Source organism: Trachypithecus francoisi, unplaced genomic scaffold (assembly GCF_009764315.1).
Source record: "Trachypithecus francoisi isolate TF-2019V2 unplaced genomic scaffold, Tfra_2.0 Lachesis_group3, whole genome shotgun sequence".
NCBI classification, from domain to species: domain Eukaryota; kingdom Metazoa; phylum Chordata; class Mammalia; order Primates; family Cercopithecidae; genus Trachypithecus; species Trachypithecus francoisi.
In genome coordinates this window covers 102,976,015-103,264,372 of record NW_022681468.1, presented here as the reverse complement: position 1 = coordinate 103,264,372, position 288,358 = coordinate 102,976,015, and the positions used below count along the sequence as shown (strand labels likewise).

Genomic DNA, 288,358 nt, shown 5'->3' with positions numbered 1-288,358 from the left:
TTCCCAGAGGCTGCAGGGTCAAGTTCCTGACTTAGAGGTGGCTTGCCTTCTCAGGACACGGGGGCTGGGGTGGTAAGGTCAATTTCTTGGTATTTCATTGAACTCAGTGCTGGGTAGCAGCCATGGAGGCTGTTTTCACATCAGGCCAGAACTGCAGCTTATATTTTGAGTGTTGCTTCTGGATACTTAAGAAAATGTGGCATATATACACCATGGAATACTATGTAGCCATAAAAAAGAATGAGTTCATGTCCTTTGCAGGGACATGGATGAAGCTGGAAACCATCATCCTCAGCAAATTAACACAGGAACAGAAAACCAAACACCACATGTTCTCACTCATAAGTGGGAGTTGAACAATGGGAACACATGGACACAGGGGAACATTACACACTGAGGCCTGTTGGCAGGTGGGAGGCAAGGGGAGGGAGAGCATTAGGACAAATACTTAATGCATGTGGGGGATTAAAACCTAGATGATGGGTTGATAGGTGTAGCAAACCACCATGGCACATGTATATCTACATAACAAATCTGTATGTTCAGCACATGTATCCCAGAACTTTAAAAAGAAAAAAAACATGATTGACAGAGTGTGTTTAAATTGCTTTGTGCTAAAAATACAGACCAAAAAAAAAAAGGAAGGAAGGAAGAAGGAAGGAAGGGAAGAAGGAAGAAAGGAAGGAAGAAGGAAGCAAGAAGGAAGGAAGCAAAAGGAAGGAAGGAAGAAGGAAGGAAAGAATAGAAAGGCTGACCAATAAATTGGAATCTGAAGGCTCTGGTTTTAGTTCAGGGCAGTGACTTTGGGTGAGTTACTGCCCATTCTCGATCTCTAGAGAATTCATAGTATTAGTGGGGATTTAAGGCCTCTCGGGTTTAAATGTCCTTTGAAACAATGTAATAGTTCAATGTCTATATGACATTTACTTTGAGTTTTTATTTTTTGCCATCAAAAAGATGGAATAAGATTTAGATGGGACCACAGTCACTGATTTAGAGCAATCTAATAAAAATACAATGTGTTCTTTTTCTTGCTCCAGGATATTGGAGGCAGCCGCCTGCCGCTTCCCCTATGGCAGACATGTGGCTAGGGGTGCAAGTTGGAAGAGTGAGTGGGGCTGCCGCAGGCTTTGCCCAGGCTGCCTTGCACCTGCGGGAAGGCTTCTCCTTGACCGGTAAGTTTTGCACCATGAAGCAGCACATTCCTATCTCTCACTGTGTAATGTAAAAGTCTATGAGATGAAAATATAAAGGAGCCATTTATCAAAGCCTCAGCGTTGTTAAATCAGTGAACTGTGCACCAGCACATTTGTTCTTATGAAGCATTGAGATGGCAGTACCCCGTGATTGTAACTGCATTTGCCCAGGGGACCCAGCCCTAATAAGGTGGAAATACAACTTAACAAGTTTCCTTAAAAAAGACCACACAGACTGGCCCCGCTTGGTGATGTGGAGCGTGAGTCAAGATTGTTCACTCTCTGTTCAGTTCCTCTCTTTCTGGGTCAAGAAGCTGTTGCCCACAAAGGTGGATTCAATACCCTTATTTCAAGGTGGGAAATGGCCTAGAAGTCGGAGCCTTGTTTACTACAAGAAACTGTTTGCCATTTCCAAATTATTCTCTCAACTAGAAAGGAGGGCAGTGGTACAAGTGAAATGGGAAAAATTCCACTGTGTGCCTTGCAGGGTGTGCAGTGGGGGTGTGGCTCAGTTTTTCAGTGCTCTGCTGCTCAAATCTCTGGGGGAGCATCCAGACAGGCAGGCTGTGGGCTCCGACCCCACAGCAGTGTCTGGGGGTGAATGTTTACAGCTGAAGCCCCGGTGGGCATGTGTTACAGGAGGCTCCTTTAGTTTAGCTGTCCGTAGGCAGCCTATGTTAGCCCAATTAGACCTGTGCCTTATTGCAAGGACAGAAGGTTTTCTGTATCCCGGGGTTCTTGCCTTGGTGTACTGTAAGAATCGGATCACACATGGGCTTGGAGAATGAGTGCAAGGTTTTATCGAATGGAGTAGCTGTCAGCAGATGGGGGAGCCACAAGAGAGATGGTTTTCCCCTGGAGTCAGGCTGCTTGGTGGCCGAATCTTCTCCAACCACCCAGGCCAAACTCCACATTGTTCCGCTGGTCAATGGCCTTCTGGCACTTACGTGGGTGCTTTCCTCTTGACATCCAGCCACCCATGTGTTCCTCCTCTGATGTGCTCCTCTTGATGTCCAGCCGCATGTGTGTCTGCCAGCTAGGGTCTCAGGGCTTTTATAGGCACAGGATGTGGGTGTGGCAGGCCAGGGTGGTCTTGGGAAGTGCAACATTTGGGCAGGAAAACAAAAATGCCTGTTCTCACCTAGATACGTGGGGACAGGTCCAGGGGTGGAGCCCTAGCCAGGGACCACACCCTTCTCTACCCAGAACTTCCCTTCCCTACTTCTGTATCACAGGTGCTGGGGTTTCAGCTGTGACGGCTAATTGGGTGTCAACTTGGCTAACATTACCCAGTTTCTTTTTGTTAAACACTGGTCTAGATATGATTGTGGAGGTATTTTTAAATGTGATAAACATTGGAATCAGTAGACTTTGAATAAAGTAGATTACCCTCCATAATGTGGGTGGGCCACATCCAATCAGTTGAAGGCCAAAGGAACCAAGGCTGAGGTGTCCCTAAGGATGAATTCTCAAGATGGCAACATGGAAAATCTTCCTGGGTTTTCAGTCTGCTGCTCTGTGGAATTCAGCTCAAGACTGCAACATTAGCTCTTACCTGACTTTCCAGCCTGCCAACCTGCCCTATAGAATTTGGACCTGCTGGCCAGTGTGGTGGCTCACATCTGTGAGGTGTGAGCACTTGGGAGGCTGAGGCAGGCAGCTCACCTGAGGTCAGAAGTTTGAGACCAGCCTGGCCAACATGGTGAAACCCCATCTCTTCTAAAACTACAAAAGTTAGTGGGGCGTGGTGGCAGGCATAATTCTGGCTACTCAGGAGGCTGAGGCATGAGAATCTTTTGAACACAGGAGGCTGAGGCATGAGAATCTCTTGAACACAGGAGGCTGAGGCATGAGAATCTCTTGAACACAGGAGGCTGAGGCATGAGAATCTCTTGAACACAGGAGGCTGAGGCATGAGAATCTCTTGAACACAGGAGGCTGAGGCATGAGAATCTCTTGAACACAGGAGGCAGAGGCATGAGAATCTCTTGAACACAGGAGGCTGAGGCATGAGAATCTCTTGAACACAGGAGGTAGAGGCATGAGAATCTCTTGAACACAGGAGGCTGAGGCATGAGAATCTCTTGAACACAGGAGGCTGAGGCATGAGAATCTTTTGAACACAGGAGGCTGAGGCATGAGAATCTTTTGAACACAGGAGGCTGAGGCATGAGAATCTTTTGAACACAGGAGGCAGGGTTGCAGTGAGCCGAGATGATGCACTGCACTGAAGCCTAGGCGGCAGCGTGAGACTCCCTCTCAAAGCAAAAAACAAACAAGCAAACAAAAAACCCAATTTGGACCTGAATGCCCCACAATTGTGTGAGTCAGTTCTTTAAAATGAATCTCTGACTCTGTCTTCATCTCTCTCTCTCTATATATATCTATATATCTATATCTATATCTATATCTATATCTAGACATATATAGATATATAGATATATTGGTTCTGTTTCTCTGGAGAATCCTGACTGATACAACAGCCCTGGTTTCCCATGACTCCACCTCTACCAATGGATGTTGTTTTCTTTTCTTTTCTTTTCTTTTCCTTTCCTTTTTTCTTTTTTTTGAGACAAAGTCTCACCCTGTCTCCAGGCTGGAGTGCAATGATGCGATCTCACCTTACCACAATCTCCGCCTCCCTGGTTCAAGCAATTCTCCTGCTTCAGCCTCTCAAGTAGCTAGGACTACAGGCGCGCACCACCACGCCCAGCTAATTTTTGTATTTTCAGTTGAAACAGGGTTTCACCATGTTGGGCAGGAGGGTCTCGATCTCCTGACCTGGTGATCTGCCTGCCTTGGCCTCCCAAAGAGCTGGGATTACAGGCGTGAGCCGCTGCCCGGCCCGGATGTTGTTTTCTCCGTATCATCAGTTTCTTCTTTAAAATAACACTCCTATTAAGTCTATCAAGAGTTTGAAAATGTGCTCCCACCATTTCCTGGGTTAGAATCTCTTTGTGGTCTGCACCTCTCAATCAGCTTTGCAGTCTGTCAATCATACAAATGCTGGGCTGCTTCTCCTGAGATTCTGGGTCAGTAGACTCAGAATACTCAGGCACTGAGTATTTATAGTCTTTAAAATGTGTCCCAGGTAAGTCTGCTGTTGAGTGCCACCAAACTTCATAACAATATCTAACTTCCTTAACATCCAAACACTACCCCGATCTGGCATTGCCTAATACTTCACCATGTCACACCCTAGACCAGACGCAGTGAACCTTCACATACTTATCTGCCTTTGTGCTTTTGAACATACTCTTTCACCTGCCTGAAATCCACCCCTACCACACATCCCCTGTCACCTGGCAAATTCCTATGAATCCTTCAAGGTCCGGTAGAAGGATGATGCTTTTCCAGGCCTCTAGGGCCCAAGCACATATGTTTAATAACTCTGTTATGATGTTGAGCACATCAAATTACCATCTGACTACACTTCTCTGTTGGCTGCAAGCTCTTCAAAGTTGGGCATCACATCTTGGTGTCCTCATTGCCCAGGATGATGCCTGACATATAAAGCTCAATAAATTTTTGCTGAGTTTAAATCACAAAGCAAGTTCCTCCTGCACTGATTCCACGCTCACCAAACAACATTTGGATAATTCGACTTCCCCGGCGGCTCCTGCTGATGGAGTGAATGCGTGTTCGGTCAGACCGATGTGAGTGTCTGGGCCACATGACAGTGCATTTATTTCCAGCTGTAAATTAATAAATAGGAGTCCTGGTTTACATACAGTTTGTTGAATAAATGGCTTGCCTATGGTCATAGCTCAATTATCCAAATACAGATGATCCTCCCAGCCTATTATTTGCAGACTATTTTTTATTTATTATATTGAATTTGTTCTCTTGCTCTTTTTTTTTTTAATTTTTGGCTCTGCTCAGTCCCTCTTTTCCTCCCCTGTGTGGATAATTGAAAGCTGGCACCACGTGTGACCCCAATCAGAAAGGCCATCTTATAAAGCATTGGTGCTGAATCAATGTTACTGATGGTATTGGCTACATATATATCTAGGGCAGAATCCACCAGATGTTGGTATGGCGAATATTCACTCCATTGCAAGGATTTTGCTGCAGCAAAATCTAGTTTGGGACTGTGCTGTGTCAGTTCTATCAGGAAGACAGGGACCCTTGCTTGTTGGCTGGAAAGTGAGTTATGGAGAGGGAATTCTGCTGGCTTGTAAGTAGGCACTGATCTTTCTTACTTTTAGGTTTGAGACAGGCCATCCCACATATGTTGCCCTCTTGAATAGTGTGAAGACAAAAAAACCAAACCTTTTTTTTCCTCTATCCTATGGAAGAGATGCATAGGGCAAGACATGTGGGAAGGGATGACACTTCCATGTCCTCTCTGAGAGCATCACCTTCCAGGAACCTCTGCAGGTCCAGCAATCTGCAAGCTCTTTGCATACTGTCCTTTTGGGTTTTTATGGAGGCTTCCTTATATAGGCGTGGTGAATGACATTGTTGGCCTTAGTGATCAACTCAACATTCAACGCCTCTCCCATCCTTGGAGATTGGGAGGTGGGGTGAAAGTTCCAACCCTTTAATCACATGGTTGGTTTCCCTGGCAACCAGCTCCCATCCGGGTGCTATCCAGGAGTCCACCAAGGGTCACCACGTTAGAACAAAAGATGCTCCTATCACCCTGGAAATTTCAAGGGATTTAAGAGCTCTCAAAATTATAAAACCCTTAGAAACTCTAGCAGGAGCGGGAGTCAAAGACCAAATATTAGAACAAAAGATTCACCTAGCACCCCTATCCACAAGGGTTTTGGACTCTGTATGTTAGGAACTAGGAGCCGATCTCTCCCTCCCCCTCTCCGCCACTCCCTCTCCCCCACTCTCTCTCCCTCTCTCCCTCTCTCCCTCCCCCTCTCCCTCTCCCTCTCTCCCTCTCCGTCTCTCTCCCTCCCTCTCCCCTCTCCCTCCTCTCCCTCTCCCTCCCTCCCTCTCCCTCCCCCCTCCTTCCCTTCCCCTCCCTCCCCCTCCCTCCCTTTCCCTCCCTTCCCTTCCCCCTCTCCCCCTCCTTCCCTCCCCCCTCCCCCTCTCCCGCCTCACTCCCCCTCCCTCCCTCCCCCTTCCCCTCTCTCCCCTCTTCCCCTCCTCCTTTCCCCCACTCCCTCCCCCTGACCCTCTCCCCACTTCCTCTCCCTCCTCCTGTCCCCCACACCGTCTCCCTCCCCCCTCCCCCTCTCCCTCTCCCTGTCTCCCTCTCCCTCTCTCTGTCCCTCCCCCTCTCCCACTCTCCTCCTCCTCTCTCCCTCCCTCTCTCCTTCTCTCTCTCTCTCTCCCTCTCTCCCCCTCTCTCTCTCCCCCCCTCTATCTCTCTCCCTCTCTCTCTCTCTTCCCCCTCTCTCTCTCTCTCCCTCTCTCCCTCTCCCTCCCTCTCTCTGTCTCCCCTCCCCCTCTCTGTCTCTCTCTCCCTCCCCCCTCCCTCCCCCTCTCCCCCCTCCCTCCCCCTCTCCCCCTCTTCCTTCCCCTCTCCCCCTCTTCCTTCCCCTCTCCCCCCTCCCTCCCCCACTCTCCCTCTCATCCCCCTTTCTCCCTCCCCCTCACCCTTTCTCCCTCCCCCCTCCCCTTCTCTCTGTCTCCCTCTCCCTCTCTCTGTCCCTCTCTCCCTCCCCCCTCCCTCCCCCTCTCCCTCCCCCTCTCCTCCCCCTCTCCCCCTCTCCCCCCCTCCCTCCCCCACTCTCCCTCTCCGTCCACTTTTCTCCCTCCCTCTCACCCTTTCTCCCTCCCCCCTCCCCCCTCCCCTTCTCCCTGTCTCCCTCTCCCTCCCTCTGTCCCTCTCTCCCTCCCCTCTTCCTCCCCCTCTCCCACTCTCCCTCTCCCACTCTCCCTCCCTCCCTCCCTCCCTCTCTCCCTCTCCCTCTCTCCCTCCCTCCCTCCCTCTCTTCCTCTCTCTCCCTCCTCTCTCCCCTCTTCCTCTCTCTCCCTCCCCCTCTCTGTCTCTCTCTCCCTCCCCCTCTCCCCTCCCTCTCCCTCTCCCTCTCCCTCCCTCTCTCTCCCTCCCTCCCTCCCTCCTCCCTCTCTCTCTCTCTCCCTCCTCTCCCTCTCCTCTCTCTCCCTCTCCCTCCCTCCCCTCTCCCTCCCTCTCCCTCCCCCTCTCCCTCCCTCTCCCTCCCTCTCCCTCCCTCCCTCTCCCTCCCTCTCTCCTTCTCCTTCCCTCTCTCTCTCCTCCTCCCTCTCTCTCCCTCTCCCTCCCTCTCCCTCTCTCTCTCTCCTCTTCCCTCTCTCTCCCTCTCCCTCCCTCTCTCTCCTCTCTCTCTCTCTCCCTCTCTCCTCTCTCTCCCTCTCTCTTCCTCTCCCTCCCTCCCTCCTTCCTTCCTCCCCCTCTCTCCCTCCCCCTCCCTTCCTCTCCCCCTCCAGATGTCCCTCTTTCCCTCCCTCCCTCCTCCTCTCTCCCTGTCTCCCCCTCTCCCCCCTCCCTCCCCCTCTCCCTCCTCCCTCCCTCCCTCTCCCACTCCCCCAGATGTTAGTATGGTGAATCTCCACTCCCTTCCAAGGATTTTGCTGCAGCAAAATCGAGTGTAGAACTGTGCTGTGTGAGTTATATCAAGAAGACAGGGACCCTGTCAAGAAGACAGGAACTATAATGTATATGTATATACATACAGAGAGAGAGATATAGTTATCTAGATACCTAGGTATATGTATATACTACTTCTTATACCATGATGTCCTTGAGCAGGCTCTTTCTTGTAGCTGGAGGAGGCCCCCAGCACCTCAGAAGAGAACTTTTCCATGGAAGAACCTAGAGTCAGTGTGGTACAGCAGGAGCCCCCCAACTAGGAATTAACAGATGCAGTTCCAGCCCCACGTCTGCCACCTTGTGCCTAGGACAATGGGCAATCTCTGTCTCTTGTTGGTTTCACTGGGTGCTGGGATTGGCCTCATGGCCACTGTGCCCTTGGGATTAAGGATGGGTATTATGGTGGGGGCGTCTGTTGAAGGAAAGCAAGACAGGACCTGTTAAATAGACCTGTGGTAGGTCCTGAAGCCTACCCTCCTTAAAGTCACCCCATCATTCAAGAACCTCTTTCCCCCCTGCCTTGTTCTATCCCCCACACAGCCTGCAACAATCACGGGAATTCTGAAGACAATCAGAGTTCTTTGCCCGGACTCCTCCAAGTCATCTTGGGATGCCAGTGAGCTTTCTTCTCTGGCTGGACCATGCCCCATACCACCCTGCACTGGCAGGAAGTTCTCTGCCCCCACTAGCTCTTCCTCTGTATTTTTCTCTGAGCTGCCCATCCTATTACCCTATCCACTCCCCTCACACTGCAGCAACAAAGAGCCTGCCTCATAGCCTGGCCTTGTACCTCATTTTCTATGTGGCTGCCATTTGGAGGAGTTACTGATCTCAGGTTGGTGTGGAGGGTCCTGCTGGGGAGAGTAACATGGCCCAGAGCAGCCAGCTGGAGTGGCTTGCCTGAGGCTGCTGAATAGTACAGCTGCATTGGAAACTGGGATACACTCTCTGCTTCAGCAGAGGCTTTGCTTTCTGATTTTGGGAGGTAGTGCTGGCATAGCTATGACTGGAACACACTGGGGGAAGGTTCCTCAGAAGCTGACCCAATAGGGCTCTGTGTCCTTTGGGCTGCCTGGAGGAGGAGAACTTGAGAAGGCACAGGGGTAGAGAGGGATTAGAGCAGAAGCAAAGCTAAGCTCAAACGGCAGGAGCAGGAACGGAGCTGTGGTCACAGCCCAGACTGAAGAGCAGATCTGCCAAGGTGGGTTGCAGCAGGACTGCTTCCAGGATGCACGAGGGTGGACGAGCCATTGTGGAGAACAGCGGGGAAGGTGCCCTCACCTGCACTGTGCTAGTGAACACACTGGCCTATTGTGCAGGCCAGAGGTGGCTTCTCCTATCCCGCATCTCACAGGGCCCAGCCAGGGGCCACCTCAACCACGAAGTTTTCTTTGACTTTTCCTATCACCCACAATCTCAATGGAAGATAAATAACCTTGAGAAACACTGGACCAGCCCTTCTCAACTGGAGAGCCTTATAAAATAAAGATGTCTGGGCCCCTTTCCAGATCTGTTAAAATTATAAGCTTGAGGGGAGGAGCCCAGGCATATGTATTTTTAAAACAAGTTTTCTAAGTAATTCCGAAATGCCTCTTGACGGGCCCTAAAAATGGCTACATTTTATAGCACTTTATAGCTTACCAAGAAGCCTGCAGACCCGAGTTCACTTTTTCTGACATCACTTTGGTTTGTACCTCATCCCCAAGCACCACATAATTTAAATAGCTGCCTGTTTCTTCTGTTATTCCACTCTCACCTTGGGGAGAGAACCAGACTCTGTCCTTTATTTACTTTTTGATCACTCACAGTACTTTCTTCCACACACAGTGCTAGGACCAAGAACTCAGTAAATACTCAATGACTGGGGCTAGGTCAGGGAATTAAAGGCCACAGTAAACACATAGACACTCACATATTATTTGCACACAAGACAGATGTGTATACTGCAGGAAAATGAGAAAGTTCAAGGGAGAGGAAAAAAAAAAACACCTATATTCACTCCCTATCCTTAAAAACTACCAATTCCAGGTGTGTGTGTGTGTGTGTGTGTGTGTGTGTATGCAGTTTTACATCAATATGTGATTATGCTATGTGATAATGATAGGATATGACATCCTATCATAAAATAAATACTTAGGTTGAACATAGAGATATATGTAGTTTCCTGTTTTCATTGTTACTTCTCTGCTCAATTCTTTTTGATAATTCTTCCTTATAGGATAGGGTCCAAAAATATTAGCTTGGCATTCATGATCCTCTGAAACCTGGACCCAATTAACTTTCTAATTTTATGTCCCACTGATCCCCATTTAATGCCTTCTACTCTCGTCATAGCGTGCTACTCAATGTTTTTCTAGGGTGGCCATGACAGCTTCTCTTTATTTGCAAATTTTTCCCTGTCTGAATGTCATCCTTCTTCTTTTCCTATACTACTACCAATCCCGTGGTAAACAGGGTCCACGTCACTAAATAGGACGATCCTGCAGTTATATGTTACTATATAACAAATGATTCCAAAACTTGGTGGCTTACAACGATCATTTATTATTGTGATTCTTTGGATCAGGAATTCAGACTGGGACCAGCTAGATGGTTCTTCTGCTGGACTCACCTGTAGGGTTGTCAGACTTAACAAATAAAAATTCAGCACACTTAGTTAAATTTGAATTCCAAATAAACACTGACTAGTTTTTTTTTTTTTTGGTATGAGCATGTCTATACAATATTTGGGACATATACTAAGAAACTGCTCTTTATCTGGAATGCAAATTTAACTGAATGTTGTGTGTTTTAGCTGGCAAACCTCATCTGGAGTCTCTCCATGGTGGAGGGCCTTGGTTCTCCTCCATGTGGCCCTTGTCCTCCAGTAAGCTGCATGGGACCTCTTTCTATGGTGGGCTCAGGAAAGCATTTCAAAAGGGCAAAGATGGAAGCTGCCACGCCCTTTAAGACTTGGCCTTCAGCCAGGTGCAGTAGATCATGCCTGTAATCCCAGCACTTTGAGAGGCCGAGGTGGGCAGAGCACCTGAGGTCAGGAGTTCAAGACCAGTCTGGCCAACATGGTGAAACCTGGTTGCTACTAACAATACAAAAATTAGCCAGACGTAGTGCTGCACACCTGTAGACCCAGCTACTCAGGAGGCTGGGGCCGAAGAATCACTTGAACCCGGGAGGTGGAGGTTGCAGTGAGCTGAAATTGTACCACTGCACTTCAGCCTGGGCGGCAGAACAAGACTCCATCCCCTCCCCTACACAAAAAAGAGACCTAACCTATGATGTCACACACATAACATCACTTCCTATTCAGCCTCTTGGTCAAATGAGTCACAGGGCTGCCCACTTTCAATCCTCCAGAAATGGGCTCTAACTTTAGATCAGAGGAGCAGCAAAGTGGCATTGCAAGGGACAAGCATCTGGGGATGAGAGGAATGGCTGCAGCCCTTTTGGCAAACAGCGTTCTTCTCTATCACTTTCAAATACTACCTTGTAGTCTACTGTACCATAACTCTTTATTTATCCACTTTCTAACTTTGACATTTAGATTATTTCTTTTTTATGTTGTTATGAACTTTGTTCAAACAACAGGCATTTTTGTGTACTTGTCTAATTTTGTGTATTTTTTTCCGTTGTGAGTTAGAAATCACGGCTCTATGTCAGAGCCCAGCTTTATCACTTACTGTGTGTCCAGGGGAAGAATTGCTTAGCAGCTTCATACCTCAGTTTCCTTATCTCAAAATGAAGACAAAAATATGACTCATTGCATGGGGTTACTGTGAAGGTCAAATAGATACTGAATATAAAATGCTCAAAAACTGATAATTATTAAGATAAATCCCTGGAAGCAAAATTATTAGGTCAAGTGTTATCAAAATATTTAGGACAATTGCTATATATTAATAAAGGGGACCACTAAAATATACATATATATATATTTTAAATTTTAGATTCAGAGGGCACATGTGCAAGTTTTTTAATGGGTATATTGGGTGATGTTGGGTGTGAGCTTCTAGTGAAGCCATCACCCAAATAGTGAACATAGTATCCAAAAGGTAGTTTTTAAACCCTTTTTCCCATGTCTCCCCCCTCCCTTTTTGGAGTCCCTAGTACCTATTGTAGAGATCGTGTTTTGGATTAACAGAAACATGACCCGGTTCTAGAGCCTAGTGGTTAAGAACTAAGACTTTAGACCAGGAGTCAGAAAGTTGCTGTCCGTGGACTGTTTTTGTAAATAAGGTTTTATTGGAATACAACTATGCCCCCTTTTAAAAATGTATCAGCTCTCACTGCTTTTGCGTTGGAATAGTAGAGTTGAATAGTTGTGCCAGCAATCAAATGGCCCACAAAAGTGGAAATATTTACTATCTGACCCTTTACAGGAAGTTTACTTTTAGTTTAGTGTAAGAAAGTCCTGGACTCGAATCCACATCCTGCCCAATACCCTCTGTACTGGTGACATAAGTGCTGGTAAAGGATAGTCCTTTTATTACTCTCTTTCCTGCTATCTTGGTGGACACTGAGCAAGGAGGCCAGCAAGATGCTTTTATCTACACCAGGTAGAAAGGCTCTACAGAGCAGCAGCTGCTTAAATAGAAAGTGCTGTGTGTGCTCGTGTGTGTGCGTGTGTGTATGTGTGCATCCAGGTGTATGTGCATCATTCTGTGTGTGTATGCACACACTCGTGTGTTCATGTAGTCAGGGGACTGGCTGGTGGAGTGTTCATTCTCCCTGAGCAAAGTTTTCTGTACTTGTAATAGGTACTGTTGGCATGACTGTTCTGAGCAATGATGAGAGGTGCCAGAGGAAGCAGTGTGAAATAGTGTCATATGGAAAGATGTAATGAAGGTCATTATAGGCAGGAGCCTCTTCAACATGTCTGCTTACCCCAAAACAATGGCACTGGCCCTCCCTTGGTGCCTGGGCTCTCCCAGCAGTGTGTGGGCCCTCCCCATGGCTGATGCTTGCCCTTGGTTTCCATCTGCACTCTTCACATTGCCCAAGTGAAACCTGGTTTCTCTGATTCATTCTGCTGACCAAAGCACCATCACATGCTCTCCAGTTGATGAACCGTGGTGTGGGTACTTGTTGGGTTCCGAGCACTGCATTTTAAGCTGGATGTTGGTAAACTTAGAGACATGATGTGTGCTATCTTCCTTCGTTTTCACACCAACACTCTGAGTAGGTTGTCTTATCTTCCCTTCACAGGTTAGAAACTAGAGCTCAGAAAGGTCAAATAACTTTGTCAAAGCCACACAGCCACATAAGGACGGGAGCTGGGATTTGATCCATGTAACTCAAAAAGCTTATTGTTTCTGCTGCACCAGACAATCACTAGTCTAGCAGAAAGAATGCCATGGAACAAACATTATAATTAAGGTCAAGGTGAGATATAGGTCACAAAAGAGTTACAGAAACACTAGAAGAATTCAGAAGAAAGGGAAACTTTATATAGATGAGAGCATTTGAATTTGATTTTAATTCCATGTGACCAAGAGAAGAAAATTTGTTTTTCTTCTAAATCTGAGGACTTATGTAAAATTAGGGGGGAAAAATAAAAACATCAGTCCCGAATACGTTGGGTCAAAATTTGGGAAGTGTATGTCAATCTTTACCTGACTGAAGAAAGCAAGTTGACTTTGTGCCATGGGAGGGCTGGGCCAAATCAGTTTTTGCTGCAGGCTGCCTCTCTGGAGGGACCCAGATGTCACTGCTTTAAGTATTAACTAAAGTCACCCCTCCCTTAAAAGGATGGGTCCATCATGGGCTGGAAGAAATGTCCAAGGTGCATCCATCATCACTTCAATAGGGTTCTTTCTCTGCCTGTCACACTGAACTGTTCTCTGCAGCATTTGTACCAGAGCTAGGTCCTGGTTGCCCCTCTCTGCCTAGCATGTGCCCAGTACAGTTCTGTGATGGAAAAATTATTCCACAATACTCTTCAGATGGGCTTGGAGAACCTGGAAGTAATAAACCAACAGAGCTGATAGGTGTTGACCATTTGTGGATAGCATTTCCCTACCTCTGCACCTGTTCACTGAGGCCTCCAGAAACCCTTTCTCTGGTCTAAAGGAGAGCTGACGGTACATTTCCATGGAAGCATCCTGAGCCTTTTGATACACATGTCCATGGGTCTAGCCCAGGATGGGGTACATAGAAGAACTCAGGAAAAGTTGGTTGACTAAAGGGAAGAATGAATGTGTGGCTGCAAGCTGAATGTCTCTATCATTAATTGCTGAGCTCACTGCAGCGAGGAATTTAAGCACTTAATTTTCAAAATAAAGATTCTCTGCTTGGATGTTCAAGCTGAGGCTAGACGAGATTAAAGACCATTCAGCCCTAGAAAGTCTGGTTTAATTGGTCTGGGAAGGAACCTGGCAATGGCATTTTTAAGACACTCCCCTGGTGATTCTGATATGCTGTCAGGGTTAAGAACCATTTGGATTTTATCCAGTCTAAATTCTCTCAAAAGTAAAGCAGTCTCAGGACTTTGGGGGGCTGAGGTGGGTGGATTGCTGGAGGTCAGGAGTTTGAGACCATCCTGGGCCACATGGTGAAACCCCGTCTCTACAAAAAATACAAAAAATACGCTGGGCATGGCGGTGCATGCCTGTAGTCCCAGTTACTCAGGAGGCTGAGGCGTGAAAATTGCTTGAGCCTGGGAGATGGAGGTTGCAGTGAGCAGAGATTGCGCCACTGCAATCCAGCCTGGTCAACAGAGTGAGACACCATCTCAAAAATAACAACAAAAATCCAAATCCAAAACCAAACCAAAACAAACAAACAAACAAAAAACAGACGAAACTGAGGCCCAGAGAAAGGCTATAGCTTGGAAGCCCTTGGCCATGAAATAAAATGAGGAAAATCTGTTGGCTGCCTCTGGGGGCTTTTTTTCAGGTTGTGTTTCTTGTTCTTTCTTGCTCTATCTGTGGGATTGAACTTGGACCTGCGGTCAGGACCAGTCCCCTGCCTCCAACGAATCTTTCTTCTCTGTATCTTCTGTGACCCTGTGGTTACCTCCTGCCCACTTTTGTTTCCTGTGTGACTTGGGTTCAATTTTTGTTTTAATTGATAAAGTGTCCCTTCTGGGATGTTATGTCTGTTTTTCCTGTTCTTTCTTCTGGAAGCAAATGGGAGAGATTTATGGTTCCCTGTAAAACCCAAGCCTTGTTTAGAAATTGCTTGTGATTGATTAAGTAATAAAAACGCTTTTAAGACAGGAAGGTAAATTTTCCTGCTAATTGCTCTGTGCTTTACATTAGAACCTTGTTACACTGCCTGATGCTCTCTAGGGCTGGACAACTTTGTAATTTCCATCACCCTGAAAAGTCACATTGGAATCGTTGTCTGCATCTTTATTTTTTCCAGGACCGAGACTGTTAAAAGACACAGATTATTAATAGGCCAATAAACACAATCAGCAACACATTTGAAACAAGAGAGCAAATCCCTTCTTTCCTTTTGAGTATGAGCTCCAGTGTTCATCTCAGTATGCAGTCAGGAGCCAGGCCCTGGTGGAAGGGTGGTCCAGATGGGATATAGATGGGGTTTCTCAGCCTCCACTTGTCCCTTCCCTCTTTCTAGTATTAGATTGGTACAAAAGTAATTGCTGTTTGGCCATTACTTTTAATGGCAATAGTCTAGGTACCCTAAAAGATGGATTGTGTATGAATCAGTCTCCCTGGCCTGGAGCCAGAAGGGGATGAAACTTGCATCCCAGTGGGGAGGGCACATTCCTGGACAGGGCACAGGGAGTGTCTGGTGTGTGGTCTACAGAGCCTGGATTAGATGACTGACCATTGCTTCAGAGCCCTAAGGGAATACAGGGATGCAGCCATCACCAAAGCCATTCACAATCTCCATCAATGGAGTCGTTAAACTTCTGTGCAGCCCTCCACAGTTTCCAAAACTTTTTAAATCTACAAGTAAGTGGGCACGAGGGAGTTAAACAGCTTCTCTTGCCCTTCTCCAGATAGCTGTCTCAGCCACCCATGGACACACGCAGTTTTCCATCAGTTTGGGCAGCCAGGGAAATGTCTCACAGGGGAAGAGGAGAAACAGGACCCAAGTGGAGGGTTTCTAGTGTCAGGAAAGAACTATCTAAGGGCATTTGGTCCAGGGGAAACTTCCTCTCACCTAGAGCCGAAATTATCTGGCTGCTTGCCCCTTCCCTTCACCACCACCACCACCAGTATTTGAGGCATATTTGCCTTGGAGGAGATCCAGTTATCCGGAATTCTCTGTCTGGCATAAATCTTAGTGACAACAAGAGATTGAAAAAATAAGAGGAGGAATTTGTAATTGATCCACAGATGAACTCAGGAAATCCTTGAACACTCGAAAATTACCTGTCTTATGAGTGTTTTCCTGGGAAGGGTCCACTTCCTTCATGAACGTTTTAAGAGATTCACAACCCAAAGACGATTTTTAAAAAACATTCGAAGATGGATTAAAACTGTTAGAAAGGTGGCAAGATAATTGTGACTTAGAGGGCCAGGGAGGATTTCACAGAGTCCAATGACATTGGACTCAGCCTTGAAGGGAGATGGAGTTCTCCAAAAGGAGGAGGAGGAGGATTCTAGCACTGGGGTCTCATGTGCACAAATACAGAGTTCTGGAAAAGCATGATGTGATATCCCTGCAGCCCAGAGAGAAGGGAGGCTGGAGCAGAGGTCGCTGGGAGAAATGTACCTAGAAAGGTAGGCTGCGGTCCTATCACTGGGGCATGTCCTTGGATGAACACTAGGGATTTGGGCTTTAACCTCAAGTCAAGCCTCCAGATGCTAACTCCTTTCTGTGTCCATTGCAGGCTTTAACCTCAAGTCAAGTCTCCAGATGCTAACTCCTTTCTGTGTCCATTGCATCAGGGTTATCTTTTGAACAAGGTCATTACCAGCTCAGAGGAGGGCAGTGGGACATCACTTGAGTCCAATTGTCATGGCGATAAAGCAACTTGGAGGACAGTGGAATCTGAAGAGCTGAGTGTGATAAAGTAGAGACCCCCACATCAAATGCACAGCTTGGCTAGCTACACTTAGGACTTCTCTAGGACTTCCTACAACTCTTGGTCTCTGGCCTTTCTGGACCAACTTCCATGCAAAGTTATTCTGTTCTCACTAGTTACTGGGGAATAATTTGTTTTCCAGGGAAGGGTTTCAGGTTTTGACTCTGGCCAACTGGGAGCTTTCAACTCACTTTAAGAGTAGTATGTAGGGCAAATGACAGGGACAGATCACAGGTATGAAGATGTCATGCTCTTGACACAGCATTATTTAGCTATTCTATGCTGTGATGCCTATGAGATACCCAAACTTTAAGTTGCAGAGAAGAGCTGTCTGCTTGGGAGAGGTGACTTCCTTCAACCCTGGGCTTCCTTGGCATCCCTGAGAAGCCATAGCTCTTAGGTCCCTCAATGTGATAATAGAATAATGATAATGCTCATTCAAGGAAAGGTCCTGGTTTTAGAAGTACTGCCCCTCAAGTTTTGCCATGAAGAAACTGCTAAGATTCTGTCTTGGGATGAGGGTGAGACTTTCAAGCTTAAGTGAGGATTGTAAATAGGGAGCTCCCTGCCCCCCGTCTACTGCTTCTCACCCAATCTGCTCTTTCAGATCTACTGAGGTCTTAAGGACTTTCATTTTTTTCTTGTAGTGGTGAAATGGTCCTTCTACCTACCCCCCTGGGGAAGGGAGAAATTGAGGGGAACTAAAGAGACAGAAGGTCCTTGTCCTCCAGGCCCTGACTATCCATATTACCAAGTCCAACAGAGTGAGGAGTGCTAGCTGAATGAAATGAGTAGTTAACAACTACTAGTACACAGGAGGCAGATGGTGTGCTGAGTGTGTGGATTATTAGGGGGTTTATCTCATTGAATCCTCCCAACAGCCTTGTGACCTAGGTACTATAAGTGTCACACTTTACTGATGGGAAAATTGAAAATTAGAAAGGAGGGGCATTAACTTGCCCAAGGTTTCACAGTCAGGGAAGAGTGGACTCATGATCCAAGGCCAAGCCACTTGGTTTCAGAGGGGATGTTCTTAGCCACTATACAGTTTCCTTCTGCCACAATCCATTGCTAGCTGGCTTCAGTCTTCTGGGCATTCTAAACATGGGGCAAGCGGCAGGAAAAAGATTTCTAGGTGGCTGTAATTCCGGATATAATGTGGATGTAGAATAGCTGCATCTGAACCGTCTGAGTTGATGCAAGGGATACTAGAAACACAGTCCACAGAGAGATGGTCTGGACAAGAACCAGGTGAGGTGCTAGGCTTCCCATCTTCTGTTCAGGGAGCTTGAGGTACAGAGGCTTCCTGGCAGGTTATTTCCAGATATTGCTCCCTATGGACTGGGGAAGAATAGGGAGTGGTTGATCCTCCTAGGGTGGACAGTACTGGAGATTGGTGAGTGGGGCTGGAGCCAATGGAGCCTGGCTTTGTTGAGGTTGTTTTCATCTGGAGGGCAGCTACTTCATCTCTATGCTCATCTTTCTAGAATGCCAAGTAGACCAAGTGCCACACAGAGATAGATAACAGTAACAACAACCACCATCACCATAGCAGGAAACTTAAAGGGCTTTCATTTGTTGGCCTGAATGGGCTTGGGTGAGCTTCTCCATCCTCTCTGCCCAGATGTGACCTTGCAGCATAGTTGTACGTAGATGTGTTCTGGCAATTGAGTGAAGGTAGGTCAAGGGAGTATAAACTAATGGAAAAGCCTCATAGCCCAACATGCCCTCTGGGGCTCAACTTACACAAACTACTTTTGGGAGTGGCCTAAGCATTGGTTTTTCCTACTGCCCGCAGCCCTCCCTGGGAAGACTCTCATGCCTCTTCCTTTCAAGTTATGTCTTGGCATCCAATTGATTATAATGGGGTAAATACATTTATCAGAAGTTTCCATTTATAAGGGTTTAAAAGAAGTGATAGCATTCCTAAGGAAAAGGGAAATATATCACATACATTTTTCTATTCTTCATACATGAAGTGTGCAAAAGATTAGTCCCTGAAAGTGTGTAAATAGATTAAATAATTTACAGCATTAAAAAAAATTTTCCTTGGGAAATAGTGATCTACTGAAGATATTGAAGCAGGAAAATAACATGATTTGCTTTCTGAATTCTTATTCAACAACTAAGGGTTATCATTCGTGCTCTCTGCTTGATTGTGATGCCTTTAAGGATAAGAGATGGGGCCTTTGCTTTTGTATGCCTAGCAAGTTAGCAAGCAAGTGCCACACACTTATTTGCTATTCAATACATCTTGAATGAATGAATGAGTGTGAAGGAGAGTATTGGCAAATGCAGGCAGGAATGGGATTAGTGTTAGAGTTTATAAGCTGAAAGCTGGAAGTGGACAGAGTTAGGGGAAGAGGCCAGAGGAACTCAAACACGAGGCCAAGAGGACAAGTTAAAGAAATGGACTGCTGAGAGCGGTGGCTTATGCCTATAATCCTAGTGCTTTGGGTGGCTGAGGCAGGCAGATCACCTGAGGTTGGGAGTTTGAGACCCACCTGATCAACATGGAGAAACCCTGTCTCTACTAAAAAGACAAAATTAGCTAGGTGTGGTGGCGCATGCATGTAATCCCTGCTACTTGGGAGGCTGAGGCAGGAGAATCGCTTGAACCTGGGAGGTGGAGGTTGTAGTGAGCTGAGATTGCGCCATTGCACTCCAGGCTGGGCAACAAGAGTGAAACTCTGTCTGGAAAAAAAAAAAAAAAAAAAAGAAAGAAAGAAATGGACTATAGGGAGCTGGGTGCTGTCGTGTGTACCTGCAATCCTAGCTACTTGGGAAGCTGAGGCAGGGGGAATTCTTGAAAACAGGAGTTTGAGATTGCAGTGAGCTATGAATGTGCTTCTGCATTCCAGGCTGGGCAACAGAGTAAAACCCCATCTCTAAAACAACCAACCAACCAAACAGGACTGTGTGGCCATGGGAAAGGAGAAAAATGGGAGGATGCAGAACATTTCATGCAAGCAAGATGGGCACACATTTCTATGGTCTTGGAGGGGCCTCTAATGTAGAGCAAGACTCTCCAATAGGACTTTCTGTGGTGACAGAAATGTTGTATATCTGCATCGTCCAATATGGTAGCCATTAGATCTATGCGGCTCTTGAGCATTTGAAATATGGCTAGAGCAATCAAAGCACTGAATTTTTAATTAAAAAATTTATATTTAAACATAAATAGCCACATGTGGCTAGCAGCTACCGTGGTGGACAGTGAAGAATGCTCTTTAAAATCTCCAAAATACAAGGAAAGATTCTGTGGACCCAGGAAAATGATGGGGGAGAAATTGGCAGTAAGAATACTGATATGCCAAATGACAGTTTTGAAGCCAATGATGATAGTAGCAGGAAGTCCCACAGTGAAATTTCAGGTTTGGGCTGTTCACGTAGGTACAGACTTGGTGGAGAAGAAATAAAATTACAGTATCCAAATACTGTTTCTCATGTCCTTCACATCTTAGCTGACTTGCAGCTGGAGTTATGTTTTCATTAGTTTTATAGTTAAAAATGAACTGAAGTATCAGAAATCCTCTCTGTTTCCTTGGCATCCACTCTGGTCCAGGTGAGGACGCTATCTGTTTTCCATTCCAACCCTTCATGCAGAAGTGCATAGACGAGCTATCACTGGGGAAGCATAATCTGAGCTAGCCAAATCTAGCTGGGTTTTTCATGATCACTTAATAGCAAATTACCCCAAATTTGCTTTGGAGAGGGGAGGGTTTTATTTTCCTGGCATCATGTCCTTGTAATAAAAATGCCCCTTTTAATAAAAATCAATAACAACTTAAAATACACAATAAATGTTGTAACATTAATAAAACATACTACCTACTAAATCCAGCTTTACTATGTAATGTACACTATTTACAACCTGCATTTCAGGCCTGATCATGCTTCCAACAGCGAGTGAAATGGCCTAAAACAGCTGTCAGATGGTGTGAAATGAACACAGACACAAGGTAAATAAAACTCAAATGAACCCTGAATGTTCTCTCTCAGCAGTGAGTCCAGCCCTAGGTAAGGATGACTGTATGACTTGTACCCATGTGTACTATATGCCCTTCCTACCTCCATCTGTCCCTCTTTCCTTTCCTCCCTCGCTCTTTCTATTCTTCCTTCTGACCATGTGCACGGAATTTGAGGGATACAAAATAAATCGAAGGTATCCCTTGCTTTCTAGGAGCTTACAGCATCATTATGGAGATGAAATATTAACTATATAAATGATGCAGTTCTTCATGACTCCCTGATGCTTAAAAGGTATACAGCTCTGATCCACTGTGTAAGCCGTTTCCTCTATCTGAATTGCCTTGCCTTTCCTTCTCCACTTAGAAAACCCCTGTGTATCCTTCAAGGCCTCAGTTACATGTCGCCTCCTTTATGAAGACTTCCTTGTGCTCCCAGAGACTGTGATTATACCTTTTGTGCTCCCATAGTATTTTTTCATTCTCCAGTGATAGTGATCATCACATGCACCCTATAGTGAGAGTTCTTGTCTGCAAGGGAGACTGGAAAACATAGTTTAGTTGTGTGTCCAGAGGAAGTAAGTTTAGTGTTCACATAGTCAGTTTGGAGAGCTAGACAGAGCCTCAAATTCGTGGCCAAACACTCTCCTTCTTATTCATAATGCCCAAGCACACCAGCTTTCTGGGTTTTCTTTGCACCATGGAGATTTCCCCTTTGCATTTTCTGTTCTCTCTTCCCAGAATCTTTCCCCCCAGGTATCTGTGATCTCCAACTCCAGACCCCACCAGTTACTGTCTAGCACCTTATGCTGCTCTATTTTCTTCGTAGCACTTAGTACTCACTATAGTTGTACTATCATTTACTTCCACTGAGTTGTATGTTCAACGAGGGCACCGTGTTCTCAGACAGCCCTATACACCAGCACCTAGAACCTGTCTAACATAGTAGGTGCTCTGTGCTTATTTGTTAAATGGAAAAATCCCAATTGGAGGCCAAATTTCAGGTGCCTTCTAGTCTGGCCCTTCTTGCAGTAAGTCTATGGCCATGCCTGGCTGCATCCTTAGGTTCAACCTCTGGGGCCAGACAGTTCATGTTCCTTTAGTGGACAATCTGACAATCCCATGCTTCTTTGAACTGATGAATCCCAAAGAAGATTCTTTCATCTTCTACTGGTTCTAAAGAACAGTTGAGTTGGGGTGGGGATAAAGCAGCTGACATGGTAAGGATCAACCCCACCTGACAAACAAACTAAAGGTACAGCAAGGTCTACAAAAACTACCTTTAATGAGCTGTGCCCCTAAATGGTCAAATCGAAACTGTGGACCCCAGCTATTTTCTAGTTTATGTGACATTGGGGAATTATTTAATTTTCATGGGCTCAGTTTTCTGTGAAATGGGCATAATAATAGAGATGAGATCACCTATGTGTGTAAAGCAGTAGGACAGTGCCTGACATACAGCAGGAACTCAATAGATACCTCTTCACCACTTTCCCTTTATCTTCCTCCATTTTCTTTTTATCTTCTCTTTTTCCTTCTTTACCTTGTTTTCTGATAGTCAGGCTCATGCATGAATATCTAATAATTTGCTTTTATTTGCCTCTTTCTCTGTCTCTCGGAACTCACAGACCCTTTTCTACTTACAGGACTCTTAATATGATCCTTGTTTGTTTCCCTTGTCCACTGAACTTTCAGTATAGACTAACTTTCCTGAAGAACATAGCAAACTTCTAGTATATGTAGTTAATAGGTTAACAGGTTTCAGGGGACTCGAATTGGCCTATATTTAGAATGCAATAATGAATTGTGCTTTAATTGGTTTTCCCTCATTTAGGGGCCATGGGAACATAATTTCCTCAAATTCTCAGTAGGATCTGTGGTTGGGGTAATGATTGAATTCTGTTTCAGCCAGACTAAACGTGGAAGGTCCTTCTAGGATAAAACACAGATCTCTGTTCTTTCCCACAAGTGGGGGTGCAGATCCAGTTCCCTACATGCCTGCTAAAGTACTGAATTCAATCCCCAGAGAGACTTTTTCAGCAGAGCCATTAACAACTGCCTTTGCTACACTCCTTAGGCAGCCATGACAATGTGGTTCTTTTGGATATGCAAATACTGGATAGATAGGAAGACCAAAATTTTAAAAATCAAATTAGCTTGGTTTCAATTAATAGTAAAAACGATGAACATATACAGCACCCTGGGGAGGTGCATAGAAGGCTTTGACACATTCTGAGTTCCGTCAAATGACTGAAAGGGACAGGAACAGAAGTATTGGCTCTTGTGTGAGCACTTTGAGGACTGGGCTGATACCTTTTTTTATGTTTGCATTCTGGGGCCTATCATCTAATAGATGCCTGGTAGATATTTAAGGAAATAAAATGAAAAGTTCCTAGGGCTTTAACTAAGATTGGAAAGGGCTGCTTGATGTAAGAATATGGCTTGGATAATATACATTCTCTATGCTTTAGCTTGATAGGTGTTGAAATGTCTCGTGTGTGTGTGTGTGTGTGTGTGTGTGTACCTAGATTTTATTTGAGGAAAATGAAGAGGGAGGAGGGTTAAGGAGAAGAGAACTCATGTTTATTTTGTTTTGTTTTCAATGTGTACTACAAACTAACCCACTTTACTCGGCACTTTTACAAATATTGCTTTTGTTATTCTCCTTTACAGATGTGGAAAAACTAGAACCAGCGAGGTTAAGAAACATGTCCAAGTTCATACAGCTGAGGCAGTATTGAGACTATGGTTGCTATCCTCTAAAATTGATGCTTCTTCACCAAAATCATAATAGGCCAAGGTGGAGGCAGCAGGCAATGAGGGATAAATGGGGCACCACCTACTCAGATTTTGTATGTCAACCAGCCTGAAGATTTTGAAAGCCATTTCAGGGCTGTTGTAAAATGAACTGTAATCTCTGCATGCTCTACTTTCTCCTGGCAGCCTCAGTGATTCATATTTTAGGTTTATCTCATGGTTAACCTAAGTTGCAGGTGAACTTGAGCTGTGTGAATTCCCACGGAGAGCTGTGATAACACAGGTAAGGAATGGGCCTGGCAATTGTCACATTCGAATTTAGAGATCCAGGTCTTGGGAGGTCAATACATTTCTTTTTGTTTTTTTGAGATGGAGTCTTGCTCTGTCGCCTAGGTTGGAGTGCAGTGGCACGATCTCGGCTCACTGCAAGCTCCACCTTGCAGGTTCACGCCATTCTCCTGCCTCAGCCTCCTGAGTAGCCGGGACTACAGGCACCCGCCACCACATCCGGCTAATTTTTTGTATTTTTAGTAGAGAAGGGGTTTCACCGTGTTAGCCAGGATGGTCTCGATCTCCTGACCTCATGATCCACCTGCCTCGGCCTCCCAAAGTGCTGGGATTACAGGAGTGAGCCACTGTGCCCGGCAATACATTTCTTAATATGCAGGATTCTGTTGTGATGAAGGGGTGAGAGGTTTTAGTCCTCACCATGCACCCACCCGCCCCCTTCCTAACTTAGGCAATTGCTCAGAGGCAGTGATGATGATAAGTGGAAGACAAATTCTAGTTGCTTGTAGCCTTGGGCTTGCTTTAACTCCCCAGAAAATTTGAAAATAGAGTGCCCCTTATTGTTCTCTTGAGTTTCTTCAATCCTCTCAGCCAGGGTTTCCTGACAGTCTGAACCACAGGAACTCATGTAACCTGCAATGATTTTTCTTGCTCTACTCACCACCCACTATGGGCCATTAGGGTAACACCAGGCCCTCACTGTACGTTGTCTTCTGGGGTCTGAAAGTTGGTTCTTTGAGTGATAAGTGTCTTTTAGAAGAGGTAGTGTGGCTTTTGGGGAAGCACATGGATTTTGGAGTCATTCATACCTGGGTTTGAATCAAATCTTGATCATGTTTCATAATGACCTGAGATTTCTGGGTGATTCCTCATCTGGGAAACAGGGGACGTGAGTCCTTCCCAGCAGAGTGGGGATGTCAGGAATCATATATGGAAAATCACATGATCATTCCTGAAGGCTAGTAGCCCAGGCTTTGGGGTCTGATGGACCTTTTTCTTTTTCTTTTTTTTTTTCAGACGAAGTCTCTCTGTCACCCAGGTTGGAGTGTGGTGGTGCGAGCTCAGCTCACTGCAACCTCCGCCTCCCGGGCTCAGGTAATTCGCCTGCCTCAGCCTCCTGAGTAACTGGAATTACAGGTGTGTATCACCATATCTGGCAAATTTTTGTATTGTTAGTAGAGACAGCGTTTCACCATGTTGGCCAGGCTGGTCTCGAACTCCTGAACTCAAGTGATCTGCTCACCTCAGCCTCCCAGAGTGCTGGGATTACAGGCGTGAGCCACTGCATCCAGCCTGATGGACCTTTATCAAATCCTAAATCTGTTATTAACCAGTTGTGGAAGTTTTGAATAAATGTCTTAACTTTTCTGACTCTCAAATTTCTTATGGGTAATTTAGAGATAGGAATAGCTATCTTTTAGGGTTAATGTGAGAAAATGAAATAATGTATGAGAGGAGTTAGCATAGAATTTGGTATATAGAGGGTAGTCAGTAAGTGATAATTCCTTAAATTATTCATGTCATCATTATTTCTCTTGCAAGTATTATTAAGGTTATCCAACCTATGGTGATGATGCTGTGGTACCATGGCACCCCATCAGCCTCTTCATTCAGGAGAGAGGATTGCATTCCCCTGCTGCCAGGGCTATGGGCTACTGGTGACTGATAGCTGAGTCCTGCTGCCCTCTGTCTGAGGTTACACTCCCTCCCTGAGGCAGGCTGTCACCAATGACCTGTCCATATAGAGATACAAAAGCCCAGCCTTCTTGTCTTATAACTGCATCAGACCAATCTGATTCAACTTTTATGTAACAAAGTTGTGAGTCGTTTTGTCATTGCCATAGACCCCCTAGGTTGAAGGTCACATAACCTAAGCATGCTTCAATGGACCAAGCATGCAACCAGAAGCAGAACCTAAATGCTTAGCCTGAGGAATAGGGACTGAATTAAGAAGTGGACACCACATGGCAGGATCCAGGATCCAATCAGATTGAGCCCTGGCATCACCCCATGGCAGGAACCAGTCAGATAGTGCTTTGTGGTATCACCTCATTGCAAGTTCCAATCAGATGAAGACTCATTACTGTATGCTTATAAAACCTGCCCCTGGTTGGGTGTGGTGGCTCATGCCTGTAATCCCAGCACTTTGGGAGGCTGAGGTGGGAGGATCACCTGAGGTCAGGAGTTCGAGACCAGCCTGGGTAACATGGTGAAACTCCGTCTCTATTAGAAATACAAAAATTATCTGGACATGGTGGCACGTGCCTCTAATCCCAGTTACTCAGTAGGCTGAGGCAGGAGAATTGCTTGAACCCAGGAGGCGGAGATTGTGCCACTGCACTCCAGCCTAGGTGACAGAGCAAGACTCAGTCACAAACAACCTGCCCCAGCCCCCAGCTCAGGAAACAGATTTGAGTATTTTCTCCTGTCTCTTTGCCAGTTGACATGCAATAAACCTTTCTCACTGCAAACAAGTATTTGACTTTCCATCATATGTGGACAAATGCACCTGGTTTAGTTTGGTAACAATCCCATTGGAACAACTCTGCAGGGTCCTCCCAGCTCCAGAGCTGTCTGTGGCATGGGCTGAGGCATTTGTTGCAATGTCAGTGTCCTCATCTGTTGCAACTCAACTCCTTGCTTTGCACAGCTTCTTCCCTCACGCCTCACAGATGCCGCCTGCCTCCTCACTCCTTACAGGTGCTGATTTTGAGAATACCCTCCTACAAATTCCTTGCACGAAAATTTCAGAACCTTAGTCTGTCCCACAGATTTATCCCATTCAATATGTGAATCATTTTCACAACTGAATTGCCAACCCCCAAAACCCTCATGAGACAGAGAATGCTCTCTACCTTCTATAATTCCCAAACTCCTTTTCCGAGATTTCTAATAATTAGAAAGTTCTTAAAAATATCCAACATTTATGTAGCTCTTTATGTATTCTTTACAAGGCATTTCTTTATATCTTATTTCTCCTGAGTACCATCACATCTTGCTAAAGCAAATCTTATTAATATTCCCATTTTACAGAAGAGCAACTCCATGAACATAAAAGACTAAAAACAACTTTCCCAAGATTACTTAAGGAATTGCCATTAGAGGCTTATAAACCAGACTGACCCACAGACCATTTTTTTGTGTGTGTCTAATGCATCTTTTAAAAAATTGAGGCCGGGCACTGTGGCTCACGCCTGTAATCCCAGCACTTTGGGAGGCCAACGCAAGTGGATCACAAGGTGAGGAGTTCGAGACAGCCTGGCTAACATAGTGAAACCCCATCTCTACCGAAAATACAAAAAATTAGCCAGGCATGGTGGTAGGCACCTATAATCCCAGCTACTCAGGAGGCTGAGGTGGGAGAATCACTTTAACCAGGGAGGTGGAGGTTGCAGAGAGTGGATATTGTGCCATTGCACTCCAGCCCAGGCAACAGTGCAAGACTCCACCTCAAAACAAAACAAAACCCAAAAATTGAATTGGGATGATGTCTTAGTCCATTTTGTGCTGCTATATGAGAACACCTGAGACTGGGTAATTTATAAAACAAAGAACAAAAAAACAACGAAATTTATTTCTCATAGTTTTGGAGGCTGGGAAGTCCAAGATCAAGGTGCTAACATCTGGTGAGGCCTTCCTGCTGCATTCTCACATGGTGCAAGGAGGAAGGAGTGAATCCACTCTTGCAAGTCCTTTTTCTAATGGCACAAATTGACTCATGAAGGCAGAACCCTCAGGACCTAAACACTTCTTAGTCATCCTCACCTCTTAATACAGTTACAATGGCAATGAAACTCCAACATGAGTTTTAGAGGGGACATTCAAACCATAGCAGATGACTTTAGTGTTCTTCATCATGCCATTGCTAACATCATTCTTTATCCTTTTAGTGAATTACTCCACACATTTCTGTCACCTGTCTGACCTTGGGAAACAATTTGAATTCAGGACATTTCACTTAAAAATGGTGGAAACAGGCCAGGTGCAGTGGCTTACACCTGTAATCCCAGCACTTTGGGAGGCCGAGGCAAGTGGATCATGAGGTCAGGAGTTCCAGACCAGCCTGGCCACCATGGTAAAACTCTGTCTCTACTAAAAATACAAAAATTAGCCAGGTGTGGTGGCAGGTGCCTGTAATCCCAGCTACTCGGGAGGCTGAGGCAAAAGAATTGCTCGAACCCAGGAGATAGATGTTTCAGTGAGCCGGGATCATGCCACTGCACTCCACACTCTAGCCTGGGCGACAAGGCCAGACTCCATTTCGAAAAAAATACAAAAACAAACAAACAAACAAAAAAATCATGGTGGAAACAGGATTCAACCTCAGACATTCTAACTTTGGAGCTCATGTGCTTTCTAGTACACCAAGCCATCTGGTTTTTTTCTTCCTATATATGTCCTATTTCTGGGTCACAGAACAAAAATACAAAATCCATCTTGCATGTGGCAGAGGTAGGCAAGTCCCTACCCTCTGAGAATTCTTTCCCCAGGTGAAGGTCCCCAACCCCTGCATCATTTCTCATGGGCTATGGCTATACGTTTGCATTTTACAATGGGCTCACTTACCTGGAGAAACTCCAATTTGGTAATAACACTCTTACAATGGCCCTAGAACTTGTTAGGATAGTTCACATGTGATCTGATCAGTGCAGAGTAGTTTAACTGAAGCTCAGCCACCTCCAAATCACCACAATCCATTTTTAATGTCTGGTCACATAACTTCACAAACCTCTTAAGTGTTTAAGTATTCCACTCAACCAGCAGACATGAGATGTATGTGAGAGTGTCTCTCTTCTTTATTATCTGTCTTAAAGTTTGTGCAAATATGGCCTGGTTATGAGTTAACAATACAGGACCAATCAATACCAGACTCTGAAAAAGAGCACTCCAACATGTCTATAAAAGTGAAATTAGCATCATAAAACAATTATGGATTCAAGTTGTATTTTTCTTTTTCTGTTTTCTTTTCCTTGACTTCACAAGGGGTCTGGTTATCTCTGTGCTCCTAAATTAGAATTTCAATGTTTTGTAGGAATGAAAATGTCCTCAAATATCATAAGGGTCATAGCTGACACTCCTATAAAAACAGACACATTAACAAAATTAAAAGATGACAGATTTATTTAATTGAAGTTTTATGTGACACAGGAGCCTTCAGAAATAAAGGCCTACAGATCAGTTTCTATGCTTAGCCTTGATGAAGGATGGACAGTGGTGTAGAAATGTGATTGGGCAAAAGGGTTTGATGAAATGCTGACAGACTGAGGGCAGACACCCCGCAAGGCCTGTCCATTCAGATGATTCTTGGCCTCTTTGCATAGCCTTTCTTCCTCCTGGATATGGCGTAAGGACCTTTCTGGAATGAGAGACTTCAGGAAAAAAGGGAGAAGGGAGAGAGTGACCTTTCTAGGTTTTATGGCTTACTTTGAGGGAGAGGAGTTCTAGTTTCTATGGCTCATTTCAGAGGAGAGAAAAGAGGCGAGAAATAGAAAGGCAGGAGAAGGTCAGAGAGACCTTGCTTCTGAGGCCTCATCCCCTTTAGTTCAAAGTACTCAGCATGCGACGGGCCATACTTTGGGGTATTGTGTTCTGAGCACAAACCCTTTAAAATCCATGTTACTTTTTGGATATGTGACTTGGGTTCAGCTGCACTGTGTTTTTATTGACTCTGTTTGTAAGAAGATAATAGGAGCCAACAAGTGTTTAGTACTCACTGTGTGCTCTCAACTGTGCAAAGCATGTTAACAGATGTTTTCTTGTTTCATTCTCACAATAACCTTGAGAAGTGCAGTTATTGAGTAACTTGCCCAAGGTTACACAGCTTTTAAGAGGAAGTGCAAGATATGAGCCCTGGTGGAGACATTTCTCAAGAATGGTTGTTTGATCTTCCTCTGCCTGTTGACTGAGCCTTTTACCCAATTGTTCTGAACTTGAGCAGGAACAAGGGTATCCTTTTCAGGTCCCTGCAAACTCACACTCTCAGCAGAAGAGCCTGGAGGACAGACTTGGCTCAGGGATCCAATTCTGTGCCCCTGCCTGTAACCCTACTGCCCCATACCTGTCTGCTTCTTGTGTGAGATACATTCTGAATTCCAAGCAACTGTGAAATCCCCCTCTACCAAAGTCCCAGAATGAACATTATTAAATGTCCAAAAAACTATAGGAAAAGGAGAGAGAGGGGCCAACTGAGGAAAAGGTATGCGATTTGATTTTACAGAAATTACTTCATCACTTCACTTAATTTTCTTTAGAGGCAAAAGTTCAATAAATTCAGGGAATGGCTCAATCTTTTATAAAAGAAAATGGCAGGCTTATTGATTTTTAATATCCTAAATATATTACCTAAATGTGGTAACAACCAATTTTGTAAGCTTCCTTAGAGGCGGTGGCCTGGCAGACTGCGTGAAACATGAAGTGATTCTTCGTGCAGTACATTTTCAAATACCTTATAAACACCTGTCATGGATTCAGTGGACTTGTCAATTGTACATGCTTCCAGTGCCATCTCTGTGGGATATGTTTTTTACTATCTTGAGACTCTAATAGAGAATCATTTTGAGGGTATCTTTCCCACATACTGACAAATTGGCTTATGAAGGGAAGGCTGGGGATCCTTTATAGTTGTTGACACGAGTTCTTTATATGGAAGCAATAACACTTGCTCTTGAAATGACATTGCATATGGTTTCCTATATACAATAATTATATGTTTAGCACCTCCATGTTTGACATAAGCCTACAGTAATGTTAGGGTGAAGGTTTCCATAACATCTCATTCTCTTGGTCTTGGTATATTTTCTTTGGCTCCAATTATGTTTTTAGAACATTTGAAGAGCCGTCTTCCACCTCGTTGGTTACTTTTACTGTAAAGTATAAGTAGGTGGATGAGAGTTTGCCTTTTATAAAGCAGAATAGCATCATATGCCTTTGTGTTATTGGTGCCTTTGCTCCCTGTGGTAATTGGTGACTCCTTAAATAAAGCAGAAAATGTTTTGCTTCCCAAGGAGATTTGGAATGAAAGGTGAAGGCAGAGGCCCATTGAAGCCATCCCAGAATAAAGTTCAGGTGATGGAAAAAAATGGAAGCCTGCTCCCCAAATACTGATTAGGATTCATTATAACTCTGCAGGAAAAACATGACACCCTGTTTCTCTACCAAGATCCTGATTTGACATCTATTGTTTGTTTCTATGGAGAAAATAATTGGGAACAGATGGCTTCTGATGTCCTCTCCAGCAGTGTGGATGGAGATGTAAGTGCTTGATTGCCTATCCTCAATGTGGTGCAGTGGGTGTGTGCTTGGACTCTGGATTTCAATGGTTTGGGTTCAAATTCCATCTTCTAGTTTCTTCTTGTGGCATCTTGAGCAATTTAACTTCTCTGTGCCTCAATTTCTGCATTTCCAAAGTGAGAATAGTAATTATAGGTTCAGTTTTAGAAAGTCCCAAGCAAGCAGTGTGGTGAAACCAAGCAGACCAGAATAGAATCCTATCTTTGGCAGTTATTAATGTTCTGAACTTAAACATACTATTTTATCTACAATATATGTGTATGTATAATAATGATAATAGTGATAGTAATAGTATCTACTTCACAGGGCTTGTGGTGAGGATTGACAAAGATAATATATACTCTGTACTTAGGATAATGCCTGGCATATATGTACTCAATAAATGGTCATTTTATTGTAATAAATATCATTGTTTTATTTATTTATTTTTTAAATAGAAGAGAATGTTAGTGGCATCCAGTGTTGATACCAGGAGGTCATCATTAGACTCTGGAAGCCCAGTGGAGGAGGTGCCTCTAGTTTTAGTAAAATACAGGAGCTACTGCAGGCAACAGGGAAATGAAGGACATGTACTGGGATAGGAGAGGAAGGGGCAGTTGCTATGAAGATTAACAGAGTCTGTTGAATGCTGCTTCCTGACTATAAATGGGCTGCCATGCATGTGCCACCTCTACACCAGTGACTAGTGACTTTTTTTTTTTCCTTTCATATCTAGTCCTGTAGATAATGTAGGCTTTTGGATCTGACTTTTTTTTTTTTTTTTTGGACAAGGTCTCCTTTTTTGCCCAGGTTGGAGTGCAATAGCTTGATGGCAGCTCACTGCAGCCTCAAACTCCTGGCTGAAGCCATCCTCTTGCCTCAGCCTCCCTGGTAGCTGCGACTACAGGCACATGCCTCTGCCTCCAGCCATACCAGTGACTTCTTAAAGCCATCAGCTGAACACTGACCCCCACCACAAGGTTTCATGTTGGAATATGGGCATGCTGCGGTCTAGGGAATGCTCACAGGTCCCACTGGTGACAAAGACTCTTTTTGACCAAACTTAAATCAGCTCCTCTGAGTCCCTAGTCCCTCTAAATCCTTTTTTTCCCTTTTTTGAGACAGTCTTACTCTGTTGCCCAGCATGGAGTGCAGTGGTGCAATCATGTCTCACTGCACCTTGAACTCCTGGGTTCAAATGATCTTCCCATCTCAGCTTCCCATGCAGCTAGGACTATAGGTGTGTACCACCACACCCAGATAATTTTTTTATAGAGAGGGGGCCTTGCTATGTTGTCAAGGCTGGTCTTGAACTCTAGCCTCAATTAATCCTTCTGTCTTGGCGTCCCAAAATGTTGAGATTACAGACATGAGCCACTGGCCCGCATCCTCTTTTTGATGAGGACTCTGTCCTTGGCCTGCTTACTCCAGTTTTAGCAAGAATCCTGCTGTGTTTGGTGAAAATCTTCCCCCCTTGATATCTTGTCAAATTCCCCAGTCCCCACCCTCCATATCTTATCACCCTGGCCTGCCTTCAGCAAGAATCCTGTTGGGTTGCTCTAGCAAGAATCTCCCTAGCCTTGATGTTTTCTCTTAGTAATTTTCCATCCACGGACCCTTACCTTGCATCTTGGCTATAAATCTCCACTTGTCTTTGTTGTGTCTGGTGTTGAGCCTGATCTCTCTCCTCTGCTGCAAAACTCACATTATGGTGGTCTGTCTTGCATAAATACTTCCTTTCCAGCTTGAGACTGATCAAGATTCTTCACTTCACCAAACTTTAGTCAGGCTCCTAAACCTTCTCCAAATTCGTCTGTGTATTTCCTTGTAAAATCCAGTTTTAACAAAGAACACTGTTAAGTTGGTTTGGTAAGAAACCCCCATCCTTGGTATCTGATCAAATTCCTTATCCTCTACCATCCCATGGGTATGTCTGATCACCCTGGCCCATCTTCAGCAGAATTCTGTGAGATCAGTTTAGCCAGAATCCCCCTTACCCGTGAAGACGTTTCGTCTTAAGGATTCTCCATTCACTGACTCCACGCTGCTCCTTGGTGATAAATTCCCATTCTCCAGTGCTGTATTTGGAGGTGAGTCCAATCTCTCTCCCCGACTGCAGGACCCCATTGATAGGTCCCAGTACCTATCATGATGGTCCCGAATAAAGTCTTCCTTACCATGCTTTAACCAGTGTTACTGAATAATTATTTTCTTTAACAAGGCCCAGAGTTAACAGAGATTTTGAGATGAACACTCAGGCTGTAAGAAAAGATGGCTTTAGCTTCTGTCTCAGGGCTGCAGTTGGCACTGAAGAGCCTCATCAGGACCTGGGGAAACGGTGTCTGTGTGGGCGTGTGTGTGTGTGTGCACGCACATATGTGCATGCGTCCATATGTGCCTCCAGATATATTTCGGCTTGTCTCACATTTATAATGCGGCACTATCTTTCCAGGAGGAATGGATTAATAATCTACATAAGGCATTTAATTAAAAATGTGTCATCACCTCATTAATGTCTTCTCCAAGGATGCATCATTATTCTCTTTCGTTAATAGAAGTGATGTGCATGTGTGCCCGTGCAGAGGCCTGCTAGCCTGTAATGGCAGGTGTGGAAGGCGGGTGGAGCAGGAGAGGGGGCCTGCTTTGTTGTACCCTTAAAGGCCCTGCTTCCATGTGCCCAGGAATGGAACTTCTCCCTTTGGTCTCTGTGTTCCTGTTTATTTGCAGTGCTCAGTATTTAGCCCCTGAGGTGTCTGATTCTACTGGATGGTGAGGATCCAGGGTCCTAGCTTCCTGGAAGGCTGATGGGTCTCTTGGGCAGCTCCTCTGCACAGAGATCAAGAGAGGACTTGGAGCCCCACAGTGTAACAGTCCCCAGCTCTAGTTTCCTTTCAAATGTAAGTACAAGGAAGCAGAAAGGAACACAGAGGGGCCCCAGAAGAAGGGTAATGAATTATTCATCTCATAGTATGGGCTCTAGGCTCATAGCACCTCCCCTTTCCCCCATCCTGAAAGGCAGCCAATGAGAAAGGCACCTAATTCGCTGGTTGAATTACTGCGTATGAATGGCTAGAGGATCTATTTCAAAGCTGCACTTGGAATTGGCCTATTAAAAAAAGCAGCCCAATTTGTTTCAGAAGTTACACTGGAAATGAATGAGGGCTGTTCCATCTTTACTGGCTATTAAAAAAGCTTTGCTCTTCACAGAGCAACTATTTTAATTAAATCAATAATTATGTTTTATTGAATTCAATGCTCTTCAGCAAAAATCAGCACGGAGCCTTTGAAAACTTAATTTAGGTCAATAGCGGGTTAGAGGAGAAAGGGGCAGCAGGTGGGGGTGGTGGTGGGGGAGAGGATCAGAGAGGGAACTGGCTCTTTAACCACACTGGTTACAATTGCTCCCTCCCCTTTAGCTTTGGAGAGAGGTACCATTTGGGGTCCAGCTTCAGTTCCCTGGTGTGATCTGAGAGACCAAAATAGATGTCCCTTTGTCCACTAAAATGGGCTCCAAGGTGAAGAAAACAAAAGTTAGACGTATGGGTCCAGGGTTTAGGACTGCTGGCACGGCAATTTCCTACATTCCTATGGCTATAAGAAAAACCACACTCTTGCTAAATTCCTTAGCAATAGGAGTTATCAGACCCCTCCTAACTCTGATTCATAACCTAGACCATTATAACTCTGATTGGACAGAGGACTGGCCTTACAAACATTCTTTCCTGGTAAGCAACTGCAGACCTCAAGCCAGTTTCAGCCCTCTGATAGAGGCTAGGCACAAGCTGTCTTTGTGTCCTATAGTTTAGCTTTTGACAGAAGGAACCAAATTCTACTTCAATTTAGTGCTGAAACCCTGCTTCAAAGTGAACAAGGGATGTATGTTATATATCTGTTAACCCATTGTGCCTGCACTCCACCCCCTCTCATAAATTTGTGTGGCTTTTCCTCCAAACCTGCTGAATATGTATGCTTCTATTGTGTAATATGGACCCTGTGAGGCGTCAAACCCAACCTGCCCTTCACCTCTTCAAAGAGAGAGCACCTCTGGTCTGGAGACTCTCTCTTCCTGGTGTGCAAGCTGATATCACCAATAAAGCTCTCCTGATGTTCTTTTGGATGACACTGAGAAGCCTGTAGATTTTTGTTTTAGGGGGGTGGGTTGGGGTGGGGAGGGGAGATAATATTAGGTTGGTGCAAAAGTAATTGCGGTTTTTGCCATAAAGGTAATGGCAAAAACCGCAATTACTTTTGCACCAACCTAATATTTAAACCCAAGCTTTCTAATGTCACTATTTTTTCTTTCTTTTCTCTGCCCTGCCTGCAACCCACTCCAGGATGCTTTAATTGCCTCAGGCTGCTTCTGGCTGGCCGTTCCACAGGTGAAGAACAGTGGGCAGAGTGTTTTGTCTTTATATTTGTAAAGTACATTCTCATGCTGGATTAGGGACTATTGCAGTAACTTCCTACCCAGTGTTGGGGCTGTGTCCTGGGCTTTCTCTTAAGTTCAGACCCTTAAACTGTCTGGAAAGTAGAGCTGGTCCAGTCACCTTCTCCTTTCTCTCTCCAGTGGCTGCTCCTTGTCCAGGGTTACAAACTCATTTGCTTTATCTGAGCTGGGCAGGTAACCCACATGAGTGAGCAGGAGGGTGGGGATGGAGGCAGGCGAGGAAGAAGCACACTTTGGCCTAAAAGGCATGGCTGAAGCCCAGCCCTAGCTAATGGCTGCCGCATAGAAACAGAGCCTCATGTTGCTGGTATTTTGATTTCTTTTCTTGAAGAAAATCTGGAAATCCTGGCTTTTCCGTGAGTGTCAAGTTGTAAATATTGGCTACTGTGGTGGGCTTGGCCACATGATATACTACGGGCAATGACATGTGAGTAGAGTTATTGATGTGTGCCGTTGCTAAGCAGAAGTTCTAGAGCCAATGCGTGGTTCTCCCACCCTTCTTTTCCCTTTGTTACAAAATTTTGTTGGCAGGTAAAATTTTCCTCTACCAATTTAGGTCTGAAATGGTCAGAGGGCTGACAGATTAATAAGAGAAAAGACAAGGTTTATTTTCATTATTTTCATACATGCATAAGTGGAACTCCCAGTAATGGAAAACTTAAGGAAGAATCCCAAGAAAAGGTTGATATGTTTCAACCAAAATGGGTTTTTAGGGCTTTCATGGGAGAGAATGGAATAGTCCATTGGCTTTTTGGATGCGAATGTAATGGGCAGTGTGTCGTCTTGCTGGCTGGAAGTTTCCCATAGTGGAGGTTTATGGCAGCTGAATTCATACTTCCTGGGGCTAAGGGTCTGTCTTTTTCAAACAGGAGAATCCTTGGGAGGAGTTCAATGGCAGATTAATTTTCAAAAGGTTCTGCTTAAGTTTAAATAATGGTTCTTTCTGCAGCTTCTGTCTATTCAGATGTTTTTAGTCTAAAATAATCTTAATATCACTTTGGCTGGCTCTTGATTCCTTCAAATGCACATCCCAGACAGAGCTTACTCCCTCCTTCGGCCTTTGTCTCAGGGCTGAAGTCAGCCCACAACAGATGTAAACATAAGCAAGAAAGAAAGCTCAATGTTGTTGAATGCCACTCAGTTTGCAGGCCATTTCTTCCTGTGATAATTTAGCCTAAGCTGACAAATACATCTACTAAATTAAAAACATATTTTGGAAATATAGTGAAAACTAAAAACCGTAAATCTATGGGTCATCAATTTTCAACCTTTGTTCTACAGGATAAAGTCCAGCTTTCTTATCATGACATGTGGAGCTCTTTCTTAGACATGCCAGCTCAACTGCCTTGACGTCTAGCACTTGGCACTAGCCATTTCACACTCCTTGCAGGTCATTCTGCATCACGGGCACTTTGTGTTTGCCTGCACAAAATGCAGCCTCTGTCTAGAATGTCCTCCTCCTCCTCCTCTTAGGCTAAGGCACGACCTCAAGATGGAACTTCAGAAGGAGCCAAACCAGCAAGGACATGATTGCAATAGTGGACAAGAGCCCATCTTCCTGGAAAGACCAGCTTTCAACAGTGAAACTGTTCAGAAGCCATAAGAAACTGGTCATTAAAAATCCAATACCTGACTGGGTGCGGTGACTCACGCCTATAATCCAAGCACTTTGGGAGGCTGAGGCTGGCAGATCACCTGAGGTTGGGAGTTCAAGACCAGCCTGACCAACATGGATAACCCCAGTCTCTACTAAAAATACAAAAATTAGCTGGGCGTGGCAGTGCATGCCTGTAATCCCAGCTACTCAGGAGGCTGAAGCAGGAGAATCACTTGAACCGGGGAGGCGGAGGTTGTGGTGAGCTGAGATTGCACTATTGCACTCCAGCCTGGGCAACAAGAATGAAACTCCATCTCAAAAAAAAAAAAAAAAAAAAAAAAATCGATACCTTCTAGTGCATTGATCATTGACCATCTGCATCCATCCACCTGGCATTTGGAATAAGGACTGACTAATCCCTCTGAACTGAACAAGCCCCTAGTTTTTTAAATTTTTCATGGGCAGTGAGGTGAGTATCTGATAAAAGATTGATTTTCTTATTAATATTTTCCAGACATTACAGTTACTCTACATGTAATCCTTACTACAATTTGTTTTAGGGAGGTGCCATCATCATTTCTATTTAACAGATAAGAAAATGGAGTAAGAGAGAGGTTAAGCAACTAGCCTAAAGTCACACGGCTTGTAAATTTTCACTCCAGCCTTCAAATCTATGCAGACTGGAGTCAGAGATTAAAGTGTTAATTGGGAAAATAGAAGTAGCCACATCTGTCCCTGAAGCTGGAGAAAGGGGTCATGACATGGTTTACATTAGGCGTGAAATATGATTCAATAATTCATCAAAATTCAATCTAATTCAACAACCAAACTGTTACTGTACTCCTACCCTTTTTCAGTTATCACACAAACTTAAGGGATTCAAAGAACAAACCAGACCTTTTCTGCAAAGGAGCTTTTGGCTAAAAGTATTTCTGTGTTTTGTCTCTGTTCAGACAGTAGTCTAAGACTGGTGGGGAAACTTTTTTTTTCTGGAAAGAAGCAAAAACAAAACCCAAAGCAACTTCATAGACATCTACTGCATAAGAAGACAAAGAAAAACCCTGCTGCTGACAGACACCTGCATGAAAGACAAGAATCATCTGACAGAGTCAGTCCAGGAACCCCTGCAAGGAAGCAACCACTCAACAGGGTATGTTTAAAAGCGGGTTTCATTAAGATGTTTTCAAACTGTGACCAACCACTGGTGAGAGCGCTCCTGTAGCTCATAAACCTCCCTTGACGCTGAGTGGGTGCTCAGGAAGATCAAATCAAACTGATTTGTTATTTTTATAGAGTGCTGTATGTGTGTGTGTATGACAGACACAGAGAGAGAGAGATCTTCCTTGGGCACCATTCTCTTACCTGCAGCCAGAGAGAACCACAGAACTCAGCTTTCTAGAGTAGTGCCTGGTTGAAGAGGAGAATTCTAAGTTTAGAGCAGGAGTTTGCAAACTTTCTGGAAGGCAGATAGTAAGTATTTCAGGTTTTGCAGGCCATTTGGTCTGTTTTGCAGCTACTTGACTTTGCCATCATAGTGTGAAAGCAGCCATAGACAATATGTAAATGAATGAGCATGGCTATGTTTCAATAAAACTTTATTTACAAACAGTCTGTGGGCCAGATTTTGCCCGCACATCATCGTTTGCTGATCTCTACTTTAGAGCTTTCAGCTTAATCCCATCAGGAGTAGGAGAAAGGGAAGAAGGATCCAAAACTCGATGCTGTGGTGATTCGAGAAGAGTGAGAATGGGAAGGTGGGTGCCATGTACAAGGTCAAGGTGTGTTTCTTGAATGCCTGGAATTTGCCACATTTAGGAAAGTGAAGGTGTCACTTGCTTTGGTACACGGGCTTTGCATGAAGATAGGACAGATATAGATATACTTTTTCTATTTTAGAAAAATTTTATATGTACAGAAGAGTTGCAAAGAGGGTACAGTGCTAGGGCTCATGAAAATGAGCCCAAAAATAAGGGTCTCAGGATCAGCCTCAGAAGTAGAGTTTCTCTATGACCTTCTCCTGCCTCCCTGTCTCTCACCTCTTATTGTCCCCCAAGGCTAGCCATAGAAACTAGTATCCTTCTTCCTAAGGTGGGGTCTTAGAAATCAGGACCCCTTTTCTCTAAAGTCAGCCATAAAACATTAAAATATTACTCTAAATTTCCCCTGCCTTTCTGTGTAAGAACTGACCATAAATAAATTCTATGTATACCTTGTTCGATTGTAGCTCAAAAGACCCCCATTCCAGAAAGGGTGCTACCCTATACTTGGGAGGAAGGAGTGCTGCACAAAGAGGCCTGAAGAAGGATTTGAACAGACAGGCCTTGATGAGTTTCCCCACTCAGTCTATTAGCGTTAGATCATACTCTTTTTGTCCAATCATAGTTCACAACTGTCCATTCTTTATTGAACCTAAGCATAAAAATGGATAGTCTTCCCTGTATCTTTGGGCCTTCAATCTGAAGTCTCCTGTGCCATGTAAAACTATGAACAAATACATAATTCAACGTCTCTTTATCATAAAAACTCTCCAAACTTAGGTATAGCAGCAGGAACAAACCTCAACATACTAAAGGCTGTTTATAACAAATCCACAGCTAACATTATAATAAGTGGAGAAAAGCTGAAAGCTTTCTCTATAAGATCTGGAACAAGGCAAGGATGCCCACTTCCCCCACTTTTATTCAGCATAGTACTGGAAGTCCTAGCCAGAACAATCAAGCAAGAGAAATTTGTAAACAAAGGGCACCCAAATTGGAAAGAAGGAAGTAAAATTGTCCCTGTTTATAGGTGACGTGATCTTATATATAGAAAACCACAAAGATTCCTCCAAGAAACTATTAGAACTAATAAATGAATTTAGTAAATTTGCAGGGCACTAAGTCAACACACAAAAATAAGTAGCATTTTTATACAGGAATAGAAAATTATCTGAAAAAGAAAAAAGGTAATTCCTTTTATAATAGCTACAAAAAATATCTAGGAATAAATTTAACCAAGGAGTTGAAAGACTTGTACACTGAAAACATTGATTTAAAAAATTGGAGATGGACAAAAAATGGAAAGATATGTTGTGTTCATGGCTTGGAAGAATTAATGTTAAAACATATAACCCAAAGCAATCTAGAGATTCAATGCAATCCTTGTCAAAATACCAATGACATTATTCACAGAAACAAAAAAAAAAGAAGCCTAAAATTCATATGGACCCACAAAAGACCCTGAATAGCGAAAGAAAACTTGAGCAAAAAGAACAAAGCTGGTGGCATCATATTACCTGACTTCAAAATATACTACAGAGCTATAGTGACCAAACAGTATGGTAGTAGCATTAAAAACAAACAAACAAAAAAACAACAACAAAAGAAACCGTAGACCAGTGGAACAGAATAGAAAGCCCAGAAATAAACCGATGCATCTACAGCCAATTGATTTTCAACAAAGGTATCAAGTATACACTATGAGGAAAGGACAGCTTCTTCAATACATGTTGCTGAAAAAACTGGATATCCATGTGCAGAGGAATAAAACTAGACTCTTATCTCTCACCATACCCCAAAATTAACTCAAAATGGATTAAAGACTTAAATTTAAGACCCAAAATTACCAAACTACTAGAAGAAAACATATGGGAAAATCTCCATGACATTGGTCTAGGCAAGGATCTTTTTGGATAAAATATTAGAAACACAGGCAACAAAAGCAAATATAGATAAAAGGGATTACATCAAATTATGCACAGCAAAAGAACCAACAGAGCATAGGGACAACCTATAGAATGGTAGAAAATATTTGCAAACTATGTATCTGATAAGGGGATCATATCTAAAATATATAAGAAACTCAGCAACAAAAAAATAACTGGATTAAAAATGGGCAACAGACCTGAATAGACATTTTTCAAAAGGAGACATAGAAATGGCCAAGAGAGGCTGGGTGCAGTGGGTCATGCTTGTAATCCCAGCACTTTGGGAGGCCGAGGCAGGTGTATCACCTGAGGTGAGGGGATCGAGACTAGCCTGGCCAATATGGTGAAACCCCTTCTCTACTAATACAAAAAAATACAAAAAATTAGCTGGACATCGTTGTGCATGCCTGTAATTCCAGCTACTTGGGAGGCTGAGGCATGAGAATCACTTGAACCCAGGAGGCGGAGGTCGCAGTGAGCTGAGATTGCACCACTGCACTCCAGCCTGGGTGAAGGTGAGACTCCATCTCAAAAAAAAAAAAAAAAAAACAAAAAACTCAGTATTACTAATTGTCAAGGAAATGCAAATTGAAACTACAATGCATATTGGATATACATGTTGGCACAGAGCTCCTAAAATCTGAGACCTCGAGTTTTCATTGGTGCCACTGTGGGGCAGAAATTTTCAATTTCAAATTCTATTTCAGAATACTATGAAGGGTGGAAAGGTCCTCTCCTGTTCCTTTCCCAGCCTCTGTCCTTCTTATTAGGCAAATTTATCTTACTAGGCGAGACATTAAGTAAATATGTTCACTTGGCTTACTCTAGCTTTAATGTTTACAAAGTATTACGATAGGAATCCAAGTATCTTGGGGCCAAAGCCATTTCCCATTCGAAGATGCAGAGCCCAAAGAATAATAAGCCTCATCTTCACTTGTGACTCTCTGAAGCACAGAAGGAGGTTTAAGTACATTACCCACAGCAGCTCAGATGGAAGTGTCCCAGCCATGCTTCCTCTTGGCAATGCTGGAATTCCTGGAGCAAAATCTCTCATTCTTCCATGCTGAAGAACTCTCCATTTATGTCTTCCTGTCCACACCATCTCCTAGTTATTGAAAGCTCTCCCCTCCCCCGGAGTACCACTGCATGTGACACAGTCCCAATGTGTCATGTCCTCCCACCATGTCCAGCCCTCCAAGGTTCTGATTGCTCTGCTCTTTGAGAACTTATCCTAAAGGCTTTGTTTTTGATTTGTTTCTCAGCAGAAGGGGGAGGAAGCTGAGCAGGGAATGCCAAATGCTCTGTGGATAGCAGATTACGTTGGGTGCTATGCATCCCCTCCAAGAGGCTCAAGTGACCTCCCTGCCATACCTATCGTTCCTCCTTCTGGCCCCTCCTACTCAAGTAATCCAGGCTTCTGCCAGCCATGACCTAGAATATGGACCCTGGCCTGGGCTTCCCTCGCAAAATGTCACCAACACAGGCCTAGAGTTGCTTTTCTCAAACTATGCTCTGTGGAAAAAGTAGCCCATAGAAATGTGCCAGGAAAAAAGCATTGCACCATCAAATACATTTAGTGAAGTTTGGGTGAAATGAAATCAAGCTGGCTTCCTTACTGTAGGACCCCAAGGACAGTGAAAAAGCTAATGTTATTGGGAAACTACCAAAGTTGGTACAGAAAACAGTTCCCCAAACATGCCTGACCTTAGAACACTTTGTCATGCAGCATGTGGAAGAATGGATTCCACTTTGGGAAATCCCCACCTAGCAAATACTAAGCAGCAAAGAAACATTTATTTTAAAAAATCCACCCTATTTTCATACATTTAAAAAAGACTTTCTCCCTATAATAAACAGCCTTTGTATGCTTAGAGTTCACAAAGTTCTTCTACATTCGTTGGCTCGTCAAAAAGATGAATTTGTGCTAAATATTTTGAATGGGTAGTACACTCTCCTGGTTCAGAAACAGAAACTGTGTGTAGGTATTCAGTATTAAGTCACTGTTGTCTCATCCTTGTCTTCCATATGCTCAGATTCCATTTTCCTCCCTTACTCCCAGACAGCTACTATTGTGACACTATTCAGTTTCCATACAGACTTCATGTATATAAATGCAGAAAAATACAACATCATTTCTCAGCCTCCAAGTTTTTAATAGAAAAGGACAATTTTACAGTACCATAAAATATGGGGTTTATTGAGGTATAATTTACACAGAATAGAATCCACCTTTTTATAGCGTTCAACTCAAAGAACTTTTTTTTTTTTTTTTTTAAATGACAAAGTCTCGCTGTGTCATCCAAGCTGGAGTGCAGAGGGACCATCTCAGCTCACTGTAACCTCCACCTCCTGGGTTCAAGGGATTCTCATGCCTCAGCCTCCCAAATAGCTGGGATTATAGGCTCCTGCCACCACCCTGGCTAATTTTTTGTGTTTTTAGTAGAGATGGGGTTTCACCATGTTGGTCAGGCTGGTCTTGAACTCCTGTGATCCACCCACCTTGGCCTTCCAAAGTGCTGGGATTACAGGCCTGAGCTGCCAGGGCCGGCCTCAATTAACTTTAACAATGTTAGGTAGCCACTGCCACAACTGTGATGTAAAACAGCCCCATCATTCCAAAATGTTTTCTCATCCCCTCTTTAAGTTAAACCTCTCCCTCCACCCCAGCACCTGGCAAGCATTGGCCTAGCTTTGCCTTTTTAAAAATAATGCCGAACAAATGGAATTACATAATGTGTAGGCTGCTTTACTAGGTTTCTTTGACTTGCCATAATGCTTTTGAGATATGTGTATAAGAAGCTTGTTCATTTTTATTGTTTAGTAGTATTCTGCTTGTTTGGAGGAAAAACTTTTCCACTACCAATTTAAGTTTGAGTGATTGGGGGTCTGTGAATTAATTGACAAAGATATTAACAGGAGAAAAGGTTTCTTACAAATGCATTTGGGAGCGCTTTATAAGGAGTGGTTCTGCAAATACCTAAGGATATGGGCTTAAATATCAGCTTATAAAGGTGGTGAGGTGGGGCTTTAGCAGTAAGGTATAATATATTTTCATTAGGTTTGTTTGCACAGTTTCTTCGATGTCTCAGTGCTAGGTCCCAGTGCTAGAAGTCAGCTTCCTAATTTATAGGAAAATCCCACAGAGGGGCGTTTGTGGCAGCTAAATTCTTGGAACATCTGCTTTAATAATTAATGGGAAGTTCAGATAAGACTTCTCTCTGCTGCTACGGATTGTCTAAATGTTTTCAGCTTATAATAGACTTTCTGCCATTCCCCTTCACAGTGTATAAATGGAGGCACCACCATTTACTCCCCCATTCACCAACTGATGCACACTTGTGTGTTCCCAGTGATGGTGATGATGAGTCAAGCTGCTATGGCCATTTGAGTACAGGCATTTGTGTGGATGTTTTCTATAAACACTGCTATGGGATAAATTATATTTCCCCAAGTTCCTATGTTGAAGTACTCCCTCTCATGTCTTAATCTGCTCAAGCTGTTATAACAAATACCATAAACTGGGTGACTTATAAACAATAGAAATGTATTTCTCTCTGTTTTGGAGGCTGGGACTCATCGGTAGACTCCATGTCTGGTGCAGGCCCACTTTCTGGTTCAAAGACAGCACCTCTTGCTGTGTTCTCACATGGTAGAAAGGGCAGGGCAGCTCTCTGGAGTCTCTTTCATAAGGGAACAGAGCTCTCATGAGCTCATCACCTTCAAAAGGCCTCACTACCCAGTACTATCGTGAGAGTTAGGATTTCAACATATAAATTTTGGGGGAACACAAACATTCAGAACATAGCACCCTAGTACCTCAAAATACAGCTATATGTGGAGATAGGGTCTTTAAAGACATAATTTAAAGGTAAGATGAAATGATATGGGTAGGAATGGTGGTAGGACAGGGTGGTGCTGGTAGGAAAGGGTACTTGGGAGAAACTGGAAATGTGAGACACACTCCTGTCACAATTCATGGGTCACCTACTATGCCCAGAGCATTGTACTAAGCATCAAAGAACAAAACAAGATGACAGCTCCTTCCAAACCAACTTGTGCTGCTTTCTCTTGTTTACAAATGCTTCCTTACTCATCATTCTCATCTGATCTTGAAAAAAAATCTTATGAGGCAACCAGAGCCAGGAAGTCTCATCTTTAAAGATGCAGCTATTGGGCACAAACAAATGGAAGAACATACCATGCTCATGGATAGGAAGAATTGATATCGTGAAAATGGCCATACTGCCCAAGGTTATTTATAGATTCAATGCCATACCCATCAAGCTACCAATGACTTTCTTCACAGAATTGGAAAAAACTGCTTTAAAGTTCATATGGAACCAAAAAAGAGCCCGCATTGCCAAGACAATCCTAAGTCAAAAGGACAAAGCTGGAGGCGTCACGCTACCTGACTTCAAACTATACTACAAGGCTACAGTAACCAAAACAGCATGGTACTGGTACCACAACAGAGATATAGACCAATGGAACAGAACAGAGTCCTCAGAAATAATACCACACATCTACAGCCATCTGATCTTTGACAAACCTGAGAGAAACAAGAAATGGGGAAAGGATTCCCTATTTAATAAATGGTGCTGGGAAAATTGGCTAGCCATAAGTAGAAAGCTGAAACTGGATCCTTTCCTTACCCCTTATACGAAGATTAATTCAAGATGGATTAGAGACTTAAATGTTAGACCTAATACCATAAAAACCCTAGAAGAAAATCTAGGTAGTACCATTCAGGACATAGGCATGGGCAAGGACTTCATGTCTAAAACATCAAAAGCAATGGCAGCAAAAGCCAAAATTGACAAATGGGATCTAATTAAACTAAAGAGCTTCTGCACAGCAAAAGAAACTACCATCAGAGTGAACAGGCAACCTACAGAATGGGAGAAAATGTTTGCAACCTACTCATCTGACAAAGGGCTAATATCCAGAATCTACAAAGAACTCAAACAAATATACAAGAAAAAACAAACAACCCCATCAAAAAGTGGGGAAAGGATATGAACAGACATTTCTCAAAAGAAGACATCCATACAGCCAACAGACACATGAAAAAATGCTCATCATCACTCGCCATCAGAGAAATGCAAATCAAAATCACAATGAGATACCATCTCACACCAGTTAGAATGGCAATCATTAAGAAGTCAGGAAACAACAGGTGTTGGAGAGGATGTGGAGAAATAGGAACACTTTTACACTGTTGGTGGGATTGTAAACTAGTTCAACCATTATGGAAAACAGTATGGTGATTCCTCAAGGATCTAGAACTAGATGTACCATATGACCCAGCCATCCCACTACTGGGTATATACCCAAAGGATTATAAATTACTCTACTACAAAGACACATGCACACGTATGTTTATTGCGGCACTATTCACAATAGCAAAGACTTGGAATCAACCCAAATGTCCATCTGTGACGGACTGGATTAAGAAAATGTGGCATATATACACCATGGAATACTATGCAGCCATCAAAAAGAATGAGTTTGCATCCTTTGTAGGGACATGGATGCAGCTGGAAACCATCATTCTTAGCAAACTATCACAAGAAGAGAAAACCAAACACCGCATGTTCTCACTCATAGGTGGGAACTGAACAATGAGATCACTTGGACTCGGGAAGGGGAACATCACACGCTGGGGCCTATCATGGGGAGGGGGGAGGAGGGAGGGATTGCATTGGGGAGTTATACATGATATAAATGATGAATTGATGGGTGCTGACGAGTTGATGGGTGCAGCACACCAACATGGCATAAGTATACATATGTAACAAACCTGCACATTATGCACATGTACCCTAGAACTTAAAGTATAAAAAAAAAAAAAAAAAAGATGCAGCTATTGGGAAATCAATGGAATGACTTGATAATAAAATAATACAGAACTTGGTCCTTTAATTTTAACTTAAATGCACACTGTTTTACCAACACTTTGACGTAGCCTTTTATGAGTGTGAACCCACTGATTGGAATTGTACATTGTTTTCCTTACACAAACTTCATGTGTAATGCATCATCTCTAACTTCTAGATATAATTTAAAGGTAAAATGGGATGATATGAGTAGGACTGATCCAATATGACTGTTGTCATTGTAAGAGGACATTAGGACACAGATACACACAAAAGGAAGAGCATGTGGGGACACAGAAGACACCCATCTGGATGACAAGGACAGAAGGCCTCAGAAGAAGAAACCAAACCTGCTAATACCTAGATTTTGGACTTCTCACCTTTAGAACTGAGGAAAGAAATTTCGATTGTTTAAGCCACCCACTGTGTGGTACTTTGTTTTGGCAGCCTTCGCAAACTAATATAGTAGGTTATATCTTGCTTTTTCACATTTAAGCAGTATGTCTTGGTGTTGTTTTCATATTAGTAAAAAAAGAGCTTCCTCATTTATTTTGCAGCTACATAGTATACCTTTGTGTGAATCTGATCCTTACAACAACTCTGCAGGGAAAGTAATCCTAATTATCCCCTAAGTTAAACCTGTCACAGACAATCAGAAACTCACAAAGTTGAGTGATTTTCCCTAGCTAGCAAGTAGAAGAAACAAGAGTTGGCCCTAGATCTGTCAAACTCCAAGTCTTATGTTGTATGTAAAATCAAGTCTATTGGCCTTATTCAGGCTTTTTAGCTCTGCCATCATTTGTTGTCACCATTTTTAACCAACTCTTCCTTCTACCAGTCCCTCAATAATAAGTCCTCTACTCCATTCACTCCAACTCCCATCACTTCACCTCTGAAATAGAAATAACTTATTTCAAATATTTTTTTTGTTTGTTTGAGACAAGGTCTGACTCTGTTACCCAGACTGGAGTGCAGTGGTTAGATCCTGGCTCATTGCAGCCTTGATCTTCTCTCAAGCGATTCTCCCACTCCAGCCTCCTGAGTAGCTGGGTCTATAGGTGTGTGCCACCACATCCAGCTAATTCTTTCTTTACTTTTTTAATTTTTTGTAGAGTTGGGTTATCCATCATGGTGCCCAAGCAGGTCTTGAACTCCTGGGCTCAAGTTGCCTACCTTCCCTAGTCTCTCAAAGTGCTGGGTTTACAGGTGTGAGCCACTGTGCCTGGCCTGAAATAATCTTATGTGAATTCCCATAGCCTGCAAATCTGGTTGCCCTAGGGCTTTCCAACTTAGAAGGAACAAGTTTCAGAGCTTTAGACGAGGGCAGATAACCCCTAAAATGATGTAGTACTTATTTAGCTTCAACTGTCAAATTAGATCTCCATCCCCATGTCATACTCCTGGCAGCTTTAACAAGCAAAGGGCAATCCTGGTTGCAATGAGTTATATGTAAGAGAGTTCTTGGCCGTTTGGAGGAACACGGCTGATACATATTCCTAGCTAAGGAGATTGTAGAAAGAAAGAGAAAGCTGTAGGAGTAAGGGCTTTGACTCTGTGCTTAGATCACCCTGGTGGGCTTTGTCTTCATATAGGAAGGGGAGTTCTGAGGGCAAGAGATTTGCTGAGTTTGGGAGTCTGAAAGGACATACCTCCCAAGTTCCCCTTGCCCCATCCTGTAAAGTAGACCTGCTAACCCAGCCAGGGGTTTCTTGAACTGCCCTAGGTTCCCGTGCACCATAGATGGATCCCATAAATTTCCATATGTGCTGTAAAGAGTGGGAATTACAGAAAATAACTGTGTTGGCACCCCCTGGGCCTCTTTGGATCCTGCCAAGGCAATGAGTGAGCAGAGGCTCTGGGAGGGGACAAGGCCAGGGGCAAGTGGAGGATGTGGCAGAGACTCAGAGGGATGCGGGGAAGGACCCAGAGCTCAGGGGAAGCCCACTCAGCCAGGGAGCACCATGGATGCTAGAAGAGAGTGCTTGCTCAAACTGTTACCAAGTGCATGGGGGCTAAGGATAAAAATCAGATCAGTTATGCATGAAAGACACTACATTTCCTTTGCCCATCTGATTTTTGTGCATACAATGGTAACACGCAGATGCAGTCAATGCATGCAAAACTGTCACCATCCAAGAGAACAAAGCCCCTTGCCTGGGTTGAGAAGTTGTTTCGCTTTTTGCCTCACTGATGTAGGGTGTGGATTTTCCATTGATACCTACCTACGTGTTGTTCATGGGTTGTCCAACTGGACAAAAGATTGTGCTTAAAACTTTGCCAAGTCCCGTGTGGATGGCCCTGAGGGAGTTACAGCCTGTGGAGGCTGCGATGGTTAGCAGCTGTTGCTGGCAGGCAGCAGCTTGGCCTGGGACTACACTTTCCAGAACACTTGCATCCAGGTCCAGGCACATCAGAACCAACGGTGAGAAGCAGAAACAATGAGTGCCTGCCTCCCTGTAGGAAACCCTCTTCTCTCATTTCTCATCTGCACACTGGCTGCAGAGCACTGACAGCTTAGGGGTTGGGACAGTTTGGGTTCCTGGGGTACCACATCAAGGAAAAGTGTTGCACTGGATTATTACAGGGAGTGAGAAATAAGCTGCTTCTGTGTTAAATCCCTTTTGTTTGTAGCAGCTGCTAGCATTCCCTTAATGAATAATTCCTCCAACAGAGGACTGGGGGATTCTCGACATCTAGAAGGGTGGTGCTAGCAGGAAAGGGTACTTGGGAGAAACTGGTGATGCTGAGACACACTCCTGTCACAATTCATGGGTCACCTACTATGCCCAGGGTATTGTACTAAGCATCAAAGAACAAAACAAGATGACAACCCCTTGCAAGCAAACTTGTGTAATCTTCTCTTATTTACAAAATGCTTCCTTACTCATCATTCTCATCTGACCTTGAAAAAAAATCTTATGAGGCAACCAGAGCCAGGAAGACTCGTCTTTAAAGATGCAGCTATTGGGAAATCAATGGAATGAGTTGATAATAAAATAACACAGAACTTGGCCCTTTAATTTTAACTTAAATGTACATTGTTTTACCAACACTTTGATGTAGCCTTTTATGAGTGTGAACCCCACTGATTGGAATTGTACGTTGTTTTCCTTACACAAACCTCATGCATAATGCATCATCTGTAATTTCTAGATTTAGTTTCTTAAAAGGGAAATCAAAACCTAAAGCACTTCCAAGAATCCTTCTGGATATTATAATTTCCCCCAATCACTTGCAGTTGTTTCATCCATACCTAATTGGACAATAATTTTTAAGGTTTATTGCCTTTGTTGTGATTTTCCTAAGTATTCGACTTAGTTTCCATAGAAAGAAAATCTTTTTGCATTTATATTTCATTGGTTTCGATAATATTTAATAAGAGGACATAGTTATGTTAATTGGCAAACCAGGTTTGTAAACAAATGCAGCTAACAGTTGATGAAAACAGCAGGGTGGGCATATCAGCAACGGGTTCAGAGACTGGGTATTTAGCAGAGGAAGTAGAGAATATTCCTTAGTTCAATAAGTGATTATCCTTAGTGGTGGCTAGCCCACAAGACGTTCTTCTCTGGGCAGTACAGCAGTCTGCCATGTGCAGGGCTTGGCGAATGGTTCCCAGGTAGGATTTCAGCTCCCACTTCCTCCCTTAGTCAGAAATCCTTGTGTAGAACCTAACTTGGATGAATATCCTTACATGGTGATGCAGTGTGTTGTATGTATAAAATTTAAATATTAAACTAAGATGGAATAAAAAGACTACCCTAAATAACTAAGTTGTCAAGTGAGGGAACTAGAATTTGGACCTAAGCAGTTGTTACCTGATCCAGAGTGAACTGGACCACCTGGTCCCAGTGTCTGGCTAAGCCGCCTCCTCTTGTCTGGGTTATGAGACAAGAGCCTCTCCAGTCTTGGTCAAGTATTTATTAATAGTACCTTCGGGTGAGCCATATGCAAGGCTGCTGCTAGTCTTCTACCCACAGGGTTTGCTCGCCCCAGGTTATTGCTACAATTATGTGATTGTGGCTTCTGCATTGTAGAATGGAATTAAACATTACAATTATGTAATGTTTCTACTCCTCCTAATCTCTCCCTCTGCACTTTCTTTCTTGAAGCCTCTCGTTTGTTTCAGGGTTCTCTTTGTTCATCTCTCTTATTGAATTCTGTGCTACGGCCTTTATATATTGCTCCTATGCTAGTAATCCTTCCCATTTCCTCCCTGCCTTCTTATCTACCCAGAGAGTTTGCACAAAGTATGATTTTGTTCCTATCCAGGCACAGGTAAGTGGATAAAAAATGAACATTGTAGTCAAGAACAGTTTGATCTTTTCAGAGGGACAAAGCTGGGCAGTTGGAGGAAGTGTGCAGAGAAAAACAGAGTGATTGTCTTAGTTCCTGATGGTTTTCAAGTTCTCAGTTCCCATCATCCTTGTATCCATTCATTCGTGGGACACACGTACTCTGAGTGCTTACTTGGGGCAGAGCAAAGGGAAGTTATTACGAGGGCTTCAGCTTTCACTCTGAGTAGGAGAGGGAGCCATTAAAACAGCATGGCATGAAGTTGGTTTAAAAGGCACTTGAGCTGTTATGTAGAGAATAACCTAAAGGGCTAGGAGTGGAAGCGGGGAGGCTAGTTAGGGGCCACTATTATCCTCCAGCGAGAGGTGATAGTGGTTTGGGTCAAGGTAGTTGCAGTAGTGGTTGAGGGGTCGGGGAAGAAAGAGCTGGGTTTGTGTCTTTTGAGACAGAGAAGACAGATTTCCTGGTAGATTTGAAAATGTGGATGTGAGTTGAATGTGGGTGTGAGAGAAAGGGCAGAGTTTAGGTGAGCAATTGTAAGAATGGAATTTCGTTTTCTGAGGTGGAGAAAATTGGAAAGATCAGGGTTTTGAGTGAAAATCAGGAGTCTTGCTTTGTCTGTGGTAGGTTGAAGTTGCCCATTTGACATAAGTGGGGATGTTTACAAAAAGGCAGTTGGACAAGTTGAATACGTAAGTCTAGAGTATCCTTGGTTCTTCTCTTTCTCTCATGTTCCCCATCTAATTCATAGGAAACCTGCTTAAAACCTTCTGATGGTGTTCCTTCTCCCTCAGACTAAGGCCAGTGTCCTTACCTTGACCTTGGAGGCTCTCTATGGTCTGGCCTCCCTTTGTCTCTGACCTTGGATCCTATGAATCTCCCCGGCTCACTGTTCTGGGCCACACAGGTCCGCAACTGTTCCCAAGCCGGCCTGGTCTGTTCCTTTACATTGCTTTTTGCATCCTCTGTCAGGGATGCTCTTTTCCCAGCTGTCAGTAGGTCTTACCCTCTCATCTCCTTTAAGACTTAGTTGAAATACAACCTTCCAAACAAGGCCTTCCATCATCATCCTGTTTAAAATCATCACCCTGCAAATTCTTACTCTTCCCCATTTTGCTCCCCTGCTATTTGGTCTCCTCATCTCCTCACATAATTCATATTTAACTCATTTTGTTTATTTTCTGTCTCCTTCCACTGGAACGCCAGCTCCAAGAAGGCAGGGATTTTGCCTGCATAGTTTGTTGCTGAATCCCTAGTGCCTGACACACAGTAGGCCCTCAATAAACATTTGTTGAATGAATAAGTAAACTGGACTCTCTTCTTGCCTTTGGTGCTTGGAAGATACTTCAGTATCTTCATAACAGATTCTCTTTCACTCAGCTTAGAGCAAGTGGGTCTTATTTCTTGCGACAGGATGGTGTCTATCTTACACAAGGTCCTCTCTCTCTGTGTGGTATCCATAATATCTTGTAGCTCTGGTACAGCACATGGTATATTCTATTTCTACATTATTTTGCCACGTGTGTGTCTCCCCCACAAGGTTTAAAGTGCACCAAGGTTCAGGACTGTACTTTTTGTTTGTTTGTTTTTGAGATGGAGTCTCGCACTGTTACCCAGGCTGGAGTCCAGTGGTGTGATCTCAGCTCACTGCAAGCTCTGCCTCCTGGGTTCATGCCATTCTCCTGCCTCAGCCTCCCGAGTAGCTGGGACTACAGGTGCCTGCCGCCATGCCCGGATAATTTTTTGTATTTTTTAGTAGAGACTGGGTTTCACCGTGTTAGCCAGGATGGTCTTGATCTCCTGAACTTGTGATCCACCCGCCTTGGCCTCCCAAAGTGCTGGGATTGCAGGCATGAGCCACCGCGCCCGGCTGGGACTGTACTTTATATAAGCCCACTGCAGTGCCTAAGTCACAGCCTGAGCAACAGTCATTTACAGAATGAAATGATTTTAAGCTAAATCGATTTCCCATTCATTCTAAAGGTGAGACGTAAGAGAAAAACATCTACCAAAGGCTTGCAGGTAAATCACTCAGTTGTATCTTAGCAAAAGGTTGCTTTGTAGGCAGGAAACCCAATTTGTTCTGAAAGGCAAGTACCTCAGAGGATGGGTGCTTGATTGAGGGAATGTTTTGCTATAATGGAGCAGAAAAATAGCAATAACCCACGTTAGAAATTGTTTGAAGGACTTTATGTTAAGTCCTAATTTCTTACATCTCAAAACAACTTCATGGGTGTGGGCATTATTGTCATGTCCATTCTACAGATGAGGAAACCAAGTCTCAGAGGCATGAAGCAACCTGCTCGAGGATACACAGGTAGTCAGTCTGGTAAGAAGGGAGCCAGGATTGAATGCAGGCAGTCTGGCTCCAGAGCCCATCCTCTAAAGGAATATAGAGGGGAAAGTAGATTCAAAAAGCCTTCCTTGAAAGCTGGAACCAATGTAACTGGTGAGACAGACAAATGTCTGGCTAGGATAAAGGAAGAGAAGAGCCGTGACTCTTGCATGGCTCTCTTTTACATAGAAGCAGACTCTAATCCCTCCAAGTAGAGCTTGTCACCTGAACTGAGGATGACTTGGAAGGTAGGCTGAGCTTTCAGAGTTGATTCTTGGACCAGCCTTCAACCTCCATAGACTTGGGGTTACTGTCTCCTGCAGCGCCTGACTCTCCCTTGTTGCTGCCCCACTACCCTCTGCAGCCTTCTGGCATTGTTTCCTGGATGGCGACTGACTTGCTCCTTCTTGGTCCCATGTGTCCACACCTAGGCACAGCCTGAGGGTTGTGGACGCCTAGGTACATACTGCCCTTGAGGGGCCCAGCCTGGCTTCTTTCCTGTTCACATTCCAGAACGGCTGACTCGACTCCTCCTTTTCCACATGCTTGTTCTTCTCCTGTCCTACATGGTGGCGGTGATGTTACTATTGAGGTATGACCTGTTTGAACCCAACAGATTAATTCATCTCTAGGCATCTCCTGAGTTCCAAAAGGTTCTTCTGCAGAGAATAAGCCAGAAACACTACCTTAGTGCTTGCCTTTAAGCAACTGCACATTAGAGAAATGAGACTGTGTATGCAAAACAGTTATTGGATAAATGAATTTCTTTCTTTTTTTTTTGAGATGGAGTCTTGCTCTGTCACCCAGGCTGGAGTGCGCTGGTGAGATCTCAGCTCTCTGCAACCTCCACCTCCCAGGTTCAAGTGATTCTCCTGCCTCAGCCTCCTGAGTAGCTGGAATTACAGGCCCACGCCACCACGCCTGGCTAACTTCTGTGTATTTTTAGTAGAGATGGGGCTTCACCATGTTGGCCAGGCTTGTCTTGAACTCCTGACCTCAGGTGAGCCTCCTGCCTCAGCCTTCTAAAATGCTGGGATTACACACATGAGCCACCGCACCTAACTGGGTAAGTGAATTTCTAAGTTGTACAGCAAGGCTGTGAAGTGCTGGAGGTCAGAGAGTGGACCAACCAGAGTGGTCTGGAGTAAATCACAAAATGTCACAGCTGAGGGAGACCTTGACTATTATCCTAGTTTCAAAAGGGGAAAACAGAAGTGCAGAGTATTCAAGCCACTCGCTAGGGATAAAACAGCAGAGCAGGTGTGGGATGTCAAGTTCTCCTGAGCCTGAGCCAAATGCTCTTTTTACTCAACTGCGACGCCTTCTTACAGGAGCAGGGCGGGGATCTTGAGATCTTCTGGTTAGAAGGAGTTGCACAAGCAAGGGGACATTGCCGGAGAGAGGACACCATAAGAGTCACGAGGACAAAGACGAGAAGACAGAAGGAAACTCCACCCAGGAGACAGACCTGAGCCAAGCAATCTATTCTTGATCAAACCCAATGGCTTAAAAGCTGTGATGGTGGCTTCTGCGTGACTGCTAAAGTACTACAGTTAACTAGCAAGTACCTTATCTTCTCACAGTGTCCGTGTACTCATCTTGAAAACGTTGACAGCAAAGCAGCCCACCTCACAGGACGATAGAGAGGTGCTCATGGGCAGTAAAACTACTGAGGTGTGAAGACCTGCACATCAGAGCCATTGGAATGAGTAATTTCACAAGGAAAGAACTGGAAGTCCTGATACCGGTACCTTTTTTTTTTTTTTTTTTTTTTTTGAGATGAAGTCTCCATTCTGTCCCCCAGGCTGGAGTACAGTGGCGCCACCTTGGCTCACTGCAACCTCTGCCTCCCAGGTTCAAGCGATTCTCCTGCCTCAGCCTCCTGAGTAGCTGGGATTATAGGTGTGTGCCACCAAGCCCGGCTAATTTTTGTATTTTTAGTAGAGACGGGGTTTCACCATGTTGGTCAGGCTGTTCTCGAACTCGCTGTCCTCGTGATTTGGCCTCCCAAAGTCCTGGGATTACAGGTGTGAACCACCATGCCTGGCCTGATACTGGTATCATTTAATCCTCCTGCGTGGAGGGCAGATTTTGGCAGGATTAACAGAAAATTTCCCAAGAGTTCCTGTTCCCCTCGAGGTACAGATCTCTTCCAGGGGATGTGAGCAGCATCTGGGAGTCTTTGGGGCTGATTGTTTCGTGTGTTTCCTGAGTGTAATTATGGTCCCACAGCTGCTTTGGGAAGATGAAACATGTTAGCCTTGTTCCCCAAATATTGTTCAGCATTTCTTAATGATAGAATTTGATAGTGTGATATCACGCACACTTGTAGCCCTTCCGAGGAGCCAGGGATGGTGCTGAAAAACACTGGAATGGGAGTTAGGAGTTCTTGGCTCTACCATGGACCAGCTGGGTGACCTGAGGCAAATGACTTAATCTCTCTGGACCTCAAAGAGCTCAGACTAGATTATTGCTAAGGTTCATTTTGATTCTAATGTTTTATAAGCCTAAGAAGACAATGCTGTAAGAGAAAAAAAGGTGCCCATTCCATGGTCAGATGAGCTGGGGTTTAGAATTCCAGCTCTCAGCCTCATTTGTTGTGAGCCCTTGGAAAAGTTACTTAACCACCCTTGGTTTTTTAATATATAAAATATATTGAAGGAAATGAAAGTGCTTCTAATAAAATAAAGTTCTTAGAATAATGCCAGATACATATATGCACTTAAGAAATGTGAGTTTCTCTCTTTACTTTTTCCTTTGCCTATCTGTAGCAACCTAAGGAAGCTAGCCAATCTTCATGTCAAATGTCTTCTTCTCCCCCTCCCTCCTTCCTTTCCTTCTTTTCTTCCTTTCCTCAACATACATTTTCTAAGCATCTCCAGGATCCCAGGCCTGGGATTAGGCACTGGGGACACACAGATGACGGTGATCTGGTCTGGGATGCTAAACTAGGTACAGTCCAGTGTGGGAGATCATGGTAGACTACATCATGAAGAGAAGGCACACTTTTGATGCCGAGTAGGGAAACAGATTCATCCTTTGAGGGAGCCTCTGGGAATGCTTTGTGAAGGAGTTGCATTTTAGCTGATTCCTGATGGAAACTTGCAGAAGCACAGAAGATGGAGTGTGTGTGTGTGTGTGTGTGTGTGTGTGTGCGCGCGCGCACGCGCGCGCACGCGAGCATGTGTGCTTCTGTGTGCAAGCATTTGTGATGTAGCATCGGGCAAGAGACTGGGAAAATGAGCCCATAGATGCTTCGCTGAGGCCAGAGGCTTTGCAGGAAGAGCCTAGCAGGGGAAGCTGGGATTATGACATTATCTTCTTAAGGCCTAATTAAATTGTGCACGTTTCCTAGGGTGGGCAGTGGTGCTGCAGCTGCATAGCTTACCTTTTCAGCCGGAGGGGGCGGGGGGGCGGGATCCACAAGTTTCTGGAATCCTGAAGCAGAGCATGATGTCAGTGGAGCCATATCTGCTTTGAAAAATGCCTGTCATTCCCAGAAGGACAATGTAGGGGCCTGCAGAATTAGCCTCTTGACTTCCCAGTTTTGCCTCTCCCTGACTCTGGCTACCTGGCAAAAACTTGAGCTCTTGGATAGATAAACTGATAGGTGCTTGTCTTGTCCAGAGGCTGACAGGCATCAGAACACACTTGCAACCCTACCCAAATGACAGAACCTGAGGTGCAGGCAGAGCCAGCCCTGTCCCTTTTGTATGGCATTAGGATGCAGTAATCTAAGGAACTAGGAGGATCTCCCTGGTCCAAGTCCAGGAGTGTTTACTTTTGCCTTGGGCTTTGGTCCCACTTTGGGCAATCTGACTCCATTTCAAGCTTGGGTGCTGGGAGCACATCTTTTTTTTTTTTCCCCCAGTTTGACACTTTTTGCAATACTTTGCATTGGGGCAGTCCCTGTTTTCTGGGGGAAGCATTAAGTGGAAGGGTTATAGGATTTGGGTTTTTTCCCTACTAAAAATGCTTTGTAACCTACTTGGATACAAGAGTTGATTAAGTGAAGGTAAAGTCATTGCCTTGAAAGAAATCTCTGTTCTGCTCATTTGCCTCTAAGCAGTTGCATTTTAAACCAGGAACAATTTTGTGTGGTATATGGAAAGCATTTCTCCTTTTCCTCCTCTTCTTCCTCCTCCTCTTTTCTTCTCCTGCTCCCATCATTGTGATCAGAGACATTCCTCTAGGATGGAATGTATTTGCTTTATCTGAGCTTAGAGGTGGTGGTGCTCATGTTCCCACGTTTCAGAGCAGAAGGCCACAGGGAGGCGAGGGGAGGACCTGCAAAGCGTCACCTGGAGCTGGAAACCACATAGACCTGACGGGTCTCCATCTTGGTGGTTGGGATTTCCACTCTGAGATAAACAACCAGTCTCTCCCAGGGCAGCAGTTCTTATTTTCCTCTGAAAATTCATGCCGCTGAAATTGATAGTTTCTCACAGCTTTACTGACAGGTACAATTGTCGCCAGAAACAGAATAAAGAGACAATGCAAAATAGCTCCTCTAAGCTGCCTTTAATTGGCTCTTAAAGTCATTTTCTTGAGATGGATTAATCACACCCAGTCACAGTGTGCTAGCGCAGCTCATAAAACTTGTTTTTCCCGATCATTTTCCAGGGCGAGGACATATTTGGTGCCACTCTTGGTCCTTATGTAAAGTCCTGCTATTGGATTTTATAGGAGCTGGCCGATGAGACACACCCATCCAGGTTTTGGCACTGCAAGTCTGGTGGACAGGTGTGGCCTAATCCTAGAGGCAGGGTTCTTCCCGTCTTAAAGTGAACATTAAATTCTTTCTGCTTGTGGAAAATGACGGATCCCTGAAACCACTTTTCTTCTGGTTCTGGCAGGCGGTATGAGTATTCTGAAAACTCTTTCTTTGAGCTCTGCAGAGCTTACTGTTAATATTCTATTTCCTATTCAAAGAAGCTTCTATGTGAGTATTGATCTTTGCACCAGTTGTCATTTCAGTGTTGAGGGAGCGTCCCAAGTGCAACTGGGCTCCTCTCCCCCAAAGTGAACTAGGGAATCAGAAGAAATCTGTTAGACGTGGCAGTTCTTTTAATTTTTGTTTTAAAGCTCTGTTACTTGGAGGAGAAAACCATGGAGGCTCAGCTTCCGTGGAGAATTGAAGGCTGAAATCAAATAAAACTTGCACAAGTTAATCTTAAACACTTAATGGTATGCAAATTTGAGCTCCTATTCATGTAAATCACTGTAATGAGAATCAGTTTCAACCAGCCAGATCAGATTTTGCAGTTTTTCTCTTTTGCTTCCTTATTTTTGAGTGTGAATGATGTGCAGGCATGCGGATGATTTCCCTGGGATTCCTGTGTGGATGGGGAGATTGCTGGAGGGTGGGGAGCAGGAGGGAAAGGAGTGGTACAGAAGGGAGAGCAGCTGGGCTGCAAGCTTTGTTCATGATGATGGCTTTCTCTGAAAGGCTTCAGTTTAATCCTCCTCTGGCCGTGCATGATGGCTGAAGCCCGTAATTCCAGCACTTCAGGAGGCTAAAGCCAGTGGATCGTTTGAGTCCAGGAGTTTGAGACCAGCCTGGGCAACACAGTGAGACTCTGTCTGTACAAAAAATAAATTAAAAATAATTAGCTAGGTTTGGTGGTGTGTGTGGTTCCAGCTACTTGGGAGGCTGAGGTGGGAGGATCAGGAGGATCACTTGAGTCCAGGAGGTTAAGGCTGCAGTGAGCTGTAATTGAGCCACTGCATTACAGCTGGGGCTATAGAAAGAGATCCTATATCAGAAAAAAATAAAATTCTCCAGCAGTAGCATAGTAGCAAGGGACATGGGGCAGGAGCAGGCTTGGGGCTGTGTGCCAGGCTTTTCTTCTTGCTGGCAGGCCTCTGGAGATGCCCACATCTCCTTACCACATGTGCTTTCCCAGCATGGCTGCTTACTTCATCAAGCTAGCAAGGAGAGTCTCTAGAGTGAGTGTGTATCAAGATGGCATCCCGTGCAATGCAGTGGAATCACAGGAGTGACATACACACCCATGCCATATGCTACTGGTTAGCAGAAGTAAGTCCTAGGTCCTGCTAACCCTCAAGGAGTGGGAATTACACAAAGGCATGAACACCAGGAGGTGGGGATCCCGGTGGCAGGAGGCTGTCCATCATACCATTCCTTATGAATTACATTCCCAAGTATCATTAAAGGGTTAAATTATGTCGAATTTCAAGTCACCCTGGAGATACATCCTAAGCTATACCAAGCTTAGGGAGGGTTGGTCCTCCTTACCTTTGAAATATCTCTGCCTGCTTTCAGGTATTTAATAATCTATTATAAAATAAACTGATATTTTTTGTTAAATTGATAGAAGATAGAAGACTTAAATTTCAAATGCTTCTTTGAAGTTATTCTTGACTGAATTTAGTTACCTGAACTGGTTGCCATTGTTCATGGCTAACATCTGATCATCATGTATTTGTAAAACGAGATGTGGGAGAGAAAAGAAAAGGTCCCACTGGATGAAGTGTGAGATACAAACTAAGAAGGGGACAAAACACTGCCTTTTCCATGGATCTTGCTTTCTACTTACCCAACAGCTAGGCTGTGCGTAATGGTGTTTCCTCTCTGAACTGTGGCAAGGCAGACAGCTCAGTGGAAGCAGTTGGTCATAACATCACATAAGGGAAATCCAGAGTGTCTTATAGGTTCGCCAAATACTGAGTATCCCCAGATAGATCGATTCGAAGTTGCTGATCGTTTGTTTAACTGCTAAAGAGAGCCTCCAATTGTCATGAATTTACTAGACATCTGCCCAAAAAGAGGAGAGATGGGGAGGGGATTTAGGGAAGTCCCTTGAATCTCAAAATCCTTCCTTCTCTGGACGATGCCCTAGATTTCATTAATTGTGTCCTAGTAAATTGTAAATTCTCCTGGTGAAGCACTGCATCCTGCTTTATTAGTTATTCACAGCCTAGTGTGAATGAGGGGAGACAGAGATGGATTTGCCATATCCTACCCTGCATGTGGAGTTGTGGAAGGCTCACATCTTCATGGAGAGAGAAAACATTGTAACATGAAAATGTCCTTTATGTATGTCCCTTCCCTGCTTACATACTTTCGCTGGGCTCCCACTCCACATCATAGAAAATAAAACTATTTTATTTGGCCAGAGTTCCCTTTACAGCTTCATCATGAGTGCTCTAATACTTGTATACCACACCAACCCTTTGTTATAACAAACAACCCAAACTCTTTTATGCAGGTATACCTGTCACACACTCCTACTTCTACCTTGATTGCCTCTCTGTTCTCTTCAGCCTGGAGTTCTCAGAGTCTAGGGCTCACACTCTTTGGGAAGATTTCTCCAACTTCTTTAGGGAGGAGAAGTTGCTTTCTCTTTAGGGCTACCACATTGCAGTTGGTAGCATCAAATCACACTGGAAAAGGTTACATGAAAGTCAATCTCTTTCACTACTCTAAGGGCTTTTTGAGGGCAAGGGAACTATACTTTCTTATTATAGTGTCTTTGATGCCATCCTAGGGCCTGATGATACTAACTACTAGCATTTATTGAGCACTTATTATATGATAAACACTGGGCTATACATTTTAAGTGTATTGCTCAATCTTTACAAGTCTTCATGTTACTATTCCTGCTTTAGTGATGAGAAACTGACGCACAGAGAATTTATGTAACTTTTTAAAAGTCATACAACTAGAATTAGTAGAGCCTGGATATGAACCTGGGTTTCCTGATGTAGAGATTTTGTCTTAGCTCCTATGCTATGGTCTTGTGCATACTCCTTACTATAGAACTATGATTAATACATTTTTGTGGAGCGACTGACTGAATGAAGGTGTCAGATGTTAGAGCATGGTCTTGCCCTCATAGCCCCTCCCCAGTGAAGCCCTGACCCTGTTCAGCTTGGCATTTGGTTCCTGTAGTTCTGGCTTGCACTCTCGTCAGCCTTCATTGAAGCAGAAAGAAGCATCTGGACTGGCAGCCCTGATGGCTGATATCTCTATTCCTCCTCCTCCCTACTCTGGGCAGCCTGACCTGAGGAGCCCTTGGTTCCAGCTTGTTTATGACCTGATACTTCAGCTTTAGGGCCCAGAACCCATGAGCCTCTGGGCTGGCCCAGCTGCAAGGGTCTGATGGACATTCTACAACTGTCAGCACTGCAGGTCTGGCCATGGATGAAAACAGCCTGGGTGGGAGGGTGGCGATTGTCTTGACTTTCCCTGAAGAACTTTGTCGGGTGTCCATGGCAACAAAGCCCTGAGTGGATGCTGAGTAGAGCTGGCCCTCTGCCTCATAGGGCCAAGGATAGGATGACCTCTGAGCTGCCACTTGCTGACAAGGCTGGCAATATTGGCATGTATACTAGGCCAGAGATGGGGCTTTCCTCTTTCATTGGAGGCAACTGAAACCCAACATATGTGCCTGGTGCTATGCTGGGAGTCATGGACCTACAGGGCTCCACTGGCCCCCTTGGAAGACTTAGAGCCTAATGTCAGAGATATCCACGTGAATTAACAATTGTAATATATTATAATGAGTACTTTGCTATACATGTATGTGCTTTGGACACATAAAAAAATGAGTATTTAATTCTGATGGTAGACAAAGTGGTGTATGGTAAACTGCCAAAAGAGAAAGACATGGTTTAGCATGAGATAAGTAAGTACAATTCCTGCATGGTCACTGAAACATAATAGTGTAAACATAGTACTTGGCAAGCAGTAGGTGTCCAATGGTCTCAGATATCATTGTCAGCAGCAACAGTAGTGGCATCCCTAGATCTAGAAGAGTGAATAAGTGATCTTCAGGCACAAAAATCAGGAAAGGGATCAGCATTCCCTCCTTAAAAGGAGAAAATATTATTCTCATGGAGTAAGTTTGGAAAAAGTATTGAAAAAAAAAGTAAGTTGGGAAGTTGGAAAGCTGGGAAAACACTGAACTCAGGGTTGGAAATTTAATTATATTTCAGTTCTGCTACAGTGAGTTATACTAATGGAGCATTTGGTACATTTCCTTCTCCCTATGGATTGATTCTTTTTTATAATTATAAATGTAGAAAGATGGACTGCATGGTACCCAAGTGCTCTTCTAATAACAGAATCTTTAATCTCTACAATGTCTCACTCACAATGTCTTGCAATCAATAAAAAGAATTCAGACATGTATAGAAACAGAAAAGTATATTCCATAGTCAAAAGAAAAAGCAGTCAATAGAAACTAAGATAGTGGAATCAATAGACTCTAATATAAAGCATCTATTTAAAACATGGTCAAGAATTTAAAGAAAAGTATAATCATCACGAATAAACAGATGTGTAATATCAGCAGTGAAGTGGAAAGTATAAAAAAAGAAGCCAATGGGTATTGTATAATTGAAAATTAAAATATTTGAAATTAAAAAATTACTAGGTGGGTTTAATATCACATGGGAGATGACAGGTAAGTATACTTGTAAAATTAATAGAAATTGTCCAATCTGAAGAAGAGAGGAAAAAAAGGCTTAAAAAATAAATAGAGCCTTAGGAACCAGGGGTACCATATCAAGTTATCTAAGATACATTTAATTGTAGTTCAAGAAGGAGAGGAAAAAAAACGGAGAAAAAATTTTGAAAAAATAAAGGGTAAAAATGTTCAACATTTGGTGAAAAACACAAATTTACAGGCCAAGGAACTCACTAAACACAAACAGGATAAAAAAATAAATAATAAAATAAATAAAACCACAGGCACTACAAAGTCAAAGGGAGAGAAAAATTGTTGAAAGCAGCAAGAGCAAAAGGATGCATCATGTACTGAGAACATTAATACATATCATGACTAACTTCTCTTTAAAAATAGTGTAAACTGGCAGTGGCTCACATCTGTAATACCAGTACTTTAGAAGGCTGAGGCTGGCAGGTCACCTGAGGTAAGGAGTTCAAGACCAGCCTGGCCAACATGGTGAAACCCTGTCTCTATTAAACATACAAAAATTAGCTGGTGTGGTGGTGGGCACCTGTAATCCCAGCTACTCAGGAGGCTGAGGCAGGAGAACTATTTGAAGCCAGGAGGCAGAGGTTGCAGTGAGCCGAGATCGCACCACTGCACTCCAGCCTGGGCAACAGAGTGAGACACCATGTCAAAAATAAATAAATGAAAATAGTGGAAACAAGAAGGCACAGAATGACATATTTAAGTGCTTGAAGAAGAAAAAAAACCTGTCAGTTCAGAATCTCAGAATTTTCTATTTCCTTCAAAAATGATGGCAAAATGAACACATTTGTCAGTCAGTAAAAATTGAGAGGATTTATTGCCAGTAGATCACAAATTCAAGAAATGCTAAAGAAAAGTTTTCAAGCAGAAGAAAAATGATTCTTGATAGAAACTCAGATCAACAGGAAGGAATGACAAGTACTGGGAATGGTAATCATGTACATGTAACAAGATATAAAAGATTATATAATTTTTTTCCAAATTAATATAGTGTGAGGTTTATAACAAACATAGATGTAATAAATACAACAACAATATCAAAAATACAGATAGGAAAAGGCAAATAATGCTATTCTGTTGCATGGTTATTATAGTTTTATGTAAAATGGTATTATATAAACTTCAACTAGACTGCAATAAGTCAAAGATGCATAATGTAATCCTTTGAGCAAACATTAAAATATAATGCATAGAGATGGAGTTGAAAAGCCAATAGTAGAATTAAAATTGAATATTAAAAAATATTTGATGAACCCAAAAGAAGGCAAGAAGGAGGAGGAGAAAAATTAAAAGCAAATGAGATAAACAGGAAAACAACAGCAAAATGACAGACTCAAAACCAATCATATCAGTAATTACATTACACATAATTAAAATGAACACTCTAGTTAAATGGCAGAGATGGTCAGCCTGGATTAAAAAGTAAGACTCCACTATATTCTTTGTACAAGAAATGACTAAGTGTAAGACACAGATAAATGTAAAGCAAACGATGCAAAAAGATGTAGCATGTAAACCATAAGCATAATAAAGTTGGAGTGACTATACTAACATCAGACAAAATATGCTGTAAGACAAAAGTATTACCAAAGATAAAGAGGGACATTTCATTATGATAAAAGTTTTAATTCATTAGCAGGACATATAAATTGTAAACGTGTATTTGCCTAATAACAGAGCTTAAAATACATGAAGCCTAAACTGACAGAACTAAAGGGAGAGAGAGACAAATCCCATAATCATAAGACAGAAGATCTCAACAAGGCTGTCAACCACTATCTTAGTCCATTCAGGTTGCTATAAACCAAAAAATGCCCCATGGACTGTAGAGCTTAAATAACAAATACTTATTACTCATAGTTCTGAAGGCTGGTAGGTCCAAGATCAAGGTTTTGGGAGAGTCATTCTCTTGTGGTGACCCTCTTTCTGCTTCATAGACAGCTGTCTTCTTACTGTGTCTGTATGAAAAAGGATTGAGGGAGATAACTGGGCTATCTTCTATAAGAGCCCTGATTCCATTCACGGAAGCTCTGCCTTCATGGCCTAATCACCTCCCAAAGGCCCCACCTCCTAATGCCATCATATTAGGGATTAAGATTTCAATGCAAATTTTGGAGGGACACAAACATCTAATCCATTGCAACTGCTTTGATATGATTGACAATTATAGTATGTTACATCCAGCAGCTGCAGAACATACATTCTTTCTTATACACACATTTAATTTTCTTTAACTATATGCTGGGTCAAAAATGAAGTCTCGGTAAATTTCAAATGACAGAAGTCTTCCAATATTTAGAATATGTTCTTTGTCCATAATGGAATCAAACTGAAAATTAGTGAAGGGAACTCTGGTGCCATGGTTTAGAAGTTTGATCCTTCCAAATTTCATGTTGAAATTTAATCCCCAGTGTGGTAGTGTTTGGAGATGGGGCGTAGTGGGAGGTGTTGGGGTCATGGGGGTGGATCCCTCATAAATGGATCAATGCCCTCCCTGAAGTAGGGGAGTGAGTGAGTTCTCACTCCACTAGTTCCTGTGAGAGCTGGTTGTTAAAAAGAGCCTGGCACCTCCCCTATCTCTCTCTTCTTCTTTTACCACATGGTCTCTACATGCACTGGCTCCTCTTTGCCTTTCACCATGAGTGGAAACAGCCTGAAGCCCTCACCAGAAGCAAATGCTGATGCCATGCTTCTTGTACAGCCTTTAGAACTATGAGCCAAATAAACCTCTTTTCTTTATAAATTTCCCAGCTTCAGGCATTCCTTTAAAGCAACACAGAATGGACCAAGACATCTGGCAAGGTCCCAATATCTGCATATTTACAAAACACATGTTTAAATACCCAGTGTGTCAAACATAAGAAGATATTTTCAGCTAAATGATAATGAACACACATGAAAAGTTGTGGGACTCAGCAAAGGCAGTACAAAGAGGGAAATTTATAGCTTTATACGCTTACATTAGAAGAGAAGAAAAATTCAAGATTGGTAATCTAAATTTGTGCCTTAAGAAGTTAGAAAGATAGAAACAACTTAAATCCAGAATAAGTAGAAAGGACATAATACAGAGGAGATATAAATGAAGTAAAGAAATAGATAAACAATACAGACTAGTCCAGAGCCAATTACCCTTCTCGTATTCTCTGATAGAAATAATTCAATTAAACAAATGAAACCATTTCTATAAACATTATAGAATTTATCAGGAAAGACGGGATGGGGAGAAATGAAAATAAACAAAACTTGCAGTACACTCTGCATTTACTAGCTCAGCTTATTCTCTCTGACTTGCTTCCTTATAGCTGTTTGCTGCCGAATCATAGAAATCCTGATATAAGATTATAGTTCCCCTTAAGTTCTCTGTAGATAACAACTTAATTTTTGTGAAACATTAAGTTTTCCCTTTGAGACATTCTTTCTGGTCATGCGTATCAGTGAAACTACTGATGCCAGCTGGTCTGAAAGACCCCACAAGGAACTGACTCATCAAAGAAGGCAGTTTCCACATCCTGATGATTTCTTCGCCTTTACCCAAACCAATCAATGCCCCTAATTTTCCAGTCCCTCACCCTCCATGATCCTCTTAGAAACCTCAGCCCAGAACTCCTCAGGAAGACAGATTTGAGGTCCTCCTCACATCTCCTCACCCATCTGCCCGGTGATCATTCAACTCTTCCTCGGCTGCACACCTGGCTCTCTCAGTGTGTTGGTCTGTTACTTCATAGCAGGCATAGGAACCTGTTGGTCCTGGAATGCTAATATGTATTTCTTCCTGGGACCAATGATCTCTTTTGTGGTAATAATACCTTTGTGGGATTCTGGAATAACTTAAGTCTGTGTGAAAAGTTTGAAAGATTTTTAAAAAATGCTTTATTATATTTTTCTAACAGAAAATGCAATTTACATATAAACAAGCAATATGGTCCTTGATCCCGTCTAAAAAGGTTGCATTTGAAAGCAAGCCTTCCATAGTTCACAAGAAACTCCTTGTGAGACCACAGCATCACACAATCTTCTCCTTGTGTAAACTCATCCTAATTATAACCCTCATCCCTCCACACTAGAGGTCAAAGGGGTAGGAAGTTTGGGTGGTGGTGGTGTGTGGTTGGGTGGGGGCAGGTGGGCACTACTGAGAGAAGGAGGATAAATCAGCTGCCACTGAAACCTCCCCTCACTGTTCTAGGCATTCCCCTTTGTGTGACTTGCATTCTACTACTTTCCATAGGTCCTGAAGGATGTGGGCTTTGCTTCACATCAACCAGGAGGAGGAGAAAAACCCTCCAAGACAGTGAAGGAGAATAGGTTATCATCTGGACACCTGTTTAATAGATCAGGATTTATAGATAAGAAAAGGTAGTGTTATGAGCTTTCTGATTCTTGAACAAGGATGACTAAGACTGATAATTAAGCTGGGGGAGTGGTGGTCAAGAATGTTCTTCCAATGCCAAAGGAAGCCTTCCTATTATTATTGGGCCCCAAATTTATGCCAGAAATTGTAACATTTAGCAAGAATGGTTGTTCACCTATTTTGTACACTTGGCCCCAGAATGGAATTACCAGATACAAAGTCATCCAGATATAAAAATATCTGAACTGTTCTTTGAGTCTATCTGCTAGTAAAAAATGAGTACATTCATTTTCATTTGAGAACAACATACAATTTAAAAAACATAGCTAATGTAACACTATAAAGAGAATAGAGTAGATTCAATTCCTCCTTGTCTTAGTCCATTTGGTCTGCTAAAAGAACATATGTTAAGCTGAATGGCTCATAATCAAAATAAATTTATTTTCACAGTTCCAGAGGCTGGGAAGCCTACAATTCAGTGTCTGGTTAAGGGCCTGTTTCCTGGTTCACAGATGGCTCTTTATAGCTGTATCCTCAGGTGGTGAGAGGAGCAAGGCTCATAAGGGCACTAATATTAATATGTGGCTCTTTATATATAAGGCCCCTTTTATAAGGACACTAATGCCATTCGTGAGGGCTCCACACTCATGCCCTGACTACCTCCCAAAGGTCACATCCCCTAATACCATCATATTAGGGATTATGATTTCAGTTTGTGAATTTGTGGTGATACAAACAGTAAGATCATAGGGCACCCCATGAGAAGGTAGTTCCTCCTAACCAGTGCAGTTGGGAGAGCAGTCTCGATTCTGCTATTGCCTGGAGATGCTTTTTCTGCCCCTCTCTGTTGTGTCCTATGTTGCCCTTGTTACAAGATCTCACTGTGGTGGAGATGACTAAGCTGTTTCAGATCTCTCACTTTAAGTCTCAAGTTAGTTCTTTTTCAAAGGGCAAAATCCCTGGTGTTGGTCAGCCCATCCTTCCTGCAGGTTTAGCTTCCCTTCAGCTTGCTGCACAGGCCTCTGGCCATGGTGGGTCAGTATGTTGCTCTCTGTCTCTCTAGCCTGAAAGAGGCTGAGCTCTCATCTGCATTGTCTTTGCTTTGTCTGGTATCTCAGCAGGCCCTCTGTGGCAACTTCAGTTGCACAGGCCTTGTGGTCAATTCATCTGAGAGATGCTTGGGAATAAGCATCAGAACTCCAAACCTACTCCTTGCTGGGCAGAAATATGGATGTCAAGTCAAGTCACTTCCCTCACCCAGTACCCTCTTATTTAGGAGGAGTCTGGGGTATCACTGCTCAATAATTTACCACCCTGTCATCAACTTCCATTAGTCACTTCTACATGCATTTGCTCATTTAATCCTCTCACCAGTTATTTTAGTAGGTATCAAATCTGTAATGTAATAATAATCACAATAATATCAATATCAACTGCATTTATTGAGTGCTTTTCAGATGACAAGCACTGTGCTGAAAACATTGTAAGAGCTGCTCAAATTAATCCTCTTAGCAACCCTATGAGGTAAGCCTTATCCCCCCATTTAGCAGATGAGAAAACAGAGTCACAGAGAGCTTAGGTAACTTGGCTCCAAGTCACATAGCTAATAGACATGGGAGCAAAAGCTTGAAACCAGGTGTTCTGTGTCTAGAGTCGAGAGGGGCTGGTTCCAGGTGCAGTAGTAGAGGAACTCCCTGCTTTCATGCTGCCTCTTCTGCCTGTGGTACCTGCACTCTTGAGCACTAAGTCACTGCATCCTTCAAGGCACGGCTAAGACTCCTGGAAGTTGTGCTCCCATTCTTATGGCAGGGCATGCTCTCCTGCTGCCTACCCTCTCTCTTCAACTCTCAGGAAAGAAATCCTGTTTGCCATTTATGAATTTAAATCTATGGGCCGGGTACAGTGGCTGACACCTGTAATCCCAGCACTTTGGGAGGCCAAACTGGGCAGATCACCTGAGGTCAGGAGTTTGAGACCAACCTGGTCAACATGGTGAAACCCCAGCTCTACCAAAAATACAAAACTTAGCCAGGCATGGTGGTGCACTCCTGTAATTCCAGCTACTCAGGAGGCTGAGGCAGGAGAATCACTTGAACCCAGGAGACGGAGGTTGCGGTAACCTGAGATCACACCACTGCACTCCAGCCTGGGCAACAGAATGAGACTGTCTCAAAAAAAAAAAAAAAAATCTTTGGAGAATTTATCTTCCAGGGACCCTTTCCTCTCATTGGAAAAATCTCAGTTCAGCCTCACTGCTATTTTGGTTACAGATGCAACATTTATCCCCCTTTTAAAGGTGATGACATTAGATTGAAAAGATGCTTTGGGGGTATGGGGTTGTGCTGAAAACTCATATTGGTCTCACCTCTGGATAAACCCCCAAGCTTTTTTCACATTCAGTAGTGTTTAGCCAAGTCTCTCAATCTTATTTTTGTCAGATGGTAATGAAGACCTGGGGGAGGGAATTTCCACTCTTGGCTGTATTATATTTCATCCTGTAGGATCTGGTCCATTACTCAAGGCTGTTGAAATCTTTTTGGATTCCAACTCGGTCATCTGACATATTTTCATCTTTTTTAACTGGGTGTCATCTGAAAATCTGATGAGCATGTAGCCTTTATTTTCACCCAAGTCATTGATAAAAATGTTGAATAGGAAAGAGCAAGGGGACTGAATACTCTAAATGCTGTTAGAAAACCCTCTATGTCAGTGTCAATTTATTAATTACTACTCTTTGAGTCTGGCATTCTGCTCACTATTGAATCCTTCTAATTACAGAGGCCTGTACTTCTTTCTCTGTCTTATTCATAAGATACTAGAGTCTTGTGTCTGAGATGATGGGATAAGAGGGCAGGTGTGCGGCAAAGGATTAATCTTGCCTAGAGGAAGGTTTGTTCCTTGTCTAGCTCCTGGGAGCTAATCTCTAAATCCTTGGAATGTCCTGCCTCATGAGTGTCTTTGTTTACCTGGGGGCCCTGGGCAACAAAGTCTAAGCTTGACCTCTGGCAGGGATAGAGACTAAGGCCTTTCATGTCTACTTGACCAACTCCCAATAAAACCCTGGACACCAAGGCTTAAGTGAGCTTCCATGGTTGGCAATACCCTGTGTGTGATGCACACATTGTTGCTCGGAGTGCTGGCTGCATAACTCTACAGGGGAAGGAAAACTGGAAGCTCCTGTATGGTCTCTCCTGGACTCTGCTCTATGTGCCTCTGTCCTTTTGCTTATATGGATCTGTATCATTTCACTGTAATAATCTATAACCGTGAGTACAATGGCTTTTCTGAGTTCTGGGAGTCCTAGCAAATCACTAAACTGGAAGGTGGTCTGGGGGAATGCCTGAATTGCAACAGGAATCTCTGGATTACATTAAATGTATCTTTCTTTAAAGCCAGGGGTCTAAGATCTCCCTGAACTTCTGCTTGAACTTTCTCTCTAGCTTCCCGAAACCCCTTATTTTTTCTTCAGAAGATACTATGTAAAACGAGTAGGAAGTCCTCTCTCTGCTTCACAAAGAAGCCTCCTCCCCCATGGCCTGTCCTAGGCACCAACCAACTCCTCTTGCCTGTCCCATGTGGTTTAATGAGTACTCACTCCAGTCTACCCCGCGTAGGATATTGTATTGCCCAGGCAGACCCCACACTCGCCTGCCTTTCAGGAAAGTCCCTGCTAAAATCCACATGTTAACTAGGGAAGAGCATAATTCCCTGCTGTCACCCATTTATACTTTAGCCTGTCACCCATTTATGACATTAGACTGAAAAGATGCTTTGGGGATATGGGGTTGTGCTGAAAACTCGTACTGGTCTCACCTCTGCATAAACCCCCAAGTTTTTTTTCACATTTAGTAGTGTTTAGCCAAGCCTCCCAACCTTATTTTTGTCAGGTGGTAGTGAAGACCTGGGGGAGGGAATTTCCACTCTTGGCTCCATTATATTTCATCCTGTAGGATCTGGTCCATTACTCAAGGCTAAAGTAATCAGTCCACTAACAGAATGGGCTGTCATTAAGATAGAATTCGGGAGCGGGGAGTTCAGGTGGGGGCACCTCTGAGGCTTTCCCTAACTGTGAGAGTGAAGAGGGTTCTGCTAGGCAGGGAAACAGGGTTGCTGGGGTCTCCACAGGGCTCTGTTGAGGCGCAAGGGAGGAGCGTGCTGAAGGTGTGGTGGAGGGCTGACAATAAGCTGGCCTGCATCCTAGTTTTGTTCGAAAAATTAGAGGGTGAAAGCCAGCACTTTGTTCCTTATCTGGCATCCATGTGTATCCACATGGCCAAATGGGCAGTAACTTTCCAGAGGACAGAGGGGAGAGCATGGTCCAAGCTGGGCATGGGAGGCAGATGTGTCACCAGAGAGAGAGGGAGCTCACTCCTTACCTTATCTCACAAGGGGTTTACTGGAAACCAGGTTCCTGGCACTGCGGGGGGAGAGCTGTCATTAAGTAGAAGAGAGCAATCCCTTTACATATAGGATTTTAATCTCACCTCTGCCCTATGCAATTCCAGGAAGCTGAACCAAGACACTCTTCAAAATGGAGACAATTTTGCTTCAATTCTAACATCAGGGAGTGTGACTGCAAAATCTTTAGTTCTTTTCTCTGAGGTCATTTTTATGACTTCTCACTACTTTTTATCTTTATGTTTTTTAGGTCTATTTTGGGAAAATGGTTTTGTTTTTTTCTTCCATCTCCTTTTTTTATCCTCCAGTTGACAACCATGAAATCATCTCCCCTTAAGACAGTCGCATGAGACAGTTCTGTCTTCCCTTCACCCTGGGCATTAGGGGATCAGAGAGCACATGCCCTAAAAAACATCACCCTCCTCTAGAAATCCATGGGGAACCTTTATTTTTACCCTTCTGGCACCAGATGTAGAGAAAGGGGGATGGGGGTAGGCGGGGTCAACCCCACCCCGCAAGCTTCATAAATGTGAGCGCTTATAGTCATTTCCCAAGATGGGAGGCCTTCATACTTAAAGCCAATAAGTGGAAATCTCTTGAGGGCAGGAACTACATGAATTTGCCCTTGAATTGAGGGTTTGGCCAGGCCTGACCTCTGACTCTGAGACTTCAGAACACTTAGGCCAAGCAGGATCTGGAAATGCAAACTTTCTTCAGTCACCCCAATGTGCTTGGTATCTGCCTGATGAATGCTTTTGATGCTCACAGAATCTCCCTAAACTCTGTATGGGGGTGTTGGCTGGGAGCTCACTCCCCCAGTGACTGAGGCTCTTCTGTAATACCTGGCTGTGCTCTCAGTCAAAATCTCCACTGAGCTCAGCTGTCCAATTTCACACAATAAAGCATGCTTTCAACACAGCTAAGTTGTGCTTTGAGCTTGCTGGGTACTAGTTTATCGGGTCAAACATTGTCAGAATTGTTGATCACGCAGACAATGTAATCAATATAGTTGAAACTGGAGATTTCCAAACTTTCATCCTTTGGTCATTTTGTTAACCAGCTCTAAATCCCCCAGGGATCTGGTTTAAAATGCAGGTTCAGACACAGTAGTTCTGGGGAGGGGCTTCACAAGCTTCCAGGTGATTCCCCAGCACCATACTTTGAGAAGCCAGCATTGAAGGGTATTGATATGGGGAGGAGGAGAAGCTAGTCACTAAGACTCTACTCACACATCCCCAGCAGAAAACACAGAAAGGGATCATGGATTCTACACTGGTCTGAAGGAAACTCACCCCAGGTGTCTGCTGTCGCTGAGGCTGAGAACAGGGCTCTCAGCTCTCCATTACTTTGAAGTGTTTGCAGCAGCAAGAGGCAGGATGGTGCAATGGGTAGTGCTTGTGCTCTGGTGCCAGCTTGCCTGTTTGAGGCCTGGCATGCAATCCTAAGCTCTGTGTTCTTGTGGCCTAATATTTTAGTGCCTCAGTTTTCTTGCTTGTAAAACAGGGGTAGTCATAATAGTATCCACCTCTATAAGGTTACTGTAAAAATTAAAAGATTATGTAAGGGACATGGTCCATAAAAAATGTCCAGAATAGTTATTGTCCTTTTCAGCCAGAGCTCCTGTTTCTAAGCCTGGGACCTCAGGGGGCCCTGGGTTTCTGTGCCCTGAACTGCTACAGTTGTGCAAGCACTCTTGGGTCTCCTGTTACCCGGGAGCCGGCAACAGACCAAAATAAAGAGGTGGGGTGGGGTAGCGGGGCGGGCTGAGCGAGCCTCTAGAGGGAGTCTGACCAGGTCAGCTGGGAATGTCTGTCAGCCATCCAGAGTGGCTTCTCCTTCGCTCTGCTCCTGCATGGGCCTGGAGGTGGGTGAGTGACTCATGCTGGTGCCCTCCCCACCCCTGCACCCAAGTGCTCAGCCCTCCCCACAGCCGGGGCTCACCTAATCCCCACAGTGGGAGTCAGGGGGTATTCACGCCTGTGCCGAGGTCTAGGGTTGCACCGCGCTGACTTCACACTCAGCAGCATGTGCAGCTGAGGCCTCCGTGCAGCCGTCTCCTGCGAGGCGGGCAGCGAGGTCAGCTTGGCAGCCGCCGCCTCACCAGCCTGGATCTGGCCGCAGGCAGCGGTTCCCTAGGACCCGAGGAAAGGATGGCCGAACAAGAAGCTAGTGGGCTACAGGTCCTGCTGCACACGCTTCAGGTAGGAAAGGGTAGTGTGGGTGCAGAACCTGGAGGGCTGAGTCTTTGCCTGGGCTGGCCTGCCTGGGAGCTCTGCACACAGTCCCCTCTGGCAATCACTGGCCTGGTTTGCTAACAGCAACAGAACAGGAGTCGGCTCTCATCTTGAAGCTGACCTAAGTGATGCTGTGGAGTTCAAATATTAAACACGACGATGTTGATGATTGTTCTGCTTAAATTATTGATCCTGGTGGGGTCAGAGGCTCTGGGTAAAAGATCCAAGTTTGCTAGAAATGGGAAAGGTGGAGAAAAAGCCTGTTTGGCAAATGAAGGAGACCTGTTGAAGCTCTTCCTGAACAAGGCTGGAGACCTGCTGAGAGCATGCAGAGCTGTCTGGGAGGACAGGGTGGATGAGGAGAGGACCCTTCTGGGCTTCTCCTGCTAAATGGCTGTCTTACTGGGCTCCCAAATTGTAGTTACATCAGAATGGCCTGGGATGCTGACTATCAGTGCATTTTCCCAGACTATCAGTGCAGGATCTGAATAGCAGGTGTTTAAATCATGTAGGGCAGTAGCCTGGGAAACTGCCTTCTCCCTGGGGGATGCTATTCATTCCTAATTTTCAGAATTCTTGTTCTAGAGCAGTGGTCTGCAAACTTGTCTGCACGTTAGAATCACCTGGAGAGGGTCAATAAGTACTCATGCTTGGGACCCACCCCCAAAGATATGGATTTAACTGGTCTTGGGATCGATCTGAGCGTTAGAGTTTGAAAACTCCCCGGGGGTCTCCATGTAGATTTAAGGCTGAGAACCACTACTCTCACTACTCTCTATGCTTGTGATTAGCTGGATTCAGAGGATACCAGCATTGAAAAAGGCCCAAGGGGTCTTCTACCCCCCCCCAGGAGTTTAAGCCCGAAGTTCATGGAAAGGGTCACAAGATGATGGGCTTGGGGGGGTCCATGACCCCATGCCCCTGTTTAGAATATAAACATTTTGTACATATTTTCCTTTTTCCTTGTTGGGAAAAATGTTCCTAATTTTCCTCTGATTCTTTTTGTTTGTTTTGTCTTTTTTGAAACAGCGTCTCACTCTGTCGCCCAGGCTGGAGTGCAATGGTGCGATCTCGACTCACTGCAACATTTGCCTCCCGGGTTCAAGCAATTCTCCTGCCTCTGCCTCCCAAGTAGCTGGGATTATAGGCTCCCACCACCACGCCTGGCTAATTTTTTGTATTTTTAGTAGAGATAGGTTTTCGCCATGTTGGCCAGACTGGTCTCGAACTCCTGACCTCAGGTAATCCGTCCACCTCGGCCTCCCAAAATTCTGGGATTACAGGCATGAGCCACCATACCTGGCCATTTTTCTCTGATTCTTAATAAGATTTGTATTCCTGAAAGTTTAAGAACCAATAAATCCAACCTCCAGGTGTGCAGATAAGGAAACGGAATCTCAGAAGTGAAATAGGCTCCTTGATGTCATATGGTTACTTAGTAGGGGAACTGGGACTTTGGTATTCAGTTGACTTGGCGTCCTTTGACTCATTCTATCTGATTTGTGCAAGGTGAGAATGTATGTGGCCAGGGGTGTTGGAGGCGGGAGTGGACCTCAAATTTGCAAAATAAATCCAAGGATTTATTCGTATCTGGCTAGATTTATTTGATTTAATAACCAGGTACAATAAGCTGACATTCTGAGAGCCCTTCTAATTTCTGAATAGTTATATGGAGATCTTGATTAACTGTGATTCTAACAACTGAAAATGTCTCATGGACAGAATTTTCCTTGTACTAGCTGTCTAGGAAAGAGGGAAAATAATAAGTTGGTAATAGGGGTTCAGTAAAAATGAATGTCCTGTAGTTGGCCTCAAAGTCACTTCAGGTTGAACTCAATTGCCTGTATTCCCACCAGTGAGAATTGATAATTGATGTTTAGCATGATCACCCTGGGGCACTGCAAGATTCTCAATTATCAAAGAAAGATTTAATTATGTTCACTAGACTCTACTTAGTTCCCAATTAAGCAGAACATTATGATAACAGGAGCATGCTTCCTGTATACAACTCAGTTGATCAGAGTTTGGTTTAGAATTGACCTGGGTTCCTGGCCTCCCGCACGCCAAGTGCTTCCCTGAGCCCTGTTTCTGTCTCTACGGTAGAAGTCAGAACTCTGAAACACTTTTTAAAAAAGAGAACCTAGAACATGTATTCTGTGGAATAATCTTTCATGATGGATTTGATGTCCTGTCCCCATTCTTCTCCCCATGGACTTGAACTAGGCGAGCCCACATTGTTTCCGAGAAAGGGTTAACCGAACCTGTCTCAGTTGGGGATCCCAAAGATCTTACCAATTCAAACCAGTCTGTCTCTCCTTGTGCACAAGCTGACATATGGAAGGCTTTGACTTGCTTCTTAAATCTTTGGGAAAACCAGTGAATATGTTAGGACCAAATGTCAGCTTAGGTCTCAGTTCCCATGTCTTTTAGGAGTACCCCAAAAGGTTGACAAAGGAAGGAAGAAAGAGATCAGAGGGACAGAAAAAGCAAACACAAGCATAACAGAATATCCCCATGCTATGTTTGTGGAAGTCCACTTACTTGAGCATATCACCATTTCTGACTCTTTAGGGGCATAAAACAGGCCACTAAGAAACATCAGTTTTCTGCGTTAACCTTTTCCTGCACACATGAGGAAGGGGTAAGTGATTTTCCTTACCACAATTTAAAAACAGTTTCTTTATCTCTCTCCTGAAGGTCTGAGAATCAGATTTCTACCCAGACATGTTCCAACTTCCTGGCCTTTACAGCTTAGGTGTGAGGCAGAAAATCAGACTGACTGATGTGAGTCTGGGTGAAGCGGGAGGCAGGCAGCCCACAGCACAGGTGCGAGAGGCAGAGAAAGGACTGGATCCAGCCCTTTCCCTGGCACTTACTAGCCTGTTTATCCTTATGAAATTTCCTTGACCTCTCTGAGCCTCCATTTATGTAATCTGTAAAAGAAGGGCCATAAAAAGACGTTCCTCAGCACTTTCTGCGAGGATTAAGAGAATACATTTGAAAAGCGCTTGTGAACTCTAAACGGCTGTTTGAATGACTGTGGTTTTATGATTTCCCTAGTTGAGTATGCAGTGGAGAGGCTGGGAACACTTGCCTACACTTTTCATCAACCTGCCTTGCTTTTTTCCTGGGTGGACTCCAATATACTTGGGAAAAAAAAGAGGTGTCTCATCTGTCCTGCTCTCGTCTCTCCATGTGGTTCGAGCTAATGGAGAAGATGGGGAACTGCCAGGTTGCAGGATGTGGGCTCCTTGCCAGCTCTGATGCCGCAGCCTCTCACCCAGCAGGGTCCCACAAAATGCCAGTTAAGTACCTTTATTGAAACATGAAAAATGTAAAATTATTCGGTCAGCTTTGGCACACTCTGCGCTGTGATATGGACACATTTTTGCCATTTCCATTTGTACTTTATTATTTTATGTGATAGCTGCTAGATCAAACCCTGGTCTGCATCTTTGCCAAAATGTGCATAGTTAACTTCTTTTCTCAACTTGGGATCCAAGAACATCTATTATGGATTATGAATGAGGCTGCAGGATGTGGGGTTTCCTGTCTCGAGTAAGCCATGAAACTTAGATAACCTCAGCTGGGGTGACCAGTCCACTTTTCCCCCTTGAACTTAATCCGCCAGGGATTATTTCCAAGATAACAGGTGATTTTTAGCTTCTGGGCTGCAAATAGAAGAAGGGTAGAAAAATGACAGCTGATAGGTTTCATTCATAGCACTTGGGAGTTTTGTTTCCAAAATATGTGTTTGAAATTTTCCCTTGTAGAACTCTCCATAGAGGACATGGGAACATCCATCTATTGTATCCACTGGGGCAGGTGGAACGGAAGCTGAGCTTTTTCCTTGGAGTTAAACAGAAGGATTTGGACAATCAAGGGAAGAATTTTCTTTTAGATAGCAAACACTGTGTAGACTTTCCAAGGTTCCCTAGGAAGTTTGAGGCTTTCTAGGTTTGTTGGAGATGCCTGCTTCAACCACAACCCAAACATAGAAACAAACTGAAAACTGTCTTAATTTCAAGCATTAGTAGAAACAAGGAAAGAGGAAACCCTATGAGGATAAGGGCCAAATGGACAAGAAACAAAACTGGCAAGAAATTACATCTGTCACTGCCTGAGGAATGGCTTCATGACAATCAACCTGGGTAGGGAAGGGATGATGACGGTGTGTAGGCGTATGCTGAGCGTTAGGTGGGGAGATGCCTTTATTTGGTGTTTTGTTTTTCAAGACCTTATTACTTTCATAGTGTCTTACATTTCTTGGAATTAGAGGTTGGAGAAAATGAACAATTATTAAGGGTCCACTTGTGCCAGGCTTTTACCTCCACTACCTAACTTTCCTCTCGCTGCCACCTGTGAGGAAGATGTGGTTGTTCTCCTGTCTTATAGATGAGGATACTGATGGTTAAGGAAAGGATAAGCTGCTCAAGGCTTAAGGACAGAAACAGTAAATCCTGAGATAAGAGATGTGAGGCAAGTTTTGTTCCCCTAAAGCCTTTTCACTGGTTTGCGTTGCTTAAGCAACCTACGGAATATTCACTTATTCTTTATTTTGAGGGTATTACCTTCATCTGACTAAATCTGAAGTTTGGGGGAAAATGCATTTTCTACAATAGAGGAAGTCCTATTTAGAACTGATATCATCTTCCACATCCTAATTTGGTGTGGGGGTAAGGAATTCCTGATGAAGGAAGGTAATATTTTGGATTTGGGTCAATTGGATGTTTTCAATATCCATCTATTCATCCATGTATTCACTCATCTACCCATTCATTTTATCCGTCCGTCCATCCATCCATCCATCCATCCATCCATCCATCCATCCAACTAGCCATAGCTTTCTATGTGCTAGAAGAGATGTGTAAAAATGAGAATTATAACACCTACTTAGAGATTTTTTATTAGTTTAGAGGAAATTTATGAGAAAAGGTAAGCATATTGGTACATGCCCAATAAGTAGGAGCACTTACTGTAATGAAATACAGTCACTGCCCTCATGAAAATGCAGTGTAGGAGCTAGGAGGAAGAAAGAAAATTATTCATAAAGCAAGTTTGCATGCGATGAATGCCATGGTAAAGATAAACATCAAAATAAAATTTTATGGAAGTTGGGGGAAGAAACCTCTCCTGAATAGAGATTCAGGGAAGGCCTTGGAAAATGGGTCTGATTTCAACAGGGGGAGGTACATTTACCAGGATAAGGAGGGTGCCTAGTGATCTTCCCTCTGTCGGTGTGTTGGGGGGTGCGGATTTGTCATGGCATGGAGTTTGTTTTAAAATGATAATTCATGAGGGGGAAGAAATGAGATGGAGATGGAAGTTTGACCAAATGCTGGAGGATCATGAGTGGTAAGCTTCAGGTCCAACCATGCCCTTGGTAATGGCTGCCTATCCCTGCATGTGAGTGGTAGAGTTGCAAGACATTCAACCAAGATGATAATTGCAGAGCTCTTCTGGAACATTCAACATGACTGCAGCACTATTTTTTCTTATCATGTAATGTGATCTGTCCTAATTCCCCATTCCTGACCAGGCTTTTGTCACTGGACTTCTTCCTATGCCTGTTCCCAACTCTTAGTCCCAACCTTCAGTCCCTCCTGTCACTTACCTCATCCTTGTATCTCAACTCATCCTGAGCCTCTCTCTAACCCTAGGAGGAAGGGTTGGGATGAACTGAGGCTCGGAGATTGGGGCAGGAGAACTGTTCTACAACACTTGATTTTTGTTGTTGTTGTTTTTAATTTGTTATTTTAGGGGCAGCATTCAGATGTCCTTGCATCAAAGCAGCTCTGACAGCATGACTGAATTAACCAGAGTTGAGTCAGAAAGTCTCATCCCACTCTCAAATTGAGAGCAGTTGGCATTTTCATCTTCTGAGCCCAGATTTTGGATCTGTCTCCCTGAGCACCCACCTCTGCAGGCCAGAGGGTGAAGGACAGGGGGCCAGTGGGGCTTTGAGGTGTAATTGGAAATGCAATGCAATGAGGTGCTTTGCTGGTGATATGCTGAGACAAATGGCCAACAGAGACCCACGCCTACAGCAGAAATCCATCACTTGGCAATATTTATTTGCTCCACAATTTACTCAGTGTCTAAAACTGGAACTGATCTCATGAGGACCAAACACAGCCCCAGTTCCAGCCCTGGGAGTTGGGGAAGAGAACTTGGTCTGGGTTATCAATTACTGTATCTGCAATTGTGGAACAGGCAGCTATGAATCAAACAGACTGGGCACATCTTCATATTTCAGAAATGGGTGTATGGAAATGCATCCTCCTGGGTGTGAGTCCCATCTCCTTTTGCCAGGCCTGAAATAAAGAAAGTGGAGAGTTTGTGGGGTCTGTGCTTTTTCACGGAGCAAGTACTGCATGGTTCCTTCAAAGCCATAGATCTGCAAATCAGGTTCTTGTTAGAGAAAAAGGTGATATGAGACAAGGGAGCAGTCAAGGTCAAGAGCTAGGAACAAAAGAATGAATATAAAAGAGGGCATGAAAGAAAACAGAATGGCAAAGAATATGTGCTCAATATGTCTCTCTTCCTCTCTCCCTCCCTCCTTCCTTTCCTTCTTTTTTCTCTCCTTTCTGTTTTTTGGTAACTTTTTACAAACTGAATGCATCTATGTAATTAGCACCCGGATGAAGTAGCAGTGCACTCTCAGCATCCCAGAAGGGCCCCTCACTCCCACTTCATGGAGTAACATGGAGTAACATGGAGGAATCACACAAAAGTTAAGCAAATAAGTTGCTTACATTTGTGCAAATAACTTAAGTTGCTTAACTTTGTGTGATTCCTCCATGTTGCTGTATATTGTTGTAGATGGTTCATTCTGATTGCCCAATAGCATGCCATTGTGTGAATATCTTTATCCATTCTGGAGTTGGTGATAATTGGGGTAGTTTCCAGTTTGGGGCTATAATGAAATAGTGCTGCTTTGCACATTCTAGTGCATGTCTTTATGAACAAATGTATGCATGTCTGTTGAGTATACATCTAGGGGTGAAGTTGTGGGATGCTAGGGTGCACATATGTTCAGCTTTATATATAACAACAAATGGTTTTCAAAAGTGGTAGCTCCAAAACAAACATCTATTAGCCACATAGATACCATTAGCTAGTGAAAGCACTGGATGTTGTGCCAAAACTTGCTTAACACATATTTGTTAGTTGAAAGTGATTTGAGATACTTTGCATTAAGGGACTACTCAGAGCATTTATGTCTTGTGTGTTCAGTTCCCCCTTCTTGGTCCTTTTCATAATAGCTAAAATAATAACTAACATTTATGAAACAACTTCTGCAAGTCAGGAGCTATGCAAAGTTTTTCACATGCATCATCTCATTTAATGTTTTTTTTTTTTTTGACAGAGTCTCGCTCTTTCACCCGGGCTGGAGTGCAGTGGCATGATCTTGGCTCACTGCAATCTCTGCCTCCCAGGTTCAAGCGATTCTTCTGCCTCAGACTCCTGAGTAGCTGAAATTATAGGCACGCACTACCATGCCCAGCTAATTTTTGTATTTTTAGTAGATGCAGGGTTTTACCATGTTGGTCAGAGCTGGTCTCGAACTCCTGACTTCAAGTGATCTGCCCTCCTCAGCCTCCCAAAGTTCTGGGATTACAGGCATGAGCCACCACACCCCACCCTCATTTAATCTTTGCAACAATCCTGAGGCAGTTAATATTATCCTCATTTTAAAGCTTTAAAATGGAAGATTGGAGAGGTTAGTGAATTTTCCATGATCATAGAGTGAGCAAGTGGCATAGCTGAATTTGAGCAGAGGGAATCTCATACCAGCAGAAGTTCCCTCAGCAGGTGCATTAACTGTCTAAGGAAAAGGAGAGGCATTTAGAAGATTGTCAATAGATTTCCCCAGGTGTAAGTGTCTGCTGGGGAAAGATGGAAACCCTCACCTAGCACAGTCAGCAAGGACAGTAGCTGTCTCCACAGGCTGGAAGGACTGGCCAAAAGAGTGCAGAACAGGTGTCCAGAACAGGGATCAGCATTCTTTCTGCAAAGGGCCAGATGGCAAGTTTTCAGGCTTTGTAGGCCATACAGGGGATCCCTGTTGCAACTACACAACCCTGCCACTGCAGCTGTAGACAATATGCAAATGAATGGGTATGCCTGTGTTCCAGTGGAACTTTATTTGGAAAACAGGCAGTGGGTTAGATTTGGCCCACAGGCCATAGTTTGTTGCCCCTGGCCTGAAGGCCTTTGAATCACAAGCCTAGCGTAAGGATGGGAGACTGAGTGGAAAGCTAGTGGTGGAGCATGAGGGGCTAATTGCTGTGGCAAACTGCCATGTAGTAACTTACCTCTTTGTGGTGGATGTTCTCAACTCCCAGGCTGCCCTTCCTGTAAAAGCAACAGATGAAACCATGCCTCTGGGTGCAAGTCTTGGAGAACCTGAAACATGCAGTCCAGAGTCCTGAGTCTCCGACTGCTGCCACAGCTTTTCTGGCTGTGGGTGGAGAAAGTGCTTGTATCCATTAGCCCACTGGAGGTGGGCTTTCAGGTTATTTCAGCAGCATTTATTTGTGGTAGGGGACTATTATGCAGATAATGGTGTGCATTCAACAGCACTAGAATCCCAAGATAAAACCAGAACTTCTCAAACTGGGTTCCAAAGAACAGCAGTGTTCCCTGGGATGCCAATGGGTATTCCACTCAAAAAGGGTTGTGGAAACAGATGGATTTGAAATATCAAGATAAATACATTTACTATATTTCTTTACTAAAGAATCTTCATTTTAAAAAAAATCTTTAAAGATAATCATGTCTTTCAATTCTCAGTTTAAATACCTTTTACTCAGAGAGGATTTCTCTGACAGCCCAATGAGCTATCGGGTCACCGTATGCCCCACCTCTCTCATTTACCTGTCTGTGTGTTCTCTAATATTTGTTTTTGTGCTTCTTTTCTTCTTCCATCATGGTTGGAATCTTATCTGTCTTGCTTACTCTTTTTCCATACTACCTAAAGCACTGTCTGGTACATGGTAGGTGCTCAATAAATGTTTGTTGATTGACTAATAAAATGAATGTGCATGGTATATTAATAAGTTTGAGACATAATATATGGCATTTCTAAACTATCCAGGAAATAAGATAAACTTTTTTTTGGCAAAACCCACTAGTATTTCATAGACATTAGGGATCCATGGAACACATTTGGCAAATAATGGTTTTAGACTAATGCCATGTTATATCTCTGCTGGCTTGTGACTGTTGACTTTCTCTTGGTTTGGAAACTGGTTTCAGCATGTTATAACTGTTCTGATGTGAGTGAATTTGAAGTTAGTTCTATTGGAAACCTAGGGTCATTCCTCTGGTTGCTGAATACCACCAGCTAATGACCCTACAACCAGTCTGCAGGCCTTGCGTTGACATGAGTTCTGGTCCTTACTTGATTGGGATAAAACAATATAAGCAATAGATGTGGAGGTTTAGAGAAGGGTTCTTTCCAGAGGCTCAAGAGAGCCATTCTGATTCTGATCAGGAAGCCATATGGCAATAAAGATAGCTTTAGCTTCAGGTTTCACATTAAAGGCAGGGTCAGATTTCACAGTCACAGCATCTGATGAAGCTTTTCCTAGGGGACCTGGGGAAAAGCAACTTCTCTAACGAATGGTCAGCAATGAATTCTCCCCTCATCCTTCCCCCCCGCAAAACAATGCATGTTAACATTTCTAATCTCCAGATCCCACCAATCAGTGCTAGCTCAATGTCCTACAGTTTTGACCCAGAGCATCCATATCCCAGCCCTCTAAAGACAGAATTAAGCCAACCAGTCCTGAGGATAATGCAGATACCTTCTACTTTTCATATTTAGATTAAGAGGATGCTATAAGCAAATCCCACTTTCTCTTTGACTTTAATTGCACCAACCTAATGTGTTCTAAAGGAAAAAAAAAAATGGACCCAAATGACAACTAAATTTTTGTACTTCAGAGGGGGTTAAGATGATAATATTTGAAGAAAAATGGGCATTAAAATTCCAGAAGTGTTTTTGTCAAGAACCCCTCACATTTGTCGAGCACTTACTACATACCAGGAAATAGCCTAAGTATTTTTCCTGTCTTCTGTTACGTAACCTCACAATAATCCTGTGAGGAATATATGGCTGTTTTCCCCCTTTTACAGATACAGATAAAGAACACCAGGCATTTGCTTTAGTTCTTGCAGTCTTTAAGTAGCAGTTGCAGTTTAAACACTGGCAGTCTGACTCCAGATTCTATTACATTCCATTCACCAGTCTACAACATCCCTTTTGTTTTTACCTGTCCTTTCTCCACTAAACATATTTTTCCGTAAAGGTAATACCAGTTCACTATTTGTAAAAAATTTAATTAATATGTAGTTATAAATTATAGGGAGAAAAAATTCCCCCATTAGATTCTACTTCCTAAGACAACTTCATAAGCACTTGCTAAGTATTCTTTTAGATGTTTATATACATATAGCAATGAGATGTTTCTATCATTATATACCTATATCTTTATCATTTTTACACACGATTATTCAATTTGCTTTTCCTGCATACCAATGTACTTGAACATTTTTCATGCCAACACATATAGCCAGCTTAATCTTGTGTGATAGTTATATAGTTTTTTAGTTCATGTTTGTACCATAATTTAAATAAATAGAAGTATGTTTTCTTCTAGCATTTCACTTGGGCTTGACTTTGTTTATGCTCTTTATTTTTTGATATTATATATGTTACTTTTTAATAGTGAAACATACCAAACTTTTCTTTAGTGGTTTATTTTTGCTGCAAGGCTTTTCCCCCATGATCTAACTTTTATACTTAATGATGTCTGAGTTTCATACGATATCATTTCCTTTTCCTTATATCTTGTTGCTTTCACAGAGCTTCTCTGCCATACTAGTCTTCACTCGAAGAGCAAGAGTTAACACATTTATGGCTTTAAAATTTCTTTTACCGGAAGGCCTCATTTCTGTGCCACCCAATAGAGCTCTGCATGATAACATTTGAAAGTTTGAAATCTGATGTACATATTTATTTAAATCAACATGTATAGGTTTCTTGGCTTAATTAACATATATAGGTTTTTAGGAAGGCCAGAGTTGATTTTGGGTACTGCCACTGACTTTCTGGTTGACTTGAATCCTATGGGTCAGTATCTTCTCTGTCTTGACATCAGTGCTAGGAGATTTGCCTAGTAATATAATCTGTTTCTTTGGCATATTATTATTTTCTTGTTATTGTTCATATGTTTATTAAATGCCTCTCTGTGCCGGGGAGTGGAAAGTAGTGGGTGGAAAGTTTTTCAGAATTTTATCAGCAGGCACTTTCCTACCAAAATTCTTTCAAATGCTAATGTTTGATGTCAGGAAGAAAGAGATCCAGAATGCTGTGGTCACTCTTGACCCCCTTTGCTCTATGACCTCTCTGTTCTTTAGTGACCAACTGAGAACACAGTAGCATCATTACTCCAAGTCTCTTGGGGAAGATCAAAACACTCAGCAGCTGTAACATGTTTAGCTATGCCTATGCATTTCTGTCTGCCTATGCGGTTATCAATTCATACACTACAAGGCAGTGAGTTATAAGCTTTTAGTTTTTTTTTTTTTTAATTCTACTGATTCCCTTTGAAAGCTAAAGACACTTTCTCCAGGTAGATATATATAAAAACTTGTGAACAATTCAGGGCAATTAGCCACTTGATCAGATTTAAGTTTTTCCAGGTAAACACTACTTGGGCTTTGTCTTAGCAAATGAAGATCTTAAAGGTCAGGATAATACAGCAACTTCCAGTGAAATAAATCTCACAATTTTTTTCCAATTATATATCTCTCATGCATCTGTACTGGACACAATATTCTTCCTATGTCCATATCTCAACTTGGTCTTTAACATCTTTCATACTTGATTTATACTTGTGAAAGTCATAAGTACCTTTGATGGATCAACTAAAATGTTACTTTTCAAAGAAAACCTTTTCTGACAATGTAAGTAGATGGCATATCTCCCTTCTCCAAAGTTGCACCCAAGCATTTGTACCTCTCTCTTGAATCATCTATGATTTACTTGGTTATAAAAATAGTTGTCCTTCATCTATTCAACAAACCCTTACTAGGCATTGAGAACCTCAAAATAAATATAATGTTCTTGCCCTCCCAGAGATGAAGAATCAGATATACATTTGAGAGTCTCCAGAAAATTAAAAACCCTAGATAAGCATACGTATGCACTTAAACCAAACATTTGAATCTCAGAAGATTTGTCCACAACTAGATTGAGAACTTATGCCATGTGATTGCTTGAGTAAATATATGAACAAATAATATAAAGCATTATTATAAATGAAGCGGTAGCAATGTTCCCAGTGTATTTTTTAAAGAAGGGGGATCTCAGTTGATCTCTAACCTTCCATGAACCTCTGCTCTTGAATAATGGTAGGTTAGATATTTCAGACCAACCATTGAACTTTAGATAATTAAAAAATGTGTATAAAATATAAATTTTTTATTCTAAAAATCAATGTTCTAATGATACAATGAGCTTGTAATGGATTGAAGTCAAGAGAGGTAAGAAATTCAGAGAAAAGAGCAAAACTCTGGTACTTTTGTCTTGGTCTTAGTCCATTTTATGCTGCAGTAACAGATTACCAAAAACTAGACAATTTATAGTGAACAGAAATTTATTGACTCATAGCTCTAGAGCCTGGGAATTCCAAGATCAAGGGGCTGGCATCTGACCAGGACCTTCATGCTGCATCATGACATGATAGAAGGCATCACATGATGGAAAGCCAAAGAGAGGGAGAGCAAGAGCAAGAGGGGGTCAAATTCCTCCTTTTCTAAGAAACCCACTCCCAAGATAATAAACCTATTCCCCCAATAATGGCATTAGTTCATTCATGAGAGAAGAAACCTCATTGCCTAATTATCTCCTAAAGGTTCTACCCCTTAATACAATTGCATTGGGGATTAAGTTTCTAACACATGGTTTTTGGGGAACACATTCAAATAATAGCAGCTTTGGAAGCATTTACCGTTTTGGAAGGTGTGGCTGGAAAGGTTGAATTGTATATTCAGTGACTTTCCTCATCTAGGAGAACAAGAACAATATAGAGCTCTCCAGGAATGGAGACCCTAGTGATCCACTCCCTAGGACTGCTCTCTAGAAGTAAAAGTGAACCATGCACAAGCTAGTCTTCACATAGAGTCATTCTCCAACTCTTCTGGGTGACTCAGAAAATCTGAAGACTTGAAAAGGTGGTCTCATATGCCTAAAAGTCCTAAGTACCTGCTAGTCGCAAATTAAAAACATCATTGGTGGAAGAAAATGTCATATGAGGCCCTATATTAATTCTACAAGTAATTTAAAAACCAGGCATCAGAGGGAGATAAGTTAATATGGATAAACACCATAAGAAATAATAGATGATAGAATTAGATCCACCAGTACCCCAGAAACTGAAAATACTGCACATAGAATATAAGGGAACTTTGGTTGCTGTGGTAAAAGAGATAGAAGTCAAGTTTGAAATTTTTGACAGTGAACTATAATCTACAAGAAGTGATACAGTAGATTTGAAGAGGAACTATTAATCAGTAGAAGTTCTTGAACTAAAAAATATAAAAACCAAAATGAACAGCTCAATAGGTTTAACTGCAGATTGGACTTGGTCAAAGAAAGAGCTGAAAATCAGGTCATAAGAGACTATACAGAATGAAGCAGAGAAAGTCAAAATAATTGAACATGCTGAAGGGCAGGTAAGATACACAAAGTGAGAAGGTTGGACATACATTTAATTGGAGTTCTGGAAGGAGAGGAGAGAATGAGGCAGCAACAGTATTTAAAGAGACAATGAGAGAGTCTTAGCCCTTCAATATGCTGATAATATTCTAAGAGCAATAACATCTTACTGAAGTCTGTATTCCCTGAAATATAGCCTTTATTAAGTGTCTGTTGAATTCGTTAGGTGAGGAAACATTCCTATTATGTTCTAATCTAGTTTTATATCTTTGAAATTATATCAAAAGTTCTTTCAAAATAGCATACTCTTTAAAATAATATTAGGCAATGTGAACTACTGTCTGATGTGGATATGTGTTCAAATATTTGAATCTCTATATTTGCAGTTGTTACTTCAAAAATTAGATCTAAATCTATAATTGACACTATAAAGTTTAAGCTCTCATTTATAATCTTATGATTAATTTTTGACCAAAAATCTCCCTAAACTCATATGCGTTATCTATGATAATACTCTATTTGATTTCTTACAATGTAAGTTTTATAGCAGCCTTTGGCATTGAGTTAAATATTCTAATCTGGTCACAGGTAATGAAAACATTAATATTTACTTGCTTTTGCCTTGTCCTCTTTAATGACATGGTATTTTGATAACTTTATATTTTAATGGGAAATAGAGAAGAAAAATGATGTTTTATAGATCCCCTGGGAAGCAGATTCTGAGACAAAGATTTGCATGCAGGAAGTTTATTGGGGGAATGCCTGGATCCGCATGTGGGATCATGAAGGAAGTAGGATTGGGCAGAGGGGAGATTGAACTGCAATGTAGTCACAACAGAGGCTCCAGATGATTCCACACCGAACTCTGCAACTCAGATGGTCCTTTAGCAATTGTCTCATCCTACAGCAAAGGGGTTGAGGCTGTACACCTTCTCCCCTGCATCATTGACCAGTCATCGGATGAAGGCTGCTTCCAGATATGGGACATGGCTACTATGATCTGTTTGTATCAATACAGCACTTCTGATATCAAATGTGTGAGGTGGTTTCCACAATAACAACCAACTCTTCAACTTTCTGGATGCCACCTGAGTTCCTACCTTTAACTTCAATTCTGATACTAACTAACAGATCTCACAAGTTAAGGGCTTACTCCCATGAGACTGCTTCTACTTTGTATGCCAATCACCTGAAAATTCCTACCAATTGGCTTCATAGCCAGGGAGTTCCCACAGCTCCCTCTTCAGGTTTGATAATTTGCTAGAACAGCTCCCAGAACTCAGGAAAGCACTTTATTTACATTTACCAGTTTATGATCAAGGATAAAAATGAATAGCCAGATGGAGAGGTACATAGAGGAGGTCTGGAAAGGTCCTGAGAGCAGGAACATTAGTCCCAGGAAGTTAGGGTGCACCACCCTACTAGCAGGTCGATGTGTTCAACAACCTGGAAGCACTCTGAACCCCATCATTTGAGGTTTTTATGTAGGCTCCATTACATAGGCCTGATTGATTGAATCATTGGCCTTTGGCTGTTACTTTGATCTCCAGCGCCTCTCCTTTCCCTGAAGGTTGTGAGGTGAGGCTGAAAGTTCCAACCCTCCAATTATGTGTTAGTCTTTCTGGCAACCAGAGTCCATCCTGAATCTGTCTAGGGTCCTCCAGTCACCAGCCATCTCATTAGCATACAAAAAGACACGCTTAGCACTCTGGAAATTCCAAGGGTCTTAGAAGCTCTTGTGTCAGGGACCAGGGACTAAGACCAAATATTATAACAAAAGATACTCTTATCATTCAGGAAATTAGAAGGATTTTTCTGTGCCAGGAACTGGGGATGAAGACCAAATATATATATATATTTTTTACCATATCATAATGTCACATGACCTTGGATACTTTTTTTAACCTTACAGCAATTTCCAGAAGATACTGCTGAGAGCTGTTGGTCACTAATACTCTCTGTGGTTGGGAGGATAATTGCCTCAGTTCTGAAGGGGAGACCTTGGAGGAACATGCCCAGCATTCACTACATATGATTAATGATAAGACTGAGCATCATAAGACATGGGTTCAAATCTCGGCTTTGCTATTAATTGGCTATGTGACCTTAGGCAAGCCATGTAACCTTTGAGGAAAAAATTTCCTCATCTGTAATATAAGTGGTAGTGATGAGATCAGTTTTTCCTAAACTTTAATCATTTGCATACTACTTTTATAATTTTTTTCATATTTTTGGTTCAACTAAACTATTGTTTACTTAACACTATTATTTCGAGGAAATGTGTACATTAAAATTTTTTTTGTTTCTTTTTCTAGAGCTGCACATCAAAAATGTAATCATTTTAACTTAACATTATTTAAGGTGAAACTTTTTACATAGCCATAGTATAGCAGTAGCACTTAGCACATACAGGAAGTAGCCACAAAAATAAATGTAATATAAACACATAATGTTATTTAAATCCAGCTAGATATTGTTGCCTGTGCAGTCTCTGAGCCTCAGATCTGCTTTCTGTTTTCTAAAAAGATTAGCAAATATTGGAGAGGTGTTGGAAATAGACTAATAACTGAGATTTGAACAGACATTTCCCAAAAGAAGAATAAACTCTTTACTGAGAATAAACATTTTTCTTTATGTGATACAGTGATATTTAATGCTGTGTCTCCTGTGGCGTCTAAATCTAGATCATATACTCTCAGTAGGAGTTTTTCGACCTTTCAAAAAAATCCTGGATTAGGCAGTCTTTTGGGTAAAATTATATTGTTCCATGATTCGATACTTGTGTGAGAAGAGTATTGGGGAAAAGATATGAATTATAATTTTTTCACGTCATGCATCTATTAAATACTATCCAGAACCTTGAGGAATTAAGTTTGTGGGCTGAGGTTCCTAATATTATGAGCATGCCATATTTGAAATTTGGCCATGATGAATAGTAAAGAGAATTCAATGCTTCAATTATTTCAATATCCCTGGAAGAATGAGCCTTTCATAAAAAATAGACCCTCCTTCCTTGAGAAACCTAATATAGTCCTATCCTATGATCCAGCTTTCCCTCCTCTGAAGTGGCTGATCTGAAGTCAAATGCTCTAGGATCCCCTCTTTGTGAAATCACTGGTTTCTTAATCAGATGTCTTTTTTCATGCTGACCAGGCATTAGCCCACTTATCTTGGAACATTTAGGCATTAATAGGAGGGATCTAGAAAATTGTCCTTCTTGTGATCTTCCTGGAAGATATCAGACCCTGTACTGAGATGCTCAAACCTGCAGACTCACTTCTAGAATTCCATTACCTCTGCATATGTAGGTCACCATGAGGAGCAGAGCTTTGAGTCTTCTCTAGGACTTCAGCTGTATGCTAAATGTTACTGGAGTTGCTATTCCTGATTCTTTTTGATGTTTATTTTTAGAATTGATACATCATGTTTTTACTTTTACATATTAATGGGATACATGTGATATTTTGTTACATATATAGAAAGTGTAATGATCAAGTCAGAGTATTTGGACTATCCATCACTTTGAGTATTGGTCATTTCTATGTGTTGGGAGCAGTTCAAGTTCTCTCTTCTAGCTCTATTTAAATATACAATACATTGTTGTTAACTATAGGCACACCACTCTCCTATTGAACACTAGAACTTATTTTTCTAACTGTATGTTTGTACACATTAATCAACCTCTCTTTACTCTTCCTCCACATTGACCACCACACACCCTTCCCAGCCTCTGATAACCAACAAGCTAATCTCTATTTCCATGAGATCCACTTTTTTTTTTTAGCTCCCACGTATGAGCGAGAACATGCAATATTTGTCTTTCTGTGCCTGGCTTGTTTCACATAACATAATGATCTCTGGTTCAATCCATGTTGCTGCAAATAACATAATTTTATCCTTTTTTATGGCTGAATAGTATGCCATTATGTATATATGCCACATTTTCTTTATCCATTCATTCACTGATGGACATTCAAGTTGATTCCCTATCTTGGCACTTGTGAATATTGTTGCAGTAAACATGGGGGTGCAGGTATCTCTTTGATATACAGATTTTCTTTACTTTGGATAAATACTCAGTGGTAGAATTGCTGGATCACATGGTAGTTCTATTTTCAGTTTTTTTTAGAAATCTCCATACTGTTTTCCACAGTGGCTGTACTAATTTACACTCCAACCAAACGCATATGAGTTTATTTTTCTGTGCATCCTCACTATCATCTGATAGTTTTTGTCTTTTTAATAATATCTATTCTTCCTGGGGTAAGGTATTATCTCAGTGTGGTTTTGATTTGCATTTACCTGATGATTAGTGATGCTGGATATTTTTTCATATACCTGTTGACCATTTGTGTGTCTTATTTTGAGGAATGTCTATTCGTACCCTTTGACCACTTTGTAATAAAATTATTTATTTATATATTTTTTGCCATTGAGTTCCTTGTGTATTCTGGATATTAGTCCCTTGTTGGATGAATAGTTTGCAAATATTTCTCCCGATCAACATGTTATCTCTTCATTCTATTGGTTGTTTCCTCTTCTGCACAGAAGCTTTTTAGTTTACCATAGTCCCATTTGTCTATTTTTGGTTTTGTTGCCTGTGCTTTTGAGGTCTTAGCCATAAAATCTTTGCCTTGGGCCAGTGTCCTAAAGTGTCTCCCCTAAGGTTTCTTCTAGTAGTCTTAAAGTTTTGGGTCTTATGTTTAAGTCTTTAATCCATCTTGAGTTGATTTTTAGACATGCTGAGAGATAGGGGTGCATTTTCATTCTTCTGCACATGAATTTTCTGCTTTCCCACCACCCTTTGTTGAAGAGGATGTCCTTTCCCCAGTGTATGTTCTCGGTACCTTTGTCCAAAATTAGTTGGCTGCAAATATGTGGATTTATTTCTGGGTTCTCTATTATGTTTCATTGGTCTATGTATCTGTTTTTGTACCAATACCATGCTGTTTTGGTTGCTGTAACCTTGTAATATATGTAGAAGTCAGGTAGTGTAATGCTTCAGCTTTGTTCTTTGTGCTTAGGATTGCTTTGGCTCTTCAAGCTCTTTTTTTGGTTCTATACTAATTTTAGATTTTTTTTTAAATTCTGTGAAAAATAACATTGGTATTTTGATAAGGATTGGATTGAATCTGTAGATTGCTTTGGGTAGTATGGTTGTTTTAACAATATTAAATTTTCTGATCCATAAGCATGGGATGTCTTTCCATTTTTTAGTGTCCTCCTCAATTTTCTTCATCAATGTTTTGCAGTTTTCCTTGTGGAGATCCTTCACCACCTTAAAGACTTGAAACACAACTTACAATTCTATGACACACAGCAAAAGTTGTGCTAGGAGAAAAGTTTATAGCAATAAATGCCTACTTCAAAAAAGTAGAAAATACTTCAAATAAACATTTTGATAATGCACCTGAAAGAATTGGAAAAGCAAGAGCAAAACAAACCCAGAATGAGTAGAAGGAAATAACTAATAAAAATCAGAACAGAGATAAATGAAATACTGACTAAAAAATAATGCTAAGAATCACAACCTTACATTTATTCCCAGGTATTTTATGTTTGGTAGCTATTGTGAGATTGCTTTCTTGATGTAGCTTTTTTTTATTGGTTATTTTATTATTGGTATATAAAAATGCTACTGATTTTTGTGTTTTGGTTTTGTATTCTGTCACTTTACTGAAATTGTTTATCAGCTCTAAAAGTTTTTGGTGGAGTTTTTTGACTTTTGTACATGTAAGATTATGGTATTTTCAAAGGACAATTTGATTTCCTCTTTTCCAATGTGGATGCCTTTTTTTTTTTGAAACAGAGTCTCACTCTGTTGCCCAGGCTGGAGTGCAGTGGTGTGATCTTGGCTCACTGCAACCTCTGCCTCCCAGGTTCAAGTGATTCTCCTGCTTCGGCATCCTACACCCAGCTAATTTTTGTATTTTTAGTAGAGATGAGGTTTCACCATGTTGGTCAGGCTGGTCTTGAACTCCTGACCTCAGGAGATCTGCCCGCCTTGGCCTCCCAATGTGCTGGGATGACAGGTGTGAGCCATTGTGTCTGGCTCCAATGTAGATGCCTTTTATTTTTTTTCTCATGCCAGATTGCCTAGTACTTTCAGTACTATGTTGAATAAGAGTGGCAAAAACGGGCATCATTGTCTTGTTTCAATTCTTAGAAGAAGGGATTTCAGTTTTTCCTTTTCTGATATGATGTTAACTGTGGGTTTGTGATATATGGCTTTTATTAAGTTGAAGTGTTTCTTCTATGTTTAATTTTTTGAGAGTTTTTTTTTTTTTTTTTTTTTTGTGAAGGGATGTTGAATTTTATCAAATGCTTTTTCAGCAGGTATTGGGATTGCCAGATGGCTTTTATCCTTCTTTGTAAATATGCGATATATGACAGTTATTGAATTGTGTATGTTGAACCATTCTTGTATCCCTGGTATAAATGCCACTTGATCATGGCTTATTCTAGTTTTGATGCGTATTAGATTAAGTAAGCTAGTGTTTTGTTTTTGTGTCTATGTTAGTGTGAAATATTGGCAGGCAGTGTTCTTTTTCTGTTGAGCCTTTGTCAGGTTTTAGTATCAGGGTAATGCTGACCTTGTAGAATGAATTAGGGAGAATTCTCACCTCTTCAGTTTTTTGGAATAGTTTGAGAAAAACTCGTGTTCTTTGTTAGTTTAGTAGAATTCAGCAGTGAAGCCATCTGGTCCTGGGTTTTTCTTTGACGGGAGAAAGAAAAACCCAGTCTCCCATCTCAGACTTTTTTCTTTATTATTATTATTTTACTGATTCAATCTCATTACTGATTATTGGTCTATTCACGTATTCTATTTCTTCCTAGTTCAATCTTGGTAGGTTGTATGTGTCCAGGAATTTATCTTTTTCCTCTAGCTTCTCCAGTTTCTTACTGTATAGTTCTTCATAATAGTTTCTGATAATCTTTGCATATCTGTGGTCTCAGTTGTAATAGCTTTTTTGTTGTTGTTGTTCTGATTTTGTTCATCTGGGTCTTTTGGTTCGTCTATCTAGCAGTTTGTCGATTGTACTTATCTTTCAAAAAATGAAGTTTTCATTTTGTTGATCCTTAGTATTATTTTTTAGTCAGTATTTCATTTATCTCTGTTCTGATCTTTATTAGCCATTTCCTTCTACTCATTCTGGGTTTGTTCTGCTCTTGTTTTTCTAGTTCGTTCACATGCATTATTAGAATATTTATTTGAAGTTTTTCTACTTTTTTGACGTAGACATTTATTGCTGTAAACTTTTAGCACAACTTTTGCTGTGTGCAATAGATTTTGGTATGTTGGGTTTCAATTTTCCTTTGTTTCAAGAAAGTTTTTGATTTCCTCCTTAATTTCTTCCTTGAGTAAATAGTCAATCAGGATCATGTTTAACTTCCATATATTTGTACAGTTTCCAAAGTTCCTTTGTTACTGATTTTTAGTTTTATTTTATTGTAGTCTGAGAAGATACTTGATATAATTTTTATTTTTGTGATTGTTGAGTCTTGTTGTTGTCCTAACATTTGGTCTATCCTGCAGAATGGTTCATGTGCTGATGAGAAGAAAGTATATCTGTAACTTGTGAATGAAATTATCTGTAAGTGTCTGTTAGTTCTAAGTTGGTCTAATATATAGCTTAAATCCAATGGTTTTTTGTTGTTGTTAATTTTCTATCTTGATGATCTGCCTAATGCTGAGAGTTGGGTGTTAAAGTCCCCAACTATTATTACATTAGAATCTACCTGTTCTTTTATATCTGATACTATTTGCTTTATAAATCTTTGTGCTCTGGTGTTGAGTGCACATATGTTTAGAATTGTTATGTCCTCTTGTTCAACTAATCTCTTTATCAGTGTGTAATGACATTTGTCTTTTTTGTTTTTTTTTTTTTTAACAGTTTTTGACTTATAGTCTGTTTTATCTGCTACAAGTATAGCTATGGCTGTTTGCTTTTGATTCTGTTCATGTGGAATATATTTTTCTATTCCCTGACTTTAACCTATATGTTTCTTTACAGGTGAGATGAGTTTCTAGTAGGCAGCATATAGTTCAGTGTTTTCTAAAAATTCATTATTTCAGTCAATATCTTTTAAATGAAAATTTAATGCCTTTGTATTCAAGATTATTATTGATAAGTGAGGGCTCATTCCTGTCATTTTATGAATATTTTTCTGGTTGTTTTGCATATATGAAGAAACCTTTGTTCCTTTCTTTTTCTCACATTGTTAATCATTGTGGTTTGGTGGTTTTCTGTAGCAGTAACATTTGAATCCTTTCTCTCTCTCTCTCTCTCTTTTTTTTTTTTTCAGTTGAGATGGAGTCTTGCTCTCTTGCCCAGGCTGGAGTGCAGTGGTGTGATCTCAGCTCACTGCAATGTCCGCCTCCCAGGTTCAAGCAATCCTTTCAACTCAGCCTCCTGAGGAGCTGGGACTACAGGCACACGCCACCATGCCCAACTTGTTTTTGTATTTTAGTTGCCATGGGTTTTGCCACTTTGGCCAGGCTGATCTCAAACTCCTGACCTCAAGTGACCCGCTTACCTCAGCCTCCCGAATTGCTAAGATTACAGGCATGAGTCACCATACCAGGTCTCCTTTCTCTTCTTTATTTGTGTGTTTACTCTACCAGTGAGTTTTATACTTTCACATGTTTTCATGATGGTAGATATTGTTCTTTCATTTCCAGTTGTAGGATTCCCTTAAGCATTTCTTGCAGATACAGTCTAGTGGTGATATCTTTTCTCAGCTTTTGCTTGTCTTGAAAATACTTTATTTCTCCTTCATTTATGAGGATAACTTTGCTGTGTATAGTATTCTTGCATAATATTCCCACCCCACCAGCACTTTTAATATATCATCTAATTTTCTCCTGGCCTATAAGGTTTCTATTGAGAAATTCCCTGTTAGTCTAATAGAGGTTCCCTCATAAGTGACTAGACACTTTTCTCTTGGTGTTTTTAGAATTCTTTTTTTGCTTTTGACTTTTGACAGTTTGACTATAATGTGCTGTGGAGAAGATGTTTTTGAATTGTGTCTATTTGGGGATCTGTAAGCTTTCTCTATCTGGATGTCTAAAACTCTTACTAGAGTGAGGGATTTTTCAGCCACTATTTTGTTAAATAGGTTTTCTATTTTTCTATTGCCTTCTATTATTCTATTGTCTTACTGTTGTCTTCTGGGACACTGAATATTTAAATAATTGGCCACCTTAAGGTGACTCATATGTCATGTAGGGTTTGTTCATTCTTTTTTCTTCATTTTTATCTTACTGGTTTTTTCCCCAAAGACCTGTTTTCAAGCTCTGAAATTGTTTCTTCTGTTCTAGCTGTCTATTGTTGAAGTATTTTTTATTTCATTTAATAATTTATTCATTTCCAGGATTTCTGTTTGGTTCTCTTTAACTATATCTATCTTTTTGGTAAATTTGTCATTCATATCCTGAATTGTTTTTGTGATATATTTATATTGTTCATCTGTGTTCTTTAGCATAACAGGGTGATTGTAGTAAAAATCAATTTAATTGTACATTTGAAAAATCACTGAGGTTTTTAAATATCAATATGTTGAATTCTTTTCCTGGGATTTTGTAAATTTCCTTTTTACTATAATCTGTTGCTAGAGAATTATGACTTTTTTTGGAGGTGTCGTGTTTCCTTGCTTTTTCATGTTTCTTTTGTCCTTATGTTGATATCTGCGCATCTGATAAAACAGTCACTTCTCCCATTTTTTTTGGATTTGCTTTTGTAGGTGAGAGCTCTTTCCTGAAGATGTATCAGTGGTGTTAGTTAGCTAGGACATGGTGGTTTTACTTCTGGGTGTGTGCAGTAGTCGTCTCCATGTAATTTCTTCACCTGTAAATGGTGTTAGTGGTGTCTGTGATTTTCTCAGTGACTTTGGTTGCAGTTGTTAGTGGAGGCTGTGGTGAAGTTTTGCTGGGAACGAAAACACCAGACAGTCCAATTCTCAGGCCCAAGTGAAGGCAGTTGCAGGCTGAGCATGCATTTCCTTGGTCCTCAGGGTGGCATATGATTGCATTGGTGTCAGCTATTCTAGGCAATTTGGTTCTTGGGTCACCAGGTAGCTTGCTGACTTGCTCGGGTGCCAGCAACAGTGGCAGTGGGCCAGGTGGGTGGGTGGGTCCTTAGAACCCTGGGCAGTGGGCAGGGCACGAGTAATAGCAGTAGCCATAGCAGGACAACCCTCTAGCTCCCAAGTGGCCTGTGCTGGTATTGGTAGCAGCTGTGATGGGTGAGGAGGGCCAGTCTTGAGGCACATAGGTGGTGCATGCAGGTGGGTGCCTGCTATGCTGGTAGCTGCAGATTGAGTGGGCCTGTCCTTAATCCCGTGAGAGGAGTGCTCAGATGCCAATGGTGGTAAATGGGGCAGGGTGAACTCAAGGCTCTCAGATAACACATTTTGGTATTGGGAAGGATAAAGATGGGCCAGGTAGGTGTGTCCTCTGGCCCTCTGGTAGTGCATACAGGTGCTGGCTATGGTAGGCAGGGGTGGGGTGATCCCTAGGGCCCCAGTGGAATGTTTGGATGAGGACAGCAGTGGCTGTCATGGCCCTGCTCTTGGGTGGGTTGCTTTTAGTGGCAGCAGTCATAGACAGGCAGCTGTATATGCTTTCACCCCAGTTGATGGCTGCAGGTAAGGTAGCCTGTCCTCAGGTCACTTGTAAGTGCACAGTGGCTCTGCTGCTGAGGTGGCAGGGTTGCTGCCAGTGGCTTGTGCTTTGGCCCTGGGTGAGGCAGCCAATAGTGGCGGTGGCTGTGCGTGTGGGAGTCTTCTCTCAGGGGACATGAAAACGCACAGAGGTCCCACTGGGAGTGGCAGGCTTGTTGCCAATGGCTCGCGCTTTTGCCCTGGAGGCAGCAGCCAGCAGTGGTGATGGCTAAAGTTTAGGGATGCCAGTGGGGCTCCAGGAATGTGGAGATACAGAGGCTGTTGGACCTTATAGCACAATGCAGTCTGGTGAGGGCTGGGCTCTCAAAATAGCACCTTCCTGTAGCTTCTTAGGACTTGTGGGGGTGGTTGTGGGACCCAGTGTGAGCTCCCTCTCTGGAGTAATACCATTGTACCGTCTCCAGGTAGCTACCTACGTTAGTTTCAGGGCCCACAATGGTCAAAGGGCTTTCCTATGGGTAGGGTTACATGAGTCCACGGTGAGAATGTGGACCACAGGGAGCCCCTTACCTATCCTTCCCTGCATTGGGGAGCCTCTCTGGGATCCCAGCTGATTCTGGCCGAGAAAGCTGCCTGACTTCCCTCTCCTTCCTTGTCTTAGGTATTTGTTGCCACTTCTTGGTTGAATTCCAGTGTTCTTTCTTAGATGATCTATTCAAAGTGTAACAATATACTTGCTATTTTGGTTCTTCTTTGTGGAGGAGGCAAGTACCAGATGCCTCTAGTCAGCCATCTTGAAGACTCTCTGTTCCTGATTCCTTGTTGAGCTATGTCGACAGATATTTCATCCCAGTTTTTCTGTTCTTCGGTCGCCCAATGTTGAGACTTTGGACATCTCTTGCTAAAGTCACCTAAGCTAGGTAACCAGAGGATGACTGAATTCTATGTAAGTACAAATTTATATCAGTACTAATAAATAAATTAGAAAGACATATACAAATTACCTAACCTGGGACGAGTAAAGACACAAACTCATGTTAGCAGGGCCACTATCACTAATTTAGTTAGATCTGCGTTCTGAATATTCCCGAGGAATTCGGACCATGAGGCCTCTTGGCCTCTAGCATAAAACCAGTTGATATCAATAAATAGATAGTGATAAGATGACAACCATCAGCTTAATAACAGAGAAGGAAGAAGGTGAGGGGAAAGAAGAGGAGAGCAGCAGGAAAGAGAGGCCTTTACTCAGCCCTTTTTCTATTTTCCAGGTCATAGGGCAGGGACAAATATCTTTGAATACAACCTCTATGTGGTTAATCGATCCCTTATTTACAAAGTCCAGGTTTGATTACACAAATAATTGTCTTCTATTCTATTCTAGCCCAACCCAATCACAGTTCTTTTTGTAACTCTTTGAATCTTTTCTTGGTGTATAGACTTTGTGGCCAATTTAACAAGGTCTGTGAAAGTGAGTTAGTTTTACACGTGCTGTTTAATTTGGTGTGCCTTACAAGTTACATGGAATATCTGGAATTACACTAGTATTGCTAGAAAGACCTGATAACTCAGCCATTCATTTCTTCCAATCACATCTGAAAAATCACTTTTCTCTTTGCTTCTAAATGTTTTGCTCCCATGTGGTTATTTAATTCTGCAAATGGCACAGGGACAAAATTTTTATGACTAATAATGTGCAAGCAAATGTGTGTTCCATCTGATGTGTGGGCGACCTCTCTGGTATGATATAACTTAGTATGCTGTTGTATTTGTCAAGTGCTTGGATATACAGGTAACAGGGTAGTAAATGTGCTTACATTACATGTGCTTGGTCTTCGTTAGATGTGATCCATAGAATTGCTTTGAGGAAAGCTAAATTCTCCATTACCTAGAACAAAATGCATTTGAATGTACCCACTATACCTATGATCAAAGCAACATTCATGCATGATATTCTGGGGGTGCATGAAGAAGCAGGGTTGACATAATGCAGAAGATCTTTAGACCTACCTTGAGTTCTAATGAGAGGAAACCTCCATCTGATTTTCAGATAATACATGTTCTTTTCACTCAATTCCAGTGGCTGTCCTAGGGCATTTTTTCCCCCAAGGGATGTTTGGCAAAGTCTAGAGACAATTTTGGTTGTCATAATGGCAAGGGATGCTACTGGCTAAACATCTTGCAACACTTAGCGTCCTACTCTGCTAAATGTCTTACAATGGACAGAACATGTCCTTCATCCCCACCCCAAAATTATACAGTCCAAAATGTCAACAGTGCCAAAGTTGAGAACCCCATTCTATTCAATCAGTCATTTATCCATTTTACTGATCTAGGCTGAAATTTATTTATTTATTTTATTTTATTTTATTTATTTATTTATTTTTTTGTCGCCCAGGCTGGAGTGCAGTGGCCAGATCTCAGCTCACTGCAAGCTCCGCCTCCCGGGTTTACGCCATTCTCCTGCTTCAGCCTCCCAAGTAGCTGGGACTACAGGCGCCCGCCGCCTCGCCCAGCTAGTTTTTTTTGTATTTTTTAGTAGAGACGGGGTTTCATCATGTTAGCCAGGATGGTCTCGATCTCCTGACCTCGTGATCCGCCCGTCTCGGCCTCCCAAAGTGCTGGGATTACAGGCTTGAGCCACCGCTCCCGGCCTAGGCTGAAATTTAAAATGGCACAATACCAGATAGCACAGTGTAATTTTGTCTAGATAATAATTTCTGTAAGAGGGATAGAGACAGAGATGCTGTACTTGCTAGTTCTTGGAGTTGCTCATAGAAGGATCAGGCTAGTGGATCTCAGGACAAACATTTTCTCTCCAAAGCCATCTCCTAACTTCCTGCTGGCAGTGTGCTGTGGAGCCCTGAGAACCAACTGGCAGTGATCAGTGTTATTTGCTTTGATGTATTACTGAGGCTGGAGGGATTGTTGAACTATATGAGTGACACATGCCTGGAGGAGAAGAGTATTATAATTCACAAAAGGGAGAAGGAGACTAATTAGAGTAGACCAAAAACAGAACATACCGTGGGAAACATTCAGGGCACAAAATCATCCAGCAAGCTGATGTATGCACACCAAGATCCATGAAAGACGAATAGGGCATCCTGCGGTTTACAAGTTCGTGGGCGACCGCAGGACAACGTGAAACAGGAGAATTTCACAAACAACTGTGATCCTCCATGGTTTCTGTTCTGTTCTTGTTTCTTCTGCAGCATGGCTAAAGATTTTAGAACTTAATTTTCATATGTAGTTGCCAGAAAGTGACTTTAGCCTTGGAGAGAACTGAGTTGCAATCCTAGTTCTACTGCATATAAACTATGTGCTCTTAGGCAAGTTATCTAGCTTCTTTAAACCTTAGTGTCCTCATCTATAAAATGAGGAAAATGATACCTGCCTGTTGTGAAGATGAAAGGAGATAGAGTTTGTGAATGTGCTCGCACCGTCTTGGCATGTCCCAGGTGCTTGAAGAATACTCAGCCAACTCTTTTGCTCTTGGAGCAGAAGCAACGTCAAATCTCTCCGTTCTACCAAAATGTTGAGCTTTTCAGAATCACTTTCTTATAAGTTTAGGAAGCTCTTCAGAGTGCAACTCACCATCTAGAATCCCTCAGTGGGGGTAGGAGGATAAACAATTGTACTGACATTTAACAGTGGTCTGGGTTTTTCTGTTGTTGGGTAGGGCTCAGTGAGGAGAGAAACGGGAGGAGGAAGAATGCCAAACATGATTCAAGAGGTTCATGGATTGGAAAACAGGGATCTCTAGGAACAGACTGGCTGCTATTTTGCCCTCTCAGAGAGTTTCTCAAAGCCTGGTGCATCCATATGGGTTCTAATTTGTATCTTGCATAGTAGTACCTCATTTTTTATAGGAAGATCAGCTCTCTTAAAATAGAGTAAGAACCAAGACAACAACCAATTCATGCATAGGGAGAGTCCAGATGGATATCATGCTATAAAATCTGTACACCATTTGAGGAGAGCCTCATGCTACCATAATCAGGGCTGCCTTACAACCCTATTTTACATACAATTAAACCTTTTGATCTAAGTTACAAGCCAATTATCTCGCTGCAACCAGCAAATTAAAATAAGGGGTAGATACTAAAGATGCTTCTTTGACAAAAGCAAGGAATGGCAGTTCTCTTGAGCAGTGATTTAAGTTTACATACTTCACACAGAACAGGTTGAACATAATAGTAATTTTTATAGCAATAAACATTCATTCTCACTGAGAAAGGTGAGATGATTTTGAGTGTCTTCTGTTTAAGGGCATGGGAAATTTCTCTTCAAAATATTTATATAAATAGATACATAGGTAGATATAGCTTTACAGCTTAAAGACATAAAGATATAGGCTAGACTAATCATTGAGGAATAATTCAGTATGCCAGAATATAGGCAATTAGAGTGCACCCTACAAATACTTCCTGTAGTCCCAGGACATTGGTGCATTCTTAACCTAGGAAGTCAGGGGCTCAGAAGCTCACTATTAATTTCAAGTGGATACATTTAGGTGCTTCAGTTTCTCTTCTTGTAAAATGCAAATAAATTGAGGTCAAGAGAGATGATTGGAGAATGCTCCGAGATGAATAGCTAAGAAGGAGGGGGAGCATGGCCAGGTGCAGTGGTTCATGCTTATAATCCCAGCACTTTGGGAGGCCGAGATGGGCAGATCATGAGGTCAAGAGATTGAAGCCATCGTGGCCAACACAGTGAAAGCCTGTCTCTACTAAAAATACAAAAATTAGCCAGGCATGGCAGCGCACACCTGTAGTCCCAGCTACTCGGGAGGCTGTGGCAGGAGAATCTCTTGAACATGGGAGGTGGAGGTTGCAGTGAGCCGAGATTGCACCACTGCACTCCAGCCTGGCAACAGAGCGAGACTCCATCTCAAACAAACAAACAAACAAACACACACACAAACAAAATCAAGGAAGGGGAGCATGTTGAAGTGAGAGTATCTATCATATTTAAGGTCCTTCTCTTTTTTGATTAAACATCTCTGGCTGTAGAATGGATATTGGTTGCCTGAAAGTATTAAAATGAAAGGAGTTCATTTTATACTTTCAGGCAATCTACTACAACTCCTTGGTATACCTAGTAGGTACTCATTAAATATTACTATTAATGTAAAATACAGTACTGTAATAATAATAATCAGGAGTAGACCTAGGTTCTGGGGGGCCTGAAGCTTATACAACTTTGGATCTCTCCTTAAGGAGAATAATACAAAATTACAAATACAAAATTAAGTATGAATAAGGACACTTATCTAGAATAAGAAACTTTTACAAAGCAATGATTTTTAAAAAGCTGACAAATGCCAAAGCTTCACAAAATCAGAAAAATAATGTATTTTTAAATTGACTTCCTGGCATTGCTTTATAATCCTTTTTTCTCATATCTTTTTTGGCTGAATTTTCTTTGATTGCTCTATTCATATGACATTTTATATAATACCATTTTCTATAGAGAAAATAAGGATAATTCAACCTCTTCTGTAGCATGGTTGATCAAAATTTGTTTTTTGCTACTGACAATTAAAGAAAAATTTCTTTCAGCTCCACAATTTGTTTTTTTTGGGGTAATATCAAGTAAACATTTGGGATTATTGTCAAATTTGAGAAAACTTCTATCAAGCTTCTTTTAAGAGCTGTGAGTTTTGAAAGAGCGTTTTATAAAGCAGATTCCAGCTCTGTCCATTGCATGCTGCATTTCTCCTCTATGGCTCACATCCAGTGCTAGACGCTGAAGGCAATGTGCTCATGATCACGGGACCTTCGTGTTATGATGCTGGTGAGTCTGCACAGGTCGTGATGCTCCTAGAAGCCATTGCTGCAATCAGATGGCCAGCAGTAACTTAGTTATCCACAAAAGTTCCTGCAAATCGTACAAATAAATTTTATTAAACCCAAGCTAAATAGATCCTCAACTCAACTCCAATACCACCCACACAGGAATCTTAATTGTGGCTAAAACACCTTCCTCCTGCTAGTGGTACAAAATCATATGCCTATGTAAACACATGACTGGGACTCCATCAGGTATTGAAAGAATCCCATGCAAGTGAGGGACTCCAAAGCTTTAGCTGCATAAGATTTATGGTAACTCTACTTCTGATAGTGACAAATAGCACTGAGGAGAAAATTACAGTTGACCCTTAAACAACATTGGAGGTTAGGGGTACTGACCCCCATGCAGTAGAAAGTCCATGTATAAGTTTTGACTCACCCAAACTTAAATTCTAATAGCCTATTGTTGACTGGAAGCCTTACTGATAATGTAAACAGTGGAGTAACACATATTTTGTATGTTATATGTATTGTATAGTGTATTCTTACAACAAAGTAAGCTAGAGAAAACAAAGTGTTATTAAAAATTATAAGAAAGAAAAATATATTTATTAAGTGGGAGTGGATCATCTTAAAGGTCTTCATCCTCATCTTTACTTTAAGTAGGCTGATAAGGAGAAGGAAGAGGAGGGGTTAGTCTTGCTGTCTCAGTGGTGGCAGAGGGGGAAGAAAATCCATGTGTAAGTGGACCTGCACAGTTCAAACCCATGCTATCCAAGGGCCAACTCTAGTAGAACTGGGCCACCAGTTTGCTCAAGAACTAGCTGTGTGACCTAAGGTTAATCATTTTATTTTTTATGGACCTGGATTTCCCATCTTTAAAGTGAGAAGTTCAAATTAGGGGATGTGTAATGTTCCTGATACCCACAACGATGTGTGATTCTGTGAACACTTTCTGAACAAGCCTAGTAGCATCAAGGCAGATGGGGAAGAGCAAGAGGAAATAGTTATTCCTGCATTAAGGACCATCCCTCCTCCCACTTTCTCCTCCCACTTTCTCCTCCGGCAGAGGTTTGTTTAGCAAACAAATCCCGAGTTTTCCCAATACAGCCAAGCTATGAAAGCTCTGTACCACCCAGTATTGCTACAATGACCAATGTGACAAGTCTATCTTTTATTCTCCCAGGGGTGAGGCATGAGTAGAGAACTGAGCTGTCTGAATGACTTACCCAGGCATTTCTCTTTTGAAAGCCATCTAGGGCGGGAGGAGAATTGCCTGGAGGCAGCTGGGCTCAGGCCAATTCCCTGGTTGGTCCTGAGCATCTCCTGTTTTTGAGGTCCCTAGAAGTCAGACTGTAAGTTTGGGAGGATTCCATGACCTTCTCTCTTTACCTCTTGGCCTTTGATTCCTCTCCTTTGATGGATGGACTGGAAATGGGAGAAAGGTGGGTAGTGACTAGTCCTGCTTGGGCAGTATGTACTTTGAATGCTGCTTCAAGGAAGTCCTGGGAATAGCCAAGATTCTGGTGTGTGTGTGTGTTATGTAGAATAAATTCAGCTGCTAGAAGAGTGACCAGAGAGGAAATTTCTTTTTCTGAATGTTTGTATCTATTTTGGAATTTGGGTGTCAAGGTAGAGATGGGGAAAGCTTTTGCCTTTCCAAGCACAGAGGCTGACACACAGGCAAGGAACAGCTGTTGTTGAAGCTGAAACCTCGTGGCTGTTTCCCTTGGCCTGCTACCTTTGGTATGAGTGGGATAGAGGTACTCAGAAAAGAAATGACATTTGAATTACATTTTGAAGACCCAGTAGAAGTTCCTGGGAGATCAAGTTGGGAAAACATTTGTGTAATATCCAAAGGCATGCACTTACTTGTTAATATGGAACTGCTGGCAAATAGAGACTGTCCACTGATACAGGGGTCTCCAACCCTGTATGAGCAGTAGGCAAGTAAGCAGAGCTTCACCTGTATTTACAGCCACTCCCCATCTCTCACATTACCACCTGAGCTCTGCCTCCTGTCAGATTAGCAGTGGCATTAGATTCTCATAGGAGCACGAGCCCTGTCGTGAACTGCGCCTGTGAGGGATTTAGGTTGCGCTCTCCTTATGAGAATCTAATGCCTGATGATCTGTCATTGTTCCCCAACACCCCCAGATGGAACTGTCTAGTTGCAGGAAAACAAGCTCAGGGTTCCCACTGATTCTACATTATGGTGAGTTGTATAATTATTTCATTATATATTATAATGTAATAATAATAGAAAATAAAGTACACAATAAATGTAATGTGCTTGAATCTACTCAAAACTACCACCCCACACCCACCCTGTCGGTGAAAAAATTGTCTTCCACAAAACTAGTCCCTGGTGTCAAAAAGGCTGGGGAGTTCTGTACTGATAGAAAGGCTGATAATGACGTATGGGCATTTGTCATTCCACATCTTGTTCTTTGCATTTATCCATATATATGCATGTTTAAACAAAAAAGGACATGCTACACATACATTTTTGTATATTTAACACTATAACATGAATATCTTCTCACATTAATAAAAATATCCTACAACATTATTATCAATGATTGAACATTATTCCATTGTATCGTGGCAATTTGTTTAATGTTAGGTATTTAGAGTGTTTTCAATTTTTCACGATTAGCAACAGTGATGAAGTGATGAGGATCTTCGCAAATAGATGTTTGTCTCTATCCCTTGGGAATAATTGCAGTAAAATTGTTGGGTCAAAGGGTCTGTACATTTTAAAGGCTTTTGATTAAGTATTTCTAAATTACCCATCCAGGAAAGTTGTAGCAATTTACACTCTCTTCAGCAGTGTACGAGAATGCCTATTTCTTCTCACCTTCACCAGGGCTGGACTTTATCAGGCTTTTAAATCTCTCCCCATTTGAGAGGAGAAAGATGGTAATTCATTTTAATTTGCATTTCTTTGATTACTAATGTAATTGAGTTTTTTTAAAAAATAAGCCCATTATCTATTTGAATTTCTACTTTTGTAAATTGCCTGTTATTTCTTTTAGGTAAGGGAAAGTTTTACTTTAGGAAAATTCCCCTTAAAACAGTAGGGTCAGATTTTTAAAAACATTATCTTTTGTTCTCACTCTTCAAAAACATGCCTCCCACTGGAAAAATGAAGAAACGATCTAAAAGGAGGAATGGTGTCTCTGTTAGTAAATGGTGAGTCTATCAGCAAAGGGACTGGGGCGGATTTTAGCTTTTCTGCTTCAGTTCCCAGCTGTTACCTCAGAGTTGGCTCTCAGCCTTCTTAGTTTCTGTTCAGTACTTTTCACCTCTTTATTTTTTCTTTTCTTTTTCTTTTCTTTTCTTTCTGTTTTTTTTTTTTAATTTTTTAAATTTTTTAATTTTTATTTTTTGCGACTGAGTCTTACTCTGTTGCCCAGGCTGGAGTCCAGTGGCATGATCTTGGCTCGCTGCAACCTCTGCCTCCTGGGTTCAAGCAATTCTCCTGCCTCAGCTTCCCAAGTAGCTAGGATTACAGGTGCCCACCACCACGCCTGGCTCTTTTGTATTTTTAGTAGAGATGGAGTTTCACCATGTTGGCCAGGCTGGTCTCGAACTCCTGACTTCAGGTAGTCCACGTGCCTTGGCCTCCCAAAGTGCTGGGATTACAAGTGTGAGCCACTGCACCTGGCCCACCTTTCACCTCTTTCACTGGCCTTTCATTTGAGTTATTTGAGTACCTGCATTATCATGCCCCATCCTAGGTTTTAAGCTCCTAAAAGGCAAGGAAAGTTTCTTCTTTACTCTATAATGCCGTGCCACACCTAACACAGTCACTTGTTCATCACAGGTCCTCACTATGTGAAGTGAACAAATAGGGAATGCCACTTCCCAATAGTACCATTTTACTACTAGGCAAGTTTGAGCTTTCTAGCCTTTCCTCAAACTTGCTAGGTAGTCTAAGAAAAACGACCCAACTTTACAGTGCTTATTCTCTATGCCCCAAAGGAAAGATTGGTAATATTTGTTTATAAGATGCTGTGTGTTTTATTGGTTCTTTGAAAATACTGGGAATTACTGTGGAGCTAAAAAACAATTAAGAGCATTCTACACATAAGTCATTAACTACACTTGAAATAAAATATGTGAGTTACCAGTGACATTTCAAGGACTATATTTGTTAATAACTGAGGCTTAACAAATAGAAATTATTTATCAACCTGTCTGAAATGGGAATCCAATAGCTGTTTCTAGTCTTATTGAACAATCCAATTAAGGGACTCTTTATATATAACATGTTTACCATTTTCCCATTTGAAATATTAAGATGATGTTATATTTAAAACCTGCAACTGGCTATTTGATAGTGGCTCTGTGTCTTCAGCCTTGGACCCTTGGGGGAGGTGAATCTGCACTCTGCCTTGGCAAGGGGTCCAGAAGGAAGAACTCAAAGATGTCACTTCCAACTGAACTTACGGGAGGTGGCCTGTGTCATCTACTCTGGTCTGCTTGTGTGTGCCTGTCTGCAGAAGACACTCTCTGTTGTAGATCTAGTGGGACTCCTAGAGCCCTGCATTTGTGAACAACAATAGGAACTTAGCTCCTTATGGCCCAAATGCTGACTCAACATCAATATGATGTAGATATTGTACTTCCATGATGGGAGTCCCTTTCCAAGATTTTAACCTCTAAAACAAAAAGTTTGGGAGATTCCAGGAAGGGTGTTTTTTCACCAATGTCACAATTCCATGCATATGAATCCTGTTGAAGTTGTAGGCCTTGCTGGCTTAAGGGTTCCACATAGTAGAATGTGGCCAATAACACAACTGTATGCTAGCTGAGGTTGGTGCAAATGACAATGCACACCACGCTTACCCACTTCAGAACTTCTATATGCATGCCAATTCGTATTCCGTCATGAGATGCTGAGGTCCAACCCTACAAGTCTGTTTCTCAGTGAATTCACTTGGAGCCTCGTTCTGATGAGATTCATTGTCAGAGTAGCCCGAGCTGTCAGTGAATTTGACTCTTTTGTCAGAATGTCTTTATTGAACTTCATGATATGCTCTTATGTGAAAAGGGTTGAAAAAATTGTGGCTGCTAGTGGCGCTAACTGTTCACCATTGGGTTATGGATAAACACTGCCTGGTACCTCAAGTGAGGAAGACCTGAGGTAATATCTTGACAGCTAAAAAATAGATACTGGGATCTCAAAATGACACAATCAGGCGCTTTTGTTTTCCTAAAAATATCCCTCTTGAAGGATGTTTGAGCCGTCTAGGTAGCATTGTGACATCCATCTTGCTTCTAATCCCATGATCCAGGGGAGTAACATAAAGTCACAGAGGTGGATCGTGACTGTGAAGATGAAATTTTAACAGTAACATCCACTTTATTCTAGTCGAGACCTGCCTGTTAAAAAACAGTACCACTAGGTTGTGCTAGAGTATAAACATAGCACGATGTGCGTTTCCTGCCAAATCTGTACTTTATTGGCTATTTCTTTCTTTCTTTTTCTTAAGAAAAAAAAATTCTCTGTTCTCTGTAACTTAGAAGAAGAACGTATCAGAAATATCATTGTGATCACTGTTGTTTGAAATGAAGGACCTTTGAATGATAATATTGTGATTTTTGTGAAGGCCAGAGGTAGTGAAATGCTCAGAATTATTTATGCTTACTCCCAGATACCACTTAGTCACCTTCCAACATCTGGTGCTCTGGGGTGAGGACTACTGCTCCTCTTCAGTTTTCTCATTGGCGCCTCATTTTCTGTCAACTTGCCAACACTGGAAAGCTCAAGGCTATCTCTCGGGTTCTCTTTCTTCTCTTCCCTGTGTACTTTCCTAGGGCGTCTTCCCCAGTCTCATACCGTGTGTATGTCAAGGGCAATGATGCCCCAGCTGTATCTCTGGTCCTGACTTTTCCATGAAACTCCAGACTCATCTATCCAGGATGACCAAGCATTTCAGCCTTCTGGGACAGCTCTGCTTTATACCTACTCTCCTGTTATTAGTAGGACTCATTTCTCTCTCAGAAGATTTCAGTCATGTCATCCAAATACACGAGGTTGGTATTTAAGTCAGATCATGTCACTTTTCCAACTAAAATTCTTTTATAGGAAGGATAGTAAACAGTTGGGAACAATAATAAAATTGACCATATCACTAAAATAGGCAGGGAACCTAGAAGGTATTGAGTGCCATTGTGCTATGTTATTTGCGTTTGTTCTCTCATTTAATTTAAACTTCATTTCAGCTCTGTTTTGTGAGTATTGCTCTAGGCAATTTCAGCTAAAGCAAAACACAACCAACCAACCAATCAAGAACAAAAATGTTAGGCTCAGAAAGATTAAAATAACTTGCTTAGGATTACGCAGCCAGTTAAGTATTAGAACTGGGTTTGAATCTTAGTTCTCTCTAGTGCTAAAGCCGAAGGATTATTTGTTTTTTCCAATTACTTTGTTGATGTGATGGCTAATTCATGTGTCAACCTGAGTGGGCTAAGGGATGTCCAGGTAGCTGGTAAAACATTATTTCTGGGGGGATGTTTCCAGGAGAGATGAGCATTTGGTTCAGTAGGCTGAGTAGAGAAGATCCACTTTCATCAATGTGAATGGGCATAGTCTAATCTGTTGTGGGCCCGAATACAATACAAAGACAGAGGAATGATGAACTTACTCTCTCTTCCTGAGCTGGGACATTATAGCTCCCGGTTCTCTGGCCTTCACATTCTGGGACTTACACAAGCAGAGCAACTCCTACCCCCGATATCTTAGGTCTTCACACTCAACTAGGAGTTACACAGTCAGTTTCCCAGGTTCTTAGAACTTTGGACTTAGACTGAATTATATTAGCTTCTCCAGGTTGCAGATGACAGGTCATGGGACTTCTCAATCTCCATAATTACATGAGACAATTATCACAATAAATCTCTCTCTCTGGTTCTGATTCTCAAGACAACCCTAATACATTTGACAACCAAGCATCTTTCTTCATCTGGCCTCAGAAACACTTTTTTTTTTTTTTTTTTAACATGTTTTCATGTTACTTAGGCCAGTTGCTTAGTGATCTATCAATGGTCATCATCAAAGTCTTGTTGAAGAGTTTTCCTGTGTGATTGTATTGATTAGAATTAGATTTGGCTATGGATGATGGGAACTAAAATCACTATTTTATTCCTTTATTTAAGAATAAAGGAATTCTATTTCTTTATTTAAAGAAATCTGGAGGTGAGTGTTCTGGGGCTCCACATTCATGGCTCTGGTTTCCCTCCAGCCAATGTGATGCAATGATTACCTGCCTTAAGAACACCCCGGGCTCTGGGATGGCTGCTGGGAATCCCCACTAAAATTGGTCTGTTACTAAGGAAAAAGGGGAGAAACCAGCAGTCTCTGCTCTCCTGACTGGCTTTGTTTTCTTTTATTTCTCATTATTTGAGAATTTGTTTTTCAGAAGAAGTCTGAGTATGTAAGGAATAAAGCCTAAAATGAGGTCTATTTGGCATCTGATTGACCTACCTATAATTTCCAATTTTCCCTGTGATTGTTTTGTTGAGCAAGTTTTGTAACTTCTATGACCTAGATACTTTACACAATTATCTCATTTAATTCTCACTAAAGCCTCCAAAGTAAGAATTATCTCTATTTTACAGATGAGGAAACCAAGGCTCGGAATGTGTTTTTAGTGCATATCAAACAATGTATAACGTGCAATGATTAACGCTTCAAGTGTGCACAAGAGGTATTCGAAACTCTTCTTGACTTGTTTTAATCAAAAGTTTCCCTCCTGATCACCAAATGGGACACATAATCCTTCATTTTTTTTCTTTATCTAGGTTTTCACAGAAAAAAAAAAAACAAACCAACAACAATTAAGCCTAATGTGATTAGAGATGATAGAAGAATGTCATAGTTTTAAAAAATTCACATGCGTGCAATCCAACCCCAGGACCTGTGATTTGGTGATTTGGATGGGTGTGGGAGTCTGTAGTTGAGAAAGGTTATGTATAACTCCATTGGTGAGCTTCTGGCACAAGAATAACTGTCAAGAGTTGCTCTGCTGATCTTAGTTTGGTGTCTTCTTGATTTGAAAAGTCTCTCTTTATTCCAGTGTTTGTGCTGTCATATTAAATTGCTATCTCTGAATTTCTTGTTACACTGACATTGTTACCATTCTCCTGTGTGTCAATATAATGTTTCTTCTCAGAAATTCTCTCTTTCAAGAGATGGCTCTCACCTTTTCCTATGTGGACTCAGTTCCATTTTTAAAGGTGCTGCCAAGGCCTTTAAAAGCAGACTCTCATTGAGATGAACTAGGGGGGCCCTAATTCATCTTGTCTTTCTCCCTTTGCTTTTCTCTGGAGTAAAGGCTGGTAGAGGAGAATGAGAAGAAAATTATTAAAAGTTCAAATTGGCAGGTAGGATTTCAAAGAACAAAAGTAATTGTATTCATGACATGTCTCCCCTGTGTTTATGCTCACAAAAGGCTGTCTTCGCAAGAACTCTACAGCACCACGTACACTGTTGGCCCTCTGCAAATCAGCACCAATGACAACATCATAATTACACTTCAAAAACAAAGGCAACGAGAAGTTGCATCTTAAATATCCTTTGTTTGGTTGCTCTAGGAACTTCTGTTTGAGTACAGCATTGGAGAGCAGGTACAGGGGTTAAAAATATGCTCATAAAAATCTAGAACCCAGTGTCTTTTTGTTATATTCATAATAAATAAGAATGCTTTCCTGGAGGCTCAGTCATTAAGGGAGGTGATGGGGCAGGAAATGGGAGTTCTTCTTCTCTTGGATTCTGTTTATAATGCAGTCAAACAAGGGTAAGGAGACTTAGCTAAAGCTTTTTTTGGGCGGGGTGGGGAGGTGGGACTAGAAGGCAAATTTATGCTAATAATTAACCATGAATCTGTCAATTTCTCATGTATTGTGCTAAAAAGGGTCTCTTGGCATAAGCATAATAATAGCAACTCCCATTTATATAACATCTACTACTCACCAGACAGAGTACCAGGGACTTTATAGACATGATTTCAAGCTATAAATTGTGGGTGAGTATTATGTAATACTCTGAGAGTCTCTGAGAGGGCACACAAGGGATGCATAGCTAGTAAGTGTTGATACCAAGATTTAAACCCATAGGGTCCAAAGTGCTTGCTCCTTTCTCTAGACTATTGGCTTGATTAGGACTCATTTTGTTGCAAGTAACTAAAGCCTAGTTCTGAATTTCGACCAACTCAACTTAAACCACACTCTGGGTTTAGTAAAGCCAATATAATTCAATTCCAGTTTACATATAAAAGAGAATTTATTACAGAGATACAAAGGTTTCTCATCAGACACTAAAGTGAGTCTGTGTCTCCTGAGTGAACTGGAACCAGTGCTGAAGTGTAGGTAGGACTCACGCAGATTTTTGTCTTTGGTTTTTTTTGCACACCTCAGTTCACTTTTCCTTCTTGCTGCAGATGGGCTTCTTCTGGCTCCAATACTGCCAACAGTTGCTGAGTTCAGCATGATACTGTCAAGGCACCTGAAGAGACACCAGATTCAATAGTCGTGATAATGATTGGCCCAGCTTAAATGAGCTGCCCACCCCTGGACCCATTAACTGGGGCTAATGGGGAGGTTAAAACTATAGAAACATGATTGCCCCCACAATGGCCAGGTGGTATAAAATGGAAGAGCATATCTCAGAAAAGTAGTTTGTGTGTGTGTGTGTGTGTGTGTGTGTGTGTGTGTATGTATTTGCATGTTTGTCTGTATGTGGAAACTAGTAGACAAAAAGTTGTCCAGTATGACTGTGCAGACTGCAGGTATCTCCTGGTTGTGGAGTCCTAGTAGCTGCATAGTTTGCCACACATCACTTTTAATTCTATCCCTGTGGATGGCTCCCCACAAGGGACAAAAGTAGAAGGATTTGCGTGGTGCCTGAAGAAAGCCATGGAAGAAAACAATTTGTCCGTAATCTGTTCTCAGCATCAAATCTAAATGTCTGTTAACTATTTATAAACTAACTCGATTTCCATTCATTCATGTACACATTATTCATTCATTCTCACACTCACTCCTTGTGAAGAGACCACCAAACAGGCTTTGTGTGAGCAACAAGGCTGTTTATTTCACCTGCGTGCAGGCGGGTGGAATCTGAAAAGAGAGTCAGAAAAGGGTGGTGGGATTATCATTAGTTCTTATGGGTTTTGGGATAGGCAGTGGAGTTAGGAGCAATGTTTTGCGGGCAGCGGGTGGATCACACAAAGTACATTCTCAAGAGTGGGGAGAATTACAATGAACCTTCTTAAGGGTGGGGGAAATTACAAAGAACCTTCTTAAGGGTGGGGGAGATTAAAAAGTACATTGATCAGTTAGGGTGGGGCAGAAACAGATCACAATGGTGGAAGGTCATTAGTTAAGGCTATTTTCACTTCTTTTGTGGATCTTCAATTGCTTCAGGCCATCTGGATGTATACCTGCAAGTCACAGGGGATATATGGCTTAGCTTGGGCTCAGAGGCCTGACACATTCAAGTACTCATTTTTCATTTCATATACTGAACACAAGAAACAAAGCCTCAAATATAGAGGCTGCCATTGCCTATAGGATAAAATCTAAACTCCCATTAAGGCCTGCATTCCCAGGTCATCTTTTGCTTTCCCCTGCATGTACTTGGGGCCCTAAGATATGTTGCAGTGTTCTTTTACCTTGTTTACTTGAAGATGAACACCTATTGACTTTAAGGCAAAGTTCCAGCATTCTCTCCCCAGCCTTGTCTTTGCAACACTCTCCTTGCTCTTAATGCAAAGCTAAGTCACTCCTAATGTTACCATAGTACTCAGTGAGCCTGTCTTCAGGATGCTCATTAACCTACAGTATACTTGTCTGTCAGTGAGAAGATGGTGTCTCCTGGAAACACTTTGTCAAATGCTAAAAAAATTGTATTAAGTATGCAAATCAATACTGATTGTGATGGTAGATGTGCCCTCCCTCTTAGACCTGACCTCATGGAGAAGAGCACAAGGTGCATGGGTAGATGCAGTGGCTGTGAACCACCTCCACTGCAGAACAGCTTACACTTCTCTGTTTGTGGGTCTGTCTCCACCATTGTGCCACTGACACAAATTGTTTCTCACTAATTGTGGATCCCTAGTGACTAGCAGAATTTTTGGCACATTTTTGTTTCTCAATAAAGGTCTTTTGGTTCAATGCAAAAATGAGTAAAATATAAGACAGGAACATTAATTGCTATAGAAATATCTCCTTGGCATAATAAATGTGTTTCTGGTTTCTGCCCCAAGGATATAAGAAATTTTGGGCTCATGTATTTCCTACTACCTACTTCCCTCTCCCTTTCCCTTTATGTTCTTCTTTGCTTTTATGGATTTTTTTTTTTTTTTTAAGATGGAGTCCCACTCTGTTGCCTAGGCTGGAGTGCAGTGGCATGATCCCAACTCACTGCAACCTCTGCTTCCTGGGTTCAAGTGATTCTCCTGCCTCAGCCTCCTGAGTAGCTGGGACTACAGGCATGCACCACCATACCTGCCTAATATTTGTATTTTTTAGTAGAGACAGGGTTTCACCATGTTGGCCAGGCTGGTCTCGAACTCCTGACCTCAGGTGATCTGCCCGCCTCAATCTCCCAAAGTTCTGGGATTACAGGTGTGAGCTGCTGTGCTTGGCCTGCTTTTATCATTTTTTATTATACAAAGAGTCTATAGTCATTTTAGAACAATTGAAAATTGAATAAGCAAAAATAATTTGTCATTTTACTATTAAGGAATAACAACTATTGACATCTACTTTCCCAGATATTTTTCTATGCCACAAAAAAATACATCAGTGTGGGTTATTTTTAAAACAAATTTAATCATCCCCTTTAAATAGAGATTAGGCAAATATGTAAATGTGCAAATCACAAAGAAATAGGTCTAAAAGGGATCTTATTTAAGATTAGAGTTTCAAACAGTAGTGTTCGCTGCTTGGGAGATGCTAAGTTCCTTGTCCCTGGATGTATTTGAAAAACCAAAAAGATTAGAAACTTCCTCATTTGCAAGTTGTAGGGATGATTCAAGTATTTGACAATAGTCATATTAAAGAACTAAAGTCTGAGTTTCTGATCATTTGGAGAATCCTCATGGATTCTAAGAGGAATCCACATTTCTAAAGTGTCTCCTGTGTTGACAGCCAGAAGACCTAGTGTTCTGCAGCCCTGTCTCAACCAGCATAATCCTGAAAGGCAGCCTCTCAGAGGTTAATCTTTGAACACACTCTTAGGTTTACTTACGCTTCTCAGGTTGACAGATGAATTTTCGTTCCACAATGTGGTGTACTTCAGTGTTGCCTAATGTAGTCATTGTGCAATTAGCATTAATTTAGTTATAAGATAAAATGAAACAAATTTGGCTCTTTGAAAAGGAGGACTTTCATACAAGGCCAAACTTAAGGGAAAGAAAGCCAGAGAACATTTCAACTCAAAAAGCAATTTGCTTTGCACAAGGAAGTCAGAAAATTACAGCCCATCATACCTAATTACTACACACATTTGTGTTTGAATGTGCGCTCTCCCTCCAAGGAACTGTCTCCAAGTTTCTTCCCCTTCACCTCTCAGCAACCAGAATCCACTGCTGATGGAAAATAGTCATTTGAGCAACAGGATATTGTCCGTTTCCCGACTTGGTCACAGGAGGTTCTGATAGATTGAGTGTTGTACAGGGTCCTGTTTCAAACGAAGTAATGGGCATGTGATCATGAAAAATAGGATGGAGGAGAATGTGGATATCCCCATAAAAACTGATGGAACGAAATGTAATTCTCCTTCAAACTTCAAGGATTTAAAGAATATGTGTAGATACTAACCCTCCAAGAGATAGTGCTTAATTCTACTCCTTCTTCTCAAGTGTGGGCTAGACATAGTGACTGCCTTCCAAGAAACAGAGTATAGAGAGCAAAAATAACGTCACAGTGCAGAAACATGGCATGCATCACTTAAGTGATAAACCAAGTGAAGACATCATCAGCTACATCATGTGTTTCTCAATAACCCTGGATATATAATGGAAAGGACCTCTGAAGGTCCATCATCCTCGTCTAATTAAAAAAAAAAAATCAGACTAACCCAATTGGGGGCCATTCTACAGGTTACCTTTTCACTACTCCTCAATACTATCAAGGTTGTGGAAAAAAGGTATAAACCAAAAGTAAAATTTTAAGCCCCTTAACCAACTGAATGGACCCTTCCTCTTGGCCAAGAGCCTTCCAAAATTCATCTGAAAGACTAGTTCAGGCCATGATGGGAAGTGGGAGTTGAACATGTCTCATTATACCCTTCTTCCTTTGGAATTCAGGCACAGCTGACCAGCATTAACATTAAAACAGATCTTAAGACTGACGAAAGAGAGTTTTCATAGCAATAAGACATCAAATTCCAGCCTGACTCTAGTATAGCATCACATAACAGATAGCAGGCCCTGAAAGAAATCAAAGTATTTTATCCCAAAATATATGTATTTGACATATTTTGAAATGGTCCAGCAAAAAGCTGTCTATTGTGGGGAAAATCTGCAATTCTATAGAGAATCCCTATTCCTTTCTAGATCTTTTCCCTGCTCCAGGAGAGAATTAACGAAGAGTCAGGCACCTTATTAGGTCTGGTAAGAGATCTGAAGCCTGTTATATAGAGGTTTTGTCTGCATGAGAAAACCTTGGTCTCCAGAACCCCTTTGTCTTTTGTTTGTTTTTGTTGTTTTGAGACAGAGTCTTGCTCTGTTGCCCAGGCTGGAGTGCAGTGGCACAGTCACAGCTTACTGCAAACTCTGCCTCCCAGGTTCAAACAATTCTCCTGCCTTAGCCTCTTGAGTAGCTTGAATTACAGGTGCCTGCCACCATGCCTGGCTAATTTTTGTGTTTTTAGTAGATACAGGGTTTCACCATGTTGGCCAGGCTGGTCTCGAACTTCTGACCTGAGGTGATCCACCTGCCTCGGCCCCCCAAAGTGCTGGGATTACAGACGTGAGCCACCACACCCACCCCAGAACCCCTTTGTCTTAACTAAGACATTCCTTTCTATTGATCCCGGGCCTTTAGATAATAACTCTTTCAATAAATTGCCAATCAGAAAATGTTTGAATCCACCTATGACCTGGAAGCCCCTTCTTCTAGTTGTCTCACCTTTCTGGACCAAACCAATGTATATCTTACATGTATTGATTGATGTTCTGTGTCTTCCTAAAGCGTATAAAACCAAGCTGTAGCCTGACCACCTTAAGCGCATGTTCTCAGGATCTCCTGGGGCTGTGTCATGGGCCACTGGTCACTTGTATTTGGTTCAGAGTAAATCCCTTCAAATATTTTACAGAGTTTGACTCTTCTTATCAATGAAAGAAGACTGAGAAACTGCCACAGACCAGAGGAGACTGGGGAGAGATAACAACCACATGCAACATGGTACACTGGGTGGGATATTGGATTGGAACAAGGACATTAGTGAAGCTGGTGAAATCCAGTCAAGTCCAGAGTTTAGTTAACGATAATGTACCAGGCCAGATGCGGTGGCTCACACTTATAATCCTAGCACTTTGGGAGGCCGAGGAAGGCAGATCACTTGAGGCCAGGAGTTTGAGATCAGCCTGGTCAACATGGCACAATCCCATCTCTACTGAAAATACAAAATGTAGCGGGGTGTTGTGGCAGGTGCCTGTAGTCCCAGCTACTCGGGAGGCTGAGGTAGGAGAATTGCTTGAACCCAAGAGGCAGAGGTTGCAGTGAGCTGAGTTTGCACCACTGCACTACAGCTTGGGCACCAGAGTGAGACTCTGTCTCAAACCAAAAAAATCAATAATGTACCAATGTCAGTTTTTTAGTTTTGACAAATGTATCAGGCTATTATAAGATGTTGACAATAAAACAACCGGTTATAAAGAAACTCTTTGTGCTATCTTTGTAACTTTTCCTTCAATCTAAAATTACTCTAAATTAAAAAGTTTATTAAAAATATTTTAAAGATTTTTTTTCTCTCCATGCAGACTTCTCTTTTGTTTCCTTAAGGGACTTGGTTCATGCCTCTGAAACTGACCCATTAGGTGGTTTTAAGGAAATCAGCATGTTCCTCACAAAGAGTCTACATTTTCGATTATATGGCTCAAACACCAGATTTTGGATGTAACTCTTAAGAGTAAATGGTTAGAGTAGCCATTCATTATCAACTGCTTGACAATTCACCATAGAGTCTGACAAACAGAAGAAGGTCATAATGCTTAACCTAATTATGTAATTATGTATACAGTCACTCACAACAGTCTATATAATGGCAGGGCACAATTATAGTTACTCTTAGTAAATGGGCATAAAGCTGATTGATGTTAGAATGGTAGACTTTATTTTGTGGAGGAGTTAATAAAAAGGGGTTTCTAGAATTAAGATGTTCAAATATCTCTCCAAGTGCAATAATGCCTTTGCAGCATCTCTGAATCATGAGGAGCTCTCTGCTTGTGTTTGTCTAGCCAACCCACATCCACTCTGTGAGAGTGAAGAACTTTGGTTTTCAATCTTGGTGTATGTATGCTTACTTTACATGATAGGTTGACTTCCTTGAAGAAAATGGGAACCAACACTTCAGACAGAATCAGAAATAATCAATAAGGTTTTTGAAAGAGGTTTCCACCCTGTGACAGCCATGGTTAACCAAGATAACTGTTGCCTATATTTGGAAAGACCCTCTACTTCCTCACTGTCCATCACTGTTAATCTTATTTCCATGATGAAGCCTTTCATGATTAGACTTTCCCTTCCTCTCATACCTCTCCCTCAACTTCCATTAACCATCCTCATCCACTGAATTCAGTTTGCACTTGATCATGGTAACTTGTCAATATTTCTGTGTCCTTTTTGGCTTGTTTTGCAGCTGCGTTGAGAACTCCCATTCTGCTGGCATCCTTTGAGTCCCCTTCATCCGGGGCTAAATGTATTAATGAACATCTAATAGTTCTAATAAACAATTGATTAATGGATGTATAGAAGGACAGACAAATGGACATTCTGTCAAGTGACTGCTTATGATGGAAGCCACAACTCTCTATGACTGTATGTCCTGGTGACTTTCAATCAATAATTTTAAACTCATCCCTCTTCAACCTAGGCAGGGATCTCTCAGTATTAGTGTCCCAGCCGTGTGTCCCAGATTCATGGAAAGGATCAAAGTCCAAAGCAATTTCTGTCATCATGACATTTACTTGATAATTCAACCTAAGTGGAATTCCAGAAAAGAGGCATGAAACAAATTTGTACTCCTTAAGTGGGAGCATTGAACTAAGAGATCATTGAATATCTCCTTAGTTTTTGGAATTCAGCCCTGGCAATTAGAGAAGAGATGCCTGATGTCCTCTTTATGGGTTATGTGATCCTACACAGCTGCAGATGCTTTTATGGACTATTAAAATTGTGACTTAACTGGCTAATTGCCAAACATTCATGGCTTTTAATAGACTATTTTCCTCTCGGTGTCCTGCTATAATCTTTGATCCCTGAAGACTTGATCCATAGTGGAACTACCACCTTCATCCTTGGAAGCTCTTTTTTTTCTATTATCTTTCCCATTTACCCTCTTAACTAATTTAATTTTATAACCAAGCCTGCTGATACTGATTTTCTGGAATCTCTGTTTTTTTGGGGTGTGAACTATAAAAACGACAAAATATCATCAGTTTGTATTCAGCCTTATTTTCACCTAAAAACAGTTTACTCTTACCTGCTTCCTCTACTTCATGAAATATAATCTGGGTAAAGACTGAAGAACCTGGTATAAAATTATTGACAACCAAGAATCTATCTGAAGCAGGTGCAGTGTCCTTGGCAGAGTTCTAGGGTGATATCTGTGGGTCTTTGTTGCTCCAGGATGGAATGTTTATATTTCCAAAGAGATATACAGAATATTCATAAATAGATGGTAGAGTCTATATGAATTGAACAGTGCTTCAAGCACAAGTTCCTGTTGATGAGAAATGAGACCTCTCTAGGAGAATGTTTTGTGACATTATCCATACACTCTTATCCATATATATTACTTAGTGATGATAAAATTTTGAACATATTCACTGAAGAAGGGGTTCGTGGGAATTATAATACAGATACAGATAAAAAATACATCGAATTCTTTGGAAATGAAGACCTAGGGCACAGGAAAAAATAAATAGGATGCCTAATTTTCTTCCAAACTGCTTCCTGTTTAGTTGTTGCACTGTGGTTATAATTGGTATACCAAATCTTGCAACAAATTTTCATTGCAGCTGGCCACATAGCACTGAGATTCCTGGATATATTTGGTGGGAAACATTCTGCTTTGAAGATGAGACTTACTAGGATAAAAATCACTGTTGAAGTCCTTTAGAGGTGCTTGTGTGGACCAGCTGGTCCAATGAGCTCATGATATGGCTTAAATACTTCTGAGGTGTGCCTCATGAGATGAGAAGGCTATACTATACAGACAGGATGGGTAATCGCTTTTCATAGAAACTTAAAGCTGTAGTCCCCAGTAATCTGGCCTTCAAGCAAGGGAGAAAACTACGGGAATACTTACCCTCTGACCCTTGGTATGTTTGACCTTAGCTGTTGATGATTGTGTTTATGAAGTAACTCACTCAGAAGTATAAGGGCTTTGTGTTTTCAACGTTGGACATAGGTTGTATGATTTACTGACTCTTCTTGTTACTGTTTGAGTTTTCTTTTCATATATAACATTGTGTTTATTATTGAGATTAAAGGTTGGCTCATCCCAAAAAGTGTAATCAGTACCAGAGTCAAGCTTTTATAAATGACGTGGGTCCTCCTATAGAAATAAGAACTTGGAAAATTGCCTTCTGCTACAGGATAGGAAATCCAGTGTCTGTGGATCTTGATTACTTTGGCCTACAGCGTGGCAAGTATGGACACAATGGAAGGTGATCCCAGGTGGCAAGTGAAAGAAGGCATCCACCAAAAGCAGGCTCGCCGAGGGCACTTAGGAAATCATACCTCTTGGGAAACCCTAAGTGGAAAAGGAGAAAATTCTATTATGGCAGAGCCAAGCTAGCTATCTTCCAGAGCCATTTCTTCTTCTTCTTTTAATGCAACAGCTAGGCTACAAGTTCCATCCTCCCTTGCAGTTATAGTTAACGTGTGACTGAGTTTTGATCAATGAGATGGGGTAGGAAATGACATGTGCCATTTTCAGGCCTGTCACATAAAATCCTCCTGTGAGAGGTCCTCTGTATTTTTTTTTCAGTTAGCTTAAGGCAGATGAACATGTTGATCTTGGAGGGTACACGAGAAAAGGAAAGCCACAAGATAGAAGCAACCTGGGTTATTGAATAACCACTTACAGAAGCCCTGCCCACCAATTAAGAATATCTCTTTAAGACCTTCTATGAATTTTTAAAAATCTTTTTTTGTGATTGGGCCATTCATATGTTTTTTTTGGGGCGGGGTGTTTTAGTGGGTAACATTATCTTAACACACCTGTATACCTTACAAATTTACTTGTCTATTTACCAATTAGTTTCATGTTGTATTAGTCTGTTCTCATGCTGCTAATAAAGACATAGTTGAGACTGGGTAATTTATAAAGGAAAGAGGTTTAATGGACTCACAGTTCCACATGGCTGGGGAGTCTTCACACTCATGGCAGAAGGCAAAGGAGAAGCAAAGGCGGCAGGCAAGAGAGGTTGTGCAGGGGAACTCCCATTTATCAAGGCCATCAGATCTCATGAGAGTTATTCACTACCACAAGAACAGTATGGGGGAAACCACCCCCATGATTCAATGATCTCCACCTGGCCCTGCCCTAAACAGGTGGAGAGTATTACAATTCAAGGGAGATTTAGGTAGGGTCACAGCCAAACCACATTACATGTCATGGTAAAACTTGGAATTCTGGAGATATTTGCAAAGTTTATGTCTTGGTTCTAACTTACTGTATGAGTAGCTTGGGAGGAAGCTGGATCACCAGATGCAGAGAATCAATCTCTGAGATACAGGTGGCCAGCCTCACATGGTGACACCTCATTTCTTCCATCCCAGTTCAACCTTACAGTGTTTGTGCCTTATTTTATTAATAGAGGCAAGAAGTTTGCATGTAAGTTATGCTAACTTATCTATGTTCCCTTTCTTTATCTCTTTTTCTTTAGCCAAAGGAGTTCATTTACTAGATCTGGGGAATTAATTTATACTTATGTAGCAGAATGAAGGGAACTGGGGTGTATGATAATTATAGTTATTAATCTTACCGTACCCGAAACATTAGTTGAGCAGACACTTCCTAGGCCGAGATATCTGTGAGAACAGAGACCTTATTGACCTATTTACAATCGCATCTCCAGTTCTTGACATGAAGTGGCCACCCAATAAATATCTCCCAATTATATTAACACAGTGCTTCCAATAATGAGGCCAATCATGGATAAATTGGGGAGAATACTGACAATAAAATGAAAAGAAAATCTTAGTCTTTATCGCCTAGAATGTAGTGGATGCTTTCTTTCAATAGAACCAAATACTGTAGCGGGAATATGAATTAATAATCATTCAAAAATGAATATAATGTCTCATTCTAGATCAAAGCCACACCCTCAATTTAATTCCTGGTTATTGATTTATTTTCAAATAGTTGAGCAGATGCTGGATATATCTATGGAATGAAACTTGCTAAATTTAACTAGATCGTCACTTAGCCCTCTGTATGTGTGTGTTTGTGTGTATAGGAATCTGATTGGTCTTATATCTGATTCAGAAAAATCGAGTCCTGGCTTTGAGTGAAAATGGAAGGTAGGCAGTTGTCTTGGAGGAATGATTTGTGGGAGGCTCCCTAAAGCTCCAAGCCCTAAAGTATCCCCCTGACTTGGCTTTAACTGATCGCTGAAACAAGGAGACTTTCATTCTTTTGATTTATTTCATTATCTCCATTAGGTTTACTGGCAGGAATAGTATGCTACGTAGGTATGAGTAATTAATGCATTAGTAATTAATGGCCACGTTTGTATTTTGCAACATCTGTAGATATTTTTGGTTGTTACAACTGGGGCTGACAGTGGTGAGGTGGTTGTGCTACTTGTCTCTAGCAGGTAGAGACCAGGAATACTGCTAAACATCTTGCAATATATGGGACGCCTCCTTCTTTCCCATTAAAAAAATAATTATCTGCCCCCAAATACCAATAGTGCTGAGCTTGAGAAACCCTGCATTAGGGTGAAGAAATTCGTCGATAGATTCTACTGAGAAGATAGTTAACAGAGTGGAGATTTTGAGAGAGAGTGGGTGGGGTGGACAGAAAGGCATAAATTTAAAATTGTGGAATGGGAGGATGAATGCTGGGATACCTTTACACCCCAGAGGCTCCTGGCTAACATATGTGAACTGAAAGGGAAAAAATTACTCCGTCTTGGGAAATATGCCAACTGTAGAGCTGTTCTTTAAAATGTCATGGTGCTGTCTTAACAAAGGTCAGCAGTGGTGTGGGTAGGGGAAAGGGCAGGGATCTTGAACTGAAGTCCACACTGGCCTCTTTTATATGTCTCACTCTATCCTGGAGCATGAGGGACACCTTTAGAAGAGCTTTATGCCTTACCTGAGTTTTCTGAGGGCACACCTGTCCTGTGAGACTCCTGGGCATGTTTCCAGTAGATGAACATACACTACCACTTTCTCTTTCATTCTTCATCTTCAGAGTCTGACACGCTGCCAAAAATGGAAAGTTGGCTTCTTAGCATGAATATCTTCTTCTATTGACTCCAGTTTGACATCATAGAACATCATTAGGTTATGGAACTGGAAGAGGCCTGAAAAATCATGTCTTCTTATTTTCTTAATTGAAACATGAGGAAAGCAAGCGGGGTCGAGGGAAAGTAAATGGCTTATCTAAAGTCATTATGGAAAAATGAGGATTAGAACTGGATTTACCACCTCACAGTCTAATGTTTCTCTATCTCTATCATGTCATCTTTTGCAGAAACACCTGAGTAAGAGAGAAACTTACTAAAATCTTTAGGAGATTTTGCAGTTTAAATGATTGGTATAGTTTTTTTCTTTTTCACTGTCATGCATTGCAAATTCAGTTTTTAGAAACCAGATTTTCAATGCTTTTTATTGATCTCCTGTTGAGATTGGTTTGCATTCTAGTCACTATTGCTGGTAAGAAATTATCCTGATTTCCGTGGCTTGAAAGAGTCATTTTATTTTTCTCATATTTTAGTGGTCAGGCATTTGGAAATAAGTCATCAGGGCAGTTCTTTCCTGGTGTCTCTTGTATGGTTGCAATCAGAAGTTGGCTGGGGTTGCAATTATCTGAAGCCTCAATTGGTCTGGACATCTAAGATTGCTTCTTTCCATTATTTGGTTGACATTTAATGCCAATTGATCCCAGTTCAGCTGAGAGCTTAATTGACTGTCTACTGGAGTACCATATGGGTCTTTCCACATGACCTGGACTTTGTTATGGCATGGCTTCCTTATGGTAGTCAGTCCTCTTACATGGAGACTTAGGGCTTCAGATGCAAGTATCTCAGTGACCTGATGCCTATTTCTTAATCCTCAAACTGTACCCCAGGATTGCATTGCTTTTCATGACCTAGTCTTGAAAGGTAAGCAATGTTACTTCCATTGCATTCTATTTGGTAATAAGAGAGTTACTAAGATTGGCTAAGATTTAAGAGTAGGTGACATAGATACCATCTCTTGGTGGTACACATGACAAAACATTTGTGGATAAGTTTTAAAATCATTACAGTTTGGATTTTAGAGTCAAAAAGTTTCCACTAAATAAATACTAATTTGGCTATTTTACAATGTCCTATTTTTTTTTAAAACTTGCTATATTTCAAAATTCAATTTGTAAAATAGTAAGAAAGTTTACATTTGCTTTTGAGTAAATTATTCAACTTCTCTTGGCCTCAATTTCCTTATTATTATGATAAGAATAATGATATCTAAATTTTAAGATGAGAATTTTGTTCTAAGAATTAAACAATAAATGGTGTCTGAAACAAAGTAGACACTGAATGGTAATAATCATAATATTGGCCTGATGCAGTGGCTCACGCTTGTTAATCCCAGTACTTTGGGAGGCTGAGGTGGGTGAATTGCTTGAGCTCAGGAGTTTGAGACCAGCCTGGGCAACATGGTTGAAATCCGGTCTCTACCAAAAATACAAAAATGAGCCAGGTGTGGTGGTACACTCCTGTAGTCCCAGCTACTTGGGAGGCTGAGGTAGGAGGATCCTGGGAAGGTGGGCTGCAGTCCAGTTGAGACTTTGGTGAGTTGTGATCATGCCAGCCTGGATGACAGAGCAAGACCCTGTCTCGAAAAAAAAAATATAACGTTGTTGTCTACATGGGATGCCAGTTCATATCTTGATGCCTATTTCTTAACCCTCAAATTGTACAGAACATCTCTGAAAACAGCGCTTCAGATTGGGGTAGGGAAGACCATTACCCACTACTTTAAAGAGTACCCAAGTAGTGGAGTACCCATGACATAACATGAGTCCCTGAAATGAGAGGCACAAAGACAGCAGGGTGAAATCATTCCTGCCTCATACTTCTGCTTTAGACTAGCTTGCTGAGAATGAGCTGAGTAGAGGACATAAAAAAGGGCATCTTCCCAGTGTTTTTTGGAAAGAAAGTGACTTGTAGAGGCAGGGACAAGCCTCCGTGTCCCGAATGCTCATTTTTTTTTTGAGACGGAGTCTCGCTCTGTCGCCCAGGCTGGAGTGCAGTGGCCGGATCTCAGCTCACTGCAAGCTCCGCCTCCCGGGTTCACGCCATTCTCCTGCCTCAGGCTCCCAAGTAGCTGGGACTACAGGCGCCCGCCACCTCGCCCGGCTAGTTTTTTGTATTTTTTAGTAGAGACGGGGTTTCACTGGGTTAGGCAGGATGGTCTCCATCTCCTGACCTCGTGATCTGCCCGTCTCGGATGTATGTTTTGGAGGTGGTGCATTCAGAGGGGATGAAGGCAGCAAGTGGCAGCTGCTGGTTGCAGGAAGAAGGCAGCAACCCATTTCCTTGACGACAGTGTGAGCCTTGGGTGGTAGACACCTGGAAGTGTTATTTACTTGCTATGTTTAGAATCCTTTAAGAAAAGCTGAAAACTGTTTGCCACTTCCTTTCAGTAATCCTTAATTCTAACCTGCAAGTTTTGTGCTATAATTTGTCAACTGTGCTTGAGAAAGACTTCACAGCCTTTCTAGAAATAGAGATAGAGCCTGCTTTCCGATCAGCATCATTTAAAAGAAAACAGAGAATCTTTCAGGCATGTGAGGTTGTTGATTGCTGTCATTATTATGATGACTGGAGACTTTGCAATTTACAGAGAGACCACGAACGTGCCGGGCATTGTTGACAAAGCACAGGATTCAAAATTGTTTCTGCCCAGAGGATGCAATCTCACCCTTTTTAGATGTTTTGTTTATTTTTTTCTCTCTCCTTAAGAGTATTCTGCTAAATTGGGAACATTGTGATCCTGGTGGAAAGTTGATCTGGTAAGATGTATCTCAAAGGATCTTCAGACCTATTTTCAGATTATTCACCGTTTGTCTGTCATAGCCATAGCCTATTTATTTATCTATCAACATTTTATTGAGCATTTAGTGTGACCCAGGCAGTAAGCTAAGCATTTCTACATTTATTATGGTATTTCTAACCCAACTGTCCAAGAGTTAGGTACAAGTATTAGTCCAATAATGTGGATGAGGAAATTGGGTGTTATAGAGGTTATGGAAATTAGCCTAAAGTTGATCTGAATTAAACTTACATTTTTAACCCCTTCTCTTCTCTCTTTTTCTCCCTGTCTCCCTCTACCTCTCTCTTTCTGTGCCTCAGCCTCACTAGCCTTCTGAATGTCCCTCAACTTTGCCACAGGACTTTGCATACTAGCCTCTTTTGCCCTGAGCATTTTGCTTTTCCGTTTTCTGCTAGTTTACTTTTGTTTATCTTTCAGCTCTCAGCTTAGGTGTTGCTTCTGAAGGGGTCCTTTTCTGATTCACATCAAATAACTCTATTTTATGCTCACATGTCACAATAAACCCAGCACCTATTCCCAGTTGCACTTTTATATTTGGGTGACTCTGCACAATACATTCCTCCCCAAGTAACTTCGAAGCTTTGTGAGAACAAGGATTATCTATATACATGCTATCTATGTATTTGTAGCACCTAGCACAGTGCCTGGTACATAGTAAATGTTCAACAAATATCTACCAAATAAATGAAAAATAGACCACATTCTATCTTTACCTTATGCTAGACCATGAATACCCTTTTTACCAAGGAGGTTCACTGATATCCTTGACAATTCATTATATAAGACTCAATGTATGATTGGGACATTTGTAAAATTCTGGGGTTGGAGAACTATGAGCAAAGATCCTGGTGAGGTTGTTTTCAAGGTTCCATCTAAGATACTCCAGTCAGAAAATAGTATATGCCATTTATTTTATTTTGTTTTATTTTATATCTTAACATTTTGTTACAAAACCACATTACCTACCACCCAGCTTCTGTAGTGATAGCAAACTTCTTTCTTATATGTCTTCACTATTTCCACACCAACCCCCATCATTATTGAAACAAATATCATAGTTATTCAGCCCATAGTCTTTTTAAACACTTCTTTCTTACGAACCCATTTCAACGTTGCCAGGAAATGTTTTCCTTCAACTTAGACTACATTTCTAATCATGCAGTTTCTGCCTGTTTCCTCTTGTGTGAAGACAGAGCTGCTGGTCACTATTTTTGGTGTTATATAACCATTTTTAGTAACTGAAGTTTGTGATTAGTGCTCCCTTCAGTCATTCATTACCAACTTCAAATTTAATAATGTCTTTTATTTAACCAATGGACCATCTCTAGTGAGTGTTCAAACTGCATGACTGGAAGAACAAATTTATTTTTGGCAATATGGTTTTCTTGGGCTATGAGCTGTATCCTGTGCTCTCGGCTCATGAGTTTGGAAAAGGTTCTGTCTTACTCTTTAGAGGCTAAGAAATAGAATGTTATGGGCTTGTTCTTTCAATCTGGCAGGGCATAAGCACTCTATTTCTGTGAGATCAGGGGCACTACTCTAAATGCGATGGGATGGACTATCTTTTTCACCAGTCTAGTAAAATTGGGTCTAGACTCATGGAGAAAATTGAGAGGGGGATTACAGGATCCTTTTTTCCCCTCCACTTTAAGACTATGACAGATCAAAGGTCCTTTTTTTTTTTTTTTTAGATGATGTCTCACTCTGTTGCCCAGGCTAAAGTGCAGTGGTGTGATCTCAGCTCACTGCAACCTCTGCCACCCAGGTTCAAACGATTCTCCTGAGTAGCTAGGATTACAGGCACGTGCCACTACGCCTTGCTAATTTTTTGTATTCTTAGTAGAGACGGGGTTTCACCATGTTGGCCAGGATGGTCTCGATCTCCTGATGTCATGATCTGCCTGCCTCAGCCTCCCAAAGTGCTGGGATTACAGGTGTGAGCCACTGTGCCAGCCAGTGGTGCCTATTTTTTAACACTGTGTTTGACTGCCATGTTTCGAATATGATTTGTTTGCCCCCACCAAGTCACATGTTGAGATCTGAACCCCGATGTTGGAGTTGGGGCCCGATGGGGCCCTGGGGCCTTGCACAGAGTAGGCATTCAGGAAACCATGGAATGAGAGGTGTTTGGATCATAGGGGCAGATCTCCCATGAATGGCCGAGTGCCATTGTCGCAGGAGTGAGTGAGTTCTCACTCTTGGTTCCCACATGAACCGGTTGTTGAAAAGGCCTGGCACTTCCCTTCCTTCTCTCACTTCCTCGCTTACCCTGTGATTTGCACATGCAGACTTCTCTTGCCTTGCACCATGAGCGGAAGTAGACTGACACTTTCACCAAAAGCAGATGCCGGGGCTGTGCTTCTTGTACAGCCTGCAGAATATGAGATAAATACACTTCTTTTCTTTATAAATTACCCAATCTCAAGCTTGAAAAAATAACAACGCAAAGACATACTAAAACACTGACACATAGTTGGCACTCTATATTTGCTTGCTCAGTTGCTAGATTGACAGAAAAATTGAGCTGTGCACCTTGTAAACTTCTGTAACAATGTTCTCACTGGGATGGACTTTACATCCTGGCATCGAGAACAGAATGGCAAGACTCTGTCAGATTGCATATTAAGTTTGAATCCCATCTCATATCATTCCATAGTTTCCTGAATGCCTACTGTGTGGAACACCCCACGCTAGGATCAGGGGAGAACAAGAGGAATGAGTCAAAAATCTTGCTCTAGAGGAGCTCACAGTCTAAAGTGACTGTGGGAGATGGAAAGTGGCTAAAAATTCTTTTCTACTTCTCTAGTTGAGGGGTAGAGTCTAACTCCCCTCCCCTTGAATTTGGACTAGCATCCAGATTGATTTGATTAATCAGTAGAATGTGGCAGAAGTGACGTTTGACCTTCTGAGGCTAAGACAAAAGAAGCCTTGTAACTTTCACCCAGTTCTTGTAGAATACTTGATCTAGGGGAAGCCAGCTGCCGTGGAAGAGGTCCAAGTACCTTAAGACTATTATGCTGAAAAAGGCATACGTGGGCAATCTGGTCAATTGTCCAAGTGTGCCCAGTCTTCTAGCTATACCTGTCAAGGCGCCAGACACGATTGAAACCATCACAGACCCTCCAGTCTAGTGCATCTGCCAGTTGAGTGGCACTCAGTGACCTCAGTTAATACCATGGGAAGCAGAAGAATCTCCCAGCCAAGTTCTAGCCAAATTTACCTACCTACAAAACCCACAGCTAGAATTAAAATGCTACTGTTCTAAGGCACTAAGTTTTGTAGTTTGTTACAAACTACAAACTACCCTTTGTAGTTTGTTACCCCCAAAATAGACAATGAGAACAGAGATGTAAGAAAATAACCAGGATCAAGTAAGAATTTTAATAAAAGGTATGTACAAAGCCTTATCGGACAATGAATTAGAACAAATAATTGTGTTCTTGGAGAGGCCAGGCTGCCACAGCGCCCCACTTGGTGGGGCACCAATCACATTGTAGTCTTTGTGAACAGCAGCCCTGGAGTTGTGCAGAGCCCAACATGAGCAGACATATGTGGCAATTGTGTGTAATGGGGGCTGGGAAGATAGGTTATCTGGGAAAACCATATAGAAAAGGAGCTGGAGCTGAGAATTAACATATGCTACAATGAGTGGGGAGAAATGACACTTAAGCCTGCGTCAGCCTGAGCCCAGACTTGAGAGCAGAGGTACCCGTGATGCTCTTGGTGCGTAATAACTGGTTCTGTATCGTTGGCATGGAGTGTTGGGGTAGGAGGAGTGGCTGCAGCTGAGCCTCCAGAGGCAGAGTGACGTAAAGGGCGTCATTTTCATACCCTGATAAGGAGTTGGGAGCAGGAAGGCAATAGGGATACATAGAAGATTTTAAAGCAGGGAGTGACACATTCAAAACACTGTTTGAGAAAATTGCAGTTCAAAACCCCACAGACCACGTAAAACACTGTTCTTCCAACTCCCTGCGTCTCCCTGAAAGCTTGGTAGATACATTTTTTTTTTTTAATAGAAATGTCTTCAACAACAGGGGATTACTCAATGTTTCATTTCAAAGGATCACTAAAGGAAAATCAAGGCACATCACATCCTGCCTTCTTTAACTGCTCATTTATTATTACTGTGGGTGAGATAACGGCTTTGTGTTATTCTTCTAAATAGTGTAAAGTATTTATTGGTAAATGTAGCAGTATATAAATTAATGCCAATTGAGATTATTTTTCTCCACTGATCACCATAATTTTTACTTAAAGTGAAACCATTTGTACTGCTCCATTCTGGTTCAGCGCTGAGTGAGGGCATTATGAACTGAATATCTATAGGACGACACTGTCTCTTAGTTTCCATGGGACGGCAAGATTCTCTTGGTGAACTGTCTCTCTGGTTTATTTGTGAAATCAATTTCTTTCCTATCTTTTAAGACCACAGTACTTGGGAAGAGAGCACGTGGAGGTGCAAAATTTTCTTTTCTCTGTCACATCTGAATTTACTGAGTGACTTTTATAAGTGAAGATATTCATTATTTCACTTATCTGAAAGTCCACAGGTGGGGGGGTCCATAGAGTTGATCTGGTGGCTTACCAGTCACTGAGGACCCAAAATTGTGTCTTTATATGACAATGTCCAAACACAGGAAACATTTTTGTGTTTTGTGTTAAATTATTTTTTAACTTCTGGAGAAAATCTTTTTCCAAAATCCTGCAGATGTCCTCTCAGGTTTTCTATTGCTGATCTGGGTTCATATTCTCCTCTAAACCAACCACATGAAAGAGAAAAAGCTTAGAGGAGATGAGCCATGGCCCATTCCCTGGGCAGGGGAGAGAGACCCACATCCTCCATCAGCACTCAACCATCCTACATTTGAAGCAAATGGGGTTTTCTCGGAGGCAACTCCAGAGGAATGGCTGATGTGTGTGTGGCATACGATGTTGGCCACAGGTCAAACCAATTTAAGGATGTTGATTTAATATATACCATATGCCAAGTCCTATATCCGTGCTGGCAGATACAACAGAACCATAGAAGACAACGCTTGTTCTCAGGGAGTATCAGTGGGCATTGTAATAAAGCAGGCCATTCCTTAGCTTGACGAATTAATTTAATAAAATATAGGGATTATCTATTATACCTTGTGAGGTGGGAATAGAGAGATGAATAAGACCTAGTTCTTGCCTACAAATAATGTGCAATTTTCTTCACTGTCTGCTTTATTCAATCTGGTCATACGGCAGATGGATTCATCCCCCAGCCTCCCATGCCCTGTCATGCTGTCCTCGGAACACACAGGGCTACATCATAGCGGGAACACTCTTTTCTCCCCTTTCAACTTGGTTTCTCAAGAGTCTCCCATCCAAGTACTAACCAGACCTACCCTGTTTAGCTTCTGAGAGGTTTCTCAAGAGTCATCACTCATGGATCTGGCTGGGTTCAATGTTCCTTTCTAGGATTCTCTCTACTTCTCCCAGTTTACCTTTGTCACAGCCCTTGCTGTCTTGGGTACTGTCTGCCAGCTGTTCATTTCAGCCAGCCTGGAGCCCCATGAAGGAAGGTTGTGCCGTCATCCATTTTTATCCTCAGTACCTAGCTTGGTGGCTGGAATATAGATGATTCCCAATGAATGTTTGTAAGATGAATGCATGAATTATTGAATGAAAATAAATTATATCTGGATCTTTTATTCCCCTTTAATCAGTTTTTACCTTATTAGTTTTCCTCTTTCCCTTTTCTCCTTCCTCTTTTTCTTATCTCTCCATTTTCTCTCTTATTTTCCTTTTCCTTGCTCACGATTTATAATCAGCTAATGACTTTGGCATTTTAAAAGTTACCCAACATTTGCACAGCCTTTCCAAAGGCTTTTATGCCTCTCCTCTTCACAGAAAGATGAGGTATGCTAGAGGTCTATCCAGAAATGTCAGGAAGTCAGTTCCAGAGACTTCATTTTCTTCTGTGAGCCATCTTTGGGTTCACTTTCAAAGGGCTAGAGTCCTGAAAATTCTCCCAAATAATGGATCAATTTCTGGACTGCTCCTGCATTCTTATTTCTAGTTTTTCATAGACTACGGAGGGAGAGGCACCCACATTGGTACACGTATATATCACAGTTGTCAGAGGATGATGTGGACTTGGGGATTCAGAGAATGATATCGTCTGTTAACCTTCAGTGCAGATGTGATGAGAGGCATTAGCAAAGCATATGCCAAGATTGCCCTTGTTAGCCCAAAGCTCCCAGTGGAGAAGACATTAGAGTAAACCCAGGTCTTTCTCCTGGGTAAGTGAAGACATCAAGTATCTTGGGATTCCCTCTCGGAATAGGAGTTAGACAGTTAAATTTTGATATCTTGTTCATCAAGTAATTTACAAATCAAAATTAATTGAAAAAATAAATTGATTTTTTTTTTTTAAAAAAAAACAGAGTGTTCTTGAGTTTAATTGGGGCATACCTGGGTGAGAGGGCCTGGCACCTAGAAGAAGGTGTTGGGTGTCTTGGTGGTGAAGCATGGCTTGCCTTGACAGCACAGGACCCAGTGGGGCAGCGGGAACTTGTTCTTGGAGTTGTGGAACTGCTTGATTGTAGGCTGGTGGCACTTGCTGGGGACACTCTCCTCCAGCTTCACAAGCTAGATGGAGTGGGTGGGGTATGGTGTGGGGAGCCCATGTCTGGGTAGCACTGGGTGACAGTGCCCGTGGTGGTCAGGTCTTGGTATTCCCCGTGCATGTTGCGGCTGCCCCTCCGGGAGTGATAGCACAGTCAGATGCCAAATTCTTCACCCTCGGGGGGGCTTCTCAAATACCTGCACATAGGTGTTAACCAATTAGTTGATTTTTTAAATTAATTAATTTTGATTTGTAAAAATATTTATCTTGATTACTGTGGGTTTTTAAAATTTTTTTTAAAATTTTTTATGCTCTCTTAAATTTTGTGCTGAAGCAAGTGGCCCTGGCTGGAGTTTTGAAGTCTGATTTTAACCCTTTAGGACCCTGGGGGGTCTTAAAGCTGGGACTGAAGAAAGTGTAGGCATCATCTGCCTTTGGGGATGTTGTTGGACTTCCTGGCCTCCTTGTAGTTCTTTTTGGTTCGGTTTGGTTCCATTCAACAAATATTTGCACACCTTTTATGGAAGATCCTTGTGCCAGGTGCTGGAAAGAGATATACACAAAACTTGATTTCTTCTTTAAATATCTTCATACCTAGTGGAGGTGGAGTGGGAAGCAAGATTATACCATGATACCAACACCATGTTGTAAGTGCAATGTCAGAGCTGAGCCCAGTGTGATATGGAGACAGAAGGGACTCCAGACCCAGCTTGAGGGTTGGATGGGGATCTTGTGGAGCCGGAGTGCACTTGAAGGGTGAGCTGGCATTGACCAGGCTGAGAGGTAAGGAAAAGTGCTGCAGGAAGAGGGAAGAGTGTGATCAAAGCTACAGAGGCATGAAATAGCATGGTTTGATCAGGAAACTCCAAGAGGTTCTGTGTTGCTAAAGCATATATTTCAGGCAGGGGTGTTGTAATGAATAATGAAGCTGAAGACATAAGAAGGACAAGATCATAAAGAGCTTTGGAAATTCTATTAATGAGCTATGACTTTATCCTATATGTGATGGGGAATTATTGAGGCCTTTGAAGCAGAAGAGAAGCATGAGTCTTATAAATGGGAAGATTAAGGCTTTGCCTTAAATAAAATACCCTCTCCTCCAAATATCTTACAGTGCAAAGAGCACTGGCCTGATTTTGGGAGCCTGGACTGAGTGGTACTTCTGGCTTTGTGCATGTATTACCTCAGGAGACTCAGCAAATCCACACTGTCTCTGAATTCAGGGTTCTTTTCTGTATAACAGAGGATAGATTGTCAAGTATTGTAGAGATTCCTTAGAGTATTTTCGTAATAGGATTTGGCACCACCCTGGGATTCTGTTGAGAAAAGGAGGAGTTCATTCTTGTCAGTCAGGGAAGTCTTTTCATCAGAACATTTTCGTGGATTTCTGTCTCTTTCCTCTGTGCTGTATTTAAAAATAAGCTGGCCAGGTGCAGTGGCTCATGCCTGTAATCCCTTTGGGAGGCCGAGTCAGGTGGATAACGAGGTTAGGAGATGGAGACCATCCTGGCTAACATGGTGGAAACTCGTCTCTACTAAAAACACAAAAAACTAGCCAGGTGTGGTGGCACATGCCTGTAGCCCCAGTTACTTGGGAGGTTGAGGCAGGAGAACCACTTGAACCCCGGAGGCGGAGGTTGCAGTGAGTGGAGATCACACCACTGCACCCCTGCCTGGGCAATAGAATAAGACTTTGTCTCAAATAAAAATAAGCCAAGTCTACTGAAATAACAGATCTGTGCTCCCCTGGCCCACAAAGCCCCTTTTACTTCCTTGTTTTCTGTGTAAATCATTATTGCTTATTCTTTTGTTCGTCTTGCTGATGTTACTACAAGATAGGTCTGCAAAGAGGGGTTCCAAAGACTAAATATGGAGGGAGGCACAGCCCCTGGTTCCCTTACCAAGTGAGTCCCCTTGTCTGTCCTTTTGCTGCAGTAAGTCTTTCTCTATGGCAGGAAGTAGAGCTCTACCATTCCATGTGCATCCCTGATCATCCAGCTCCTTCCTCTTGCATCCTTAAATATGGCTGCCTGTGTTCTCATTGCAGAGCTCCTCCGACAAGAAGTCCATCCTGACCATCCTCAAGGTCCTTGGAGATCTGCTTTCTGTTGGTGAGTAGGCCATGTCCTCATGCCTTCATATGGTGGATGTGGAACCTGCTGGCTGTGATCTCTCCCAGGCACCTCTGTGACCTGGGGTTTTGCTCTTGCTTCAATTTTCTGTGAGAGGCAGCATCACTAGCCCATCTTTTTTCTGTAAGGTTAATAAGACCCAAGTAACCTGGACTGATTGTACTTGCACTCCTCAGTCTTCTCACCTAACATTGAGGGTGAAATTAGATTTAGTAGTAACCCTCCATGGTTCTACCCCTCTTCTCGCTCTGCTCACTTCCATTGTGACCTATTTAAGAGAGCTGAGTATCAGAAGCTACCTTGGCTATTTCAAGTAGGGGCAGGAATATCAGGCAGGAGCTGAACTTGGAAGCATGTAAGCATCACGTTTTCAGAGATAAGATAACAGAGTCGACTACATTGGAATCAACAGGATTAACTGGAGCATGCTTCTATTCGCTCAAGTTCTTACTGAGATTTTTGAACATTCTAACACTCACTCAATTTGCATTTTTATGTATGCTGGCCACATTACTTTAGAAAGAAATATTAACACCAAATAAGCAATATCAGAAATAAATGACTCTCCAGACCCATAGATCCTCAGGATTATGGTTTCAAGAAGAAGGGGCCCATCATATTGGGGTCTTACCATGGTTTGTGTTGTGCTCCACTGGCAGGATGGCTTATGTTTAGTCTTTTGTGTGTGGCCTGTGTAAGTGAAGTCACTTGTTTTCTGGGATAGTGCTGTCTTACATTTGTCCAGAGGTGTCTGAAACTCTTAAGATGAAACCTTGAAGTTCTCCCTCTGATAAGGTGGTGATTACTGTGCCTCTTGCAGAGAATGCTACTTTTCATTAGGATAAAAAATCAGGTGGTCTTCTTTGATAACGCACTACCCTGTTGGCCACCTTGGTTAGGTCAACTTTGGTCTGTGCATAGAGAGAATCAACCAAGGCCAAGCTGAAATGAAATCGTTGCTTTTGAGTTTGTCCTTGGGCAAGGTGGAGGAGATCCCACTTCAAAATTGTACTTAGGTAGAAAGACCAATAGTTCATCAAAGCTCTAGACTCTCTTCAAAATTCCCTAGATAGGATGATTGGATGTTTCTTTCTCAAGGGACTACTCCAGTGGTTTCTGTAATTTTCTCCCATCAGTTTCTGAAGGCCAGCATCAGAAAATCATTATGCCATCAATACAATGATTCCAGATTAGGCCATCATCCCAATCCTTGTTACGGAAGATTCAAATGTATAGCAGAGGGATACTGACATTCCCTCTTCTAAGTATATGATTATACAAAAGCCCATATGCATATTTACATACGTGTACACACATACACATACATATACCAAATATTCAACAGATTCTCAGGTAAGCTCTATTTATTACAGCTGTTGCAGCTGAACACAACTAGGTTCTTAAATATTCCACTATTTTCCCATTTCACAACCCTCTTTCCTTAACTGATAGTGCAACTTTAACACAGGTTGCTTCAAGAACTACACAATTTTATGTAGTTGAAACGAACTAATTCTTACTCTGTCTCTAGCTGTCAGGTCTGCCTTCTGCTTCAAGGAAAATAGGGGTTATTACTTGTGGCTCATCTTTCCTCTGGTTTCCCCTCAGGCACAGACCGGAGAATTCACTACATGATCAGCAAGGGTGGCAGTGAGGCTCTTCTGCAGACCCTGGTAGACACAGCGAGGACAGCTTCTCCAGACTATGACATCCTCCTGCCTCTCTTCCGGCTGCTGGCCAAAGTTGGCCTAAGAGGTACTCATACTCCAAGACCTAAAGCTGACTGAAAAGGCACTTCTAGGGTTGTTATCATGAGTGCAATTTGGGAAGCTCTGGTGGAGAAGCACAGGGAGGAAGTGGAAGGGAGGTTCTGGACACCTTGATGGTGATGGCAGGAGCAGCCCCATAGGAGAGGGAATTTTGTTGAATTTGATATCAGCTCATCCAAGGTATGGTGCTCAGGACAGAGCCCAGAACAAACATGGACTACATGGGGCATGGATCATATGGGGGAAAGGAGGGGAGATATTCCAATGCAGTTTTTAATCATTTTAAAAATAAATGGAACATGTCTAAAAGTTGCATCACAAGGTTGTGGAGAAAAAGGAACACTTATACACTGTTGGTGGGAGTATAAGTTAGTTCAACCATAGTGGAAAACAATGTGGTGATTCCTCAAAGACCTAAAGACAGAAATACCATTAGATCTAGCTTTCCTATTACTGGGTATATAACCAAAGGAATATAAATCATTCTATTATAAAAACATCCGCATGCATTTGGTCATTGCAGTACTATTCACAGTTACAAGAACATGGATTCAACCTAAATGCCCATCAATAATAGACTGGATAAAGAAAATATGGTACATATACACTGTGGAATACTATATAGCCATAAAAAGAATGAGATCATGTCCCTGCAAAGGTGGAGCTGGAGGCCATTATCCTTAGCAAATTAAAGCAGAAACAGAAAACCAAGTACTTCATGTTGTCACTTATAAGTGGAAGCTAAATGATGAGAGCACATGGACACAGAGAGGAACAACACACACTGGGGCCTGTCTGAAGATCAGGAGGGTAAGAGGAGGGAGAGGATTAGAAAAAATAACTAATGAGTACTACCATTATCCTTAGCAAATTAAAGCAGAAACAGAAAACCAAGTACTTCATGTTGTCACTTATAAGTGGAAGCTAAATGATGAGAGCACATGGACACAGAGAGGAACAACACACACTGGGGCCTGTCTGAAGATCAGGAGGGTAAGAGGAGGGAGAGGATTAGAAAAAATAACTAATGAGTACTAGGCTTAATACCTGGGTGCTGAAATAATCTGTACAACAAACCCCCATGGCACAAGTTTACCTATATAACAAACCTGCACATTTACCCTTGAACTTAAAAGTTAAAAAAAGAAAGTCTATTACGTAAGTGTACTAGTTTCCTGGAGATGCCATAACGAATTGCCACAAACTGATTAGCTTAACATAACAGAAGGCTGTTAGGAGATCAGAAGTCCAAAATCAAGGTGTTGGCAGGGTTGGTTCCTTCTGGAGGCTCTGAGGGAGAATCGGTTCCATGCCTCTCTCCTCTGAGGGTTGCCAGAAATCCTTGGTGTTTCTTGGACTGTAAATGCGTCACTCCAATCTCTGCCTCCAACTTCACATGGTGTTCTCCTCTGTATCATTTCCTCTTTGTGTAAGGACATCAGTCATAGGATTTAGGGCCCACTCTAATTTGTAATAAAATCTGCAAAGACTCTATTTCCCAGAAGAATAACATTCTGAGCTTCTGGGTGGACATGAATTTCTGGGGGCCACTATTCAACCCACTACAAGTCACACAGAAGCAGAACATTCCTAGTTGAAGGGAAGATGGAGGAAGGACCTAGCGTTCTTTCCATTTAGGCTCCATAGTCATTTCTGTTTCATCAAGGAAAATCCTGAAACATTTCCCAAAAACTCTAGAAGTTCTTGGAGCACAGTTTAAAAGCACAGGCACTCAGGACTCACACAAACATTGCAAACGAGTGGCAAGTGTTAAGTTCTAATTGCGTGCTGAGTCTTATATCGGTCACAGCTGAGAAGCTCAGATCCTCTGAAAGGTGGACCTTTGATGTCCCATGCTATCAGTGACAGCCAAGGGCCAGGGGTTCTGGAGCACTCTTCATTTAAATATTTGGATCTCCACTCTAAGTCTATTCAACATTCTGCTGATGATGGAGAACTAGGCTTTTGCCAACACCTGCATGAGCATGTCCCAGAAAAAATCAATACAATTCATTCGGTGAATATTCAACAGATATTTACTGGATGTCTCCTAGGGCGAGGTGCTCCAGGCACTAGGAACACCATGATGACCAAGGCAGTTAAGGACCTGCTCTCATGGAACTTATGTTCAAGGGGAGAAGGCCAGCAAATCAACAAATAACTTGGAGATAACAGACTATGATAAGTGCTGTAAGAGGAAGAAAGAGTGATGTTACACTACCCTGGTGTGGTCAGGAGAGGTGACATTGGAGCTAAAACTTCAAGAATGAGAAGAAGTCAGTAAAGCAAAGAGTGGGCCAGGTGGACTCCAGGAAAGGACCACAGAGACTTGATATATACCATAAACGGTATAAGCTGGGGAGTCACACCCGGGTTTCAGGCCTGGCCCTGACACTTATTAGCTATGTGACCTTGGACAAAGTACTTAAACTTTCTGAGCATTGTGCCCTTATGTATAAAATAGAGCTATCTGTACCGTTGACCCTCCATTTCTGTGGGTTCTGCACCCATGGATTCAATTAACATTGGATTGAAAATATTTTTAAAAATTGTATCTGTACTAAACATGTACAAAGTTTTTTCTTGTCATTATTCCCTAAACAATACAGTATAACAACTATCTACATACCATTTACATTAGATTAAGTATTATAGTAATCTAGAGATGATGTAAGGTCTGAGGATGTGTGTAGGTTATATGCAAATACTACACCATTTTATATCAGGGACTTGAGCATCTGTGGATTTTGATATCTGTGGGAATCCTGGAACCAATCCCACGTGGGTACTGAGGGATGACTCTACTTAATTCTAGGGTGCTGTGAGGATTAAACAAGGTATTGTATGTCACATGCTTATCATGTGGTTCAGGGCTCTGGCAAACTAGGGTCATATGGATTTTATAGGAGAAAGAGAGACATGAGAGATACACCAGGCCAGTGATTTCCAAGTTATTCACCTTGATATTACTATTGTAGTGATTACATCACCACAGTTTCTGCCATCAAGGGGTTATAGTCCTTGACATTGACATTCAGGTTGCCGTGGGCTGACCTGAACAGAACAGAAATGAGGTTGGCTGCTCATGAAGGAATGGGATAGATATATCTCTTTTCTGATGAAGGGAATGGCTTATGTAGGTTCAATTACAACCTCTTTGCTGTTGTCCTTTGGTCCAGAGGTACATATCAGTAAACCGGGTTTAGGATTTTATTTCTGTTTTATTCATTTCTACCTGCAATAAATCTGATAGTGATGTATTCTTGCAAAAACAAACATGATGATTTAGACATCATCCATTGACTGGTATCATAGTGGGGACAAGGAACATAAAATAAGTGTTTCTTTTTCTATGCTTATTTTCTAATTATTAAAATAATGAGGACTTATTTGTAACACTAGGTGTCAGTTTATTTGGAGCAGTAATTTAGAAATATTAGAGAGGAAATGGGGGGCGTTCCAAGATGGCCGAATAGGAACAGCTCCAGATGGCCCAATAGGAACAGCTCCAGTCTGCAACTCCTGGCATGATCCATGCCGAAGATGGGTGATTACCTCATTTCTAACTGAGGTACATTGTTCATCTCATTGGGACTGGTTGGACAGTGGGTGCAGCCCACAGAGGGCAAGGTGAAGCAGGGCGGGGCGTCGCCTCACCTGAGAAGCACAAGGTGTTGGGGGATTTCTCTTTCCTAGGCGAGGGAAGCCCTGACAGACTACCTGGAAAAATGGGGCACTCCCACTTAAATACTGCACTTTTTCCAAGGTCTTAGCAACTTGCAGACAAGGTGATTCTCTCCTGTGCCTGACTTGGCAGGTCCCACGCCCACAGAGGCTTGCTCACTGCTAGCACAGCAGTATGAGATCAATCTGCGAGGCAGCCGCCTGGTTGGGGGAGGGGCGTCCGCCATTGCTGAGGCTTGAGTAGGTAAACAAAGCTGGGAAGCTTGAACTAGACAGAACCCACCACAGCTCAACAAGGCCTACTGCCTCTAGACTCCACTTCTGTGGGCAGGGCATAGCTGAACAAAAGGCAGCAGCAAATTTCTACAGACTTAAACATCCCTGTCTGACAGCTCTGAAGAGAGCAGCGGTTCTCCCAGCATGGCGTTTGAGCTCTAAGAATGGACAGACTGCCTCCTCAAATGGGTCCCTGACCCTCATGTAGCCTAACTGGGAGACACCTCCCAGTAGGATCCAACAGACACCTCATATAGGCAGCTGTCCCTCTGGGATGAAGCTTCCAGAGGAATGATCAGGCAGCAATATTTGCTGTTCTGCAATATTTGTTGTTCTGCAGCCTCCTCTGGTGATACCCAGCAAACAGGGTCTGGAGTGGAACTCCAGCAAACTCCAACAGACATGCAGTTGAGGGACCTGACTATTAGAATAAAAACTAACAAACAGAAAGGAATAGCATCAACATCAACAAAAAGATAATCTACACCAAAACCCCATCTGTAGATCACCAGCATCAAAGATCAAAGGTAGATAAAACCACAAAGATGGGGAGAAACCAGAGTAGAAAAGCTGAAAATTCTAAAAATCAGAGTGTCTCTTCTCCAAAGGATCACAGCTCCTCACCAGCAATGGAACAAAGCTGGATGGAGAATAACTTTGATGAGTAGGCTTCAGATGGTTGGTAATAACAAACTTCTCTGAGCTAAAGGAGAATATTTGAACCCATCGCAAAGAAGCTAAAAAACCTTAAAAAAAGATTAGATGAATAGCTAACTAGAATAAACAGTGTAGAGAAGACCTTAAATGACCTCATGGAGCTGAAAACCATGGCACAAGAACTTCGTGATGCATGCACAAGCTTCAATAGCCAATTCGATTAAGTGGAAGAAAGGGTATCAGTGATTGAAGATCAAATTAATGAAATAAAGTGAGAAGACAAGGTTAGAGAAAAAAAGAATAAAAAGAAATGAACAAAGCCTCCAAGAAATATGGTACTATGTGAAAAGTCCAAATCTACATTTGATTGGTGTACTTAAAAGTGATGGGGAGAATGGAACCAAGTTGGAAAACACTCTGCAGGATATTATACAGGAGAACTTCCCCAGTCTAGCAAGGCAGGCCAACATTCAACTTCAGGAAATACAGAGAACACCACAAAGATACTCCTCAAGAACAGCAACCCCAAGATACATAATTGTCAGATTCACAAAGGTTGAAATGAAGGAAACAGTGTTAAGAGCAGCCAGAGAGAAAGGTCGAGTTATCCACAAAGGCAAGCCCATCAGACTAAGAGCAGATCTCTCGGTAGAAACCCTACAAGCCAGAAGAGAGTGGAGGCCTATATTCAGCATTCTTAAAGCAAAAAATTTTCAATCCAGAATTTCACATCCAGCTAAACTAAGCTTCATAAGTGAAGGAGAAATAAAATCCTTTACAGACAAGCAAATGCTGAGAGATTTTGTCACCACCAGGCCTGCCTTACAAGAGCTCCTGAAGGAAGCACTAAACATGGAAAGGAACAACTGGTACTAGCCACTGCAAAAAAATGCCAAATTGTAAAGACCATCAATGCTATGAAGAAACTGCATCGATTAATGGGCAAAATAACCAGCGAACATCATAATGACAGGATCAAATTTACATATAACAATATTAACCTTAAATGTAAATGGGCTAAATGCCCCAATTAAAAGACAGACTGGCAAATTGGATAAAGAGTCAAGACCCGTCAGTGTGCTGTATTCAGGAGACCTATCTTATGTGCAAAGATGCACATAGGCTCAAAATAAAGGGATGGAGGAAGATCTACCAAGCAAATGGAAAGCGGAAAAAAAAAAAAAAAAAAAAAAGTCAGGGGTTGCAGTCCTAATCTCTGATAAAACAGACTTTAAACCAGAGATAAAGCAGGCCATTGCATAATGGTAAAGGGATCAATTCAACAAGAGCTAACTATCCAAATATATACGCACCCAATACAGGAGTAACCAGATTCATAAAGCAAGTCCTTAGAGACCTACAAAGAGACTTAGACTCCCACACAATAATAATGGGAGACTTTAACACCCCACTGTCAACATTAGACAGATCAACGAAACAGAAGGTTAACAGAGATATCTAGGACCTGAACTCAGCTTTGCACCAAGCAGACCTAATAGACGTCTACAGAACTCTCCACCCCAAATCAACAGAATATACATTCTTCTCAGCACCACATCACACTTATTCCCAAATTGACCACATAATTGGAAGTAAAGCACTCCTCAGCAAATGTAAAAGAACAGAAATCACAACAAACTGTCTCTCAGACCACAGTGCAATCAAATTAGAACTCAGGATTAAGAAACTCACTCAAAACTGCACAACTACATGGAAAGTGAACAACCTGCTCCTGAATGACTATTGGGTACATAACGAAATGAAGGCAGAAATAAAGATGTTCTTTGAAACCAATGAGAACAAAGACACAATGAACCAGAATCTCTGGGACACATTTAAAGCAGTGTGTAGAGGGAAACTTACAGCACTAAATGCCCACAAGAGAAAGCAGGAAAGAAACACCCTAACATCACAATGAAAAGAACTAGAGAAGCAAGAGCAAATAAATTCAAAAGCTAGCAGAAAGCAAGAAATAACTAAGACCAGAGCAGAACTGAAAGAGATAGAGACACAAAAATCCCTTCAAAAAATCAGTGAATCCAGGAGCTAGTTTTCTGAAAAGATCAACAAAATTGATAGACCACTAGCAAGGCTAATAAGAAAAGAGAGAAGAATTAAATAGATGCAATAATAAATGATAAAGGGGATATCACCACCGATCCCACAGAAATACAAACTACCATCAGAGAATACTATAAACTCCTCTATGCAAATATATGAGAAAATCTAGAAGAAATGGATAAATTCCTGGACACATACACCCTCCCAAGACTAAACCAGGAAGAAGTTGAATTTCTGAATAGACCAATAACAGGCTCTGAAATTGAGGCAATAATTAATAGGCTACCAACCAAAAAAAGTCCAGGACCAGATGGATTCACAGCCGAATTCTACCAGAGGTATAAAGAGGAGCTAGTACCATTCCTTCTGAAAATATTCCAATGAATAGAAAAAGAGAGAATCCTCCCTAACTCATTTTATCAGGCCAAAATCATCCTGATACCAAAGCCTGGCACAACAAAAAGAATTTTAGACCAATATCCCTTATGAACATCGATGTGAAAATCCTCAATGAAATACTGGCAAACCAAATCCAGGAGCACATCAAAAAGCTTATCCACCATGATCAAATAGGCTTCATCCCTGGGATGCAAGTCTGGTTCAACATACACAAATCAAAAAATGTAATCCATCACATAAACAGAACCAATGACAAAAACCACATGATTATCTCAATAGTTGCAGAAAAGGCCTTTGACAAAATTCAACAGTGCTTCATGCTAAAAACTCTCAATAAACTAGGTACTGATGGAACTTATCTCAAAATAATCAGAGCTATTTATAACAAACCCACAGCCAATATCATACTGAATGGGCAAAAAACTGGAAGCACTCCCTTTGAAAACCGGCACAAGACAAGGATGCCCATGCTCACCACTCCTATGCAACATAGTGTTGGAAGTTCTGGCCAGGGCAATCAGGCAAGAGAAAGAAAGAAAGGGTATTCAATTAGGGAATGAGGAAGTCAAATTGTCCCTGTTTGCAGATGACATGATTTTATATTGAGAAAACCCCATCGTCTCAGCCCAAAATCTCCTTAAGCTGATAAGCAACTTCGGCAAAGTCTCAGGATACAAAATCAACATACAAAAATCACGAGCATTCCTATACACCGTTAAAAGACAAACAGAGAGCCAAATCATGAGTGAACTCCCATTCACAATTGCTACAAAGAGAATAAAATACCTAGGAATCCAACTTACAAGGGATGTGAAGGACCTCTTCAAGGAGAACTACAAACCACTGCTCAAGGAAATAAAAGAGGACACAAACAAATGAAAGAACATTCCATGCTCCTGGATAGGAAGAATCAATATTGTGAAAATGGGCATTCTGCCCAAAGTAATTTATAGATACACTGCCATCCCCATGAAGCTACCAATAACTTTCTTCACAGAATTGGAAAAAACTAAAATTCGTATGGAACCAAAAAAGAGCCTGCATTACCAAGACAATCCCAAGCAAAAAGAACAAAGCTGGAGGCATCAAGCTACCTGACTTCAAACTATATCACAAGTCTACTATAACAAAAACAGCATGGTACTGGTACCAAAACCACACATCTACAATCATCTGATCTTTGACAAACCTGACAAAAACCAGATATGGGGAAAGGACTCCCTATTTAATAAATGGTGCTGGGATAACTGGCTAGCCATATATAGAAAGCTGAAACTGGATCCTTTCCTTATATCTTATACAAAAATTAATTCAAGATGGATTAAAGACTTAAATGTTAGACCTAAAACCATAAAAACCCAAAAAGAAAACCTAGGCAGTACCATTCAGGACATAGGCCTGGGCAATGACTTCATGACTAAAACGCCAAAAGCAATGGCAGCAAAAACCAAAATAGACAAATGAGATCTAATTAAACTAAAGAGCTTCTGCACAGCAAACGAAACTAACATCAGAGTGAACAGGCAACCTACGGAATGGGAGAAAAATTTTGCAATCTACCCATTTGACAAAGGGCTAATCCAGAATCTGCAAAGAACTCAAACAAATTCACAAGAAAAAAACAACCCCATCAAAAAGTGGGCAAAGGATACGAACAGACACTTCTCAAAAGAAGACATTTATGCAGCCAACAGACATACAAATAAATGTTCATCATGACTGGTCATCAGAGAAATGCAAACCAAAACCAAAATGAGATACCATCTCACACCAGTTAGAATGGTGATCATTAAAAAGTCAGGAAATAACAGATGCTGGAGAAGATGTGGAGAAATAGGAATGCTTTTACACTGTTGGTGGGAGTGTAAATTAGTTCAACCATTGTGGAAGACAATGTGGTGATTCCTCAAGGATCTAGAACTAGAATTACCATTTGACCCAGCAACCCCTTTACTGAGTATATACCCAAAGGATTATAAATCATGCTACTACAAAGACACATGCACACGTATGTTTGTTGCAGCACTATTCACAGCAGCAAAGACTTGGAACCAACCCAAATGTCCATCAATGATAGACTGGATTAAGAAAATGTGGCACATATATACCATGGACTAGTATGTAACCATAACAAAGGATGAGTTTGTATCCTTTGCAGGGACATGGATGAAGCTGGAGACCATTATTCTTATCAAATTGTCACAAGGACAGAAAACCAAACACCGCATGTTCTCACTCATAGGTAAGAATTGAACCATGAGATCACTTGGACACAGAGCAGGGAACATCACACACCAGGGCCTGTCAAGGGGTGGAGGACTGGGGGAGGGATAGCATTAGGAGAAATACCTAATGTAAATGACAGGTTGATGGGTACAGCAAACCAACATGGTACACGTATACATACGTAACAAACCTGCACGTTGTGCACATGTACCCTAGAAATTAAAGTATTATAAAAATGAAACAAAGAAATATTAGAGGGGAAAATTTTATTTTCTTAAAAATGTGTTTTGACTTTTTATTATGAAAACTTTCCCTCATATAGAAAGATGGCCTCTTATATACCTAAAACTTAGTTCTAACCATTGTTAACATTTTGCCATATTTTCTTCACCTATTTATTTTTATCTGAAATATTTTAAGAGAAATTGCAGGTAACATTTTCTTCCTAAACCCTTTCAAGTGCATTTCTTTGAAAAGAGACATTTCCCTACATAATCACAATACCATTATTACAAACCTAATAAAATTAAAAATACATGCGTAATTTATATTCATTCCAGTTTCTCCAAATGTTCCCAACTGTCTTTTATAGACATATTCAAAGCAAGATCCAATACAAGTTGACACATTACATTTGAATGTTATATCAAGAATTATATTAATACTAAATATTCTCAATTCTAGAATTGTCTTAAGGAAAAAACTTTATTCCCATTTGAACTGTGGTTAATGTATGAGGACAACCTAAATATAGGGGCTTGAGAGTTATTCAACCCACAAGCTTCCATGTAAATATGTGTAGCCCAAATTAGCTCTTTTGATTCATTTGGTTCTAGTGGGGACATATTTAGCAGCATTTGTCACTAGGTTTGAAAAATGTCTTTGGCTATGATTATCCTCCTCCTTCACCATCTTCCCCTTCCTCCACTCCACACATTGTACAATCCAGAATCAATGTGAAGTGCAGCTAAGATAGATTGATTTGTGTTCTTAGATAAAAAGATTGGACAGAAGGCCCTGGAATTGGAAGCACTTGATGTGACATTGATTCTGGCCAGGAAGAACCTATCCCATGGCCAGAACCTCCTCCACTGTCTCTGGGCTCTGCGTGTGTTTGCCTCCAGTGGTAAGTGACTCTATTGTGGCTCTCGGGGATGGCTTCCAAACCAGGGCTGGGACACATGGAAACTGTGTGAGGGTCTGGTTGGAAGAGAAGCATGGGTGAGAGATTCACATGATGGTCCCAGCCAGATAAATAAAGGAGGCTGACAATCCAGAGGCTGTGGAGGTGAGAAGTTAATTCTTCATCTTCTCCTTAGCCAGGTAGAGCTCTTGAGTCTGCTCCTAGAGATGGACTTCAATATTGTTTCTCCTTGACAGTCACACATTACAGCATTCTAGGCTTTTCTATGAGTACTACAAGGTAAAAAAGATATGACAGGAGAAGGGCAGACTTTATTTACAAGACTCCTTGTCACATTGAAGTGTTATATCTGGGTAGGACAACTCTCACATCACAGATCTCCCTACCATATTCCTGAAATTGCTCATTGATTACAACATCCCTTACGATTTAAAAAAACCCGTGATCCTTCTCAACAGGGTCCTCCAGGTAATTATTAGGAACATTATAGCTCAGCTGATACTTATTTGCTATCTCCTGATTTGATTTATTTCTAATTATCATAGTAATTTTGTATTTAGACCTATAATTTTATAGCTTAGAAGGAGAAACTTTAAAGAGTAAAGCAGCGCCAGGCACGGTGGCTCACGCCTGTAATCCCAGCGCTTTGGGAGGATGAGATGGGCAGATTGCTTGAGCCCAGGAGTTTGAGATCAGCTTGGTCTCTACTAAAAATACAAAAAATTAGCTGAGTGTGGTGGCATGTGCCTGTAGTCCCAGCTACTTGGAAGGCTGAAGTAGGAGAATCACTTGAACCCAGGAAGTCAAGGCTGCAGTGAGGAGTGATCATGCCCCTGCACTCCAGCCTGGTTGACCTTGTCTTAAAAAGAAAAAAAAAAAGGTGAAGCAATTGCTTGAATTCATATAGATAAAAAGTCACGAGGGCGGAATTTCTAACTCCAGAACTCATGTTAATTCTATTCCATATGGAAATGTTTTACTAATACATTAGATCCTATATCTCCTATCTCATATGTAATGAGCATAGACTTTCATTTCTTCTTTCTGAGTTCCCTTCCTATGAAATGAAAGTTACAATTATTTAAGGTTATATAGTCGATAGGGGAAAGAACGTAGGCTTAGAGCCAAAAAGACCTGAGTTTGACTGTGATTCTATTTCTTATGAGTCATGAAGCATGAGTACTTAACGTGTTGAATCTCAGTTTCATCCTTTACAAAATCATAGTAGTAATAATGATTACTATTGCTCTGCTAGGGCTGCCTTAATGCCTTAACAAAATACCACAGTCTATGTGACTTAAACAAAAGAAATGTATTTTCTCACTTTTTTTTTTTTTTGAAATGAGGTCTCACTCTCTTGCCCAGGCACTGGTGTGACCTTGGCTCACTGCAATCTCTACCTCCCAGGTTCAGGTAATTCTCTTGTCTCAGCCTCCCAGGTAGCTGGGATCACAGGGAGCTGCCATCATGCCTGGCTAGTTTTTATATTTTAGTAGAGACAGGGTTTCACCATGTTGGTCAGGCTGGTGTTGAACTCCTGATCTCAGGTGATCCGCCCACCTCAGCCTCCCAAAGTACTGGGGTCACAGGCATCAGCTACTGTGTGCTTTTTTTCTCACATTTTTGAAGGCTACAAATTGGAGCTTAGGATGTCGGCAGGTTTGGTTTCTACTGGCCCCTCTCTTTGGCTTCCAGATGACCGTCTGCTCCCTGTGTCCTCACAAGGTCTTTCTTCTGTGCTTGGCCGTCCTTGATGTTTCTTTGTGTGTTCAAATTCCCCCTTTTTATAAGGACATAAATCCACATTAGACTAGGGCCCACCTTAATGGCCTCATTTTAACATAATTCCCTCTCTAAAGGCCCTATCTCCAGATATAGTCCTACTCTGAGGTACTGAAGATTAGAGCTTCAACGTGTCAATTTACAAGTGGACACTATTAGCCATAGTGGAGTTCATAGACTTGGTAGATGGGGTAAATAGGAGAATGTTCATGGGCATGTTTGTCACATGGCAACTGCTTGATAATTGCTAGTTTCTCTTCCCTGCCCTATACTTTTCCCTTACTCTTTTGAAGTAGTAGAATGAGTATAGATATGGGGAATTAATAGGTGACTTTTTATTTCTAATTACCCAAGAATGACTAAAATGCCTGATTTTTTTTTCTTTTTTTTCTTTTTCCTTTTTTTTTTTTTTTTTGAGACAGTCTCACTTTGTTGTCCAGGCTGGAATGTAGTGGCACGATCTCGGCTCACTGCAGCCTGTCTCCTGGGTGCAAATGATTCTTGTTAGCCTCCTGAGTAGCTGGGATTACAGGTGTTCACTACTACATTTGGCTAATTTTTGTATTTTTCGTAAAGACAGAGCCAGGCTGGTCTTGAACTCCTGACCTCACGTGATCCACCCACCTCAGCCTCCCAAACTGCTGGGATTACAGGTGTAATCCACTGTGCCCGGCCACAATAACTTGATTTTCGTTGGTAAATTCTCTTAATAAACATGGAGGACTCATAAAAAGAAAGTCTTTCTGGGGAAATAGCGGGATAGACGCTTGAATCTTTGTTCACAGATGGAGCCTCTATTCACCCGTCTCCCATATATTGACCTGAAAACCAGAGAGCATTGGGCAAAGGCTGAGTAGATTTGTATACACCCATCTCTAATAAAGGAAAAGAGGAACTGTGGCTTTGTATAAAGGACAACTCTCATTAACGACTAGACAGAAGGTGTGCCACCCATGTTTGTAGTGTGCCAGCAGACTGAAATGTGAAGCATTTCCTGGTTTCCTAAAGCATAAATAGGCTGAAAAACTTGCCTTCCTTAAATATAATGGTTATGGAGATATAGAAAAATTCCTTCAGGTGGAGTTCTGATAAGTCCTGGGATTTTCCTGTGGGTATGAGGAGGTGGCTATCTGATTCATCTTCTAAGCCTTTGTTGATTATACCAACTCACTGTTCCATAAGGTATTTAAAAAAATTACACTGTCACTCTCTATACATTGACTTTACTGATGAGAGGCGAGCAGAGTTCAAGAAGCCTGTGGATTACTATCTTTTCCATGAATTATTAGCCACTGTTGAATGTTCCAGCAAAGCTTTCTAAACAGCTCCTATCTTCAGAAGGAGTTGGCTGGAACCCTAATGGGTCTGTGAGAGCCAATGAACCCTTCAGAAGTTCTCAGATGGCCGATGAGGATGTTTACAGAGCTGCCAGAGCTCTAACCTCGGACAGGCACCCACAAAGGTGAACTCAGTGAGGATTTCTTATTGTTATCCTCTTCCAATTTCAAGCCTAAAATCTTCCGTATTAGAATCAGTGCTTTTAAAATTAACTCCTCCCTTACTCAATACCAGAGTTTTTTTGAATTACTTGCCAAGAGTTTTCTCTAGTATGTTTTCCCAATTCGGAAGCAAGAGCTGAGTGAGTAGCCACAAGAGTGGAAGATTGATGGCTTCCAGACTAGGATGCCAAATCTCTGAATTTTGATCCAGGCAATTACTTCATGTACTAGCCTCAGGAGGGACATATGCATAGAGGATGTTCCAGGAACATGCACTCTGCAATAGCAAAGACATCAGTTGTAGTCCCTATCTGAAAGACTGTAGTGGGATGAGGAGTCTTCAGATTTCCATTTAGCTTCCTTTCCTGAGGGTTGGAGCAATTCAGTGTCAGCCACCCTTGTTTCCCTCTCTTTGCTTCTCTAAGATTTCTTGTTCCCACTTTTCTCAGATCAAGGCTAGCCTAAAGCACAAGGCATTCATAGGCCTTTTTCTTAAACACACAAGTCCAATGGAGGAAAGACAGACGAGAGTCACACCTTAAAAGATAATCCTCTTTCCTTCTACCACTGAAAATTTTGTCCTCCTGCTTACTGGCTCTATTTTGTGTCCTGTGGACTCCTTATTTTTTGACATGAGCAGAGCTCTACCTAAAGTGATCTAAGTGGAGTAGGGTACTGGGAATATTGGAGAGAAGCTGGGGCATCCTTGGAGACAAGAGTAACATCCAAAAGTTGTATTTATCTAACCAGATATCTCTTTTGAGTTTCTTTCTATCATTCAGATCTATGGCAATGTTTTTACAACCACCCAGTTGGCCAAAAAGGCAAAAACTTCCCAGTCTAGTTACTGCTGGGCAGGAAGAACTGATTCTTCATTGACATTCTAGTTGGGGCATAGTCAAGTCATTACCTTAGTCATGTGGGAGACCCGAGTATGAAATTGTAGAGGAATGTGCAACCAGGGTAGAAAAGAAAGGGAGCTATCTTGTTTATCAGGTTGCCCCTTAAAGATTTAAAGGAGTCAATACAAGTTGTATTGAGCCTTAACTCATTCACTTGTGACCATAACTACTGTGCTTTTGTCTTTCTTAGTTTCCATGGGAGCCATGCTGGGAATTAACGGAGCCATGGAACTGCTTTTCAAGGTTATTACTCCTTATACCCAAAAGCGCACCCAAGCAATCAGGTACAGAGTGCCATGTAATACTTTTGCCCTTTTTGTAACAGATGGAGAGATGGAGATTGCCCCACATATATTTTCATGATGTTTCCAGCTCAGTTTAGTGATCATTTCTCCCTTGGAAATATGGTACCATGTCTTTATCCCTTCCCAGCTTACATCCCTCCACACTCATGAGTCATTTCCTCTAATTCTCATGATAACCCTGAATGGGTATATTATTATTCTCTTTTTCAGACGAGGAAGTTAAAATGTGTTGAGAGCCTTATCCAAGGTCACCGTGCTAGAAAATAGTAGAGTTGAGATTTGAATCCAGATCTTTCAGACTCAAAACCTCATGTTATTTTTGCCTGAAGCCCTCAGGTATATACATTTTACTCATAGCAACTCTACCATAAATAAATATAATCTTCAAAAGACATTTCAGAAATGACAGGGTCTCTAAAGAGACAGCCAGTTAAACTTCTGGCATGAGTTCTGGGCCTTATAATAGTCCATCATGGTCATGTGCTAGTCTTGAGATGTATTTTTATGATTGGAAAATGAAACTCAGCCTGTTCTCCCTGCCTCTGCTTGCTGGAGTGGAGTGAATCATCAAGTTAAAAAGGGAGATGGTTAGACATGAAGGCTTTAGAGATATTCGGGACCATTAAGATCCATCATTTATGGTAGTGACTCAGCGAGGACCTTGAAAGAATATTAGAAGAAATTCAGCCAATTTCCAAGATAGATGGGGTCATTTGGCGAGTAACATTTCCATGCCCAACCATGATATTTTCTGCATCCTAGCATCAATCTTAGGCTCATGTTCCACCCGATTATTTTTCTCTTGGGTCACTGCAGTTATGCCATTATCATCCATTCTCACCTGCAGCTCTCTACACCAAGCATTTCCTAGAGTGAAATACATTATATCTCAGTGAAAAAAAAATCTCATCCAATAAGTTGAGAAATACTGGATTGAATACTGGTTTCTTTACTGTAAGACTTCTCAGAGTCTTTGTAAAGCCAACACATATTGAGAATATCTGTTATTTAGTATACCCTGATCCAAAATTGATTTAGTCGGGGAACTGTCTTTTTTTCTTTTTTTTTTGAGATCACTTTTTTTAGGGGAAGGAAGGGGGGTCAGTGTTCTATGTCTCTCATTTTGGAAGCATCTTCTCTAGGGTGTGAATTTATTGCAAAGTGAAATTCAATTAAATTCTACTAAGAACCCTCATCTAGTAGGTAAAAATCTTCAAACTAAAAAACTCAGGGACCAAAAAAATTTATTTTCTATAATTATACTTCACTCTGTTTTAAATTTACATTTGTGTCAGATAACAAGAAATATAAACCTGTGTCTTATCAGGAATCTAACTCAAATTAGTGATTCTTTGGCTCATCCAGGGATTTCACTCTTCTCCCCCCACTTCCTGGGGTACATCTGAGTTCTAAGAAGCCATGGTAGTGCTGGGGTGTTGATGGAAAAACACAGACTGTCCTCAATCATCTCATGTCCATTTGAACATATGTATGAGTTGGATATGTCTCATTTTTATCATTGTGTGCAGGCCTTTGCTGCTGACATCTGCAGTCTCAACATGTTCTTTGGTTACCAATCTATGAACTTTATCTTTCTGCCCTATTTACAAGGCTTCTTCTAATCTGATGCTGTCATAATTCAGCTGTTCAGAAGGTCAGGAATATCTGGTTTCTTCCTTTAGATTATGTGAAAATCTCTGTGATGTCTGCTGGGCTCATCCATATACGGGTCTCACTCAGTCTTCTCCTCTTTGCCACTTGGGTACCATGTTGTTTGGAAGGCTCCCCTAGGAAGCTTATCCCACATAACCATGGGTATTAAGGCACTAGGTCTCTCCTTTCTGGGGTGCTCAGAGCTTTTATTGTCTTCCTCATTCAGGCCAAGCTGGTGGGGTAGGGGGGAGAAATCAACAAAGCATAGAAACCCCCTCCTCAGAGACTCACGCTAGTTGCCATTTTTAATGCTTTCTTTTCCTCCTGCAAAGGGAGTTGAATTCAGGCACAGATCTGATCGAAGTGCCAGAGGCAAATGGGAAAGTAACACCAGGGATTAATGGAGTGGGAGTAGGGTGCTTCCAATAACAAAAGGAGCCTTCCAGGCATATTTCTACATGTCTGGTTTGTTCTGTAAATTTTGGGCAAGGTGGTTCCCCTTCCTCAGTCAAATGCCATATTAAAACCAAACCTCTGTAGGAAAGAGGCTTTTCCACCAACCGTTACAATATAGCTGTCATTGGCATGGTGTTTATTAGGTGCCCTGCACTGTGCTAAGCTCTTAGCATGCACTACCTCCTTTGAGCCGCTCATCTGCTCTGCAAGGCAGGTGTTATTATTGCCCCCAGTTTTACTGGAAAATAAATTGAAACTGAAAGAAGTAACATGCTGGGTTTTAGGTGAAAGAGCTGGGATTTAAACCTTGCCTGATAGATGAGCCTCAGCTCTTAAGCCACCACTGGCGTATCTTACACAGTCTATTGCCAGCATTTTATTTCTACAACCATCATATGTAAGACAATCATATGTAGTTAAAGTTTGCTTAAATTTCTTTTCCATCTAAATGGCTTATACCCATGGAACAATTTGCTTAATGATAGAGGAGTCTTACTCCTCCATCAAATGGCTATTTCCTCTCAAAGGCTAAATATCTATTGCCTCTGCTTTTGAATCCTTTCCCAAAGCTACCTTGTTTTCTATCTTATCCTTACTCATCAACAGCAAGATAAGAACAAAGGTAATGAAATTGGAAGACCTGCTCTGTAAGCCTCCTTGTACCAGATTCCTTGGTGAGTCATTTAACTTTTCTTAACTAAACTTTGACATTTCTTAAAGCATGAATGTCAAGTCTTACCTCCTAGGTTTATCATGGGCAATAAAAAATATGTGTAAAGACATTGTGCGCTTTGACATGCTATGACATTGTTAATCATTATTAGTACAAATACTGTGGGATATCTGGTTGTCTGCTGCAGATCAGACAGCAGAAGCTGGGGAAGAGTCTGGAGATGAGAACTTCCTGCCAATTTCCATCTTTCACAAACTCGATCCTACGAATAGTAACTAAGACATACCCAGATGAATTCTACTCAAGCCATTTGGATGACAGAACCTGTGGGCTTGAGGGGGTCTTGCAGGGAAGGGATGAAATAGCATGTCAAGGGACATGGATAGCTCTACTACGTATCATCCTCCAAATGCTAGCATGCTATTGGAGAGTTATTCCGGGATGTCTTTGTGGGAGCAGATGCCCAGTGTTGTGTCACGATGACTCCTCCCTCCTATGGAGATTAAACCTGCCCTACTTCTCTAGCATGAACCTAAAATTAGATGTGCAGCTGTCCTCCAATGAAGCCCTGTCTCCAGATAGTATGCAGGGCAAGATTTACAACAGAAGCTCCAACCACATACCTGCTAGAGAGAAGGGACATGAAGAGCAATGTCACTAACCCTCTGTGGCCTTGTGCCAGCCCTCGCCCCAAGGCAGGCAGCTATTTCAGGCCTCCTCCACTTCCCAAATACCCCCCATGTTGCACACACTTGTGTTGACTTGTGCCTACTTCCTTCCTTTGGCTCCTCATGAGTCCCATGCTAGTGGGAGCAGTTATGGTCAGACTTAGACTGCTATGATAGCCCCCTAGTTGATCTCCCTTCACTTCAAAGCCATCAGAAATTTGCCTCAGCTTCCCTTTCCAGACTGGTTTCTCATCCCTGCTCTCATCTCTCTTTCCAGCCAACTATCCCTGAGTGTGGCATTCCCTCTTCTTCCCCATGTCTCTCCCTTCCTCTGGAATGCCATGCTGCCTTGTGCAGTGGTAGAAGTCCTACCCAGTCTCCAGACTTCACTGGATGCCACCTGCTCCATTTCACCAGAGAAAAGGAATCTATTCTCCTCAACCTTTCGACATGCATTCTATTGAACCCTGTACTATGTTGGCCTGGGTATCTTTTCTCCTCTCTAAATTCTATATTTCCTAAAGTAGAAATCAAATTATATGTATCTTGTTATTTTCCATTCCTCCTAGCCCAGTGCCTAGATGATAATAGGCTCTTAATTAAATTCAAATGAGACCGAGCGTGGTGGCTCACGTCTGTAATCCTAGTGCTTTGGGAGGTCAAGGTGGGAGGAACGCTTGAGGCCAGGAGTTTGAGACCAACCTGGGCAACATAGGTAGACCCTGTCTCTATAAGAAATTAGTTGGGTGTGGTGGTGCACACCTGTAGTCCTAGCTACTCAGGAGGCTGAGTTGGGAGAATTGCTTGAGCCCAGGAGTTTGGGGCTACAGTGAGTCATGACTATGCCACTGCATACCAGCCTGGGGGACAAATTGAGATCCTGTCTTATAAATAAATAAATAAATAAATAAATAAATAAAGGCTGGGCATGGTGGCTCATGCCTGTAATCCCCGCACTTTGGGAGGCTGAGGTGGGTGGATCACCTAAGGTCAGGAGTTTGAGAGTGGCCTGACCAATGTGATGAAACCTTATCTTTACTAAAAATACAAAAATTAGCTGGGCATGGTGGTGGGCACCTTTAATCCCAGCTACCTGGGAGGTTGAGGCAGGAGAATCACTTGAACCCAGGAGGTAGAGGTTACAGTGAGCCAAGATTGTGCCACTGCACTCCAGCCTGTGAGACAGAGTGAGATTCTGTCTCAAAGAAAATGAATAAAATTAAAATAAATAAATACATTGAAAAGAAATACTTTAATAGAAAAATTATGGGTGAATTCCCTATGTAGTAATGAATGAAAGCCTGAATGTACTGAGTAGGCGCTATGCTAGGCACTTCATATTTGTTACCTTTTTCCCCCTGATCGCAGGCTGGCTGCACATGTGGGGTTCTGCCCCATCCAAACATGTGAAACATCAGTTGGCACACCTCCCAAGAGCTCTACTGCATGAGGGAGTGAGGTGCCTTCTGGGAGAGAACTCACTCTGAGAGACTACGAAGCAGCAGCCATTGGCTTGAAAGGGAGCAGAGTTTCTCTCACTGGAGAGAAGAAAAAAGTTCAGAGTCTTTTCTATTATTTAGAGTTGTCTGGGGGAACCGACAGAGATTGGGGAAGGGAAAGATCTGAACTGGAGGAGCGTGTGGGGACAGCATTCACATTAAAACTTTGCCATCTATTTGAAATAGGCTTCCAGTGTTTGGTCTGTTAGTAAACTCAGCTGGGGCTTAAACATTTCTGGGGGTGCTTTTTATAGAAGTAGGGAGGAGGAAATGACACTGGGCCAGAGTGTGCTACCTCTTGCTCGTTTGTTCCACTGTGGACAAGCTTGTTTATCTGCACTAAAGCTGTCTTTGAGCTGTCCAGACTCACTAAGTAGGGAAATTTATTGAGGCAAAGACAGATGACTTGTCTGCAACTGACTCATCTTGTGACCTTAGGAAGGCTTCTGATTACTCCACGTCTCAACGCTTTCTTCTGGAGGCTGTCCCTTTGTGCCCTCATTCCCAGGACAGGCCTGAGGGTTTTGGTAATGATAAGGACCATTTCCACTGGCCACACACTTGACCTTTTCCAAAGCACAGCCACATCCCCTTTGATCCTGTTGTATTCTTACAGTGTAATATTGAACCTAACCTTTGAAGCTGGGTTATCAGATGTTATCATCAGTGTGTCTCCTAGGATTTTAGACTCTGCTGGCTTGCCTTGCTTCATAAATATCATAGGCAATTGGAAATGGGTTGGATCTTCCTAGCAGAGGCCAGGTCTTGAAGCCCATTGTATTCTCTGACCATTGCTCCACACTTCGAGAAAGAGGACTCGGGGCTGCCCATAGGCTGGGATGGCTCCCTCACCCCTCACCTTCACTTTCTCTGGAGCTACCCCAAGGACACAGGAAGTCAGGAAGCGTGTTGCTCAAGACCATGCTGGTCTCACCCTCACAGAGGATAACATCTTTAATATCCCCACCTTCTTAATGCCCTCCCAGGTTTTCAGCAGGAAGGTCATGCTATGATTCATCTCTTCACCTTCAGGGTCAGTCTCATGCTATGAGATTGTGGAGGTCAGAGTACCTGGGCTTAAACACCTTGGCAACGGGAGGAGATGGATATGTTTGGTTTTCAAGCCAGCTTCATAAGCAAATTCTTCATCTTAGTCTCCTGTTGGCTGTCCTAGTAACTCCTTGTGCTTGGAATAGTGTTAGGTGATATTCTCCCTTCAAAGGACCAATCTTCCAGGGCCTCCCTGGCCTTAGAATTCTGCCTAAGTGCAGGATTACTGGGCATCGCTTTATTGGCAGCCCTTTCTGGTGATTTCATCTTCAATTTATGAGCTAGAAAAAATATCCTGCTGCTCCTCTCCCTGCACCCAAATCACTCACTGCCTTTGCCCAAAGCCGGGTCTTCTGGGCTTTCTCCAACCATCACACCATTCCACTTTATCTGATCCTAGTAGCTGATAGATGAGTGAGACTCAGCTAGAGCTAATGGATTCCATGAGATCATGAGTGATTGGGTGACTCAGTTACTTTTCACTGAGGCAATGGGAATCCAAGTTACAAGAAACAGTGATTTTTTCTAATTCTCAAAATAGTTACTGAATTCCCCCCGGGTTTTCATTCCCTTCCAGCCCCAACTGAGGGCTTTGTGACTCTACATTCAACATTAGAGTCTGTGGTCTCCAGGGCATGGTCTCACAGTGGGGCTTCACTCTATGACTCAGCACTTTCTGCTTGTTCTTTGTCTCCAGAGCACTCTAATTCAAATACCTTGGAACAGGAGCAAAAAAATTCCACCCCAGCCTCACAAGTGCTGATATTGGGGGCGTGCACCATGAGCCCAACTTACTAACAGAGTGATTATTGCATCTGCAACCTGACTCCAAGCCTGTAGCTGATGGGGAATGAATAGTTTCCTACATGAATTAAGCCCTGGCAACTAGATTTATAGGGTTAAAGCCCTGTCATCTTCTTAAGAAGCCACTGAGCTCTTCCAGATTAGGGCAAGCCATAGACATTCAAGTTGTAGGATCTAAAGTTTGAAGGTCTTAAGGGACCTTCTTATCATCTCCTTCATCTTAAAATGAGGTCACTGAAACCCAGAGACGCCGAACCAAGCCTTCTACCGTAACTTCAAGGCACCATTTATTACTCCAAGACACTTTTCCGCATATTACAAAACAAACCTGCCTTGAATTAGGACTTTTATTTGACAACGTTCTATGTGCCTCCAGATTCCTTCAGGAGGAGGAGCTCAGGAACTCATCATGCATGTAGGTTGTCCTGGTTGAGGTGTGTTGGACTGGTGAGCAGATCTTTGCCATTGCTGGTTCTGTATTTATTCCTGAGGGTGACATGCTGGACAGTGAGAAGGGTGCTTGATATGTTGATATTGGATGGATCAAATAACTTACACAGACGGGCCTCCAGAAACAAAACAAAACAAACCTCCCTTGGTCTTTCATATCCTGGGGAGGCGTTACATGTACCACTTTCCCCTGATGAGGGTTCTCTACAGAAATTGCATTTCCATCTTTATCTGCTGAAGCTTTATCTGCTGAAGCTTGTACTGCTCACACCTCTCCATAGATTTCCCTCAATTTTCTCTCTAGAGACTAGAAGCAGGCTCTTAGAAACTTTCACTTGTCATAGAAGTTAATCTTCTAGCTCAGCCTGACTCAGAGAGGAACTTATGCAAATAAATTTGTATTTTCCTGTAAATCACACCTTCCTCACAACATTGTAACCACCTACAAATATGGAGGAAAGGGAGTTTGAGGAACTGAGGGGAGGTACAGAAAGACAGAAAGACTCTTATCAGGAGGGACTCTTGTTGTTTCACCTTTTACTTTGAGGGAACTACTATTTCTTTTTTTCTTTTAGTTTCTTTCTTTCTTTTGTTTTTGAGGTGAAGTCTCATTCTGTCGCCCAGGCGGGAGTGCAGTGGCATGATCCTGGCTTGCTGCAACCTCCGCCTCTCGGGTTCAAGCAATTGTCCTGCCTCAGCCTCCCAAGTAGCTGGGATTACAGATGTGCGCCACCATGCCTGGCTAATTTTTATATTTTTAGTAGAGATAGGGTTTCACCATATTGGCCAGGCTGGTCTTGAACTCCTGACCTCAGGCAGTCCGCCTGTCTCAGCCTCCCAAAGTGCTGGGATTACAGGCATGAGCCACCGTGCCTGGCCCAGGAACTGATAATTCTAATAGAATTCTAAATTCTTCAGGGACAGATTCCACACTCAGGCACCACAAATTATAAAGCAGATGGGGGAAGAAAACACACTCTGGTTTTCCTGTGAGGTTGTGAGTGGGTGCAGTGTCTGGAGATGTGCTTGTTTAGCAGAGACAAGCCAACTCAGTTGACTGAGAAGGAACGGGTCAAAAGGAGTCCATCACACAGATGTATAGCCATGGAAAGCTAGCTGCTTTTAAAAGTTTAGGCAGAGGTTGCACTATGAGGACAGATTGAAAGCTTTCTAAGTTCAATTATAGTGCTATTTTAATATTAGATCTCTATGTGATCATTAGTCATCTTCAACAAAGCTAATGAGAAAAATGACTAGAGAACAATAAATGGTTATTTAAAAGGAGTGAATTAGTATAAATCAGGTCTGAGTTTCTTTCATATGGTGCATCATAGGTATTCAATAAATGCCAGTTGAATGAATGAACACTTGTTGTTTTGGTTTGCCTGAGTTGCACTCTTTTAACTATCCATTGCTTCATTCAGTAGTATTGTGGGGCTTTTATTATTATCAGAGATTTGTGGGCTTGAGTTGAAAAGACACAGTCCTTGCCCTCAAGGAACTTATAGATACATGCACACATTAGCATGTAAACAAATAAGATAAATGTGATCATGGGGGTATATTTAAGAGGGAGAGTTTCAGTCTGCTCTGGAATTAGCAAGGAGGAACTCACTGAGAGGGCAGATTTCGATTTGAAATAGGGAAGGAATTTCTGGATGTTAATTTTACAAGAGCACCACCTTCTAGGCAGAGGCAGAAGCAAGAGCAAAGACAAAAAAGCATGAAAACAATGAGTGATATGTATCAAGACAAAAAAAAATCCCTGTAAAAAATCCCTTTGAAATGTGAACTAAGATTTATGTGCAAAAATATCAATCACAGTATTATTTATAATTGGAAATAATATAACCCAAAAAAGCTCAATAATAGGGAATGCTTGGTAAAAGTGATATATTGCCACAACATATTATGAAGCAACACACAAAAATAGGTTAGGAATGATGTTTGTTGTGGGAAACAGCTTATGATCAAATATTGACTAGAAAAAGTAAGTCTCAAAGTTCAGAATGATATAATCTACATTCCCAGCAGCATATGAATGTCCATTTAATTGAATCCTCACCAGCAATAAATATTACCATTTTTCTAAATTTTTATTACTTTGATTTGTGAGATTGCTGTCTTGATCTAAATTGCATTTCTCTGATTATTGGATAGTTGGATATTTTTATGAGTTTCTCTGTTTTTTATTTCCTCTTTGTGAATTACATATTCCTATTCTATTATCTACTAAGATATTAGAGTGTTTCCACCTTAAAAAAAAGAACTAGAGATAAAATATATAAACCAATGTTGATGGACATTAGGCAATGAAGGGCAGTGATTCCTGAGAGATAAGTTCTTAAATTCCCCCAGCTCATTGTCTTAGAGAGCTTCTAGGTTGCAGTGCAGGGACAGTGAACCCACTTGCAGCCCAGCAGACTCCCTGAGTTAAAGAAGCAGTTGGGAGACAGAGCTGAAGGTCTGGAGAAACCAAGGTGCATAGCATTTGTAGGACAGAGTACTAGAAAGAGAGCTGCACAGAAGGAGAAATCTGGAGATCTTCAGGGATTACCCTCAGGTATTTAGCTGGATATGCAAACATGCTTATAGGGAAATTAGACAAAGCCAAGGAAAGACCACCTGAAGGAAATGGAGGGAACGATATCTGACACACACACAGGACTGGATATAGTACTTGGTTCTGAAAGACAGACTGGAAAACCTCATGACTCATGGGACATTGGATAAAGTATACAGGATTTTGCCTCAGTAGTGAGGAACAAAGTCATCCCTCGATATTCACAGAGGATATGTTGCAAGACCTCTTGTAGGTACCAAAATCTGTGGAGGCCCAAGTCCTTCAAATAAAATATTGCAATAGTTACATATAATCTATGCACATCCTCCTGTATGCTTTTAAATCTTTAAATTACTTATAATACCTACAAATGTAAATGCTATGTAAATAAGTTGTTAGACTCTATTGTTTAGGGAATAATGATAAGGAAAAATCTGTTCATATTCAGCACAGATGCAATTTTTAAAAATGTATTTGATCCACAGTTGGTTGAATCCGTGTGTGTGGAATCCATGAATACAAAGAGCCTACTATTGTTACCTCTAGACTGAGCATTAGCTCTAGACCAGGGCTCTAGTCCTGTCAAACAAATATTAAAAGCAAGACTTGGAATCATAAAACTAGTTCCAAGTAAATTAGCTGCATTCCAAGTCAAAGCCTCAGAATATTTATTGGAACACAAAAATATTCACTAAATGAGGTAGAAGTCACAATGTGGAGAATCCAAGAAGAAATTATCAAGCATGCCAAGGAACAGGAAAGTACTATCCATGATGAGGAGATAATTTATTCAATCAAAACCAGAACTGAGATAGATGTTATAATTATTAGGCAAGAACATTAAAGAGCTATTCTAACTATATTTCACATGTTCAAAAATTAAGTAATGACATAGAAGATACAAGAAAAACCCAAACTGAACCTGTAGAGATGAAATCTATAGTGTGTAAGAGATAAACACACTGGATTGAATTAAGGAAAACTAGATGTGGCAGAAGAGAGATAAGCTTAAAAATACAGAAACAGAACATTTCCAAAATGAAACACACAGAAGAGATTTAAGAAGAAGAGAGCACTAGTGAACTATGGGACAACTTCAAGCAGCCCAATACATATAATTTGAGCCACTGGGGAGAGGAGAGATAGGTAGGGACAGAAAAAAAAATTTGAGGAAATAAAGGCTTAAATCTCTGAAATACGAAAGAATGATAGGGACACAGGAAACCATGTACATAAGAAACATGAAAGAAATGACTCCAAGGAAAATCATAAACTTCTCAAAACCAGCCAGGTGTGGTGGCTCACGCCTGTAATCCCTGCACTTTGGGAGGATGAGGTGGGCAGATTGCCTGAGCTCAGGAGTTCGAGACAACCCTGGGCAGCATCTCTATTAAAAATACAAAACTTAGCTGGGCGTGGTGGCTCATGCCTGTAATCCCAGCTACTCAGGAGGCTGAGGCAGGAGAATTGCTTGAACCAGGTGGATGAATGTTGCAGTGAGCCGAGATGACACCATTGCATTCCAGCCTGGGCACGTGAGCGAGACTCTGTCTCCACAAAAATAAAAACAAACAAACAAACAACTTCTCAAAACCAATGACAAAAACAAAACAAAACAAAACAAAACAAAACAAAAAACAAAAAACAGTCTTCAAAGCACCCAGGAAAGGAAAAAAGATGCATTATATACACAGAAACAAAAATAAGAATCTAACAGATTTCTTATTGGAAATAATGCAAGTGAAAAAACAATGGTGCAGCATCTTTAAAGTGTGGAATTCTGTACTCAATGAAAATAGCTTTTAAAATTGATGATGAAATAAAGACTTTTCAGACATGCAAAAACTAAAAGACATTATCAACAGCAGGTTGTCATGCCAAGAAATATTAAAAGAAAACTTCAGGTAGAAGGAAAATAATACAGGTGGAAAGATGTATCTATTCAAAAGACCAAGGAGCACGAGAAATGGTAACATGAGTAAGTATGTTTGACTTTAGATTATTATTTTAGTCTCTTTAAAAATAGCTAAGTATTTAAATAAAGGTAATCACAATGTAGTCTGGAGTTTATATTTTTTGTAAAGTTAAAATATATGACAGCAAGAGCATGAAGATCAGGAAGAGAGAAATTAAAGTATTCTAATTGTCTTATGTATTAAATGGTACATTAAAATTAAAGATAGACTGTGATAATTTGAAAATGTATACTAAAGCAACCACTAAAACAGTTAAGTAAAGAGTTGTGACTAATAAATTGACAAGATGGTAAATTGTTATAAAAACATTCAATTCATCCACAAGAAGGCAGGAAAAGAGGAGAAGGTGGTTAAGGAACAGGGGTCACACATAGACAAAAAATTAACAAGAATGTAGACTTAAACCTAACCATACCAATAGGATGTCAATGTTGCATACTCTATGTAAAGGCAAATATATAATCATATTGATAGACCAGTGACTCAATTGTGCTGTATGTAAGAACCACAATTCACAATTGCAAAAATATAGAACCAGCCCAAATGCCTACCATTCAACAAGTGGATAAAGAAATTGGGGTATAAATGTACCATGGGATACTACTCAGCCATAAAAAGGAATGAAATAGTGTCATTTAAAACAACCTGGATGAAATCGGACACTATTATTCTAAGTGAAGTAACTCAAGAATAGAAAACCAAACATGTTCTCACTCATAAGTGGGAGCTAAGCTATAAGGATGCAAAGGCATAAGAATGATAAAATGGACTTTGGAGACTTGGGGAAAGGATGGGAGGAGTGTGAGGGATAAAAGACTACACATTGGGTACAGTGTACAGTGCTTAGGTGAGGGGGTGCACCAAAATCTCAGAAATCACCATTAAAGAACTTACTCGTGTAATCACACATGTTCCCCAAAAACCTATTGAAATAAAAAAATTAAAATTGTGCTGCATACAAGAAACACACTTAAAATTTCTTATTGATATATAATAATTATACATGTTGATGGAGCACATGTGATATTTTGATATATGCATACAATGTGTAATGAAATCGGAGTGTTTAAGATATCCATCACCTTGGACAGAACTTACTCATGTAATCACGCATGTTCCCCAAAAACCTATTGAAATAAAAAAATTAAAATTGTGCTGCATATAAGAAACACACTTAAAATATCTTAATGATATATAATAATTATACATGTTGATGGAGCACATGTGATACTTTGATATATGCATACAATGTGTAATGAAATCAGCGTGTTTAGGATATCCATCACCTTGGACAGTTATCATTTCTTTGTGTTGGGAATATTTCAGATCTAGTTATTTTGAAATATATATCATCGTTAACTATCATCACTTCACTATGCTATTGAATACTGGAACCTATTCCTTCTGTTTGTGTTTGTACCCACATTAACTGATTTCTCTTCTCCCATCCCCACTCCCAGCCTCTGGTAACTACCGTTGGACTTTCACCCCCATGAGATCAACTTTTTAACTCAGACACTCAGACTGAGAAAAATGTGAGTGGTAGTTGTCTTTCTGTGCCTCGCTTATTTCACTTAACATAATGACCTTCAGATCCATCCATGTTGCTGCAAATGACAGGATTTCGTTCTTTTTTTTTTTTTTTTTTTTTTTTTTTTTTTAGGATTTCGTTCTTGTTTAATGGTGGACTAGTATTCCATTGTGGATGTAGACCACATTTTAAAAATCCATTTATCTGTGGATAAACACTTAGGTTGATTCCATATCTTGGCTATTGTGAACAATGCTGCAATAAACATGGGAAGCAGGTGTCTTTTTAATATACTGATTTCCTTTCTTTTGGTTAAATAATAGCATGATTGCTGGATTGCATGATAGTTCTATTTTTAGTTTTTTTTTGAAACCTCCATATTGTTTTCTATAATGGCTGTATAAATTTACATTCTGACTCACAGGGTATACAAGTTCCCTTTTCTCCACATCGTTGTCAGCATCTGTTATTTTTTGTCTTTTTGATAATAGCCATTCTAACTAAAGCAAGATGATAACTCATTGTGGTTTTCAATTGTGCTTTCTTAATGATTCGTGATAGCATTTTTTCATATATCTGTTGGCCACTTGTATGTCTTCTTTTGAGAAATGTCTATTTAGATCCTTTGGCTACTTTATTATTATTATTTTTCCCATTTAAGCTGTTGGCATTAGTCAATACTCTCAGATGTCTCTACCAACATAGGCTTCATAAGAAGCCTTTGTCTACTTTTTAATGGAATTATTTGTTTTCTTGCTATTGAGTTGGGTTCCTTGTATGTTCTGGTTATTAGTCCCCTGCCAGAAAGTTTGCAATTTTTTTTTTCATTCAGCAGGTTGTCTCTTTATTGTGCTGATTGCTTGCTTTTCTGTGCAGAAGATTTTTAGTTTAATGTAGTCCCATTTGTCTGTTTTTGTTGCCTGTGCTTTTGAGATCTTAGCCATAAAATCATTACCTAGACCAATGTTCTGAAGAATTTCTCCAGTGTTTTCTTCTGTTAGTTTCATAGTTTTGGGTTTTCTATTTAAGTCTTCAATCCATTTTGTATTGATTTTTGTATGTGGTGAGAGATAGGGGTCTAGTTTCATTATTCTGCATGTGGATATCCACTTTTCCCATTATCATTTATTGAAGAGGGTGTCCTTTCCCCAAAGCATGTTATTGGTGCTTTTTTCAAAAATCAATTGGCTATAAATAGATGAATATCTTTCTGGGTTTTCTGTTCAGCTCTGCTGGTCTGTATGTCTGTTTCTATGATAGTACCACACTGATTTGGTTACTATAGTTTTGTAGTATATTTTGAAGTCAGGTAGTGTAATCCCTCCAGTTTTGTTCATTTTGCTTGGGATTGCTTTGGCTATTTTGGGTCTTTTGTGGTTTCATATGAATTTTGGAAGTTTTTCTCTATTTCTGTGAAGACTGTCATTGGTATTTTGATGGGGGCTGCATTGAGTCTGTAGATTGCTTTAGAGTAGTATAGTCTCGAGATTAATTGTAACAATATCAGTTTTTCCAATCCATGAGCATGGGTGTCTCTCCATTTGTTTGTGTCGTTTTCAATTTCTTCATCAGTGCTTCATAGTTTTCCTTCTAGAGGTCTTTCACCTCTTGGTTAAACTTATTTCTAGACATTTTGTTATTTTTTGTAGCTATTGTAAATGGGTTGCTTTCTTGATTTATTTTTCAGCTAGCTTCTTATTAGTGTACAGAAATACTACTGATACTTGTTTGTTGATTTTGTATCCTGCGACTTTACTGAATTTCATGATCAGTTCTAAGAGTTTTTTGGTGTAGTCTTGGTTTTTCTATATGTAAGATCATGTCATATAAAAAGAGAGACAATTTGACTTTCTGTTTTCCAATGTAAATGCCTTTTATTTCTTTCTCTTGCTAAAGATTGTTCCGGCTAGAACTTTCAGTACTATGTTGAGTATGAGTAGTGAGAGTGGGCATTGTTGTCTTGTTCCAGTTCTCAGCGGAAATTCTGTCAGCTTTTCTTGATTTATTATGATATTAGCTGGGTTTGTCACATGTGACTTTTATTATGTTTATTATGTTTTACTATGTTTCTACTATGCCTAATTTGTTAAAGAGTTTTTATCATGAAGGAATGTTCAATTTTATCAAATGCCTTTTCTACATCTTTTGAGAATACTGTATGGTTTTTATCTTCCATTCTGTTTATATGATGTGTCACAGTTATTGATTTGTGTATGTTGAACCATCCTTGCCTCCTGGGATAAATCCCCCTTGATCATGGTACATTATCTTTTTGATGTGTTGTTGGTTTGCTAGTATTTTGTTTGGTATATTTTGTTGAGGACTTTTGCTATGTTCATTAGGGATATTGATCTATAGGTTTCTTTTTTTGTTTTATCCTTGTTTGGTTTCAGTATCAGGGTAATGCTGGTTTTGTAGAATGAGTTAGGAAGAATTCCCTCCTCTTTAGATTTTTGGAATAATTTGAGAAAAGTTGGTGTTAATTCTTCCTTATAAGTTCGGTAGAATTCGTCAGTAAAGTCATCTGGTCCTGAGTTTTGTTGTTGTTGTTGTTGTTGGGGGACTTTTTATTACTCATTCAATCTTGTACTCATTATTAGCCTGTTCAGATTTCCTATTTCTTCCTGGTTCAGTCCTGGTAGATTGTGTGTATCCAGGGATTCATCATTTTTCTCTAGGTTTTCTAATTTGCCAGCATATAGTTTTTCATAATAGTATGTAATGATTCTTTGTATTTCTGTGGTATTAGGAGTAATACCTCCTGTATCATTTCTGATTTTATTTATTTGGGTCTTCTCTCTTTTTCATTAGTCGGTTAGCAGTTTATTGATTTTATTTATCTTTAAAAAACTTCATTTCATTGATCCTTTGCATTTTTTTAGTCTCTATTTCATTTAGCTCTGCTCTCATCTTTATTATTCCTTTCTACTAATTTTGGGTTTGGTTCTTGTTTTTCTAGTTCCTTGAGGTGCATCACTAGATTGTTTATTTGAAATCTTTCTACTTTTTTGACATAGGCATTTTTTTTGCTATAAACTCCCCTCTTAGCACTGCTTTTACTGTATTCCACAGATTTTGGTATGTTGTATTTTTACTTTCATTTATTTCAAGACTTTTTAAATTTCCTTCTCAATTTCTTCCTTGACCCAATGGCCATTCAGGAGCATGTTGTTTAATTTCACGTATTTCTAAATTTCCTTTTATTATTGAGTTCTAGTTTTATTCCATTGTGATCTGAAAAGACACTTGATAGGATTTTGATGCTTAAAATTTTCTGAGATTCATTTTGTGGCCTAGCATATGGTCTATCCTAGAGAATGCTCCATGTGCTGATGAGAAGAGTGTGTATTCTGTGGCTGTTTGGTGAAATGTTCTATAAATGTTAGGTCTATGTGTTCTAAAGTGCAGTTTAAATCCAATGTTTCTTTGCTGGTTTTCTGTCTAGATTATCTGTCCAATGTGGAGAGTGGGGTGTTGAAGTTCCCAACTGTCATTGTATTGGAGTCTCTCCCTCCAGTAAGGTCAGTGGTGGGTAGAGCAGATTAATCTCCAAGTTCCCTGACAGTGCTAGTGCGGGGAGTGATGCCAGGTGGGGCAGACCTGTCCTGAAGCCTGCTGATGGTGCACATAAGCACCCAAAGTGGCAAGCAATATTGATGTGTAGGTCCCTAGATGATGTGGTCATGGTGGTGGCAGTGGTGAGGACAGGCTTGTCCTCAGGCCCCGGAAAGGCTCCCAGACAGACCAGTCTGCAAGCCTGCTGAAAGCACATGCATGCTTAGGGTGTCTGTGTCTGGGGATGCAGGGTTGCTGTCAGTGGCAGCACCCCCAGGAAGGTGGCTCTCAGGCTCTGGGGGGTACATGCTTCAGCTCCCTTTGTCCTGGAGAAAGCTTCCCTGGTGCACTGCACTGCCATTCCCTGGGGTGTAGGACACCGCATGGGCTAGAATGCTGGGGACCTGGCTGCAATGCTGGGTCCAGCCAGACTTCTTGGTTGATATGAGGAAATATCAGTGGGGCTCCATGGATGTGGAAATTCAGGGGCCGTTGGGCCCCAGGGCAGGATGTCATCTGGTGGGGACTGGGCTCTTAAAATGACTGTGTGCTGCAGCTGCTTGGATCTGGGGAGTGTGTGGGATCCAGCATGAACTACATCTCTGGAACAATGCCCTGGTATGAACTCTAGGCAGCTTCATATACTAGTCTCAGGGACCATGAGGGCTGAGGGTCTCTCTTGTGGCTAGGATTGCAGGAGTCTGTGGGAATTTGGAGTCCTAGGGATTTTTGCTAACCTTTTCTCTGCACTGGGGAGTTTCTTCTGACACTGAGCTGTTCTCAGTCCTGGCCAGGCCAGATGCTTACCTTCCCTCTCCTTCCATGCCTCAGAGATTCCCTGGGTGTATCCAGGTAGCCATCTTGAAGTTTCTCCACTCAAGGCTGTGTATAAACACACTTTAAATATAAAGACTCAAGTGGGTTAAAAGTAAAAGAATGAAAATGACATATCAAGTTAATGCTAATCAAAAGAAAGCTAGGAAGATTTTTCTAATACCAAATAAAGTAGATTTCAGAGCATAGAATATTACCAGGTATAAAAAAAGTAATTCTATAATAGTAAAGGGTCAGTTTATTAGGAGCAAATAAAAGCCCTAAATGTTTATGCACCTAATAACAGAGCTTCAAAATAATTGATGTAAAAACTGATAGAAATGCAAGGAAAAATAGATAGATCTATGACTTTAGTTGGAAATTTTAATAACCCTCTCTGAATAATTGATAGAATAAGTAGAGAGAAAATCAGTAAGGATATAGATGATTTAAATAACACTATCAATCAATGTGGCTTAATTGGTATTCACAGAATACTTTACCCACCTACAGCAGAATATACATTCTTTTCAACTACAATGGAAGTTTTACCAAGATAGATAATATTATGAACCATAACGTCAGTCACAACGAATTTATAAGAATTCAAATGATGCAAAGTATGTCCTCTGACCACAAGGGAATTAAGTTATCAACAACAGGCCGGGTGTGGTGGCTCAAGCCTGTAATCCCAGCACTTTGGGAGGCCGAGACGGGTGGATCATGAGGTCAGGAGATCGAGACCATCCTGGCTAACCCTTGAAACCTCGTCTCTACTAAAAAATACAAAAAACTAGCCGGGTGAGGTGGCAGGCGCCTGTAATCCCAGCTACTCTGGAGGCTGAGGCAGGAGAATGGCCTAAACCCGGGAGGAGGAGCTTGCAGTGAGCTGAGATCCGGCCACTACACTCCAGCCCTGGCGACAGAGTGAGACTCCGTCTTAAAAAAACAAAAACAACAACAACAAAAAAATTATCAACAACAGAAAGGTTTCTGTAAGAGTCCCCAAATTTGAAAATTAAATAATGTACTTCTAAAGGAACTATGGGTCAAAGAAGAAATCAAAAGAGAAACTAGAAAATATCTTGAACTGAATGAAAATGAGTACAGCATATTAAAATCTCTGGGATGCCACATTCTTGGAGGAAATTTATAGACTGATAGGCACATATTAGAAAAGAAGAAAGATGGAATCTCTAATCAACAACTCAGCTTCCACCATAAGGAGAAAAAGAAGACTGAAATCTAAAGTAAGTAAAATGAAGGAAATAAGAAAAATCAAAATAGAAATAAATAAAATTGCAAATAGAAAACCAATAAACAATTAAATCAAAAGTTGATTTATTGAGATCAATAAAATTGATAAAACTCCATTCCAGCCTGGGCGTGGTGGCTCACACTTGTAATCCTAGCACTTTGGGAGGCCAAGGCAGGTAGATCACGAGGTCAGGAGATCAAGACCATCCTGGCCAACCTGGTGAAACCCTGTCTCTACTGAACATACAAAAAAATTAGCTGGGCGTGGTGGCATGTGCCTGTAATCCCAGCTACTCGGGAGGCTGAGGCAAGAGAATCACTTGAACCAGGGAGTTGGAGGTTGCAGAGAGCCAAGATCACACCACTGCACTCCAGCCTGGCGACAGAGCAAGACTGTCTCAAAAAAAAAAAAAAAAAAAAAAAGTCTAATCCAGACCAATAAGAAAAAAAGAAGACACAAATGACCAGTATCAGAAATGAGAGGCAAAATTGCTACAATTTCTGTAAATATGCAAAGGATAATAAGGAAATACTACTAACGACTTTGTGCCAATAAATTGGACAACTTAGATGAAATGGAAAAATTTCTTGAGAAATGTGACTAACAAAGCTCACCCAAGAAGAAAAAGATAACCAATATAGCCCTATATTTAGTAATCAAATTGAACGTATGATTAAATTATCCCCACAAAGAAAAGTCTAGGTTTAAATGGGTTCCTTAATGAATTCTACCAAAAATTTAAAAATAAATAATAGCAATTCTCTATGAACTCTTGGAGAAAATTTAAGAAGAGACAATATTTTCCAACTTATTCAATGAAACCAGCATTATCCTGATACCAAAAGCAGGCACATACTTACTAAGAAAGAAAACTTCCAACCAGTATCTCTTAAGAACAGAGATGCAAATATTCTTAACCCAATTTTAGTAAATTGACATCGACAATATATACAAGATCAAGATCAAGTGATATTTGTCACAAGAATCCTGGTCTGCTTTAATGTGTAGAAATCATTATATATAATTTATTATGTAAAAAATTTAAAAAACCCAACAATATATGATTATCTCCATGGACCCAGAAAAAACATTTGACAAGATCTACCATTTCCCGATAAAAACTCAATACATTAGAAATAGAAGGGAACTTTCTCAATAAATCACATCTATGAAACATCTATCATGCTTCATGGTTAAAAGACTGAATGCTTCCCCAGTAAGATCAGAAACAAAACTAGAATGTCCACTCTCATTAAATCTATTTAACATTATACTGGCAATTCGAGTCAGTGAAATAAGGCAAGGAAAAGAACTAAAAGACATCCATCTGGGTAAAGAAGATGTAAAACTATTTGCAGACGATTATCTTTGTAGAAATTCTAACGGAATCTATACACAAAAAATTACAAGAACTAATAAGTGAGTTTACCAAGATTCCAGGATGCAAGATCAACATACAAAACAATTATATTTCTACATAGTGAAGCAAATTATTGGAAATAAATCACTGAAATTTTTTAATAATATAGTTTATAATAGCAATATAAACGTAAAAACTTAGGGATAAATCTGCCAAAAGATGCAAAAGACCTCTACACTGCAAGCTACAAAACAATGTTGAAACAAATGAAAGAAGACATAAATAGATAACTAGAAGTAATGGTTCAGAAGACTTAATATTGGCAAAATGTCAATTTTCCTCAAATTGATCTATAGATTCATTGCATTCCTAGTGAAAATTCTGAAGGCTTTCTGTATGTTGTAGAAACTGATACATTGATTATAAAATTCATATGGAAGAGCCAAGGACCTAGAATAGCCAAAGCAAATTTGAAAAACAAAGAACAAAATTGGAGGACAAAGAATACTTTAAGACTTATCATAAAACTGCAGTATGGAAGATAGTGGGGTATCAGCATCAAGATAGATTAATGGAACAATATAGACACTTCAAAAATAAACCCACACGCATATGAACAATTAATTTTTGGCACAGGCAAATTTCGTGGAGGAATAATAGTATGTTCAATAAATGGTGCTGGAAAATCTGGATATTCATATGCAAATGACAGATTTCAGCTTATATTTTACAACATAAAGATGAATATAAAATGGATAATAGACCTAAATGTGCAACCTACAGCTATAACATTTCTAGAAGAAAACACAGAGGAAAACCTTTGTGATCTTCAGCTAGGTAAAAGTTATTTATATAACAGCAGTGAAAGCACAATTTATAAACAATTGATAAACTGAACTTTATCAATATTAAAAACTTCTGTAGCTCAAAAGGCACTATTAAGAGAATGAAGACACAGGTTACACAGTGAGAGACATTATTTGCCAATCATATACCTTGTAAAAAAGTTGTATTCTGTATATACAAAGAACAGTTAAATAATAAAAAAGAATCCAATTAAAAATGGACAAAAGATTTGAACAGATATGTCACTAGAGAAGATATACAGATAGCAAATATGCACATAAAGTATGCTCAACATCAGAATTAATTAGGGAAATGCGTACTAAAACTGTAATATGATACTACTATATACTTTTAGAATGGTTGGAATTTAAAAGACTGACCATCACGAGAATTGGCAAAGAAGAACACGAACACTCACACTTTGCTGGTGGGAATGGAGAAATGGTGCAATCACTTTGGAAAACAGTCTGGCAGTTTCTTAAAAATTGAACACCTATCATATCATTCACCCACTCCTGTTCTAGGTATTTATTTACAAAAAAGAAATGAAAACATATATCCTTACAAAGGCTCATTTATAAATCTTCATTGCTTCATTCTTTATTTGTAATAGCCAAAAACTGGAAACAATCCTTACATCTATCAACTGGTGAATAGATAAACTGTAATGTTTTCATACAACAGAATATTGCTCAGCAATAAAAAGAGAAAATTACTGATATATGCTGCAACATGAATAAATCTCAGAATAATTATTCTGAGTGAAAGATGCCAGACAAAAAAGTATATACTGTATTATACCATTTGTATTAAATTCCAGAAAATGTAAAATAAACTATGGTGAGAAAAGGAAGATGAATGGCTGTCTGGAGATGGGGGTTGGAGGTAAATATGGAGTAGGAGGGAGGGATTATAAAGAAGAATGAGGAAAATTTGAGGAGGATATTGATATTCATTATCTAGATTGTGGTGATGTTTCAAAGGTACATGAAATCTCATCAAATGGTACACTTTAAATGTGTATAACTTATTGCATGCCAATAATAAGTCAATATGTCAGTCAAAAAAGTAAAAACAGTTCTCTTTGTATTAAAGAATATGCACAGTAAAATATTTAAAGAAGGATACCAATAACTGGTTATTTTGAATGGTGGGGACTAAATAACTTTATTTTTTGTATAACATTAGAAATTACTTTTATAATTATAAAAAGTAAAATGAAAATAATTTCAGTACTATCTAGTCTAAAATATATTCTTTTTTATTGTGTGGCTACAGGCAAATGCATTGTAACTAACAACACCATCATCAGTAATTAGATCATGCATTCATTCATTCAAAAAGGAATTGAGGGGAGTTTTGACAGATGAACTAGATTTAACTCGTCAGTGTTGGGATGGAAAGGAAGGGAATAAAATAGAGAAGGGTTTTTTGAGCAGAGAATAAAAGCATTAGAAAATGCATAAAGCAAGAAACGGACTGGTTTCGATGGGACAAATAATTGGTTGGATATTAATATAAGGTAATGTTTGAGATGGCTGGTAATGGGAGAGAAAGGCATAAACCAATTCAAGGTCTTGTCTCTATATCTTGTCCACTTTCTCCCTTGTTTCCTTTTCTTCTCTCTGCTCCTCTTCCTCCCTTCCTCTCTTCTTCCCTTTCCCTTCTCTTCCTTTGCCTTTGCCATCTTAGGTTTGTTTGCGTGCTAGGGAAATTCCTTGTGTTTGTTTACAGCTCAAATGTTTCAGTTTTCTGCTACATCCCGTCTGCTGTTCACTGTCTCCCACAAAGTATCTAACTATATATTTCTCTCTCTCTCTTTATATATGTATTCAGTTATGTATATTCTTAGATTTACGGTCTCATGACAGCTTTGGTCTAGTGTTATAGACCCAAATGGTCCCTAGAATTTTCTCAAGAATGCAAATCAAGTACTTCCAAATTAATTTCCTTTTTTCTAAATTACATTTACTCTCTTTCACAAGAAGTTACCCCTTGAATATTCAGGAAATTGATTACCTCCTTTTTTTGAACTAAAGAATAGTTTTCTTTGCTTTTTCAGCATTGCAGAAGCAGAGTTGTTCTCTCAGTTTTAATTAATAAGTCACATTGAATTATGTTGGAGTTTGATATAGGTCTCCAGTCAAATATTTTATAGGAGGATCTCTAAGGTCAGAATAAAAGAAGCAAAAGGAAACCCTAGTAGTACAATTTTAGCAGTTTACATGTGGCAACCTGGAGAAGGAGTGTAGTGGAACAGGTATATACCCATAGCAACAGATGTTGTTATTTTATTTCAGTATCACTGACATGATGCTTCCCATCATGGCTAATTCTCATGTGTGTGTGATTAAGAGCAAACCTTGAGGAGTTCTCATATGCAGGTTTGCTAAGGAGGAAGGTAATCAAACTCATGCTTGTCCAAAAGATTCTTACGTGGTTTTGACCTTGAGTTCTTGTTTCTCTGGGATAGGGGATTTCTCCAGTGTTTACTGGTGCCTCTGTCCCATCTCTGGCTATCAGAGAGTCTTCTAAATATTTTACTTTGGCATGTTCCATTCCTGTTTCTCAGGACTGCTAAAATGTTTGCAGTTTGAATATTTCTACGAGACTTTCTAAAGGGTAAATAAAACAATTTTTGACTCTATGACATAGCAGTAAGGTTTTTAATTCCATAGAATCTTTAAATGCTTTATGCAAATGAAAAAGTAAAAGGTACTCAATCCAATACCCTTGCTTTATAAACAGGGATAATGAGTCCAAAATAGGTGATTTCCTATAATTTACACAAGTAAATAGTGGGTAGAAAAGCTCAGAGAAGACTCCAGGTCTCCTGATGTCCTATGCAAATCTATTTTCACTACACCATGCTGTAGCATGATGACTTTTTTCCTCAAATTTAAAAACAGAAATGATTAACTGACTCGAATAAATAAATAAAACATGTGCAGTGGACGGTTTTACTGGAGCCCAAGGGCTCTAAAGAGGAAAGAGCCAGCGTCAGGCCTCTGTTTCCTTGACGTTGAACTAATTTGTTTTTGAAAATGGTCCACCCTAATCATAGTAATCCTCATCACACATAATAAAATCACATTTTATGTGGCGTTTCAGGCCAAATGAATCCCCCAAAACTGCTTTTCAGAGCTAATACCAAGGTCCCTGAATTAGATGATGCCGTTATGGAATTAAATAATTAAACTACAGAACTAAAATATAAAAGGGTAAGAGGGAACGTGGAAAATGATCATTCTGAAACAAGATCAAGAGTCAATGAGGCAAAGAAACATGAGTCAGTTCCAGATGGCAGCCACCCACTAATCCTGAGCGCTGGTGTGCCCCATCGCCATCTCTTGGTAGCCGTGGGTATTACAACTCCAGTTCGCCACAGCCATAAGCTGGCGTACACATTCCTTAAGACAGAAAGAGATAAAGTGTTATAATGTCTTCTTATTGATAGAGATGTGATTTCCAAGAAATGCAAAGAAAATTGCTTTTAAAAAATTTAACTTGCTGATTTTTCTTTCTATTGTTAGGAGAACCCAAATATTGACTTCTTAAATTTTGTTTGTAGTGGGGACAAATGTTCATTCCAAGGTAGCATACTACTAGTATTCTTTTTCTCATCAGTGTTACAGTGAAGGCTGAAATGAGTTCATTGAATAATTAGTCATAAGGTCAATAGTAATTCTGTTTGTTAAAGCAGAAATATAAGAGTGTATTTTGGAAGGCAATTGTTAAGAGGCTTTTGATTTTCCATGGACTTTTTATACACGTTCTATTCTTTTTTTTTTTTTTTGGTCTCAAGAGGGCAAACAGCTTAAAAAGGGAGTCTTAAAATCATTTCCAGTTTCTTAAAAAGGGGATTCTAAAATAAGTGTTTTTTTTTTCCCTCAAGGTCAGCTTTTGTTTTGAAAATTACCTTTTAAGTAGTTCCTATAGGGTGGGATTTCATCACTAGCACTGGTTTATGGGTGTCCAAAACTTGAACAACTGAATTTGTTCAAATCTTTGGGAGAAGGTGTATTTGCTGTCCCCCAAAATGTGTCTGAAAATACAATACATTCTGTTCTTTCTTATAAGCGGGAGCTGAATGATGAGAACACATGGACACATTGAGGGGAACAACATGCACTGGGACTTGAAGGGGGTGGGGCGTGGGGAGGGAGGGCATCAGGATAAATAGCTAATGGATGCTGGGCTAAATACCTAGATGGTGGGTTGATCTCTGCAGCAAACCACCATGGCACACGTTTACCTGTGTAACAGACCTGTACATCTTGCACATGTACCCTGGAACTTAAAAGCTGAAGGAAAAAAAAAAAAAAAAAGAAAATGTCATGCATTCCAACACGAGTCTCTGGACCTCATGTCATGATCAGTAAAAGTGAATAATGGAAAAGTCAGTGTCAGTGTAAAGATTTTTCTTTTGTGCTATGGATGCTCCAGGCCTTTCAAGCCACCATTTCAAGTGTAGTCTTAAACGTGAGGGCAAACCTGCTGTGGGCCTGTCAAAATGTTTGCTATGGGAGTGCTGTTTTATTCTTGAGGGCCAGGCTGACACGGAGCGCTCTGGCTGCCACAAAGGCCTCTGTAGGTAAATCTCACAGAGGCTATCATTACTTTCAAGAATTTGATCCATCAATACCAATAAAAATGGAGCATCAGTTAGCAACCCCAAATATGTCAGATCTTTTTATGTACATTCTCTTATTTAGTTTTCACATCACTGTGAAGTTGGTTTTTATGCTGCTGTTTTACAAATGAGGAAACAGAGCCTGAGAGAAATTTGGTAATAAGCACAAGGTCATACCAGAATGAAGTTCAAGGCAGAGTGTGACTCTAAATTCCACACTCTTTTCAATATACAATGCACACTGTTTTTTCAAGTCAGCCAGCCCCAGGCTATGCTTATTTCCATTAATAATTTGAGGACATTAGCCTATTATTGATACTAATGCTACAACCAACAAAGTTAAAGCATTTGTAACTGCATCTTTGTTTTTGTGTTTAAGCAAAAATATCCAAACTATGCTGCAAACTCACACATGGGAATGAAAACCAACACACACTCACATCCACAAATTGGTTAACAAGGTTGTACATAGTATCAGCAATTAAAAAAGGGTAGGGGAGAAGGAAAGTCATTGCTTTACATTGTTACAGGCTGATTTCTTTACAAGATTTTTTAAAGGGGAAGATCCCTGCTTCCTTTTTCAAATGAATTATAATATGAAATTCCAAACTACAGCACAGATAAGAGCCGCCTTGTTGGAAGCTATAGTTAAAACTTCAGAGTTCTGACTTGAAACTTCCCTGCCCCATCACCTTCTCTGGGATTCCAGGACTTGAAAGAAGATGTACTGAAAGCCCCTCAAACTACTGAAAATAATATTAGGTCAGAAGCTATGGATTTGGGTTCAAGAGTGGGCTCCCCCTCTTTCATTGACCCTAACCAACTTTCTTAATGCTGCCGAGCCTCAATTTTTACACCTTAAAAACAGGAATAGTAGTGCTTGTCCTATGGAGCTGTGGTGAGATTTAAGTGATATAATGCATATCAGGGCTCAGAACAATGCATTGAATTTAACAAATTTTAATAATAAATACCACCTTCATCCCTCAAGAGGCCTTCTCTAAACTGTCCAGATGATATACAGGTCACATGCAACTACAACTTTCACTGTCCAACCAATGCACTATCCCAAGGTGTAGCAAATCCTGTCCTTTGGTTGGCAAATATAGCTATCTGTATTGACATTTGAAGTCACCATCTTCCCTAAGCATTTGCTCAAAATGCTACTTCCTTTTACATTGCTTTATTTCCCTGCAACCTCAGGCATTCAGGGTTGGAAATTAAGTAAAGCATCATCCACATGCATTTCTTCAAGGCATTTCTAATTGATATAGTACAGAAAGGCCCAGAGTAGGAAAAGATACAAGTACTTCTAAGATAATTTAAAGTTTTTTCATCTTTCAGATGATACCAATGCTTGAAAATAGTGGCTACTGAATTAGCTTGGGCACATGGCATGAATGTATACACAGTTATCATATTGTTTCTGTAACTCTTCTGTGAAACTGAGGAACTTACATTTCCTGATTCAGAGGTTGTAATTAAAATACTCTGTGGTTGACAAAAAGGGGAAATTTTGGTAACTGATCTGTTGGCCCCTCACACTACAGAGCTGATCCTGTCAGTTCTTATTAATGATCATGCTTTCTTTAGTATTGAATAATGTGTCAGGAATAAAAAGTTTCCTCCAGCTCTTAGATGTGAAAAATGAGTTTGAAATCATCATCTTTATTTCCGTAAAGATTTTAAAGGAGCTACAGAAAACATAAAACAAAAGATTGTTGATAATCTTGTCCAAATTCATATTAGACTTTGCTCATCTATCTGCAGACTTGGCAGACATAACTAATATAGATTGTAACGAATTCTATTCAGCCTGTTAACTTTTTACTAAAGGAAATAAAAAGATATTACCTGCTAAATGTCTTGCACATCTTGAACACAACACTGTTGAAAAGGGGTGTGATTTGCTTACTTGTGGATCGAGGCTTTCATAATAAAAGTTCCTGGTCACTTTGAAGTTTCCTTGGAACATGCAGAAGCAATTAACAACACGTTTGACTTTATAAAAATGGGAAGTGATAGCTTCTTAGACATGTGCCTACAAGATGGTACATCTTGATATACTGTTGCTGGCCACAGAAAAGATTTTTAAACTTTGGCCTGCAGTAAACTATTTTCAAAGTGTGAGACAAGAAGAAATCTCTTCTAATTTGGAAATACATTGAAGATGAGAATGGGAGAAAAAAGAGTACAGTAAAACAGAGCTTTATATGCTGTTTCTCTGAAGCTGTTTGATCTTCGAAGAGACATTAAGTATCCTAGAAAAGGATGAATTAATGGTATGTGAATAGTTTTAGGTTGTGACAATTATATGGAAAAAAGACGCAATTTTTGGAAATAAGACAGCTTCAGATTTCAGAAAATGTCATTGAAAAGGGCAACCAAATTAAACAGAACTTTCTCTATTTCCTTACTAAATGTGCAATTTATTAGAGTACAATGTTGATTTCATAAGTTTAGATGACTTCTGTGCTTTAAAACCATTTTCCCTGAGGTAGGTTTAACTTTGTGTTTTAAAATCATGGCCACTTTAGATCTGGAGAACTTATGCACACATTTAAAGATGCAAAAGACCTGATGGACAGGCAGCAAGCTGGTCTATGGTAACAAGCCTGTAGATACAAAGTGGGTGGAGATTTTGGGATGAAAACTAATCCTACATATCTAAAAGCCTGCTGTTGCGGTAAATAAAATATTAAGTATTCCATTGTTATAGTTTGATATTTGACCCCTCAAAATCTCATGTTGAAAATGGATCCCCAGTGTTGGAGGTGGGGCCTGGTAGGAGGCATTTAGATTGTGGGGATGGATCCCTCATGAACATCTTGGTGCTGTTCTCATGGTGGTGAGTCAATTCTCATTCCATAAGTTCCCATGAGAGCTGGTTGTTAAAAAGAGCCTGGTAATTCCCTCCTCTCTCTTTCTCTTTCTCCGCTGCTTCTCTCACCATGGTGATCTCTGCACATTCTGGCTCCCCTTCACCTCTGCCATGAGAGGAAGCTTCTGGAAACCCTCACCAGAAGCAGATGCTGGTGCCATGCTTCTGCAGAACCATGAGCAAAATCAACCTCTTTTCTGTGTAAATTGCCCAGTCTCATGTCTTCCTTTATAGCAACACACAAACAGATTAAGATGTCCAGGCGCAAATGCTTTTGTAGAGAGAATATATATCACCTTGATATTACCATGCTGGACTGACACCAGGCACCCATGTAACATAGGCTCAATGAGAGCAGAGCTGCAAGACAAAGTAATGTTACATTTGCTATGTCAGTTTTGCCTGCATAAAAGAAGGATGTCCTAAAGGGTGCAGGCATTTGAAAAAAGTATCATTAGAGAAGTAAATAGAAAGATTATAATTTTCCTATGTCTCATAGGACTAAAAGAAACTTATTTTTCATTGCATAGTGGTAATAATACATTTTTAATTAGTTCTGTTTATGTTCTCTTTTTTAAAAGCATTATGCACTTTAAAAATACATATTAATATAGCATGATGAATATATAGCATCTCATTAATATCCAAGATAATTTAAAAAGATTTAAATAAATTACTCTGTTAAAGAATAGAAAAAACTTATAAAATTATCATTACATTTTTCTCACATATATTTGTTTATACCTACTATTAATTACTAACTGCCACTTTTAGTCTTATTTTGTTGTTTAAATGTTAGCATTTATATAATAGAAAGTAAATAGCAAATAATAATGTATGATTTCAAATAAACATCTATTCTTCATATTTTATGTTAAAGTAATAGCACATGTCTGTGTAATCTTTTAAAAATTATTTTTGTTTGTTTGGTACAGCTGTGTCTTGGACTGACTTTCTAAAATGTTGGCAATTCTACCTAGGTAAATGCACCATAACCAGCTCCAGGCCCACCTGGGTTCCCTCCTCCTCTTCCTACAGGCTGCATAAAAGACATATAACTTACTCAGGCTGTGTAAAGACAGACATAACTTACAATACCCATACCTCCAACTGAACATCTGAGGGGAAGCTAATAAGGTATCAAAGAACATGGACACGGACTAACAAATGATTTTACCACATTTATGTAGAATGAATAAAACACATAGAAAGGACTGTCCTAGTTAACAGAAAGTAACAATGTAGGGGCAAAACCCCTCTAAAAGAGATAAGCAAGAAGGTATACAAAAGACAGATGAATAATTCAAGCTGGGGAAAACATTACCCAAGAAACAAATGCAAATTTCCTACAACTACTTTGCAGTGTAGAAGAACTGCAGGATATCACGAATTAAGTGACTCAAGATCCAAAGAGTGGCATGCTAAAACAACAGACTGAGCTGATAAGAAAGATGACTGAAGAAGACAGAAATCGAGAACACAGGCTGGGCGTGGTGGCATACATCTGTAACCCCAGCACTTTGCAATTCATAACACAATGCTGAAAATATACTATAGGTGAAAAATGCAGATACAGGTTATAAAACTTTATGAGGCTGAGGCAGGTGGATCACCTGAGGTCAGGAGTTTGAGACCAACCTGGCAACATCGTGAAATCCCGCTCCTTACTAAAAATACAAAAAAAGTTAGCCGGGTGTGGTGGCAGGCGCCTGTAATCCTAGCTACTTGGGAGGCTGAGGCAGGAGAATCACTTGAACCTGGGAGGTGGAGGTTGCAGTGAGCCAAGATTGTACCATTGCACTCCAGCCTGGGCGACAAGGCAAAACTTTGTCTCAAAAAAAGAAAAAAAACCAAAAAAAACCCAGAGAAATTGAGAACACAAATTCTGCTTTTAAATGAAATTAACAGAATAGAAACAGAATAGATACAGCAAAAGAGTTAATTTGTGACAGAGAGAGTAAAGGCTTGTAATGATGACCCTGAATGTAGAAGAAAAAGTTAAAGAGATTAATGCAACTAGAATGACAATAATTTATAACAAGCCAGGGATGATGCTGTTATCAAGAACAACTGGTCTTTCTGAAGTAGAAAGAGAAAGAACTCCAACAGTTGTGAATGACAGAAATCTCTACCAGAGTGGCCTGAGAAATCCTGGGTCAGGCATCCTTCGCTTGCCTCTGCTGTAAATGTTTCTGTTATTTTTAAAATGTATATATGTTGGGAAATCTTCCTTCATTATTACCTAATATTAAGGAAGTAATTTATTTTATTTATAATAACATATGAACACATGGGCTGGGTGAGGTAATCCCAGAGCTTCAGGAGGCCAAGGCAGGAAGATTGCTTGAGGTCAGGAGTATGAGACCAAGCCTGGGCAACATAGTGAGACCCTGTCTCTAAAAAAACCCCAAAAAATTAGCTAGGTGTGATGGCGTATGCCTTTGTACCAGTTACTTAGGAGGCTGAGGTGGGAGGGTCGCTTGAGCTGAAGAGTTCCAGGCTCCAGTGAGTTTTGATTGTGCCACTGCACTCTGTCCTGGGTGGCAGATGGAGATCCTGTCTCCCGCACCCCTGCACCCCCCCAACACACACACATCCACGCACGCACACATGCACACATATAAATATATGTACATTTATTATTTATACATTTATAATAAAATGCTTTTATAATTTTATATATAAAATATAGATCATTTAAATAGTGTATATATAATTTTACATATAATGGAGCATTACATTTATTTATATAAATTATTACGTATATTAATGTTTTCAATAACATATAAATATTAAAATATAAATCTTATAAACTTATTTAGTTTAATTAAAACATGAAACCATTATACAATGTACATACGTGTGTGTATGTGCACATGTAAATTTTCTCTGTCACGTGGGCCGTTCTAAAAAAATGATAACCTGACCTGTATTGAGGCTGTGATTAAACAGATCTGTTCATACACTAAAGCTGTCTGTGCACATTGAAAGCTATAAAAGGGTTTAATTCCTTTGACTCAGAAATTTCACTATTAAAACTCTTATTTAAAAATAAACATTTATATACATGGATATTTGTGACAACATCGTTTCTAATACTAAAAGGTTAGAAATAACTTAAAAATGGAACCATAGCACGTGTTCATGAAGTAAGTAGTGGCGTATACGAAAAATCAAATACTATTCAGTCGTTAAAAATCAGATGCCAGGAAAAAATTTGCAATTCGTAACACAATGCTGAAAATATACTATAGGTGAAAAATGTAGATACAGATTATAAAACTTTGTATAGTATGATCACGACTATATAGAAATATACACACACGTCTAATCTCATTTAGTGATCTGTCCATTATGCATCCATTCCATTCATCTCTATTGAAAGCACATATAAGCACCAAAAAGAGATTTTAATTTTCTACTTAATTTATTTCATGTTTCTCTGTCAAAAAGATTTTTAAATATTAAAAAACGTATTTTTTAGAAAAATAAATATAAATGCAGAAATGATAGCACCTTAATTTATTAGTAAATATGATCATACCAGCTACTGTGATGGGCATCAAAGGAATCTTTGGGAACCCTCTTCACCCCAGGTAGGAACACTTTCCTTGGTTCTGTTTGGAGATGTCACTGACAGGAGGGTGAACTTGCCCCTTATTTTTACCCAGCTTCTCTAAAGCATTATTTTTTCCAAGAAACAAAAGGGCCAGATGAAATGCTAATGGACTTGATAGAGTACAGGCACAAAGATGGAGACCAAAGAATAGATTACAGAAAGGGAGCATGCGGTCTCTTGGGTGAAGAATTTTTCACTTCTTTGGAGACTGGAATGATGCAGTAGAGCCCATTTAGCCATTTTTCTAAATTAGAACATGGCAAACTGAAGGTGTCACTCTGGCCCACTTGTGTCTTTTTCTGATTTTGACCCCGCAGCCCACTTGAGATGAAACCACCTCTCCACTTTTCATAGCTTTGGCTTAATGCCAAGCTTGGGGTGCTTGAGACTTGTACACAGGCACAGAGCGGGGAACTGCATGTCTGAGTCTCTCATTCAGGGCTCTGGAAAGCCTTGAGAAGAAGTGGTTGGACATTGGAACAAGGGATCGTGTTTCTTAATTCAGTGGAGAAGACCAGTGTGTAGAGAATGGTGTCTGAAGCACTCTCTCAAGGTGTTTCCTGGAGAAAGTCACTCCTTTAGTCAAATTTTGGAGGCTGTTCAAAACCTTTGAATTTTGGAATATTTTCCATGTTTATTCTAATCATCCTCTTGTCATAAACAGAAGGCTGTTTGCATTAAACAATCATGCTGATTGGAAATGACAGAGCCTCTCTGGCCAGCCTATCAGGCCAAGGGAGAGGCATAGCAGATTATAACCGGGCTCAGTTTCTGAGTCCTCTTTCTGAAAATGAGACTGCCAGGCATGAGACAGAATCTTTGTAGAGTCATACATTCTCCTGTGAGGAATTCTGTCCTGATACTGGCTCTTGACTTTGTCATTTTTTTATTTCTTCCTTTCACTCCTACTCACATCCTCATTTTGTTCTTGTTCTGCTCTGGGGTATTCTTCGGAGTGCAAACCCAGAAGTACATCTGCACTTTCTCAGCGAACTCATCATTTGGCTGGGCTCCTCTATAATTAGATTTTTCAAAAACCTCTCTCCTCATATATCAATTATTCCACTTCCTTAATCATCTTCCTCAGTGTTTTGTCTGATCCTACTCATTTATCAAACTGTCTGCGTCTATGCTTAAGCATTTTCAAAGAAAGAGTGATGCCTGCTACTAGAGTACAGTGTCTATGTGGAAGAAGTCTTGGGATCTTTTCTCCCATGTCTGTTCTTTTGGTTTCCACTAGCCCTGCTAGATCATAGCATTACTTTCGTTATCCTATCCAGAATGCTGTTCCGTTTAATGTGCTTTAGGAGTTCCATGATGATGGTTTTAGGAGTAGAGCATTCTGGACATTGATGCTCTCTGTGTTTGTGTATCTGTGTACTAGGAGACCTAACTTCCTGAAGCACTCACCAGTTGTGCAACTAATTTCCCTACGATAATCTTGGTGATAGCCAACAGACAAGATATATCATGGGATAAATTCCTGACCCAGTGTTGGGTAGTTAGTGTGAGAGGGAAGATGGGCCAGTACTCAGGCAAAGAACAGGTAGCCCTCTATTCCAACAGGAGTGCCAGAGTCTAAAAATTTACACTATGGTGATTTAATCATAGTCCCAACCTCATCAAACTAGACATGAAAGGAACAAGCTAGCAAGGTCTTAGGCAAAAGACATATGTAAGGAAAGATATATATTTCTACAGGTTGTCATTTAGGTCTTACCGTAGAACCTGATACAAATGTACAGTCTGATAATTTCTTTTCCACTTGTAGACACTATTTTATGATAGGTATAAATTCATTCTTTTATTACAGTCACTAAGCATGAGTGATTTACTTCTTCAATTGATCTATGAGGGTTTTTAAATGCCTTATTCACTATGTATTCACTTTTTCATCATGCATTTATTGAGAGCTTACTATAGGCTGGGTATTTTGTGGGCGCTGGGGAAGGACTATGAGTAGAAAAAGATAGGTCTCTGTCCCGAGTTTTATAGATCAACAGGAAAGACAGATGTTAATCATAACATCCCACAAATCCTTGTAAAATCGTGGTGGTGATAACTCCTAGTTGAAGGGTACCTTGGTGAAGGGCATGTTGGGGGGTGTTCTGACTGTTTGAATTTGCATATAGTCATTCTGGACTAAATTAGACACACACATATACATGTGCCCTTCGCTGTAACTGTTCTGAAGGTAAGGTCATGTTGTAATGTTTATTTTTCATAGGGTTTGGTAGTTTTTATTGCATTTAACACATATTTAACATTATTTTGTTCATCAGATTCAGGGAATAAAAAGCTCCCAAACACAATTTTTCTATCAAAATAATGCCTACAAAATAAAAAAAAGATTGGACATATATTACAGCTTCTTAAAAGTCTGCAAATCATCTGGCTTGCTGGGATTCCCATGACTTCAGATTAAAGTGAAATTTGACTCCAAATCTGGTGGGAAATTCAGCATCCTGTCACTCTCAGTGTTCACCAATAAATGTCCATGTGGCATTTTTTATTGAAGACTTTTGGCAAAACGTGGTTTAAATGGCAACTTAACCCCAGGACAGGATAGCAAAAATGTAGATATTGGCTATGCAAGATTTTAAAACTCCCTCAAACATTTCCTCCCCTGGGGAATTTTTGCTTTATTATTATTTTTTTGTTCAACTCAAGCTCTGTTATTTGCCCATATTTCTAAGTTTATCCAAGCTCTGCCATGGGGGTATCTTTCAACAACTATTCTCTTTTGTTGAGGATCATAAAACTTACTGAGGAGAAAATAAAAAGATTTTGTGATCAAATAAATTTGGGGAGCTTCAATTCAAACGCCATAAGACATTTTTTAAAAACCATAGGATATCTTAGATTTTTAGCATACTAATATATGTTGTACATTTTTAAGAAAGTTATTTTTTAAAGATGTTTCCGAGATCTAGTTTAAATATTTCAAATAAATTGTATCATTTATGATGACTTTGGCTGCATGTAGCACACATTTTGACTTAAATGATTTAAGCAGAAAGAAATTTTATTTCATGCAACTGAGTTCAGATGTAGGATGGACGTCAGGATTGATTGATTCAGTGGCTTAGTGATGGCATCACAGGCTTAGTTTTTTCCATCTTCGCCTCTGCCATACTCAGTGTTGATTTCATACCCAGGCTGGTAGAAGGAGTGTCCTAAAATCTAGAATAGCAATGTTCTTAAGAAGAGGAGTGGCCATTTGTTCCTAGAGCCCTTTCTTAGGTGAGAAGAGACTTGTCTCAGAATTCCCAAACATACTGGTTCTCATGTATCTTTGGACAGAATTGGGTATTAGCCTTATTCCTACATAAATCAACAGCAAGGACAAGGGGTGAGCTCTCCTTTAAGCACCTGGATACACATGGGATGGGTAATACCTGCACAAAATTGAGGTTCTGCTTGGAGGGAGTTCTGTGGGATTAAGTGTGAAGCAGATCACTAACAATGTTTTCTTTTTTTCTTTTCTTTTTTTTTTTTTTTGAGACGGAGTCTCGCTCTGTCGCCCAGGCTGGAGTGCAGTGGCCGGATCTCAGTTCACTGCAAGCTCCACCTCCCGGGTTTACGCCATTCTCTCGCCTCAGCCTCCTGAGTAGCTGGGACTACAGGCACCCGCCACCTCACCCGGCTAGTTTTTTGTATTTTTTTAGTAGAGACGGGGTTTCACCGTGTTAGCCAGGATGGTCTCGATCTCCTGACCTCGTGATCCGCCCGTCTCGGCCTCCCAAAGTGCTGGGATTACAGGCTTGAACACCGCGCCCGGCCAACAATGTTTTCTAAAGAAACACTGCTATGGACTGAATTGTGTCCCACCAAGTACATATGTTGAAGCCCTAACCCCCAATGTTACTATATTTTAAGATAGGGTCTCTAGGGGTAATTAAAGTTAAATGAGGTCGTAAGGATGAAACCTTAATCCTATAGGACTGGTGGTCTTATAAGAAGAGAAAGAGATTTTCCTTTCTCTCTTTCTTCCTCTCCCTGCATATGCGAATGTGCGCACATGCACACACACACACACACACATAAAAGGCCATGTGAGGACATACTGAGAAGGCAGCTAAACGCGAGCCAGGAAAAGAGAATTCACCAGAAACCAACCCTGCCAGACCTTCCAGCCTCCAGAACTGTGAAAAAACACATTTCTATTGCTTAACCCACCCAGTCTCTGGCATTTTATTATGACAGCCTGAGCAGACAAATACAGATTTTGGTACTGAGAAGGGGGGTGCTGCTGTAACCTAAAAATGTAGAAGCAACTTTGGAACTGGGTAATGGGTGGAGGCTGGAAGAGTTTTGACGTGCATGCCAGAAAATGCCTAGGTCGCTGTGAAGGGACTGTTGGTTGAAATATGGACATTAAAGGCAATTCTGGTGAGGGCTGAAAAAGAAAAGAGGAGAGCTGCAGAGAAAGCCTCCACCTGCTTACAGAATATGTGCAGCGCAATGGACAGAATGTTGGTAGAAGTAAGGACATCAAAAGCCATTCTGGTGAGGACTTAGTTGGAAATGGGGAAGAAGTTACTGGAAACTGGAGGAAAAGCCATCGTTGTTACGAAGCGGCAAAGAACTTAGGTGTTCTAGTGTTTCGTGGAAAGCAGAACTGGCAGGTACTATAATTGGATGATTACCTGAGGCGATTTCTAAGCAAAATTGAAGATGTGGCTATGTTCTTCCTGAATGCTTAGAGAAAATTCTAGAGAAGAAAAATTGACAAAGGAATTGTTAAGCAAAAAGGAACCAGAGCTTGAAAATTTAGTAAATTCTCAGCCTGTACATATTGCAAAAAGTGAGGAAGCATGTTCTAAAGAGAACACCAAGAGTATGGCTGGACTATTACTTGATAAAGAGATAATGAGATTATATGGGCAGAAAACAGCTTGAACTGAAGCTTGAACACCAAGAGTATGGCTGGACTATTTCTTGATAAAGAGATAATGAGATTATATGGGCAGAAAACAGCTTGAACTGCAGGGAACAGAGCAAAAGGGACTAAGTCAGATTCTTGGATGCTTCAGGACAGAACAACAGAGCTATTTCACTGAAAACATGAGCTATTCTTCAAAAAAAGGAAAGAAAGACCCCAAAGGTGATTCAGAGATGATCAGGGTTACCACTCATATTACAGACCAGAGTATACAGGCAAGGTTGGGTGAGGTCACCGCCTTGGTTTCAAGAGGCCAAGCCACCTCTTCCTGGAGTGTTGGGGCAGGATCCCTGTCTGACAGAGTCATGGGGGTGACAGAGCATTGAACTAGAAAGGATTATGCTCCAGCCTTAAAATCTAACAGAATTTGCCTTGCTAGGTTTTGGACATGCTTGAGACTTGTCATCTCTTTCTTCAGTCTGATTTCTCAGTTTTGGAATGGGAATGTCTATCTTTTACCTGTCCTAATATTGTATTTTCAATGCACATACGTTTTCTGGTCTCACGAGCTCACAGCTGGAGAGAAATTTGCCTCAGAATAGATTGTATTCTGAATATAATTGTATTCAACCATACTTGACTTAGACAATAATTAGATGAGAAATTGGACTTGAGATTTTAGTGCTGATTCTAAAATGAGGTGAGGCTTTTGAAGCTGTTGGGATGGAGTGGATGTGCTTTGCATGAGAGAAAGATATTAATTTTGAGGGGTCAGAGGCAGAATGCTATAGACTGATCTGAGTCCCCCTAAAATTCATATGTTGATGCCCTAATTCCCAATGTGATTGTATTTGGAGACAGGGTCTTTAGGAGGTAATTAGGATTAAATGAGATCATAAGGGTGAGGTCTTAATCCTACAGGACTGATGGCCTCATGAGAAGAGGAAGATTTTTTTCTCTCTCTTTCTCTCTCTCTTTCTGTATGTGTGTGTGTGTGTGTGTGTGCGCATGTGTTGCGGGAGGGCCATGAAAAATATAGCAAGAAAGTGCTGTCTGCAAGCCAAGAAGAGTACCCTTAGCAGAAACTGACCATCCTAGGTCTTGATGTGGGACTTCTGGCCTCTAGACCTGTGGGAAAATAAATTTCTGTTGCTTAAGCCACCTAGTCTTGATATTTTATTATTATTGCGGTAGAATACTAATACTTACATCAATGTGATAAAAATTAAAATAATACAGAAATTTCTAGAAAAAAATGAGATTCCTCTCTCTATGACAATTCGAGCCTTGAAGATTGCTGCTAAAAATAATTTGTGGTGTAGTTTTTCTAGTCGCTTTAATACTTACCAAATGCATGCATATGTTTGTGTATATATACATACATTAATCATTTACACACATGCTTTGTTTACTTTTTATTTTTTAACATTGATATTTTACTTACTGTTATACAAGTTGTGTATTACCATTTAACAAAATACATAGCCCTATCTCATTCTTTATAAAGGTTACAAAGATACATTGTATGGATGTATTATAATTCCTTCAACCACTTTAGTATGGGAAAATGTTGCGTGAAGTGGTTTCCACACTTATCTGAACGTGAAACATCTCATATTTGTCATACATAATTTGGACCAGCTGTTCTAGAACTTCAGGTTGTCTATGTCTGTTTGTTGCCTTAAAAGAAGATGTAACTTCCCGAGGCTCTCAACACATTTGGCCATTTGGCCATGGCAGAATGTAATTGGCTGATAGTTCTCAAAAGACATGATAACGTAGGGCGCTAATAATACCCACGTGCTGGATGGTCCTCATCTGGTCCTCGTGCACCCAAAAGGGCTAACTTCCCATTCTTTAGGGGACCAAGTACTTTGTTCTTTCATTTGTGACACTGGACTGTTATGGAAATTGTGACATTACTCAGTAGCTGACTTATTTCATCTTGGATGAACTCTCCTTCTAGCTACATGGCTTGAATTGAGTAAATCTGACTAATGAATCAACAGGCAAGATTTTGGCAACATAAAAAGATTCTGGTCTCCCTAAAAGTTTTTAAAATTTGCCTAATGTTTATAAGGAAAATTATTTCTCATAATTTATATTACTTGAATCTAGTTTTATTTATCAACAAATACTCTGAAAGTGACAAAAACCCACCTTAGTAAAGCCATTTAATCCCTAAAGCCATCCAATCCTATTAATGGGGTTGTGAAGATAAACATGGGTGATTCTAACATGCATGTGAGTTTGCACAACTGTCCTGTTTGCAAGAGCCAAGATATTCTTGTGTTTATCATTGGGGATTGAATTGATTTCCAACAGAAAGATTCCTCTGTAAATCCGATTTCCATACAAACCCTGTTAATTGCTATACACATATCTCAGTTTGTTGACTCAGTTGTTTGAAGGTCCAGATGCTATATTTTGGAAGATTTGTCAATTTAATTTTTTAAAATTATAACAGTTTAATTTTTCATTTCTTCATGTTTAAAGCCTCATTTAGGCTTGGATTTATTTTAGGTGACAGCACATATACATAAAAAAAAAAAAAAGAAAAAGAACCAGCATCATTAAATTGATGGATCAGAGACTTAAAATTGTTTTAATGAGCTTCCTTTCCTGATTTCCACAAATTATTAGAAAAAAGATCTTTCTCAAGTCCACTTAATCTTTAGCACCTCATTTATGTCATCTATGGCGTTTTTCTATACAAGAGTGACTTACAAATTATCACAGATTTCAGATACTGGAAGTTGAGATGTTTCCCATGCTTCGTTGTTTAAAAGTGTTTACTTTATAGCACTTTTTAGTTGCATTATATCCTATTCTAAAGTAATAGCCACTTTTTTTTTCTTTTGCTCCCATCATAGTGTTGTTTTAAGGAATCATGATTTTTTTTTTTTTCTTGTCACCCAGGCTGGAGTGCCAATGGTGCCATCTCAGCTCACTGCAACCTCTGCCTCCCAGGTTCAAACAATTCTCCTACCTCAATTACCCGAGTAGCTGGGATTATAGGCACCTGCCACCACACCTGGCTAATTGTATTTTAGTAGAGATGAGGTTTCACCATGTTGGCCAGGCTGGTCTTGAACTCCTGACCTCAGGTGATCCACTTGTCTTGGCCTCCCAGAGTGTTGGGATTACAGGCATGAGCCACTGCGCCTGGCCAGGAATCATGAATTCTTTATACTGGAAAATGAAATTGTCTTCTTATTCAAACTCCTATCCAAATGTTTTCATATAGTAAAAGTGCAAGGCATATAGTAATAGTATGATAAGTACAATTAGACTAATAATCATAAGTTTATTAAAGTATATATTCAATGATACACCATGCATAAATATGTATAATTATATATGCTAAATAGTTATGTCTATTATGACCATTATACCCTATTTGGTTAATATAATTTTAATAATGGATGGGAATAGTCCAGGCTACCAGTGTCTTAAAACGACTGTGGATCAATAGATCTGGACCTATAGATCAATTAAGACCCAGGAAAGATAATCTTCTCCATCTCTGTAGCCTTAAGTAAAAAAGAAGTTTCTTGCACTTTCATATTTAGGAAGGCAACCTTGGAAAGGATGTTGATTAAAGATATCATTTGACTATCATCATTCTTGTCTTTTAATCTAGATATAACTAACAAGCACAAATAGTGTCCTGAAGCTATGTCTGACACATTTGAAGGCAGAATAGGAGCTATCTTGAATAGAAAATATCTTTCAGCCCACAGAGATGATATTATCACAAAACACTGTGACTCATTGGGTTGACAGATCCTTTCCCTCTCAACATACAGTCTATGACGTTGTTTTCACTGAGAAAGCTTAGTCCAGAGATTGGGTGATGGCAGCTAGCATTTACCTCTACCCCGCCATGGGGCAAAACCTGGTGGCTGGAGGGAGGAGAGGGGAGTGCAATGGGGCAGTGCAGCATTAGAGACTAATGTGCCCAATTCTCAGGACCCCTTGGGAATCTAGGGCATCCTTTTCATTGACAAAAGTCATTGATGTGGAGCTTCAGTAACTTTGAATCTGTCATGTCAGCTACTTCAGTAGGCTGCATGGATTTAAATGGGTTAGAAGTTCCTTCTCTTTAAAGGGTCTTTATAGGCAACTCACACAAGGACAGATAGGTTTGGGCACATGTAGGGGGTGGTGCTGGCAGACAAAGAAGGCCAATTTGAGTTCATCCATTTAACCAATTAGGAAAGTTCAACAACAAGTAAACTCTGTGTGGCCAGGCGTGGGAGCGCATGCTTGTAATCCTGTAATCCCAGCACTTTGGGAGGCCAAGTGGGTGGAGCACTTGAGGTCAGGAGTTCGACACCAGCCTGGCCAACATGGTAAAACCCCATCTCTACTAAAAATACAAAAATTAGAGAGACGTGGTGGTGTGCACCTGTAATCCCAGCTACTCTGAGGGCTGAGGCAGGAGAATCACTTGAACCTGGGAGGCAGAGGTTGCAGCGAGCCAAGACTGTGCCACTACACTCCAGCCTGGGTGACAGAGTGAGACTCTGTCTGAAAAAACAAAACAAAGACAGGTAAACCCTGTGTTAGGCACAGGAGGAAGGGGCTCTGTCATATGACCCTATTTTCTCACTTCTTTCTTTTGTCTATTTTTTTCTCTTTTAATTATTTGTAAGAACATCCTTGTGCTATGTAAATCAGAAGACCTACACTGAAAAGTTAATCTTCTTAAGCCTCAGTTTCTTCTAGTAAAATGAGACAGCCTCAGATTTGTTACAAAAACAATTGAAATGAGTGAATAAGGTCCTTGACATTGCACCTGCCACATTGCAAATACTCAACGGATTCCACTGACTAACAATGCTTTGTCAAACAGGGCAAAAACTTTCATTATGCTGGGGGTAACATTTTATAGTCCTTAAAATACCAAAGTTTCAATATTTTTATTTCCTAGAATATTTTCAAGAATCCAAAAAAGAGCTGGGCCACCATACTGAAAGAATTGCCCTCCACCTCACCCATATGAAACTTGTGGAAATTTTTGATTCAGATAAGAACTGTAGTGGCTTATCACAGGCAAAGCCCTAGGGCTAAGTGCCGTAAGAGTTATCAGGATACATCCCTGCTCTGGAGGGGTTTAAGATTGCAGAAGGAGGCTGAAGCAATTGCACAAATTACTGTTTAATAATCACGATAAGGATAGGCGCAGTGGCCCATGCCTTTAATTTTAGCTACTTGAGAGGCTGAGGCTGGAGGATTGCATGAGCCCAGGAGTTCAAGGCTGCAGTGAACTGTGATCACACCACTGTACTCCAGCCTGGGCGACAGTAAGAGACCTCTCTCTGAAAATGAAAATAATAATGATAGTGATAATGATGATGATGATGATGCTAATCACCATAAAAGTCACTGAGTTGCTGAGGGGAATCCAAAAGTAGGGAGCTCACATCTGGATAGAGGATCAGGAAATGCCTCATGGTACAGATTCGTTTTTGCAAGTCCAAGACTGACACATTTTCAAGAGTCTGAGAGCTTGATAGCAATTTTAAAATGTTATATATTATGCTTATGTTTTAAAGATAGTCACAAATATGCTACCCTACCAAAAATATATAGAAAACTTTTCATTGATAACTTATAGCTGAAAATATTTTTATAAGGCTGGTTTCTAAGGTCATTGTTTCTGAAACTGGCAGCCTAAATATTTTTTGTCTTTATAAATACACAGTATCTGTGTATTCTCAAGTATAAGAAACTATGGTGTTTCAGATGAGGGGTGGATAGTTGGATAGAATTTTGACTCACAGACTTTCTGAGTTTCTCACTGACAGATTGAATCCTACTTGGACTTCAGCATCTTTACTACCTGACTACAGCTATTTTTGGACCATAGCTACCTTTACTCTGTTTAATCTGTCAATAGACTTCCTTTGTGCCTTTTCTTCCAAAAATTTGTTGAGGTATTTAACTGATGACTTCCCCTTGCTGTTACCTCCATTGTTATGGAGTTACTCGTTTTCATATTTCCATTCTGAAATTACTGGGGTTTTGGGAGTAAAGGAAATGAATTTATGTTATTTTTTACTTTGAATGAGAAGCCCCTGTCTCTCACATTATTCATTCATTCATCCATTCATTCTTTATTTATGCAAAGACTTGATTAGGATCCAATAGATGTGATGGTTCAATAATTCAAAAGGAAAATGCAACAAAACTGAAAATAAAAGAAAAATTTCTTTATGTTACACTCTTGGCAAGACATTAGACTTTACATGACACTCCTAGGTAAAGAGTGAAGGATTAGACTTACAGTGGATGAGGAGTCTGGGACAATAGCAAAGATTTTTATAGGGAGGCTGAAAAAAGCAGGTGGACTGTACTTGTGGTGCTTGAAGCCTCACTGGGAAGAGCTCTAAGCTTGTTGAGCCACTTAGAGGAATCCTCATTCTATGCTTTTTGTGCCCCAGTACTCAAGTGGAGCCAAGAAAACTACCTAGCACCATATTCTCCTGCCGATTCAGTACCTTCATTGCCCCCTGCCCTTCCTCACACCATTCCAACTCACTCCTGGTATTCTTTTATTTTTGCTCAATATTATTTTTAGAGCAATTTTAAGATTGCAGCAACACTGAGAAGAAGATACTGAGATTTCCCATATACTCCCTACCCTGCACATGCAGAGCCCCCCACCCATTATCAGTGTCTCCCATCAGAGTGGTCCATTGGTTACTCCCTCCTTCCTTCCCTTCCCTTTCCCTTCCCTTTCCCTTCCCTTTCCCTTCTCCCTCCCTCCCTCCCTTCCTTCCTTCCTTCTTTCTTTCTTCTTTCTTCTTTCTTTCTTCTTTCTTTCTTCTTTCTTTCTCTCTCTCTCTCTCTTTCTCTCGCTTTCTGTCTTTCTTTCTTTCTTTCTCTTTTCCTTCCTTCCTTCCTTCCTTCCTTCCTTCCTTCCTTCCTTCCTTCCTTCCTCCCTCCCTCCCTCCCTCCCTCCCTCCCTTCTTTCTTTCTTTCTTTCTTTCTTTCTTTCTTCTTTCTTTCTTTCTTTCTCTCTCTCTCTCTCTCTTTCTTTCTTTCTTTCTTTCTTTCCCTTCCTTCCTTCCTTCCTTCCTTCCTTTCTTCTTTCTTTCTTTCTCTTTCATTCATTTAGTTTTGTTTTTTTGAGACGAGATCTCACTCTATCACCCAGGCTGGAGTGCAGTGGTGCACTCTTGGCTCACTGGAACCTCTGCCTCCCGGGTTCAAGCAATTCTCCTGCCTCAGCCTCCCGAGTAGCTGGAACTACAGGCGTGCACCACCACGCCCAGCTAATTTTTGTATTTTTAGTACAGATGGTGTTTTGCCATGTTGGCCAGGCTGGTCTTGAACTCCTGACCTCAGGTGATCCACCTGCCTTGGCCTCCCAAAGTTCTGGGACTACAGGTATGAGACACGGTGCCCAGCCTATAATTTCTGAATCTACATTGGCACTTCATTATCACCCAAAGTCCATAGTTTACATCAGAGCTGACTTTTGGTGTTGTACATTCTCTGGGTTTGGACAAATTTATAATGATATGAATCTACTATTATAGTACCATACAGAGTAATTTCACTACTCAAAAAATCCTGTGTGCTTCAACAATCCACTGTCAAACAGGGCAGAACCTTTTATTATTTTGGGGGTAATGTCATCCTTTCCTTCCTTTAACCCCAGGCAACCACTGATCTTTTCATAGATTTACCTTTTCCAAAATGTCATCTAGTTGGAATCACACATACGTAGCCTTTTCAGATTGGCTGCATTCACTTAGCAATACGCATTTAAGGGTTCTCTGTGTCTTTTCATGGCTTGATAGCTCATTTCCTTTTAGTTGTGAATAACATTCCATTGTCTGGATGTAGCAAAGTTTATTTATTCATTTACCTACTGAAGGAAATCTTAGCTGCTTCCAAGTTCTGGCAATTATGAATAAAACTGCTATAAATATCCATGTACGGGTTTTCGTGTGGACATGAGTTTTTAACTCATTTAGGTAAATACAAAGGAGCACAATTGCTGGATTATATAATAAAAGTTTGTTTAGCTTTGTAAGAAACTGTCAAACTGTCTTCCAAAGTGGTTGTTACCATTTTGCATTTGCATCAGCAATGAATGAGAGTTCCTGTTGCTCCATCCTCACCACTTGTCGGTATTGTCAGTGATCTGGATTGTAGTCATTGTAATAGGTGTGTATTGGTATTTCATTGTGGTTTTGATTTGCATTTCGCTGATGACATATGGTGTGAAGCATCTTTCCATATGCTTTGACATCTGTATGTCTTCTTGATAAGGTGTCTGTTAGGGTTTTTAGCTCATTTTAAAAATAAGTCTGCTTGTTTTCTTGTTGTTGAGTTTTTTATCTTATTTTATTTTTATTATACTTTAAGTTCTAGGGTACATGTGCACAATGTGTAGCTTTGTTACATAGGTATACATGTGCCATGTTGGTTTACTGCACCCATTAACTCATCGTTTACATTAGATATTTCTCCTAGTGCTATCCCTCCGCCTGCCCCCCACCCCATGACAGGCCCCTGTGTGATGTTCCCTGCCCTGTGTCCAAGTGTTCTCATTGTTCAATTCCCTCCTATGAGTGAGAACATGCGGTGTTTGGTTTTCTGTCCTTGAGATAGTTTGCTCAGAATGATGATTTCCAGCCTCATCATGTCCCTGCAAAGGACATGAACTCATCCTTTTTTATGGCTACATAGTATTTCATGGTATATATTTGGCACATTTTCTTAATCCAGTCTATCATTGATGGACAATACCAAGTTTTTGGTATTGTGAATAGTGTCGCAATAAACATACATGTGAATGTGTCTTTATAGTAGCATGGTCTGTAATACTTTGGGCATTCCCACTAATGGGATTGCTGGGTCAAATGGTGCTTCTAGTTCTAGATCCTTGAGGAATCGTCATACTGTCTTCCACAATGGTTGAACTAATTTACACTCCCACCAACAGTGGAAAAGCATTCCTATTTCTCTACATCCTCCTCAGCATCTGTTTTTTCCTGACTTTTTAATGATCGCCATTTCAACCGGTGTGAGATGGTATCTCATTGTGGTCTTGATTTGCATTTCTCTGATGGCCAGTGATGATCAGCATTTTTTCATGTGTCTGTTGGCTGCATAAATGTCTTCTTTTGAGAAGTGTCTGTTCATATCCTTTGCCCACTTTTTGATGGGGTTGTTTGATTTTTTCTTGTAAATTTGTTTAAGTTCTTTGTAGATTGTGGATATTAGCCCTTTGTCAGATGGGTAGGTTGCAAAAATTTTCTCCCATTCTGTAGGTTGCCTGTTCACTCTGATGGTAGTTTCTTTTGCTGTGCAGAAGCCCTTTAGTTTAATTAGATCCCATGTGTCTATTTTGGCATATGTTGCCATTGCTTTTAGTGTTTTAGTCATGAAGTCCTTGCCCATGCCTATGTCCTGAATGGTATTGCCTAGGTTTTCTTCTATGGTTTTTATGGTTTTAGGTCTAACATTTAAGTCTTTAATCTATCTTGAATTAATTTTTATATAAGATATAAGGAAGGGATCCAGTTTCAGCTTTCTACATATGGCTAGCCAGTTTTCCCAACATTTATTAAATAGGGAATCATTTTCCCATTTCTTGTTTTTGTCAGATTTGTCAAAATTCCTATGTTTGTAGATGTGTGGTGTTATATCTGAGGCCTCTGTTCTGTTCCATTGGTCTATCTCTCTGTTTTGGTAGTACCATGCTGTTTTGGTTACTGTAGCCTTCTAGTATAGTTTGAAGTCAGGTAGCATGATGCTTCCAGCTTTGTTCTTTTGGCTGAGGATTGTCTTGGCAATGTGGGTTCTTTTTTGGTTCCATATGAGCTTTAAAGTAGTTTTTTCCAATACTGTGAAGAACGTCATTGGTAGCTTGATGGGGATGGCATCGAATCTATAAATTGCCTTGGGCAGTGTGGCCATTTTTATATTGATTCTTCCTATCCATGAACATTGAATGTTCTTCCATTTGTTTGTGTCCTCTTTTATTTCATTGAGCAGTGGTTTGTAGTTCCCCTTGAAGAGGTCCTTCACCTCCCTTGTAAGTTGGGTTCCTAGGTATTTTTTCTCTTTGAAGCAATTGTGAATGGGAGTTCACTCATGATTTGGCTCTGTTATTGGTGTAAAAGAATGCTTGTGATTTTTGCACATTGATTTTGTATCCTGAGACTTTGCTGAAGTTGCTTATCAGTTTAAAGAGATTTTGGGCTGAGATGATGGGGTTTTCTAAATATACAACCATGTCATCTGCAAACAAGGGCAATTTGACTTCCTCTTTTCCTAATTGAATACCCTTTATTTATTTCTCTTGCCTGATTGTCCTGGCCAGAACTTCCAACACTATGTTGAATGGGAGTGGTGAGAGAGGGCATCATTGTCTTGTGCCAGTTTCCAAAGGGAATACTTCCAGTTTTTGCCCATTCAGTATGATATTGGCTGAGGGTTTGTCATAAATAACTCTTATTATTTTGAGATACGTTCCATCAATACCGAATTTATTGAGCGTTTTTAGCATTAAGGGCTGTTGAATTTTGTCAAAGGCCTTTTCTGCAACTATTGAGATAATCATGTGGTTTTTGTCATTGGTTCTGTTTATGTGATGGATTACATTTTTTGATTTGTGTATGTTGAACCAGACTTGCATCCCAGGGATGAAGCCTATTTGATCATGGTGGATAAGCTTTTTGATGTGCTGCTGGATTTGGTTTGCCAGTATTTCATTGAGGATTTTCAAGTTTGAGAATCACTGGTGTCAGTGATTGCTGGTGAAATTTTCTGTTGCTATTCTATATCTTGCCAAGTGAGGGAGCATTTTGTAGGTCTTTGCCACACTCTACCCCTCTTTCCTAAAGACCCAAGCAACTTTTCTAAAAGAGGGCTGACTAGTTAGTCATCAAATATAAGAACAACTCTTTTTGTTACTTTTTTATTATAAAAGATACATAACCTAAAATTTGCCATTTAAACCCTTTTAAAGTACAATTCAGGCATTAATTACACTCACAATATTGTACAACTATCTCCACTATCTATTGTCGAAACTTTGTTGTTACCCCCCAAGTTCTGTCTGTCATCTTTAAGCAGTAACTTCCCACTCCCCTTCCCTTCAGCCCCTGGTAACCACTAATCCACTTTCTGTCTCTATTCCTCAGTGTTTTATGGGTAGCTCATGTAAGTGGAATGAATTGCACAATATTTGTCTTTGTGTGAATGACAACATTTTGAAATGCTGGTTGCATTCATGCTGGAAGGTGCTAAGCCTTGGTACCGCATATAGCCGTGTTACATCTCAGTCATACAGGACAGATAACAGTCAGGTTTGTCTTCACTGTGCTCTTTAACTGGAGCAAAATCAGATACGTTTTTGTTCATCTATTGAATCAGAAACTGTCTGCTGGGTGCCTGCTCTGTGCTGTGCATTGAGATAGGATATTACATCTTTTCTTTTGTGCTGCCAGATGTTTCAAGAGTGGATTATATCATAGGCACATTTGACTTATAAGAATTCAACTGAATGTGTGATATGGTAAATATTCTATTATAGTCAAATAGCAAACATTCTGTAGAATTCTATTTTGCATATATATGCTTAATTATATTCTTTACTCATTATACCTATATATATACATATTACAGTATAAGATTATAGTTGTACATCCATGTATAATGTACTTTTTGAATTGTTTAAAGAAGTTACATCATTTTAAGGGTATTGTTTGCCTTAAGTGCTAACTTGAGAGTCACACCTCTATGTAGAAAGAGACTCTCTTGTTTGTGAGAACTTATTGCAATCCCAGTCTGTTCCTTTCCCCTCAGACATTAGCTTTTTCCTTCTCACTGCTGGGGATTCCCAAAAGCTTTTGTCTGAGGCTTGTCCTGATGCTGTTGCTTGTGAATTCGGAAGTACTTCAAAACCATTTCTGTTTTGCAGAGTCTCTGCTTATGACAAGCCAGGCAGAATGGGGCCCTCCCAGCCTCGATTGCGGTGCTCTGCTCCTGGTTCCATCTTAGGCAGTAGCCAACCTCTGTCACACTCCCTGCTGAGTGTTTGTAACCAAACCAGTCTGAGATCTGGGTTTCATTTTCCCTTATAAAAATTTCCCATGATTGATGAGGATTCTTGCATCTGTCTGTGACAGCATCTGGATAGAGTTGTAGGGGAGGAGGTTCTTTGTTTCCAAAGAGAAATGGACAAGTTCCATCCTAGGCACAGGATCTGGTTCCATTTCTGCATCATATGTTTATGCTTTTTCTTTCCTTTTAGCATGCAGGAGCCATCTCAGTTTCTGTTTCTGTTTTCTCCTCTCTCCCTTGAAAATGGTGATTAGCAAGATCCATGTGTTACCACTTTCCTTGGTCATCTGGCTGTGTGTGTGTGTGTGTGTGTGTGTGTGTGTGTGTATGTGTGTGTGGGTGTGATTTTATCCATCCTGCTAGTCTCGCTCAATCCCAGCAGGAGGCTGGCCCTGTAGCAGATGGTTTTCTAAGCAACATGTCCAATCCCTTGTAAAGGTCCTCCTGCTTTATCCACCTGTTATTTGGCTAACTCCTTTGGGTTTTCACTTTCTTTTCCGCTACAAAAACCCCTTGTCCCACTGCAAACTCTAGTGAGGTTCTAGATTAAATTCTAGGGCCACCTTCTTCCTTCTTTCTGAAATCTCCCCAGAGAAGCTCGCTAGTGCCAGTGCTCAATGTGGTGTTGGACAGCAGGTGTGAATTACCTGACATTGGAGTGAGACAGATGCCCAGTGAAGTTCTAGATCTGCTGCTTTCTAACATGGCTACTTCATGCATGTTGCGTTACTTTTTTGGTCTCTTCATCTGTAAAATGGTGATTGTTATGAGAAGTAACTGAGCTAGTATTTTCTCAGCAATCTCACAGCAATCTCTCAAGAAATCCCATTAGTTCTAAATTTAAAACATATCCACGTGCTTCTTGAGATCACTCCAATTGTACCATGAAGAACAGTTTGAAGTGAAGGGGTCCTAGAGTGGATATGGATGCATCATTTGGGGGCTATTGCAATAGGTGAAAAATGATACTTGTGTGATTTCTATTTATTTAGATCTCAGTATAAGAGGATGTCTTTTGTTAAATTGATTACCAGGAATTGTATTACCAGGAATTGTATTCTTTTGCTGCTAAGATTAGTGGGATTTAATTGCATTCTTTTGCTGCTAAGATTAGTGGGATTTAAAGAAAATCATTTCTGAATTTTCATTGCTAATGTATAGAGATACAATTGATGTTTGTATGTTAATCTGTTATGGCCACCTTGCAAAACTTGTTTATTAGTTTTAATAGTTTTTAGTGACTTTAAGATTTTTCTGTACCCAAGATCATACTATCTGCAAATAGACATAGTTTTATTTCTTATTTTCTAACCTACATGTCATTTATTTATTTGTTCATTTATGCCTAAGTGCTGTGGCTACAATCTCCAGTATAATGTTAAGCAGAGGTAGCAGAATATGTGTCTTTATCTTATTTCTGATCTTAGGGGAAAAGCTTTCAATCTTTTGAGGTAGCAGAATATGTGTCTTCATCTTATTTCTGATCTTAGGGGAAAAACTTTCAATCTTTCTTCATTAAGTATCATATTAACTGTGGATTTTCTGTAGGCCACTTTTTCAGGTTGAGGAAGTTTTCTTTGATTCCATCTTATTGAATAATTTTGTAAGAAAAATGTGATGGATTTTATCAAATACTTTTCTTGTGTTTTGAGATGATCAGTTATTTTCAAATTCTTTATTCTATTAATATGGTGGGTTACTACATTGACCAAATTTCAGATGTCAAACCAACCCTGCATTCCTGGACTAAATCCCATTTACTCCTGTGTGTAATCCTTTTTACTTGTTGCTGTGTTTAGTTTGCTCCATGTGGCTTTCTACTGGTCTCTGGTGTCTACTCTTGTCTTCCTAGAGTCCTTTAAAAAAAAAGTAGAGTTGTCAGAGAAGTCTTCTTAAAACATGCTAAATCTTGCTCAAAATCCAGTAGAGAATCATCCACTTACAGTGAAGCCAAAGCCCTTATAGTACCTACCTCATCTCAGTCCTGCTCCACTCCTGTCATCCTTAACTCTAGCAGCCCTGTCCATCTCACTGTTCCTTGAACAGGTCAGGGCTATTGTCACCTTACAGTGTCTGCACTGGCTGTCCTCTCAGCTTAGCAGATGCTTCTCCTGATAATTGCATGACAACCACTTCCTTTCTATATTTTTGTTTATATGTTGCTTCATCAATGAAATCTACTCCAGCCAACCTTTAAAAACTTGTAACACATTCCTGTACAGCTGATCTCTTTACCTTGTTATTGCTTTTTCTTTTTTTCCCATGGCATGTATCACCTCTAAGAATACTAATTTAGTGTACTTTTCAAAAATACTTTTGTCTATTAGTTATTTCATTCATTTTAATTCCCTCAAACATAAGCTCTTTGAGTGTAAGAGTCTTTGGTTTATCAATTTGTCCTGACACATAGCAAGTGCTCAGAAAATATTTATTGAATAAAAGAATAATATTACTAAGGCTCTTAGACCAGTGCCTAGCTTTTAAAAAAGGTTAAGCAAACATTTGATGGTCATCTGTGTTCATAAGACTAAGTGGTAGGGGTAGAATAGTACAAAACAAAACATGTTTCCTATTTTCTGGAGCTTGTAGAGTGGAAGAGGAGACAGACATTAATAAAATAATCACACAACTGAGTGAATAATTGCAAACTAAATTGTGCAATGAGAAAAGAGGAAAAAAGGATGAGTGTACCTAACAGAGAACTCTAGGGGTCAAGGGAGTCTTTCTAGAGGAAATGACGTCTAAGTTAGGATATAAAGGATAACATATGAGATACAGGTAAAGAAGGGGAGAAATTCCCAGAGCATTTTAGGCTGTAGCATTAGCAAGGTCAAAGGACAAGTCATGGGAACATGCTCTAGGTCTTGGAAAAAGGACAGGGGGGCAGAGGTATAGACAGCAAGACAAAGTGGTGTGGGACAAAGCTGGAGAGGGAGGCAGCTGCCAGATTTGGTAGGGCCTCCTGGTTCATGTTTCAGATTTGAATTTTCATCCAGAGCAAGAGTGGATGTGGGGTAGCAATGTGAGGGTGCTCAAATCAGAGCTTCTGATTGAGAAGACCCTCTAGATGCAGACTGGAGAACAGCTTGAAGGAGATATAGAGTGGATATGGATGGATTAGTTTTGGGGCTATAGTAGTAGTTGGGTGAGAGATATTTGGGTGATTTTAATTTATTTAATTTATTTTTGCCCTATTACATTTTCTAATATACCTAAGGAGTAACCTAGGAAGTTAAAATATATATTCCAACCAAGGACCAATAGCTCCAGAAATTACATTTCTCATTGAAGTACCAGACCCTCACATGCTTAGGCTGGGGTGACAACAGCAGAGATCAAAGGGAATGGACAACCTAAGAGCACTCTAGTAGTTGTGAAGTGGTGTTTGAGGAAATGATGAGATCTAGGTGGAAAGGGCAGGTAGTGTTAAGGGTGCATGTTCAGCTTCTGGAAAGATAGTATTTCCATTCTCTGAAAAGGGGAAGTCTGGAGAGGGTCATGTCTTGGTGAAGTGAATGTTAGGTTCCTGGTACCTGGATGCTAAAGATTGAAGAAACTTTGGGTGGGGGACAAACTCTCAGGTGGCCCCCCCCATGATCCTCACCTCCTACTGTTTATACCTTTATGTTATTTCCTGCCCTTGAGGATGGAAAAGAGCTGCAACTTGTTTCTAATGCACAGAATATGGCAAGGTAAGGACATGTCATCCCTAGTCACCCCTGTGATTATGTTACATAATTGTGTTATAAGAGTTCATTGCATACATACTCTGTATAGAAACTCTCCTCATTGATGAAGTAAGCAGTTATCATGGGGAAACCCCCACTGCGAAGAATAGTTGGTGACTTGTAGAAACTGCACATAGCCTCTAGGAATGCAAAGACGTCTTACTATCTGTTGATACAGCAAGCAGACAGTGTCCTCAGCCCTGGCACTGCAAGGAAAGGTATTTTGCCAAGAACCTGTTTGAGCTGGGAAACATCCTTCCCCAGCTGAGCCTCAAGATGAAGATTCAGCCCTGGCTGATGCCTTGATTGCAGCCTTGTCAGACCCTAAGCAGAGGATCCACCTAAGCTGTGGGATTCCTGCCCTACATAAACTGTGACATAATACATGAATATTGTTTCAAGCTGCTACAATTGTGGTAACATTACACTGCAATTGATAACTAATATTGGTGGCACTTGCTATACCTAGGCCATCTGTGCCACAGAATATTTGACTTCCAAGAGATAGTTCGGTCCTGTGTTTCCTCCATGTGCCCAGGGATAGGAGCACATTTTTTTCTCCAGTGACCTCTCCTGACTGGTGAATGACGACCCTGCAGGCTCATTGCCTACAAACACATATACAGAGATAAACCCACTTCCTCACTTGGTACCCACTCCACCGTCCATGATCCAACAATGGCGTTCAAGTTATTAGGTTGGTGCAAATGTATTTGTGGTTTTTGCCATTACTTTAAATGGCAAAAATTACGTTTGGACCAACCTAGTAATATTACATTTCAGGGGCTGTGGTATGCTTTTTAACTTAATTTAATTAAAATTTTACTTTATCTCATTGTGGTTTTGATTTGCATTTCGCTGATGGTGAGTTATGATGAGCATTTTTTCATGTGTCTGTTGGCTGTATGAATGTCTTCTTTTGAGAAGTGTCTGTTCATATCCTTTGCCCACTTTTTGATGGGGTTGTTTGATTTTTTCTTGTAAATTTATTTGAGTTCTTTGTAGGTTCTGGATATTAGCCCTTTGTCAGATAAGTAGATTGCAAAAATTTTCTCCCATTCTGTAGGTTGCCTGTTCACTCTAATGGTGGTTTCTTTTGCCGTGCAGAAGCTCTTTAGTTTGGCCGGGCGCGGTGGCTCAAGCCTGTAATCCCAGCACTTTGGGAGGCCGAGACGGGCGGATCACGAGGTCAGGAGATCGAGACCATCCTGGCTAACACGGTGAAACCCCGTCTCTACTAAAAATACAAAATCTAGCCGGGCGAGGTGGCAGGCGCCTGTAGTCCCAGCTACTCGGGAGGCTGAGGCAGGAGAATGGTGTGAACCCGGGAGGCGGAGCTTGCAGTGAGCTGAGATCCGGCCACTGCACTCCAGTCCCGGCGACAGAGCAAGACTCCGCCTCAAAAAGAAAAAAAAAAAAAGAAGCTCTTTAGTTTAATTAGATCGCATTTGTCAATTTTGGCTTTTGTTGCTGTTGCTTTTGGTGTTTTAGACACGAAGTCCTTGCCCATGCCTATGTCCTGAATGATATTACCTAGGTTTTCTTCTAGGGTTTTTATGGTTTTAGGTCTAACATTTAAGTCTCTAATCCATCTTGAATTAATTTTCGTATAAGGTGTAAGGAAAGGATCCAGTTTCAGCTTTCTACTTATGGCTAGCCAATTTTCCCAGCACCATTTATTAAATAGGGAATCCTTTTCCCATTTCTTGTTTTTGTCAGGTTTGTCAAAGATCAGATGGCTATAGATGTGTGATATTATTTCTGAGGGCTCTGTTCTGTTCCATCGGTCTGTATCTCTGTTTTGGTACCAGTACCATGCTGTTTTGGTTACTATAGCCTTGTAGTATAGTTTAAAGTCAGGTAGTGTGATGCCTCAAGCTTTGTTCTTTTGACTTAGGATTGTCTTGGCAATGTGGGCTCTTTTTTGGTTCCATATGAACTTTAAAGTAGTTTTTTCCAATTCTGTGAAGAAAGTCATTGGTAGCTTAATGGGGACGGCATTGAATCTATAAATTACTTTGGGCAGTATGGCCATTTTCAGAATAATGATTCTTCCTATCCATGAGCATGGTATGTTCTTCTATTTGTTTGTGTCCTCTTTTATTTCACTGAGCAGTGGTTTGTAGTCCCCTTGAAGAGGTCCTTTACATCTCTTGTAAGTTGGATTCCTAGGTATTTTATTCTCTTTGAAGCTATTGTGAATGGGAATTCATTCCTGATTTGGCTCTCTGTTTGTCTGTTACTGGTGTATAAGAATGCTTGTGATTTTCACACATTGATTTTGTATCCTGAGAGTTTGCTGGGGTTGCTTATCAGTTTAAGGAGATTTTGGGCTGAGGCAATGGGGTTTTCTAAATATACAATCATGTCATCTGCAAACAGGGACAATTTGACTTCTTTTCCTAACTGAATACCCTTTATTTCTTTCTCTTGCCTGATTGCCCTAGCCAGAACTTCCAATACTATGTTGAATAGGAGTGGTGAGAGAGGGCATCCCTGTCTTGTGCCAGTTTTCAAAGGGAATGCTTCCAGTTTTTGCCCATTCAGTGTGATATTGGCTGTGGGTTTGTCATAAATAGCTCTTATTATTTTGAGATGCGTTCCATCAATACCGAATTTATTGAGAGTTTTTAGCATGAAGGGCTGTTGAATTTTGTCAAAGGCCTTTTCTGCATCTATTGAGATAATCATGTGGTTATTGTCTTTGGTTCTGTTTATATGCTGGATTACGTTTATTGATTTGCGAATGTTGAACCAGACTTGCATCCCAGGGATGAAGCCCACTTGATCATGGTGGATAAGCTTTTTGATGTGCTGCTGGATTCAGTTTGCCAGTATTTTATTGAGGATTTTTGCATTGATGTTCATCAGTGATATTGGTCTAAAATTCTCTTTTTTTGTTGTATATCTGTCAGGTTTTGGTATCAGGATGATGTTGGCCTCATAAAAAGAGTTAGGGAAGATTCCCTCTTTTTCTATTGATTGGAATAGTTTCAGAAGGAATGGTACCAACTTCTCCTTGTATCTCTGGTAGAATTCGGCTGTGAATCTGTCTGGTCCTGGACTTTTTTTGATTGGTAGGCTATTAATTATTGCCTCAATTTCAGAGCCTGCTATTGGTCTATTCAGGGATTTGACTTCTTCCTTGTTTAGTCTTGGGAGAGTGTAAGTGTCCAGGAAATTATCCATTTCTTCTAAGTTTTCTAGTTTATTTGCATAGAGGTGTTTATAGTATTCTCTGATGGTAGTTTGTATTTCTGTGGGGTCAGTGGTGATATCCCCTTTATCATTTTTTATTGCATCTCTTCGATTCTTGTCTCTTTTCTTCTTTCTTAGTCTTGCTAGTGGTCTATCAATTTTGTTGATCTTTTCAAAAAACCAGGTCCTGGATTCATTGATTTTTTTGGAGGGTTTTTTGTGTCTCTATCTCCTTCAGTTCTGCTCTGATCTTAGTTATTTCTTGCCTTCTGCTAGCTTTTGAATGTGTTTGCTCTTGCTTATCTAGTTCTTTTAATTGTGATGCTAGGGTGTCAATTTTACATCTTTCTTGCTTTCTCTTGTGGGCATTTAGTGCTATAAATTTCCCTCTACACACTGCTTTAAATGTGTCCCAGAGATTCTGGTGTGTTGTATCTTTGTTCTCATTGATTTCAAAGAATGTCTTTATTTCTGCCTTCATTTTGTTATGTACCTAGTAGTCATTCAGGAGCAGGTTGTTCAGTTTCTATGTAGTTGAGCGGTTTTGATTGAGTTTCTTAGTCCTGAGTTCTAGTTTGATTGCACTGTGGTCTGAGAGACAGTTTGTTATAATTTCTGTTCTTTTACATTTGCTGAGTGCTTTACTTCCAACTATGTGACCAATTTTTGAATTAAGTGTGATGTGGTGCTGAGAAGAATATACATTCTGTTGATTTGGGGTGGAGAGTTCTGTAGATGTCTATTAGGTCCATTTGGGGCAGAGTTGAGTTCAATTCCTGGATATCCTTGTTGACTTTCTGACTCATTGATCTGTCTAATGTTGACAGTGGGGTGTTAAAGTCTCCCATTATCATTTTATGGGAGTCTAAGTCTCTTTGTAAGTGTCTAAGAACTTGCTTTATGAATCTGGGTGCTCCTGTATTTGGTGCATGTATATTTAGGATAGTTAGCTCTTCCTCATGAATTGATCCCTTTACCATTATGTAATGGCCTTCTCTGTCTCTTTTGATATTTGTTGATTTAAAGTCTGTTTTATCAGAGACTAGGATTGCAACCCCTGCTTTTTTTTTTGTTTTCCATTTGCTTGGTAGATCTTCCTCCATCCTTTTATTTTGAACCTATGTGTGTCTCCGCATGTGAGGTTGGTCTCCTGAATACAGCAAACTGATGGGTCTTGACTCATTATCCAATTTTCCAGTCTGTGTCTTTTAATTAGATCATTTAGTCCATTTACATTTAAGGCTAATATTGTTATGTGTGAACTTGATCCTGTCATTATGATATTAGCTGGTTATTTTGCTCACTAGTTGATGTAGTTTCTTCCTAGCAACGATGGACTTTACATTTTGACATGTTTTTGCAATGGCTGTTACCTGTTGTTCCTTTCCAAGTTTAGTGCTTCCTTCAGGATCTTTTGTAGGGCAGGCCTAGTGGTGACAAAATCTCTAAACATTTGCTTGTCTGTAAAGGATTTTATTTCTCCTTCACTGATGAAACAGTTTGGCTGGATATGAAATTCTGGGTTGAAAATTCTTTTCTTTAAGAATGTTGTATATTGGCCCCCACTCTCTTCTGGCTTGGAGAGTTTGGGCTTCACTTTGTGTGTAACCCGGCCTTTCTCTCTGGCTGCCCTTAACATTTTTTCCTTCATTTCAACTTTGGTGAATCTGACAATTTATGTGTCTTGGAGTTGCTCTTCTTGAGGAGTAGCTTTGTAGCGTTCTCTGTATTTCCTGAATTTGAATGTTGGCCTGCCTTACTGGGTTGGGAAAGTTCTCCTGGGTGATATCCTGCAGTGTTTTCCAACTTGGTTCCATTTTCCCCATCACTTTCAGGCACACCAATCAGACGTAGATTTGGTCTTTTCACATCATCCCATGTTTCTTGGAGGCTTTGTTCATTTCTTTTTACTCTTTTTTCTCTACACTTCTCTTCTCACTTCATTTCATTCATTTGATCTTCAATCGCTGATACTCTTCCAGATGATCAAGTAGGTTACTGAAGCTTATGCATTTGTTATATAGTTCTTTTGTTTTGGTTTTCATCTCTATCAGTTCTTTTAAGGAGTTCTCTACATTGGTTATTCTAGTTAGACATTCGTCAAATCTTTTTTCAAGGTTTTTACTTTCTTTGCACTGGTTACGTAGTTCCTCCTTTAGCTCTGAGAAGTTTGATCGACTGAAGCCTTCTTCTCTCAACTTGTCAAAGTCATTCTCCATCCAGCTTTGTTCCGTTGCTGGCAATGAGCTGCGTTCCTTTGGAGGGGGAGATACGCTCTGATTTTTTGAAATTCCAGCTTTTCTGCACTGCTTTTCCTCCATCTTTGTGGTTTTATGTGCCTTTGGTCTTTGATGATGGTGACATACTGATGGGGTTTTGGTGTGGGTGCTTTTTCTGTTTGTTAGTTTTCCTTCTAACTAACCTCAGCTGCAGGTCTGTTAGAGTTTGCTTGAGGTCCACTCCAGACCCTGTTTGCCTGGGTACCATCAGCAGAGGCTGCAGAAGATAGAATATTGCTCAACAGCCAGTGTTGCTGTCTGATTCTTGCTCTGGAAGCTTCATCTCAGGGGTGTACCCCGCCGTGTGAGGTGTGAGGTGTCGGTCTGTACCTAGTGGGGGATGTCTCCCAGTTAGGCTACTCGGGGTCAGGGACCCACTTGAGCAGGCAGTCTGTCCATTCTCAGATCTCAACCTCCATGCTGGGAGATCCACTGCTCTCTTCAAAGCTGTCAGACGTGGGCATTTATCTCTGCCGAGGTTTCTGCTGCTTTTTGTTTAGCTGTGACCTGTCCCCAGAGGAGGAGTCTACAGAGGCAGACCGGACTCCTTGAGTTGCAGTAGTCTCCACCCAATTTGAGCTTCCTGGCGGCTTTGTTTACCTACTTAAGCCTCAGTAATGGCGGGCGCCCCTCCCCCAGCCTCGCTGCTGCCTTGCAGTTAGATCTCAGACTGCTGTGCTAGCAATGAGGGAGGCTCTGTGGGCATGGGACCCTCTGGGCCAGGTGTGAGATATAATCTCCTGGTGTGCCTTTTGCTAACACCCTTGGTAAAGTGCAGTATTAGGATGGGAGTTACTGGATTTTCCAGGTGTTGTGTGTCTCAATTTCCTTTGGCTAGGAAAAGGAATTCCCTTCCCCCTTACACTTTCCAGGTGAGGCAATGCCTCACCCTGCTTCAGCTCTCGCTGGTTGGGCTGCACCCACAGACCAGCACCAACTGTCTGACACAACCCAGTGAGATGAACCCAGTACCTCAGTTGAAAATGCCGAAATCACCTGTCTTCTGTGTCACTCACACTAGGAGCCAGAGGCGGGAGCTGTTCCTATTTGGCCATCTTGGGCACACCCCCATCTTTTAATTTTTTCACACGTATGTTTATTGCAGCACTATTCACAATAGCAAAGACTGGGAATCAACCCAAATGTCCATCAGTGACAGACTGGATTAAGAAAATGTGGCACATATACACTATGGAATACTATGCAGCCATAAAAAAGGATGCGTTCATGTCCTTTGTAGGGACATGGATGCAGCTGGAAACCATCACTCTCAGCAAACTATTGCAAGAACAGAAAACCAAATGGGAATTGAACAATGAGATCACTTGGACACAGGAAGGGGATCATCACACACTGGGGCCTGTCATAGGGTGGGGGGAGAAGGGAGGGATAGCATTGGGAGATATACCTAATGTAAATGACCAGTTAATGGGTGCAGCACACCAACATGGCTCATGTATGCATATGTAACAAACCTGCACATTGTGCACATGTACCCTGGAACTTAAAGTATAATAATAATAATAAAAATTTTACTTTATCTTACTCTTCACACCATCCCATGTTAGATCTTATACCTGCTTTATAGATGAGAAACCTATGAGATTCAGAGAGATCAAGTAAACCCAGAACCCAGAAGCAGAAAAGAGGCTGCTCCAAGCTTCAAAACCAAGCCCTCTACTTCCTAATTTAGCAACTCAGTCCTGCCACTCAAAGATGCCTGTGACTTGCTTCTCCTTGAATTCTTTGTCTTTGTCTCCCTGACCACCATTGAACATCTAAACCCACTTAAGCTGTACCAAACTGTGCTGTGTAGAATCTTGAGTCAAACAGTGGACTCAAGCTGGACAAGTTGTTTGTTTCATTGGCTCTGTGATGTATGAATCCTCTGACCTTGCACCAGTCATCTAACCTCTTGATCTCCACAATCCTTTTTTGCAAGATAAAAATATTGCACAGAGAGAGATTTTAGATTCTTTCTAGAATTATGTTAAAAGTAAAGAGATGACTTTAGGAGCACTAGATTTAAATTCACCCAGAGGTAGACCTGTAGCTAATGCTGCCTCTTTTTTTTTTAGACAGAGTCTCACTCTGTTGCCCAGGCTAGAGTGTGGTGGCACAATCTCTGTTCACTGGAACCTCTACCACCCAGGTTCAAGCAATTCTCCTGCCTCAGCCTCCCGAGTAGCTGGCATTACAGGTGCCTGCCACCACGCCCAGCTAATTTTTTGTAGTTTTCAGTAGAGATGAGGTTTCACCATCTTGGCCGGGCTGGTGTTGAATTCTTGACCTTGTGATCCACCTGCCTCAGCCTCCCACAGTGCTGGGATTACAGGCATGAGCCACCGTGCCCAGTCAATACTGCCTCTTGTTAGCTGCTGAACCTTGGGAAGATTATTTACCCCTTTGTGAACTGCATTATTGCTGTTTGTAAAACAAGACTAATAATTTCACTCTCTAGCATTCCCGTGGAGATCAAATGTGATGTATAATTATGTATATGGGACATTTAGCTTGCTGCTTGGCATTTATAGGGGCTCCCTAAATAGGGATGATAAATATTCAAGACTCTTTTTTGATGACTCTTAAAATTTACTTCAACTTGAAGACATAAATTGAACTGTGGCAGTTCTGTGGCTTTTTGCTAAAATCTTAAGAGGATATTTACAAATTTGCCAGTAGTTTAAACTTAGCTTTTTCTGAAGAGGAGAGTGGAAGTGAACTGTGACCTCTAGAATCTTTTTTTTTTTTTTTTTTTTTTGAGACGGAGTCTCGCTCTGTCGCCCAGGCTGGAGTGCAGTGGCCGGATCTCAGCTCACTGCAAGCTCCGCCTCCCGGGTTCATGCCATTCTCCTGCCTCAGCCTCCGGAGTAGCTGGGACTACAGGCGCCCGCCACCGCGCCCGGCTAGTTTTTTGTATTTTTTTAGTAGAGATGGGGTTTCACCGTGTTAGCCAGGATGGTCTCGATCTCCTGACCTCGTGATCCGCCCATCTCGGCCTCCCAAAGTGCTGGGATTACAGGCTTGAGCCACCGCGCCCGGCAACCTCTAGAATCTTAACTGAGTTATCCTATGGTGTGAAAATAGATAGGATGGAGGCCATTCCACTTTGCCTTTGGCTGTTGTTGTAACTCTCTTGGAGCAAGATGTTCTACAAAAATTTCTGAAATGATTCTTTCATTGATGTAAACACAGGGACACCCAGTTGGAGGAGATTTTCTATCTCCCCTGGGCATCCCATAGGGAAGCTCAAACAATGGGGGATGATGGTATGAGTTTAAACTTTAAGAAACCAGTGCCCTCCTGAGAAGTCCTCTTCAGGCCGTGCACGGTGGCTCATGCCTCATACCTGTAATCCTAGCACTTTGGGAGGCCAAGACAGGTGGCTCACTTGAGGTCAGGAGTTCGAGACCAGCTTGGTCAACATGGTGAAACCCGGTTTCTACTAAAAATACAAAAATTAGCCAGGCATGGTGGTGCATGCCTGTAATCCCAGCTACTTGGGAGGCTGAATCAGGAGAATCGCTTGAGCCCAAGAGGTGGAGGTTGCAGTGAGCCAAGATTGCACCACTACACTCCAGCCTGGGGTACAAGAGCAAAACTCCATCTCAAAAAAAAAAAAAAAAAAAAAAAAAAGAGAGAAGTCCTATTCTATAAAATTATAAAATGAGTGCAGCTACCAGAACCATGGGTGTCAGATGCGCACATCCAGCAGGAGGCAGTCTTGCACTCCAAAGGCACTAACTGTGGGCCCCCAGTTCATGCACTCAATCATTGGGCTTGGCTCCTAGGAGTGGAAGTAACTGAATGCCTTCTTAGTTGTTTAAGTTTTAGCAGCTTAAACTTTTGCTTTTTGTAGACTTAGCAGTTGGTTGACAGAGTAGTTGCCTCGGCTCTGATAGGTTTTACTTCTTTCTTCATGCTTTGATGGGGGAGCAGACAAATGGCAGAGCAGCAATACTCAGAGTGAACCAGTGCTGTAGATGTGTAACCACTGAATAAACCAAAAATAAAGAGCCTCTTGGTGACATGCACATGAGTGACTGGATGTCTGGATCCTGGGCACTGTGTGTGGAGATGAAGTGCTTTCAGTTTGCTCATTAGTTGATTTTGGATGTTTATTCTTATACAGATCTTATATGGACACTACATCCTAAACAACATCTTTACGAACTTTTTTTTTTTTCTTTTTAGGAAAGCTCTTATATCACATTCCCAGTAGGTACACATGTGTATGTTCGTGCATTGAAATGAGAATTTCTCAGATCACTGCTAACCTTTGCTACGTGAGATGACTCTGATATATTGAATTTCATTTTGTTTTCTTCTATTTCATTAAAAAATATAGTTGATACCTATAAAATGACTTTATAATGCTGTAATGCACTATTGGGTCAACATTTGCAGTTTGAAAAACAGTGTGCCTAGACAGTCTGGTGACATTCAGTTTTCAAACTAATCATCCCAAGGTCTCCTCATATTTCCTCAAATGCACATCTTCTGACTCCTTTAGGGGTTTCCTACCCTCTAGTGTTGATGCTTTCCTGGGGCCGCCCTTTGTTCTGCTCTTGATTGAGTTTCCTCATAAGTATCACCTGCTTGCCTGGCTATAATGATCATTGCTGCTGTAGTGATTCATAAATGTATATTCCCAACTGTGGTTGCATTCCTGAATTCTATATGATGCTTCCAGCAGCATTCCAAACAGTTTCTTGTAGCCTTCTGTTGTACCCTTCATCTTGAACTCAGCATCAAAATCAAAATCATTATTTTGTCTAAACACTGCAACTTCTCTTCTTAGTCTATTAATGGCTCTCTTGTTCCCCCATCTACCTAGCCTGAATATTCCAGGCTATCACTGACTCTTCACTTTCCTTCACCCTCCACAGCTCACCTTTGCTCAGCTCTTGTTATTTTTTTGCTCACAACTTCTCTCTCACTTTTCAATTTTGACGCCACATCATCTCGATTAAAAAAAAAAACGAATGGCTTCTCATTACCTACAGAATTGAATGTGAACTCTTTAGGGTATGGGACTTTGGCCTCAAATCTTATCTCCCTCATTGCCTTAAATGTGCCCTTTGCTGCACTAAACATTGATCCCCAACTTACACCCTAGGAAGAAATAAATCTTTTCTAGTTTCTCAGGAATAAGCCTCAATTTTTTTTGATGAATGTGACACTTATCATGTGTTTCCTGCTGTATAATGTCACCGTTTGGATTAATATTTATTTAGTTTATCATGTTATTAGGTACTATCTAGAGAGTTGAGATCTGGGAGTCACCTTGAATTGCCCTCTCAACATCGAAAGAATAACTAAGCCTTATTAATACTGTTCCCTAAACCAGTTATCCTAAACCTTTCATGTGCATATAAATTATCTGTTAGAATAAAGATTCTGATTCAGAAGGTCAGGGATGTGGTTTGAGATTCTGCATTTCTGTTTGGCTTTCAGAAAATGTGAGGCTGCTGGTCAGAGAGCCACCCTTTGAGTAGCAAGATTCAAATGTGTCTTTAACCCATCCCTTTTTCCCCCATGCCACTTTTCGGCTTTGAGACCTTATTATTGCTTATTCTCCTAGCTGGTCTGTCTGCCACCTGTCCCTCCCCACCTCTAGTCTGTCTCATAAAACTATTATCCAATGGATCATTACCTCATTTGTGAACTTCCTAAAACAAAAGTGCAATGGAAATTAGAAATGCAATCCTTGGAGACCTGGCCCGTGAGCCAGGATTGGGTTAGCAGCCTTGCTTGGAACATCCTTATTCTTTTCCTGTTTCCATGGTTTCCTTCTCTGCTAATTCATTTTGGTGAAATTAATTTGGCTGTTCTGCTTTTCCCAAAACACTGATTTTCTTTTTGCCCCAGCCCAAGCCAGGCCCCATGTACTATGGTGCTTGGATTTTTCACACAACTTGAATTTCCAGAAACACCTTCCATGTGTTCTGTCTTAAAGACACCATTGCCAAAACTCTGTGGGATTCAACAACAGTGAGACTGAAGAAGGTGAAAGTTGCTAAGAGGAAAACCATTTGAAGGATAAATGAAGTAGTCCTTCCATGAAAGCCTCCCCTCTTTATAACTGCCCTATGGTCATTTTGGTCTCGCTGAGCTGGGGTGTCATCCCTGTTGTGGGTTTGCACAGGGGCCTGTGAATTTCAGGTTTTTGCTCTTGCAGAACTGCCTTGTAGGTTAGAGGGAGCAACGCTTTCACACGCACTGCTTTTCTATTGTATTTTAATTTATATTTATTCATTCATTTATCTTCCTTTTTACTGCTGGCTCTGTTGTTCAGTATTAGCTACTATATTGCAAAGTGAACTTTCATTGACCAGGCAGAGGCCAGGGTAGGGCCAGTGAGAGAGAGATTCTGGAGAACAACAGACGGGGAGGAGGCAGAGGTATGCAGTGAGATTCCTGGGTTTGGGATCCCAGTTCTGCTGACTTGTCTGTATAGTCTTAGAAGTGTGATCCAGCCTCTTTGTCCTGCTCCTCCAATCCTGAGAGAGGTGGTGGAAACAGATTACTGCTTAGCAGGCCTTAAGGACAAGTTACTAGGGCCATACAGAATCTTCTATTTTTTGAAAAAAGCAAACACAACTCTCCTCCCTATAATTATACCACACTGCCCTCAATGCCAGTGAAGTTTTCCTCTGCCCTGTAGGTAGATTTTTGTGTGACCTTCTCAGAAGCAGGAAACAGATTGAAAAATCAGTAATATGTGGGTCAAAAAGTATTTTTCATTCTCATATGCGTCCCTTTGTTGCAAAGACTGTGACATTCCTCCATGGAAGAAAGCGATGAATTTGGAAGAAAAATCCCAACATAACTATTTTCCACCCTAAGGAAATAGCGTCTCTTTCCAATGTGTGAATGCATTTTCCACTGCATCCCCAGGGGTATGAGTGTTTCAAGAAGTTTGCACTGTGCTGCTACATTCACTAAACTCCCAAGCCCCACTCCTTCCCAGACCAGCCACCAGAGTCCCTGCATGTTTCCAGAAACAAATTGAGAGACTGACAAGAGCTCTGCCTGATATGAATAATAGAAAAATGAACCACTCTATGCAAGGAAGTTGGTGGAAGGTGGGAGGCAAGCAGGGGAGAGAAAGAGATTTTCAGCAGCAGAGGGGACCTCAGAGACCCGTCTGTAAGACGGACACTTTGCTCAGCATGATTTCTGCATTTATGCCTATTTAATGGTTAGCAGGGCAATCAATAGATTGCCTGTTACCTGGTTAATCATGGGTCTGTTGAGGGGTGGCAACGGGCATGCTGGCTGTGGGATCCATGGGCTGACAAAAAGACCATTGAATGTTGACTGTTACTTTTCTTTCTCTTTCCCCAGGGCAGCCACTGAAGTTTTGGCGGTGTTGCTGAAATCCAGTAAGTACCACTTTTGAAGGGTGGTTATTTCCTTCCCCTCTGGGTTTAATGAAAGATACCCTCTGGTCTCCATGGCTCTTTCTTTTTTCTTTCTTTTTTTTTCATGAACTACTATTTCTCAAGCACCTATGGCTCATTTCTGACCTTGAAAGCGATAAAGTCATGTCCTGGGTCTTTGGGGTAAGATAGAGAATATTATGGTTGTTCCAAGTACATGACCACAGAGACAAAATAAATATTATCCATACATAATGCCACCAAGACAACGGACGCTGAAGGGGGTATATTGTCTACTGTGGACCTGGTGGATCCTCCACCCCTGTCTAACAGAGCCAGTAGTCCCTAAAGATTGTTGGAATAAACTCCGGGTTCCAGTGGGATTGCCTCCAGGTTCCAGTGGAAGAAAAGATTTTGGCTGGATGGAGAGCAGTATTCCTGTATTTGGTTCTCAACTCAGCTCAGCTCATGAGTCTATTATTCTTGGGCAGGTGGAGTGTTGGGAATTGCTTGGACAATGTTGATGCTGGTAACAAATTTATATTTAAAAGTTGACTCTTTTCTCAGTTACTTGAGTGATTGCAAAATAATAGCTCTGGGGTTCTGAATAATTTGAGGATTTTTTTTGCCTGGTAGCCCTGGCCTAATTACGTTGGGAGCCAATTTCATGTGTGCAATATAATAGGAGGCACAATGCACTTGGGAGGGAAGAAGTCTTAGCTTAATGTTTTTACTCATTTTTTCCTCCTTACCTCTTCATCTATTTTAATTTGGCACCTTGGAAACCAGCTGCTTCAATTGTGATATTTGTTTCTCTACAGGGAGCCTGAGGCCTGTGGGTAATAGGTGAACTTTAATAAAACTTTTAAATAAATAAATAAAAATAAAAACACTCTCTTCCGCCTCATCCATACGTCTCTGTCAACTATAAGCACAGAGAAAGAGCCAAATCACATGCTGTTTCCCTTTACAGACTTGGAAAAATTGAAGCTTGAATTCATTTAGTTTATTCGATTTTGGTATGAGACACAAGTCTGTCCACAGCTCAAAGACCTGCAGGTAACATGGAGGTGGTAAGAGCAGGATGGGGGAGTGAAGAGGAAGGGGTTATGAAGCCCTGGAGATAGGAAGGGATGGAAAAGTGTTACCTGTGGGTTCTGGGGAGAGGACCATTCATTCTTCAGACTGAACTTGCTTCAGGTTTGGCATCTCGGTTCTCATTATTTATCTGCTCCCTTGGTTGCTCCCAAATGCCCAGTGTTTGATGCAGCAGGGTGAGGGAGTGTTGAATTGCAGGAGGAAAAGATGCTGAGAGCAGCCTGGTAGGCCAGCCTGTAAATGTCATGCCTTGGGAAAGAAGCTATCTCTCAAATCCCCCCAGCCCAGCCTTGGCATGGAGGACTTGATGTTTCATGGGAAGGGAGCCCAGAGAGCTGAGTAAGGCTGGCTTACTTTCTACACACACACTTTCCTTAGCTCTTGAGCTTAGGGTAGAGCATCTTGATATAAATTGTACCTACTTAGATGTGTAAACCTCTGAAAGTAGTCTTATGTCAGTTGTTAACTGTATTGATCAGAAACATAATGCCTCAGCCCAGGAAAAACCAATAGCCAGTGCAAACATGGCTTGATTCAGGTTCAGACCATGTAGCTAGGTTTTCAACACACCAGCCATGCCTAGCAGGCTGAGTATATGGTGCTGGGGCTCAGCTTTTAGAAGTTCTAACTTCTTCTTTCCCTTCAGAGCTTAGCTCAGATATTGCCTCCTCTGAAAATCCTTTCTCTGACTACCAGAACTTGGATGCCCCTCCTCAATGCTTTTATAGGCTCTCCCAACTCAGACTTGATTACATTATGATGAAATTGCTATTTTCTGTGTCTTCCAGCAGACTGAAAGCTTATGAGGGAGAGCGTCATCTGTATTGGTCATTGTATTGCTTGCCTCAGCACAATGAAGAGCCTGAAAATAAATATTTGTTGACAAAATTTTTTTGGTTTTTTTTTCATTTTTTAAAAATAATTTTAAGTACTGGGATACTAAATTTTTAAATGAATACATGATTTGTGATTTCTCCCATGTGTAAAAATGGCAGTACTGCCCCCTACTACCTGAATCTAACATCCATGCATAGAACCAATGATCTAAACATTCGTCATTCTCATCTCTATTTACCTGTTCTAATAGGTTAGTGGAGAACTGCAATAGCTTGCTGTCCTCCTCATATAAAACGGGTTTTAGTGTCCAATTAGGAGGATGTATAGCCTATTTGCTAATTGTGCTGAGCTGTCTATACATCTCTTGTGTTACTTATAACACAAGAGAGTTGGATGAGAGGTTCTCTAACATTCTTTCTAACACTAAATACTCAGCCTTAATGTGTATCAGGGTTTCTCAATGTACCATTGGCATTTTGGACAGGATGATTCTTTGCTGTTAAGAGTCTGTTGCAGGAGCAACATCCCTGGCCTCTACCCACCAGATGCCAGTATCATGCCTCAGTTATAACAAACAAAATTATCTTCAGACTTTGCCAAATATGTCCCCCCGGGGGGTGAGCAATAAAATTGCCTCTTGTTGAGAATCACTGATGTGTATTTGGGCACACACATGAGCTGAAGCTCATTCAAAGTTTCAAAAGACCCCTTCCCAAATACCTTTATTGATATTTCCAAGAAATGTGCTTCTTGCATAATTGATGTTAAATTCCTCAGTATCAGCATCATTCATATGGGTTCATAAGAGGTAAGAACACTGAAGGCAGACTGTCATTGTGAGCATTTTACAAAGTCCTTGGGAGGGAAACAGATTCTAGAGGATCTTCAGGGGCTGAGAATGAGGAGGGCAAATAGATTTCATAATGAGTAGGAAGTCCAGTGTGTGAGTTGAAGAATTCTGAGATCATGTTTAAGCTCAGCAGGAAAGAGGACTACATTTAAATAGCAAAGTCTGTCCATGGATTTGGGGAGAAGTAATAACAGCATGCCAGGCATCTTTGTTTTACCAGCCTATCGAAAGTATTGCATGGCATGAAGGTTATAGATGGTACCACCATTCTGGTGATGCAGGGGTTGCTGCAGGGCATACAAGTGCTGTGAGATTTTCTATTTGCTTTACATTGCCTATATGTCATGCATAGTTAAGACCTGATATGGAATGTCTTTCGATTTGGATCCCAGAGTGAGTTTGCCTCAGCTGAACTTAAATTCAGGAAGTCAGTTTCTGACTAAAATTCAAGACTTCACCATCTGGCACTGATACATGGGAGCGTTTATGTAAGCCTTTAGCTCCTAAAGGCACACTCCTTTTAGCTGGTGATTATTATGACCTTGATCTTTGCTTGTCAGTGAGTATAAAAGTTGGCCATTGTAGTCGTTCTCTGTAATTGCATCACAAAAGGGAGAGAATTCCCTGATCTAAGTAAAGCCAGGAGTAAAGAGCCACTACTTTGTGGGGAGAGGGGGCAGTCAGTGGTCCTGTGACAGTAAACACTAGGGTGGGTTGGAAATCTGAGGTCACTGTGGCACTATCAAGTAGTGACAGGCGGAGACCATCCCCAAGAAAAGCAGAACTGCGGGATCAGGGAGACTTGGAGTCCACCCACAGTAACCACAGACAGCAAGGGAAAGATCACCTGTGTTGCATTTGGAAGATCTCATTATTGAACTTTCTCTTTTATCAAGTAGCCACTGCACGAAAAACCAGTGTAGAATATGTGGGTGATGGTAAAAGAGAAACGAACCAAAACACATTTCCCATCTCTTTCTCCTGAGCAATAGCAGGCAAAATAAACCTGGAAATCCTAGGCCTCTTCTCCAATTATCACAGCAATTTGGGATCCTACAAATTAAAAATCATTGCTTACTCAAGGTTCCTTTCTGTGTCTGTGTAGGCTGGAATGACCTAATCCAAATCCTATGCCTTTCCTTGTGTCAGTTCCCTCTTCTCCACTCACATATGCACAAACCCCACCCTAAATTGTCCTGTATTGAAAGCTTTGCCTTTTTATGCTTTATCCTACCTGAACACATTTAGCTTTCTATTCTTGAAATGTAGTAAAGCATTAGTTAGGAAATAGTGCTACTTATTATTGCAGGCAATTTTTAAAATATAAAAAATCAAAACAACATGTCCTTTGTTTTTCACTCCATATTAGTCTGTTCTCACACTGCTATGAAGAAATACCTGAGGCTGGGTAATTTACAAAGGAAAGAGGTTTAATTGACTCAGTTTTGCAGAGCTGAGGAGGCCTCAGGAAACTTACAATCATGGCAGAAGGGGAAGCAAACATGCCCTTCTTCACATGGCAGTAGTAAGGAGAAGTGCCAAGCAAAAGGGGAAACAAACCCTTATGAAACGATCACATCTCATGAGAACTCACTCACTATCACCAGAACAGCATGAGGGTAAATGCCCTCATGATTCAATTACCTCTTACTGGGTCCCTTCAATTAAAGATGAGATTTGGGTGGGGACACAGCCAAACCATATCACCCTTTCTTGTCATCTGCCTTCACTCTGCCTTTATCTCATCTCTCCCTCTACCCCTACCTTCATCTCTGTCTTTCCTCTTTTTTCCTCATCCTTTTCACTCATTTCCTTGTCCACCTTTCCCTCTTTCTTTTTGCTTTCTCAATTACCTTCCATAAGCATTAGACATAAATGCATTTTTGAAAAATTGTGACCCTGGAAGTGGCACTTGAGTAAGCGTGTGGCAATGGGATTATGCCTGATTTGTACTGGCTCCAGAAATGAATCTTCAAATAGTGTCTTAGCATTAACCTTGCTGTCCAGATTTAAAGGTCATATTCTTGCAACAAGAAAACACCTTCTGGTTCAGGCCCTAAAACTTAATAAGGGAATGATGAATCTCTGTCAGAACACTCTCCAATTTAAGAATTAGCATTTAGAGGAGTCTGGAAGTTTGCAGAAGTTGGGGCATAGGAACAGGAAAGCAAGTTAGCAAAGGAAGAGAGAAGAACAGTGGGGAGGGAGAGATGTAAGAGAGCTAATGGGAAGTTTGGCAGGAAGTCGAGACTTCTCACAGATCTTCCTAGTTAATGCTCTGTCTGGCTGGCTCACGGGGACAGCCCGTCAGCCTGTTGCTCCAGGAGGCTAGGAAGGGAGGGCATTCTAAGTGCTGAGAGCCGGATCAGGAACAGACAGCCTCATGGTCTCAGGAGTCGTCTGCTGTGACCTGGCAATCAGCAATGCAGAGATGGGAGATGGCCAAATGACTGCTCTACTACAAAATGTCAAAGAAGGGGCCATCTTTGATATGCACCCAAATCAGGTCTTTATAAGAATTCTGAGAGCTCCAAGGAATCCTCAAAATGGCAATATATATTTTAGGATGGTTGGCATTGTTAATCTTTTGATCTCATGACCATGCACAAGTACCAGTGGATCAATGCAGCTGTCACTGAACTTGCATGTAAATTCTGTATTTCTACACTGCCTGTGGTCTGCTCTTCTGGCTCCTGCCTCTTCTCTGCCTTGACGAGAATGATGCCCCCAAGGTTCTGCCCACAGAGTGTGTTTCTTCCTTTAGTTTCCAGATGAGGGCCATGGAGTCAGACTATGAGAACTGGAAAACACCTTCAAGGCTGTCTCATCCAGTGGTGTTCAAATATTTGTTTTTAAAAATTCATTGTTGTTACTCATTTTTAATTGAAAAATTTAAATGTATATATTTGTGGTGCACAACATGATGCTTTGAAATATGTAGACACTGTGATGGCTGAATTGAGGTAATTGACACATGACACATTTTGAGTAGAGAACTCAGAGCCACGTCTGCCCGGCTCCCATCAATTCCCTGCACTGCGGCCTCTGAGACACATTCACAAAAAACAGGGCTCCTGTGAACCTAGAAAACTATTGATCTTACCTTCCCCATCCCCCTTATTTTCACAGGAGGAAACTGAGGACCAGAGAGAGGGCATGATCCACCTAGATCTCTGAGACTTTGAATGTGTCATGTCCAGCTCTTCTTTGGGTCTCAGCACAAATAGCACTGTCATAGTTCAGAGAACCTTATGTTTATATTTCAGAGAACTAACTATACTGTAATCGATGAATCATGTTTTTTTTTTTGCATATTATGTGTGTATGCATATTTTTCCTACTGGGTATAGCTCCAAAGGAACTGGGATTCTACTGGATCCCCCATACCTCATACTGAGCTACACCCAGGGGAGCTGCTAATACATTAGTGTTGACTAAGAAAGAATTCCAGGTTCCTGACTTAAGCCTCACACATTTGCTTTCACTATTTCTTGGTGAAGAGTACAGCCTAATTTCTGTCCCCAGAAGGAATCAAATTGTGGCATGATTATAGAACTGATGTCTCTTCTTCCACCATAACTTCTGGAGAAGCATGCAATATATTTCTGTGATGAGCCAAAAATTTGCTTCAAATAATATTGATAGATTTTTGCATTTGTCACACTGGGATGGACGGCTGTGATTGAGTGTGTAGGAATACAGCATAGCAAGCTACATCCATCACGCTGTTGGTTTGAAATGACAACCCAAATATCTACCATTTATCGAGAGTTCTTAGTATGTCAGGCACTCTATACACAGTTAGCCTGTCAAGGAGATATTATAATCCCCATTTTACAGGCGTAGGAACTGAAGTTTGGAAAGCTGAAGTAACTCATGTCATTAGTGGGCTACAGGGCTTATCTGCCAGTCTCCAGACCCCTGGGACCTGAGCCCTGTGCTGAACCGAGGAAATTAATGAGGCTAGGTTTATTTAGCCTAAAGAAGATATGACTGGAAGTTGAAAAAAGTAAATACTGTCTAAGTATTAGAAGGATTATTGTGGAAGGGGGTATCTGTCATTCAGATTAGAAAAGAACACGGTCCATGCCTTGTAAGCATCTGAGTGGCACCCAGCAAGAGGTGTCCAGCACACCACCGTGGCTGTGTAAAGGGCCAGGGTTTCTGCTGCTCTGAGGCTGAGCCTCAGGCCAGCTGATGAATGGTGGGGTGAGAGAGTGGAAGGGAGCCGGAAGAATTACAGACTCCTCATATGCCATGCTGTGCTCAACTTGGCATATGGCTTTTTTTCCTTGGCTTCAAATTCAGTCCTCTCTGCCAAAATCTTATGCCTTTTGCATAAGTCCATAGAAGAGCTTAAAAAGTTTAAGCTAAAGGGATACTACCTGTCCTCGTCGCCCCGTCCCTGTCCCATTGGGACGGTCAGACCCAGTAGGTTGGGTGGATCTTTGGGGCTGAGCCAGACATCAGCGCATGTCCTTCCTCTTTCGGCCATGTGGTGGTGCTGTTCTTTTAGTTATCTTGGCCGCGCTAGTCCAATATTTATTTTCGGTGAGTAATTTGTTTATCAGGAGGTTATTCTAATCTAATTTTGGCCATATTTGCTATTCCACACTATCTGTGCTTCCCAGCGTTAGCAGCTTGCATGTCTTGAAGGAAATTAGCTGAAGATGGTCTCAGAGGCATTTGCTTAGCCATTATTTAAGGGAGTTAGGGGGAGGCAGGGTGAGCAGAGCTCGGGGTGAGAACAGCTGATGGAATTTGTTACATTTTCCGTGATGTTAGCATGATGGAGCGGGACTTACGGAGGGCAGGAACACCCGGAGCTGCTTTTTCAGAGCTGCGTCTGGTGAATCCTAGAACATCTTGTAGTTACTTCTCCCCATTTCCCTCTTGCTCTCTGATAACCTGTTATCTTCCTCGCCTGGTCAGGAAAACACCACGTAAGGACAATGCCCTTCTGCTTCCCCGCCCTGCATGTAGCCCTCATTCCGTGTCATAGTATATTTTGTGATCCTTTTACTGCCAGCCCTCAAAGAAGTGGGAAGGAGGGTAGGGAGTAGGGAGAGGATGACTGTTTATTAGAGTACCTGCAATGAATAATGACTGCTAATAATTATGGAACACAGCACTTGCCAGGCACTTTACACATGGCATCTCATTCTCAGTAGAGCCTGTAATATTATGATCCTCATTTTACATGCAAGGAAGGTGTAATTAGGAGAGGTTGGTGACTTGCCCAAGATCCCACACATGGTAAATGAAGAGCTAAAATTTGAACTCACTTGTGACCATTTCCAAAGGAGAAAAGCTTCATATTTCAAAGATTATTCCCGCCTTCCACATGGAGTCAGGAAACTGAACTCTGGGTTCAGTGCAGCCATAGATTGGCTCTGTGACCTTAAACTAGTTCGTTGCCATTACACTTGAGTTCAGTTTGATTTTTCAGAAATGGAAGGGCTAGCCCAGGTGAGGAGATTAGGAATTCTTTAGTAGCAAAACCTTTTTTTTTTTTTTAAATAAAATCAATTAGGGAAATTGCACGCATAAAGCAAACAATGGGGGGTAAGAGGGGGGCAATTAATGACAGCATGAGCTTTCCCTTGCCCCTCCCTTTTCCCTGGCTCTTGATAGACACTGAGAAACACCCAAAGAAGTTCCTGAGGGGTCAGAAGAAATCAAGTTTGAAAACCTCTGAAATAAATATACTCAAGGGACTCTTCCAGAGTCCGGTCTGTTGTTTGAGACTACAACTTTAAAAAATGGGCTGACATTTTCCTTAGGAGGTTTGAAAATGTGTTAAATTTTACTATGCAGTGGCAGTAAGGAAGAACTAGTGAAGTTTGACCTGGCGGAAGATCCAAAATATTGTTCTCATCCTCCAGCCCTAGTCAAGTAAATTCTAAGTCTCTTGGGACTAACAGACCTAATTAAACAATTGAACTGGACCTGACTTAGTGAGGAGGGTCAGCTTCCAGTTGGGATTTTACTGGCAGGTAGGATGAGCAATATAATTCCACCTTCCCAAGGTGGCCAGGGTGTTCCCAGGCACTCATTCTGGGTCCAACACAAGCCGTGGATGGTGGTGTTGAGCTTTACTTGCTTGATACAAAACTCTTGGCCACATAAGATATTGTTGGGCTGCAATTGCCGCTAATCTTGGTTCTTACACTCATGCAGGATGCTGACTTTTATCAGGAGATCCTGTCAAGACTTAATTCTATCTCAAGGGCTATTCCTCTGACCTGTATATCTGCTTGTGGGTTCCGGCCATGTTCTTTCTTTGACCATAGTATAAAAGTGCTCAAGGTGGCTTGGGGACATGTGTACAGAGTGGTGTATGTTTGCTGTAAGCTCGGAGCTCTTACTCTGAAAGAGTGAGTCACAAGGCCGAGCGTGGTGGCTCATGCCTGTAATCCCAGCACTTTGGGAGGCCGAGGCAGGCAGATCACAAGGTCGGGAGTTCAAGACCAGCCAGACCAATATAGTAAAACCCCGTCTCTACTAAAAATACAAAAATTAGCTGGGCATGGTGGCATGCACCTGTAGTCCCAGCTACATGGGAGGCTGAGGCAGGAGAATCACTTGAACCCTGGAGGTGGAGGTTGTAGTAAGCCAAGATTGCGCCACTGCATTCCAGCCTGGGTGACAGAGTGAGACTCCGTCTCAGAAAAAAAAAAAAAAAAAAAGAGTAAGTCACAGTGGAGAATAGCACTTGCTCAGTGGTCACGGTGCAGGCTCTGGAGAGACTGTGTGGAGCTGAACTGTGGCCACTGTGGCATGTTTCTTAATGACTCTATGCTACACTTCTCTCATCTGTAAAGCAGGGAAAACCATACGCTTCAAAGAGAATTAGTGAGATTTAAACAAGGTGATGTTTAAAAGAGTGGGAGTACAGTGCTGGATCTTAGTACATCTCAATAAAGATGAACTCTTGTTTTATTGTCATCACCATTTCAAAAGTCCTGGAGGTTTCAGGAATTGATGATATAAGGGCATAAAGCCTGATGAAATGTAAATTTGTCTCCCAAGATCTCCCCGGAGGGTTGAATGATATCTGGTTGTTTTTAGAGTCTGTCTTTATTTTTTTCAAGAAGCTTTTTCTGTAAAAGCGCCAGATGATAGTAAATATTTTAGGGTTTGTGGATCACACGGTTCTGTCACAACTACTTAACTCTTCCTTTATAGGACAAAAACAGAAACAGACAATATATAAAGAAATGAAAAACTTTATGAAAATGGGCTGTGGGCAATTTGCTGACCCCCTACTTTAGACTATGTGAGCCTTGGATCTGGGGACTCTGTCCCATTCATCCTTATTTCTTAAGCTATTGACTCTAATGTGTTTTATACAGCAGACACTCAGAGTAAGTTATCTAAATGAACAAAGGAATCAATGAATAAGTGAATGCGTGCAGATTCAACCCTACTCAGTCAATCCGCATGTTCTTACTTTGTTTTACTTCAGGGAATCAAAGGTTAATATCCAAGGTTGATGAGTTCTAAATGTCTTAAATTTTAGAACATATATCATCCTGGAATAATTGATGACTGACTGTGGATTGACGAAGATAAATATCACAAAGATTTAAGGAGATAGACAAAAATATAAACATTTCATGACTCGGAAAGTACACCGTGGCTTCCTCATCACTTTCAGGATTGACTGTACAATTATTTATTTATGTCAAAATATACCTCAGGTGTTTCCTAGCACCTTCTAATAATAGCACCTTTTCATATATACGATCTCATTTAATCTTCAGCATGGTCCTGTCAGACAGGTAAATATTTAATTATTCTATAACAGTAGTTCTCAACATGAGTGATTTTGCCCCAGAGGGAGCAATTCACAAGGTCTAGAGACATTTTTGTTGTCATATCTGTGGTGGGAGAGGGTGTGCTGCTGGCATCAACTGAGTAAAGGCCAGGTTGCTGCTGAACATCCTACAAATGCATAGGATGGACCCACACAATGAGTAATATCAGTCCAAGATGTCAACAGTGTGAGGTTGAGAAAAATAGTGTTCTATAGAGAGGACACTGAGGCCGAAAGAGATTGGCTGACTTGCCTGAGATTGTGTAATATGCACTTGGCATATTGGGACTAGCCCCTATCCCTTCCTTTCACTACTGCAGGGTTTTAAACTTTTTTTGAAATAAATGAATGTTTATTTTTATTTTTGAATGAAATCCTTTGCAGAACCACTGACTGTAAACAGATGACAGTGAAGCTACTCTGGGGACAATGGAAGTTAGAGATCCTGCTCAGCCTTTTTCTTAGCCCCTTCCACCAGTCCCAGGGGCTATGGCAACTACTGCCCACAGACCATGAGGCACATAGAGCACCAGACATCTCTTGGCACCCCTGACCTTCCAGAAGTCTCTGGAACTACTACATTTTTTTTTTTTTTTTTTTTTCTGGTTGGGGATGAAGCATCCAAGTTCTGCTTCAGTAAAATGCATTGCACAGAGGAAGAGAGAATGGAAGCATTGGGATCACATATGAGGCTATTGATTGCTGGTGCAGCCCAGGTGGTAGGAGAAGAGGGACATATCAAGAGTGATAGGAGTTGAGTTAAAAGGAGAGTGAACACGGCTCAAGATTCTGTGATTGCATAGTGATATGGTTCTGATGACTGGAGGAACACCAGGGTCCTTAGTCTCGGGCCGAATTGGATAAAACGACACGAACACACGTGGAGTAGTTTTAAGGAGTGGAGAGTTTAATAGTCAAGAAAGAAGGAAGAAGCCTCCCCATACAGAGATAGAGGGAGGGGGGCTCCAAAGCCCAGAGAGGAAACCCCGAGTGTGGCAGAAATCAGCCAGTTATATGAGGAGGCTGGAGGAGGGAGTATCTGATTTGCACTGGGCTCAGGGGATTGGTTTGACCAGGTGTGTCATTCACATAGCCCAGGGAAAAGACTGGCCCTCCCACCCCAGCCTTTTAATATGCAAATGCAGGATGCCATGATGTTCTACACACATGGGGATATGTGGGGGCGACCATGTTGCCAGGCACATGTTGGGGCAAGGGCAAGAAGACATGGGTGGACCCAGCTTCTGATGGTGGACCCAGTTTCTAATGGCCTTGATTTGCATATCAAAGCTGGCCACCTCAGCTCTAAAAGCCAGGGCTCTCCTGCTAGACAAGAAACGTTCTGGAGCTGCTTTAAAAGAAACAAAAACTTCCCAAGGACCCCCTTTCCTCTCTATTTGCCTAAAATAATTTCTTAACTCCTATAACAATAGTGACACACTATTGGCTGACAGAAGGCTGAAGGGTGGCAGGCTCAGGGGTGCAGAAGCATTTGCTATTTGCCTCTTCCTCATACACTCAGGGCCTAGAGGCAATGCAGTGTGAACCCATTCATGAGTGATGCTTGCAACACAGGGCAGATTTGCTTTCCTGCTGTCTATGTTGGTTGTCTGTACTCTGGCCAGAAGCAGGCAGCACCACTGGTGGACAGACAGGTGCCTTAAATATCAAGTAGAGGAAAAAGGAAGGTGAGGGAAAGCCTCTGATTTTCTTCTTCTTGGTGTAAATCCTGGCTTTCTTCTTTAAGTGTCATCCTCTGATAAGTTGACAGTGGACACAGCAAAGTCAAACCAGGTGGAAGATTTTCTAGACCTGGAAAGGATAATGGCTTGTCTTGGGGTTTAGCAAGTACTTCCTTCCCCACCCACAGTCTAGACTCAAAATAAAACTTTCCATGGATAGGAAAACTCCCATACAAATTTCTAGGCCTATTTCTAAGACAATTATTCTGAAGGGCCTTCTTGCAGAGATGCAAACACAACAGAAAGGCGAGTGAGAAAGTCTCAGCCTGACAGATTCCCCCACTTTTGCACAACCTGTTGGGATGAGTCTCAAAATGGTGAGGGTCACACATCCTGATCCCTGCTCACCTTTCCCGTCAGCTGCTACTACTGTCCCCTTGCTTTCTTCACCTGGCTTTAGCTCCTGGACTTTTCATTATTTGTACTCACCAAGCTTTTGCTTTATCCACTTGCTGTGTGCCCTTGAGGTTTGAAGAATTTCCTATCCCCAGATCTCTGCATCCTGGCTCCTTCCTGTCACTCATGTCTCAGCTCCAGTGCCTCCTCCTCAAGGGTCTTCCCTGATCATCCAACCTTCCAACCTAAAGCAGCCACCCTACCTCATCACTCTTGCCACTGTTTTGTTTTCTCTGTATCACTTGTCTCTATGTGAAATCACCTTGTTTAGTTTTGTGTGTGCATATTTGGCATCTGCCTCCCCCCGCCACTCCTATAGGACTGTAAACCCCATAAGAGGTGAGACTTTGTTTATTTCATTTTCTGCTGCATCTCTGCTGTCAATAATAGTGCCTGGAACAACTGGTATATCGTAGTTGCTAAATAAATGTTTGCTGAATGGATTAAGGGTAGTACCTTGGGTTTTGGGTGTGTGAACATGGTTTTAGTTTATCATTTATTCTCTGCCTAGCCATAGGGAGAATCTGGCTTTCCAGACAAAGGCCTATATAGTTATTTGCATCTAAGAAGCAAACTTCCCAAGTGTCTACCATGTTAGAGAATTTTCAAACTAGCAATATTGAAAAATCAACCGTTTTTTCTCAAATCTAAGTCTATCATTGACTGTGAGGTGTATGCCATTTTTTATGTGCCACTGAATGAGAAAACGCTGTCAGTTACAATGAAAACATAACCCTTAGTAAGAAGCACCTTAATGTCAGAAATGCTAAAATGTGGATAAACATATGCCTGAGGATTGATAAAGTATCATGTGACTCCTCATATGGAATGTAGAATATTGACTCGGAAGAGTTTCAAGTCTTGTGGCGCCTTCTATGTTTATTTTATAAATTTAGTTTTCATTTTTATTTTTTGTAGAGATGGGGATCTCACTCTGTTGTTGAGGCTGGTCTCAAACTCTTGGCTTAAGCAATGCTTCTGCCTTGGCCTCCCAAAGTGCTGGGATTACAGGTGTGCCCCTTTCTCTTAATAGGTGCAGCATTGCAACCTAACATCCTTCATTAGACACTGTATGTGCTGAGGGTGCGGGAAGAGCAGAGATGTGTGAGGAAGAGAAAGGTGTGGATTCCGAGGCTTTACTGAGAGTAGAGAAATTCCTATGGTTTGGGACTAGTTCTGTGGAAAGTTATTAGAAGGAGTTGAGGATTTAAAAAAGGTAGATTAATCTAGATTTAAAACAATGATCTGAAGTGTAGTCTTTTACCTGTCCCGATTTCTGGAGCGTAGGAAAAGCATCTTTAATTTTATAAAGGCAGTCAATTGAGAAAACAAGATTTGCTTGAAACCAAAATTTACTTTATAGCCAAGTTTATTGAAATGTATCTACTTTACAAAGAGAAAAAAGTACCTGTAAGCTAATTCAAAACCATCATTCTTATTTGAGCAAAAGATAATCAAGTATAATTTCCATTATGGATGGCATTAGGCTTCCTTATGCTTTTGTACATATCTGGCTGTTTTCCTTTGCACCAGCCACTCCTGCAGCTACAGGGCGAGAGGAGGGGCAGTTGACTCCACCTTTCCTCAGTGGTTCCGCACTCACACCTGGGCCTGGCACTGCTGGGCCAGCCTCATTGTGTCATTGGCTGGATGTCATGAAGTCCCCAAAACATCTTCTCTAGGGACTCAGAGAACCATAGGCCATTTATTTGGCCCTTAAACCTTCTCAAGTTTCCTCTGAAAAATCAACTCTTACCACAATTTAGGGCCCTGAGAGAGAACAGAGAAGTTGGAGGAGGGGGATTGGCTAAAAGCCACTCCCTTCAAGCACTGCAGGCTGTATCTCCATTAGCCTTTCAGAAATCTTCCCCCAAGAAGCTGGATTAGTGGTAAGAACTAAATGTCTTTACATAGGTGCAAAGAATGTGCACTATGCTGACCGCCTTGTGAGACGATGAATATGTTTATTAGCCCAATTTGTTCATTCCCCAAGGTATATAGGCATGGAAAGATCACATCGACCTCCATAGACATATACAATCATTGTTTATCAATTAAAAATGAAAGTAAAACTAAAAAGGGGCTTTGAGGCTACCATGGGATGTTAACCTTTGGAGTCAGACGAGGAGATTTCATGTAAATCCTAGATATGCCACTTATAAGCTCTGTGTACTTAAAGAAGTTGTTTAACTTCTCTTAACCTCTGTCTTCATTTGTAAAAGAGGGAAAGTAATACTTTAAGCATTTTCATAAGACAGATGATCCATATAAGATGATTAGCCTAGTGCAGAGCACATAGGAAATATTTAGTAAACAAATATTCATGTTGTAATGTGTTCTGATGGCAAAGTAGACAGCTTGCTTTTCGTGTAATATGATTTAGAAGACTTAGTAGAGACTACTTTATCCAGAAACATCTTCTAAATAGACTCCCTGAAGAGACCCCTAAGATAATCTGTTTCAAAGTCAAGGGTATTGTATACTGTAGTTAGGGACACCACTACCTTTAGTCTTACTAATGTCTCAGAAATGGGAATTCTTGGGTGGAAAAATGCAGGATTTGAGAACCATGGTTTGAAGCAAGGGTTTCAATGTGCAGCCCTGTTTGGGATCAGGCAAGTTTTGTGATTTAATTGCTCAAGGTTGGGAGGAAGGGATTTGGAAGCAAATTTTGGATAGTAAGTAAGAGTTTAATCCCCCCAGTTGTGTGGTCTTCTGTTCTGAGAGGGGCGTTTCTATCCTGAAAAAGACTAGTTTAAATGTCAGTAGTTCAGATGAATGGATTTTCAGGAAGGCTCTGAAACAGTAGAGCTATTTAATTTTTCTGGGCAAGAATTGTTTGGGGTATGATATGTCGTGGTACTCTGTATAGCTGGAGGTAATTTCTGTTCTCAGGAATGGTGAAGGGCCTCAAGTCCTTGTATTTATTCTTATATATGTCTTATCAAATGTAAAGGTGGCATATTAAGCATGTAACTGCTATCAGTCATATGGATCTTAGAGGATTAACTAATCTTCTAAAAAGGCTTTAGGGTAATGAGACTCAATATATGTACATTTTGTCAGAGAGGGAAATTTTCAGGTTTATATCATGGACATAGCCTTTAATGGCACCTAGGATAAAATGGGGTGTGAGCTTCAGCATGCATAAAGACGAGTGTTTCATTGTATGTATGAGAGTGTCTCAGAAGAGGCAGCAATGTAGGACTGGTGGCCATTTTGGGGTGAGAAGTCATCTACATTCCATGGGGATTGAAAAAAGTGGTTATAAGTTTTACTTATTTTGAAATTTTTCCTTTGGCTATGCTCATCGGTGAAAGGTATGTGAAATTTGGATGCCATCTTTGTAGGGAAAGGAATGATCATTTATTGAGCACATACTTTATGTCAGGTGCTGAGTTATGTTTTCAATTCTTATAATGGACTTGTAAGAATGTTTCAATTATTTTTATCTTTTTTATATTGCTTAATATTTACAGATGATGGAAATTCAGTTCAGAATGGCTAAGTGTCCTTCTTAGTCCATTTTGTGTTTCTATAACAAAATCCATGAGACTAGGTAACTGATAAAGACCATAATTTTTTTCTTACAGTTCTGGAGGCTGGGAAGTCCAAGATCAAGGGTGTGGCATCTGGTGAGGGCCTTCTTGCTGCATCCTCACATAGCAGAAGGTGAAAGGGCAAGCTAGCAGGACACTCTGTGAAACCTTTTTTATAAGGTCCTTAATCTCATTCACAAGGGAAGAGCCTTCCTGGCCTAATCATGTCTTCAAGGCCCCACCTCTTAATATTATCACATTGACAACACCTGAATTTTGGAGGGGACATGTTCAAACCATAACATTGAGTAGCTTAACCAAGGTTACACAGCTAGTAAACACTAGAGCCAAAAGTAAAATCAGTAACTAGGGGCCCTTGAAGCTTCTGTTCTCGTTGTTGATATGGTTTGGCCATGTCTCCACTGAAATCTCATCTTGAATTGTAGCTCTTACAGTTCCCACGTGTCATGGGAGGGACCCAGTGGGAGGCAGTTGAATTATGAGAGTGGGTCTTTCCCATGCTGTTCTCATGATAGTTAGTAAGTCTCATGAGATCTGATGGTTTTAAAAGGGGAATCCCCTGCACAAGCTCTCTCTTGCCTGCCACCATATAAGATGTCCCTTGCTCTTCTGCCATGATTGTGAGGCCTCCCCAGCCTCACAATTCACAGTGGAACTGTGAATCAATTAAACCTCTTTCCTTTATGAATTACCCAGTCTCAGGTATGTCTGTATTAGCAGCATGAGAACAGACTAATACATTTGTCCGTAACAATAGAGAGCCATTGGAATAAAAAAAAATACATGATGATGATAGTGATGGTGATAGTTTCCACAGGCAACAGATATTGTACCTATTATGTACCAGGCATTGAGCCATCTACTTTATATGTATTATCTCATTTAATTCTCTCAACAGTCTCACAAAAGAGAGATTACTATTGGTTTTATTTCAGATAAAGACTGAGTGATAGAGCTGTAAAGTAGCATGCTCAAAGTCACACAGCTAGAAAGTGGTGGAGCTTCTGGCCATATGCAAGAATTTCAGAAAGACAGTGACAGGAAGTTGAAGGGTCTGCCCACAGATCAGGATGAGCAAGGCGGTGAAGGGCACATGAGTTCAGAAGTCTACACTCATCTGTACGTCTCATTTCTGGAGCTGTGGCTGTTACATTACTTTGCTGCAGGCTCCCACATTTTCTCTGCTTAAGGTCATCACTGCCCCCAAAAAGGATGATGCAGTTCCGAAATATGAGAAATAAAGAGCAGTGATAACAACTTCCTTCAGTTTTGCCAAAGAAGAAGAGCAGTGGGCTGCTTGCAGGTATAGTTATCCAGAACGCCAACCATTTCTCCCCACCAGTCTGTTGTGGGGCCCCACATTGCCCAGGAGAAATTCAATTTTTGAGTCTTGAAGGTTTCTAGGCTTTCCTCTTTAGACCACAAATATCTTTATAAAGATGGTCGGGATCTCCAGTGCCTTCAGGAGCTAGGCAGGTAATTCACTTCTGAAGGAGCTGGGGTTAGACAAAAAAATGAGTTGATTACTATGTCAGCCTGTGGATTGCTTGCCCTGCTCACTTGCCTTGACAACACTGTTTGGCTAATAGTCTGTGGGTTACCTGTTTGTAACACCAAAAGGCTCCATTTTTTTTCCTCCTGATTGTCAAAGTTTGTTGTAGAACGCATGAGAAATAAAACTACAGAAGAGTCTACATAAGCAAATAGAATCATCAGTTGATCCCCAATCCCATTAAGTATTCTTGTTACCTTGGCATATTCCCTTCCAGTTTTTAAGTGTAAAAATCTGCATCAATGGGATCTGCCCTAAAGCGGCACACGTGAACCTCAGTTAATAAATACTTGGGGTTAAAATAAGGATATCACTAGGTCCTGTTTCAGACTGAGAATTAGCTACAAGTCAGGCCCTTGGAGGATAGAACCCAGAGAGATAAGTAGAAATAGAAGAATAGAGAAGGGTGAATGGGAGGTAAGGACAAAGATAAATCTCCTGTTGTTCATGGATTTGCCAAAGGAAAACCGGCCAAAAAAAGATCTTCAGCATGAGGCTGGCAGTGAGGGCCTGATGGAGCTAGGGGGTGCCAGGAAGCAGGGTCAATGCTTTTAGGATGCGGTAGAGGAGCGGGTGAGGTGTTAAAATTAAAGACCCTCAGAACTCTCTGTCCATTTCATCCCCATCCTCCAACCAGTTTAAAAGACATTAATGTAGGCCGGGCATGGTGGCTCACGCCTGTAATTTCAGCACTTTGGGAGGCCGAGGTAAGTGGATCACCTGAGGTCAGGAGTTCAAGTCCAGCCTGGCCAGCATAGTGAAACTCTGTCTCTACTAAACATACAAAAAAATTAGTTGGGTGTGGTGGCATGCACCTGTAATCCCAGCTACGTGGGAGGCAGAGGCAGGATAATCGCTTGAACGTGGGAGGCAGAGATTGCAGTGAGCCAATATCGTGCCACTGTACTCCAGCCTGAGTGACAGAGTGAGACTCTGTCTTAAAATAAATAGATAAGTAGATAAATAAAAAATAAAATAAAATAAAATAAAAGACACTAATCTACTTAGAAACTTAAAAAAAATTAAGCGACAGGATTTTTTTTTTCAAGGAAAATCTTAGGAAACAGCTGTTTATGTAAACAGACTATAGCAGAGCTGGTGTGTTCCAAAGAGGGGGACCTGAAGCCCTCTCACAGCTCTCAACTCTAAGCCCATCCACAGCAGTATTCAAAAACCTACCTCATCTCTGCTCTGTTTGCCCTGGCCCTGAGAAGCAGCGCTTTCCTCTCAGATCTTCCAGAACTCCTCTAAGTTGCTGATCCCAGTGACCCTCATTTTATTCTTTGTTCTTCTCCATATTTGCTCTTTCTCAGTTTGATGAATCTCCTCTTGTCGCATTTTAGATACGTATTGACTTTTGCGCAACTTCCCAAGACATTCTCAGAGAAAGATTGACGGGTGTAGGGTCACGGGGGAAGGAGGTTTAGCTATTTTAAATGTTAGTAAACATGACAGTTTGTTAGGGATTAACAGGAAATCATGAATAAAATCATTGGGATTTGATAAGGGATTTTTCTCCCAGACAATTAAAGATTTTTTTTCATTATCTTTCTCCCCCCCACAAAAAATGTCATGGATGAAGGTCACTGGGATAACTCATTATCAATCTAATACTCTTAAAACAGATAAAAGACAAAAGTCCTTAAGCTTATGCTGCCACGGAGCCCCTGTGAACCATTGTTCTGGCATCTTTTTAGCAGGTGATACTGTCCTTTAATACCTTCTACTTCTCAATTTTCTTTTAAACATCAGATATTGAATAGTCTGCAAACTCCTTTAGGCAATAAAGAACTCTCATGCTCTATGGCCAAGATCTGCCAGGGAGTGAAATATTTTTGATACAAAAGAATAATTCATTAAAGGTGATAATGAAGGCAATTCAAACCCTCCACAAACATAACACCAGGTGAATAAAGCTCATCACTCTCAATTTAGGGTCATGTTGTAAAGAGAGGGAAAAAAAGAAGAAGAAAAAAAAAAACTGCACAAATGAGCCAAAAATTTCAGTGGGGCTCAGTCGAGCTGACAATTTAGAATTTGACAAACAAGCAGAAAAAGGGGAGTTTTATTAATATTATGAAAAAAAACCCCTCTGGAATAAAGCATTATATTTCCATGTTATTTTTTGCACTCATATACACTTACATGGTCTTAGGGAGGAATCTGCCTTTGAGATGAAATTTTGCTCATCTGATTACATCTCAGGGCCTCTCCCTCACACACACTCAGCCAGAAGCACATACTGTCTCATACGCCAGTGTGAATGGCTTAGATGATGGAGAGATGTGGTAGTGAGAGAACGGAGCTACAAAATTTGGGCATTCTGACTGAGAGTCAGCCGGTTAGAGCCCTGCAATGCACCTAGTCCCTAGGAACTGAGAGGATCAGGCATCTACTGGACAGATCTGAACCAGTACGTGTTTGTCCACCAACCCTGTAGCCCAAGGAGCTTAACCTGAAAAGTAGCGTATATTAACTGTTGAGAGAGGTATCTTGGACTGTTCTTCTCCCTCTGTTTTAGGTCCATAAAATAGGGTTTTATAGGAGGTCCCAAACAGGAATATTGAACTAACACAGAGAAGTCAAGGAGTTGAAAAGGTCTCTGTCAGATATGAGAAAGCCCCATACTAATCCCCGCTGGGTGGACTTCCGAACTTTACCTGAACGTTTTCAGCGCCCTATTGCTCACTACCCTAGAGTCTATCCTCTTCTTGAACAGCCTTAAGTATGAAGAATTCCTTTCCTGAATTCAGCCTAGTGTGTTTTAATATCTTTCTTTCTTTCTTTTTTTTTTTTTGAGCGAGGGTCTCACTCTGTTGCTTAGGACCATAGCTCACCGCAGCCTTGAACTCCTGGGCACAAGTGATTCTCTTGCCTCAGTCTCCCTAGTAACTGGGGCCACAGGTGCAAGCCACCACGTTTGGCTTATTTTTATTTTTTGTAGATATGGGGTTTTACTATTGTTACTCAGGCTTGTCTCCAAACTCCTGGCCTCAAGCTATCCTCCTGTCTCAGGCCCCCACAGTGCTGGGATTACAAGTGTGAGCCACCATGCCCGGCCTGTGATTTCTTTCTAACTTGGTCTTGGGGTCTCTTTCAAGAGTGGCTGTAAGCCACTGATAGGGGATAAAGTTAGTTGGGGTGTGTGGGTCAGGTGAGACTCAGAAGAGGCAGCACAGCAAAACCCGTGAAATAACAGAAGTGTTTCTGTTGTTACAGAGCCAGGAGAATAAGAAGAGTTGCTGGGGAGTTTGGAGGTGGCAGGGAGCTCAAACAGTGTCTGGGGAGAGAGAGGCCCTGTTGTGGAACTGGGCCTTTCTTAAGGTCCATGGCATTATCTGTCAGGCTTTCCTGCAGGGGTTGTGGATTTGGCAGTTTAAAGAAAACACATATGAAGAGCAGGTCCTATTCACATGACTCTGGTGTTGTTCACTGGGTTTTACTGTGGTCGGCAGGTGTGGAAAATGTTGGGTTTTTTGTCAATGGGATGAGGAACAAGCAGGCCATATGGCAAACAACCACGTGGGGAGGGCAAGTTTTCTGTAGGTCAGAGGCAACAGGGGACGACTGGGTTTCAAGCAACTTAAGTCGTGCCTAAAAATGGATGTGGAGGCTTCAACTATATGAAACAAATTTATGAGTCTTGATTATCTATAAATTAGCTTCCATTCTCTTTAGAAAGGACACCCAACATATCTCTTACACATGGCAGCCTTCAGATACTATACCTCACTCAGCATCCTCTCCTTCCCCACCTAATCTGATAGCTCAACCCAAATGACAACCTCCTGGGTTCACTGACATTCAGATAGGAGGAATGGAAATCTGGTGGAAATCTCTCTCTGTGTCTGTCTCTCCTCCCACACTGTTAGTATTATATTTTTGTTTGTTTGTTTGTTTTTCTTAGAATAAGGTACAGACTTCCATACACTCTAATTATGAATTTCCTAAAAACAAAAGTATCCTCTTACATAACCCCAGTTTATGAAAATCTGAAAATAAGCACTGATACAAAACTGTTAGTTAATCTACAGATCTTATTCAAATTCGACCACTGCCCAATAATGCCTTTTACAGCAAAAGAAAAAGTTGTTTTCTGGCCCAATATTTAAACTATAATTACTTATTATGCTGACTTGTCATGCCTTTTTAGTTCCCTTTAGCCTCATGTTTTGTTCTGTTTTGTTTTGCCTTTCATGACCTTGACATTTTCAAGGATTGTAGGTTAGGTATTTTGTAGCATGTCCTTCATTTAGGCTGTGCTGATTTTCTTCGTGATCCAATTCGGGTTATGCATTCTTGGCAGGAACACTGTAGAAGTGATGCTGATCTTTCTCAGTGCATCATATCGGGGGCATGTGATGACTGTCCCATTACTGGGGATGTTAACTTTGATTACTTGGTTTAAGGTGACGTCTGCCAGTTTTCATACTAAAACATTATTATTCCCTTGATGATTAATAAGTATCTTGTGGGAAATGCACTGGAACATTCTCAAAGAGGTGCAGCCGTGGAGAGCCTGTGATTGACTCTGCCTTCCCCTTTGTTTTCAGAGTCGAATGGCCGCAGGGCAGTGAACCGAGGTTACGTCACCAGCTTGCTCTGGCTGCACCAGGACTGGCACAGCCGTGACACAGCCAACACCTACGTGCAGATCCGACGGGGCTTGCTGCTCTGCCTCAAGCACATTGCTGCCCTCCGGTCTGGCAGGGAGGCCTTCCTGGCAGCACAGGGCATGGAGATCCTCTTCAGCACCACACAGGCAGGCAGCATGGGGATTCACTCTGCAGCTGGAGGCCAGCTGGGTGATTCCTGAAGGTTGTCATTTAGGAATCATCCCAGACAGAGCTGGGAACACCTCAATCTATTTCTTGTTGCCTGCTAAAGGCAGGTGTTCTGGATTTAAGTCTTCATTCCAGGCCAGTCTTGGTGGCTCACGCCTGTAATCCCAGCACTTTGGGAGGCCAAAGCAGATGTTCCCCTGAGGTCAGGAGTTTGAGATCAGCCTGACCAACATGGTGAAACCCCTCTCTACTAAAAATATAAAAATTAGCTGGGTGTGGTGGCGCATGCCTGTAGTCCCAGCTACTCAGGAGGCTGAGGCAGGAGAATTGCTTGAACCTGGGAGGCAGATGTTGCAGTGAGCCGAGATCATGCCACTGAACTCCAGCCTAGCTGGCAGAGTGAGAACCTGTCTCAAAACAACAACAACAACAACAACAAAACAATCTTCATTCCATCGATTCATTCATATATACTTAACTTATGTTTGTTGAATACACACTACCAGAGGTGCAGTATGGCATAGTGGTAAGTGTTGACTCTAAAACTAGAGAACTGGATTCAAATCCCAGCTCTAGGGCCTACAGCTGTGAAACTTTGAAAAAGTCACTCAACTTCTCTGGGCCTCTAGATTCTTCAAAAGAAAAAAAAAAAGCAGAAATAACAAAACCTAGGTTGTCGTGTGGACTAAATAAGTCACTGTACAAATGGCACATGCCCAGAAGAGTGCTTGCCATGACTGAACTGCGTTTTGAGGATGAGCCATTATTGGAATAATTAGCAGTGGGGTCTAGTGGTGGATATGACAAACGAGGCCCTTGAGCCTATAGGGAAAACCTCCTAGCAGAAGAGTCAGACACTAAGTAAGCAAAGAATCCAGTGAGGAAGATAATTTCATATTGCTCTGTGAAATCAATGAAGTAAGGGCATAGGTCTACAGGGGCCGCCATAGGTAGAGGGAGCAGGTGTTCTTTTAGAGAGAGAGGTCAAGTCATCTCTGAGCAGGTGACACCTGAGCTGAGACCTGAGTTATTGGAGGAGCTGGTCATGCTGGTCAGGCCAAGTTGCAGGGGAAGAGCATCCCAGGGAAAGAGGATGGTGTCTTCAAAGGTTTCTACTTATCAGCACCCCACTGGAATATGCATTCTAGGGATTCCTGGATTTCAACCTAAATACATGCCTTAATTTCACCTGATTAGGGCTACCGTAGTTTGAGGCTACATATGGCCTCTCTATTGGTGGTATAAGTGTTCCAAATATCCATCATCTGCTCACCCACCTTCTCCTGGGGCCAAGGCAGCCATGTTGCACACGCATTATGTTCCTATTATCTCCAGATTAGGCTGCCTCTGGAATCCCTTTTTCAGCCTTCTTGCTCCTCTCTGGACACCCTCCAGTTTTTCTCTATCTGAGTACATCTGAGATAATGAAGCCGCCAATGAGAGTGTTGTTTTCCAACCATGGTATCTGTAGACATTTCTCATTAAAAAATGGCCTTACCCCCACCAAACAATAACAAAATACAGTGCTGCAAACCAATATCTAATTTCCTATCTGTTATCACCTCTGGATTTCTTTCCATCATTACAGCTTTCAAAGCTTCTCAGTCATGAAATAGCTATATTTTACATTCTATTTCTCAGGATGAAGCAGGGCTTTGAATTTTTCCAAGCTCCCTCTTGCTTTGTAAGCTTATGGTCCCCCAAGTCTCTAATCCCTCCCAGTCCTAGTGCAATGGCCTCCTGCATTGCTGATGTTTAACAGACCCCCACTCTGGTCCAGGGTTTTACCATGTTCCTCTGCCCTCCATGTTATTGGCTATTTCTCTGTTCTGTGCTAAAAAAACAAACAAAAAACCAAACAAACAAGAAAAACAAGAGCAATATGGAAGAAGATGGTAATCACAGAGGGACATGTCTATGATAGAAATATGGTGGAGAAAACACTAAATGAAGCCCAGCATGAGAGGCTGTGAGCCTGTGTGCAGGTTCTTCAAAAACGGTTCCTTTAGCAGGTCAATGAGGACTTCAGTTGCTCAGTTAAGCACATTAGCAAGAAGCTTCCAGCCTTGAATTACTGTTGGAATGGAAGCAGAATGTGAGTACACACAGAGTGTGCACTTTATAGTGAGGTTTCTCTAGCTCATATTATAATCTCTTTAAGAATTATATGGAAAAGCAGCCCAGGAGGGGCCTATGGGACAGTGCTGAGTAAATAGGCCATGACACACCTGTCGCCTGGAAGAGTGTGTAGAATGTATGGATGTCAACCTCAAGAGGTTGAATTCCTCACCACCACCACTCACCCTTGCTTTTAGTCTTTTAAATAGTGTGCTCTTGGCCGGGGGTGGTGGCTCATGCCTGTAATCCCAGCACTTTGGGAGGCCGAGGCAGGCGGATCACCTGAGGTCAGGAGTTCAAGACTAGCCTGGCCAACATGGCGAAACCCTGTCTCTACTAAAAATACAAAAAATTAGCCGGGCGTGGTGGCACGTGCCTGTAATCCCAGCTACTCAGGAGGCTGAGACAGGAGAATTGCTTGAACCCAGGAGGTGGAGGTTACAGTGAGCTGAAATTGCACCATTGCACTCCAGTCTGGGTGACAGAGTAAGACTCTGTCTCAAAAAAATAAAATAAAATAAAATAAAACTTATGTGCTCTTCCAGAGGAAATGTTATCAAGTTTATGTGCAAAATCTGATGTTTAACATTCTTCTGTTTTTTGGAAAATGATCCTTGCAGGTGAAAGATAGGCTGTCCTGGCTTAGAAACCAAATGGCTTGTTACTCTTCCCTGGCAGTCATAACCAGTGTTGAGTAGCCTCCCAGACCTGAGGTGAGTGCTGTGAACACAGATGACCTTGCAGGTGTGCTGGAGTTAGAGCTGCCGATCACCCCTCCTCTCCCATCTGCTAGAGAAGGCATGGGAGTCACTGGATGGTCAACTCAGGGACCTTGGATTTGGTGATGTTATTTCAGTTGCCATTTGCAGATTATGCTGCTGCTGCTGCTGCTGTTGCTATTGCTGATGCCAGTGATAGTGATGACAATGTTAATGAAGCAGCAGCAACAGAGGCAGGAGGAGGAGGAGGAGGAAGAGAAGAAGTAGGAGAAAGAGAAGACTGTTACTTTGAACTCTTACTATTAATATATCCCTTGACTGTCCTAGCAATTTATGTAGACTCTCCAATATTGATAATTTAAAAAGCTTTTGAGGTAGGCTCTATTATTATCTCCCTTTTACAGATGAAGGAACTGAGGCACATAACTGTTAAGTAATTTTCCCAAGTTCACAAAGCTCATAAGTGTTGGAGCCAGGATTGGAATCTGGTAGTCTCACTTGAGAGCCCGTGCTTTTGCCCACCGTACCAGCAGCTCCCCAAGTTGAGCATGCATCAGAGTCACCTAGAGGGGTCACTAAAGCAGAGCCCGTTGGACTCCATTCTCAGAGTTTCTGACTGAGCAGGGCTGTGGTGGAGCCTGAGAATGTGCTTTCCTGACAACTGCCTAAGTGATGCTGATACTACTGATTCAGGATCACACTTGGAAAACCACTGTCCTATATTAGTTTTATTGATGTGTGTGATGTGCTTACAAACCTACGGAGAATGAGATTGACTGTAAAGGAATTTTTTAAAGTCCTTCCTACACCTTTGCCATCTTAATATTCTTCTTTGCCTTTCTGCTGAGGTCGCTGCTTGCATTGTCTCTCTCTTGGTGACCCTACCTCTTTGTTTCCTGAGTCTTACATTTCTGCACAGATTCTGTAAACATCCCCTAAAAGTTCAAAGGCTGAGATCACCTGTAGTGCAGCAAGGGTGCTGTATAATGTAGTATAATGGAATCTTATTGGAGCTTTGCATGAGGAAAGAGGAAGAAGGATGACAATTTGAATGCAAGGTTAAAAAAAAAAATCTCCTACAAGGATGTCTGAGACAGTTGGAGATAATTATCAATTTGGAGAAATAGGTAACTGCAGAAGGAACAAACCTAGATAAGATAATCAGAGAAAAGAACCACTCTTTGGAGCTACGACAGCTTAAGGGGCCTGAAAGGTTGCTAAAATTGCTGGTTTTCAAACTTGAGCATGCATCAAAGTAACCTAGAGGAATTGTTAAAACACGGATTGCTAGATCCTACCTCAGAGTTTCTAATTCAGTTGTTCTGAGGTGAGATGCAAGATTCTGTACTTCTAGCAAGTTCTCAGGTGATACTGAGGCTACTGGTTTGGGTATCTTACTTTGAGAATCACTAGAATAAGAAGTGATACGGCCTTTTAAAAGTCACAGTTGCCACCATTTGCTCAGAAAGCACAGTAGGCCAAGTCTTGATTCATCAGGCTCGTCTCTGGCCAACAAGACCAAGGGCCTCAGCCTTGTGGACCTATGAAAGGAGGGACTGAATCCTAAAGGAAATATTACCAGGTTGGAATCAGGAGCTAGATACCCTGAAGGTCAGATTGGTCTGAGATCATTTACGATTGATTCAGTAAATGTTTTCTGAGCTCCTTTTTGGTGAAGGATGTTGGGGCTGTGTTCTATAGGGCGTTAAAAGATGAAGGTTATAGAGGACTCATAGTCCTCATGAAACTTAGTGTCCTATATGGGAAAATAGGATATGGATAATGCAGTGTAGGCAGCAGGCGGGGGTAATAACAGACTTCGTGTAACCATGCACAGGAGGCCCTACTTGGTCTTGCTGACCAGAGAAGCCTCCAAGAAGGCACCCACATTTGAATGAGGCTAGGAGAGTATTTTGAAAAGTCTAAGAGAAACACTTGGTTTGTAAACTGTTCAGAGAAGCACAGGAGGTGGCCACGAGGAACAGACAGAGAGAGAAGTCATGGAGAGTGAGTGGGACAACTAGGACGTTTTGGAGGGTCAGGCAGAAGGAAAGATCTCAGTGACAATCCAGAAGATATCAAGCCATTTCCATTTAAGATATTTTTATATTGAAGCTATGTCACATCTGCCCTTGGCCTTAGAATTTCTCATCTACGTTCAAAGAATCACTGCAAAGAGAAGGGAGAGAGGGGTTATGCCAGGCAGGCATAGTTGAAGAGCTGTGGTGTCACCTGAGACCTGAATGATAAGAAAGAACCAGTGCCATGAGGGTCTGGAGATGAGGGTTCCATGGAAAGAAAAAGGAAGTAAATGCAAAGACCCTCAGGTGGGGAAGTAGAGTGGGAGGTGGGTGAGCTTGAGAAACACAGATATGGCAGAGTGTTGTGAGTAAGGGGGAAGACATGAGATTGAGTTGGAGTCATGGGCAGTGCCAGGACATTGAGAGTTCCTTGAACCATGATGAGGACTTTGAATTTTATTTCCACCAATGTTTTTGTTTGTTTGTTTTGTTTTGAGATGGAGTCTCACTCTGTTGCCCAGGCTGGTGTGCAGTAGTGTGATCTTGGCTCGCTGCAGCCTCCGCCTCCTGGGTTCAAGTGATTTTCCTGCCTCAGCCTCCTGAGTAGCTGGAATTACAGCCATGCACCACAATGCCTGGCTAATTTTTGTATTTTTAGTAGACATGGGATTTCACCGCTTTGGCCAGGCTGATCTCGAACTCCTGACCTCGTGATCCACCTGCCTCGGCCTCCCAAAGTGCTGGGATTACAGGCGTGAAGCACCATGCCTGGCCTCCATCAACTTGTAAGTAGGCACAAAGGAGGAGAAGACATGAGTTAAAGAGATAGAGAAGGCCAGATCACATAGAACTTCCTAGGGCATAAAAATAAATTAGAATTTTATTTCTATCAAGTTTGAAGCAGGAGACTGACCTGATACAATTTATGATTTTCATTTTTTAATTTTGAAAAATTTTAAATTAACTGTAGTAAAATGCATGCAACCAAATTCACCATCTTAACTATTTTTAGGTGTACAATTTGGTCAGGTTAAGTACATTGTTGTATAACTGTCACTATTACCCATCCATCTCCAGAACTCTTTTCATCTGGAAAAATTAAAACTCTATACCCATTAAACTGATTTATGCTTTTAAAGGACCATTTTGGCTGCCATTTGGAAAAGAGATTATCAGAGGGCACAAGGCGAAGGAAGGAGAGTAAGGGGAGGAATTAGAGTGTTGATAGGAGTTTAGGCAGGAGATGTTAGTGGCTTTGGCTACATAGAAGCAGAGCTGGAATTTAAACCCAGGAATTTATACTCCTAGTCAAGGTCCTTTTCCACTAAAATGCCTTGCTTTGTTATCATGGGAATTATTACTAGGACTCTGCTCTGAGGAGCAGTGGCTCCTAGCAGCCTCTTGCAGACTCCTAGGAGACTTTATGACACTAAGGATGCCTTCTTTTTTCCCACTGGCTAATACTAAATGCTTACTATTAGGCACTTTGCCTACTTTAATGCATTTAATTTGTACACAACATTAAGAGAGAGGTTGTGTTATTATCTCCACTTTGCGGATGAAGACACTGTGGCACAGAGAAGTGTATTAATTTGCCAGGGTTATGAAGTTAGTAATCTTCAGTCCAGGATTTAAACTCATGTAGTCTGGCTCCAGGACCTGAGCAGTTTGCTCTTACTTTACCTTGTCTATGTATCATGCAAGTAGAGTATTTATTATGCCAAAGCAAATTCAAAGATGTTAACTGTGATGGAAGCATTGAATACATTAATTGAATGCATTCTTGTATTTCATCATCCCTTCCAAGTAGCAAATGTGTTATTGAGAGTGATGGGAAAAGGGAGCCTAAAATCTCACCTTTGCCTCCAATTCTGAGACACTGGTCCATAAGGATTGTATTTCCTGGAGTCTTGTCTTGTTTTGATGCATAGCACACATACCAACCCTGCACACCTTAGTCTCACCTTAGTTTCGGCCCTGCACAGCACCTATCCACTAGCATGAGGGAAATGTTGAGAAATGAATCCAAGATTTTCTGTTACCTTGAAACCAACGATCTTTGCATTCATAAGTATTTCCCCTACAGTGCAGCAGAAGGCAAATATAGCATGATTCCTAAGGCCTTGGGTTTTATAGATTGTAATACTCCCTCCAGCCTTCAAATTCAGTTCATGGTATGGACCAATTTTTCAGAACATTTGAACTGGGCTTCATCCTTTCACTTGTTCCATTCCACCAAAAAAAAAGACATGATTATCTTTTATCGTCAAAGACCATCACAAACATAACTGTGTTCCAAAATGTTGGCTTTTTTGACTGAATTCCCTGGCTTGGGCTGGCTTTATCTCTACCAAGGTTGGAGCTTAGAACATTATATCTGATAAGTCATCTCTTTCACCTTGTCGCTTCCTCCTTCAGACTTTGTTTTATTTTCTTCCCATTCCTAATACTTTTCATGAAACACTTGAGACCATTTGATCAGACCAACGGGTGAAATAGCTTCAACTGTTCATTAGCCTCCATAATGAATTAGCCAAAACTAATTCATTTTCCACCAAGAGTATTTCCTGCTGTGTATTCTGAGGCTGTTGATTCAGGACACCTGATGGGTATGACTGGCACACACTGAAGGGGAGAGAGCATTCTTGATTGCATTAACACATTTCATTTTGAAAGTTGGCTTACTTAAGGCTGGGCGTGGGGGCTCATGCCTGTAATCCCAGCACTTTGGGAGACTGAGGCAGGTGGATCACCTGAGGTCAGGGGTTTGAGACAAGCCTGAGCAATATGGTGAAACCCCATCTCTATTAAAAATACAAACATTAGCTGGCATGGTAGCAAGCATCTGTAACCCCAGCTTCTCGGGAGACTGAGGTGGGAGAATTGCTTGAACCCGGGAGGTGGAGGTTGCTGTGAGCTGAGATCGTGCCACTACACTCCAGCCTGGGTGACAGAGTGAGACTCTGTCTAAAAAAAAAAAAGAAAGTTGGCTTACTTATATTTTGGAGTCATTTGGGTAGCTTAAATTCATGGATAAATTTTTATTACTTTTTTTTCCTCCATGTTCTTTCACATGGAAGTACCTGTAATGTTGAGTCTGGATATGCCATAGTTCAGCAGCACCACAGACATTCACACTGCCCTGTGGTGGGTACCTGGCATCCACCATCTCCACTTCTGTGACTTATTGGCCTCAGAGCTTGCTGTACCCCTTAGGAATAGCAAACTGGAGGACCCCACAAGTCATCTTCCTGTACCAAGTCAGTAGACAAAACATTTACAAAGATACTGAAGAAAATGGTTGTGTTTTTGCCAAAGAGATACTGAACTATACTCAACTCTCTGTCTCTCAATTTAGTGAACTTGTTCTTACATTTTTCACAGTGTCTGAAAAGAAGGTTCTTGTCATGTTCCATCAGTATCAAAATGTTACATCTGCAAACCCAATTTTTCTCTGATTTGGGAAGGTACCAAGAGGGATCAACACTGTGGGCTTTGAGAAGAGACATGTAATTTAATTTAGGTACTTGGGATTCACTTAGTCTTTCCCTTTGATTTCATATTTTATCTCTTATAAAAAATATTTTTCTCTGCAGAAGAAAGCTGAAAGAGAAAAGCAAGACTTCCATCAATTCAGCTGCTCATTCCCTAACGTAGGCAATAATTCACAGTGACACATGGGTGGCTGAGAAAAGACACCAGCCTCCTCTTCCCCCAGCTATCCTGAGCAATGTCTTGCCTTAGGCGCAGCATCCCTTGAATGAATTTTAAGTCTATATTCAGACTGAATTCATTGCAATGATGTATGAAATGAGCAAGAGACAGAAAAGTACAGATTCTACATTAGACAAAATTCTATGTTGGAATGTTCAAATTTGACATTCTACATTAAGGCTGTTTATGGTCTGTCCATGTGTATAATTCATTAGCTGAAATACAGCTAGGAGACCGTGCTGTGTTACAGCTAGGAGAGTGCTATTAGCTGTGTTACAGCTAGGTGACTGTGCCCAGATGCTGGCGTCTGATATAATCTTCCCTTTGCTCAGAACTGCCTGGATGACAAGAGCATGGAACCCGTCATCTCTGTGGTGCTTCAGGTCCTGAGGCAGTGCTACCCTAAGAGTCCACTTCCCTTGGTCACAGCCAGCAGTGCCTATGCCTTCCCGGTCCCTGGGCGCATTGCCACTGAACCTCCATGTGACCTACCTGAAGGTAAAATAAGTGGGTAACTATGACGTTTAAGATGAATTTTTGCATTTTGACAATGTCTCCCAGGAAAGTGTATGAAAATAGAATTAGTTGTTTCATAGGTCAACCATAATTGTCTATTAAGCTAATTAGAGACATATATGAAAAAGCAGTTTTGATTTTCATAAACAGGGTGAGAAAATACCAAACTCACTTATTTTGTTCTTCATTATTAACTGTTTCTGCTTTGCCTAGTAGCTATCAAATGCCTGTACAGTAATCTCAGCTAATTAAAAAAAAAGTCTATTCAGAATCCCATGATCGAATCTCTGCAGCATACTGACCGATTGTGGAATTAGTTTGCCCTGAGGATGAAATTAAAATAAAACTCTTGTTATTTACAACTCCAGGCTAGACATATTGGAATATTTGAAATTATTATTATTTAATCTCTAGGAAGATCTTCCTGTCAAAAGATCCTAGTACGAACAGATTTTCTATAGGCATAATTTTGCCACTATGGATTTTGTTTTAAATAACTTTCTCAATCAAAAAATTAGGGGCTCAATCAAGGTGATATTTAGGTTATAACACATTTTGTACGTGTGTGATCTCTAAACTTTGGCTATGCTAGTTGCATAAATACCTCTGACTTTCATGGGAGAATCCAGAATGGTATTCATGTGTCATTTTTTCTGCACTTATTTTGCATTCAATGTGGGATAACTGTTTAAACTTTATGACTTAGTGCCCCAACATACCTACATGCACACCATTTGTACTGACTAATAAGCATTCGTGTGTGGTGGAATATTGTGCAATTAATATTGGGCCCCTTATTTGAGAGAGGAAGAAGAAAGAACCACTGTGTGGTGAACATCTAAATCCTAAATCCCAGGCAAAGGGGAGACCTCACTTATTTCACCTCTTTTTCCCCGTCCAGAGGATTTTGAAGATGACGGCGATGACGAGGTGGACAAAGACTCTGATACTGAAGATGGGAAAGTGGAAGTAGGTACACCAGCTCATGCTTCTAATGATGTCCACAGTCACATCATGCACAGAAAAACATCACTTCCTGTGTTTGCCCAAGCCCAGTGTAAATTTTAAGAATTGACTTTAGTACTGCCACTCCAGTGGTAGTGATGCTCAATAAATGACAGCTGCTGTTATTGATTTCCCAGTTGTCATTTTCATCTTGGTAGGTCCGGTACAATGTCTCATTGTAAAGTCAGAGGCTATCCTATACATTATGAAGACACCAATACTTTATTCAGATGAGCTTTAGGTACACAATACTTGGAGTTGGTATATTTAATAAGATCATTTAAGACACTAGAAAGATTTTCCAGGAAGTTTTCTAGTAGATCTCACCTGTCTTCATAAGTCACTCTTCTTATCCTTTCTGCACAGGGCTGCTGCGTCGTACAAGTCCATTGACATCAGACTCTGAATTGTTTTCCCTTAAGTTGCACAGTACACAACCTGGCCAGCAGAGAAGTGTTGCTCTTTGGTCCCCCTCCCAAAAAGGCCTATCCTATAGAACAGAGGTTGGTGAACTTCCTATAAAAGGTCCAATAGTAATTATTTTAGGCTTTGTGGACCATACAGTCTTTGTCACAACTACCCAACTTTACCGTTGTAGCACAAAACAGCTATAGACAATTTGTAAACAAATGGGCATGGCTGTGTTCCAAGAAGTGTTTCTTTTTTTTTTTTTGAGATGGGGTCTCACTCTGTCACCAGGCTGGAGTGCAGTGGTGTGATCTTGGCTCACTGCAACCTCTGCCTCCTGGGTCCAAGCAATTCACCAACTTCAGCCTCCCGAGTAGCTGGGACTACAGATGCCAACCACCACACCCAGCTAATTTTTGTATTTTTAGTAGAGACAGGGTTTCACCATATTGGCCAGGCTGATCTCGAACTCTTGACCTTGCAATCTGCCCACTTCAGCCTCCCAAAGTGCTACAGGCATGAGCCACTGTGCCCAACCTCCAAACAATCTTCATTTACAAAAATAAGCAGTGGGACATAGTTTACTACTGTTTTTCTACAACAAGGTTTCTAGACCTTGGCACTGTTGGCATTTAGACTGGATACTTCTTGGTTGTGGGAGGCTGCCTTGTACATTGTAGGATGTTTAGCAGCATCCCTGACCTCTACCCACTGGATATCAGTAGTACCCACCTCGTTACCCCCCAAGTATGAACCAAAAATATCTTTAAGACTTGCCAAAATCACCCCTAGTTGAGGATCACTGCTCTAGAATAAGAATTTGTCTGTGAATTATAATTCTCTCTCCATTTCTGTTGGTGGACATGGACTTTGACAAATTCCTTTAAGTTACAGTTTCTTAATTTTGTCGTCCGTAAAATAGGACTCAGTAAATTAAAGTCAATGCTGCCTTTTATGACATTTCTTGGGGATGAAACTCAAATTTAAAAAATCAAAAATTTTCCCTCCTTTTCTTTCTCTCCTTCTTTCCTATCTGTTTAGAAAGAAAGAGCCTTTTAAGTTCTCTATCATGATAATCACTCACCTTGCTGATGGTAGTAGCAGACATACAAGGACTACCTCTTAAGCCACATCTGTAGGTTTAGACTGCTATTGACAGTCTGGTGTTCTCTGGGTGTTGTTGATAAGTAGAATCATTTCTGAAGTCATCAGTAGCAAATTGGATATTTGCTGTGGCTTGGTGGTGCAGGCCTATGGAGTACGTACTGAATTATTTGAATAATACTGTGCTGCTGCAGTCATTCATCAATGTCACTTTCCCCTCCCCTCTTGCTTGCTCTTTGATAACTGAATGTCTGATGCAGAGTGTCACTCGCTTCATGTATCTGATGGGGAGGGGCTGGGTGCACGATAGTGCCTGACTTCCCACAGTATGGGAGGGAGGGCGTTCAGATACTTCCCTTGGCCCACGCTCTGCAGAGGGTGGAGAGGTGGGATAGAGAGAACCCTAAACAAATAAATAAACTCAACTGGCAAAGAAGCACAAGACAAATTGGTAAGAGCTTGAAAACTAATCATCAAAAGACTTCAAGCCAAGGCAAGAAGATGAGAAGTCAGCATGAAGATGAGTTGTAGAGAAGGAGAGGAGCATGAGAGTTAGGGCTTGATTCAGAGGCACAGCAAGAGCAAGGAAACTGCTCCAGAAAACTGGATTTTCCCTGGGGAAACCAGCAGCATTTGCTGCCAGAGGCGTGAACAAGAAGTCAGGCATATTTTATTTCTGGCCACAGCACTGACGCAGGCCTTTAACTTGTGGCCTTCCCATTTGACAATCTTAGGTAATAATTGGGACCAGCCTCTTAGAAAGAATGATTAAGAGGATCTTTTATGAGAGTGGAAAGTAGGGTGCTGTGATTTGATTGAAAACTGCCAAGGTCAATGTAGTAGATGTGGGCTGTCTTCACATACACAAGCATTAGATTCTGCAAAACTCTGAAGAAGAGGATGATAAACAGAGTAAATTCAAGCTCTCCCTTCCTTCTTCCTTCCTTTCCTTTCTTTTTCATTTTTTATTTCTTTCAAGTGCTTTATTGGGTATAATCCATATGCAACATGCTAAATTCTTGGGGATGTTAATACGAAGTACAAACAGATAAGACATAGTTCAAAGTCTAGTGAACTTGGAGTTTGTCCTTATTAAGTGTTCAAATCACCACCTTCAATGGAGTGGTGAACTCAAGTTTGAGGCAGCCAAAAGACAATGTCCAAGAACTCCAACCTATGGAACAAGAGCCAGAAAGCATTACCTGGATTAGGTGGGTAGCAGAATCCTAGTTGGTAAAGGACTACCTGGGCTGCTGTGAGGACACAGAAGCAGGCCACCACCAGATAAGAACAAATGCCATTTATAAGAAATACAAAAGGAGGTGGCAACCTGGCTGAGTGCCTGGTTCTCAGAGACTAAGCTCCAGAACTTTGAAGGCAGAAATGGTCTCTGTCACAACTATTGAACTTTGCTGTTGCACTGAGAAAACAGCCATGACCAAATGAATGGGTGTGGCTCTGTTCCAATAAAACTTTATTGACAAAAACAACCAGTGGGCCATAGTTTATTAACCCCTGCTCTAAGGCTAAGTGGATTACCTAGTCACATGTGGAATGAATTAGGTTACAGCTCATGGGTTGCATGACTCTCCTCCCTTCAGATGCACCAGTTGGAGCACAACCTTACTCGCTGTTGTGGACATTCATCCCAATGGCCTTCCAGGTGGTGGTTCCATTAGTGCCACCCTGGGCCATGGCTGAGGTTGCAGCAGAGTGGGTGGAGACAAGTGGGAATTGATGGATGAAGCCGCAAAGCACAAGAGTGGTGGCCATGGAGTTAGTCATGGTGTATACTGTACCTGAAAATATCATTACATGAAACTCATGGGAATTACTTTTCTTTTAATTTGAAGTTTGGAGAAAAATTGTGAAACAGATAGAACATTGCATTTTGTTCCCCTTGGATCAGGAATACAAACATTTATTTTCTATGTTTATTGGACTTAACCTTTCAGGACTGCCAGGTTTTTCCTTAACTAATGAAATATACTTGTAAAACATATGGTATTTTTTTTTCTCTATTTCACTAAGGAAACTTAATCTAGGATGTGGAAAGAAAAAGAGACTAGGCTGGTTGATGCCTGGTGCCTTTACTCTGTAGACCCTACAACCCTTGGAAAACACAGAAGTATTCAGAGGAGAGTCACCATTATCATTAAATTGTTTTGAAATGATGATCTATCAAGAATAAAGTGCCTGGGATTATTCAATCCAATAAATAAAAGACTCGTGGTGGCTTGGTAAATTTTTAAATGTACAAAAGGATAAAGATGTAGTAGGAGACTACCAGCTCCTCCCCATGTCTTGTAAGGATTGATATAATTTCTCTCCTGCCTACTTCTCAAATCTCATCTCCTGCAATCTTCCTCTTATTCTGTATGCATCAGCCACCTTCTTTCTGTAAACAAATTGAAGTTTTTCCTTCTTTAATAATTCACTGCTAGGCCTGTGCGTAGCTGGCTTTTTTTTTTTTTTTTGCCATTTAGGTCTCAGCTAAAACATTACCTCCTTATGAGTCCTCCTGAGATCTCCCAATCCAAACGGCCTCCCATTCCCCAATCTTAGTCACATCACTCTCTTTTATCATTTCAAGGGGAGTTATAACTGTTGGAAATTAACGTATTCATTTGTTTGCTTTCTTATGTACTGTTTTTCTTCTCTCGCTAAAAGGCAAATAACCATGGAAGCATGGATGTTTGTCTGTTCCATTGTGACTGAAACTTCAGTACCTAGGAGAGTACCTGCTCACAGTTGGTGCTGATTAAATGTTTGTGAAAAGATTGACTAAACCTAAATGTCAAAGATAGATAAAGAGGGACAATAATTACAATGATGTTGATGATAGTGGCAATGAGATAAAGAATTTCTTTTATAATATGTTTTATTGATTATGTAGTTTATCTCATACAAATTTTTATTTCTGATGAAGGTTGACAAATACTGACATCAATGCTGAGACAGGTTGTTTATCTTCTTTCTTTTTATTTTAAAAATACAATCCAGCAAAACAAATTTTTCACTGGATAGGCTAGTGCTATAATTTGGAGGCAAGAAAACCACGTCCTAAGATTCTGAAGAAGCACATACATATCTTATCTTGATGCTTCTCATGGTGGATTTCCTGATTGTAATCTCTTCTATGACTATTCCATGTAGGATGATGACTTGGAAACAGATGTGAACAAGCTAAGTTCCAAACCTGGTCTTGACCGACCTGAAGAGGAACTGATGCAATATGAGGCGATGTGTCTTGAGCTCTCCTATAGCTTTCAGGTAGGACATACGCTGTGGTTCTGATCTTTGACGATGCATGATGGATTCTTTGCAGACCCTGGGAGGCCAAACCAGGGTATCCAGATGGAAAGCATTGCTCATCATTAGCCATCTGCTTCTGGCCTCTTCCTTAGAGAAGAGCAGAATGTTAAACAAAAATGGGAAAAGGTGGCAAATATGGGAAAAATTTAGAATGTATGCAAGGGGTCCTCAATCTGACACCCTACACTTAGGATGGATACACAGTCAAGAGCTGCCTGATGACATTTCCATTGATGACAGCCAGCGTATTCCACGATGGTCCCATAAGATTTTAAGACTGTGTTTTCACTGCAACTTTTTATGTTTAGACATGCAAATGCCATTGTGTTCCTATTGCCTAAAGTGTTCAGTACAGTAACATGCTGTACAGATTTGTAGCCTGGGAGCAACAGGCTACACCATACAGCCTAGGTTTGCAGTAGGCTATGTCATCTAAGTTTGTGTAAGCACACCCTATGATGTTCATACAATGATGAAATCACCTGATGATGCCTTTCTCAGAACATCCTGCATTGTTAAGTAATGCATGACTGTAGCCTGAAGGTACATATCACTACCTATTGTCTGGTGGGCAGGGTGCCTTGCCCCCATGCACTGAAAAAGCAAATAAAAATTCATGATGATTTAATTGTTCTCGTGCCAAGTGGGACTGTTGTCCTAGATGGCTTTTTGAAGGTGGACATCCTGACTTCAGGCTTTCTTTGTTAGTAGAAACAAATTGGGAATGTTAGACCTGGTGATGCTAATTCTGTGCCTAGTTGCTGCTGCCACTGTTGCTGCCATCAATATTTTAGACCTGCTTTTTGATCTCCATTATTTTCTTATGATTCTTAGTAATAAATCATGAATTTGGCTGAATTTAAGGGTATAAGCTAAGTCACGTGTACAGAAGGGAGTTAATATATTCTATTTGACTTCAGAAAGCAGAAGGCGATCAGTGATAACAGTTTCAGGGAAGGAAATTTCAGTTTAGTATAAACATTTATTTCAAATAAACAGAATTATCCTAAAGTGAAAGGCACTGCCTTGGGGTGCAGTGAGACTCCATAAATATGGTTTTTCAACCAGATTATAATTTAGTGGGGGTCTTGAAGAAGACATTCAAATACTGTTTAGCGTTGGACTAGACCCATCAAAAGGCCCTTCCAAACATGAGTTTCTATGATTCTGTCATTTATTTGACCTTGAAGGTTAGTCTTTCTTAGTTGACCTTGGAGAAAGCTTCCAGATTCATAGGATTTATGCTTAGCTCTGTGCCCAGAGAGTAAGGACAGGGATCAAATTGTATTCTCTACCTGGAAGGACACACTAACATATTCTATTCCATTTTGAACATGAAGGAACTGGAGTCCAAACCTGGAGGTGATTTGAACTCTGAAAAGACTCAGTATGCGAATCACCACCACATTCTGACTGCTGCCTCCTCAAAGCAGCACTGCTACAACAAGGACCAAAGCTCCTGTGGACAAGAAAGGGAAGACTCTGTCCGGAGTTCCCTTCTGTGCATGGTGAAGACGCAAAGGTCCACTGTGCATCTAGGCTCCAAAAGAAAGCCTGGAGTGAACCTCTGCCAAAATGTGCAATCCAATAGTTTCGGGAGAGATTCTTCTGAAAGTGAAATCCCTGACATTCAGGCTTCCCTGAAAGCAGATGCCTGGGACATAGATGCAATTTTCTGCCCAAGGATGAGTGCCTCCTTTTCTAATTCCACTAGGACTGGAGAGGCTGTTGAAGTAATAGATAAGCTTCTGCAGACACATCTGAAGTGTGTCCCTTTCCACGATCCCTATCTTTATATGGCCAAAGCCAGAAGAACCAGCTCTGTGGTGGACTTCAAGATGGTGGCATTTCCTGATGTCTGGGGACACTGTCCCCCTCCCACCACTCAGCCTATGTTGGAACGCAAATGTGGAGTCCAAAGGTGATGGCGCTACTGACTTGGGAGCTCTTTTTTTTTTCTGTTCTTTGATAATTTTATAAGTAAATGGTTTGTACAGATAATTCTACTATCTATAGGAAAGTGAGCATTAATCAGGAACATGTTAAAGCCTGTTGGCAAACTAACCAAACACACAAACTTTCCTTCCTGCAAGGACATTTCACAATCAAGTATGGGGTAGTTGTAGGCATGTATTTTCTGATGAAAAATTCCTTGAGTAATTCTAATACAACTCCTTATCCTATCTCCATTGCAAACCACTATCACAAAGAAAGATCATCTAGTTTCCCCAAATACCAGGCTCCTTCCTCAAAAGTAGGTTTTCAGAAAAATCAAGAACTGATTATTTGGGATCTCTTTTCTTGCTTCCTACAAATTGGTATGGGATATCTTGCTAATAGAAAGGAGGAGCCCCAGGTATTATATACCCTGGCTTAGTTCAGAGAATAGTTTTGCTGCTTCACAGAGGAGAGGATGGAAAAGACATTCTCCTGGGAAGAAACACTGGATGATAGATTATTCCCAGAAGGCAGGAAAGGGAGCTTTACCCATGGCTCAGCATATTGAGATTAAAATGAAAACTGCTAAAGGCAAGAAAACATTATTTTTCTTGAAAAAATCTGTATGCACATACCAAGTCAGTGGAGCAAAGTGGGCAGACCAGAAAGTTTTCTTATTATTCACATCATTGGTAAATTATTCTCTTAATGGTAAATCCCCCAAACTGCTCCCACCTGGGGTCCTGGCTGACATATCCAACCCTACCCCCTGCACTTTATCTGTCTTGCTCATGTTTTTGAGAAGCAGATCACAAGGGCTGTTCTAGCACCATCTTATCCCTGCATAGGACATCTTCCCTCTGAGTCCAGGCCTCACGTCTACTTTTCTTCACCCTTCTCTCACACCTCCCCTGTGAACTGGACGGGAAATTCAGGAAGGTAATCTGAAAGACCTCCTAAGCTTTCTTTCTCTCTCTTAGTTAAATATCCCAGATTTTGGTGTTTCTTAGAAGACTGACCTTAGCCTACTGGAGCAGACAGAGCCCAAGGAATATAAATTGTACAAGGGCACACAGGCTTATTGGAGTCTACCAAACCTTGAAGATGCTGGCAGCTAATAGTCCTAATGTCTTCCTCAAAACTTTCTCAGTGCAAACTACCCTCTTATTTCCACAGCTAGAAAAGTTCCAAAGTTCCCCAATGCAAGTGCTTTCGATAAAATTCTTCAAGCCAAGAATTCTCTAACTGAAATCTAACATCACTACTTCCTACATTCCTACTTCTCATGCAGTTTTATTTTTTGATAAAGAAAGAGAAAGAAGGAGGGCAGGACTATTTCCACTCTCTGAGCTCAAGGTTGAGGTGTTGTTAAACTTCTCTGTGCTTCCGTATTTCTCTGATGACCCCCAAAGTTCTTCCCAGGTGATCATAGGATGAGTGAGCTAGGGAGAGAAGGCTGACCCTTAAAATGTTTTCAATTTTCTTTTTCAGGATCAGGATATTTGAGGATATTCGAAGGCTCATCCAGCCACGTGATGTTATAAATAAAGTTGTCTTCAGTTTAGATGAGCCTTGGTAGGTAGTCTTGTGCATCTGGGGAATGCGGGGCATGAAGAATTCTGTTAATGGCATGAGAATAGACGTGTTTCCTGTTAATAATCCACTCCTCCTCCTAAAATAGCATGATGAAAATTCAGGTTAAAGATCTATAAGAAAAAGTTTACCTTTAAGAATCATCGGCCAGGCGTGGTATCTCACGCCTGTAATCCCAGCACTTTGGGAGGTTGAGGCAGGTGGATCATGAGTTCAGAACCAAGACCATCCTAGCTAACACTGTGAAACCCTATCTGTACTAAAAATACAAAAAATTAGCTGGGCATGATGGCGGGTGCCGGTAGTCCCAGCTACTCGGGAGCCTGAGGCAGGAGAACCGCTTGAACCTGGGAGGCGGAGGTTGGAGTGAGCCGAGATAGCACTACTGCACTCCAGCCTGGATGACAGAGTAAGGCTCCATCTCAAAAATAATAATAAATAATGAAAAAAAAAAAGAATCATCACAGTTTTCAAAGAGTAGTGATAACACATATGTTCACATGTTCCTTATTTCATTGTAGGCCTTTGCAAGACAACGCTTCCAATTGTTTACAGTTCTTCTCTAAATTTGAGTCAGGAAATCTTCGCAAAGCCATCCAAGTGCGTGAGTAAGTAAGGAGAACCACAGTGGGTATCTCCTGGCAGTTCGTAAGAGCAAGCTGTGATTGTCTCTTCTCCATGCTCTGTTCAGTGACCTCACATTGGTGGCTTGAAATCAGTCATGGTGGGAGTATTTATACCTTACAAATTGGCAAACAGTACAAGGGAAGGTTTTTCCTCTCAGGGAGTCATTTGTTAAACATTTACCAGTACACCACTAGGGAAATCACTGACATCATAGCTAAGTGAGCCATTCAGTAGAGGTGAACTGTTATTAATGTGTCTTGTGTTTCAAATAATGGGTCCATATTTGGGTGTGAGAACACTTTGACTGGGATGTTTATACTTTGATGCCAAGGCTGATTCTGCTGACCCGGAAGAGTACATGGGCTTGCTATTCCCGCACTTCTCCATGCCTGTTGCTCTCATTCCTGTGTACTTAGGTGGCAAAAATCATGAGCTTCCCAGAGAGAGGTGAACCATCCTGCATTCAAGGGAAGATGCAGTACCACGCCTCTCTAGCAGAACCTACAGATGAGCTCTCAGTAGAAAAGGATATCCTAGCCAAGGAAAGTCTAGGGCTGTAAAAACTAAAAGAAAGGAAATAAAACACACATGAATTTTACTTCTTTTTCAGTGTCAGAAGAGACTGCAGTTCTCACTATGTTAAAATTCTTTCTATTATAGCAATGTGGATATATTTCCCTTATACCAAAAGGCAAGATATATGATTCATCTTCTATAGGTGAACTTCTGAAAAAACAGTCCAGAACAGATAATGGTGTGGTGGCCATAGACAGACATCAGAATCAGAGTGCCAGGGTAACTTCATCACCTTTCAACCAGGAGACTGAGCAAGTTTCCTAACTCATTCCATGCCTTTATTTCCTCACTCACAAAATGAGAACAATAATTGCACCTACTTCTTAGGGATTTCATGAGAGCTGACTAATACACTTAAAGCTCTTAGAGTAGTACCTGGTACATGATCAGCCCTTAGTCAACATCCGTTCTTACTCAGGGATGCATATTCGTCATGGTTGGAGCTCGGAATTCAGTATAGCTGAGACCTCCTTTATATTCACCTGAGGATTCATTTTTGAAGTTTTTCCTATTTGGGGGAGGTAAAGGGTGATCTTTTTTTTGCACATAAAATATTTCAAGAAAGCTCAACATATAAAACAGAGATGAGTTTAACTAATCAGGCTGAAGACAGGAAAGACAATCATGTCAAGACTGTTTATCAGCCTTCTTTGTGTTGTTGGCTTAGTTTCCACTTCTTCCTGTGGCTCCTGCTTTTACTATTTCTTCTCTCCAGATATCACGTTCAAGGGATCCAGAAGAGGAGACCTGATTATGAGTCTCCTGGTGGAATACTTATCAGATCAGGATGTGGCTAAGCTGCTGGCCCAGCTCAGGTCTTTTTCTCTATCCATTTCCCTTGGACCAGAGTGTAAAATCCTAAACTCATCAGTTATGGTCAGGGTAATAGAGTCAAGTAACAGTAAACAAACCTACTATTGGGTAAGGAATTTTTATGATTACTTTTTGGAGAGAGCACTGTGGGAATAGCAGACAATTTGAGGGTCATAGCCTTTCCAAAATTGTTCTTGTGAGTGCCACTCCATGGGTTACACATCATGTATTGTATGGTGAGCCCAGTGGTTAGAGTGTGGTGCCCACAGCGACAGTGTGAGGACTAGACTCCATCAGAGAGCTCTACTTTGCTCTCATCTGTCTTATACCAAGCTCTAGCCTTTCATAAATCTCATACAATGCCATTTACCAGGGGTCCAGTGTGGGAGAGTATGAATGGATTGGGACAAAAACATTTTACTTTTCATAAAAGCAACTCAAAGAGAATACCAAGAGAATGAAACAATATTTTTAAAAATACAATATCCTGATAATGTTTAAGTCAAAACTGCATTGCTAGTTCTGTTGCTAGAGATCAGAAAAATAATAACCTTTGGAGACATAGTGATGGGGAGAGGATTGCTGAGGGCCTCCTGGGGTGCTGGAAATGTCCTATATCTGGGTAGTAGTCACACAAGTGGTTTCAGATGTAGATAAATTCATTGAGCTGTATATTTAAGACGTGTGTATTTTATAGCATGGGAGTTATATCACAATGAAAATGAAACAACCCCTGCATTGCTAGCCTAATTCATGTTTGTTGTTTTGTTGGGGGATTTATATTTACTAGGTTATTTGATTTTTATAAACAGCACTGCAAGTTTAGACACTTTCATTTTCCATATGTGGAAATTGAGGCTCAAAATAATGTTGATCATCAAATAGTAATGGCATATCCAAACAGATGTGGTTGAATTTTCTCTGGTATATAACACATTTGCATTTTTTCTAGTTAGATAAAAACTTCATTATAGTTTAATAAAAAGATATGCTAATATTTCAAAATAGTAAAAAGACTAGAACTGGAATTTCTTAACACAAAAAAGTGTTAAATGCTTAGGTGATAGATATTTCAATTACCCTGATTTGATCATTACACATTGTATTATTGTATTAAAATATCACATGTACCCCGTAAATAAATACAACTATTGTGTATCTATAATAATTTAAAAAATTAAAAATATGCACTATTGCGTAATTGACTCTTATAATACTAGGAAGCCCTCTCACCTCCACGAATTTCCAAAATCTGTACCCAGTATTGTGGTATCAGGATGATAAGTATAACTTACCAGTGAGCTGAGATCCTGGGTCTTAGATCTATAACCCAGAAACTGAAACATGTAGATTCTCAGTGTCTGAAGTTTATCTTAAAGGCTTTCCAGATAACCCTCCAGTCTTGCTTCTGATCTGCAGGTTTGAGTATGACTTGCTGGTCAACGTGGATGTAAACAGCACCCAGCACCAGCAGTGGTTCTATTTCAAAGTGAGCGGTATGCAGGCGGCCGTCCCTTACCACTTCAACATCATCAACTGCGAGAAGCCTAACAGCCAGTTTAATTATGGTATGAACTCTAGGGGCTTTCTGGAACATGCCAGAAATGACATTTCTTGACTGTTTGGATTCAAAGAGCCTTGCTTGGGTTCAGAGGGTTTGAAGTTGGGCGGAGTTTTGGGTTGCCAGGTGCAGCAAGGCAGGCAGTGGCCCTCAGTGGCACATTGCTACTTTAGAGGGGAGGCTGGGCATCCTCACTCTGCCACACATGACATCCACTTCTTCTGGATTCCCTCACTCTACCTTGAATCTGTTGAGGTTGGTAAGCCCTCTCATTTATTCCTTCTCTCCATCTCCTAAGTCCCATAGGAGCAAATGCTTTGATCTGCTTTTTTTCCTGCAAGATAGAGGAACAACAAAATTCAATTGCACAACACTGATTTACATTCTTAGAAAGCTCTTGAAGAAGTTTAAATTCTCCTGAATACTCGTGGCCATTTTGGAGGAGATATTCAAGAGAGAAAGGCTGATGAGCAGCCTGTATTTATTTTGAATGTTTCAAGGAGTGGAAATTCTGCATACAGATACTAATTTACTGGGTGACTTTGAATGAGGAATAAGTATTCCCAGTGTCTAGGGCCAAGTGCAGGATACTGCCTCTATTTTGTAGTGACTAAACGGATTATTGTGGGTATGAGAAGAGAAAATATGAACCTTGATATTTATATTCACTTTGTATGGCTGTTGTAACAAATTGTCACAAACTCGGTGGTTTAAAACAAGACAGATCTGTTCTCTTACAGTTCTGGGGTTCAGAAGTCCAAAATCAGTTTCTCTGAGCCGAAGTCAAGCTGTCAGGAGAACCATGTTTCCTCTGGAGATTCCAGGGGAAACTCCATTTTCTTTCCTTTCCCAGCTTCTAGAGTAACATTCCCTGCATTCCTTGGCTGATGGCCCATTCTTGCATCCTCAAAGCTAGCAGTGTTGCATCTTCAAATCTCTCTCTGCTTCAGTCACATTGCATCTCTCTTTTTTTTTAAATTTTTTATTTTTGTGAGACAGCGTCTAGCTCTGTCACCTAGGCTGGAGTGCAGTGGTGCAATCTCTGCTCACTGCAACCTCTGCATCCCAGGTTCAAGCAATTCTCCTGCCTCAGCCACTCAAGTAGCTGGGATTACAGGTGTGTGCCACCATGCCCAGCTAATTTTTTGTATTTTTAGTAGAGATGGGGTTTCACCATGCTAGCCAGGATAGTCTTGATCTCCTGACCTCATGATTTGCCAGCCTCAGCCTCCCAAAGTGCTGGGATTACAGGCATGAGCCACCATGCCTGGCCACATTGCATCTCTTCTATAGTCAAACCTCCCTCTACCTCCCTCTCATAAGGATATTTGTGATTGCATTTAGGGCTCACCAGGATAATCACCCCATCTCAAGATCCTAAACTTAATCGTATCTGCAAAGTCTCTTTGGCCATATACAGTTAACAGCCACAGTTTCCAGGGATTAAGACCTATGTATCTTTGAGGATCATTATTTGGCCCAGAACAACTCTCTTTCCCTCATGTAAAGATTAATTCCTTTTCTGATTTTGTGTAGGGATGCAGCCCACCCTGTATTCTGTGAAAGAGGCCCTTCTTGGCAGACCCACCTGGATACGGACAGGCTATGAAATATGTTACTACAAGTAAGTTAGAGCGCTATTAGCTTCCTTTTCTCTGTCCTGTAATTTTCTCTCAATTTCCCACTTTTCCATATTGATCTTAGAAACATTAGCAATCTGTTCTTGTCTGATAAATTTTTTGTCACTCTGTCCTAATGGCCAATGTCCTGCTCTTCAGAAGTATAAACATATTCACTGGCACCCACAGTAGACCTCGAGAAATACCTTTTGATTTGCTGAAAGAGTTTATCTTCATTTAAACACATTAAAACTTTTAAATCTTGTTGTCAGATATTAGAAGTCGTAGAGATTCTACCCGTGATTAGTGTGTCAAGCCTTAGTTCTTTACTTATTTCCGCTGAACCCAGAGAGTGAAATGTCTGAGATGTTCTATCCTGTTTCTATCTGCCCCGTGGTTTAGTTTTCCAAAGTACAGGAGGGTGAATATGTGACGATTACACATATGTAACTCCTCCCCATAGCAAGGTAATTTTGTGGAAAAAAATAAAAGAGAGAGGAGTTTCAAAATTCATCTTCAATCCTTGATCAGTCTCCAGTTTCATCAGTTTATCCTGCAAAGTTACAATGAACTTTAAATTGTCCATATATTTTGATGAAAGAAATGCATTCCAGACATCTAGATTGCTTATGTGTATGTTTTCTTCAGATGAAAAATAAAATTCAAATTTATAAGAAAATAAGGATAGGAATTGCTATGAGAGGAATAATATATATATATATAATTAATAATTAGTTCAGTGCTAATTTCTTATAAAAACTGAGAGGCTAGTACTTACTTTCTTAAATAAAGTAAGTTTCATCTCTTTCTGAAACTACTAGAGCCATCTAAAAAAGTATGATCAGACATTCTGGAGTTTAGGATAGTTGTCACTATGGAAAGGAAACAGAGTATATACCCTTATGCCTCTTGGCTTTTGAGACTTTGAGGACAGGAGTATTGATAGATGGGAAAGGTCAAGAATCTTGTTGCTGTATCAGATACAAAGGCAAAAATCACCATGGAGATAATGATAGTCTACAAGACACAGAGCCAGGCTGACTAGCAGTCTGTAATAAAAGAGTTGGAGGTATTCAATCCCTGATCTATTAGGATATGAATGTAAAGAGGATTTTTTATATCCTTTAGAAAAATTGCACAATATTATGACTTTGTTGGTTTTCCATTCACCTAAATGGCAACTACTCTCTGGCTCACCTATCTTAAGACTCTCAGGGCCTTTCTTATGGTTCAGAGAGATTTAGATTAAACATCACCTCAAGGTGATAGTCTGCAACTGCAGAAAAAAAAATATGAAAACCTACTTTTGGACCTTGGTGTGTCAAGAATGAGTTTTAGTTTTCTCTGAAAATAGTTATTCTCAGTAAATGTGAAAGACCCAGCTTAGAGCTGGCTCGGACCCAAAAGTTAGTAATAGATTGGACAAACATAACATTTTGCATTATTTCCTAATGGGATGTATAAATGTCCCGTTGGGGGATACTCCTCTTGGAATTGGGGAATAAGAAGGCTAAGGGGATCACGTATTTCCCAAAAGAAGGAAGAAGTCACACTTTCAAAAGTACAGCCTTGACCTAAGGAGAACCAATTCTGATAGCTTTTAGAGCTATTAGCAAGACAATTATTATGTGATTAAAGAGCAACAGAGGGATAAGAAAAAACCATGAATGTATAATGTAATTAATTTTTCATATTCCAACCATGAATACAACAGAGATGAATGGATAAGATTGCTACATTGTAATGTAGTTTGTTTTATAATTATTCACCACGTTGTGTTAACATATTCCCAATAATATGATGTAACAACAGGATAGATATGTGTAATCTCTATTCACCCACAAATTAGAACACCTCTTTCAATTGTAAAATGATGTATTAGATTATACAATATTTCTCTCCCTATTTACCCATCCTGATCTTTGAGTTGATTTGCTTTACAAGAGTTCTTTGCTTCTCTCCTGCCTTTATTATTTCTGGTATATTAATTTGGGAGAACTTTACTTCCCTATTTCCTTATCTCCCATATATCTTTAGAAACTCTGCTCTATTTCTGTTGTGCTGTTAAAGTCCCAGATTTGGTGCCATGTTTTAAGAGGATGCCAGGGTGCTCATTGTGGGGACAACTGTGAGCCATGGTACCTGAGTATGTTTCTAGAAGGGTGAAAGGAAAAAGGAAACTCAGAAGAAATGGGATTTGCATTTGCATTTTCCTTCAGAAGTTGAAGTTGACAGCAATGATGAGCAGTTGAGGATGTGGGCTGACTACTCTGGAGGGCCAACTGTCATAAAATGAAAAGTCTCCAAACTATTTTGACAATACACCACTAAGCAATAAGATATATTTGTATGTGTTCTTACTAGATTAGTTTATACATTTAAAAAAGTATATATGCGTTACTATACTAACATATTATGCGTATAAGAAAGCATGCAAAAAATGAAGAGTTTTAAATTAGGAGAGAAAGATGAAACAAATAATAGTTTTTATCTACCTAATTGTTACATCTTTATGCTATTTGTAGCTTAGGGCACACTAGAATTTTGCCGTGGAGTTCACCATTAGATGTAGTTATAAATAGTCTTTTTGGTAATTTTGAGAAATTTTGTTTAACTTTCTAGATCTGATTAGATTATTTTAACAAAAATGAGAATTACTGAGAAAGACCTAATATTAAGGGTAAGGGGTAGGCCATGTCCATTCTGCCATTTTCTGGTCGTTTTGATTGCAATTTAATTTTAACATCAATAGATGGCTTCTAAGAAGATTTTCTTTTAAAAAGTAATTTTCTATTTTGTGATGTTTAGTTTAATTTAGGTAATACAATCTGTAAATCAAAGTAAGCTTCTGTAGGCTTAAATACCTTGCCAGAAGCTAAAAGCAAAAGAAAAAGGAAGGGAGCTAGTTGTTCCCACTTCTGGCTTTGGAGACCTCTCCTATGCAACAATCAATGCTTAACTAACATAAAAACTGTAGAAGCAGATATAATGTGTTTTTCATACTCCAGCCCTGGAATACAACAGTGATGAGTGGATAAGATTGCTGCACCATCATCTGGTTTGACACATTAGGTTGACATTGAGACAGCCATGCCAATCCCCATATTAAACAGTAGACGACTTAATTTCTTTCTTACTATCTAGATAATAATCATTTTAAGGAGAAACTCTAATATTTTCTGCCTGTGGTCAGTTGATCACTCTGCCCCTCCCATGGAGCACCTCCCACCCCTTCTGTTCTACCCCTTGCTCTTCCCCACCTTGAAGACCACTAGGCTGGAAAATAAAAAATGCCCCTCGAGAGGGAGGAACAGAAATGGGCAGATTCATTTTTCCCTGCCTCTAGTAAAAGTAAGTAAGGGTCCTTTTAGTTTCTCTTTTATTTAGTTCCCTGTGGTCTGCTTCTTCCTCTGATGTGCACAGCCACACACCTTTTTGGATTCTCTCCCCGCTCTGGTCTAAAGTAATTCTGGTGCTGAAGGGCAGAGGGAGGGAAGCTGTGCGCTTACAGTGGCCATGTAATACACAACGGCTGATCTCTTCTGACATTTATCTCTGCTCATGAGAGGAGATGGAACAGCTCACTCATGAAGATGAATGTCATACAAGAGCTCTGCCATCATGCATCCTTCCACAGGATCTCAGGAGAGAGATTTGGTGTTATATAGAATATTAGAAATGCTACAGACACAGGGAAGCCTGGCAACTTCACTGCTCTGCCTTATTAGATCCTGTTAAGTGAAATGATGCACGCTTGTTGAACAGAGCCGTTGTCATTATAAGATTATCTAATCCATTCTCTATCATGGCATTTGCTTATTTTATACACCCTGCCGAAAAGAAACAATGACTTTCCAGCATATTTTTAAGTACAAATGGAAATAACCTGAGTTCATAACTATGCCTTCGTGTACTTGCTCCTTGCTTCATTGAAGTCTTTATGATTATAAAAGTACAGATCCTTCCAAAGATAAATGGTTCAGGGAACAGAAAAGCAAACAAAAAGCCTTTTAGCTGTGAAGTTGCTGGATGTACCCAGTCCAGGTCATCTTTGACCCCAGATGACCAATAGGATCCAGCTAATCTTCAAGATCACTACTGATTTTCACCAGGCTGCTTCTCCATCTAGATGAACAGATTGAGGAGAGGAAGTTCTTTGACTGAAACTTCCCACTCATTAATGGCATGACCTTGGGCAAATTATACCAACTTCTTTCAACCTCAGATTCTTCATCTTAAAATGGGATAATAATGGTATCTACCTAATAGAAGTGTTCTGAAGATAAAATGACGTGAGATAAAACATGTGTAAAGGTTAGAACAGTGTCTGGTGCATAGTAGGTGTTCAATGAATGCTAGCAATTATTTTAAATAATTAGTAAAAACATCTTCTTAGTGGCATCAAATATCAATGATATAAAAGTCATAGTATGTGGATCATCTTATTAACTCTCAGCTGGATTATTTTCCTTTTTTTTCTGTTATTTTGGACTGTAAGTTCATAGACAGCTCTGATTTATGAAGATAAAAACTTCAGATTCTTACTTGCTACATTGGGCATAAGACATCTTGTCCTTTTTTATCCATTCCTAACAAGCAGGTGATATAATAAAAAAAATTTAGTTTCTGAGCTAAGCCTGCAACTGGGGTTAAATCCTGTTTACTATACTTGTTGTGTGGAATTGCTCTAGACACTTAACCTCTGTGAGCCTTAATTCCCATCTGTAGAATGTGTGTAATAATACCCACCTTGAAAGGATGTCATTAGGATTGGAGATAAAATACATTGAGCAACCTAATTATTACTTCTGGAGTCTTGGGTCCACTTATTATACAAACTTTAACTGAACAGCTGCTATGTCCAGGCAATGTGGGAAGCATAAAGACAAACAGATGAATAAGCATGGTCCTTGCCACAAAGTATTGGCCATGAGAATAGGAGTGATAAAGGGGCTATCAGGGAAGGCTTCCTGAAAGAGGAAACACTTGAGTTAAATCTTGAAGGATGAAGAAGACTTAGCTAAATAAGGAAGATGGAAAGGGCTTTCTATATAAAGCAAGAACATGGGAACAATTAACATAGGAAAGATGAACATTGGTTCTTACAAACATCACTTGATATGTCCACATCATAACTGGGAAAAGAAAAGAGCTTGTTGATGGGATCTCAGTTTATCATGGATGAACTGAACTGTAGCAAGCCAGATGTTTCACTTTAGAGATTTATCAAACACTTGGCTTTGAAGAAGATGATCTTGGGAAAGTTTAAAGGTCTCTGCAGGGGAAGGTATGCTGGAAGTAGAGTCATCTCCTGGACAACTCCTGCTACAAGGGGGCTGCCAGGAGACTCCAGTGGGGATGCCTGACATTTGCTTTAGGTTCAGCCAGAGTTTAGACCCCAGGCGAGGGTTGTAACTGAATTTCCTTTTGCTGAAAGTCATTCTAAATAAGGTGTTAATAATATTTTTTTTTTGGAATTCCAGCAGTGTGTAACCATCCTGGAGAAGGCTGGCTTGTTGGTGGGGAGCCTTTAGTCTTGATCAGGAGAATCTAACATCACCAAGCTGTGGGGGGTAGTGTGTTAGGTGAAGGAAAAAGAGAGAGAGGGAGAGTGTGTGTATGTGTATATATGTTGGTGGTGTGAGAAGGCAGATTTGACATAATCAAATTTACCATTTGAGTTCCTTACACTTCCCTTAAATCTTGAGCCCATGGAAGCTCAAGAGCTAAAGATTAGCCCATTTTATTTCTCTTTCCATTTCACTGCAGCTATTCTTTCCTTGGAGTCCAGATTTGGTCTGAATGAGGGAAAGAACATAGAGATAAATACATGGATTTTTTTTTTTTTCTCTGTCTTTCTTGGTCTCTCCTGTGGTTGAATGTGGTGAGGTTGAGTTTGCATAGGCTAAATGTGCTTGTGATATGACTTTAGTGTATTAATAGTGCAGTGGGGAAACTAAAAAGAAGCAAGGCCCATGCCAAATAGGACCAACCCTACTGGCCCTTAGGGATACCTATTATTCTTGAGTCATGATACAGGCTCTGTCTCCACTGTTTGTAGGCGAAGAACTGGGGACAGTGAAGCACAATGTGCGTGTTTCCATCTGCCTTTACATTCATGAATAGGTGCACATCTGTGTGTGCACCCACACATATATGCTTACAAGTGAAGCACTCTTCCACGCTTTGATTGGTTATCCCTGGCTCATTTTATTTCAACTGCTGTTTCCTGTAAAGAGGAGTAATTGACTAGCATTTTGTTCAGCAAGGTGTAAACTGAGTGTATGTTTGCATGGAGCCTTTACAAGGGAAATCAGAAAGCAAATAAGAGGTAGAGCATATGTAACTTGCATGCTTTCTGAGCTACCATCTGCTTCTTTACATACTTTCTAATAACCAGAATCATAGCTTTTGGAGAAGCTTCAGAACTTTGGGGCAATCTGGCAGAGTAGACTCAATTAGGCATTGCGATCCATATCACACCATGTGGGAAGACACTATTTTGAAATTTCTATTTCTGTAGGCACAAAGGAAATGGATTCTATTAATACAATGCCAAAAACCTGGGTGTGACAGCCACTTAGGGCTTACGTTGTTACAGGGTACCCTCCTTTCCCTAGCATGACCAAGGCTCTAGGTTGCCATGTTGACAGAAGCTGAGGCAAGATAAAGGTATCAGGCCATAGTCAGTGGGCTACCAGCTTCCCTTAGTCCCATTCCTAGGTGTATAAATATTGAAAAGCCACAAAATCATGAGAAATAAAGTAATAGATTTTCTATCTCTTTCTTCCATGCTTGCTTTTTGCTTAGGTAGGGAGTGGCATGAAAGTAGCAAAAAAGTAGAAAAGAATAACCTATGTTTTTTATCTTTTTCAAGAACACACAAGAATAATTACCTACTATTTCTTCCCTTCCCTTTCCCTTTCCCCCAATAAACCCAAAAGCACAATGGACTAGTAAGCCAACGTTGTAAATGTTCAAAGGTGGAATTACATTTCTTGGTGTCCGGGTGTATTTTGCATTATAATGCAGCCTTGATGATAACATTTCTCAGGAAAGCCTGCGCAGCTGTCTGAGCATCAATTGGCAGCGTGTGGGGAAAATATTGCTTGGAATGGACTTCTGGGTGCAATTTTCTTTGATACTGTTCTCTGAAGTATCAAACCTTGTTCTTCATCTTTGACAAAGGAAAATGTGCACTCTCAAGCCTTACGAAGCTGAACCACATTTGAGTTGACAAATATATTCCTTTGGGAAGAAAGCATTGTACAGTGGAAAGAACAAAGCCTTTGCAGCCAGAGAGATCTGGGTCTCAGTCCTGTATCTACCATTTCGCTTTCAGCCCTTTGGCAAATTAACTTTTCTAAGCTTTTGTTTCGTCATCCACACGACGGGTTGCTGCAATAATAACATAAGATAACATATGTTAAATGTTGAATTGGAATTCGATATATCCTATGATTGCTGATAAATCTACTTGGCAGGTAGAGAGGAAAGGAAGGAGTTGTACCCTATGTGGTCTGGGGAGAGACAGGGATTGGGGGAACCCAGATTTGGATGATAAAGTTTATATCTCCAATGTAAACCCAGGAAAAACAGAACTGTTCACATTTTCCTCGATTTTCTAGCTCAATGACTAGGACAGCCCTTGTTTTCAGACAGCAAAGAAAGGTTGGTAGCATATATGGCACAATTGGGAGGCAGATGGGCCAGGCTATATGTTGCTGAACTGACTCATGAACAGGCGGTAAGTTCACTTGTACATTTCCCTTTTCTCAGTTTTACCCGCAGAAATGTTTCAAGTGAAGGCCATTGTGCCAATACAGTATATAACACACAAGATTTATAGCATCTAGGACCCTAAGTGACCCTGCACCCCCCTCCCACCTCTCCCTTATTCTCTTCTCCTCCTCTCTCTTTAGAAATCATTATCGCCAGAGTACAGCTGCTGCAGGCGGAGCATCTGGGAAGTGCTACTATACCCTCACCTTTGCTGTCACCTTCCCACACAATGAGGATGTCTGCTACCTGGCCTACCACTATCCCTACACCTACACAGCCCTCATGGTAACTTCCTCTTTACAGTATCACTCCAGCAGGACTGAAGGGGCTCTCTGATGTTTTCCCGAGAACATTTTGGAGACCCTGACATCCTGATTGGGAGCGGAGGAGGGTGTAGGGAAACTACGGCCTTCCTAAGGGAGCCAGATTTTGTTGTCACTGACTTGGTGGCTTTCTATGTGTCCCATCTCCTTCCCTGGACAGAGAACAAGGCTGAGCCTTGATTGGTGACATTCCGAAGGCCCAAGTGGTCTGCAAGTTGGGGCAGGACATGGGGATATTTCTTAAGAGACTCTATGTTTATCAAGTCAAGTTAAGTATGAAGTAGGTTGGAGTTGTATGGGAAGCAAGACCATACAAGTAAGCTGAAATGCAAATCTGAAGAAAATTCAGCCATTCAGAGGAATGGAGAAAGCAGGAAGGTAGAGCTTGGGAAACTTCTGAGTCTGTGTGCAAACAGCCATGCCAGCATCTCCAGTGGTTCTGATGACCATGAGCTGGAGGTGGCTAGCAGGATCCAGAGTGGAAGAGAAAAGTATAAGAAGAAAACACTAGATCATTGCAATAGACAACCACAATCTTTTTATGAGGGAGAGTAGGAGAAGTCAGGGCAGACTCACAGTTAGCATTCACGTGTTCCATAAGGCCCTGCAAAAAGTTCGCAAGACTATTGTGAGCAAATGGACTGCTTAAACCATGCAGTTTTCTGTCATTTGAAAAAGCTGGCAAACTATCCCTTACTGCTACCATTTTGTGGATATCCTAAGGACAAATGAGCTCCAGTAACTTCTATAAAGCACTTTCATCCTCTGTGTTAATGTAAAATGTTATTAGCATATTTATAATCATATGTGTTTATATATGTATTACTTAGCCCGAAGGATGAGCATTTTCATTTTAAGGCTGTGATAAGGAGTTGGAAAAGATAATAACCAAGAACATCTTTTCCTTCAAAAGGAATGTGCAGGTATAAATGGGAATTTTTTGCATAGAGAAGGCATATCTTGCACCACTTGGCTCACCGCTTCATGAAAGTGCATCTGTCCTCTTCTCCATATGTTGTCTTGCCTAAAGAGAGATTTTTACTGTTTTCCAGATTGCAAAAGATACACAACTAGTATTATTTGTGTATTACACTCAGAGAGCTCAAGAAGTTAATCCAAGTAATGTGCATCGCAAGCTAGGCTGTAACAAGCCACATTTGTTATAAAACATGTTTTGTTGCCTTTAGGGACACAGAACAGGCAAGATTCATGATCCCCCTTCAACAGTTGTTTTTACGGCCTTGCCTGTGAAACGCTGCATATGAAAAGTCTACTGTGGGCTGGGCGCAGTGGCTCACTCCTGTAATCCCAGCACTTTGGGAGGCCAAGGGGAGAGGATTGCTTGAGCCAGAGTTCGAGACCAGTCTGGGCAGCATAGTGAAACCCCATCTCTACAAAAAATACAAAAATTAGCCAGGCCTGGGGGCATGCACCCGTAGACCCAGCTACTTGGAAGGCTGAGATGGTGGATCACTTGGGTTCAGGAGGTTGAGGCTGCAGTGAATCAGGATCACACAACTGCATTCCATCGTGGGCAGCCGAGTGAGACCCTATCTGAAAAAAAAGAAAAAGAAAAAAGAAAAAAACCAAAAGCAAAAAGAATCTGCTAGGGAAGGGGATTTCTTTTTAAATATGTGTTATGTGTTTGCCTTTCCCATTGGATAAGGGATCATGGATCTAGGACACTGTTCTTTTCACTTGTTAGAATATCTTGGTCTCTGATAAGGTCCCGGTGGCCATTCGTGTAAAACATTAGAACGCAAAGGGGTTGGTGAAGTTGTCTAATTCACCCTTAACATTTATAGATGCAAGAACTGAGACCTGAAGTCCCACATTTAGCTACAGCCATGCAGAAACAGAACATCAGCCTTTGAGGTGTATTCCTGTGGTCTTTCTACTCTCCTGTAGAAAGGTGTAGAAGAAATTCCGAATTTCTGCTCCGGGGTCAGATCAGTGTCATTGCTTGCTATTACATTCATAAGCTACAAACACAGGCAGCAATTTTATGAGTACATGTAGTCATCATTGTGTGATGATACAGACATCTCTAATGTTTGAATTCAAATCACCAACCCATAGTTTATATCTTTAATGCTGGGTGCCGTGGATGTGGTTCCCCTGAGGGATAATGTCTCTTTCCAAACATGGTCTAATTCTTACCCCAAGATGCTCCAATGGATTCTTGCTAGGTGCCTACAGGCTGATTCAAATTGTGTACCCCTTTCAACCTGGTCTTGACGTGATGGTACCTAGTTGTTTACTTTGTGCCTCTGGGCCTGCTTACCTTCTGGACACAGTTTCAGATCAGAATACAACGTCTAAAATTTGCAACTGGTAAATAATTCTAAGAACCACTGGGTGGGGGGTCAATGAGGAGATGATTTCATCTTAAAGGGAAACAAAAACACACAAAAAAGAGGACTCCCCTCTCTGCACCAGTCACTTAGTTTCACTGAGAGGGAAAGAGAGGCCTTGTTAATTGATGCTTATTGACTTGTTACTGTTAACAATATTAATAACTGTTACTGTTACTATTAATTACAATAAGCTATAACTACTTATGACTTTTTATTGTTACTTGTGAGCTTGCTGACTGTGAATGTCTCCCACCAGGGAAGTTTGTGGAGAGTTAATGAGAAAGAGGGATAACTTATTTCTCCTAACTGAGCAAAACAGGGTTAGAAAGACACTTTGTTACTTGAAAGTGACAAATATGTATTCTCAATTTTAGGTTTTACATTTCCAATAACTCATGGTCTTTGTCCTCTCTAGGTTTAAGACAGTAATTGACTCTGTGACTTCTCTTAAAAAACTCTTCCTCCCATCATGGACAGAATGAGTACATTCTGTAATGCACACTAGTCATTTTTATTTTTGGACATGTCCTGAGGAGAAACAGTTTTTCTTCCAACAGATCAGTGATAAATTAAACGTGAATTATACCCCAAAGGGAGAATTAACTGTATGTTACTTTGGGGTTATGGTGAGGGGTAGAAAATACGTTTCCATGTGGAATTCATAATTTGCAAGACTCTTATAATATGGATTACATTTAATAATTACAGACATTTTTATAGCAAAGGACTTGTGTGTTGGATGTTTTTCAATGTGAATACAATTTTGAAACTTTATAATAAACTAATAATAAATAAATAATAAAATTTGAAAATTATTTTATTATTCTCTTATAATAAGAAAATTAGTATTTGGTTCTTTCAAATGGATATTTCCAGATGCTTGCCAGTAAGTCTGTTGGATAATTTTTCATATTATAGCATTAAAATACAGCTAAAAGAAAGAAATACGCTATTGTAATTCTGAAGCAAACAAAAAAAGCTCTGTTTTAATCAGTTGTATCAAGTTATCAGTAATTGTAATGATTGTTAAAGTATTAGCAATACTCGTTAAAGTATTAGAATTATGTTATAAATAGCCCCTAGGTAGCCAGTAGTATTGGTTGCAAATGGGGCCCCAAGAGAGTTTCTGATGAATATTTTAGGAGGTAAAAAATTGGGATCTCACTGAGAACTTATAACTGTGTGAAATGACAAGAGACAAAAAAAGTGGTCATTAGTAGAGTCCATGGATTGGGAGAGCTTAAGGATCTTAAAGGATAGAGCAGAATTTTTACCAGACACATATACCCACTGTGGAAGATGTGAATACTGTTATCTCCAGAGACAGAGTGGCGGGGGAGGGGGAAGAGAGAGAGAAGAAAGAAGAAAGAAAAGAAAAGAAAAAAGAAAGGAAAAAGAAAAGAAAAGGAATTAGAATGCCACATGCACAATATCTTATAAAAGACTCAGAATAAATGAAGAGTTTAAGAAGTGTCAGGTGAGAGATGTTGACTTACATGTGGCAGATCAAAGATGCAATGAACAGTTCATAAATCAGCACTGTCAGGTAATCAGTAGACAGAGATCCATTCTTGTATAGGCCAAATGACAGACCCCAATAAAGGTTATTGATGGTGAGGAGGTGAGCATAGAAAACCATTCTGAATGAGCCAATATGTGCATGAATGGTAAAGTCTTTGACAACAAGGACGTCTGAATTCCCTAAATACAGGGTCTTGGGCACAATGAAAGAAAGTTCTGAGGTCAAGACAATCGTAGATTTTGGTCTAGGTGTCATGTTTCCTTGCTGTGTAGCCACAGGCAAGATATTTAACTTCTCTTAGCTCAGTTTTCTCATCTGTAAAATTGGAAACAAAAAAGCAGTGAACTACATAGGCTATTTTCAAGGTTAAATAGTTGCTAATTGGAAAGTTTTAGCAAAGTGTCTACATCTAGTAAGCAATACTAGATGGTAACCATTAAAGCATTTATTATTTTTTATGATGATGTGTTATTATTTTCTCTGTTGGACTGATTGGAAGATACCCATTCCATAATTCATACTAAAATAAAAAAAAAATACAAATGAAAGACCCCTCCTCAAAAATTACAAAGGATACTGATGGTTTTCTTGGAGTAGTTGATTATGATTATTTTTTTCTTACTCTTTTTTCCAAATTATCATAATATAGCTTTGCTTATTTTTAATGGACAAGGAATATTAAAACCATCCTTTCTTTATAATTGACAAATCTGTGAGTAGTTATGTAGAGACTAATCATTTCTCACATTTTTTAAGTTAAGCAGCATGTTCTTGTGGCTTTTATTTAGCTTAAATGTGTTATTTATTCTTGTCTTGTGATAAAAAGTTAAGAAGTCTTTGATTCTCTGATGAGTATGTTTAAGTAACAACTGAGATCTAGGCAGGAGACAAATAAAATAGGCTATCTCCTTGGGAGTGGACTTTCTTCTAAATTAGGGGAACAGAGAGTGCAGCAGTTTAGGGGATAACAATAGAAAATGAATGGTTTTTGAGTGCATAGTGCTTCTCACTTTATCAGTAGCCATCAGCAGGTTACCCTGCTGAGGTCAAGGAAGTCTTTTATCGAAGTTTTAAGGGAGTAGTTGATAAAGGAAAGGGAGACTGAGGACTCCTGTGGAGAGACACAGGATGAGGCCGCAGGCTAAGGTTATCAGCTTGATGTTGTTCACAGACAGGATTTTCTTTTAAGAAGTCAGTCTCTCTGGGGGTTTCTACAATTGCCTTGAACTCATTCACATTTTTATAAAGACACCTACCCATGTGGCTTCCACAGGGCTGTAATCACAGTCAATTGGCACATGCATTCAGAGGTCCTACTTTTCTCATCAATGATCCCCACAATATCCTATTAGGCATAACTTTTCTGGACCTGAGATGGGAGATCATTTTTAGGAGAACAGGACAAAAACATTTTTGCAAAAGGAAATCCAACAGAAATTTATACTTGGTTTACTTCTAGCAATCTTTTATATGACTGAAGCCAAAATAATCCCCTAAGAGTAGAAGTGTTAGATACTGGCTGGACCTGATGGCAGGTCCAACAGGAGGGAGATTTCATTGAGGGGTGCAGGGAGATGGATCCATGAAAAATTGCAGTTTACAGAAAATGAGTGATATGGTTTGGCTGTGTCCTCACCCAAATCTCATCTTGAATTGTAGCTCCCATAATTCTCACATGTCGTGGGAATTAATCGAGTCACAGGGGCAGGTCTTTCCCATGCTGTTCTCGTGATAGTGAATAAGTCTCATGAGATCTGATCGTTTTACAAAGAGGAGTTCCCTTGTACATGCCCTCTTGCCTGCCACCATGTAAGACGTGCCTTTGCTCTTCTTTCACCTTCTGCCATGATTGTGACGCCTCCCCAGCCATGTGGAACTGTGAGTCCATTAAACCTCTTTCCTTTACAAATTACCCAGTCTCAGGTATGTCTTTATTAGCAGCATGAGAATGGACTAACACAGTGAGCTTAAGCTAAAAGAATATTAGGCATTTGTTGATTTGTAATATTATTGTGGAAAATGTAATAATAATAACAAATTAAAAGAGAACTCATGAGAGAAGAAAACGTTCAGGCTTTGCCTTCTCCCACATTTGCTGCTTGGGAGCCTGTCTAGCCAACACTATTTTGAAGGACAGTGTTCGTGTGCCCTATGATACCTTTTTGACTTTTTGTCTCTCATAGCTAATAGTGCTTGGTGGCTTCTATAGACCAACCTTCTGCCTAACCTGCTTCCCCATATCTGATTTATAAAATCTAGATTTTATTATTTTTTTAAAGTTTGATATCAGGCACCAAAGAGCTATGGCTTAATTGTAATATCACAGAATGATGATTATTGCTTTTTGTTTTTCATTTATTTGTTGCCCCTTTTCTCTTTTTTCTTTTTCTTTTTTTTTTTAACAGATTGTGTTAGTTATTTATTTTTATTTATGAGTTTTATTTCATTTTTAATTGACAAATAATACTTGCTTATATTTTATAGGGTACAATGTGATGTGTTGATACATGTATATGTTGCAGATTGATCAAACCAGACTAATAAACATATCTATCACCTCACATATTTATCATTTCTTTGTGGTGAGAACACTTAAAATTACTCTTTTAGGGATTTTGAAGTAATTCAGTATATTATTATGAGCTATGATTACTATACTATGCAATGGATGACCAGACCTTATTCATCTTGTCTAATTGAAATTTTGTACCCTTTCTCCAACATCTCTCCATTCCTCCCCTTTGTTTCCACTCCTCCAGGCTCTGGTCACCACCATTCTACTCTCTACTTCTATAAGTTTGACTTTTTTATATTCCATGTATAAGTGAGATCATGTGGTATTTGTCTCTCTGCACCCATCATTTCACTTGGCATGTGTCTTCGGGCTCATCCATGTTGCTGCAAATGACAGAATTTCCTGTTTTTTTAAGGCTGAATGGTAATCCATTGTGTATGTATGTATATATGTATATGTGAATGTGTATATATATAATATACATGTGTGTGTGTGTATGTGTGTGTAACTCCATCAGTGGGCATTGTGGTTGTTCCCATATCTTGGCTCTCGTGAATAATGCTGCACTGAACATAGGGGTGTAGACAGATATCTCTTTGATGTACTGATTTAAGTTCCTTTGGCTATACCCAGAAGTGAGATGGCTGGATTGTATGGTAATTCTATTTTTAAGTTTTTGAGAAAACTTCATACTGTTTTCCAACATAGCTGTGCTGATTTACTTTCCCACCAGTGGTGTTCAGGGTTCCAGATCCTCACCAGCACTTGCTGTCATTCATCTTTTTGATAATAACCAGTCTAACAAGTGTGAAGTGGTATCTCATGTGGTTTTATTTTGCATGTCTCTGATGATTAGAGATGTTGAACATTATTTTTGTGTGTGTGTATCTGTTGTCCATTTGTATATCTTCTTTTCAGAAATGCCTATTTAAGCCATTTGCCCATTTTTATAGGGTTGTTTTCTTGTTACTGTGTAGTTTGTGTTCCTTGTATATTTTGGATATTAGCCCCTTATCTGATGTATGATTTGCAAATATTTTCTCCCAGTTTGTGGGTTGTCTCTTTGCTCTGTGAATTGTTTCCTTTGCTATGCGAAAGCCTTTTAGTTTGGTGGAATCGTATTGTCTATTTTTGCTTTGTTTGTCTGTGCTATTGGGGTCATATTTAAGAAATCACTTCCCAAACTAATGTCATGAAGCTTTTTCCTTATGTTTTTGTCTCATAACTTTACAGTTTCAGGTCTTATGCTTAGGTTCAGTTGATTCTTATATGAGGGATCAATTCTCATTCTTCCACATGTGGATATTTAGTTTTCCCAACAGCATTTATTGAAGAAACTGTCCTTTCCCCGTTGCGTGTTTTTGGCACCTCTGTCAAAAATCAACTGACGATAGGTGTCTGAGTTTATGTTTGGCCTTTTGTTGGGAAAGCTTCACCATTGGCAAGGACCCATGTGGCCACAATAAAATGTAACAAACAGATTTAATAAGAGAGAGAGAGAGAGAGAGAGCGCAAGCTCATAGAAATAATTCAGCAAGACAGTGTTTCCCAAAACATAGTGTGTAGCACTTCAGTCTCTTGAGATGTTTAGAGAAGAAAAGTTTAATGATCATCTAAATTTATGAAGCACTTGTGCTAGTTTTTCTTCTAACAGTTCACAATGCATATTGAAATATTAAAGAATCTGAGAAATCTTGCATCCACGGAAATATTTTCATTTTCTTTAACTTAACATTTTCTAAGCACTTTGGCTATGAATTTCCTGCCTCCTCCATCTCCTTGTTCACACCACAGCACTTACTAACACACTAAGGGATCTATTTTGGGAAATGCTACAACCAAGTTTCCCTTTCTGGCTTTAGAGCCTTGGAATCTTGACAGTAATTGTGAGGCAAGTTACATTTAGTCTGGATTTTGGTAATAAAGAATACTGAGAGCAGCTTTCACTCAAATGTTTATAAAAATCTTAAAAGTAATTTGTTTATGATCACAGAGACTATAATCTGAATCCAGCACTATCCATGCCTTGTTAACTAAGGAGATGGAATTTTCCTTTTCCAGGATGACTTAGAAACATGACTGATATTCTGATGGAGACATTTCCATTCTTCTTCTGTGCCGTCTCTCCTGGGATACCCAGATGTCTACTTCTTATATCAGGGCTTTAGTTAATAATTTAATATTGATTTGTGTAACCTATGAATTTTTTTCCAGTAAGCTTCTTTTAAGAGAGTATTTTCTATTCTCTAGTGGTTATTTTATTTTTGCTGTTTTGAAAACCGTTTTTATTTAAGTCTAATTTCATTTAATTTTCAGAAAATGTGATTTGTATAATTTCTGCTTTTTTGGGGGAAGAATCTAATGAGTTTTTAATAGCTCTATATATGATTAATTATTGCTACAGTTCCATGAATATTTGAGAAAAAATTTTTCTCTGGAAAGACAAAATTTGACATATGTCTACAAAAACAGTATTGTTCAAATACCTTATATTATTATTTTTATGCAGTTGATTTATTCAAGACCCAGGTGCTATCTTAAAATCTCCCACTCTGAGAATAATTTTTTTCTCTTTCTGCTGTTTTTGGTGTTATATATTCTAATCCCATATTATTTGATTCTTAAGATTTATGAGTTTTATATGTTCATTGTGAATTTTGCCCTTTATCAAAATAAGATTTTAAAATCCCATTTAATGCACTTGATCTTGAATATGGCTTCGTTGTATATTACTATTGCCATGCCTGCCTTAATTTATGTTTGCTTATGCTTTTAGTTTCAATATTTCTCCTTTAAAATGTTTGAACAGAGGCAAACAAAATAAAGAGATAATATAAGAGCATTTCTCCTACACATAATTTTTTTTCCTTTCTCTTTAAAAGTACCTCTTACATATAACATGCTGTGGGATTTTAAAAAGTAATCCAAGTTTTTGTCATTATTAAGGCTGATTAGCCTGTTTATACTTAAACAGTTTTTACTGTTACTTATCATTTTGGTTTCATGCTATTTTCCATGCTTCACTGCTGTTGTCTTTCTTTTTTCTTATGCAATATGGACCATCATTTCTTTCATTTTTTTCACCCTCAGAGTTTGTAATTTTACTATTGCTTTCTTTTTACTGCTTAAAAATAATATATTTGAACTTATACTTCTCCATTAACAATAACAGCTAACATTTATTGTTTCCTACATAACAGATGCTCTTCACATACATTATACGACTAAATTATAGCAACCACTGCATGAGATAGGTAATGATATTTTTATGTGCCTTTTAAAGATGAGAAAACTGAGTCACAGTGAGGTTAAATAAAAAATTTACATCAGTTTTTTCAGAATCCATGCAACCAGAATGTAAACCCAGATTTCCTGCATTCCTTGGGTCATGGTACCTCCCTCCACCTTCAAAGCCAAAAATGGCATGCCTCTTACCTCTTTTTCCATTACATCCCATCTCGTTCTTTGACTCTGACTTCTTATCTCCTTCTTTCACTTATAAGGACCTTTGTCATTACCCTGCACCCAACCTGATGATCTGGGATAGTCCCCCCATCTTAAATTTCCTAATCACATCTTCAAAGTTCCTTTGCTATGTAAAATAACATCTTCACAGGTTGGGGGGATTAGAATATGGGCATCTTTGGAGGGCCCTCATAAGCAATAAAACTCAACTCTGTTTTAGAGACCCATTGTTCTAGTGATATTCTAGAGAGTTTGCATTTGGCACAATACTAAGTACTACCTTTCAACTTTCAAGAATTAAATAATATTTCTATATGTAAGTTGAAAACATTAACATTTTGTTTCACCTTTTTCCTCCCTTGTACATCTCTTTTAAAGTTCATTTTAGAGCTAGGTGATGACATCAAAATTTTATAATGTGTATTGTCTCCCTAAAGAATGATTTTTTAATGTTTATGTTAATATAGTAACCATATTTGTATGTAGTCATTTAGATGTAAGCTTGTTTAACTGGATTTTATTATAGTCTTTTTATATTGCTTTTCTGTTTGATTTGGGGGCAGCTGAAGTGTGTTTTCAAGTCCTTCTTTTTTTTTTTTTTTTTCTTTTTTTAAGACAGGATCTTGCTCTGTCACCCAGGATGGAGTGCAGTGACTTGATCTAGGCTCACTGCAGCCTTGACCTCCCAGGCTCAAGTGATCCTCCCACCTCAGCCTCCCAAGTAACTGGGACCACAGGTGTGCACCACCATGCCCGTCAATTTTTATGTATTTTTAGTAGAGATGGGGTCTCGCCATGTTACTCAGGCTGGTCTTGAACTCCTGAGCTCAAGCAATCCGCCCACCTCGGCCTCCCAGAGTGCTGGGATTACAGGTGTGAACCACTGCACCTGGGCCAAGTCCTTATTTTCAATAAAGATAAGGTGATATTTTGTCTGAGCTCCTGTATGTTTGAGCATGTATGCTATATTTGCTGATGAGCAAAAACTTGGTTGGATATAGGTTTATTAGATTATAATCCCTTCTACTTTCAAGCTTTAAGCAGAACTCATTTCCTCTAGCATGTAGTATTGCAGAAGAAATATGAGCCAAGAATGATTTTTTTGTATATATATATGTACAATGGATTTATTTATACTCACACATAAACACACACACACACACACACACACACATAGACACCACACAGAGACACATACATGTTTAAAAATAATCTTCAGTATAGGGTACAAGTGTCATTCTATGCAACAATGAGCAGTGAGTTAAGATTGGCAATCAAACACACAGGTTAGGCTTTATCCAGAACTAAATTTACTATCCATAAGAAAGAATACAGAGAGGGCAACAAAACAGCACACATAGAAAGGGCTTAGTGAGAGTCTTTGGACTCCCAGGTACAGCTTAGTTTGTCCTAGTAACTCCTCACTATGGAATTACATGGTCATGAGAGATTAGGTTGAGTGGAACATAACCGTCTCAGCCTAGGAATACTATCAGCCTTGGGCTTCCTTCAGATTTCATGCTTAACTAGTTGTCTAGGTTGTATGTGTGTGCTTGTGTATGTGTAGTTAGTCATCTTGTATTCTCAGGGGTATGTGGCTCCTTCCCAATCTGCAACGCAGGTGCGTCTCATCAATACCTGATCCTCGTTCCTTGATGGACAATCATAACAATTAAGTACAAAGATTTGGTTAGATACATGGGCCTCTGCTGGATTCTCATTTATCTTGAATCTTGTATAAACATGCTTCTTATAATTCCTTTACTTAATATTGTGTCAAGTCCTGGCTCTCTGGAACATCACAAGAACAACCTGTTTCTAAGACACAGTTGGGTTTATTGCTCATGTTAGCATGGTAGGCAGAATAATGGACCTCCAAAATTCCATATCCCAATCCTGTGAAGATGTTGCTTTACATTGTAAGGGTACTTTGAAGATGTGATTAGAGACCTTAAGATGGGGAGATTATCCTTGATTATCAGATTGGGTACAGGGTAATCACAAGGGTCCTTATAAGTAAAAGAATGAGATACAAGAATCAGAGCCAGAGAAAAAGATGGGACTTAATGGAAGTAGAAGTCAGTGATGCAATTTTTGGCTTTGAAGGTGGAGGGAGGTACCATGAGTGAAGGAATGCAGGTGACCTCTAGAAGCTAGAAAAGGCACAGGAAGAGATATTGTATAGAGCTTCCAAAAGGAATGCAGCCTGGCTGACACCTTGAATTTTGCCCAGTGGGACCCATTTTAGACTACTGGCCTTCAGAACCATAAGATAATAAATTTGTGTTGTCTTAACCTACAAAATTTGTGGAGATTCCAGCAGTAGTAGGAAACAAATTTACTAAAGGAGAAAGAATGGGACAGAATCTTACTAGTGTCTCAAAGAGCAGAGGGCATTTTTACTGATACCTTAAAGCCTGGCTTAAAGGCAGATATTTATTTAATGCAGGGGGGATTGATTAGGATTGGGTAAAGATCATGAAGTAATGGTTTAAGATTGGTAGACACTGTAAGGCAAGGATTTTGAAAAGAGGTGAGAAGAGGGATTCAAAGAATCTTGGCTCAAAGATGGGTTGATGCTTTCTATTGAAGAGTTGATGGGATATTCCTGAAATGAAAAATATATTTATTTGTAATTTCTGTCTTCCCGGAGCAGTAAAGTTATACTGATTAAGGTTGGGGAATAATAAAGTCATGTTAATGTAGACGGAAAGCTATGTGTGGGTAAATGATTTTGGTTCTCAGTTTTAAGAAGAATATGACTCAAGGTCAAATTTTCAGGTGTCCCTGAGGCTAGTGGAAGGCCGCAGAATTATCTGGTAATCTTTTCTTTTCTTGTCTCTTTTTCTTTTTCCTTGCAATTCAACTATTTCAGTAGAGTACAAATAGGTTTTAGTCTACTCCTATTCAGATGTCAGGATTTGTACTTACTTTAGGACATTCTTGTTCCCTTGTATATTAGTTGTCTATTGCTTCAGTAACAAATTATTAAAAATGTAGTAGCTTCAACATGAACAGGTCCTCTTTTTAAAAAAAAAAAAAATTGTACAGCTTTTTAGGTTAGAAGTTTGACACGAATCTCACTGGGCAAAGACCAGGGTTTTGGGGTTGCGTTTCTCCTGGAGGATCTGTGGGGAGAATGCGTTTCCTTTCCTTTTCCAGATTCTAGAGGCCACCTGCATTCCTTGGCTGATGATGCCTTTCTCCGTCTTCAAAGCCAGCAAGGGAAGACTGAGGTCTTAGGGGCCAGCAATGGTTCTCTGCAGCCAGGAAAGGGTCTCTGTTTTTAATCATGTTGTGATTAGATTGGCCCTAACTGAATAGTGCAGGATGACCTCCCCATTTCAAGTGGACCCTTAATCTTAAGCATGTCTGCAAAGTCCCTTTCACCATGTAAGGTATCCTACCAAAGGTTCTGAAGGTGAGAACATGAACATCTTTGGGGGCCACTATTCTTACCATCTGTAGTAAATTCTTTCCACATGTAAATACTTCCTCTACCTTTTGAAGACACTACTTCCCTTTCCATATATTTTACATATTTGTCAATATTTTTACATATTCATTTTATTAAAAAATTCATGTTTTTTTGTTTCATTTACCTAGCAGGCTAGTTATTTGTCAAGAAACAAGGTGGGTGGTTTCTCCTTGGACCTCTTAATACCTACTTGATTGTGGAAAAATCTTTCTAAATTTTAAGCTGGGAGAATAATTTTTGGGCAGTGGTATTCTTGTGCTGCAGAGGGGCAGTGTTTCCCTCTGGTTACTGAAGCCTCCACTGTCGGGGGATGCAGTGCGGGTGGGGGAAAATCTCTTAGCCTCTTTATGACTGGTGCCCCTGTTTTGATTAGGGAGAATTTCTTCAGAATTCTTAAAGATTGTTAACCAGGGGCTGGACGTGGTGGCTCATGCCTGTAATCCCAGCACTTTGGGAGGTCAAGCGGGGCAGATCACCTGAGGTCAGGAGTTTGAGACCAGCCTGGCCAATACGGCAAAACCTCCCTCTACTAAAAATACAAAAATTAACTGGGTGTGGTAGTGGGTGCTTGTAATCCCAGCTACTCGGGAGCTGAGGCAGGGGAATCGCTTGAACCTGGGAGGTGGAGGTTGCAATGATCCGAGATCACACCACTGCACTCCAGCCTGGGCAATACAATGAGACTCTGTCTCAAAAAAAAAAAAAAAAGATTGCTAACCAGGTGTCCTAATTTCAATGGCTATTCAATTTTTGTATTTGTTTTTTAAATGAGTATTGAAATGGGGAGGTATGGTAGGAAAATTTGTTGCTATTTGTTACTTGTTCTTTTAGCTTAGCAGTCCACCTGGATTAATCACGTCTATTAGTTTTTCAATGTGCTCACAATTCTCCCTATTACTTGGCCCTGTGATACTATGTGCTGTTGAAGTTTTCTGTCTCATTCTCTCCAGTGTTCTGGGTGTATTCTATTTTCATGATAACCACATTTTTTTTTTTTAATTTTAAAGAAAGCATGCTTAGATTTGTCTCTTTTCTTTTTACATTGATTGCTATTTTTTTATTTGTACAAATTTATGGTTACATGTGAAGTTTTGTTACATGCATAGATTGAGTAAAGTTGGTCAAGCCAGCACTTTCAGGGTATCCATCACCCAAATAACGTACATTGTACCCATTAACACATTTCTCATGATCCTCCTCCACCCCCTCCCTGACCCTTCCGAGTTTCCATTTTCTATCATTTCCTTGTATGCCACAGTGATAGGAATAGGGCTTTATGCCCCTGCCCGCCTCCCTCTTGCTTTCAGTACAACTTGAAAACAGATCTTCTATTATGCCAAAATATGCAGGAAGGATGCTTCCTCCTCAGTCTCACTGAGCTTCTCCTAGACAGTAGAAATAGCCCCCTTTTAATTACTCAAGGCCCAATACATAAAGGACAGATTAGATTAACAACAATACTTCTAAACTATATGTAAGCCGTTGTTGTTTCCTATTACTGTTGTTATAAAAAAAATGTTGATAATACACACACCTGCTTTATTTCTGCTCCAGACTCATCTTGACATCCTGGAAAAGAGTGTCAACCTCAAAGAGGTCTACTTCCGGCAAGATGTTCTCTGCCAGACGCTGGGAGGGAATCCATGTCCCTTGGTGACCATCACGGCCATGCCTGAGTCCAACAGTGATGAGCATCTAGAGCAGTTCCGTGAGTAAAATGGGATCCTCTTCATTGAAGATTTGACTAAGGGTGTCCTTTATAGTCTTGGAAGCATTCTGTCTCTTTTAGATCAAAAATCTCCATAAAGGGTTGGAGACTGTCTGTCTTTATAGAAATACACCCCCGACTTTTATTGGTGTGACACATAGGTTAAACATTAATGTTGCTCTGTTGTTAAAGGGAGAGAAAATGAAATGAATTCAAACTGTCAGGGAGATGAAATGACAGTTTGCTAATGATGGTCACTTCCTCTCTTAAAATAGAACCAG

General features: G+C 41.0%; 2 protein-coding genes and 1 non-coding gene across 3 annotated transcripts; 2 read left to right on the top strand and 1 right to left on the bottom strand.

The window, feature by feature from the left end:
* The first annotated feature begins 73,425 nt into the window (after window positions 1–73,425).
* LOC117070258 (cytosolic carboxypeptidase 4-like) lies at window positions 73,426–241,359 on the top strand. The gene is made up of 7 exons (XM_033189112.1): window positions 73,426–73,655; window positions 135,998–136,061; window positions 137,691–137,837; window positions 148,149–148,280; window positions 152,672–152,765; window positions 218,608–218,645; window positions 241,050–241,359. Exons 1-7 carry the CDS (start codon window positions 73,605–73,607, stop codon window positions 241,310–241,312), a joined length of 789 nt encoding a protein of 262 aa, XP_033045003.1. The 5' UTR covers window positions 73,426–73,604; the 3' UTR covers window positions 241,313–241,359.
* LOC117071878 lies at window positions 166,756–166,826 on the bottom strand. The gene has a single exon (XR_004432607.1). It is a non-coding gene; the product is annotated as a small nucleolar RNA SNORD74 (small nucleolar RNA).
* Window positions 241,360–250,187: 8,828 nt separating the features above from the next.
* Window positions 250,188–288,085, top strand: LOC117070260 (cytosolic carboxypeptidase 4). The gene is made up of 10 exons (XM_033189115.1): window positions 250,188–250,350; window positions 251,270–251,337; window positions 256,042–256,158; window positions 257,541–258,121; window positions 259,630–259,713; window positions 260,253–260,339; window positions 263,167–263,315; window positions 264,845–264,932; window positions 272,850–272,994; window positions 287,924–288,085. The coding sequence occupies exons 1-10, from the start codon at window positions 250,206–250,208 to the stop codon at window positions 288,083–288,085; spliced, it is 1,626 nt and encodes a 541-aa protein (XP_033045006.1). The 5' UTR covers window positions 250,188–250,205.
* Window positions 288,086–288,358: the final 273 nt, after the last annotated feature.

Excerpts from the sequence above, each read along its gene's own strand:
- LOC117070260 (XM_033189115.1), top strand. The coding sequence starts at position 250,206 with ATGGAACCCGTCATCTCTGTGGTGCTTCAGGTCCTGAGGCAGTGCTAC. Across the intron at positions 251,338-256,041 it reads CTGAAGATGGGAAAGTGGAA|GATGATGACTTGGAAACAGA; the intron begins GTAGGTACACCA and ends TATTCCATGTAG. Across the intron at positions 256,159-257,540 it reads AGCTCTCCTATAGCTTTCAG|GAACTGGAGTCCAAACCTGG; the intron begins GTAGGACATACG and ends TTGAACATGAAG.
- LOC117070258 (XM_033189112.1), top strand. The coding sequence starts at position 73,605 with ATGGCCGAACAAGAAGCTAGTGGGCTACAGGTCCTGCTGCACACGCTT. Across the intron at positions 73,656-135,997 it reads TCCTGCTGCACACGCTTCAG|AGCTCCTCCGACAAGAAGTC; the intron begins GTAGGAAAGGGT and ends TTCTCATTGCAG. Across the intron at positions 218,646-241,049 it reads GGCGGTGTTGCTGAAATCCA|AGTCGAATGGCCGCAGGGCA; the intron begins GTAAGTACCACT and ends CTTTGTTTTCAG.